This window comes from Saimiri boliviensis, chromosome 1 (genome assembly GCF_048565385.1).
Source record: "Saimiri boliviensis isolate mSaiBol1 chromosome 1, mSaiBol1.pri, whole genome shotgun sequence".
Lineage (NCBI taxonomy): Eukaryota > Metazoa > Chordata > Mammalia > Primates > Cebidae > Saimiri > Saimiri boliviensis.
In genome coordinates, this window is record NC_133449.1 from 291,589,732 (window position 1) to 291,878,089 (window position 288,358).

Genomic DNA, 288,358 nt, shown 5'->3' on the forward strand with positions numbered 1-288,358 from the left:
TCTTTAGAAAGATTTGCTCTTCAGTGTCTATTATACAAGCAGATAAATGAAGGCAAAGGGAAAAAATGGCAACTTTAGCTTTTTTCCCCATGTAAATAATTTTAAATTTTCTCCTAGCCCCATAAAAAAGGAAACACATACATGAAATTAATTTTAATATACACTTTAGCTCAATTTATCACAAATGTTCCATCAGCATGTAATCAATATAAGGAATCATGAGTGAGAAATTTTGTATTTTTTTGGTCCCCTGTTTTTGACATCTGGTGTGTATTTTCTGCATACACATACCTCAATTTGGATGAACTTTTCATGAGAAGTGCTTGATTTGGCTGGGCACGGTGGCTAATGCTTGCAATCCTATCACTTTGAGAGGCTGAGATGGGCTGATCACTTGAGGTCAGGAGTTCAAGACCAGCTGGCCAACAAGGTGAAACCCTGTCTCCACTAAAAATATAAAAATTAGCCAGGCATTGTGGTGGGCACCTGTAATCCCACCTACCTGGGAGGCTGAGGCAGGAGAATTGCTTAAACCTGGGGTGTGGAGGTTGCAGTGAGCCTAAATGGTGCCACTGTACTCCAGCCTGAGTAGCAGAGCAAGACCCTGTCTCCAAAAAAATAAAATAAAAAAAAATACTTGTTTAAATTTCACGAAGGTTACAGTTGAGAAGAGTAGATTCACATATTTAAGTTTTTTTTTTTTTATAACTGAGTCTTGTATCAAAAGTCACCTTTACAGTTCACCTCCCACATTGAAAAACTGGTTCATTTGTTTTAGAGGAATAGATTTGTCTCTGAAGCAGAAGCATATTCATTTCAAAACTACGTCAATCTAAATTAAGTGAATTCACTGGCTTTTGCGTCACCGTCACCTAGGTGCTGACGGCATTGAGGTCAGAGGACCCGCCACACACTGAACAGAGCTCTGAGTGTGGCGGGATCAACAGAGCGTTGCACAATTTTTTTCTTGTGGTTTTTTTAGGAGAAGTTTTTATTTTATTTATTTTATTTATTTTATTTTTATTTTTTTGAGATGGAGTTTCACTCTCGTTATCCAGGCTGGAGTGCAATGGCGCAATCTCGGCTCACCGCAACCTCCGCCTCCTGGGTTCAAGCAATTCTCCTGCCTCAGCCCCCCGAGTAGCTGGGATTACAGGCACGCGTCACCATGCCCAGCTGATTTTTGTATTTTTAGTAGAGACGGGGTTTCACCATGTTGACCAGAATGGTCTCGATCTCTTGACCTCGTGATCCACCCGCCTCGGCCTCCCAAAGTGCTGGGATTACAGGCGTGAGCCACCGCGCCCGACCGAAGTTTTTATTTTTATTTTTATTTATTTTTTTGAGATGGAGTCTCGCTTTGTCCCTTTGGCTGGAGTGCAGTGGTGTAATCTTGACTCACTGCAACCTCTGCCTCCCAGGTTCAAGCAATTCTCCTGCCTCAACCTCCCGAGTAACTGGGATTACAGGTGCCCACTATCACTCCTGGCTAATTTTTGTATTTTTAGTAGAGACAAGGTTTCACCATGTTGGCCAGGCTGGTTTTGAACTCCTGACCCTCAAGTGATCCACCTGCCTCGGCCTCCCAAAGTACTGGGATTAGAAGCGTGAGCCACCGCGCCCGGCCCAGGAGGAGATTTCACAGTGCTTTAGTTTTTTTAATTTAAATGAACTAAAATTAAATGAAAAATTGACCTCCCCAGAGCACTAAACCTGCAGCAGGATAGCCTCAGGCCACGCGTGCAAATCTCCGCTGGCGAGGGAGATTCACGTCCCCAACTGCGTCCTGTTGACGTTCCATTAATCCTGTTTGTCTCCCTTGTGACAGCTCTGCAGCTGGTTGTGAAAGAAAACAGACTCCCAGGACCCGACGTTCAGCCTGGGACTGTGCAGCACTGCCTTCCTCTCCTTCCCAAACAGGCAGCTGCAATGTCACAGCCCCGTGTTACAGCGTCATCTGTAAGCCAGGATCCTACAACCTTGGAAGGCCACACACCTCCCCAGAGGTCCTCTCTCCCAAAGTGCTCACGTAGACATTCCTTGTGAACAAGTACGTCTTCCAGACTCTATCTCCCCCCTATAAACTTGCCCTAAAACAAGTTTTTTGGATCTCACCCTGACGATGTCAATTACCAGCTGATTCTTTTTTTTTTTTTTTTTGAGACGGAGTTTCACTCTTGTTGCCCAGGCTGGAGTGCAATGGCGTGATCTCGGCTCACCGCAACCTCTGCCTCCTGGGTTCAGGCAATTCTCCTGCCTCAGCCTCCTGAGTAGCTGGGATTACAGGCACGCGCCGCCATGCCCAGCTAATTTTTTGTATTTTTAGTAGAGACAGGGTTTCACCATGTTGACCAGGATGGTCTTGATCTCTTGACCTCATGATCCACCCGCCTCAGCCTCCCAGAGTGCTGGGATCACAGGCTTGAGCCACCGCGCCCAGCCCAATTACCAGATGATTCTTGTGGAGAGAGGACAAAGGCAAAACCAGAAATCGTCCCAGAGACAAATGCGTAACTGACATTTCCTCCGCTTCCTTTTCCCAGGTGTTAACTGCAGATGTGCTGACTCAGTGCCTCACAAGAACCTGAGCGTCTGCCTCACTGCCTCCCTCTCGCATCTTTTCCCTCCTGCTTACCCTTGCCTTTTGAAATACTGCCGTTCTCCTAACCCCCTTTGGAAAAAGCACAGCTCACAGATGTTTCTGTTTCTGTGGTTTGTAGTTTTCTCCGTGGATGTGTTCTTAACTTGGCTAAATAAACCTCTATGATTGACACCTGCTTTGGTTGCTTTTTGGTTAACACAGTCTTTCTCAATTACAGCCCAGATAACTTAGTTACTTGGAAAACTCCTCAAGCCTAGATCTGTGCCTTTGCTTAGCCCCTCTCCATGTCCGCAGACACCAAAAAGGCCATTTCTTCTCACTCCCAGGCAGGCCTGGGCCCTGCAGGCGGCTCCCTCCATCAGGTGGGACCTTAGTTCTCTTTGGGTTCCGCATTGAGGATGGGGCTGTTTTTCATCTCAATGCCTGGCCAATGCAGGCGATGCCTTGTCAGTCCTGAGGCGCCAGCATCTGGCAAACTCAGGGCATTCCTGTTCTGGAAGACCAAGCAAGAAGAATGCCTGCAGCCTCAGGCTTACACCCACCCTTTCTTCTGTAAAAGGGCAGCCAGGCCCCGCTGAGTCCCAAGGTGGGGATTTGCTTTTCAGGCCTTCCGGTGAGAGCAGCAGGAGTTACCAATGGTATTTGCATTTTAGAAGGATTAAAGCTGGGACTCTCTGAAGAAAGAAGGAGCACATCAGCCGAAGGCGGAGATGTGAGCCTGACTGATATGGTTTGGCTGTGTCCGCACCCAAATCTCATCTTGAATCGTAATTCCCATAATCCCCGCATGTCCTGGGAAGGACCCGGAGGGAGGTAATTTTATCTTGGGAGCAGTTACCTGCATGCTGGTCTCACGAGTTCTCACGAGATCTGATGGTTTTATAAGGGGCTTTCCCCTCACTTTGTCTGCACTTCCCCTTGCTGCTGCCACGTGGAGAAGGGCGTGTTTGCTTCCCCTTCCGCCATGATTGAAAGTTTCCTGAGGCCTCCCCAGCCATGCTGAACTGTGAGTCAATTAAACCTCTTTTCTTTATGAATTACCCAGTCGGGGGTATACTTTTACTAGCGTGTGAGAGCAGACTAACACGCTGACCCAGGCAGCGGAGTGGAGAGTTGCTCAGAGGTGCATGCAACTGCCTTTACTGCAGAGCCTGAGAGGACACTGGGAAGAGAGGCCCTGATTTTGGCTGGGAGATTACCCAGCATAGAGAATCCTGAAGAGAAGCGGGCTGTGAGGAAAGGGAAGTTAATTTTGGTTCAGCCTTGCGTATCAGTTGAGTTTTCTTGGGCTGCGGATAACAGAAAACCTGACTGACAGTGGCTAAGAGAGTAGCATTTAAGTATCTCCCACACAGCCCTCCAAGGATCCAAGGTGGTTTGGGGGTTTCCTGGTGTCGGGCCCCAGGGTTGGTGACTGCATTCTCTAGGCCCCAGGGCCTTGCAAATCCCAGCCGCAGCAGGAAAGGAAGGAAGGAGCTCTTTCCTGCCCCTCTGTTTTAGTGAGGGAGGGAATCCCTCAGTTCTGTGTCCCTTCGTCATGGGAGAGGCCGAGGGCCCAGAGCCTCAACTGATGGGGAGTTGGTGACTGCATCGCATTAGGCCCTGACTCACTCAGCCGGGGATGGGCACACCCTGTCTGGACAGAGCTGGGCTTTGGTGGGCTGTGAAGAGGAGCGTGGAGGCTTGTTGTGAAGGGCAGTTGCGTGAGACCCATGTGTCTCTGTAGCGTTGGGAGTCATCCCTCAGATGGCCGTGGCAGGTATGGCAGAGAGAGTGAGGACGACGAAGGTGAGAAGAGGAGGCTCAGCAGGGAAGAGCTGGATGTGTCCATGCGCCATGTTTAGCTTGCTGTGGATTCGGGCAACTTACTTCTCCGACCCTTGGTTTTTCTCAATGTAAAAGCTATAAACTGAGTAAAACATCCAAACTCTGCTGGGGTGCATTGTTGGAGAAGGTAGTCAGGCAGACATGAGCAGGGCAGGAGAGGTCGCCCTTCCCCGGAATGTCAGGTGGCCGTCAGGTGATGGGCAGGTGGTTGTTAAACTGTCTCTAAAATAACAATTGGTCACAGCCAGCACTGGGGAAAGGGAGTCTCCCTATAGATAGAAGCACCTGAAGCTAGTGATCAGCAGCTTCCTGGTAAGATCTCAGGATCTGGGTGAACAGGCTCAAGCATGCACTCTAAGAGGCAAGATGGTGGAGCTTAACAGGTTTCCTGTGTGACCTTCCTCTAGGAATGCTCAACCGGCAAGGGAGAAACACCTCAGGTGAGCATGTGTACGACTTCAGTAAATACACTGCACATGTGGCTTCTTCCAAGTGCTGGCAGGCCACTGTGCATGCATGCAGCCTGCTCCAAGGGAAAAGAAATGTAAATTTCGGAACCATGCCAATGTATAAAATCCCAAGTCATGGGCCAAGCAGGGCACTTGGAACTCTTCCAAGTGTACTTTGCTTCTTTTTGTTCCTGCTCTAAAACTTTTTGATAAATTTGCTCCTGCTTTAAAACTTGCCTCAATCTCTCCTTCTGCCTTATGTCCCTCGGCTGAATTCTGTCCTTGAAAGAGGCAAGGATTGAATGTGATACAGACCCTTCAGATTCACGCTGGTAACAGTATGTGAAGCGTCATCAGCACACCTTGCCCTTGAGTGGTGGACCCAGGGTGGCTCTCCCTGAATGCATATTAAGTGGCAACTGCAGAGGGGGATGGTCAGAGGTGGGGAGCAGCCAGGGATGTAGGGGCAGCTAGAGGGCAGAGCTCCAGGAAAGCCACCAGAGGGGCTTCAAAAAGGAAAAGAAGCCGGGCTTGGTGGCTAATGCCTGTAATCCCAGCACTTTTGGAGGCTAAGGTAGGCGGATCATGAGGTCAGGAGATCAAGACCATCCTGGCCAACGTGGTGAAACCCTGTCTCTACTAAAATACAAAAAATTAACTGGGCATGGTGGCACACGCCTGTAGTCCCAGCTACTTGGGAGGCTGAGGCAGGAGAATTCTTCAAGCAGGAGAATTGCTTGAACCCAGGAGGCAGTGGTTGTGGTGAGCTGAGATCAGGCCAGTGTACTCCAGCCTGGGCAACAGAGCAAGACTTCATCTCAAAAAAAACAAAACAAAACAAAACAAAAAAAACCACACACACACAGGAAAAGGTCATGTGTGTGTGTGAGAAAGAGGACTCCAATTCAGAGAGCACCCCTGGGGTTTGCAGCAGGAGGACACAATGATCACAGCTAAGGCAGTTTCTAGGAAAGGCAGAGTCCGGAGACCATCACTGTGGGTGGAGGGGCAGAAGGTAGAAGGCAGGAGAGGAAGAGGGGCTGACAGGGAGGGAGCAGGAAGGGAATGACTCCAGAGGACACAATTGAAGGGTATTTTTTCCCTGTGCTTTGGTTTTTTATTTGTTGAGATAGGATCTGGCCGTGTTGCCCAGGCTGGAGTGCAGTAGCGAGATCACCGCTAGCTGCAACCTATCTCCCAGGCTCAAGCAAACCTCCCACCTCAGCCTGCTGAGTAGCAGAGGACTACAGGTACACACCACACACCTGGCTAATTTTTTTTTTTTTTAAAGAGAGTCTCACTGTGTTGCCCAGGCTGGTTTCAAACTCCTGAACTCGAGTGATCCTCCTGCCTCAGCCTCTCAAAGTGCTAGGATTATAGGTGTGAGCCACTGCACCAGGCTGGCTTTTGCTTTTAAGGTGAGATTCATGCTGGAAAGTGCTAACAGAGCAGGGGAGGCTGTGTGTGCAGGTGAGAGATTTACAGACAGGAGGAGCCTATTCTCTGGGTCTACACCAGCAAAGAGCCGGATTCTCAGTCATGCTCCATGTCCCTCATGTGTTGGCAGAGGACCTGCATCACCGTCACCTCTAGGGCACCCCAGCGGATGGGGCAGCCACCGCCTTGAATAGTGTACTATGCTGTGTGTCCAGAGGAAACAGCCCTGGAGGCTCCTGCCTTGGCATGCCCCTGCTCTAACCTGGAAATCATGCTTTGCCTACAGGCACTGGCCTGCACTAGTGTAAGGGGTTAAGGGAAAACTTCCGTATCACCCTCCGAAAGTCACTGACGAGGCAGATTAATAGGAAAAAAGACATACACATTTATTTGAGCATAGTTTTATGTGACATGGGAGCCATCAGAACGATGACCCAAAGATACAGGAGAAACTGTGTTTTATTGGCCAATTGTTTTAGAGACAGGGTGTTGCTCTGTCGCCCAGGCTGCAGTGCGGTGGTGTGATCATGGCTCACTGCAGCCTCCAACTCCTGGGCTCAAGCAATCCTCCAGCCTCAGCCTTTCAAGTTGCTGGGACTGCAAGTGCATGCCACCACACCCAGTTAAGTTTTTAATATTTTTGTAGAGATGAGGTCTCACTATGTTACCCAGATTGGTCTGGAATTCCTGGGCTCAAGTGATCCTCCAACCTCAGCCTCCCAAAGTGCTGGAATTACAGTCATGAGTCATGAAACTGTCTTTTTTTTTTTTTTTTTTTTTTTGTGAGACAGAGTCTCGTTCTGTTGCCAGGCTAGAGTGCAGTGGTGTGATCTTGGCTCACTGCAACCTCAGTCTCCTGGGTTCAAGTGATTCTCCTGCCTCAGCCTCCTGAGTAGCTGGGACTACAGGCTCACGCCACCACACCCAGCTAATTTTTGTATTTTTAGTAGAGATAGGGTTTCACCATATTGGCCAGGCTGGTCTCGATCTCTTGAACTTGTGATCTGCCTGCCTGGGCCTCCCAAAGTGCTGGTACTACAGGCATGAGCCACCATGCCTGGCTGAAACTGTCCATTTTTATGCTGAGGCTCAACAAAGTGTGGGCAGCCTGTGGAAATACGATTGGACAAAAAGGGTCTGACCTAGTGCCATTGGACTGAGTGGGAGCCCCAGCAAGGCCTGCTGAGATCATTCTTCTTGGCCTCTCTGAGCAGCATTTCTTCCTCCTGGTTATCAGACAGTAGCCACTGTGGAACGGGGGGCTTGTGAATGACAGGCAAACAAGATAGGTCAGATCATTTCTTTATGGCCAGTTTTTACAGAGAAGTGGCAGCAGCGGATGGGTTTAGAGTAATACTCTTAGGCTTTGTGGCTGGCTTTGGGGGAAAGAGGTTCTTGTTTCTATGACCACCTAGAGGAAGAGGGATTGTAGTTTTTAGCTTCAGGGCGGAATGAAGGGCCAGAAACAGGAGGGAAGGAGGTCAGAGAGAGTTGCTTCTGAAGCCTTCATTTTGGGGTGTTGTATTCTGAGATGCTCACTAGTCACAGAACCCCATTCAACCACAAGCAATCTGAGCAGTGCAATCCAACTATGTGTCCAGAATACGTCCTGAGGAGCACTAAAGACAATCTCAGATGCAGAAATGAGGAAACAAGCTCTGAGAGGAGATGGAATCTATGGGACATTGGGATTGTCTTGGGCAGAAGGAGGGCACGCTTCCCCCCTCCCCTCCCCCACTGAGGCAAGACAGGTGTATGAGTTTCCGATCGCTGCTATGACAAATTTTCATAAACACAGCAACTTAAACCACATACACGTATTATCTCACAGTTCTGTAGATCAGAAGGCATGGCTGGTTGCCCTGCTCTGGGATTCTCAAGGCCGAAGTCAAGGTGTTGGCTGGCTGGGTTCCTATCAGGAGCTCTGGGGAAAAGCCACTTCCAAGTGTATTTGATTTTTTGGCAGACTTTTTTTCTTGCAACTCTAGTGTCAGGGTTCCTGTTGCCTCTCTGGCTGCCTTGCACATGGTCCCTATATCTCAGAGCCACCAATGGCATGTGGAATCCTCAGCCTCTTTTTCTCTACCCCCCTCCTCCACACCCCCCTCCCCCGACGATGTCTCCCTCTGTCACCCAGGCTGGAGTGCAGTGGTGCAATCTCAGCTCACTGCAACCTCTGCCTCCTGGGTTCAAGTAATGCTCCTGCCTCAGCCAGCCTCTGAGTAACTGGGATTACAGGCATGTACCCCCTTGTCTGGCTAATTTTTCTTGTATTTTTTAGTAGAGATGGGGTTTTGCCATGTTGGCCAGGCTGGTCTTGATCTCCTGGCCTCAAGTGATCACCCTGCCTTGGCCTCCCAAAGTGCTGGGATTACAGGCATGGGCCCTTGCACCTGCCCAAGGCTGCCATCTCTTGAGCCTCCTGCTGAATCTCTCATCTTTGTGAGCCCTTGTGGGCTTGTGTAACTACACTGGGCCCACCCAGATAACTGCCCTCTTTTCTTTTAAGGTTAGCTGATTGGTAACCTTAATTAAGTCTGCAAAATCCCTTCTCATAGTATCTAGATTAGTGCCTGATGGAATAACCAGATGGACTCTTGGGAGCACAGCTTTAGAATTCTGCCTCTCATAGGAAGTAAGGGTGGATGAGCTGCTGGAAACGAAGTGGGAGCCTAGAAGCTGAGAGTCTGCACTGCTGGCTTCAGTTGTCTTTGCAGTAGGCGTCAAGATCATGTGATAAATAAGATGTCCTGCTAAGTGCACATTTTCAGCTGCTTATATTGAAAACTCATAAAGTTAGAAAGTTTACTTCAGTGAGCGAGTGGTCCATTCAAATTATGCAGTGTCTCTTGGACTTGACAATGACCAGGATTATGATGAGGATCAACTGTTTTGGTTTCAGGATTCTTTTACACTTTTTGTTTTTGAGTCAGGGTCTCACTCCGTCTCCAGGCCGAATGCAGTGGCGCTGGGCTGGTAACAGTAGGCTGGTAACAGCTAGTCAGGCATGAGCAGGGAGGGAGAGCCACCCCCAACCCTTTGCCACTTCAGGTGATGTCAAGCGATCCTCAGCTGATGGTCAGGCTGTTGTTAACTGTCTCCCTAAAATAATTGGTCACAGCCGGTGTTAGGGAAGGGCAGGCTCCCAATAGAGAGAAAACACTTGAAACTGTTGATGAGCAGCTTCCCGACAAGACCTCAAGAGCTGGGCACGTGGGCTCAGGCATGTGCATTAAGAGGCAAAATGGCGGCGTCTAACCGGAATGCTAGACTGGTCAGTGAAGGCCTCCAGTGGGCACGTGCAGAGCTCCAGTAAGCACACTGCCCTGCTCCCCTCCACGTGGTGGCCGGCCACTGCGCATGGGGCAGCCCACACCAGGGCGCACTCAGGGGAGAAGTGACAGACCCTGGAAGTATGCCAACATGTAAAACCTCAAGTTGAAAGGCCCAGCCCTGCATTGGATCTCTTGTCTTCTGGATGTGCTTTTCTTTCCTTCCTGCTCTAAAGCTTTTTATTTTTATTCTTTGAGATGGAGTCTTGCTGTGTTGCCCAGACTGGGATGTAGTGATACTATCTCGGCTCACGGAAACCTCTGCCTCCCCGGTTCAAGTGATTCTATTGCCTCAGTCTCCTGAGTAGCTGGGATTACAGGCTTCCGCCACCATGCCTGGCTATTTTTTTTTTGTTTTGTTTTGTATTTTTAGTAGAGATGGGGTTTTATCATGTTGGCCAGGCTAGTTTCGAACTCCTGACATCAAGTGATCCATCCACCATGGCCTCCCCAAGTGCTAGGATTACAGGCGTGAGCCACGGCGCCCAGCTTAAAGCTTTTTGATAAACTTTCACTCCTGCTCTACAACTTGCCTTGGTCTCTCCTTCTGCCTTAGCCCCTCAGTTGAATTCTTTCTTCTAAGGAGGCAAGAACTGAGGCTGCTGCATGCAGATCCATACAGATTAAATAGCGGGTCATTGCAGCCTTAACCCCCTGGGCTCAAGGGATCCTTCTGTCTCAGCCTCCCCAGTAGGTGAGACTACAGGCACACACCACCAAGCCTTAAATTTTTTTTTTGTAGACAAGAGTTTGTTGTCCAGGCTGGTCTTGAACTCCTAGGCTCAAGCGATACTCCTGCTTCAGCCTACCAAAGTGCTAGGGTTACAGGCATGAACCACTGGACCTGGCAACATGTTCTGGAATATGAACATCTGGCCACACAAATATGTAATTGGAAAGGGGAGAAGTATTTTAATTGCCATTCACAAAATTTGAGGTTCTTCAATATTACACCAAAACCCAACAAGTGACAGTTGAATACGCTTTCTTCTGTTACACTGGTCCGTCTTGCATTTTGCAAAGGTCTTGTACATGTTCATACTACTGTAATATCACATGCATATTTGCAAATATTGGTCTGGTGAGCAGATCTTCCAGTTGTTGATGCATTTCATTATGTACTGTCCAAGATTCATCCTTTATTACCAAGAGAGGGTCTTGGTTTGTCACCCAAGCTGGAGTGCAGTGGTGTAACCTTGGCTCACTGCACCCTCAACTTCCTGGGCTCAAATGGATCCTCCCACTTCAGCCTCCCAAGTAGCTGGGACCACACAGGCATGGCACCAGGCCCAGATGACTTATTTTTGGTACAGACAGGGTCTGTGTTGCCCAGGCTGGTTTCTGACTCCTGGGCTAGAGCGATCCTCTTGCCTTGGCCTCCCAAAGTGCTGGATTACAGGTGTGAGCCACTGTGTCCAGCCAAAAATTCATCCTTTAAAACACTACCAGTCTCACTGAAGATATCTTGCTGACATTAAAAAAAACAAACTTTGAAAACAAAAACAAAACACCAACCTCATCAGAAGAGGGAAGTTCTTGAGGTCATGATGGTGGATATTAGTTTTCAAACACTCTTATTTTAGCTTAAAAACCCAACTTTACCATTGAGGACATACTCTGCCAGTTCTATTGGAGTGACAGGCTCATTCTAGTTGTTTTTGAGAAAAGGTAGGTCACATACCCAGTCATTTTTTTTTTCCTTTTTTTTTTTTGAGACAGGGTCTTGCTCTGCTGCTGGGCTGGAGTACAGTGGTGGCCTCAGTCCATGGCAGCCTTGAACTCCATCCAGGACTTGTGATCCTTCCACCTCAGTTTTCCAAGAACTAGGGCTAAGAGGCATGTGCCATCACATTGGCTAATTTTTACTATCAATTTGTAGAGACTGAGTTTACGTTGGCCAGGCTAGTCTTGAACTCCTGGTCTTAAAGCAATTCTCCTGCCTTGGAGTCTCAATTTGCCGGGATTACAAGCATGAACCACTGTGTCCAGCCGAGCTAGTCATTCTTTAATGCCAAGGGGAATGCAGTGATGAGGGGGCGAGTTCAGCATGACCATCAAGTTTGTTACACAGAAGCACTTTTTTTTTTTTTTTTTTTTTTTTTTTTTTTTTTTTTTTACCAACACTTAACTCTTACTCAGAATGCTAAAATATGGGTACTTAAAGACCAACAGCCAACAACTTAACAATTTGTGTTCCCTCATCAAAGCCATCTTTAAGTGAAAATGTCCTTTTTTTAGATGGAGTCTTGCCCTGTCACCCAGGCTGGAGTGCACTGGCATGATCTTGGCTCACTGCAACCTCTGCCTCCCGGGTTCAAGTAGTTCTCCTGCCTCAGCCACCCGAGTAGTTGGGATGACAGGTACCCACTGCCATGCCCCAGCTAATTTTTATATTTTTTAGTAGAGACAGGGTTTTGCCATGTTGGCTAGGCTGGTCTTGAACTTCTGACCTCAAGTGATCCACCCACCTTGGCCTCCCAAAGTGTTGGGATTACAGGCACGAGCCACTGTGCCTGGCCAAAGAAATGATTTTCTTTTTGAAAGTGTGTGGTGCCACTACCTGACTCATGCTAAGATGCAGTTTTGTCATCGCTTTTGCATCAGTGTAAATGTCAACACAGTGAAAAAGGCAGTTACTTTAGTGTAGGAAAATACATTTGACTTTGTGGGCCCCTTGAAAAGGCCCAGGACGCCAAGGGATCTTGGTGCACACTTTGAAAACCAGCTTTAATACATATAAAGCGGTCAGAGCAGTGACAGGGTACACGCGTTTACATCTTCACTACTGTCGTGGTTTCCCACTTTTCCTGACCTTCGACACTTTCTCAGCCACTTGCCTTCGGTCCCCACTTTTCCGGTGCTTTTAGATGACACCATTCTAAGGCCGCCTGCAGCAAACACCTAGGTTGGAGGAACTTCTCCATGCTTACACATTACTTATTAATTCCTACCATACCCCACCTTCCTCTGCTCCCCCAGCCCCCAATCTGTTGTAGCTGTTTCACCTAGAGAAAAAGGAGATTCAAGAAATTCAAGAGACTGACCTCTCAGCCCTCCCAAGGGCATTTGTGCTTCACAGTGGCTGCTTGCAAAGCTGACCCTCACCTGGATTCAAGCAACCTCAGGTGGAAAATATTCAGGGAAAAAAAAAAATGCATCCGTACTCAACATGTAGATTTTTTTGTCATTACTCCCTAAACAGTACAGTGACATTTACGTATCATTTACATTAGGTATTACCAATAATATAGAGATGATTTAAAGTATACAGGAGGGTGTATGTTATATGCAGATACCACAGATTTTTATCAGGGACTTGAGGATTCATGAACTTTGGCATCTGCAGGACGTCCTGGAACCACTCCCCCATGGAAATTGAGAGTAGACTGAAGTTAAAAAAAGGACATTTAACAAACCTCAAATGAATCCAGCAGGGGTAAATTCGGAAACGGCAGTAAAATGTCGGGTCTTACGTGGGAATCTAGCCTTTGGGTCAAGCACCCTTAAGCTGCTTTTGCTCCACATGGGGAAGGAGAGAGTGTGGCCAAAGTAGCAGGGAAATGAAACTTGAGTGATCTGAAACGTGAAAGATGAAGGACAGCTCCTGGAAGAGGTTTATTTGTAATCAAACAAAAACCAAAGGCTTGTGAAACATGTTTTCCTGTTCACTGGCTGGTTTCTCAACCACAAAGACATCAGGAACGTCTGTGAGGTTCAGCTGGGTGAGGGGGATTGGTTTAGTGGCTCTTCTGATATAACCATGGACCCCTCAGGTAAGACTGTAGTCCAAAGAAGGCTGCTGTATGTTCTCTGCAGGCTACAATCAGTCGTTGTAAATAAACTGAGTTTAAAGCTTTCAATACTCAATTGCACAGTTCCATATAAACATGAAAATAAGGAAGAATGCTATTACACACATTGCTAAATTCACAGGTGTTATTTAGCAAAACATCCAATGCATTAACGTATAGAGAAAACACAATGACCCAATAGTTAAGACTGGTAAATATCCGGGTTCACATGGGAAGGTAACCCAAATTCATCACTTATGCTAATTTAGGTTAGTCACCATTTCCTAATTCTAGGGAATTAGGTGACTAGTTAAGGTGGCATAACTAGTGATAAAGTTCATCACGATGAGCTTTATCATCATGTTCTTCAAGAAACACTATTTTACATAAATCTAGAGAATCATTAACAGGCAAATAGCAGAAGAGTGAAGGGGATGAGCTGGGCAACTCTGGGGTCAGACTGCTGGAGACGGACCTGGCTCTACTACCTGCTGGAGGTGAGACGCTGGCGAATTATTAGTACTCACCTGTAAGATGTGAGCAGCAGGAAGTGTATCTGCCTCGCTGGGTTGAGAACAGACAATCCAGGTGGAGTTCTCAGAAGTCCTGGCCCATCAGTTGGCTAGTACTACTTTAGTAAGTATAATCAATTTCAGTCACTCTACCTGAACATGGTAACTGCAGGATTTCTCCCTTATTTCCTGTAATTTACTTTAACCTCCACTTACTGTAAACCTCTAGTAGGAAAACAAGCAGGTTCTGAACTGCTCTTCCATGCCTGTGCTGGTGGCTGACTGCAACACGCTGGCTGATTCTGCACGAGTTGTGTGCAGGGCAGGGCCAGAGGAAAGCAAAGGCTCACATGGGTCTCTATCAGCTCTGAACAACATCCTAGGTCAGGCTGTGGGCAATCTACTAATAGCATTTAAGACATCCCGTAATTCTGCGGTGGAAATACTCATCTATGATGAGTCTACAATCAAAGGGCCTACCCATTTACACAGGAAGATGATCAAGCCCATATTCCTCTCAATACTAAAGTGCATCTTGAGAACTCATGTTTAAACTGTTAAAAGTCCCTACAGCCTATTTTGGGGGAAAAAAAACAAAAACAAAAACCCCACCCAAACCCCTTCAATTAGGGCAGCATCTAATCACTGTTACAATAAACGTTTCTTAAACCTGAAGATAGGTTGTTTAAAGAGATTCCTTTAATATAATGAATACAAAAACATTTTGAGATAGTACCCCCACGATTACAAGTTTTTGAACAAGTGAAACTATGGTTACCAAACAGCTCTTTTTATTATAGCATCTACAGTGTCTGAAAAAGGATGTAATAATAAATAACTGTAGACGTATCACAAGACATCCATTTATTTAATCACAGTAGATCTTACTACATAGTATCTCCATGTCTTCATTCTTCAGATTCTCCAGGCTTACGAATGTCATCAATCTTCAAAATCATTCTAACCATTTGTGTTGCAAGAGATATTTGTTGCTTTTTGCCAATCAAGGTTTCTATGACATGCTGTTGCTTCATATCTGAAAAATACAAGGAAATTGATTATCCTAAAATAGCATACGTATTTATTATCAAGAACCAGCTCTGATTTTCTGATTAATGGAATCACAGCAAAATTTAAGAAATACAAACTCCTAGAAGCCAAGAAGGAGGCCACTCATTTCGGTTAATTTCATTTTTAGATGAATATAACTTCATTGCTTCCAAAGACACTCTGGAATTTGAACCTGGTAAACACCTATTGGGAGAGGGCTGTCTTCAATGAGAAGCTACAGGGTGAAATTTCTCAGCAACAGCTCACAAAGTATCCATATCCTAACTTGAGAGATCTAAAGTAAGTGAAATCTGACCATAGCTGAAATATAAGGTATTTCTAAGAAAGATCTGGAAATGCTAATTTTTACTTTTTTTTGGAGACAGGGTCTCACTCTGTTGCCCAAACTGGAGCGCAGTGGTGCAATCTCAGCTGACTGCAACCTTGGCTTCCCTGGTTCAAGCGATTCTCTGCCTCGGCCTCCTGAGTAGCTGGGATTACAGATGCCTGCCACCAAGCCAAGCTGATTTTTATATTTTTAGTAGAGATGGGGTTTCACCATATTGGTCAGGCTGGTCTCAAACTCCTGACCTCAGGTCATCCACCTGCCTAAGCTTCCTTAAGTGCTGGGATTACAGGCATGAGTCACTGTGCCTGACCCTAGAAATGCTAAATTTTAGCACAACCAGGCATTCAAATTAGAAATAGTAAATATTTTCCTGACCAACAGTTGCTATTATTAAAACCCTTGGGATATGAGCATGGAAAGCAGACTGTACCTATACTTCTAAGCAAAAACAAACTGTCAGGTTCGGTGGACTGATTACAGCCATGGCCCGATTTACTACGGAAATGCCTGGGACCACTGTTTCAACAAGCTACAGTCACCCTATCTTTTTGGGAACTGAGCTACACAAGTGGCCACAGAGGTTATAGTATTACATCACATGTATAAAACCCTCCACAATGGGCACTAAAGCCCACTTCAGAGCTGTTTTATACGTTGTCCATGGACAGACATTGTGTAAAGAAAGCAATATGGCATTACTTTCCAAAACTAGAGATTAAAATGTTAAGTCATCTTTGGTGATAACACCATATTGTAGTTTACTGTTATTAAAATGAGTCTTACGTTGCCAGGTCTAGTATCTAACCAATTCCTACGGCGATCAAATCAAACATTCTAAAATTCAGGACTTGAACACCTAAAGTGGGTTTATGTATTTAAAAAGCCATCATCATCTCACAGCACACACAGCGGATTATCATTGTTATAATCAGACACCCCATGCACACGTGTGGCAGTTCCTCACCATTTGTCCCCTTGTGCAAACAGTCGATGCCAAGAGCAGGGTTCATCTCCTTCACTTGTCTGGCTCGGACTTCGGTCATTGTCTGGATGGGATTCATGCCACTGTTCTCAGAAAGGGCCATCGGGATGGCCTCCAGCGCGTCAGCAAACGCTCGCATGGCGTACTGTTCTAAGGTGGGGCACTGGAAGGGTACAGGGGTATGTAAGTGCACTTGGCAAAACAAAACCCAGCAGCACCTTGAAAACACAGCTGGATCGCATACTTTGCGAAGTCAGCTCACGAAGCATTTTAGGAATAGGCTGTTTTTATTTTTGTATTATCAGAATATTACAATGTCACTGCAGCACGAAGGCACAGAGCATGCGTACATGATAGATGTCTCAAAATACAGCAGCTCTTACTGCTTTAAGTTATATTTTGAATTTCAAATAACATTAAAAGATTACAGATTTATTATTTCAAGCTGAGAAATGCTAGTTTATGGTAACCAGAATCTGAATACAGGAACATGGGAATTAACTTAGATTAAAACACCCGTCGCCTACAGCTCATGATGCTTTTGTGCGTTTCGCACCCAGCACAGCACGTCACTCTGTTCCGCAGCCTCACACCCGCCACCGTTGGCAGGGCCGGAGTCTAAGTCTGCACATACCCCTCACCTTATCTGCCTCTTGGCTAACTGCCAGGGCACAGGATATCTCAGCAGCCCCTCCTCCGTACACCACACGATTATCACGGATGAGGTTCCGGATGACACACAGAGCATCGTGAAGGGATCGTTTCGCCTCCTCAATGATCTAAGGAAAACAGCTTTGCCTAAATCAGTGTGATCAAGATCTATTCAATTTACAGCCAAGTATTCGGCACCTCTTTAAAAACAGAGAGGCTCTGCTCTAATACTTAGATGGCCTCCATTATCGGATGACCTGTATCTTTCTTTCCTTCCTGTAATGGAGTTAACAAAATTCAAGAGGCAAAGGAGGCCAGTGACTCATTCTAGGATACATGGTCAAGCAAAAGAGCCAAAAACTGACAAGAAACAAAAACAAAAACAAAAAAACACCTCGAGAAGACTTATTACAATGTGGTAAAAAAAACTCAGTCACAAAGAACAGAGAGATCGTCAATGGTTATTCACTTGGGTTCCCTTTTTCTTTTTTCTTTTTTTTTTGAGACGGAGTTTCGCTCTTGTTACCCAGGCTGGAGTGCAATGGCGTGATCTTGGCTCACCGCAACCTCCGCCTCCTGGGTTCAGGCAATTCTCCTGCCTCAGCCTCCTGAGTAGCTCGGATTACAGGCATGTGCCACCATGCCCAGCTAATTTTTTGTATTTTTAGTAGAGACGGGGTTTCACCATGTTGACCAGGATGGTCTCGATCTCTCGACCTCGTGATCCACCCGCCTCGGCCTCCCAAAGTGCTGGGATTACAGGCTTGAGCCACCGGGCCGGGTTCCCTTTTTCTACCTAAGGGACAGATGTAAGTCATCTTTGGTAATGACACCACATTGCTAGGACTAGCAGTTTAACCAACCCCTAAGGTAATTGTAAAAAACATTCTAAAATCCAGGACTTGAACATTTAAACTGTGCTTAAATCTCATAGCATATATTATATACTATAAGGGACAGCAGAAAGGCAAATGTGCCTTGTGAAATTAACAATTTAACATTACACCATGAAACATTGAGAAAAAATGATATTTTTCTTATGGTAACTTTGTCTCTATTAAATATATTACAGGCAGAAAAGCTAGAGCATGAGCCAAAATAAACAGTGTAAGACAAACAGTTGAATTCTCACCATCTTATTTCCTCCTCTAATAAAAATGGTTACGGCTCTGGAGTTCTTACACTGCTCTATGACCAGCATTTTATCCTTAGTCGTTCCAAATGAGATCTCCTGTACAAGACCAGCAAAGCCCAGCTTCTCGGCCGTGAGCTCTGAGAACCTGGGGACGATCCGCCCTCCTGTTGCGATGGCAATCAGCTAATTGCAGTGGTCAGGGAAAAGGGAAAAGACAGTACCGGTGAAGTTAACTTTCAAAAGTGGGCCACAAATGAGCAAACTTGATCTAAGACTATCTTGTTGACTAGACTTGCTGCCCCATTTTGACTAAAACATTTCCAATTCAACCCAAAGCACCTTGTTAAGTACCTGTAATAAGGCTGAGGAGCTGGGTGTCTTGATCTGGGGCTTTGGTGCTGGCTGGATCTATCCCCCTGCGCTCATGCTCTCATCTCCCCTCTGCGCAGCCATCCCTCCCTCAGGAAACCCAGCTTGCATGTTCCTTGCACTGCGCTACAGGGAGAACTACTGAGGCAGCGCTGCCTGGGGCTGCCCTTAGTATTCGGATAAGACCAGGTCTTCCTGCCTTACTCAATGATAGGGCCAAGTGAGACAACACAGGGAGAGAATTGCAAAATGCCAGCAAACATCAGGAACACAGCACTGTATCCAAACGGTAACAAAGATCCCAGCACTTTCCCTTTCTCCGGCTCACGCTCCCCTCATCTCCCAGCCTTGGTATGATGCGGCTGTTTAAGGGAGGGCTATCAAAACACCCCTCAACGCGTAAGCTGAACCCCTACATCTCAAAGCCCCTTCATATGGAGTATCCTACCTCAATTTCAGGTCCTCCTACCCAGCGCACCGCAGGCAAGTTGTTCTGAAGAAGTAAGTGATTTGCTTCATCATCAAAGCCCCACTGACAAATTGCTAGGTTAGCACCGGTCTCCTTAATCTGGGAAAAGAAACACCATAATCATGTTAAGAGACAGTGGGTTATTTATTCTCCGTTATAATGTTTGAAAAAAGGAGAGGCACAGCTGGGTGTGAGGCAGTGCACTCAAACACAAAAGCAAAGCAAAGAAAGAAGAAAACAGACAAGTGTCCACTTTCCGTCAGTTCCAAATTCCAAATCTATTTTATCAACGGTGATCACCTCATTTTTAAAACTGTGCTTTAAAAACCACAAGCAGTAATTCATGCTGAACCCTATTGCTACAGCGACGCAAAACCAACAGACGTGTCAATGAACAAAGCTAATACCCTCTCCCAGCCATGGGGAAAAGGCTATGGCTCTGTCCTGTCACAAACACCTGAGGAGAACTTTCATCTGAGTATGTTTTAAACAATGTTATGAACCACTTACAACTTGACTGAGTGGACAATCTTCAGTTGGATTCATAGATACCAACTAATTCAGGGGCCCAGAGGCAACTCTGCTTACTAAGAAGCACCGTCACCCCAACCTGCAAATGGCCAAGTGACTTTTCCCAGTCAGGAAGGCAACGATCAGGTTGCCCACCCCATGGCTGGTGCTCACCTAAGACCGCCGCACCGTGCCCCACTACCCCCACCTACCTGTCTCCATCAGGCCTCCCACACCATCTGCTATGGCCTAGCTCTCCCTCTCCTCCTTCCCTGACCCTCTGAAGCTCAGTCCAGAAGAGCAGCCTCCTTATACAATGCTTCCGTCACAACCCCTGAAAACCAACCTGCCCTGCAACCGTCCTCAGATGGCAGCTTTCCCTCTCACGTGCTCAAAACAGGAGAGGGGTCCTTCTTGCTTCTCAGGCACCTTCAATGTTCCTGAGTCCCTGCCTCTCATTAACATTTTAGCATCTAGCCCCAACACCATTCCTTTCTCATTCTCAGCAACCTGCACCTCACCAGTGTGATCCAGTAACATTCCCAGCCTCTCAGTGTATCTCTGACCCCACAGTGCAGATGAGCCACAATTTTCATGCCCATGGGCCCACCTGCCCAGATGATGGACTTGTTATGTATAAGCTCCTGCCAGCATGCTCTAGTCCCTGAGGCTGGCTGTTCCTTATACCAGCCAACCACGTTCCTGCCTCAAGAGCATCCCCATCTGTGCTTAGCCTGAAATGTTCTCCCCCGGGGGTGCTGCTTCACTCAATGTCAGCTTCTCCTTACAGGTCATGTCTCTGAGCAGTGTCTGTAACAGGGCTGTACCCACCTTTCCCTTATCTGTGCGCCTCAAGAGCACAAGCTTGGCTTCATTCGCTGCTGAACCTTTAGTGCCTACCACAGAGCCTGATACGTTGTAGGCACAAAGAACCACATCATGAATGAGCAGATAAATACAATGACTCTCCCAAGAACAGACATGAAAATAGCCTCTAGTTGGTTTGCTATAGTAAATAATGCTCTAACCAACCCACGCTCCTGTATTCTTGAGTACCCGTGTTTTCAACTCCCAACGACAGAGTTCCCAAAGAATAGGTGCTGCATCAGAGAGCAAGCACACCTATGCTAAGGTATTCATGAACCCAAACTAGATTTATCTGAGTGAAGAAGTGGGATTCCTGTAAGTGCATTCTGGTTTAATTCCAGAGAGCAAGTGCAATACGTACAATCGAAAGCATGGCTTTAGGTAACAGGATCACTTCTTTCAGGACCCTGAAAACGCTGCCATTTTAAGACAAAATTAGAATTCTTCCCCGTTTGTACCTTTCTATGCCATCTGGTTTTTTCCTGTGCATGTTTTAGAACTGAAGACTACATGTATTTACTAATCACACCTAACTATCCTTTGGGAGTTTAAATTCCACTGAGGACTAAGGTAAGACTTACCTGTTGAATCATCTCTTCAAATTTCTCCTTTTCATATTTCTGAAGGGCTTTATAATCTTCTACAGAGGTCACATCCAGCTTATGCTTTGTTTTTGGTTTGGGTGGTTCAAACGGACATGTGAGAATTGCAATCTTAGCATCTTCCACTTTCTATGGGGAAACACAGACATTTTAATTGCTGAAATTAAGAGTTAACCAACAGTGTGAAACTCTGAAATGCAATGGCTTACCTTCGGCATCTGCGGGTGACTAAAATCCTTGTCCACAATCACGCCCTTAATCAGTTTAGTGTCCTCCAGCCTGCCACCCACTTTGCCTTCTACTTTGATAAGCTCGAAGTCGACGTCTCTCCGCTCCATATCTGCCACAGTGAGGACGGCATTCACAGCAATCTCGGCCATTTGTCGGTGACAACTGTTGACCCTGATGAAAATACCACAAAACAAATTCTACTGGCTTCACAATTACTGCAACCAAAGCAGACCACATGATACAATGTTACTCAAAGATATAAATCCAATGATGTTCTGAATCTTCTAGAAGGGAATGTCATCTCCACCTGCCTTTTCAACAGGCTGGGGCAGAGACTCTTAACCTGTGACTGACCCATGGACCCCAAAAGGGACTGTACACTTAGATGGGAAAATAATCATATCCTTTATTTTTGCTAACTCTGGAATTTACTATTTCCTTCCATTATAAATGTACTCAAGAAACCACTGTAGTCTGGCATGAACTAAGGTTTTCTTAGAATGCACCACTTTTACAGAATACGCTACAATTTTACAAGCTCAGAGCAGAATGGGAAAGATAAGTAATCACTCAGGAAAAGTCAATCTTATCTCAATGAAGTGCAGCACTTAACGGGAAGTGAAAGGACTGGAGAGCACGTGCTGCCTTTCCCAGAATCCACTACAACATCAGTTACAGAGAGGATGCTGCCTTTTTGAAAGCTTTGAAACATTTGAATAGACTGCTCCGTAAATTCATTTTTGAGCCAAGAAAAGCAATCAGGGAAACCTAGCACTTGAAATAATATCTGAAATTTTAGATTATCTATAAAAGAGAACCATGAAAGTAAAAATGTTGTATCTTAAGTAGATTGAGTTAATACTTGCAAACAGAACAGGGCCAACTTATAAAGCAACAATAAAACAGAGATGCACACGTCAAGTGACGATGATGTCCTTCTCTCATGAGAAATTAGTTATACTTGTGACAGAGGCTACCCCTAGGGTAGTCACTCTTGCCTAGGGAGCTAGTCTCTGCTAAGACTTGTGGTTAGAGCACAGTAGGCACTGTTGAAGGCTTCTGCCCTAACACAGGCTTTCCTCAGAGGAAAAGGCAACGGAGGCTGACGCTTTTCCGCATTTTCCCTGACTACTGAGTTGAGAAGACCCCTCCTTCCTTTTTGCTAAAACCACAAGCACACACTTGAAAACATCTCTCACTGATGTAAAGTAATGTAATTAAGTACCTTACATTGGATTTTTGTTATATTGTGGCAACAGACCATAAATCTTTATCACTGTTCATAATCAGTGTACCCCTTGGCTGAGGTTGCTTAGAGTTTCCTGGGGCAAAGAGCTGTGTCTTTATGCCCGTAAGACCTGGCAGCAAGCCTGGCGAACAGGTATTATGCAAATGTTGAAAACACCAGAGACAAGTCAGTTTCAAGACTGTCTCTCCTTACTAAGTTATAATTTTGGATCAGCAATTTGCTGAATAAAAAAGTGGAACCCATCCCCCAGTTAACTCCCTAAGAAAGAAATTACAGAAAGAAGTGTATATAATCACATCTTCTACTGAAACATACACTTTGGAGCCCAGCGTGGTTTTTGCAGTCTGAATCAGGGGTTCGGTGTCCTTTATGTCAACAAGGACGCTATCGCTGATCTTGTCCAGGTGTTCAATAGCAACGCGGGCAGCCTGCTCATAGCCATCAGCTATTCTGATTGGGTGGATGCCTCGGTCTAGCAACTGCTCGGCTTCTTCTAACAAGGCACCAGCCAGGACTGCAAACAAGCCAGCAGACAATCAGTTTAGGAAAACAACAAAACTTCGCTTTAAGTATAATCAGCACAAGTTAGATGCTATCATGGAAAGAAGAAGGTTCCAGAATTAAGCTGGAAGTAATCTTAGAGGCAGAAACCATCTATTTTTAAAAGAAAGCCTCTCGTTTTGGCTCTAGCAAAGGTCTAATAGGTCTCCCCTTATAGATGAACATTCAACTCTCAGTGATGTAAAGAATTTAATGTTACAAGAACATTTTTCTAAGAGGTAAAAACTATTACGTTTCCTGGGCCAGGGTCTATTCAGTGAAATTCATCCTGGTGATAAGACTATTTACCGCCCCCGCCCCCACCACCTCGCTTTCTCCTCATTTTAGGGTCACAAAGATGAATTCTGTTTTAAATCTGCTGCTCTCCAAATGCACTCAGAACAGTGCTTGGCGTACAAAAGTATCCAATAAATATTTGTTGAATAAATGAATTCAAATTTTTATCTGCAGAAAAGGTAACCTTAGTGATATTTTGTCTTCAGTCTCAACTTTTTAAAGATTGCAAATCTTCAGAAAAAAAGGTACAATAGAAAAATGAGTATTGGTTTACTTAACATTTTGCCACATTTTCTCTACATGTACATACTGTTTCTGTTCAACTATTTGAGAATTAGTTGCAGAAACCATGACATGTCACTCCTAAAAATGCCTAAAAATGTTTAGGCATACAGCTGAGAACAAGGGCATTCTCCTACACAACTGCAACATAACTGTCACACTCAGGAAACTCAGCATTGACACAATACTATTACGCAGTACATGATCCATAATCAAATTCCTCCACTTTTCCCAAACATTCTTTATAGCTTAAAAGACAAGCAAAATCAGCATCCCATCAATTATTACACATTTCTTCTTGCCTAACTATTCCAGCCCTCTTTCTGCTCTTTGTAACACTGTCAGTTTTGAATGTCCGGCCACGTGTTTTGTAGAACGTTCTTCAATTTGGATTTGTCTGTCTCCTCATGCCCTGATTCAGAGACGACAATCTTGGCAGCCGTGTTAGCCCTGTGGTCTTAAATGAGAAAGGAAAAGATGTTTGTCTTTTCTTACCAACCACTCCTGTGGTTCCATCTCCAATTTCATCATCCTGAGACTTGGACAGTTCCACCATCAGCTTGGCAATCTGATGATCGACATCCATCATGCTTAAAATGGTGGCACCATCATTAGTTACAGTCACATCACCATCCTTATCCACCATCATCTTATCAAGCCCTAAAAAGACAATGCGTATAGGTTTTGGGCAAAAAACTGGCAACCAATATCACAAAGTATAAAAAAAGACCTTTGACCCAGCTCTTACCTATGCAATTTATTATAAACAAACAATTCAACATAAATAAAAAAACAGCAGCATAAAGGCATTCTTAGATTGGGTAACATCAATGGCAAAAAATTATGAAGCATCATTAAGTAAAGTATTGATCTCAGAGACAACTATGATTTGGAAATTGCTAATGAAATGTTACGTGTTTTTTTTTTTTTTTAAAAAAAAGGTCTGACCTAAAAAATCACACACAACTCTAACCATGTTTAAGAAACCTGAAATACACTAAAAAATTTTGGCTGTGTTAAGGAGGTAAGATGCCTCCCCCCAATACCCCATCCTTCTGTACAGAGGTTTGTATTGACAGTTTTATGGTTTAAATCTTTTGCTAAAAAACACGGAATAGTGGACTCTTACCATTTGGTCCAAGTGACGTTCTCATTGTATTTGCTACAGCCTTTGCTGCCATGATATGAGACTAATGAAACAGAAAAAGCGAAGATTGTTACATATAATTTCAACAGTTAAAGGCACACATCTGATGATTACAAAGATCACTTAAGACTTAGTTCCTATTTTCTAGAAGCTTCTACATTTAAGAGGCTTCTACATTTAACAGACAGTTCTAAGTATAACATTTACAACTTCAGTTTTAATAAGCCATTCTTACATAAAAGAAACAGAACCAAGGGCTTTGTGCTATCTCACTTAATTTTCAAGACATTAATGAGACATTCTTTTACCAGCCCATTTACAGCTGAGAACAGAACAGTATGACCATAACCTTACAAGACCATTTTCAACATAGTTCTCCCTGAGTATCCATGGAGAATTGGTTGCAGGAGCCCCCGAGGATACCAAAATTCACAGACGCTCAGGTCCCTTGAATCTAGGCTTCCATATCTGTGGGTTCCACATCTGCAGATAAGGAGGGGACTGTACCCATGAGGAAGAGTCGAATTGTAAACACACAACATCTTACTGTCACACTATGATTTACTACAGAATTATAATCTTTTAAGCTGGGTGCTGTGGATACAGCCTGTAATCCACCTACTTGGGAGGCTGAGGCAGGAGGATCCCTTGAGGCCAGGAGTTTGAGATAAGCCTGGGCAACATGGCAAGACCCCAGTACAAAATAAAAAGAAAAAATGTCCTTGCTTTAAAAAATCTTCCTCCACCCACCTGAAATTCCAATAATAATGTCTGTAGATCTAAGTTAGCAACTGGCCCTCTTAAGGAAGGTAAGTAACTGTCAAAGTGATAATTAAAAAAAAGTTACTTTTTTTTTTTAAACCACATTTAGCTACCAAATTGAGTGACATAATTATTATTTATTTTATTTTTTTGAGACAGTCTTACTCTGTCACCCAGGCTGGAGTGCAGTGGCACGATCTTGGCTCACTGCAACCTCCACCTCCCGAGTAGCTAGGATTACAAGCAAGCGCCATCATGCCCAGTTAATTTTTGTATTTTTAGTAAAGCTGGTGTTTCACCATGTTGTTCAGGTCGGTCTCGAACTCCTGACCTCGTGATCTGTCCACCTCAGCGTCCAAAGGTGCTGAGATTACAGCCATGAGTCACAGTGCCTGGCGAATTATCATCATCATCATCATCTTTTTTTTTTTTTTTTTTTTTTTTTTTTAAATGAGAAAGCAAGAGGCAGAAAGAAAAGGATGGAAGGAATTTGGCAAATAGGAGAGATCCCCAAATCCCGACATATATTTTGCTCTACGGCTCAGGAAAGTGAAAAAAACGTTTTTTTTTTTTCCCCCCTTCTGTTAGTTCTGTATATTTTCAGAGGGAAGAGCCTAAACCTCAAGGTATAATATATATTATGGACAAAACAGAATTATGCTGGCTGGCCTGGAAACTTAGCTTGCTTTGTTTTAGGTTATACATTTTTAGGATATGATTCCTTCCTAAGCCAACTAATGCCTGCATTTGTTTTTTTTTTTTTGAGATGGAATTTCGCTGTTGTCGCCCAGGCTGGACTCCTGGGTTCAACCACCTCCTGCCTTAGCCTCCTAAGTAGCTGGGATGACAGGTGCATGCCAACACGCCTGGCTAATTTTTGTATTTTTAGTAGAGACAGGGCTTCATCACCATGTTGGTCAGGCTGGTCTTGAACTCCTGACCTCGTGATCCACCTGCCTTGGCCTCCCAAAGTGCTGGGACTACAGGCATGAGCCAATGCACCTGGGCAATGACTGCATTTTTAAGGTGAAATATTGTATGTTAAGTGTTACACAACTGAAGAATCTCAACAAAATACATATTAAGGCTCTAAATGACCAGAGAGAAAAAACTGTGACCATTACTCATCAAAACATTCAAGTCTGGCCTGTACATTTCTTTTACTGTTGCCTTCAATTTCCATGTATTTTGGTTCTTCAAGTTAGCTGGACGTTCTGTGAGCTCAGGGAGCAAGTGTATACCCCTCAACTATTGAGTCTCAACACTCAAGCCTACCCACACCATCCAACTCTTAGATTTAAATACCCAGGTTACTGTCTAAAATGAGCCCCCAGGGCAAGGAATGATCTGACCCTGAACGTCAATAACGTCAAGCTCGAGAATGCTGCTCTAGACTGCTCACTTTGACTCTGACAGAGGTGGCCTTGAACCATGGCACTGCTCTTTAGCAGCAATTGCTCTTCAGAACAATTTTTCAACTGCTCTGGGCCCAAGTCTCCAATTTGGTAAAGTAATACCTATCTCAGTTCTGCGTACAAATGCATGCAATTAGAACAAAATGGCCCATGCAAAACGACATATAGCTTTAGTTATGTTGTTATACTGGGTGTGTTATATCGGATGTTACTTTCTCTGCAGGTCCCTCTAAGTGATAAATAAAATGGAATATATAATACAAGTAGCTTGGAACTTTTTTCTTTCTAGAAAGAAAACAAATACTGAGTACCTACCATGGATCAACCACTGTGCAGCCACTTAAGTCACTCCACTTAATATCAGTGTCAAGTCTTCAGCTTGACGGAGGCTATCACCTCCACTGGAAAACGAGGTTCCGAGAGGTTGTGTAACTTGCAGTAAATCAGTCCATGGGAGAACCGTATTTTTAACTTTGTGTAAGTAAAACCCCAAGTCACTAAGTGAACAGGGACACCTGAAAGCTGGTGGAATGGTCTCTTAAGAATTCACTTTATATCAAACCCTAAAGGCCATCTCGGACTGTCCCTTCCTCTCCATTTTTTTGTCGACGCCTGGTGCTCAGATGACCCTTCCTTTCTTACCTGCACCCCCGGCTTCTTCAACACCTGTGATCTTCCTTATTCCCTTCGGTTCACCTCAAGCGTTGCTGCCTGAAGTGCAGCTCTACTTAAATTCTGCTCAAAACCCCCTCAATGGCTCCCCTTCTTCCCAACGGAAAACGTCGTATTTTCCATGCTGGGCACTCAATAGCTTTCAGCTTTGGGAACTATTATAAGTTAAAGTAGTCAGTGCTCTATTAAAACTGGATGGCTCTTCCACCCCACAACGTGCCATGCGCCTTCCTGCCCAAGCCTTTACTTCTACCGTTTCCTTTCCCTAGAATGCTACTTCTCACCATATCCCCCGATCTAACGCTGTCCTCCAGCAGCACGCTTATCTGCACCCTCTCTACCTGTCCTTCCCACCGTATACCGCCTTCTATTACGGTGATGTGCGTCCATTTTTCACTCTTCGCTATTTTTCCTCAAGGGTGGGCAAAAAAGCACTCAGAAATGAAATACCCTGTAAGTGATCACACCTTTACAAGTGACAAAGGAAACGGAAGGGCCGTGGCGGGTGGACCAGCGGAAGGTTAAGCAGCAGCGCCTTAACCGACAGGCGACGGAGCACCTCCCCGGAGTCTTCTCATGGGAGTGTAGTTCCGTGCTGCCGCCAGGCTGGAGAGGGCAGGCGGGGAGGTGGTCCCGAGTCGCTCCCGCGGACGATCGGATGAGGGGGCCCCACCCAGCTCCGAAGGGCGCTGGCGGCCCAGCATGGCCCCACATTCTGATCCCAGGCTTAGGCGCCGGCCTCTCCCTAGCACAGGGAGCAGGGGTGCTCGGCCGGAGACCACCGGGAGATGCAGATTCTCGACCTTCTCAGGGAGCACATGGCAGAGCCCCTCCTCAGCTCGCGCAGGCGCGGAGCCTCGGCCTTGGCCGCCTCCCCTCAGCCCACCGCGAGCGGGTCCCCGTGCAGTTACCTTGAGGGCCTCAAGGCCCATAAGACGGGACTTGCGGTCTTGATCCTTGATGATAAGGAAAGGCCGCCCATATTCATCGAAGGCGAGGGTCCCCATGGACGCCATAGTGCAGCAGCAGGATTTACTTTCCCCCAACCCGCGGAAACCGCTACAGAACCGAAAACGCACTTTCCTCTCGCGGGAGGGCTCAAAAGCTTGCGCACGCGCAGTACAAGACGCCCGGGACTTATGTCTCACCTAAGACTAATTTCACGCCGAACAGTATCTTCTGGAATCGGCGGCCTTCGGGAACTTCTATTAGCCAGGAAGTCGTAGGGGGAGGTTTGAAGACACTTACTGGAAATCTTAGGACACACAAGTCAAGATAAGATTAAAGTTGTCATTTCTTAAAACTTTACCAATGAGAGTTTCTCGACAGTTGGGTTCCAACGAGGAATTCATTGACTTAAAGCATTATTTCCTCATTTCTTCCCACTTTGGCTGCGAGATGGTAGGACCCACTTCCGTTTTTTTTTTTTTTTTTTTTTTTTTTTTTTTTTTTTCCTTCCCTAAAACCCTGTTGGAAATCTCGCGATGGAGAGAGGAGGAGGTGAGGCCGGAATGGCATGGCGTGCTCCTGCGGCAGTGGGAAGGGATGTTGGTGGGCTGCGGTTTGAGGTCTCTGCAGTCGAGCCGGTGGCCGTGTGCGAGCGGCTGTCCTAGTCTCCAGCCTGGCGTTCGGTGCCCAGAGCTCCGGGCCGCCGCGCCGTGCTCGCGCCGGTTCTGGCTATCGTGGGCGGCGGACGCGTTTCCCGGTGCTAGTTTCTCTCTGCCAGGGACGGTTGTGGGCTCTTTGGGGCAAGTGACGCAGCCGTTTGCACGATCTTAAGGAGTAGGGATAGTGGAGGCACACTAATGCATTGGAATCACAGCTCTGCCGCTCTTCATAGCTGTGACTTTGGGGAATTAAGCTCTTTGTCCCTCGGGTTCTCTGCAAAGTGACGGTGTTAAAGGTAGTGCCTGCCTTCCAGGGCTGCTGTGAGTTTCAGGGAGAACGGTGTCTGGCCGTTAGCACGCTGTGTTTAAGTGTTTATTAAATTCACATTTTGCACGAATGGTCCAGTAAGTTGCCACGGTTATACAGCTAGTAAGAGACAGAGTTGCACAGCTTGATGCACTGGGTCCCACACTTTTTTTTTTTTTTTTGAGACAAGGCTGTAGCCCAGACTGGAGTACAGTGGCGTGATTTCGGCTCACTGCAGCCTCTCCCTCCCGGGTTCAAGTGATTCCCGTACCTCAGTCTCCCAAGCAGCTGGGACTACAAGCACAGGCCACCACGCCCTCTAACTTTAGTATTTTTAATAGAAACGGGGTTTCACCATAATGGCTAGGCTGGTCTCGAACTCCTGACCTCAAGTGATGTGCCCGTCTAGGTCTCCCAAAGTGCTGGGATTCAGGCGTGAGCCACCGCGGTGCCGGGCTGGTCCCACTCTAAAGCCCTGTATTGTGCTGCTTCAGAAAGATCTTGGCAACCGCAAAGATGTCCTCTAAATCTCTTATGCTGCCTCCCCCGCCCCAACAAAGATCATGACCTAATATTTTATAGGTTTAGATTAATTTGTTGAGGGGGTCCAGCCTTGCTTCTCCCCTACTGCCGTAGAACAGGGACTTAACTAATAAAGTTGTTTTTTCCCAGACTTTATTTGGGTACTCAATAAATGTTGAAATGGATACATACACTATAGCATTTGACCCTGGCCTGAAAGTCAAGATCTGACTTGGCGCCTGTGGTCCCACCTTCCCTGGGGCAGTTCAGTTTACAGTGAACTATAAGCGCACCACTGTACTCCATGCTGGGTGGCAGGAGATTCTGTCTCTAAAACAAAACAGGAGGGACTGACTTTGTCATGGGATGGTTGGTGATCAGTTAACCTCTTAATGCTTGGCATACTTAAACTCTGGACGTAGAGTGACACTTGAAGGACATTTTAGATTTTGAAGTCAGGTCTTATTTCACTTTAGCTTTGCCAATTCAGTGTTTCCTCATTAAAAACGGTGACTTCTGCAATTCATTTGGCTCATTCAATTGTGAAAAATAGGAAGTGTCTCATGGCATCCTCTATGTGGTTTATTTATGCTGTAGTTATTAAACTGGTATGCATATACAGGTGCACAATGAACAGTCCTTAAGAGTTGTGATATTCCAGCATAAGCTCCGCTTTAAACATGTGGCTGGTTACTATTCCAGACAGGCTCCTTCCCTCTTCCTGGCCTTTTTCTTTTGGCTTGAATTTGGATAAGAACCCTGGGTGCCTTATTATACATCTGTCACTGCCTCTAGCTTCAGCTGATCCAAAACTGCTACTGAAAATTGAGTTTTCAGCCAATACTGGAAGTCAGTAACCTAGCAGGGTCTGGATACTGTAGAAGTTCACCTCATCCTGTGTTTGACTTTCAAGAGTAGACTCCTCCTAAGTGCTCAATGAAAATAGCCAGTGGCCACTGCAGCTGTTCTTTAGTAGAATGACACCTTGTTCCAAAGAACAGCTGATGGAAAGTTCTTGCCGTTTATTTATATTGAATAGTCTGGCAGTCTGAACATGTTCTGTTAGAAAGATTTATAGAAACACTCTTGATTTTAGTTTTGAATATTCAGGGCCTGGTTTTCACTGATGAAAATCAATATAGGATCTGGCCTGGAGGCACTTTGGGAGCCTGAGGTGAGAGGATTGCTTGAGCCCAGGTGTTTGAGACCAGCCTGAGCAACATAGAAAGACCCTGTCTCTACAAAAAAAAAAAAAAAAAAAAAAAAAAAATTAAAAAATTAGTTGGATGTGGTGGCCTGTGCCTATGGTACCAGCTACTTGGGAGCCTGAGGGGGGAGGATTGCTTGAGCCTCAGAGGTCAAGGCTGTGGTGAGCTGTGATTGTGCTACTGCACTTCAGCCTGGATGAAAGAGTGAGACCCCCTCTCAAAAAAGAGTCAACTGTTTCTGCTGAATGGAACTAGCAATGTAGTAATATATTGGATGTACATTGTAACTTCTTCCAAAGCTCTGACAATGGTTATGGGTCTTGATGTCCCCATGCAAATGTTTGTGACATGATGTCGAAAGACTTGCAGGTGTAAAAACTTGAGACAGAAAATAGAACGATTTAATTAAGGGACTGATTGCTCATGATGTTGCTTTTCTTAAAAACACAAGTATTATAGTGACTTTGCTCAAAAAGTTTCATCACAGGGCACCTAGAATAAAATACACATTCAGCCTGGCATTGAGAGGCCTGCCTTCCTGTTTATCTCCTACTTTGTGCTCAAGAAAGGCTTTCTCTGTATTCCACACCTTGGTTCCAAGGCTTGCTGCTTTTGGCTCCAACTCAAATATTCTCTCTGCCAACACCTTACTGGTCTGGTCCCATTGTTGGAATCAGTCTTTCCTCCAACTCTCCCGTAAGCCTGTGGTGCTTTGTTTGTGTCATAGCATTTTTCACAACCTGCCTTGTGCCTGCCTCTCCTGTACTCCACCCCTTATCGGCCTAGATGGGGGGCTCTGAAGACCAGGAACTCTTTCTTATATCTGTTTCTGGTTGAATTGAAAGGTATATATCCACACAGGTGAAATTAAATTTGGGTCATCTGACTTGTGTTTGTTTAAAAAAGTTGGTGAACAAATTTATAAACTGAATATGGCATATCCATACAATGGAATATTAAGCCATAAAAAGAAATAAAGAACTGATAGAAGTTGCAACATGGATGAATCTTGAAGACATGCTAAGTGAAAAAAGTCAGTTACAGAAGACCACACACTATACAATTCCATTCCTCTAAGTCCAGAATAGGGGATTCTTTTTTTTTTGCGACAGAGTCTTGCTCTGACACCCAGGCTAGAGTGCAGTCGTGTGGTCTTGGCTCCTTGGCTCACTGCAACCTCTGCCTCCCCGGTTCAAGCGATTCTCTTGCCTCAGCCTCCCAAGTAGTTGGGACTACAGGTGTGCACCACCATGCCTGGCTAATTTTTTTTTGGTATTTTTAGTGGAGACAGTTTCAGAATATTGGCCAGGCTGGTCTCAAACTCCTGACCTCAAGTGATTTGCCCACCTTGGCTTCCCAAAGTGCTGGGATTACAGGAATGAGCCACTGTGCCTGGCCCCAGAATAGGGGATTCTTGAGACAAGATATAGATTAGTGGTTGCTTAGGGCTGGGGCCCAGAGGGTGGATGGGGGCAGTGATAGCTAAAGGATAAGGGGTTTCCTATTGAAGTAATGAAAATTTTCAAAAATTGACTGTAGCGATGGTTGCATATCTCTGAATATAAAAAAAATTAAATTGTATACTTTATGTGGGCAAATTATATGTGTATCAATTATATCTCAAAGCTGTTAAAAATTGAGCTCCTCCCTGCAAATGATAGTATTGAGAATAATAATAGCAATGAAGTCATTACTTAGTCTCTCAGGCTTGTGCTAAATGCTTTGTATATGTTATTTACCTGTTCCAAGAATCTTATGTTCCAATAATCTTAGTATTATTGCAAAATCTTTTTTTTTTTTTTTTTTTTTTTTAGAGAAGGTCTCACTCTGTCACCCAGGTTGGAGTGCAGTGGTGTGATCTTGGCTCACTGCAACCTCCACCTCCCAGGCTCAGGCAGTCCTCCCACCTCAGCCTCCCAAGTAGCAGGGACTACAGGTGTGCATCACCAGGCCTGGCTAACTTTTTGTATTTCTGGTAGAGATGAGGTTTTGCTATGTTTCCCAGGTTGGTCTTGAACTCCTGAGTTCAGGTGATCCACCTGCCTCAGCCTCCCAAAGTACTAGCATTAACATGCTTCAGCCACCGTGCCTGGCCAATTTTGAATTGTGTTTAAACAAATTATTTCTAAATCCTACTGAGGGGAAAACCATGCCTTAGTAACAACTTACCTTGTATTAAACAACTCATTAAGTTCTGAGACTCCAGAACTGTGTGATGCAAATCCTCTTAACTGCTGTACTGTACAACTGGAACGTCCACAGGACAGTTTTTTAGAGAGGGCATGACAAATGAGCTTTGACTTGACTTTTTTTTGATACCAGGGTATTGCTCAGTTGTCCAGGCTGGAATGTACTGGTATGGTCATGGCTCGCTGCAGCCTCAGCCTCCTGGGGCCAAGAGATCCTTTTGCTTCAGCCTCCCAAAGAGCTGTAACTGCAAGTGCATGCCACCACACATGGCTAATTTATTTTTTGTAGAGATGGGGTTTTCTATGTTGCCCAGGCAGGTCTTGAACTCCTGGCCTCAAGCAATCCTCCTGCCTCGGCCTTCCAAAGTGCTGAGATTACAGGCATGAGCCACTGTGCCTGGTCAACTTTTCTTAAATAACTAAATGCATGAATACCACCACAGCAAGCAGAGGCATACCTTGTTTTATTGCACTGCCGAAAGTGCACTTTTTTGTTGTTGTTGTTGTTTTCAACAGCATTGTGTTCACTTTTTGTCTATGTATCATGTTTTGGTAATTCTCGAAATATTTCTTTCTTTTTTTTTTTTGAGATGGAGTTTCGCTTTTGTTGCTCAGGCTGCAGTACAATGGCGTGATCTCAGCTCACCACAACCTCTGCCTCCTGAGTTCAAGCGATTCTCTTGCCTCAGCCTCCCGAGTAGCTGGGATTACAGGCATATACCACCATGCCTGGCTAATTTTTGTATTTGTAGTAGAGATGGTGTGTGTCCATGTTGGTCAGGCAGGTCTCGAACTCTCAAACTCAGGTGATCCACCCACCTTGGCCTCCCAAAGTGCTGGGATTACAGGTGTTAGCCACCATGCCCGGCATACTTGCAATATTTCAGACTTTTCCACTATTTTTATATCTGTTATGGTGATCTATGATCAGGGATTTTTGGTGTTTCTATCGTAAGTGTTTTTGGGCTTCACAAACCATGTCCAAATAAGAGTGAACTTAAATGGTAAATGTGGTGTGTGTTCTTACTGCTGCACTGGCCATTCCTCCATTGCTGTCCATCTCCTTGGGCCTTCCTAGTTCCTGAGATACAACAGTATTGAAATTAGGCTGATTAATAACCCTACAATGGCCTCTAAGTGTTCAAGTGAATGAGTCACACTTCTCCCACTTTAAATAAGAAACCTAGAAATTATTAAGCTTACTGAGGAAGGCATGTGGAAAACTGAGATAGGCTGAAAATTAAGCTTTTTGCACCAGTTAACTAAGTTGTGAATGCAAAGAAAATGTTCTTGATGGAGATTAAAAGTGCTACTCCAGTGAACACACAACTGATAAGAAGGTGAAAAAGCCTTATTGCTGATGTGGAGAAAGTTTGAGTGGTCTGGATAGAAAATAAAACCGGCCACATCATTTCCTTAAGCCAAAGCCTAATCCAGAGCAAGGCCCTAACTCTCTTCAGTTCTTTAAAGACTGAGAGAAGTGAGGAAGGTACAGAAGAAAAATTTGAAGCTAGTGGAGGTAGGTTCATTAAGTTTAAGGAAAGAAGCCATCTCCAGAACATAAAAGTGCAAAATGAAGCAGCAGATGCTGATGGAGAAGCTGTAGCAACTTATCCAGGTGATCTAAGATTGTTGATGAAGGTTACTACACTAAACAGATTTCCAATATAGATGAAACAGCCTTCTATTGGAAGCTAGAGAGAAAACAATTCCTAGTTTCAAAGTTTCAAAGAATAAGCTCTCTTGTTAGGGGCCAGTGTAGCTGGTGACTTTAAGTTGAAGCGAATGCTCATTGGCCATTCTGAAAACTATAGAGCCCTTAAGAATGATACTAAATCTACTCTGCCTTGCTCTGTAAATGGAACAACAAAGCCTGGATGACAGCACCTCTCTTTACAGCATGATTTATTCAATATTTTAAGCCTACTATTGAGACCTACTGATCAGAAAAAGGATTCCTTTCAAAATATGACTGCTAATTGATAATGCACCTAGTTACTACTCAAGAGCTCTGGTGGAGGTGTACAAGGACATTAATGTTGTTTTCATGCCTGTCAACATGGCATTCATTTTGTAGCCCAAGGATCAAGGGGTAACTTTGACTTTAATCTTGTTATCTAAGAAGTACATTTCATGAGGCTAGAGGTGCCATAGGTAGTGATTACACTGATGGATCTGGGCAAAATCAATTCAAAACCTTAAGGAAAGGATTCACCATTCTAGATGCCGTCAATAACATTAATGACTTTTGAGAGGAGGTCAAAGTATCAATGTTAATAGGGGTTTGGAAGAAGTTGATTTCAACCCTCATGGATGACTTTGAGACTTAAGTGGAGGAAGTAACTGCAGATGTGGTTAAAATAGCAAAAGAATGAGAAGTGGAGCCTGGAGATGAGACTGAATTGCTGCAACCCATGGTAAAATGTCAATGGATGAGAAATTGCTTTTTTATGGATGAGCAAGGGAAGTTGTTTCCTGAGATGGAATCTACACTGGTGAGGATGCTGTAGACATTGTTGAAATGATGACAAAGAACTTAGGATTTTTTTTTTTTTTTTTTTTTTTCAGATGAAGTCTTACTTTGTTGCCCAGGCTGGAGTGCAGTGGTGTGATCTTGGCTCACTGCAACCTCTGCCTCTCGGGTTCAAGCAATTCTCCTGCCTCAGCCTCCTGAGTAGCCGAGATTACAGGTGTGCACCACTGCACCCAGCTAATTTTTTGTATTTTTAGTAGAGACAGGGTTTCACTATGTTGGTTAGGCTGGTCTCAAACTCCTGACCTCACGATTGCCCACTTCACCTCCCAAAGTGCTGAGATTACAGGTATGAGCCACTGTGCCTGGCCAAGAATTTAGAATATTTTATAAACTCAGTTGATAAAGTAGTGGCAGAGTTTGAGAAGACTGACTCCAAATATGAAAGAAGTTCTACTGTGGGTAAAATGCTGTCAAACAGCATCACATACTGCAGAGCAGTCTTTAATGAAGGGAAGACTCTATCAATGTGGCAAACTTTATCGTTGACCTATTTTTAAAAATTGCCACAACAACCCCACCTTCAGCAACCACCACCCTGATCAGTGAGCAGCCATTAACATCAAGGCCAGATCCTACACCAGTGAAAAGATTATGACTCACCGAAGGCTCACATGATTATTAGCATTTCTTAGCAATAAACTGTTTTATAAAAATTAAAAAAAAATTTTTGAAGATAAATCAGACCAAAATGTCAAGCAAGAAAGCATTTTAAAATCAAGATATGTACATTGTTTTTTAAACAGTGCCATTGCACACTTCATAGACTCCAGCAGTGTAAACATAACTTTTATTAACAGTGGGAAACCAAAAATATTTGTGTGACTTGCTTTACTGCAGTACTCACTTTATTGCAGTGGTCTGGAACTGAGTATCTCCAAGTTATGCCTGTAAGTTCCTCTGTAAAATGTTAAAATTATAACTGAGATTATGAAAGCTTTTGCTTTCAATCAAATGTCATCACCTTCTTAATTTTGTTTACCATCATCACTAGCACAAGCACTAGTAGCATTCTTCCTCCCACCGCACCCCGTCCCGGTTGGTTTTCCACTATGAAATCAGTTTTACAACTCATTTAAGGGGCTTCAGGAATTAAGAACAAAGCCGTGCTGAGTGGGGTATGCTGGTGATTGGCCAGCTGCCCTGAGGGTGACCCACTGCTGTGTGCCAGCTTTCGGAGTTTCTTGGGTTTAAATTTGTACTGCACCAGAATAGATTGCCACAGTTAATGGGTGTGGTGGGAAGAATAACGTCCTCTCCAGGATTGTCCACTTTCTAATTCCTGTACCTGTACATATGGAATCAATGATCTTGAGATGGGAAGTTATCTTGGATTATTTATGTGGGCCCAATGTGGGTCCCTATACATTAAGAGGGAGGCAGGCATGTGAGAGAAGGTGATGTCAGGATGGAAGCAGAGACAGTGATGTGGGATCAAGAGCCTAGGACTGTGGGCAGCCTCTGGAAATGGAAAGAGACAAGGAAACCTGCCCGAGGGCCCCCAGAAGGAAGGCAGCCCTGCCAGCTCATTTCATACTGACCTCCACAACCGTATGATAATAAATGGTGTTATTGTAAGCCAGTAATTTTGTGGCATTTTTTTTTACAGCAGTTATAGGAAATTTATAACTGCATTCGACCCTGTTCTAAGTACTTTACCTCCATCCATTCATTTCATCCTCACAATAACCCTGTGACCCCCCCCAACTTTACAGATGAGGAAACTGAGTTTCAGCAAGGATGAGGGATTCATGGTCACATCATTAGTGAGGTGGCAGAGCTGGGATACTAACTTCGGCTGGCCCTCGAGGAGTCCTGCTTTTACCTCCTGTACTGTGCTCCTCATTAATCAATTTCAAAATCAATTTCAAGTCAGTATTAATTTCAAAACCTTGAGATCCCATTTAAATGCATTTTAAAGGACAAATCTCAAGAGGATGTTTAAGGTACCATTCATTTCTTTGTAATCAGTGATTGGGGTCTGCATTATTTTATACTTATGATAGTACTGAAATAGTTGTCTTATTTTTTGTTCTTTTTGGATCTGCTTTAAAAGTCTCTTTATTACCATACTTATTTAAGATATTTGGTAAGATCTGACTTTTATGCCTTCTATTACTTTAAAATTGTATTATTGCAAGTAGATTATAGATGCCAGACCAAATTCGATGTGGAATCCTTTAATTCTACATGAAATCGGGTAATAATGAGACATCCTTATGCTTGTTTGTTTTTGAGGCTTTGTTAGTTCAGAACATAAAAATATATAGTGCATGATTAAAGTTTGTACGAATGGATATTAAATTAATAAATTACCCGGTAAGTTTGAATGCATTGTTTTCTAAGGATGACTCCTAGACACATAAAAAATCAATATGTTGGAAAGAAAAGATTTTAGTTTTCCTATAGTATTGAATAATGTTCTCCAAAATACCTTAATAGGATTTAGAAATTATTGTGGGATCCTACACTTGGCATTTAGCTTGTATTCAGCTAAATTATCCTTTAAAAAGCATGAGTTTATTTGTCAATGAGAATTGTAGAAAAAAATACTATCTTGGATTTCAGATTTGGTGCTATGTGTGTCTTTTCTGCTTGCTTTCAATCTAGGTATACCCCTAGAAACACTTAAAGAAGAAAGCCAGTCAAGACATATTTTACCTGCAAGTTTTGAAGCCAACCGTTTGCAGAAAAGCAACTGGGGGTTCTTACTTACTGGGCTTGTGGGCGGGACCCTGGTGGCTGTGTATGCTGTAGCCACGCCGTTTATAACGCCAGCCCTTCGAAAAGTCTGTTTGCCGTTTGTACCTGCAACTACAAAGCAGATTGAAAATGTTGTGAAAATGTTGCGATGCAGAAGAGGATCCCTTGTAGACATTGGAAGCGGCGATGGACGCATCGTGAGTTCTGCTAAAACATTTTAAGATTTTGAATCAGAACTTAAAATTTCTCCTTTACATTTAGTAAGGCTTACACAAAGACTTATTAAATCTGACAGCTTGAAAGAGTGCTCATTTCATTTTGTGTTTGTTTGACCAAACTATTAAACTACCGGTGTGTTTGGAATTCATTTTTCCCGGATTTAATTTCTTCTTAAAGGAGGACATACACTGTAGACATGCCAGGTGAAAAAGAACAGTTAGCTGAAAATTATCAAATTGTCTGTTAAAATACTTGGGCCAACAGAGGTGGCATAATGAGAAGAAACATGTTAAATCGTGGCGTTTCACTCTTTTACATTTTTCCCCATGGCTGTTTGCTTCCACATTTGTTTATATTCATCCATGTATAAGTAATAATTCCCGTGGGGTAATGTAGAGTTAAAATAAGGAAGAGCCAGTGAGTAACCTTTGCTAAGCCAAAGATCAGACTGTTTTAGCGACCTTCTCTCACTTGACCCCAGTTGGGCACCTATAAATAAAGAAGAAAGGCCACTGATGGGCAAGTGGGTGTCTCAGAACAGGTTCCTCTGTGGGCAGGGTGGCACCAGCCTTAGCCTCATCCCAGTGATGAGCCAGAAAGTCTCAGCAGCAGTGGAAAAGGCTGGTCCTATGGAAGCATTGAGTGTGAAGGCCCGCGGGGCTCTGTCACCTCTCACCAGCTCCTACACACAGACACTGTGATTTTGTGATTCTGAGCTGGAATAATCGGGATGAGGTTAAAAAGTAAGATTTTTTAATTTTGATTTTTTTCTTTTAAAATCGTGTTAAGATACACATACCATAGTGTTTACCATTGTAACCATGTGCAGGTCTACGCTGCTGGGCCACCATCACCACCACCCATCTCTAGAATACTTTTCATCTTGCAAAACTGAAATTCTGTCCCAATTAAATAATAACTTTCTATTTCCCTCCATCCCTCACCCTCTGGGAACCACTATTTGTTTTTAAGAAATGTATCAGTGGCCGGGCACGGTGGCTCAAGCCTGTAATCCCAGCACTTTGGGAGGCCGAGGTGGGTGGATCATGCAGTCAGGAGTTCGAGACCAGCTTAACCAACATGGTGAAAAATACATGTTGGTCAAGCTGTACTAAAAATACAAATACCTGCCTGTACTAAAAATACAAAAATTAGCTGGGCATTGTGGTGGGTATGTAATCCCAGCTACTTAGGGTGCTGAGGCAGGAGAATTGCTTGAACCTAGGAGGTAGAGGTTGCAGTGAGCTGAGATTGCACCACTGCACTCCAGCCTGGGTGACAGAGTGAGACTCTTGTCTCAAAAAAAAAAAAAAAAAAAGAGGAAATATATTAGTCTGTTTTCAAGCTAATATATTTATGTTGAGACAGACTGAGCAGTTTACAAAAGAAAGAGGTTGATTGGAGTTACAGTTCCACATAGCTGGGATGACCTCACAATCATGGTGGAAGGTGAAAGGCAAGGAGGAACAAGCCACATCTTACATGGATGGCGGCAGACAAGGAGAGAGTGTGTGCAGGGAAACCTCCCCCTTATAAAACCATCATATCTCATGAGACTTATTGACTATCATGAGAATAGCATGGGAAGGACCTGCCCCCATTATTCAGTTACCTCCCACCAGGTCCCTCCCACAACATGTGGGAATTCAAGATGAGATTTGGGTGGGGACACAGAGCCAAACCATATCAAGAAACCAAGGAGAAACTTTTACAATCCGTATTAGAATGCTTTACGTGTTTGAACAATGTCTTTGTGGTTTTGGGAAAATGTTTTCTTGCAGCACTGTAGTTACTTGGGAACTACCTTAGGGGGGATAGCTGAGTCAAGGGGTGCTCCCTTAAAGAATGAGGCAGGACAGAATGGACAGAGCGAACCCAGGACGGCTGCACATCCCTCCCACTCTCTGGAGACGGATTCATTTCATTTTACCTTTACTTGTTTCCAGTTTTGAGTGAACAGTCATTAGCTACAAAGGAAATATGTACTCTTTGCAGATTTTTCATTGAAGGTTATTTTTATTGCATATAGTTACTCGTTCACAAAACTGTCCTCCCAAATACATTCATGTCCCTCCTGCTGTGCTAGCCCACTGATGGAGAGATACAGTGGATTTTCAACAATGTTTTGTTCGACCTCCCCCGGGGTTAGCTCACCTAGATCAATTGTGGAGGTGTTCAAAGTGAAGCTGAATGTCTATTTTGATACTTGAGGTGAAATCTTTAGCTAATCAAGAAAACTGAGTTACATGGGTTGACTATTACCTTGTTCACAAAGCTTTATCACTTTAGAGATATATTTTTCAATGATGTCTTAGTCACAGGAGGCAGTTTTTGATGGGATGTTTAAACTGTTGATAGGAAATACATTGTTTGACCTTGTGTGTTCATTTTTTCTTCTTATTTTGAATAAATCTTGCCTCTCTCCACAGGTCATAGCGGCTGCAAAGGAAGGGTTCACAGCAGTTGGTTATGAATTAAATCCATGGCTAGTTTGGTACTCCAGATACCGTGCTTGGCGAGAAGGTGTGCATGGTTGTGCCAAATTTTATATTTCGGATTTGTGGAAGGTATGTAAGGTAGAGAACAGCCCTAGAGAAATCCAGTGGAAAATTGTGTTTTTCAAAATTAGTATGACTGAAAACTGAAAAATGTTAAAAGAAAAAGAATTAAAATCCAAGTGAATATCCTGGCATAAAGAAATGTGTAAAATTGATAAATTTTACCAATAGTTTACTTTAGAGAGACGCTTAAAGTTATTATATGATAGGCCTTGTGAATTCCAAGAATTTATTTACAAAATTAAAATGTTCTCATTTCTGTTTCTTACAAAATAATGAGATTTTTCATGTTATTTGGAAATCCTCTAAATTATTATCGATAAATGTTAGACGTTCTGTTTGCGTGTGTGTGTGTGTGTGTGTGTGTGTGTGTGTGTGTGTTTGTATGTTTGTATATTAGAGAGATACGGAGATGGGTGTTAAAGAATTCTGTTGTCATGGTTATTTCTTATCCTCATAAAGTATAAGATCCAAATTGATCTGTACTCTAAAAATGCCCTGTAATTTTGCTTCAGGATTGTTCCATGAAATGCTTTTTCTTAAATAAGAATTTTCCATTGTAATATTGTCAGTAGAAATCAGTAGCTTACAAAGATTCACTTGAGTTTTGCTTGCGTTGTTTTCTTATGCCATATGTGCATAAACGATCTCTCTATAGAGTAAATAAGACTTTTATTGGGCAATAAGAATTTTAACTGGCAAAGCACATTTCCCCCCAGTTTTTCAACTAAAGAGCATTTTATTGCACTTTTTTTTACATAGTTTTTTAGAGACAAGGGGGACTCAAATTTTCAGGATGTTTCAACAAAAAAAACCAGATGGCTGTGAAGTCTCTTGCGCTCTGGTGAAGGTGGTTTGGTGTAGAGTGGACTGGTGCATGTGGCTCTGGTGCCGCTGGCTTGGCCAGCAGCTGGTCACAGTAGGGTCACAGTGGGGTCACCTAGCCATCTGACACACGACCACTGGGACGTGCCCTGCATGGAGTCGCCATGAGGATGAGATGAGATGACTTAAAGGGAAGCATTTGGAAACCAGTGGATTGAATTAAAATGAATGAAAGCATGAACATGTTATTTTCCTTGTGAAATCTTAAGGAGGACCACCCTTTTTAGGAGTTTGTCAAAACCCACCGTTTCATACAATGGAAAACTGCTGCCCATTTCTGTGAAACAAGTTAAGCTTAACTTTTTTTTTTTTACGCTTAATTTACCCATTGCTTTCCCCCCTTGTTTAGGTTACTTTTTCGCAGTACTCGAACGTCGTTATTTTCGGTGTGCCTCAGATGGTGAGTACGCACTTCCCTGCTCTCTGTTTGCGGTTAGGGGATGTGGAAGGCCCTTCCAGCCGCACTACCATCACTCAACCCGTGTGCGGCGGTGGCCTCCCGGAGGTCTTAGGGAACACTGGATTTCAGTTCATTGAGTTAATAAAATCTCAGAGTCTTAGAAGTTTAATATACAAAATTCAGTCACATTTGAAAGCTTTGGCTTCAGATGAAATTCTCAGTGCCTTAAAAATTCCAATTTGGAAACTACTTTATGAGGTCCCAGCGTCTAATGCAGTTTGGTTTTCACAGCCGCTCACTTCCGCTTGGCTGAAACCGCTCGGGAAAGTTAATGGGATGTTCCCTCTGAATTGATCATTCCTCCCATTTGGCAGGAAGATAATTTTCTGGGTGGACGAGCATTGAGTAGTTTCAGTTTACCTCAGTTTACTGATTTGCCAAAGAACGGCGTATTGAACTTTGGTTATGAACTTTCAAAAGTGAAAATACTGCGGTATTGTACTGGAAATGGCCCTCCTTAGCCTTTGGAAGGATGGTCATGGTGGGAAGCTTTTACAGTAATTGCTGCTGCACAGACCATGGAAAGAAATCACTTTTCTCTTTTCAAAGTCTATCATTTTAGCTATAATAAAATAGGCAGAATTGGATATTTGCTAAAATGCTGCAATACAGCTGATATGGTTTTAATTTTTTAAAAGGCAATATATTTAAAAGTCAATATACTTTTTTGTTATTTTGTTTTTTTATTAATACCCGAATTTTTGTATAAGATATTTCAGTGCTTGAGAAATTTATTTCTACCACTAAGACCTTCACTGCCATGCCATATTCTTTAATTTTAAAAGATAATTTAGAAACGCTTTTGTAAAAAAAAATTTTTTTTTTTTGAGACAGGGTCTCTTGCTCTGTTGCCGAGGCTAGAGTACAGTAGCATGATCTCGGCTCGCTGCAGCCTCTACCTCCTGGGTTCAAGCAGTTCTCCTGCCTCAGCCTCCTGAGTAGCTGGGAGTACAGGTATGTGCTACCATGCCCAGCTAATTTTTATATTTTTAGTAGAAACGGGGTTTCATCATGTTGGCTAGGCTGATCTTGAACTCCTGACCTCAAGCGATTTGCTGGCTTTGGCCTCCCAAAGTGCGAGGATTACAGGTGTGAGCCACTGTGCCCGGCCTTGTAAAATATTCTTGAAAGTGACAGTATCCTGTACATTTATAATTCTCATTAGGCCTAAAATTAAGACCAAACTTTGGTATCCACCATTTTTTTTTTTTTTTTTTTTTTTTTTTTTTTGAGACGGAGTTTCGCTCTTGTTACCCAGGCTGGAGTGCAATGGCGCGATCTCGGCTCACCGCAACCTCCGCCTCCTGGGTTCAGGCAATTCTCCTGCCTCAGCCTCCTGAGTAGCTGGGATTACAGGCACGCGCCACTATGCCCAGCTAATTTTTTGTATTTTTAGTAGAGACGGGGTTTCACCGTGTTGACCAGGATGGTCTTGATCTCCTGACCTCATGATCCACCCGCCTCGGCCTCCCAAAGTGCTGGGATTACAGGCGTGAGCCACCGCGCCCGGCTCTTTATTTATTTATTTTTAAAATACAATTCAATGTTTATTTTTTTATTATTTATTTATTTTTTATTGCATTTTAGGTTTTGGGGTACATGTGAAGAATATGCAAGATTGTGGCATAGGTACACACATGGCATGTGATTTGCTGCCTTCCTCCCCTTCACCTATATCTGGCATGTCTCCCCGTGCTATCTCTCCCCACCGTCGCACCCCCTGTCCCTCCCCCAAGTATCCACCCTTTTCTTATAGAAGTGAAATGAGGTAGACAGGCACACTCCCTGGTTTTTTGTTTTTTTATTTTTTAATGTTTATTTTATTTTAATTTTTATTTAAAAAATTTATTTATTTAACTTTAGGTGCATACTATATCTGGCATTTCTCCCCATGTTATCTCTCCCTACCCTCCCCTTCTTCCCCACCCCACTCTGTCTCTCTCCTATCCCCCCCAACTGCCCCCCAGTATGTGATGCTCCCTCCCTGGTTATTTTTTAAAAGCTAATTGGGATCATAGATTGATACGTAATTTTGATGGTGGTTTACTACCTGTGATGTTTGGGCTTTCCTTCTAAAATGGAATAGTTGGCTTTTTGGAGATAAGTAACTTTAATTTAAATCCGTGCTTTATAAAAATAGAAAGTTAACATGTAGTGGAAATTCCATGCTGGGTGAGAGGCAGGTTGATGAAACCAGGGTTACTTGTCCCAGCAGGGGGCAGCAGTGGCCTTCGGTAGTCATCGTCACTCCGGGATCTGTGGAGCCAGCCCTGGGTGCTTCTTACCTTGTTTGGAGTAGGCTGACTCACTTTTTGGAGCTGCTCCGTCAGGGGAAATCAGAGTCTTCTTATTTATGAATGCTTTTGCGATTAATGTCCATTCTTCTGTATGAGAGAAATCTGAAATAAGGAACATGTAGCATTTCACCATTCCTAAGGAAAAAGGGAGCGGCTGAAAGACACAAAGTGTCCACGTTCCCTGTAATGACAGAGATGTGGCCAGCTTGCAGTTTCCACGCTGGTGGGTTGGTCAGGGGTTCAGAGCCCGGAGTGGCTTCTGTTTGTTTGGAAGGCTGAGTTTTGTGCGTGGAGGGCTCCGCTTCAGCCTTCATCAAGCTGTGTCTCACTAGAGGCCATGAGGGGAGGGAGAGTGTGCTGTGCCAGTCGACCATGCCAGCTGTGGCTGGGTGACTCCACAAAGCCAGCGTGCTGTTAGACATTCCTGTGGCAGCTGATGCCCAGGGAGATACTCAGCGAGCCGGGGAGCCTTGGGGAGGTCCAGAGCAGGAATCCTTGGGGCTGTAAACCCTTACCCCTGCTTCTCATGCCAGACTGATGATCCTAAACAGCTCTGTGCAGTTGTAGCTCAACATCAGAGGTGCCCTAGCAATTCCACACAAGTCTGTATCTAACGGAAAAGGAGCAGGAATCCCATTTGGAACTGGTCAAGCCAGCCCTGGGGTGGTGAACATCCATGTTTGACATGAGCTTATGCACTGAGAGCATCTTTAGAAACTGCAGAGCAGATCAGCCTTGTTCTTGTGTAAAACCCTTCTGTGACTTCTTGCTGTTTTTAGGGATAAGGCCCAAACGCTCAGTGCGGCTCTCAGGCTGGTGTGCAGTGACCCCTGTGCCTCGCCAGCCTCCCCTGAGCCATGCTGCCTTCAGCTGTCTGCACCAGCCCTCCGTCCTCTCGTCCCCCTGGACCTCGCCATTGCTGCTCTTCTCAGAGCCTGAGGCTGTGTCCTTCCCTCTGACTGTGGTCCCCTTGGCTCTGGACTCCACTGGTGAACAGCACTGACCACTCATGGGTCAACCGTCGTTCCTCTGTGCGGCAGTCCTTGATGCCTGATGAGGACAGCTCCAGCGGCCCGCTTTGCACTCATGTAGTACCTTGTTGCCCTGTCCTTAGATGGGCTATTGTGCATTTCTCGGCCTGAAGTCTTCGACAGTGCTTGCTGTGTGCACTACACCGTCAGCTCGGGGGCAGGTACAAGGCCTCCAGCACTGCAGGACTAGCACAGGCATCACTCGGTGAATGGTGGTAGAATGAATGAATGTAGTCTAAGTAAACCCGTTACTTATACTTTTCCCAGAATGCTATCTACTTTCATAACTTCGAAGAATGGCTAATTTAACTTTAGTTACACATTCTGTGATGATTTATTTTCTTTTTTTTGAGAGAGTCTCGCGCTGTTGCCCAGGCTACGGTGCAGTGGCGCGTGATCTTGGCTCACTGCCGCCTCAGCCTCCTGGGCTCAAGTGATCGCCTGTCTCAGCCTCCCCGGTAGCTGGGAATACAGGCATGTGTGTGCCACCGTATCTGGCTGATCATTTAATATTTTGTAGAGGCAGAATCTCACTCTGTTGCCCAGGCTGGTCTCGAATTCCTGGGCTCAAGCAATCCTCCTACTGCAGACTCCCAAAGTGTTGGGATTACAGGTGGGAAGCACCGTGCTTGGCTGTTATGAATTGATGAACAAAAATATTGTCATTATGTTGTAGTAAGGAAAAATAATTCGTGGCTGAATCACTTTTTCTTCCTTTCTTCCTTCATTCATTTGACAAGTGTGGGTGCTATAGCAAGCCCTGTTCTAATCACTTGGAATACTTCGGTGAGTACCAGAGAAAACACCCCTGCCCCAGGTGCTGATATGCTAGTGGGGAGAGAAGATACTGTGTGAGACACCTGTAGACAACACATCATACAGCAGAATCAAAAGTGCTGTGGAGCAAAGCAAAGCAAGGCGGGGTGGGGCAGGGACAGGATCCCTGCAAAGGTGACCTTTGAGGGTAGGGAGTGGGTGTGCAGAGAAGAGCGCCCTGGGCAGGGTGGGGGCAGTGCGGCAAGCAGGCAGGTGTGGCGTGAGTGTGTGTGGGGAGGTCAGAGAGGAAGCAGGATGGGAAGGACCCCAGCCCTTGGAAGGGCAGGAGCCTTGAGTGAGCAGAGAGGAATGCAGGGCTGACTGGGCTTGAAAAGGGTCACAGCCTGCCATGTGGAGGTGGGCGTGGGTGCGAGCTGAGAGGCAGGTTATAAGCTCTTGCAGGTGTCCAGGCCATTGAGTAGCTGGTGAGAAGCGTCAAATTCTGTGTGCATTTGAAGACAGAATCCACAGGATTAGCTGGCAGCTCTAATGTTGGGGAGAGAGACGAAGGCGGGGTCACGGGCAGCTCCAGGGTGCAGGTCTGAGCTACCGGAAGTTTGGAGTTGCCTTGGGAACTAGAAGCTTGTGTCTAGCACCTTCAGCCACTGGGCCGCCCTGCCACTCACTCAGGGTTGGCCTTGAACTACGCTGGGGCAGGTAGAGCTGGCTGGTAAAGTCAGCATGGGCATGTGAAGTGTGGATGTACATGAAGTCGGGCTGGCAGTGGTGGGTGAGAAGGAGTCTGCGTACAGGCCAGAGGGTGGGCTGGAGATGTAGGTCTGTTGGACATCAGCGCATAGAGTGTGTTGGAGCCTGGCAGTAGCTGAGATTCCCTGGGGAGCATGAGGGTGAGCCGTCGAAGGCCTGAGCTCTGGACCCTGGCATCAGATGTCTGGGAAATGAGGGGCAACCAGTGGGGCTCAGAGAAGGGAACCTGGGGAGGAGGAAGTGCCAGGAGTGAGCTGCCCTGGCAGCCCAGTGTAGCCGGTTCCTGGGTGGCGGGGTGTGTGCGTGTGGCAGGGCTGGGTTATCTTATGCCTTTGAGCTGTTTTCTACCTGTGTTTAAAGTTTCAAAGACGTAATTAGAATAGGATGAATTCATGTCACTTTGAACCTATAATTGTATGAATAGTTTTGAATTCCATTAGGCAGACATGACACATCACGGCTTCTCTTTGTGTATGATATCAAGCACCAGAGTTGTTGCATATTTATGTGTAATTTAGTCAGTTAATTTCTTATGATGGAAATAGTGCCTTTCATTTTTAGGTTTATCTTGACTTAGCATATGACAATCATTTGGAAATAAAAGAAACTGTGAAAAAAGAAAAGAATAATAGCATCATGAATAAGTTTACAATTATCCTTTTTATGAACAAAATTACCATAAGAAATCTCTGATATTTTGGAAAAACGCATATTGTTTCATTCTTTGCTTATTTAATTTTTTCCCTCAGGAACAAAACTTTTTTTTTTTTTTAAATTCTATTCTGGCTGTTAAAAGACTAGAAATCCCTCCATCCTTAATGGAATTTATTCTGTGTTATCTTGGCATTGATTCTAATGAAGAATTAGAATTTTGGTTAATTCCAGCCATAGGTCATGTAGCAGAGATTTTCTAAGCACTTAAGATATAGGTCAGGAACAAAACCATCTTAGAAGCTCTATCAATTTCATCTTGCTTTAACCTGTTGCTTTTTAGAGGAGTAATTTTTGCTTAGATTTTGGTTTCTAAATATCACCTCTCACTAAGACGAACTGGGAATCTTTGAGGAAATGGCTGAATCAGGGCTGGGGAAGGGAAGATAAAAAGCCAGGAATATTTTATTGAGCCAGAATGTAAGGAAGTGCTCACAGTATTTGATGGCAGCATGTCCAAAGGACAGAGAAGCCAGAGGCAGGAGTGTCCCAGTGGCCAAATTAGGACAATTTGAGCATTTGAATACACAAGGACAGTAATGGATTATAACCCATTAAATGAAATAAGAATATAGGTGTTTGTCCTTACAACAGATCGGTAGATAAGGAGAGAGAGAGAGGGAGAGCGGGTGAAGGGAAAGCCCTTCCTTATGGTAGAGTGCTGACTGTACCTGTAGAAGAAAGGACAGAATTGTCCATGAGTGCTACTTCAAGTGTGGGGACTGTCTGTTGAGTAACACGATGCTTACATCATCTCAAAGCATCTCTCCATGAATGTGTATAAACTGCTTATTATAAAAGGAAAAGCAGCACTGCACAGTGGAGACACAGGATCCCACCTTCACTGCATGGTTAATCCCATCATCAAGAGCAGAAGGGCTTCCTACATGTCTCTGGAGCCCTGGGAAGTTACAGCCTCACAGGTAGAGTGTTGCCAAAGACTGCACGCTGCACCATGCATGAGCATGCATCAGGGGACCCACGCCAGGGCCACTCCGTACGGTAACTGAAGAATGTTATTGTCACGAAAACCAAAGAAGGATTAAGGAACTGTTTCCCATCTAAGGAGACCAAAGAAATGTTATGGCTAAATGCAAAAGTGATTCTGGACTGGACCCTGCCCTTGGGAAATGTTATACAGACCATTACTGGAACAATTACAGAATTGCAGTGTGATTGGAATCATTATATTGGAATACAATGTTAAATTTTCTGAATATAACTGTGCTGGGATTATGTATTAAAATATTTTTCTTTTTTCTTTTTTTTTTTTTCTTAGAAAACACACATTGAAGTATTAAGGGGGTAAAGGAGAGTATCATATGCAGCCTTTTTTCCAATGGTTTAGGGAAAAAATGTTCAAAGAGATAGAAAGACAACAAATGTGACAAAATGTTGAAAATTGGTAAACCAATAGGCCAGGTGCAGTGGCTCACGCCTGTAACCCCAACACTTTGAGAGGCTGAGGAGGGCAGATGGCTTGAACTCATGAGTTCGGGACCAGCCCGGGCAACATGGCAGAACCCCATCTCTACAAAATTAGGAGGTTGAGGTGGGAGGATGGTTTGAATCCAGGAGGCGGAGGTTGCATTGAGCCAGGATTGCACCAGTGCACTCCAGCCTGGGCTATTGACCTTGTCTCAAAGGAGGACTGTGTTCTATTATTGCAACTTTTCTGGAAGTTTAAAATTATCCCAAAATAACAAGTTAAAAGAAGAAAGTAGAAAAAAAAGTGTTTTTAGGAAGTGAAGGTGGTGAAGGGAGTAATATATTTTTAGGATCTGCAGATCAATTTTTAAGTAGTTGTTAATTTGTTGATGTAATTAAAATATCAATACTTTTAGCAAATAATAAAAACTCTATTGGTACATTGATAATAAAATGATACAACAGTGATATAAGTTATACTATCAAGAAATTCATTATCAGTGTGTTATGGATACATTTTTTAAAATTATGAAATATTTCATCATATTTCCAGTTGGTAGAATTGTGTATATTTTTTCATGGTCAAACTGTACCACACTTCACTGACTATAAATGTTGATTTTAGAACGCACTGTTGCTATTGAGAAACAGAAAAAAATTGCCAATTATAATTCTAAGACAATGTCACTTGTGTAATGTGTCCTGATTTCAGAGATGCTAAAAATGTGGAAAAATGTAGCTGAGTGCCATGGCTAGATGCCTGTAACCTCAGCAGTCTGGGAGACTGATGTGGGCAGATTGCTTGAGCCCAGGAGTTTGAGACCAGCCTGGCCAACATAGCAAGACCCCTATCTCTTTTTTAAAAAGTGGAAAAAAATAATGTCTTAAATATGTAAGACTAGGTATATTGAAGCGTTGAAGTAAGTTATTTAAAACTGCTTCTTATTATAATTACTGCCACATTCTGATTTTATTCAGAAAACTATAAATCTATGATAGACATCTGCCAAAAATGGCACTTTTGTTTTTTTTTTTTTTTTTTGAGACGGAGTTTCGCTCTTGTTACCCGGGCTGGAGTGCAATGGCGCGATCTCGGCTCACCGCAGCCTTCGCCTCCTGGATTCAGGCAATTCTCCTGCCTCAGCCTCCTGAGTAGCTGGGATTACAGGCACGCACCACCATGCCCAGCTAATTCTTTGTATTTTTAGTAGCGATGGGGTTTCACCATGTTGACCAGGATGGTCTCGATCTCTTGACCTTGTGATCCACCCGCCTCAGCCTCCCAAAGTGCTGGGCTTACAGGCTTGAGCCACCGCGCCCGGCTAAAAATGGCACATTTTATAATTAATACTAGAAGATGTTCTTACAACTGCTGCCAGTGTATCTTCTGTATTTTAGTGGCTTGTTTGTTCATGTGTGTGTGTCCCAGAGTGCTCTTTTTTCACAAGTAGTAATTTTTGCTCAGGTATTTTCAGGGATTCTTAAATTCAGAAGAACCTTTTGGGATCATTTCCTCAGACTCACTGCTCCCTACGATAATAGCTGTTACTCTCCACAGATGCTGCAGTTGGAGAAGAAACTTGAACTGGAACTTCAGGATGATGCAAGAGTCATTGCTTGCCGGTTCCCTTTCCCACACTGGACCCCGGACCACGTCACTGGGGACGGGATAGACACGGTGTGGGCGTATGACGCGAGCACTTTTAGAGGCCATGAAAAGAGGCCCTGAGCATCGATGCCCTTCTAGCCGGCCATTCAGGCATAAACTTTACTGAGAGTGCTTTTCTGAAATGTTGGTCGTCTTCCCTGATCTGATAGAGACTTACAGCTGTGTCTTTTACAAAGGAGCGCAATTGTCTTTGGTTTGGAATGAGAAATTATTATTAATTTCCATAACTTTTGGAGAAAACAAACAGAAGGAAAACAGGTAGATTTAAAATCCACTTTTGATGCCTTCTTTTTTCTTAAAAAATGTAGTTACTGCCTTTTCTTGCACCTGGATGCATGAAAATTTGAGTAAGTGATAGTCATGCTTATGGGTAGAAAAGATGTCAACAGCTCTTCACATTATAAACGATATGACTTAGGTGCCACCATAAGGAGAAATGATTTTTAAAGACAGTATATTATTACCAAATGTTTGCAGTGTCCTGTAACTTTGTTCATACTTAAGTTTTATCTCTTTCCTTTTTGTACTTCAAAATTAATTGTCTAAAGGTGTTAATTAATTAATTTATAAACGTCATAAAATTTGAACACCTCTCTGGCAATTAATTGTCAGAGACAATTAATTGCCAGAGAGGTGTTCAAATTTTATGACATTTATTAGAAATAATTTGTTCCACCACCAGATTACTGTATTTTAGTGCATCTAAGATGTATATGTGTACATTTGTATACATGTATGCATAAATGTAAGCCCAACCTGAATTCAGATTCTTGTTTTGTCATCAGCAAGAGGCCCTCGACCCGTGACTTACTGCCTCTGAGCCTTTCTTTGTGTCCCTGCCACTGGGATAATGGTACACGTAACAGTGGATGGGGGACCAGTATGTGAAACTCATGGCACCTAGTCTTTGGTCCATAAATGGTGTTTGTTATTTTAGACCCTGAGAAAAAGCTTATTCACAGAAGCTTTTTCTGATAGTCACTTTTTATTTCTTGGGAGCTGCCACTTATTTAATATTTCTCATTTAGGAGAAGAGACTTGAATGATTTAGATAAAAGAGGAATTAACAAAAACCTTTGAACATGAGTAGACAAGCTTCATATATCTGTAAAGTGAATATTGAGTGGTAGTTTGAATAATTCGTGCTTATCACAGAAAATAGAAAAGAATTGAACTCCCAGTCATACACCTGTAACCAAAATATCAAACTGTCTTAATGGAGATGTAATGAAGTAAGATGATTGCCTCTTTAAACTTATAAAAATATGGTCGGTTTGATAATTTTCATTTAAAAAGAACCATCTGGGGACACATTCATTCTCATTCAACAAATAGGTGTTGAATATCTAGTGTGGAAGAAGCTCTGCGATTCTGCAGTGAATAGACACAGAAAGCCCCTGACCTCATTGAATTCCTGTTCTGGAAAGAAGAGACAAACAGATAAGCAAGTGAATCTTAGTGTGTGCAGAGTTCTCTTTAAGAAATAAACAGTGTGATGGTGTAGAGAGTACCTGTGTGAGTCTGAGATGAGGGGCTGGGATGTTGTGGACTTTAGCCTGGTTTTTGGCAGCTACCATCTATCCCTTTAACACTAGCTCCAGTCTCCTTATAAAGAATGAGTTCTTTCTGTTGTGGTGGCTTTGGTGGGAGGGCAGCTCTTGCTCTGTGCCTGTCAGTTGCCTTCCATTGTTGCTAGTCCTGTAATTGGTCTGGGCACACTCAGAGGGATCCATGGTAGTTCCTTGCCATGAAGATATGAGTAGAGGAGGGTTCTGTGGAGCCTTGGAGGTGTTCCACAATTTCTAGACGTGTTCCTGGTGGATTTGTAGAGGCATTGATATGGTTTGGCTGTGTTCCCACCCAAATCTCATCTTGAATTCTCATGTGTTGTGGGAAGGACCTTGTGGGAAGTAATTGAATCTTGGGGGCAGGTCTTTCTTGTGCTGTTCTTGTGTTAGTGAGTCTCATGAGATCTGATGGTTATTATAAGGGAGAGTTTTCCTGCAGAAACTCTTTTTGCCTGCCACCATCCACGTAAGATGTTTCAGCCACCTGGAACTGTAAGTCCAGTTAAACCTTTTTCTTTTGTAAATTGCCCAGTCTCTTTCCCAGCAGTGTGAAAATGGACTAATACAGTAAATGGTACCAGGAGTGGTATGTTGCTGAAAAGATACTCAAAAATGTGGAAGCAACTTTCGAACTGGATAACAGGCAGAGGTTGGAACAGTTTGAGGGCTCAGAAGAAGACAGGAAAGTATGGGAAAGTTTGGAACTTCCTTGAGGCTTGTTGAATGGTTTTGACCAAAAGCCTGATAGTTATATGGACAATAAGGTCCAGGCTGAGGTGGTCTCAGATGGAGATGAGAAACTTCTTGTGAACTGGAGCAAAGGTGACTCTTGTTATGTTTCAGCAAAGAGACTGGTGACATTTTGCCCCTGCCCTAGAGATTTGTGGAACTTTGAACTGAGAAAGATGATTTAGGGTATCTGGCAGAAGAAATTAAGCAGGAAAGCATTCACAAGGTGACTCGGGTGCTGTTAAAGGTACTCAGTTTTATAAGGGAAGCAGAGCATAAAAGTTTAGAAAGTTTGCAGCCTGACAATGTGATAGAAAAGAAAAACACGTTTTCTGAGGGGAAGTTGAAGCTGGCTGCATAAATTAGCATAAGTAAGGAGGAGCTGAATGTTCAACCCCAAGACAATGGGGAAAATATCTCCAGGGCATGTCAGAGGTCTTCATGGCAGTCCCTCCCATCACAGGCCTGGAGGCCTAGGAGAAAATGGTTTCGTGGTCAAGGCCCAGGGCCCTGGTGCTGTGTGTAGTCTAGGGACTTGGTACCCTGCATCCCAGCCACTCCAGCCATGACGAACAGGGGACAAGTTACAGCTCGGGCTGTTGCTTCAGAGGGTAGAAACCCCAAGCCTTGGCAACTTCCACATGGTGTTGACCCTGTGGGTGCACAGAAGTCAGGAATTGAGGTTCAGGAACCTTTGCCTAGATTTCAGAAGACGTATGGAGATGCCTGGAGGCCCGGGCCAAGTTTTGTTTCAGGGGTGGGTCCTCATGGAGAACCTCTGCTAGGGCAGAGTGGAAGGGAAATGTGGGATCGGAGCCCCCACACAGAGTCCCTAACTGGTGCAGCACCTACAGGAGCTGTGAGAAGAGGGCCAACCCCACAATGGTAGATCCACTGACAGGTTGCACTGTGCACCTGGAAAAGCCACAGACACTCAACACCAGTCCGTGAAAGCAGCCAGGAGGCAGGCTGTACCCTGCAAAACCACAGGGGTGGAGCTGCCCAAGACCGTGGGAACCCACCTTTGCATCAGCATGGCCCGGATGTGAGACATGGAGTCAAAGGAGATCATTTTGGAGTTTTAGGGGTTGATTGCCCTGCTGGATTTTGGACTTGCATGGGGCCTCTGGCCCCTTTATTTTGGCCAGTGTCTCCCATTTGGAATGGCTGTATTTATCCAATTCCTGTACCCCCATTGTGTCTAGGAAGTAACTAACTTGCTTTGGATTTTACAGGCTCATAGGTGGAAGGGACTTGCATTGTCTTGGATGAGACTTCGGACTGTGGACTTTTGAGTTAGTGCTGAAATGAGTTAAGACTTTGGGGGACTGTTGGGAAGGCATGATTGGTTTTTAAATGTGAGGACATGAGATTTGGGAGGGGCTGTGGTGGTTTGGTTCTGTCCCCACCCAGATCTCATCTTGAATTCTCACATGTGGAGGGAGGGACCCAGTTGGAAGTAATTGAATCATGGGGACAGGTCTTTCCTATGCTGTTCCTATGATAGTGAATAAGTCTCATGAGATCTGATGGTTATGATAAGGGGGGGTTTTCTGCACAAGCTCTCTCTTTTCCTGCCACCATCCACGTAAGATGTGACTTGCTTCTCCTTGCCTTCCGCCATGATTGTGAGGCTTCCCCAGCCATGTGGAACTGTAAGTCCAATTAAACCTCTTTCTTTTGTAAATTGCCCAGTCTCAGGTATATCGTTATCAGCAGCATGAAAACGGACTAACACAGGCATCAAGGTATGTGCAGAGTTACTGATAACTTAGCATTTTTGGAGTGTCTCCCTTACTTTCACAAGAATTAGATGGTGCTTGTCTCGCAGCCTCAAGTGGACTGTTTCGTAGAAGTGTTGTGATTCCTGGAGTCTGCAGGATCTTTAATTGCTCTTTTAAATTGTGGCTTGTTAAGTAAACTGTACAATAGGGATTTTCCTGCAGAGGTTAGTGTGGCTAACCTAACTGGCAGATTTGAATTTTTATCAGTTATTAGGTTAAGGACATTGATCACATTTGTACGTGACACAAATCAGGAAATGAGAGCTACTATGTTGACTGTCAACAATAGGATTTATAAATGCAGGCACAGATGGGAATCAGGGGCCAATGCTAACTCAATACAATTAAAGATAAAAGAAGTATAGTTTAGGGTGATGTAGCCTAACAGGACCTGTGATAAGCAGAAATGGGGATTTCCATCAACACTTGGGCTGATGACTTAAGCAGACTCCCATCTGAATGCATCTTCCTCCAAGCATGGCCCCCAGGATTGTAACCCTGTGTTCCCCATGTGTCTTAGGTGGACTCCTCAGACCCTCAGTCATTTCTGGTGTTCAGACTCCCTCAGATGCTTAGCTCCATTAAGTGCACATGAGATCAAATTTAAAAGAGTTAAGAAATGAGACTTTCTGCCAGATAAACTACATTCACCATTGCTGGGAGATAGTATACCCCGTGACAGGTTACAGCTCAACAGAATAGAAGAAATGCAAAATGTTTGGCATTTAAACCATGCAGCTGGATTCCATTCCTCTGCCAAAGTACTTTCCCCAGTGGCCAAAGGTATGAAAGACCTGGCAGTGAAGAATATTCTGAAGTCCAGGAGTCTTCCAAGCTTGTGCTGCTGCATTTATTTCTTAGCTTATCCCTGGCTGAGCACATTCTGGGAAAAACATTGTAGTTATTGCAGAGCATACTTCAGGAGTCTACTTAAGTTAACAAACGGAAGAACAAGAAGTACCCTTGGGGCCCTGTGTGCTTAGTGTGACCAGCCCTTCATTAACATGCTGAGGTCATCTGGACCATGATGGAGCTGTTCTCACCTGGCAGTGGCATCTGCAGGCCTCTGGCCCAGCTCACCTGTCCTGGAGCAGGGATGCTAGGGGGCTGGAAGAAGGCGTGCAGATACTGCCTGCCTCCTACCCCCACCCCTGTCTTGCTAGCAGAGCCCTCCATTTTGCAGGTGTCAGGATCATTGTGCTCAGGGAATAGGGGCCCTATCAATTACTCAATTCCTTTCCCATTTGCCATGGGTGTTAGAGTGGGCTGTGTGCATGTGACTTGGTTCCCACGAATGGATTTTGAGGGGAAGACTGCTAGGAGCTTTGGGAAAGGCTTTTGTTGCTAATAGAGTTACGTGAGGAACAAGCATCTTTATTTTTGAACATGCTATTTAAGACAGTAATGCCTGGAGCTTTAGCAGCCACTCTGTAACCATGAGGGGAAAAGTGAAGATGGAAGCCAAGATGCTGAGGCTGGTGGAGCAGACGGATGGAACGATCCTGGGTCTTGGGGATGCCGCTGAGCTGTTGCACTGACCCTGCGCCTCTTACTGCAAGGCATCTTGTTAAGTGAAGTAATCAGCGCATGTTGTTTTAAACTGCTTGTACATGGATGTTGTGTTATGTGCACCCTACATCATCCTGAAGGAGGAAGGGGGATTGTAAGGCTGACCTGAGGCAAGGGGACCCGACTTGCAGTGCAGGTCTGATGAGGGCACTCTCCCCATCTAGGGAGGACAGAAGGTGCATCTGGAGCATGTGAGGGCTGGAGACTTCCCAGGGGCAGGGAGCCCCGCTCACAGAGTAGCTCCTAGGAGTGGTGTTTGGGGGAACTATACCAAGTCAAGAGGGCTGTGCATTTGGACCAGACTTCCCAGGTGATCAGATGGCCCCTGAGGAACACCAGTCACCCCAGCGGGGCGTCCTGTTCTTAGGAGTATGGGCAAGTCACAGCATAGCCTCAGCCATATCCTCACACCACAGGGAGTTTTATATGGGAAGAGACTATTTCTCGGGATTAGAAAGGAATTAGGGAAACCAAGGTCACCTTCACGCTGCCCTTCCTGGCAGATAGGGTTACCAAGTATAGGAGCTGGTAACTTAGAAGAGTCACCCCCAGTCCCGAGCCCTGACACCATCCACTCTTATCCCAGCTCTAGCGAACATCTCCTTAGCCCTCATTAGGAAGGAAGTGGAGGGAGCCATACTTCCAGAGGATTCTCCAGTGGGATGGCTGGGAAGAGGCTGCCCATACCCTTAGCGCGACAGTCTGGCTGGCTGGCAAAACAGGCTCCAGATGTTTCACTGTCCCTGTGGGTGGCACCTGCGGGTACAGTTGGCACCATCCCTCCATGGGGAGGTCTTCTTGGGCGGGGTCTCCTCTGAGCCTCCCCTTCCTGGTGCACATGGGGATGCCTTTGGTATGGTCTGTCCATAAACTAACAGTGGTTCAGAATGGATGATATAAAAAACTAGAAATAGAAAAAGGAACAGAAGCTGCACTGACCGACAGAAATACATTCTATATGGTCAGTGCCTTGAAAACATATCCTAGGTGGTGGGATTAAAGAGGCTCTGAATGTTTACTGTGGACGAGCAGCTGTTTGGAGGCAGCGTGACAGATATTTTCACGTATTTGCAGGTTGCCATGCAGAAGGAAGGAGGGTGGTGGGCGTGACTGTGCCAGGGCTTTCCACGCACTGTATACCCTCTCTGCCTTAGGTACACAGCCCTGTATTCCTTTTTTTTTTTTTTTTTTTTAAAACTCAGGGGTAGTTGTAAACTTGCTCAGAATCCCAGCCAGACACAGGAACACCAGGTCTCTGTTACACTCAGTTGCTCCCCTGGGATTAAACCTGTTTGGCTTTGGGGAGCAAACTAGAGTGGTTGGGTGGATGCTGAAGGGATGTGAAGTTTAAGCTCAATGCAAAGTACAGTGTTAACAAAGTCATTAAAGGTTAGGATGCGCTGCCTTTGGGCGTAGTTCCTTTTTCCTGGACACGTGGAGCAGAGGCTGGACAGCCACTTGGTGGGGATGTTGTAAAGGGATCCATCTGCAGGCAGCATGGAGTCGTAAAATGACCCTGAGCCATGAGGCATTTTCTAGGCTGAGCAGGGCCACCTGAATCCTTCCGGCAGAGCTCCACGGCCGGTCTCTGCAGCACTAAAGCGACCTTTGGCAATAAAAGTGTGTCACATAACTCCAGCTAAACCTAGCATCCCTCCAAACGTGAGGGAGCTGTGGCAATTTTTCACTCTAACAAAGTAGCCAAAATATTGGCAAAGGCGAGGGATGAAGAACATAAACTGTATCAGAATCCAGCCAGAAAGTGTGGATGCTCAGGGGAGAAAGCTGGCGTCTGTCAGATCCCAGAGGGTTTAACTGGAGCTAACACAGTAATGCTTACTCTGGGCCGGTTAGAACTGCGGGACTGTTCGTGCAGCCCCTGGTGGGAATATGTCACTAGTGGTGTCTCATCCTCTTTTAAGCAACACTGCTTCATTGCCAAGGGAGCAGCCTTATGAGGACCAGACGTTGCCCCTTCCCTAGCTGATGGGATCAGTGTTGGGTCTCTGAGCCAAGGCAGCCCAGGCCGTAGGCTGGCCATCAAAGTGACCATCAAGAAGAGATGAGATGTCAGCATCCATGTTGAGAATTTAGGGAACAGAAAGATTGGGCACTTAGAAGTTAAAGTCACGAGATAGAGGCCAGAGGAACAGCAAAGGCTGTGAGAGAGATGGGAGAATAACCATCTGGCTTTTCTCTTGAGTCCAGGGAGCAGGCCACCGTCCTGAGGGGTAAGACTGTGCCAGGGGCTCACCCCATCCACTGGCCAGTGGGGCCTTGGGCCCTGAGTTCAGCAGGAGCAGAGTTGCCCCTGAACCTCAGAACGTCTCAGTCTGTGAACCTCAGGACATTTCAGCCTGTCTCCTCATCTGATGACATTGAATGTCCTGTTCCTGGAAGAACTCCACTTACGAAATAAGTGGTTTTATGATGACTGGAAATACCACTTGTCATGGCAATTATGAAACACAAAGAACGTATTTTCCCCCAAAGACAATGCAGGCTGTATATTTAGATAGAAAAATGTACATTTATATGAATGTAAGGATATCTGCATCTAAATAACACAATAAAGTTCCTGTGCTCATGTGCTCAAATAGCAAACTTGAGTTATCTGGGACTTCTCTTAGGCAGAACACCGTGTTCCTTCAGAATGAGGAGCTCCTATAATAATGACACATTACGAGTACATTGAAGTTGGAACACTTGTGACTCAATGGACTGATGCAAATTGAACATGAGTAGAAAGATCATATAACTTTTATAGGTGAGGGAAATTAGATGTCTTCTTTTTCTAATTTAATATTATGGTGTGAACATTACTCAGGAAGGATTGATAAAACAATAGTTCATTGATCACTAGGTTTAATTCGAAGCTGGAGGGGAGGAATCAAGTTCGTTTCTTCTCTGTAATATTGTGGGATGAAAAACTGGGCTGCACAATTATTTTTTAAAAGAATCCAAATGTCAGAATAATTTCACAGAATGCATGTGTATCCCACACCGGGTGGTGCACGAAAGTGGCATGGTCCGATAGGGTTTGCTGTCAGATGGCTGTGTAGTGCTTCTCGTGTGGACTGTGAGAGTTAAGGGAGAGACAGGGTGACATGATGCATTAGACTAAATCCAGGTAGAGCACAGCTAGGAGTTAGCAGGATTGTGAGGCTGGTAAAGCTTCCACCTTGCAAGCAATCTTCCCTTTCTACTTCCCTACGCCTCATCCCAGGCACTTACCCTTTGTGATTTTACCACATGACTTTTTTTTTTTTTTTTTTTTTTAACATGCCCCACTGATCTTTGATTTAAGTGTTATATTACATATTGCTATTTTCTTTATTTTTTAATTTTTATTTTTTGTGGGACAGAGTCTCACTCTGTTGCCCAGGCTGGAGTGCAGCAGCATGATCTTGGCTCACTGTAACCTCCACTTCCCAGGTTCAAGCAATTCTTATGCCTCAGCCTCCTGAGTAGCTGGGATTACAGGCACCTGCCACCATGCCTGGCCAATTTTTTTTTTTTTTTTTTGTATTTTTAGAAGAGATGGGGTTTTACCATGTTGGGCAGGCTGGTCTTGAACTCCTGACTTCAGTTGATCCACCTACTTTGACCTCCAAAGTTCTGGGATTACAGGCATGAGCTACTCTGCCCGGCCCTGTAGTTACCTCTGTAAAGGCCTTGTCTTCAAATATAGTCACATTCTGAGGTACTGGGAGTTGAGACTTGAGCATATGAATTCTGGAGGGGGAACCATGCCTTCCCAGGTTAATTACAGCGTCATTTAATTACTAAGTCAGTGCATGCAGCCTAGACGGGTACTGGTGGAGACTAGATAAGCGCATAGCTAGCTGTATGGAGCAGCTGTGAGGACGACTGTCCAGTGACCTGCACCAGTTCACGTGGGATTCCCAAGATGCAGCCTTCTCTGCTATCACATGCACTCTGCGCGGCACAGGTTAAACATAACCAGCTTCACAGAAAAGGCTGTGTTATTGGGACCCCTCTCTAGACATGTGCAACTTCCAAAACTGAGCATTGACAGGAGCAGTCCTGGTATATTAGGGAGGTAACCTGGGCAGTCCAGGCAGGCAGCTCAGTGGAGCTGAAACCGTTTGAGGGGAGATACTACTACTACTAATAAATGGCGTGGGGATGCCGCTTTGCGCATGACAGGCACAGGCACGCTGAAGGATTTACACCTTGTCGCAAGCCCAGGACTGACAAGGTGGGGGCTGGCCAGGTGGGGTGCCCCTCTCTGGGGCTGTGCAGGCACTCCTTTTCCATTTTCTTAAGACACCACTGAAAGATCTAAATGTGGAGAGCCATTTCCTTTCCTGCTGAAGGTTCTAATTCTACTCTCATGGTTCAAAGTGAAGCTCTCCTTGTCTAGGAAACATGCCTGTGAACCAACACAACTTTCAGGTTACTCTGACATAATTCCTCTGTGTGCCGGTGGTGCGAGAGTTATTTGGTGTTAGAGTGACAGGTGTAGCCTAGCAGACCTTGTTGAGTCAAAAACAAGGGCAGAACAGTGCAAGAGTTGCTTCCATTTACGTGAAAAAGAGTGTTCACATGTTGATGCATACGTGTACGTGCGCGAGCATACGCATGCACTTGCATATCGTGTTAGAAATAATCTATGCAGGCTGGACGTGGTGGCTTATCCCTTTAATTCTAGCACGTTGGGAGGCCAAGGCAGGTGGATCACCTGAGGTCAGGAGTTCGAGACCAGCCTGGCCAACATGGTGAAACCCCGTCTCTACTAAAAATACAAAAAATTAGCCAGGTGTGGTGGCGGGCGCCTATAATCCCAGCTATTCAGGAGGCTGAGGCAGGAGAATTGCTTGAATCTGGGTTGCGGGGGAGCTGGTGGTGGAGGTTGCAGTGCAGTGAGCTGAGCTGAGATCACTCCACTTCACTCCAGCCTGGGTGAAAGAGGAAAAACTCCATCTCAAAAAACCAAAAAAACAAAAATAAATAAAATAAAGAAATCTATGCATAGATAAATAGAAGAAATTGGTCATCACTTGTGCCTGTGGGGAAAGTGGGTGGGGATTGGGACCTGAGAGGAAGACTTCTTCATTATATATTTTAAAATAATTTTTGCATTTTTTAAAACTGTTTATGACTTTTCAATAAAAAGTTAATTTTCAAAGGTTTGCACATGTAAGTGGAAGATTAGCTTTGATTCACATATGAGATACAACATTTTAAAGTGTGTATGGAAGAGAGAAATACTCAGCGACGATGTGGGACTGAAGTGGACTGAACTGTATATAATGCTCTGGAAATCAGAGCCGGGGTACTTCAGGGCAAATCCATTAGTATTCAGAACAATTCTCTCCTGAAGACAGGGAGGTGAATTTCAGGTGACTTGCATTGGGTAAATATTGTTAGTTCATGATTTGATTTTTTTTTTAACTTTGAAGTCTTCCCTGTTTTTTTTTCTGTTATGTTTTTATAATAATTAAGAAAAAGACAGAAACGAGATTTAGGCCAGCAGCTTAAAGAACCAAAAAAGTTAGCCAGGAAAGGCCATTGGCCTCAGCGTGGAGCAGCAAGGGAGCAGTCTCGCACGGAACCCCCTTCTCGGTTGGCCCTTCTCATCCCTGGCGTGGTGGGTGATGTCTAGTCTCCAGTGGACCTCCCTCTGCCCTTGGCCCCCTTCTCTGAAAGGCTGATGCTACCTTTTAGAACTGATTATGCCCCACACCAGATTTTGACCGCAGGATAAAAGCCAAGACATGTTCTGTTTTGCTTTTTGTATTGACTAAAAGAGGACATTTTGGGTGAAGAGCAAATGACATACGCAAACAGCACCAAGTTAAAACACAAACAGCTAACCCTCAATGACCATCAGCCATCATGTAAAATATTTCTTTTGTGGTTTTGGAACCCCTGCAGAAATGTGTCCAGAAACTGGCAATTCGCTCCCAGTTCTTAAGGCAGCCTGTTTTACCTTGAGGTACCCCCGTCAGAAATGTCTTCCTCTTTTCTCTTTTCTTATTTTTTATTTTTATTTTTTTGGAGACAGGGTCTTGCTCTGCCACCCAGGCTGGAGTGCAGTGATGCAATCACTGCAGCCTCGACCTCCTGAGCTCAAGAGATCCACCTGCCTCAGCCTCCTCAGTAGCTGGGACTATAGGAATACACCACCACACCTGGCTAATTAAAAAAAAAAATTGTTTTTGTAGAGACAGGGTCTCACTATGTTGCCTAAGCTGGCCTTGAACTCCTGGGCTCATGTGATCCTTCCACCTCTGCCTCCCAAAGTGCTGGGATTACAGGGACCACACCTAGCTTGGAAATGTCTTCCTCTACCTGGCTAAAACCTGGCTCTCCAGTTTGTGCCACCCACTGGCCCTACTTTCACCTTCTGGGGACCGTGCTGATCAATTCTAACGTTTTCACTATGGGCTAGAACTTGGAAAACTGGAAGGTCTCTTGTGTCCCCAGTGAATCTTCGTTCTTATAGTTCTTATATAACCCAATGGTTCCCAAGGCTGGTAACTTTTCTTAACAGAAGCTAGGTTGTAAATCATCTTTCTGGAGTGTGACTCCTGGAGCCAGACACAGTCCCTGGTGTGGCCCATCAAGGGCAGAGGAGAACAGACCACCACTTTCCTTGCTCTTGAATGAGACTGAGACATCACACTCTTAGCTTCTGTGGAATTTTTGCCTATGCTTCTGATAAGCCACATATGCCACATAATGTATCTTATATAAACCACATAAGCGGAGTTATTTTTGACCCAAGTGGGTTTTACGTTTTTGAATCAAGTGAGGAACCTGAAATATATTCCTTTTTAAATTTCATCATGTTCGATTTGCCCCATTGCTATGGGTTGTTTAGGGCTTTTTGGATGCAAATTTAATCAATCATTTGGTTATCCCTGTGTATTTTATGCCACATGTGACTTTAATAATTGCGTGATCAGTGTTCTTGTCTTTGTTGTTTGAGAGGAACAGACACAAACTTTGAGACAGGTGTGTGATCAGACCCCTGAGACTTCCCTAGCAGACAAATGGCATCTGATTTGTGCTGTTGGTAAGCACTCTTAGGAGACTGTTCATTTATATATATATGTGTATTTTTTTTTGAGTCAGCTCTCCCTCTGTTGCCCAGGCTGGAGTGTGGTGGCGTGATCATGGCTCACTGCAGCCTCTACCTCCTGGGCTCAATTGATCCTCTTATCTCAGCCTCCTGAGCAGGTGGGACTATAGGTACATGCCACCACACCCGGCTAAGTTTTGTGTATATATATGTTGTATATATTTCTTTAGAGACAGGGTTTTTCCATGTTGCCCAATGGTGGTCTCAAGCTCCTGGGCTCAAGTCATCTACCTGCCTTGGGCACCTAAAATTCTGGGATTACAGGTGTGAGCCACCACACTTGGCTGATTATTTATTTAGTTAATAATCTACTCAATAATGCTCTCGTCCAGCTTCTGTTTCTCTGTCTTGACTATAAGGATCTTCTTAAGGGCCAATTAGTCCAAATTGAAATTTTTAATAAAAAATCTTCTCGGCCAGGCACTGTGGCTCACGCTTGTAATCCCAGCACTTTAGGAGGCTGAGATGGGTGGATCACAAGGTCAAGAGATCGACACCATCCTGGTCAACATGGTGAAACCCCATCTCTACTGAAAAATACAAAAATTAGCTGGGTGTGGTGGCACGTGCTTGTAGTTCTAGCTTCCTGGGAGGCTGAGGCAGGAGAATTGCCTGAACCTGAGAGGCAGAGGTTGCAGTGAACTGAAATGTGCCATTGCACTCCAGCCTGGCGCCTGGCGACAGAGCCAGACTCTGTCTCAAAAAAAATAAATAAAAAAAATAAAAAAATTAAAAATGTTCTCTTAGCATAATGACTGAGAGAATATTTCACTCTGCTAACATTTTTCATTTATGCTATGTTAAAACATGTCTTTTGGGGAGGGTGTGTTCCAAAAATAGAATTATTTATTTCACATTGATCATGTTTCTGATTTTATTGACAATTTATGAATTCTTTTCTACTGATTGTTTTTTCCTGTTCACTGGTTGGCTGGACTGACTTCTTTCGTCCTCCCTCCACCGCTAAGTTGGTGTGGTTTTGGCCGTCCTGTCTGTCTTGCATCTTGGACCCTGTGGGTCCTGGCATAGGATCGTAGGCCTTTTCCTTCCACATTTACATTTTCTGCACTACATTTTTTTTTTTTTGAGACAAGGTCTTGCTGTGTCCCCCAAGCTGGAATGCAGTGGTGTGATCTTGGCTCACTGCAACCTCTGCTTCCTGGGTTCAAGTGATCCTCCTGCCTCAGCCCCTCTAGTAGCTGGGACTACAGGTACACACCACTATACCTGAATTTTTGTATTTTTAGTAGAGATAGGGTTTCACCATGCTGAGTTTGTCTCGAACTCATGATTTCAGTTGATCTGCTGCCTCGGCCTCCGAAAGTGCTGGGATTACAGGTGTGAGCCATGGAGCCTGGCCCCCAGTACAATTTTTTATTGCAAAATGCGTGCTCTAATGGAAGCTCCTGTCATGTGTCTTGTTCACATTTAACTAGGAGTCGTTTTTTTTTTTTAATGTTTCATTTTGTAGTCTATCTGCTGATGTAGCATCACTTTTGTTTCTAGTAAATGAAAGGAAAACATTTCCACCCACTTAGGCAAAAAGAAGAAGAAAAGCTTGAGTGCTCAGCAGTTCTCTGAGATGAGATAAGTATGTGATAGATTTACATTTTATTCTGCTTCACAGTTTGGCTCACATGTAGCTGTTTTGTGTCTTCAGTCGTTTGGTGATTATTTTTTCAGGTTGGTTTTACTCAATGCCACTTAAGACAGGAATTTTATCCTGTATAAGGAGCGTTTCCATTAAAACAGATGGTTCCAATTTTTTTTTTTAGGCATAAAGAATTACTTTGCTACAGAACACAATGGATTATGTTTAGACTGATATGAACAAACAAATATTTCAAATTATCCATGCAACTATTGGTCAGATTGTGCAAACTGCTAGCAAACATGAAAATAATTCAGATTGATTATGATGAATTCTTTCCCAGAAGCAAATGAACTATTGCTGGAATTAAAACAAGAAAGAAGATTTTACTGCTCAATTTGTGTGTGAAGGGAAATGATGAAGGACAGTGATTTGCAATTTATAGGCAATTTTTCCCCACAGCAGGAGAAAGTTTCAAAGTAGGCTTGATAGTATTTTCTTTCACTTTTCAATCCTGTGTTCAGAAAAACCAATATTCTGTCCTGAGAAAATAGAAATATCTTCTGAGTGTAGGTTGATAATGATAACTTACGTAAGTACTATGCAGAAATGTTTTAGTCCAGTGTTTTCAGGTGTTAATGGAAGAATATGAAAGTCATACACTTGAGGTGTAATTTACATAGAGACAAATTCACCCTTTTTGGTTTACAGTGCTGCTAGTTCCAGCAATTCATACAGTCACATAACTATCACCACAATCAAGAGGTAGAAAAATTCCATTATCCACAAAATTTCATTGTGTCCCTGAAATCACCTCCTCCCTAACTCCTACACCCTGGTAACCACTGATCTGTTTTCCGTCCCTATAGCTTAGGCTTTTCTGTTTCTTTTTCGAGATGGAGTCTCACTCCGTTGCCCAGGCTAGAGGGCAATGTGTTTAGCTTTTTCTATAATACCGTATAAGTGGAATTGCACAGAATGTAATTGCTTTTGGATCCAGCTTCTTTCCCTTAGTATAATGCATTTGAGTTTCATCCATGTTGTCGCATGTTTATTACTTTTCATCAATGAGTAGCAGTCCCTTGTATGATGTACCTGTGTGTTGATCCATTCACCAGTAGGGAAACGTTTGGATTTTCCCCAGTTTGGATGATTATGGATAAGGTCACTGTAAACATTTGCATACAGGTTTTCGTTGTGAACGTGAGTTTTTGTTGAGTTGGGTAAGTGGGGGTAGGATTGCTGGGGTGTATATTAATGTATGAGAAGCTGCTTGAGTGTGCTGTAGCCTTTGGCATTCTCTCCCGCGGTGTGTGACAGTCCAGTTGCTCTGCATTCTTGTCAGCACTTGGTTTTCTTAGTTTTCTGCCTTCTATCCTAATGTACTGGTTTCTTATTAGGTTTCATTTTGTGTCTTCCTGATGACATACTATGTGGAACATCTTTTCATATGCTCGCTTGCTACCTGAATTAGTCTGTGCTCTCACTGCTATGAGGAAATACCCAAGACAGGGTAATTTATAAAGTAAAGAGGTTTAATTGACTCACAGTTTTGCATTGCTGGGGCAGCCTCAGGAAACTTACAGTGATGCAAGAAGGCAAAGAAGAAGCAGGTACCTTCTTCACAGGGCTGGAGAGAGAGAGAGTACAAGCAGGGGACATACCAGATGCTGATAAGACTATCAGATCTGGTAAGACTCACTTATGGTCACAAGAACAACACAGAGGAAACTGCCTCCATGGTCCACTTACCTCTCCTGGTCCCACCCTTGACATGTGGGGATCATGGGGATTACAGTTGAAGATAAGATTTTGGTTGAAGACACAGCCAAACCATGTCATTCCACCCCATGCTGCACAGAGCAGGGGGCCCCTGGGCCTGGCACACCACGCTGCTTGAGTGTGCCACTCCATTCGGCATTCTCAGCCGCAGTGTACGACAGAGCTCCAGTTGCTCTGCTTCCTTGTCAACACTTGCTTTTCTTAGTTTTCTCCCTTCTGTCCTGATGTACTCGTTTCTTATTAGAATCTCATTTTGCATTTCCTAATGACATACTCCATGGAGCCTCTTTTCATTTGCTTGCTTGCTATCTGTGTATCTTCCTTGGTTAAGTGTCTGTTCAAATCTTTTGCCTATTTTAAAAATTGGTTGTTGGTTTACTTACTATTGAGTTTTGATACTTTCTTATATATTTAGGATACAAATCCTTTATCAGACTTTTTTTTTTTTCTTTTTTTTTGGAGGTGGCATCTTGCTATGTCACCCAGGCTGGAGTGCAGTAGCTTGATCTTGGCTTATTGAAACCTCTGCCACCCCCCACCCCCCCAGGTTCAAGTGATTCTCTTGCCTCAGCCTCCTGAGTAACTGGGACAGCATGTGTGTGCCACCATGCTCAGATAATTTTTGTATTTTTTTTAGTAGAGACGGGGTTTCACCATGTTGGCTAGGCTGGTCTCAAACGCCTGACTTCAGGTGATCTGCTCACCTCAGCTTCCCAAAGTGCTGGGATTACAGGTGTGAGTCACCACGCCTGGCCTAGACATGGGTTTTTCCAATATTTTTCCTAGTTTTTGATCCCTTCTTCCCTTCCTTCCTTCCTTCCTTCCTTCCTTCCTTCCTTCCTTCCTTTCCTCCCTCCCTCCCTTTCTTCCTTCCTTCTTTCCTTCTCCCTTCCCTTCTCCTTCCTTTTCCCCTTCTCTTTCTCTTCTTTCTCTTTTTAAGATAGAGACTGGAGTCATGCCTTGTTGCCCAGGTTGGTCTTCTTGAACTCCTAGCTTCAAGTAACCTTCCTGCTTTGGCCTCCCGAAGTGTTGGGATTATAGGCCTGAGCCACCGTGCCTAGACTTTTTTTTTTTCTTTTTTTCTTTTTCCCGTTTCACCTAATAGTGTCTTTTGCAAAGCAGAAGTCTTTAATTTTGATGAAGTCTAATTTAATCAATCTTTTCTTTTATGAAATGTGTTTTGGTGTTATATCTAAGAAATCTTTGCTACAGTCACAAAGATTTTCTTTTTGTGTAATTTTAGAAGTTTCATAGTTTTAGGTTTTACAGATTAGGTCTGTGATCCATTTTGGGTTAATTTTTGTTTATGGGGTAAGGTATGGATTAAGGTTTATTTCTTTGCATGTGGCTACCCAATTGGTGCAGTACTTCTTGTTCAAAAGACTGTTCTTTCTCCGTTGAATTGCCATTGCATCTGTGTTGAAAATTAATTGACAAAAGTAAATGTGAGTCTATTTCTGAACTGTATATTTTTTACCATTGATTTACATGTCCATCCTTTATTCAATACTAGATAGTCTTAAATATTGCAGCTTTATAGTACATCTTGAAATTGGATGGTGAGTCTCCAACTTTCTTCCTTTTAAAAATTGTTTTGGATGTTGAAATTGCTTTGTCTTTTCATTGGCATTTCTTGTCAATTTCTACAAAAAAGTCTCTGGGACTTTGAAAGGGTTTACATGAAATCTATTAAATTGGGAGAATTAATATCAGACCAATACTGAGTGCTTCTAATCTATGAACATGGCCTATCTCACATTTATTTAGGTCTTTAAAATTTTCTGATTAGTGTTTTGTAGTTTTCAGTATATAAATCTTGCATATTTGTTTTGGTATTAAGTATTTTATGTTTTGGATACTATTCTAAATGGTATTTAAAAAACTTCAATTTATAATTACAATTGTTTTATTCCTTGTACATAGAATTACAACTGATTTTTATATCTTTGTATAGTTTTATATATTGACCATAACTTTGGTAAGCTTACTAGTAGTTCCTTTGTGGATTCTTTATGATTTTTGTTTTTTTAAGACAGGGTCTCACTCTGTCGCCCAGGCTGGAGTACAGCGGTGTGATCTCAGCTCACTGGAACCTCTGTCCCTGGGTTCAAGTGATTTTCCACCCTCAGCCTCCTGAGTAGCTAGGACTACAGGAATGTGCCACCACAACCAGTTAATTTTTGTATTTTTTGGTAGACACAGGGTTTTTCCATGTTGGACAAGCTGTGTTTGTGATTTTTAATATACACAATTTTGTTTACAAATTGGGATAGTTTTATTTCTTCCTCTATAATCTGTATTCCTTCTTTTTTTTTTTTTTTTTTTGCCTTACTTTAGTGGTGAAGATATTTACTTTGATGTTGTGTAACAGTGGGGATAGAAGACATCCTTGCTTTTTATCCTGTATTAGGAAGAAAGTATTCAATCTTTCACCATGAAGCTTTATGTTAGCTTTAGCTGTAGCTTTTTGGAGGATAATGTTTATCATTTTGAGGAAGTTCTATTATATGCCTAGTTTGCTGAGATTTTACAAATAATGAATTTGTAATAATTAATCAGTTGATTAATAGCATTCATCAAAATGCTTTTGTTTTTGTCAAGATGATTGCATGTTTTATTTTTTAGTCTGCTGACATGATGAATTACATTAATTGATTTTTGAATGTTTAGCTTTGTATTGCAAAGATAAACTGCACTTGGTTATAATGAATAATCTTTCTTATGATTGCTTGATTTCATTTGCTAAGATTTTGGTGAAAATTTTGTATCCTATATTCACAAAGAATAGTGATCTTTAGATTTCTTTTCTTGCAAAGGTCGTTCTCTGGTTTTGGTATCAGGGCAATGCTGGCCATTTGAGTTCAGGAATGTTTGCTCATTTTCTCTTTTCTGATAGAGTTTATGTAGAATTAGACACACAAATGCTATTATTCCTTTTTTAAGCAGTGGTAAAAATTTATTAGTAAAGTCATTTGTACCTGGAAATTTTAATAAGACTATTAAATAAAGGCAGGGAAACAACCAAGAATGTAACAATGAGATAAAAACAGGAGTAAAAGGGTCAGATATAAAGTGAATTGGAAGAGAGGCAAAGCAGATCTAACATATGTAAAATTGAAGAAGAGAAAGACGGAGTGAAGAAGAAGGCAAAGAAAATGGAGGTGATAACGAGAAAAGAAGAGGAGGTGGAAGCAAAGGAGGAGAAAGAGAAGAAGATTTACTACCATCCATGGATGAGAACTAATGTTAAAACTGCATTTCAAGAAAGAGAAGAAAATGAAAGTATATTTGAAGAAGAAGAAAAATAAAACAATGAAACAGATCAATACTTAAAATATATTTCAAGAAAACTTTCTAGAAATAAGAGAAAGCCTTAATCTAAATATTGAAATGGCCCTTGACATGCCTGGAACAATGGAATGTGATAATCAACCCTAGGCTCTAATAGTACAGTAAAATTTTTAGGCTTTAAACATAAAGAAAAAGTTCCCCAGGGCCTCCTTGTAAAAAGACAATATTACGTAGAAGGGTAGGAAATTAGGCTGGCATTAGCTTTTTCAAGGGCAGTGTACAAAGCAAAGTAACAGTGAAGCAGGATTTTTAAGAAAAGGAAAGAAAGTGCAAGCCAAGAATTTTACATTTAGTTGAGCTGTTTATTAAGAATCAAAGCTGTATATAAACAGTTCTAAATGTACAGGAATTCAGGGAATACTGTACTCAGGAACCTTTTCTGAGGTATCTACCAGGAGAGGAGCTTCATTAAACTAACAAACAACTAGGGAAATTTCGGCAAAAGGACTAATGATGGCAATTTAATATATTTTATTGTAGAACTAAGACTAAAACTAGTGGAAATGTGAGTAGAAAAAATATGCAAAAGTCATATGTTCTGACAAAGTTGAAAAAGTGTTACTAAGATATAGGAAAAAAGAGAAAGTTGTAAAAGACCATTGCTTGTCATATAGCTAATATGTGGCGGTTAAATGATTCCAGTGAAGACTGAAAAGCAAGATAGTAAAATGTTAAGAGCAAAAGTGAGTAAAGGCACTATAAATATATAAAGGCAACCACTAGAACAAATATGTATCTTTTATCAATACCATAAGAAATTTAAAAAGTGCAAAAATAGTGTCATCTTTGAATTAGGTTTCTAATTTGCCTATATTCATGTGAAATTTTCCATTTGCAGAAAAAAGCTCTCTGACTTTATGCTAGACAGTGAGTTGGGGAGAAGACAGGTCGGTATGTACTAGCTCTAAGTATATTTTTTTCTGTCTCCTTTGTTTTTAAAAATATCCTCCTGTTGACAACTTAAAATCTTTATGAACAACTTTCTTAAATTTTGTAGGAACTGCGATATTTTTCATTGCTATAGTTTCAAAGCAGACATTTTCAGTGTTTTTATCCCGTTTGTGTTAGTAACATCTAAATGTCATTCCAGTTCAGAGCTACTTGTATGATTTTTAATACTGTTATATTCACATTCAACCTGTAAAATCTTTGACCTAGAGTAGAAACTTTTAGTTCCTAAATGACAGGGGCCAAATGCTTAGTTTGTTATGCTTGTTTTCTTTCTCATTTGGCCTACCTTTAAAAATGTTTGTAATATCAGATGACATTGTGCTAAGCGTTTCATTTCTCATTGTCTATTTTAAATATGAAATGGAGATACTATTAATAATATCTGTTGCCTCCCTCCTTTTACATGGATTAGTGAAGGAATTCTGAAAAGCAGGCTTCTTATAAGAAAGGTGTAATAACCATTATAGTTATAATCTATTTTAATTAAGTAATCTATTATGATAATGATAGATTTGATATTATAATTCAAATCCTGTATGTTCAGTGCCCTCTAAAATTAGTCAAATATCCAGAGTATCACTGCCAGAATGATGTTAAACATAATGGAAATTTTATCCTCCACTGTTTTAAACCTTCAGGAGCCTCTTAGTCTTTTTCACTGCCATTTGGGGAAGAGTAACAGGTTGGTCTTTAGATTTGTAGATCAATTTGTACATCTGAGGTTACAAGGCAATTAAGCTGTATTTTTATAATTATCTTTTGAGATTAATCTTCATTTTAATGAACATTAGATTACAGTTATTTCTTTGACCTGATTGTAATTGTTTTTCCTAAGCACATACATACACACACACAGTATGTGTAAATGGTAAAATTTGTAAAATTTGTAAAATTTTCAATGAGTCAATGAATAGATGCAAGGTACAGGAACTGAATAAAATACCTCCATCTCTGAAAGTACTGTCATAACTGTGGCTGATGCATTATTTAAACATCACTGATAAAATATGAGAAAAGGGAGTCAGTGGGGCAAAAATTAATAAATAAATGCCTACTCTGGAGGCTGAGGCACAAGGATCACTTGAGGCCAGGAGTTCAACATCTTTCTGGGCAGCATAATGGGATCCTATTTCTTAAAAAATCTAACTGGGTGTGGTGGTGTGTGCCTGTGAAGTCCCAGCTACTTGAGAGGCTCAGGTGGGGGGATTGCTTGAGCTCAGAAGTTTGAGGTTGCAGTGACCCGTGAGAAGACCACTGTACTCCAGCCTGGGTGACAGAGTGAGACCTTGTCTCTAAATATACTACTACTACTACTACTACTACTACTAAAAGAATACTTGTGATTTACCTATTAATGAAAAAATAATTGCAGAGGATTGTATTATAATTATCCTAACAAAAGAGGAAGATGGAGTGATATTTGAGGTCATTTCATTAGCCATTACCCTATAGAAATGTAGCTTTGATGTGATACATTTTTATGTTAACACTGTATGATATAGAAAAATGATGATAAAAATTATCTCCCTAAGGAAAATAGATGTGCCTTTAGTCAAAGTATGATTTTTAGAATTTTCATTTTTATCTTTGCTTAACTGCTATAACCTTCTGTACCCTTTTTTGGACATAACCAGATTTTCACAATATTAAGTCTTATGCATCATAAAAATGGAATGTTGTTCCATTTATTTAGGTCTTTAATTTCTTTCAGCAATGTTTTGTAGTCTTCCACATACAAATCTTCTACTTCTTTCATTAGGTTTATTTCTACATCTATACTATTGTAAATTATTTTCTTGATTACTTTCTAGACTGTTCATTGCTGGTGTATAGAAACACAATTTACATATTGATCTTGCATTCTGTAAACTTTCTTTTTTTTTTCTTTTCAAGACAGGGTCTTGCTCTGTCACCCTAGCTTGAGTGTAGTGGCATGGTCATAGCTCACTAAAGCCTTGACATCCTGGCTGAAGCAATTCTGCATCAGCCTTCCGAGTAGCTGGGATCATAGGTATGTGCCACTACGTGTGACTAATTATTTTATTTTTTGTAGAGACAGGATTTCACTATGTTGCTGAGGCTGATCTCAAACTTCTGGGCTCAGGTGATCCTCCCACCTCGGCCTCTCAGAGATCTGGGATTATAGGCATAGGCCACCATGCCCTGCTCTGTAAGCTTTCTAAACTCATCTATTACATCTAATAGTTTATTTGCGGATCTTTTAGGATTTCCTATACATAAGATAATATCATCTAATCCGGAGTCTTTTTTTTTTTTTTTTCTTTTTCTTGTCTAATTGCCTTGGCTAGAACTTTCTATACAATGTTGCATAGAAGTGGTGAGTGGATGAGGAAGTTATCCCCTATTCCTGGCTTATGGGATATTGTTATTGCAAAAGGGTGTTAGATTTTGTCAAATGTTTTTTCTATTTCTGTTAGAAGAACATATGCTGTTTTTTTCTTCTATTAAGTAGTACGATATATTATTAATACATTAATTGTTTTTTATTTATCAAATCAACTCACATTCCTAAGATAAAACCCACTTGATTATGGTAAATAATTTTTTTACGTGTTGCTGGACTCAGTTTTCTCATATTTTGTTGAAGATTTTTATGCCTAGACTCATAAAGGGTATTGGTCTATAGTTTTCTTGTGACTTTTTTTTTCTTTCTGTTTTTGGAATCAGAGTAATACTGGGCTTATAAGTTCAGAAGTGTTCCCTCTTCTCCAGTTTTTTGAAGTTTATTTTAGAGTTTGTGAAAGATTGATGTTAATTCTTCTTTAAACATTTAGGTCTTTTACCAGTGAAGTTATTTGGGTACCTGGTGCTTTTGAAGAAATAAAAGTATGTGTTTAGTTTTATATGCATCAAGAACCAACATATTAATAGTTTGTGTCTTAGTTTGGTTATCACCTTAATAGTTTGCTTATTTAAATATCTTTAGAAATTATTCAGCTTCCCAAATAAACTGTTAAAACATCAAATCCATCAATAATTGACTAGTTGCAAAATTTGCAGCTTTGTCCAACCAAGGAGTTATGTTTGAAGAGCTCAGTGCTCTTTTAACTGATTAAACCCATTAACTGAAAAAAAACCATTCATTCACTAGACATTTCCTGCACATCCATTATGTGTCAGATTTAGAAGAGAAATTGTGACACCAGGGTAATATTCTAATTTGCTGTTGCTGGAGAGACTGTAGCAGCAATGGATGTATTCAGTTATATATACCTGTAAAAGTAGAAGTTTTTTATCACTTGAAATAATCCTTCATTTGATAATGAATCTTTTATAACTATGATTTTTTAAATTATACTTTAAGTTCTGGGATACATATGCAGAATGTACAGGTTTGTTACATAGGTATACATGTGTCATGATGGTTTGCCACATCCATCAACCTGTCATAGACATTAGGTATTTTTTCTAATGCTATCCCTCCCCTACCCCCCACCCCACAACTAACCCCAGTGTGTGATGTTTCCCTTCCTGTGTCCATGTGTTCTCACTCTTTCGCTCCTACTTATGAGTGAGAACATGTGGTGTTTGGTTTTCTGTTCCTGTGTTAGTTTGCTGAGAATGATGGTTTCCAGCTTCATCCATGTCCCTGCAACTGACATGAACTCATCCTTTTTTATGACTGCATAGTATTCCATGGTGTATTTGTGCCACATTTTCTTTATCCAGTCTATCATTGGTGGGCATTTGGGTTGGTTTCAAGTCTTTGCTATTGTGAACAGTGCCACAGTAAACATACATGTGCATATGTCTTTACAGTAGAATGATCTGCAATCCTTTGGGTATATACCCAGTAATGGGATTGCTGGGTCTGGTTCTCAATCCTTGAGGAATCACCACACTGTCTTCCATAATGGTTGAACTAATTTGCTCTCCCATCAACAGGGTAAAAGCATTCCTATTTCTCCACATCATCTCTAGCATCTGTTGTTTCCTGAATTTTTAATGATCACCATTTTAACAGGCATGAGATGGTGTCTCATTGTGGTTTTGATGTGCATTTCCCTAATGACCAGTGATGATGAGCTTTTTTTCATGTGCTTGTTGGCCACATAAATGTCTTCTTTTGAGAAGTGTTTGTTCATATCCTTCACCCACTTTTTGGTGGTATTGTTTTTTTTTTTTTCTTATAAATGTAAGTTCCTTGTAGATTCTGGATATTAGCCCTTTGCTGGATGGACAGATTGCAAAAATTTTCTCCCATCCTGTAGGTTGCCTGTTTACTCTGATGACAGTTTCCTTTGCTGTGAAGAAGCTCTTTAGTTTAATTAGATCCCATTTGTCAACTTTGGCTTTTGTTGCCATTGCTTTTGGTGTTTTAGTCATGAAGTCTTTGCCCATGCCTATGTTCTGAATGATACTGCCTAGGTTTTCTTATAGGGTTTTTATGGTTTTAGATCTTATGTTTAAGTCTTTAGTCCATCTTGAGTTAATTTTCATATAAGGTATAAGGAAAGGGTCCAGTTTCAGTTTTCTGCTCATGGCTAGCCAGTTTTCCCAGCACCGTTTATTAACTAGGGAATCCTTTCCCCATTGCTTGCTTTTGTCAGGTTTGTTGAAGATTGGATGGTTGTAGATGTGTGGCATTATTTCTAAGGCCTCTGTTGTGTTCCATTTGTCTATCTATCTGTTTTGGTTATGGTAGGTTTGCAGTATAGTTTGTAGTCAGGTAGTGTGATACCTCCAGCTTTGTTCTTTCTGCTTAGGATTGTCCTGGCTATATAGGCTCTTTTTTTGTTTCATATGAAATTTAGAGTAGTTTTTTTTTCTAATTCTATGAAGAAAGTCAATGGTAGCTTGATGGGTATAGCATTGAATCTATAAATTACTTTGGGCAGTATGGCCATTTTTATGATATTAAATCTTCCTATCCATGAGCATTGTGAATGGGAGTTCACTTTTGATTTGACTCTCTTTAAGTCTGTTATTGGTGTATAGGAGTGCTTGTGATTTTTGCACATTGATTTTGTATCTTGAGACTTTGCTGAAGTTGCTTGTCAGCCTAAGGAGATTTGGGGCTGAGATGATGGGGCTTTCTGAATATACAATTATGTCATCTGGAAACAGAGACAACTTGACTTCTTCTTTTCCTTTTTGAATACTCTTTATTTCTTTCTCTTGCCTGATTTCCCTGGCCAGAACTTCCAATACTATGTTGAATAGGAGTGATGAGAGAGGGCATCCTTGTCTTGTGCCAGTTTTCAAAGGGAATGCTTCCAGCTTTTGTCTATTCAGTATGAGATTGGTTGTGGGTTTGTCATAAATGGCTTTCATTATTTTGAGATATGTTCCATCAATACCTAGTTTGCTGAGAGTTTTTAGCATGAAGTGGTGTTGAATTTTATCAAAGGTCTTTTCTGTATCTATATATTGTGATAATCATGTGTTTTTTGTCATTGGTTCTGTTTTTGTGGTAGATTACATTGATTGATTTCCATATGTTGAACTAGCCTTGCATCCCAGGGATGAAACCAACTTGATCATGGTGGATAAGCTTTTTGATATGCTGCTGTGTTTGGCTTGCCAATATTTTATTGAGGATTTTTGCATTAATGTTCATGAGGAATATTGGCCTGAAATTTTCTTTTTGTTGTTGTGTTTTTGCCAGGTTTTGGTATCAGGATGATGCTGGCCTCATAAAATGAGTTAGGGAGAAGTCTGTCTTTTTCTGTTGTTTGGAATAGTTTCAGAAGGAATGGTACCAGCTCCTTTTTGGACCTCTTGCAAAATTTGTCTGTGAATCAGTCTGGTCTTGGGCTTTTTTTTGGTTGGTAGGCTATTAATTACTGCCTCAATTTCAGAACTTGTTATTGGTCTATTCAGGTATTTGACTTCTTCCTGGTTCAGTCTTGGGAGGTTGTATATGTCCAGGAATTGATCCATTTCTTCTAGGTTTTCTTGTTTACTTTTTAAGAGGTGTTTATAGTATTCTCTGATGGTAGTTTGTATTTCTGTGGGATTAGTGGGATATCCTCTTTATCATTTTTTATTGCATCTGTTTGATTCTCTCTCTTCTTTTTTATTAGTCTGGCTAGTGGTCTATCTATTTTGTTAATCTTTTCAAAAAGCTCCTGGAGTCATTGATTTTTTTGAAGGGTGGTTTATTTATTTATTTATTTTTGCATTTCTATCTCTTTCAGTTCTGCTCTGATTTTAGTTATTTCTTGTCTTCTGCTAGCTTTTGAATTAGTTTGTTCTTGCTTCTCTAGTTCTTTTAATTGTGATATTAGGGTGCCAATTTTAGATCTTTCCTGCTTTCTCCTATGGGCATTTAGTGCTATAAATTTCCCTCTAAACACCAGAGATTCTGATACATTGTGTCTTTGTTCTCATTGGTTTCAAAGAGCTTATTTGTTTCTGCCTTAATTTCCTTATTTACCCAGTAGTCATTCAAGAGCAGGTTGTTCAGTTTCCATGTATTTGTGCAGTTTTAAGTGAGTTTTTCTTTCTTTCTTTATTCTTTTTTGAGATGGAATTTTGCTCTTGTCCAGGCTCGAGTGCAATGGCACAGTCTTGGCTCACTGCAACCTCTGCCTCCTGGGTTCAAGCAATTCTCCTGTCTCAGCCTCCTGAGTAGCTGGGATTATAGGCATGCGTCACCATACCAGGCTAATTTTGTATTTTTAGTAGAGACAGGGTTTCTCCATGTTGGTTAGACTGGTCTCGAACTCCCAACCTCAGGTGATCCTCCTGCCTTGGCCTCCTAAAATCCTGGGATTCCAGGCGTGAGCCACTGTGCCTGGTCTTGAGTGAGTTTCTTAATTCTGAGTTCTACCTCGCTGGCATTCCAGGTGCCACTGGGGTATGAAAAAAAACTCCTGCAGCTAGCTCAGTGTCTGCCCAGTTTTGTGCTTGAAACCCAGGCCCTGGTGGTGTAGGCACCTGAGGGAATCTCCTGGTCTGTGGGTTGTGAAGACCATGGGAAAAGTGTACTATATGGGCAGGAATGCAGTGTTCCTCTCAGCACAGTCCCTCATGGCTTCCCTTGGTTAGGGGAGGGATTTCCCTGACCCCTTGTGCCTCTCGGGGGAGGTAACACCCCACTATGCTTTGGCTCACCGTCTATGGGCTGCATACCTTGGCTGGAAATGCAGAAATCCTTCTGCATTGATCTTGCTGGGAGGTGCAGACTGGAGCTGTTCCTATTTGGCCATCTTCCCAGCCACCCCCATAATTATGATTTTAATTCCCCCAATTCTTAATGTTGTTTTCAGGCACTAAATTATTTATTCCTCTTTGAAATTTGACTACTGATTTCCACTTGATAGTCTCATTGTTTGACAATGTCTAAGATAAAAGGTGATTTGAAATTTTTGTTTTTTCAGACTATGTTATAGGTGACATTTTGTTCTTTTAATATTAATTCACATCAATGAAATTATATTTAATAAAGGAGATTTGACCTCAGGACTTTAATTAGTAGATATTTATTTTTGAGAAAATTGCTACCACTGTGGATCAAGGAAGATAAACATGAAAATAAGATCCTAAGAAAATTGTTTGATTGATAATTTGATGATTTGAAAAATGTACCTTTCTGTTGTCTGTTCTTTAAACAAAACCAGCTACAAAAGAGTTGTATTCTTAGTTGAGTAAGAATATGTACTTTCCTATATTTAAAAAAGTCAGCTTATATAAAAAAGTTTAATTTTAATAATCCCTACTTCAAAATTTCCAAAGTATTCCTCAGTCTAAAGTATATTCTTAGAGGTGGAAAGAAAGAAATTGTGCTACTGCAAAGCAAATGAAAGTTTCAAAGTGAAAAATCTGTAGCAAGATGAATCGTCAATCACTCTTCAAGGTCTAATTCTTCTTACCGAATTTTATTCTTTTGGCCCAATGACATATTCAGTGAAGGATCGTGATTTTATACAATTAATTCCATGACTATAAGTACAGAAAAAAGAGAGGTTATTAAAACTCCAGAGACTTCTGAGTTCTAGTAAAACCATTAAGAAGGAACTAATGTGATAATAAAATGAAAGCAATTCAAAACGTATCAGCCTAATAAAGAATATTACCAACTATCTTACAGTAATAAAAATCCCTGAAAATGCAACATAGAGAAAAAAACTCGACCAGCTCAGATTAACAATCTGTTATAGTGGGGTTGGCCCTCATTAAATTAGCCATGATATCTTAAAGGGGATATTTAATTACAGAGTGATTTGTAACCACGTTCAAGGGAGAGTTCTAGGGGGAATCGTTAGCATTCAGGCATCAACACCAAACACACAAAGTCCGGCCAAACATTGCCTATCATTTGGTCCACACCTGTCTTCTGTGATCTAGTTAGAAACAGCCTTTCCTTGGCAAGGGAGTAAGTTACACATACATTACATTGAAATAACACCATTCTGCCAAGAAGCACAAAGTATTTCATCTAGATGAAGGGAGTTGAATTAAGAAATGCTTCATGGCAGATGGCAAGATGTGCAGGTCTTTCACCCTCCATTTTTACAGCCCTGAAGGGAAGACAGGATTAGATGTTCAGCACTGGGACTCTAATTCCTTACTACAGAAGAAAGGCTGGCTGTCACTTTAGTGCCATTCTATCTTGTTGCTGCACAGGATTTCAGAGCACACAAAGCTTATATTTCACAACCACCAGAAATCATAAGATGAACTATGAAGCAAAATGCAGGTAATCCAAATCCCAGAAATGCCAGGTGTGCTCCCCTGCTCAGCATACCTGCTCTCTTCCTAACACCCCTATGGGTTTCTCTTCAGCACCTTTCTAATCCTGCTTTTGTTTCCTTGTCCCACATCTTCCTAAGGCTCTCTTCCTCCCAGTCCCTACCCTGTAGCTATGTCTGGATGCCCAACGAAGTCTTAGAAATCTCAGTGTTTTGGCCTCCCCTTTCCACAAAAGCCATGCTTATAAAAGGTGAGCGTTCCCATAATAATCTCGAACAATTATGAAGCTGGAACAGACTTGAAGAGAGTTTGATCCGACTCTCACGTTCGATAAGAGGTAACTGAGAAAGTGGTGTGTCCCAGGTCACAAAAAGGTGGCTGAACTGGAATGGGAATGCTGGTGTCCTTGGCCCTTGCAAAGCGCCTTCTAAGCTAATTCATGCTAGGCTGGTAACAGCCGAAGCCAGTGCATTGTCAGGTCTGTAAAACATTTGGCAGAGGCATATGAAGGCATAGGCTGAATAAATATGGTGCATCAACTCAACTACAACTATTACTGGAAAACAATTAAGTACTAGGCTGATGATTAAGTTATTGCCTCTCAGCTCCAACCTTGCTTTATTGTGTTTCAGCTTTGTGAGGCTGGGGCAGACACTCTGGAAAATAACACTTCTGCTTAACCAGCTGCTCCCTTTTCGGTTCTGCCGAGAGGGGGCGCTAGATAGTGCTAGCAAGACGGAGGAAGAAGGAGGAAGGGACGTCTTTCTTTTGACCCCAGAGCCCAATGACAGTTCTTTACTTAGCTGGAAAGAACAGATATTTCAGTAGCAGTGGTTCCTTTCACATTACAGTTTTTCCCATATGCTCGGGACCAGCCTCGTTGATCCTCACAGAAACGTCTACATGAGTCATTCATGCCCCTTCCTCAGAGACATGTCCCAGTCCTCAGGGGCCCTTCCTTTCTGCTTCCCGGGTTTAATAATCCTCAGATCTTCCCTTTGTTCCCCTTTGTTTTCTGCATTACTGCATCTGAGAACCTCAGTGCCCTCTTTCTACATTTTTTTTTTTTTGTCACAAATACTTGGTTAACATTTCCTATTAAGTTTTTGGTTAAAATAATGGGCATGGTTTCTGTTTCTTGACGTGACTCTGATTGATATATGTACTAAAGTCCGTATTTACTATCATGTTAAAGTAGTCATAAATATCTACAGAGCAGAACACCAAATTTATACTTATAAGATAAAACAGGAACTTCTTCAAAGGAATTCTGCCCTATTCAGAAACACCTCCTGCGTTCCCTTTTTGATATGGTTTGGCTCTATGTCTTCACCTTTTGATATGGTTTGGCTCTATATCTTCACCCAAATCTCATCTCGAATTATAATCCGCATATGTTGGAGGAGGGGCCTAGTGGGAGATAATTGGATTATGGGGTGGATTTCTCCCTTGCTATTCTTGTGATAGTGAGTGAGCTCTCATGAGAGCTGAAGCAGATGGTTTTAAAGTGTGGCACTTCCCCCCACCACCTCCTGCCACCATGTAAGATGTGCCTTGCTTCCTCTTCACCTTCTGCCTTGACTATAAGTTTTCTGAGGCCTCCCCAGCCATGCAGAACTGTGAGTCACGTAAATCTCTTTCCTTTATAAATTACCCAGTTTCAGGAATGGATGAATACACCCTTACTCTCTTCTTACTAATACACCGTATTCTCTGTCAGTGTTGCCTTAGTGGGAAAGTTTGAGAAGCGTAGGCTTGAGACCTATTCCTGAAGGCATATTAATGTAAGGTAGGGGACTGCCAGAGACTAATGCTTTCATTTAAAAGAGGTAAAGGTGGGCCATTTGGTTGGAAGGGCAATTTCTAGCAACTGTCTGCAAATTTTACCTATAAGCAAATACAATAGTCTTTTCAGAGATTAAAAGCATGTAGCTTTAAATTATGCTATTCATGTAATCAAAAATGAGGATGGATTGGTATGAGAAGCACTATTTTCCTGGACTCGATAACATTTGAATGGAAAGTTCCAGCTCAAGCTGTGTTGCCCACCCCATATGGACTGGATCATGCATGAATCAGAGCGTTAACCAGCCTTTGGAGATGGCAAAAGTCACAACTTCTGATTCGAGCCAGATCTAAACTAGCAGCTGTGGTTCATTCTGTTCACTGATCAGTGAAGCTTCTGTTTCACATTGGAATACCCATATGCATATGCTTGGCAGGCTGACCGAGTCTTGTTTGCAACTCCCAGAGAAGATATAACCGTGGAGCATTATCCTTCTTGAGTAAGCTCTGGATGTTCTTCTTGAAGTAAATAAAGCAAGAGAACAGAAAGAGAGGAAATTCATTCTGGGAAATGTGTCAAACCTTAAGTTGTTCATAATGCAGTTTAGTATCAGAAGATAAATCAGTCTTGCATTTCTAAAGTCATAAACACAACGGTAACTACCTTCAAGTGAATAGATAGCCTCCTTGCGCTCCATGGAGAAATCCAGTGCGTGGTAGTTACACTGTGGCCAAAAGCCAAGAAAACCTCCATTAATAGAGAAGATGTGTGGAGCAGGTTAGAATCAATGAGGTTTGGATCCGACCCATGGAGGTTATGGAATATAGGTATAGCTTTCTTCTATTTTTAAGTGAATAAAATCATGTTAATACAAATGGTAAGATAATCTTTATGGGAAGGAAACTTTGAAAAGGACAACATCAGCATTGTGTAGAAGAGAAGAGGACCAATCTCACACAGTTGCCTGATCTAATGTCAGAAGTAGACAGCATAGAGGATCTGTCATGGGATAATCATATATATGGAAACATCAATTCTTTTTACACAAACCAGCAGATGCCTCCCTAAGTCACAGAAGTGCAGCACAGGTAACTCTGGCATGCTAAAGCTGGCTCCACAACACAGAAAGAGATATTCTGTAGTTATAGGTAATTCTTTGGACATTATGGCTCATATCTTCCAAAAGAACCAGTCTCAGGGTAAATTCACCAGAGAAACAAAACTTAGATATAACACAGAATAAATTCACTTATTGAATTATATATTTAGAAATGAAAGCCATTTTTTTAAAAAAATCTAAAGTGTATTTCAAGGTATTCTAGCTCCATGAGATGCTCCTGAGTAGTTCTACAGTGAAGAAGTCTGTTGAAATTTTTACCATCTTTAAAAAAACTAGGAAACACAATTCTGGTTTTATATAGCATCTTAAAACCAGTGGAGCATGCATTTTTAAGTTCAGTCTGGGAAATGGTCCTAGGTATCCTTACACATGTAGAAACACAGATGAAAATTGGTGTTCCCTTTTTAGGTGTAGTATTGTGGAAAGTTCATTTGGAGCTTATTCTTAAGAACCTCAATCTAAAAAAAAAACCGTAATAAACATAAGGATTGTTTACTGTTTTGATACTGTATTTTCCAGGCACATGGTAAAATTGGACTTTCCCCTTGAAAGCAGGTATGGCAATGTGACTTGATTTGGTTAGTAAAATGTGTGCAGAAGTCTTTGAGGTCTAGTGCACCAACTAAATTCACTTATTTCTGCCATAATAGTTGCAGGTTGTGGAGTCTTTGGTTAACTACACCCATTAGTGAAGAGGACATAGAGCTGAGTCAGCTTCATGATTCCCACCAGCTGATGTATAATGAACATGTAACTTGAGACAGAGAGAACTATTTATTATTTCTAGCCATGGAAATTTTGGGGTTGTTTCTTACTAGTATAATTTAGCTTTTTCTAATGCAGAAATTGCTTCCAGGAGTGGGGTGCCAATATAGCAAAAAATTAGTTTGTCATTGGCTTGCAGGACAAGTTGTAGGCAGTGAAGAAACTTATAAAGTCTGAAAGACAAAAACCTTGGTTGAAATGTTGCCCACAGGGCAAAGGATATGAACAGATACTTTACAAAAGAAGACACACATGAGGCCAACAAACATATGAAAAAATACTCGTCATCACTGGTCATCAGAGAAATGCAAATCAAAACTACATTGAGATACCATCTCACGCCAGTTAGAATGGCGATCATTAAAAAATCTGGATACAACAGATGCTGGAGAGGATGTGGAGAAATAGGAACACTTTTACACTATTGGTGGGAGTGTAAATTAGTTCAACCATTGTGGAAGACAGTGTGGTGATTCCTCAAGGTCCTACAAATAGAAATTCCATTTGACCCAGCAATCCCATTGCTGGGTATATATCCAAAGGATTATAAATCATTCTACTATAAGGACACGTGCACACAAATGTTCATTGCAGCACTGTTTACAATAGCAAAGACCTGGAACCAACCCAAATGCCCATCGATGATAGACTGGACAGGGAAAATGTGGCACATACACACCATGGAATATTATGCAGCCATCGAAAACGATGAGTTCACGCCCTTTGTAGGGACATGGATGAACCTGGAAACCATCATTCTCAGCAAACTGACACAAGAGCAGAAAATCAAACACCGCATGTTCTTACTCATAGGTGGGTGTTGAACAATGAGAACACATGGACACAGGGAGGGGAGCACTACACACTGGGGTCTGTTGGGGGGAAATAGGGAAGGGACAGCAGGGGGTGGGGAGTTGGGGAGAGAGAGCATGGGGAGAAATGCCAGATATAGGTGAAAGGGAGGAAGGCAGCAAATCACACTGCCATGTGTGTACCTATGCAATAATCTTGCATGTTCTTCACATGTACCACAAAACCTAAAATGCAATTAAAAAAAGCCATAATCTTCTCAGAGACAACCTCTTGCAGTTATTTGGCTGCTTGTTTTCATATTTACATCATATTGCTAAATAAAATATTTATGCTGCAAAAAAGAAGTTGCCCACAGTGACTTTGAAGGTAGATTATATGCTAATAAATTTATAGCTCTAGGGAAAGATGCAGGAAAACACAGTATTAGTAATGTGTGTTGGTTTCTATTGGCTGCAATTGACAAGGTATTGCAAAAGACATGTTCAGGAAAGAATCAACTGGATTCTAAGCAGGAACTAGTGGGGAATTTCAGAATTGCAATGTTGGAAAGGTTGACTGACTTTATTTTTATTTTTTTTACTTATAATTTTTTTTTTTTGAGACAGAGTCTTGCTATTGTCAAGGCTTGAGTGCAGTGGTGCATCTCAACTCACTGCAGCCTCTCCCTCTCGGGTTCAAGAGAGTCTCCCGCTTCAGCCTCCTGAGTAGCTGGAACTTCAGGTGCACACCACCACACCCAGCTAATTTTGTATTTTTAATAAAGACTGGGTTTCACCGTGTTGGTCAGACTCGTCTCTACTCCTGACCTCAGATGATCTGCCTGACTCAACCTCCCAAAGTGCTGGGATTACAAGCATGAGCCATTGTGCCCAACCTGATTTTATATTTCAAATAGTATTTTATATTTCAAATATTTAGTATTTTATATTTTAAAATTAGTATTTTATATTTCAAATATTTTATATTTCAAATAATAGAGGATAAAATTGAGAGAACCATTTGGCAATAAAAATTATTAAACCTGAGCTTTGCAGAAAAGGGCATGATCTCTATGTCTACTATTAAAAACCATTCAACTGAATATGTTTCCGTGGCCATCACATCATTATTAAAACCTCTGAAAAGACTAACATATACCAGAGTAAAGATCCATATAAGACATGTGTATTAGAGTTTTCCAGAGAGACAGAAGCAACAGGATATATGTATATATAAGGGAGTTTACTAAGAATTGGCTCACACAATTACAAGGTGAAGTCCTATGATGACTGTCTTCAAGCTGGAGGAGAGAACCCCATTGTGTGTTTCAGTCCAATTCCAAAACCCTTAAAACCAGGGAAGCCGACAGTGCAGCCCTCAGTCTGAGGCCAAAGGCTAAAGACTCCCTGCGTAGCCACTGGTGCAAGTTCCAGAGTCCAAAGGCTGAAGAGCCTGGAGTCTGATGCCCAAGAGTAGCAGGAAGGAAGCAAGCATCTTGCATGGGAAGAAGAAAGAGATTCAGAAGACTAAGCAAGCAAACTGATCCCACCTTCCTTTGCCTACTTTGCTCTAGTCATGCTGCTATCGGATTGGATGGTGCCTTGCATTGAGGGTGGGTCTGTTTCTCTGAGTCCACTGACTCAAATATCAGTTTCCTCTGGCAACACCTTCACAGATGTACCCAGAAACAATGTTTCACCAGCCACGTAGGCATCCGTCAATCCAGTCAAGTTGACACCTAATATTAACCATCACAAGTAAACCCTTCGTCATCTTGGCACCTATACATATCTCCTCATATCATACTTAATGTCCAAATAAAGACAATAACGAAGTCAATTCTATTACATACAACTGTTTTTTTGTACAACTGAAAATGCAGTAGTCCTTGAATACTGTTACATAAAATTAACAACACTTAAATGCTGATATAATGCCAATAAATCTTATGTTACATGATAAAGGAATAAGAAAGCAAATAAAAATATATTTACTTAATGCAGGTGTATATATGCATGAGTGTATTCTTAACAAAATAAGGCAGAAATACTCATGACAATTACAGTCCTTGTTTCTGTAACTGGTCATGTGGTCGTAGCTGGTATTGATAATTGCCGTCTTCTACTATGCATTCTATATTCCCTTTGCTTTCAGCAAGCACCTTAGCTGGTTGTGGTTTTTTACCTGGTAGAGTGACCCAAACCTGTTTGTGTTCCTCCCTGGATTAGGCTGTAGTTTCCCATTGACGTTAATTACAAGGCAGGATAGTAAGATATGCCCTAAGGAATCTCCTGTATTTTAGACATTCCCTTTCTTATCTCCACTATGGAATAGTATTTTGATTTCATCTTGGTAGTGAAGCTCAACCACCCCAGCCAACACTGTAACTCCCTTCTTTGGCTGTTGATTTAGAGGCAGGAGGAGGCCAAAGTGGCCAGGTGGCAGTCTTTTTTTTTTTTTTTTTTTTTTTTTTTTTGAGATGGAGTTTCGCTCTTGTTACCCAGGCTGGAGTGCAATGGTGCGATCTCGGCTCACCGCAACCTCCGCCTCCTGGGTTCAAGCAATTCTCCTGCCTCAGCCTCCTGAGTAGCTGGGATTACAGGCACACACCACCATGCCCAGCTAATTTTTTGTATTTTCAGTAGAGACGGGGTTTCACCATGTTGACCAGGATGGTCTCGATCTCTCGACCTCGTGATCCACCCGCCTCGGCCTCCCAAAGTGCTGGGATTACAGGCTTGAGCCACCGCGCCCAGCCGGCAGTCTTAATTTAAAGTTTAATGGAATCACTAGGCCAGGAGAACATAATGTTGCAGGAGTGGGAAGCACAAATTTCATTAGTGAGCCACTAGGGGTAATGGTGAATGATGCCACTTCTACTTCCACCCTTTGATTCTTGGACCCATGAATCCTGGCTGTGGGCAAAACAGTACCTTATATGGACAGTGATTCACAACATATATACAGCCTTCTGGAGAACTTTGCCCCAGCTCTGCAAAGTATTGTCATCTAGTTTGCATAGTAATTGTGACTTCAAAAGGCCATCCCACTATTATCTAAAGCCAACAGCTTCAGGATGATGAGGAACATGAGAAGATCAGCGAATGCCATGAGCATGAGCCCATTGCCACAGTTCTTTGGCTGTGAAGTGAGTTCCTTGGTCAGAAGCAATGCTGTATTGAATTCAGTGGCAGTGGATAAGGCATCCCTTGAGTCTACAGATGATAGTGTGGGCAGAAGAACTGCATGCAGGAAAGGCAAATCCATATCCAGAGTAAGCATTTATTCCAGTAAGGACAAACTGCTGCCCCTTTCATGATGGAAGTGGCCCAATATAATTAACCTGCCACCAGGTAGCTGGCTGATCATTCTGAGGAATGGTGCCTTATTGAGGGCTCAGTATTGGTCTCTGCTGCAGCAGATTTAGCACTCAGCAGTGGCCATAGCCAGGTCAGCCTTGGTGAGTGGAAGGAAGTCCATGCTGCTGAGCCCAGGAACCTCCATTCCTGCCACCATGGCCACTTCATTCATGAACCCATTGAGCAGTGGCAGAGGTGGCTAGGGAAAGACGCTGAGTTGTGTCCACAGAACAGGTCGTCCTATCTATTTGATTATTAAAATTCTTCTTTGCTGAGGTCACCCTTTGGTGAGCATTCACATAGGACACAAATATAACATATTTTTGATCACCCAGAGGTCCATCCACATACCTCTTCCCCAGTTTTCTTCATTACCAATTTTGCAGTCATGTTTTTTCCAAGTCCTGACCATCCAGCCAAACCATTGGCTGCAGCCCAGGAATCAGTATGTAATTGAACATCTAGCCATTTTTCCTTCCAACAATGTGCACAGCCAGGTGCACTGCTCGAAGTTCTGCCCACTGGGAAGATTTTTCTTTCCCACTGTCCATCAGGGATGTCCCAGAAAGGGACTGTAGTGCTGCAGCTGTCCACTCTTGAGTGGTGCCTACAAATTGTGCAGAACCGTTGGTAAACCAGGCCCTCGTCTTCCTTTGTCAACTGATCATAAGGAACTCTGCATGAGGCCATAGCTGCAGGCTGGGAGAGAGAAGACAGGGTAGCAGGACTGGGGACCACAAGCATTTGGGCCATTTCCTCTGGTAACTTACTTGTGCCTTCAGCACCTGTTTGAGCCTGTGTATACCACTTCCATTTCATAATGGAGTGCTTCTTTGTATGCCCAACTTTACACTAGATGCATCAGAAAGCACCCAGTTCATGATAGGCAGTTCAGGTCACATGGTAGCTTGGTGGCCTACAGTCAAACACTTCCTTTTTTTTCTCTGGGACAGGGTCTTGCTTTGTCACCCAGGCTGGAGTGTAGTTGCATGACCGTGACTCACTGCAGCCTCAACTCCTCAGCTCAAGCTGTCCTTCTGTCTCAGCCTCCTGAGTTTGCCCAGCTTAATTAATTTTTGTTTTTTAGAGATGGGGTCTTGCTATTTTGCCCAGGCTTGTCTTGAACTCCTAGGCTCAAGTAATCCTCCTGCCTCAGCTTCCCAAAGTGCTGGAGCCACCATGCCTGTCCTCAAAGGTTTGGTTTCCACCAAGGCCCAGTAGCAGGCCAAGAGCTGTCCCTCATAAGGAGAGTAGCTATCTGCAAAAGTTATCTGCTCTCACTCACCTATGGGTGCTGCCAAAGGCTCCCAGTAGCGTATCTATTTGCCCCTGACCCCTCAAGCACCGTTGATCTGCTGGGTCATATGGCCTAAGTGGTGGAACAGCTTGCACTGCAGCCTGGACCTGTCGCAGAACCTTCTCCTGTTCTGGGCCCCATGCAGAAAGAACTGTCTTTGGTTGAGCGCAGTGGCTCATGCCTATAATCCCAGCCCTTTGAGAGTCTGAGATGGGTGGATCACCTGAGGTCAGGAGTTTGAGACCAGCCTGGCTAACATGGTGAAACTTCGTTTCTACTGAAAGGACAAAAATTAGCTGGGCGTGGTGGTGGGCGCCTGTAATCCCAGCTACTCGGGAGGCTGAAGTAGGAAATCACTTGAACCCGGGGGGCGGAGGTTGCAGTGAGCCGAGATTGTGTCACTTCACTCCAGCCTTGGCAAAACAGTGAAACTCCATTTCAAAAAAAGAAGAAAAAAAAGGTACCAAAAGTACCAGCCTTTCAGATCACTCAATAAATGGGCTAGAGTGACACACCCAAATGAGAAATGCGTTGTACTCAAAATCCACATAGGCTGACTAGGTGTCATGCCCCACTGCCTTGGTTGCAGGAGAGACCATGTATTAGTTCATCTGCACTGCTATAAAGGAGGCGTCCCCAAACATTTTACACAGGGGGCCAGTTCACTGTCCCTCAGACCATTGGAGGGCCGCCACATACTGTGCTCCTCTCACTGACCACCAATGAAAGAGGTGCCCCTTCCTGAAGTGTGGCGGGGGGCCGGATAAATGGCCTCAGGGGGCCGCATGCGGCCCGCGGGCCATAGTTTGGGGACGCCTGCTATAAAGGAATACTCAAGACTGGGTAATTTATAAAGAATAGACGTTTATTTGGCTCACAGTTCTGCAGGCTGTACAGGAAGCACGGTGCCAGGATCTGCTTCTGGCAAAGGCTTCAGGAAGCTTCCATTCATGGCAGAAGGTGAAAGGGAGCCAGCATTTCATAGTGAGAGAGGGAGCAAGAGAGAGAGAAGGAGGTGCCTTTTAAACAATTGGCTCTCATGTGAGCTAACAGAGTGAGAATTCACTTATCACCATGGGGAGGGCACCAAGCCATTCATGAGGGGTCCACTGCCATGATCCAAACACCTCCCACCAGGCCCCACCATTGAAGGTCACATTTTAGCATGATATTTGAAGGGGACAAACATCCGAAGCATATAAGGCCAGATACAACAACTTATCTTTCACCCTAGAAGAAATATCTCAGGAGGCCCCACACCACTGAGCCCCTCAAAATATTACTGAGCTAGAAAGCCCTTGAATTTTAGTTGCATTTATCTCCTACCCTCTAACATGCAAATATCTCACCAATAAGTCCAGAGTCGTTGCTACTCCTTGCTTATTTGGTCTAATCCACATAATGCCATCAATGTAATGGGCCAATGTGCTGTCTTGTGGAAGGGAAAAGTGATCAAGATGTCTGCAAATGAGATTCTAATATAGAGCTGGAAAGTGGATATACTCCTGATACAGGAGAGTGAAGGGTACTGCTGGCCTTGCCAGCTGAAGACAGGCTGCTTCTGGTGGGCCTTATGGACAAGGATGGAGCAAAAGGCATTTTCCAGAGCAATAGCTGCATACCAGGTACCAGGAGACATGTTAATTTGCTCAAAACAACGATACCACATCTGGTACAGCAGCTGCAATTGCAGTCACCAGTTGGTTAAGCTTAAGATAATCCACTATTGTTCTCTAAGATCCATCTGTCTTCTTCTTCACAGGCCACATAGGAGAGCTGAGTGGGGATGTGGTGGGAATCACCACCCCTGAATCCTCCAAGTCCTTGATGGTAGCACTAGTTTCTGCAGTCTCTCCAGGAATACAGCATCTTCAATTTACTATTTTCTTAGGTAGGGGCAGCTGTAATGTCTTCCGTTTGGCCTTTCCCACCATAATAGATTTCACTCCACAGATCAGGGAGCCAGTGTGGGGATTCTGCCAGCTGCCAAGTATGTCTATTCCAATTATGCATTTGGAACTGCAGAAATGACCACAGGATGGGCCCGGGGACCCACTGGACCTATCATTCAATCATACCTGAGCTAAAACTCTATTAATTACCTGACTTCCATAAGCCCCTACTCTGACTGGAGGATCACAATGATATTTTGGGTTCCCTCGAATCAATGTCAGCTCAGAGTCACTGTCTAGTAGTCCCCAAAAGTTGTTATTTCTCTTTTCCCAGTGCACAGTTACCTTGGTAAAAGGCTGGAGGTCCCTTGGGGTAGGATGGGAGGAAGCTTAACAGTATAAATGTTTGATAGTGTAGGGGGGTTCTTCAAGGGGACCCAGACTTCCCTTCATTCAAAGGGTTCTGGGTCTGTAAACTGGCTCGAGTCTGGAAATTGATTGAAGGGCCATGGCTCTGTTTTTATAATTCGAATTAGTCTTTTGTTCACTTAATCTGGAAGTTTTCTGCTTATACAGATCAAGTAAGAACGTAGTAGGCTTCCTATTGATTTCACTTATAGGAACACCATGATTAATTAGCCAGGGCCAGAGCTCTGCATGAGTCAGACTATTCTGACTGTTGCTTTGTCTCTGCTCCATGACGGTAACTATGCCAGCCTTGCCTTTGACGGTTGAGTGCCGCCACTTGGCCCCTGCCACCTCAGGATCCCATTATCCCAATTGCATTTAGGTTTTCAGCCTAAGTGACTGCAGTTCCCACTGTAAGATCTGGCATTCAGAGAAGAGCAATCACAGAGCTCTTCAAGGATGCAGGTGCTTCCCTCACAAATCTATTTTGCAAGATACCGGTGAAGGATATGTCGTCCAGACCTCCCAGTTGGGGTGGGTAGGTCTAAAGTGACAAATCTACTCGAGCGTTTCAATCTCCCTGAACCTCTGGATCCCTTCCTCTTCATTAAACCAAGGGAGATCAGGCCTTCCCAGCTCAATCACAGTGGGCCGTCGTTTGGTCCGTGTTTCAACTAGCCAAGGAAATAAATGATTAGAGCCTTTTTAAACTCCCCGAGCTGCAACATTAAATGCACAATCTCTGCTTAGTGGGCCCATATCAATGAATTCAGCCTGATCCAACTTTATGTTCCTTCTGCCATTATCCCACACCCTTAATATCCGTTCCTCTACTTGTTCCCTAGATTTCTGCTTATATAAATTAGAAAGCTCAAGCATTTCTTTTGGAGTGAAGTGCGCCTCGTCGTGGGTTACACTCTGAACCTCACCTCTAGGGGTCTGCTGGGACTTGAGTCTGGTTACAGGTCTAGAAGCAAAGAAGGGTGGTAGGTGTGGGTCCTGAGGAGAATCGGTATTGTGTTGCCTGGCAGCTGCCTCAGGGAGGCCATCGCTGTTTCCTTGGGCAATGCAGGGTTAACCTCCTCAGAAAAGTTGGAAAGGCCGATACCACTGTGGGCGGGGAGAGGAGGCTGCATCGCTGGGAATGGGGAGGCCACTTCTGGAAAAACAGGCTCATCAGAATTTAGGAGCTCAGTGTCCCCAGCTTCATCAGAGTCCTCCCACACATTCCCATCCCAACTTACAGGACCCCATTCTTTCCCAAACAATGCCCTCACTTTGACAGTAGAGGGCTGTGAGGCTGAGAGATGACCTTTTTGCAGGTCAGCCACTGACATGATAAAAGCTTGTGTTTGATTCTCAGCAACTTTAACCCTTTGTCTATAGCAGAGAAGATTCTCACCCGGGACACCCCTCGGAACTTTAGGCTATGTATATGCTTCTGGAGCTGGGAGTTAGAATCCCTGAGCTCGTCTTTTTCTTTCATCACTTGATCCAGTGAACTTAGGAGCAACCAGCCAACTTCATTATATCTGTTGATTATCTGCCAATGTTCAAAGGTATCATGTATGGAGTCAGTAAACGTCTTGCCTTTCAGGAGCTGGGAATCAGGAGAATCAAATGCATTTATCTTCCATTACTCCCCAAAGACTTCTTGCCAAGGACGATCAATGCTCTCCATACTAGTAGAAGTAGAGTCCTTAACATTTTATTTCTAATCAAATTAGGAAGCCAACTCCAGAAATCCCAAAACCAACTAAGGAAACCCATCTTTAAAATTCGGTCGCTCTAGAACCACTCCTAGTACCCAAATCTCTCTTAGTCAGGGTTTTTCAGAGGGACAGAGCCATTGGGATATATGTACGTATAAAAGGGAGTTTATGAGGGAGAATTGGCCCACATGATTACAAGGCGAGGTCCCATGATCGGCCTTCTATGAGCTGGGGAAGGAGAGCAGTTAGTAATGGCTCAGTCCAAGTCTGAAAACAAACAAAACAAAACAAAAAAACCAGGCAAGCTGCCAGTGTAGCCTTCAGTCTGAGGCCAAAGGCTCAAGACCCCCGCCCTACCCTTGGTGGGGGTGCTGGTGTAAGTCCTGGAATCCAAAGGTTGAAGAACCTGGAGTCTGATGTCCAAGGGCAGGAGGAGAGGAAGTAAAGCCTCAAGCAGCGGAGGAGAGAGTGAGGAGACTCAGCGAGCTGCCCATCCCCCTTCTTCAGCCAGCTTTGTTCCAGATGCACTGGCAGCTGATTGGATGGTGCCCACTCACACTGAGGGAGGGTCTTCCTCTCCCAGTCCACTGACTCAGCATCAGTCTTCTCTGGCAACACTCTCACAACACACCCAGAAACAATACCCTTACAGCCATCTAGGCAGCCTTCAATTCAATCATTAACCATCACAGTATGTCTTGAAGGGAACTGTGAATGTGGCTGTTGGCACCTGAAATTTTCTAAAATCCAATGATAAGAAGTAGATTAAGTTGTTGTAAGAGGAGTACTTCCAAAGGAATCACTGGATTGAATTAAGAGAGAGTACTTCCTTAGCTGGGCATGGTGGTGCGTGCCTGTAATCCCCCTACTCAGGAGGCTGAGGCAGGAGAATCACCTGAACCGAGGAGGCGGAGGTTGCGGTGAGCCGAGATCGCGCCATTGCACTCCAGCCTGGGTAAAAGAGCGAAACTCCGTCTCAAAAAAAAAAAAAAAAAAAAAAAAGAGTACTTCCAAGTATTAAAGATTTAAAAGAACCCTTGGACCACCAAATGTTTAGGGTATGAAGTGGCCCGGGAAAGCTCTATGGACCTCAAGCAAAATATAGTCCCTGATGTCTACTTCAGGTGTGTCAAAAGAGTGTAATGGGAAAGAAAGCTGGGGCCATGGAGGATTATGGAGAATGAGGCTTCTTGCTCAGAGTGTATTTATGGGCTGATATCAGACCTAGGGCAGACCTTCCAATATTTGTTCAGGGGATTTTAGAGGTGCTAAAGGCCAGTGTCTACTGGCTGTGTCCCGTTTTTCCTCTTTCCAAACAGGAATGTTTGTTGGAGTCATCTGTTCCCTGCTTCATCTTTGTAAGTTCTGTGTGTGGGGTGTAGGTAACTTGTCTTTTTACCACATAACTCTCCAGAACAAGAGGAGCCACATCCAGGCCTAGTTTAGTGACAGTATCATCTGAAGAGGCTGAATTGCATCCCCCCAAATTCATATGTTGGAGCCCTAACCTCCAGTGCATTTGGAGACAGGGCCTTTAGGAGGTTATTAAGAGGAGGTGAAGTCATAAGGGTGGAGCCCTGATCCAATAGGACTGGTGTCTTTATGAGAAGAGGAAGTAGCACCAGTAATGCACACAGAAAAACAGGCCATGTGAGGACCAGTGAGAAGACGGCCATCTGTAAGCTAAGAAGAGCAGCCCAGGAGAAACCAAACCTGAAGACACCTTGATCTTGGACTTCCACCCTCCAAAATTTTGAGAAACAAAGTTTTATTAAGCTTCTCGGTCTGTGGTATTTTGTTATGAGGGCCCCTGCAAGCTAAGATGTTCCTCATGAAGATAGTACCATGCATTACCCAGAGGTACTTGATCCATGACTGAATGAGACTTTTGAGCTGTCTCTTCTTGGGGAGAGAATAAATTAATTTTATCCAGGAGAGAAACACTGAACTGATCATTTAATGACCAGAGAGGTGGATTATAGTGTCATGAGGACTCCAGACATTCACCGGTATTCCAGCATGGTAGATTACATTTCCATGCCCCCTTGGATATACGGATGGTCATGTGTCTCACTTGGCCGATGAAATGTGAGCAGAAGTGAAAGGTGTTTCTTCTAGGCAGAATCAATCCCTTAAGAGCTAAAGCACAGTTTGCCCTGTTCCCCCTCCTGTCACTGCAGCCTGTTACACTCCAGATGGTACAGGGTGAGCCAGCCTGTGTTGCTGAATGCAGATGACATGGAGCAGAGTTCCAGCCAATCTGCAATAGTTGTGGGCATGGATGAGAAGTAATGTTTAAAGCTAATGAATTTTTTGGATTGTTTCTTACTGTGGCATAACCCAGTCTATTTTGACTGATTTAATCAATAACAAGGGTAGGGAAAATTTCCAAAATCCTCATAGAATTCAATCGTATGGTATGATCAATTAATTCAATGTATTGGGTTTTGTCCTTCAGTAAATAAAGAAGAGCTGACATTCAAGGATGCTCATCGATCACTGAGCTGTGCTTTGTATTCAAAGATGATGCTATTGAATCTCTGTCAGAAGAACATGTTTTAAGTTAATTTGTCAGTAGTGGTGATGGATTCTTTTAAAACCATTCCTGGTTCTCCATTCAGCTGCTTCTAATAAAGTAAGGGTTATATATTCAGCAGAACCAAGCCTGAGCCTCAGATCCACAATCTCAGTTCCATTTGCTTTGGGCTGCAACAGACAAGCAGGAAGAGTTGATACTAAGAAGGCAGAGTCTTCCAGTGGATCTTCAGAGTCTTGAACCTGAACCACAAACCGGAAACAAGAGTAGCCCCCAACAGTTGTAAAATCAAGGTACAGTGAATGGAGAAATACCTGTTGCATACAATTTTAAATAATAAGATTTATAAAAACCTTTTACCACATGCAATTCCACTAGCTTATTGATAAAATTCTAAGAATATAGTCTGGTATACTGCTATAATAAAGAATTAAGAATAGCTTAAAAGATTCTAGAGGATAGAATAATTGTTGTTCATTGTATGGTTGAATGTTTGTTCTCTCTAACAAAACTTCAGAAAGCAGAGAATCTCAAGGGTGTGTTTGTGTGTGTGTGTGTGTGTTTGCATGCGTGCGTAGAGGGAGAGGTTGAAAAAGGAACTCTGGGAAGGATTGTGTGAGGGAGAAGGTAGTACTGAAGTTCTGAATCAAAGCATTTTTTTGCTTCTTTGCTCTAGAAGCCTCTGCTTCCCTGGATCAAGTGATTCTCCTGCCTCAGCCTCCTAAGTAGCAGGGACCACAGGCATGCACCATCACACCTGGCTAATTTTTATATTTTTAGTGGAGGCAGGGTTTCACCAGGCTAGTCTTGAACTCCTGACCTGAAGTGATCTGCCCACCTTGGCCTCCCAAAGTGCTGGGAGGTGTGAGCCATCGTGCTCAGCAGGACCCTATATCTAAATAAAGTCACATTCACAGTTATGGGGGTTAGGTCATGGGCATATCTTATTGGGTGACACAATTCAACCCTAATCTCTTGCAATATATCCTTTTCCTTCAGTTACTGAAAGTGGTTTTGGTCTCTTGCAATTTCACTTGGATAAGCCAGGAAGGCACCTGAGGCAGAATTTGAGGGAAAAACAACTAAGATGAGGTGTAGAAGTTATCATCAGTGTTGGGGGACTATTTTATTAGGGTATGAGTGAGGAGAATGCTTCCAAGGAGAGCTGTGTGTGGCTGCACACATCACTGATTCAACAGAAGGAAGTTGGGATTGGGAGCTGTCCAGGGTCCTGCCTCTTCAAGAGAAACCCAGCTCAAAACTACTTAAGTAAAAAAAGGCAGGTGGAGTTATTGACCCATGTAACTGGTAAGACAGGAGATATTATATACAGAGCAGAAGAAAATATGTCTGTTGTCTTTATGTGGAAATATCAGAAGTAGCCAGAAAATTTCTCTTTAATTTCACAGCCTAGAAACTATTAATAGTAATAATACTAAAAATGGGCATCTAAATATATTTGAGTATATTGGTGAATGGCAATTTTTTAAGTGAAACAAACCAAAATATTATTACTGACATTATATATAGTATTACAGGGGCTTAAAGGAGGAAGAAGAGGCTTTTTGCTGGAATAGTTAGAAAAGGTTTCATAATAATGATATTATGAGGAGGAGTCAAAATAATGATATTTGTATGATGAATCATGTGAGATCTTTTATTGCAGATCTGGAATTGTAAATAGGGAGTCTGGAATTTGTACTCATAATACTCAACTCGAGCATTAGTGGTGTTACTGGAATGTAAATGTTCATCATTCAGTGGAGCGTATCCACTTCAGACTTCGGATTTCTAGGCAAGGATGAGAGCAGCGGCAAATTAGAAAAAAAAATTGGATTTTGTTCCCAAGTAATCAAGGTTATCCCCGCTTTAGTTTATTCTTTTATAATTACAGAGAAGATATGAAAAGAGCCAAATCAATCTCTAGAATTTATTACCCAGAAGACAGTAGGCACTTCCGCTCAGTAAGTTTAAGGGCATGGATTTGAAATGAAAGTAATCCTATATTGGAACAAGATGAGGAAGCATTTAAATCTCAATCCAGCTTCTCCCTCACCCGTTGGGGCTTATGCTTTAGGCAGTGTAAATGGATGTAGGAAACTAATCTTCCAAAAGGCCAACAGGCATTATTCCCAAATACTCTAACAAGAAGGTCAAGTTCTCTGTTTCTAAATTGTTTTGCATTTCAGGAAGAAATTTAAAATTTGAGAAACAGAGAGAAAATGAAAGTATATTGTCCTGTCTCTAGATGCCTTGCTGGCATTTCATAAAGATTATGTCATCTTATAACTAATCCATTGCTGTTTTTGGCAAATATATCCATATTCAGGAGTGAGAAAGGGTGTGTGGAGTGACACAGCTCCACCTCCCACTCCTGGGCATCACTTCCATGACTCTCCCTGCCAGGCACTCAGGGTCACTGGTTTCTTATGTATATTCCAGGAGATATTCTGTGCATTTCTTTATTGTACATATTATACATACAGTGGCATACAATATAAGCTGATTTGAATTTTGTGGGTTTCCCCCTACCTTGAAGATCAGTCCACATGGCTGCATGAAGTGCTGTACCTTTCTAATGGCAAATAGCATTCTATCCTGCTTTTGCATCATGATATCTTTAATTTCCCACTATTGATATACTTTCAGACTGTTTCCAATCTTTTGCTATTATAAACAATGAGGGTTTTTTTTTTTTTTTTTTTTTTTTTTTTTTTTTTTTTTTTTAGTCAGAGTCTCACTGTCACCCAGGCTGGAGTGCAGTGGTGCAATCTTGGCTCACTGCAACCTCTGCTTCTTGGGGTTCACGCGATTTTTGTGTCTCAGCCTCTGAGTAGTTGGGATTATAGGCATGCACCACCACGTCAGGCCAACACTGTGAAACCCGTCTCAAATTAGCTTATGTTGTATGCTACTGTTTGTATCATATGTACAATATTATGCGAACCTGTCTCTACCAGAAATACAAAAACTAACCAGCCTCCCAAAGTGCTGAAATTACAGGCAAGAGCTACCGTGCCTGGCCATGTTTTTAAAAAATACATGATTTCATACATGTGTGAGTGTACCATAGGATAAATTCACAAATGATAAATGTATCAGGCAGGGATTGGTCAGGGAAATAGAAGCCGTTCTATGTAGTTCTGGTGTTAAAGGTTTTAATAAAAGGAGTGAGGACTTACACATCCTTGGAAGGCCTGGGTAGGCAAAGGTCAGGGAAGGTGGCACCAGAAATCTCGACCAGGGGTGCATTACTCATGCCTGTAATCCCAGCACTTTGGGAGACTGAGACAGGCAGATCATGAGGTCAGGAGATCGAGACTGACCTGGCTAACACAGTGAAACCCTGTCTCTACTAAAAATACAAAAAATTAGCTGGGTGTGGTGGCATGCGCCTGTAATCCCAGATACTTGGGAGGCTGAGGCAGGAAAATTGCTTGAACCTGGGAGGTGGAGGTTGCAGTGAGCCAAGATTGTGCCACTACACTCTAGCCTGGGCAACAGAGCGAGATTTCATCTAAAAAAAAAAAAAACCCAAAAATCTCAGCCAGAAGCCCTGCAGTGGAAGGTTCTGACATGCTCTTTCCTGGAATTTCTAGGAAGCTTTCACCATGTATCTGCATGTCGTGCAATGCAGGTGCTTCTCAGGACTGTGAGCCCCAGTCTCACGTCTCCCAGTGTGTCTGGTTCCAGCCCTCTCTGGAAAATCACGTTGTCTCCTCTCTTCTGTCTCTCATCCCCCACAGGGCCTTTCCCTGGAGGACAATAACTCAGAACCACACTGGGTGCTGTGGGGAGAGGGTTCTGGGCAATGCGCTCCTTGCTTCCCTATTGGATGAAGAGTCTTTATAAGGGAGGGGTGGTGAAAAAGAATTGACAACAGACAAGGAATGTAGAGCGATGAATTTTGTGTCATGCTTAGAGAAGATTTATTTACTCTGAGAGCATAGGATAATTTGCTCATGTTTCTTTTCAATTATGTTTGTGCATTCAAAAAGTTCAATTTTTGGGCTGGGCATGGTGGCTCACGTCTATAATCCCAACGCTTTGGGAAGATAAGGTGGGTGGATCACCTGAGATTGGGGGTTTGAGACCAGCCTGACCAACTTGGAGAAACCCTGTCTCTACTAAATATAAAAAATTAGCAGGGCATGGTGGCGCATGCCTGTAATCCCAGCTACTTGGGAGGCTTAGGCAGGAGACTCGCTTGAACCTGGGAGGTGGAGGTTCTGGTGAGCAGAGATCGTGCCACTGAACTCCAGCCTGGGCAACAAGAGCAAAACTCCGTGTCAAAAAATAATAAATGTTGATCCCTTTGTAATTTGCTTTGACATGATGAGTGTGGTGGGTATACACCCTAATATTTTGCAAATGAATTAAAGAAAAGCAGAGGGTTCTACATAAGATTTTATTCTTTTTAATGCTTTTGGGAAGTTACAGATTCCAGACATTCTGCCTATAGGTCCTCCCAGTACCTATGCTACTAGGTCAGGTTGAGGAGACAGAGGATTGGGAAAGACTTCAGGTTGGGGACATGCTGAGTGGCAGAAATGAGGGTGGCATATTCACAGAATAGGGAGAAGAGTGGTTGGCCTAGGATAAGTCTGATGATGTGGAGTAGGGAATAAAGAAGACTGGTTCAGTAAGATGGAGTCACACCATAGAAGCTCCTCAATATCAAGCACAAGACAAGATGGAACAGGTGGTTTTTTTCTTTCTTTTTTTGATGGGTCTCACTTAGTTTGGAGTGTTGTGGTACAATCATAGCTCACTGTAACCTCTAACTCCTGGGCTTAAGCGATCCTCCCACCTAGGCCTCCAGGGTAGCTAGGAATACAGGCATGTGTTACTGTGCCTGGCTAATTTTAAGAACATTTTTTTGTAGAGATGGGGTTTTGCTGTGTTTTCCAGATTGGTCTTGAACTCCTGGCTTCATGTGATCCTCTTACCTCAGCCTTTCAAAGCATTAGGATTACAGCCTACGGTGCCCAGCCTGGAACAGGTTTTTGAGTAGAGAATTGCAGTCATTGATAAAAGCTGTGGTTTGGGAAGTCTGAACTGGGAGTAGACTAGGTGATGGGGATAGGTGACAAAGTTGGGGGCCCAGGAGGAGATGGCCGCCACACTCCAGGCCTGAGCTGCAAGCATCCATCGGATGTTTCTCAGGGCTGGTGGGCAGCTGAAGTGCAGGAGCTGCTGTAGGAATCAGGGGCAAGTTTCAAATCAGGACTCTTGGTAGCATTCCCAGAGTGAGAAAGGAGCATCCCCTGGGGGCCTGGAGACCTTGTGCTCAGCTTCTGCTCCTCAACCCACCCCAGACACCATCTGAAACCAAGTGTCTTTATTGGCTCCCACAGCTTGATGAAGAAAGCTAACATTTGTTGAGGAGTTTATGATGCGCTGGGCTGTGGGTGAATTTTGTGAGTATTTCACCTGCTGTTCTCGCCATATTATAGATTAAGAAACTGAGACTTAAAGAAATTGGCCAACTCATTCAAGGTCACGTGAATTAAAAGCGGCAGAACTGGGTTTGAAAAGAGTCTGTCTGGTTCCAGAACCAGTTTTTTTTTTTTTTTTACAGATTCCCTAGATCACACCACTGCATTCCAGTCTCCAGCCTGGGTGACCCTCACTCTGTCACCCAGGCTGGAGGCTGGAGTGCAGTGGTACGATCTAGGCTTACTGTAGCATCCCCCTTTCAGCTTCAAGTGATTCTTGTGCCTCAGCCTCCTAAGTAGCTGGGATTACAGGTGTGTGCCGACATGTCTGGCTAATTTTTGTAGAGATGGGGTTTCACCATGTTGGCCAGGCTGGTCTTGAACTCCTGACCTCAAGTGATAGGCCAGCCTTGACCTCCCAAAGTGCTGGGATTACAAGCATGAGCCACCGTGCCTGGCCCAGAACCAGAGTTCTTAATGAGTGTTGGGGCTTAAAACATGGTACCCCAAACTATGGAACTTTGGCATGCTGAGAACTTTGAAGGAGATTGGAAGGGCCTCAGAAGCAAGGTCCTTCTGACTCCTCACTCTTCTTTCTTCCTCTCCCTTCTCTTCCCCCAGGTGAATCTTAGAAATCAGAATTTTTCTTTTCTTAGGCAAGTCATAGAGACTACAGCTTCTCTTCCCCAAAGCAAACCATAAAACCTAGAGAGGTCACTCCCCTGAAGGTAGATTAGAAGACCCTCATTACAGAGGAGTCCTGGCCCATATGCAGGGGAAGGAATGCAACACAGAGAGGCCGAGAAGAATCCGGACAAGCCTTGCTGGGTTCTCCTCTCCTCCGTGTGGGTATTAGGTCATACCCTTTTATCCAATTGTGTCTCTCCACAACTCTCCACTCCTTTCCTCAGAATTGGCATAGAAACACACAGTTTTCCCTGGGTCTTAGGGTCTGTATTTCCAAAGGCTGCCATGTCGCGTAGACTTTTCATTAATTGCATTTGGTGTGCTTTCCTCTTGTTGACCTTTTGCTATAGGTGTGAGCCACCACGCCTGGCCTCATCTTTCTTTTTTTTAAAAATAATTTCAACTTTTTTTAAGATTCAGGGGGCACGTGAGCAGGTTTTGTACATGGGTACATTGCTTGATGCTGGGACTTGGGCATGATTGATCCCATCACCTTGGTAGCGAGCACCGTACCCAAGAGTTTTCAACCCTTGCCTCCTCCCTCTCACCCTCTTCAAGCAATCCTCCGTGTCTAGTGCCATCTTTATATTCGTGAATGGCCAGTGTTTAGCTCCCACTTATACGTGAGAGCTTGTGGTATTCGGTTTTCTGTTCCTGTGTTAGTTCACTTAGGATAATGGTTTCCAGCTGTATTCATGTTGCTGTGAAGGACATGATTTCATTCTTTTTTTATGTCTGTGTGGTATTCCATGGTACGTCTGTACCATCTTTTCTTTATGCAGCCTACTGCTGATGGTCACCTGGATTGATTCTGTGTCTTTGCCATTGTGAAAACTGCTGCTGTGAACATATGAATATATGTGTCTTCTTGGCAGAACAGTTTATTTTCTTTTGGGTAAAGAATCAGCCGTGAGATTGCTGGGTCAAATGGTAATTTAACTCACAGTTCTTTGAGAAGTCTCCAAATTGCTCTCCGCAGTGACTGAACTAATTTATATTCCCACCAATAGTGTTTAAGCATTCCTTTTCTTCTGTAGCCTCGAGAACACCTGCCATTTTTTGACTTAACAAAAGCTAATTCTGACTGGTGTGACATGGTATCTCATTGTGGTTTTGATTTGCATTTCTCTGGCTGGTCTTGAACTCCTCGGCTCAAGTGATCCACCTACCTCGGCCTCCCAAAGTGTTGGGATTACAAGCATGAGCCACTGCACCCAGCCTTTAATCTGTCTTGAGTTAATTTTTAATTTTTTATTTTTTGAGACAGAGTCTCACTGTATTGCCCAGGCTGGAGTTCAATAGCACAATCTCAGCTCACTGCAACTTCCACCTCCCAGGTTTGAGTGATTCTCCTGCCTCAGCCTCCCAAGTAGCTGGGATCACAGGCATGTGCCACCACACCTGGCTAATTTTATATTTTTGATAGAGACAGGGTTTCACCATGTTGCCAGGCTGGTCTCCAACTCCTGACCTGAGGTGATCCACCTTCCTCAGCCTCCTAAAGCACTGGGATTACAGGTGTGGGCTAATTTTTGTATATGGCAATAGGTAGGGGTCCAGTTTCATTCTTCTGCACATAGATAGTCAGTTATCCCAGTTCCATTCACCATTTATTGAATAGGGAGTCTTTTTTCCCATTGCTTATTTTTGTTGACTTACGTCTATTTTAAATTTTTGTATCTCTAAAAATAATACTTCTGCTTCAGATAATATATGTTTTCAAGTTTGTTTTCTTTTCAAAAATAAGTGATGGCTCACGGCTGTAATCCCAGCACTTTGGGAAGCCGAGGCAGGCAGATCACTAGAGGTCAGGAGTTTGAGACCAGCCTGGCCATTGTGGTGAAACCTGTCTCTACTAAAAATACAAAAATTAGCGGGATGTGGTTGCGAGCACCTGCAATCCCAGCTACTTGGGAGGCTGAGGCACGAGAATCTCTTGAACCGGGGAGGTGGATATTGCTGAGAGCCAAGATCGCGCCATTGTACTCCAGCCTGGGCAACAGAGTGAGACTCAGTCTAAGCTCTGGTTTCCTGGGGTATCAGCATCTCTGCTCTTATTATGTATTGAGGAAGGGCCGCAGACCACTTATTGGTCTTTGCCATTCAAAGTAATTTAAGAAGAAAGGGTATAGCCTCAGGCATCACAAAAACCACTGCTAAACACGCATTTTCTGTCAATCCTACCTTTAGGTAAAGTTAAACTATTTAAAATCTAAACTATTAGTCTCTTTCTGGATAAGTGACTGTACATTATTTACATTATTACTGATGTGTCTGGACTTACTACTACCATATTGTCTTCTGTTCTCTGTTTATTATCCCATTGTCTTTTTCTTTCCTCTTTTTATTGAATCAATAAAGTTTTCTATAGTCTTCCTTTAACCTTTCTGTTATTTTGAATTCCATAGATTATATTTCCATTGTTTTAGTGGTTATTTTAAAAACCATAATTGACTATACATTTTTCTAACAGAGGTTAGAAGTATTCTGTATTTCCTTCCTCCTCCCTAGTAAGACCAAAAAATGCTTACTCATTGATACCCTCTCAGCTTGTTACCATTGTCTGGGGTTTTAATTTTGCTTTTTTAAAATTTAAGTTTTACTTTAGGCAACTAGCACATGACATAATTTATATAGTGATAAGGGGCGTTCCTTTCCCCCATCTCCTACGCTCCCATCAGCAAACACTTTCTCTTCTCTTTGCTGTTTTCCTCGGTCTTTTCCTCTGTAGTTCTAACTGTGATGCTGATGATGCCATTTCTTGACTTCTCAGTTTTTGGTTACAGTTTTCTTACTGTTGACTTTCCACTACGACAGCTCAGGATGTAGCTTTGTCATATGATTATGAAGCCCTCCCATGCCTACATTTCCCCTTGGCATGTCTTCCCTCCATAAAAGGTTGATTATATATATAAGAGGTTATAGATATTGCATATATATGTTTATGTATAATTTCCCTTCCAGCTTCTGCATGTAGGGAGAGAGGGTTTCACATATTCAGTGTTTTTTTTTAGCTATGTAAATCTTGTTCACAGATGAGCCAAATAATTTTTTAGTGATTCTGTTTTCTTTCTGCGCATTTCTTAGTTCCTTCTATTGTGAATTGGTTTTTCTTCTTCCTTTGCATCTATTTTCATTCCTCACTTTCCACATCTCAACCAGCTCTTCTATAACAAGGCCTTTTATTCTAAGTTTCCATTAGGTCAGACTTTAAAATCAGGTGCTATCTTCCTGTTCCAATAGGTCTGTTTGCTTTCTATTCCTGTTATTTATTTACATTTTTAGTTTTTGTGGGTACGTAGCAGGTACATATAATTATGGGGTACGTGAGATGTTTTAAAAAGGCATTTAAGACGTAATAATCACATAAGGATAAATGGGGTATCGATCTCAAGCATTAACCCATTGAGGTGCAAACAATCCAATGACAGTCTCTGAGTTATTTTAAAATGTACAGTTAAGTTATTATTGACTGTAGTCACCCTCTATTCCTATTGTATTACAGCTATTGGCCCTGTAATTCCCACTGTTAGCATCCTAGGAATTTCCTTGTTCTCTGCTAGATTTTACGTTTTGCCCTTTCTTGATTTATACCGTATCAACTGCTGCCCTTGAGAAAGAGCATGTGGCAGAGATTTCTAGTGCCTCGTAACCACCTGAGCCCAGGTGAGAGCCTGGTTCAACTACAGCTGACCTGTGAATCTGTGGAAAAGAAAAGCAAATCCTTGTTCTGGTAAGGTTCTGAGGTTATTTGCCATGCAGGATTATTGTAGCAATAAATATCAACCACCAGGCAAGGATCTCTCAATATAAAAGGAAAGCCTCCTTAGTTTTCTTAGGAAAGACTGGTGGCTCATTTTTCAGGATGGGGTGATTGGGACTCTGTGTATTGGCAGGTTTTGTTGACTGTATGGTGAATGTGCAGTGACATGGTCATTTCATTGGGAGCCTTCAAATGTCAGTGTCCGCAGATCTTGCTACTGTGCTGTTGCTTTTCCTCAAGTGCCCTTGTCACTTACTGGAGTTTAGAAACCTTACTTCCAGCAACTTGATGGATAAATGAAGAAGGAGGCTGGTCTCAACTCAGGCCTTAGACTTTCACTGAATCCCCTAATTCAGTAGGGGGTCTCACCTCTATTTTCAGCAGTGCCACTGAGGTCAGAGCTGCAAAGCTCTAGTGTACTGCCAGTGTAAGGGAGGTAGAGTTGCCTGGTTATCTGGGATGAAAGAGAATCTTCATGTCTACTTGCCTTTTTAGAGACTTCCAACCAAGTTTTCTCTTTTCAGTCTTGTCTCCAAGCCCTGTCAGCAAAGGTGCTCCCAATTCCTGTCTTTGGAAGTGTGTGTTGAATAGGCTTGCTTCTGTTTCATGTTCTCACTCATAAGCACTTCAATTTCAGCTGTTGCTCTTTTAAATTAGTTATACACATACACCTGCTTTCTAGCTTCAGATATTTAATTAATATCTCTGTTAGCTGTCATTGCCTTCCCCAATGTCCTTGTGTATTTATGACCTTAAAAATGTCTTTATTGTCCCCATAGTGGAGTTTTAACAGGAAATCAAGATAAAGAAATCTGTTGAATTCACATATTTAACTGGGAACTCCCATCCTTTTTAAAAATTGCAGTATTGGTAACTTTGGGTAATTAATGAATTTATTGACATTATCAATTTCTGTTCCTTGTATACATTGCTTTCTCTGTGGGTTCATTTGTTTTTCCTGCTGGAATACACAGCTCGTCAGGAAGAGTTACCTGATTTGTAACAAGGTGGTAAAATGGAACATTTCCCAGCCACGAAGATGACAGAAGCTATATTCCAAAGGATTGTAAAACAAAATGGCCGAAAACCAGCTTTTCCACTCATTGAGATTTGACTCTATTCAGATGTGACTACTAATTAATGTCTTATACAGAAGTTGGAGAGACCAAGAAATGGAAGATTAGAAATTCAATGAAGAGTTTTGAAGATCATAATTTACTTTTAGAAAGTGCTGTACATTATTAAATCACTTCCTAACTGCAAATTAAGATGAAACATTTTGAGAGGACTGCCAAAAGTAATCAAAGGAATGCCTTGCATTTTGGAAGACAGATTAGGTGGTGACTGAGTCAGGTTGGTGATATTGCAATGCTTAGATAGGCTGATGCGGCTTTTGGCAACGAGAGAGGGCATCGTTGAAGGTCATTACTTTCCCAGAGTTTGTGGAGGCAAAGGGTGTTTGAGTGCATGCTTGTCAGTGGAAGCTTTCCTGCTGCCATTGCCTCTTCTTTTTTCTTGCTTGACCTGGAGGGATCAGAGGCCATATTTAGGGAGGAGGCATGACATACAGCTGGGGAGAAGGAGAGGTGCCCATGCTGCCCTCTTCCTTAACTACAAGTTTTTCACCTGTATACCCTCACCTGGGAGAGGGAGAGAAACCTCAACTGAGAATCGAAGTTTGAATTTTGATGAATTTTAAAATGTCAAATTGATCTTCTCTTTTGTGACTTAAGTGTTCAAAAGTTTTTTATTCTCACAGTGACCAGAAGAAAATTCACAGGGCTGAGTTTTTATCCAGGAGTAGAAGAACTTGTCGACTAGTAGTTTTAAAGGGAAAACGAGAGACAGAAATTAGTAATTTCAGTTGCTTTATAATTATATCCCCACTTTTTTTTTTGAGATGGAGTCTCACTCTGTCACCCAGGCTTGAGTACAGTGGCATGATCTCAGCTCACTTCAACCTCTGCCTCCTGGGTTCAAGTGATTCTCCTGCCTCAGCCCCCTGAGTAGCTGGGATTACCAGTGCACATGTTTGGATTTTTAGTAGAGACAGGTTTCTATATGTTGGCCAGGCTGGTCTCTAACTCCTGACCTCAGGTAATCCTCTCACCTTGGCCTCCCAAAGTGCTGGGATTACAGGCGTGAGCCACGGTGCCTGGCCATCCATCCCCAAATTTTGGTAGCTCATTATGATGGTTACATTTATCTGACAGTACTTTCATGTTGCCCCCACTCTTGAGGGGATACAGTTCTAAGCTTTTTCTTATTACTTCAGTGATACTGTTCCATTGTCTTCTGACATCTATTGCTGTTGAAGAGAACTCTGTGTCAGTGCAGTTATCCTTTGGGTTTCTGAATGTCTTGCAAAAGCAGCACTGACAGCCTTTATTTTGGACTATCTTTTCAAGGCTGGTTGTATGGCAAGATAGAGATGCTGTCTTCTTCTGGAGCAAATGGTAGATTTGCTCAGCGCATTGGAAGTTAGAGACAGTGTCTCTCTCAGGGCCTTCAGCTCTCCTCAATGAACTGAGATTTTAAAATTTCTTTCTTGTGTAAGATAGATGTTTTTGAGCCCAACTTCGTCTGTCTTGGCTTGGAGCATAGGGAATATCTTCTGGATAGGATTTTTACCAGATTTAGAGAAATAATCACTTTAATCAACTTGTCTTGAATATGCAGTTGGTTTCAGGCAGTAATATCCTTAAATTGCAGCTGGCATAGCATTTTTCTATTGATGATTCCAATTTACCAATATTGACTTTAATTTTAGCAGAGGCGGTATATTTTTCTCCTTAATTACTTTCAGAGCATTGACTCTATTTTTTGTTTTTGTTTTTAAATTGAACTCATCCAAGCTTCCTTTATTACCCAATCTCTTGGGATGTTCAGATCAGAAGCGATTCTCTTCCAAACACCATGGTGATGCCAACCCCATTAAATGCTCCACACACTTCCTTTTTCCCCTTGCTCCTGCTGGATATGTCCCATTTCCTCTTTTTGACTTTTCCCTTCTTCAAACTGCCCTTTATTGCTGAAAGTTCCACATTGTAATTTGAAAAGTAGAACAGTAAAATATCCATTTCTGAATGATCTAGTAACTACTGGGCTGTAATTGTATTCAAAATTGATAGTTCAGCTAAAACTCTAACTATATTATTCAACTTGAGGGATATTTTTATAGCTGATAGTTCCTGCTTATACTTTACCTAGAGCTTTTATTTCACAGTTATATTTTTGTACTACATTAGATATTTCCCCATCTAGACCTAGATAAAAATGTTAACAAAGAATAAAAGTCATATGTTAAACCAGAAATAGTATTGGAATCAGAAATGATAGAGTGCATCATCTTTTTTTTTTTTCCTGAGATTTATTGCTATGGAGAAGATTCAACCCAAGAATATGATGGCTGGTACGTTTTACCGAAGTCTCCAAGAACTAAAATTATGAAGCTAAAACTTCTTTCATATACTGACTGGAAATGAAAAGCAAAATATGTTCAGATAAATTACCTAAGTTAGAAAAATAAATGGCAACCAAGCAGATACAACATGTTTTACTTATGCATGTTAGATGGGGTATTCTCCTAGTGAGAGCTATTTCTTCATTTTAGTTCTTTATCTTTCAGATTTTTTTCTTTATGTGCACTTCAACCCGGGGCTAGTTGGGTAACTGTGTAGGATGGCAGAGAATTGCTGACTCTTTTTTCCTCTAATTAAAGGCAGGGGTTCTTAGCCTGGGATCTGTGGAGGTCCTAGGGGTCCATAGGCAGGTTTTGTATACAAGGGAGGGGGTATTGTAGTTTATTTGGGCGCTATAATAAAATGCCATGGATTGCATGATTCATAAACAACAAGCCTTTAGTTCTCACAGTTCTGGAGGCTGAGAAGCCCAAGATTGAGGCATTTAACACAAGCATTCCTGACTCCCTACTTCCGTTGCCAGTCACTCCTGGTGATCATTTGCATTGCTTGAATAGCCAGTAGAATAACCAGGAAGGGTTCAACCTTATGAGAACACTCTGGAAGGGGCACTCTGGAGAAGGCTTTATCCTTGCTGGACCACAGGGCATCATTTTGCCACCATCAGTGGCAGTCATCTGAGGCTTCAGATAGCTAGCTGGACCTGTGACTCTTCTGGCCATGTCTAATGGGTGGGCTTGGTGGAGACTTTGCCAGGGAAGTCAGATTGTGGAGGAAACCGAAAAAGCCCACTATTCCTCCTCTCTGACAGGGGAGGGACGTCAAAGCAACATCCAGGGAGGGGCCAAATTTGTCAACTGACTTCAGCAGCCCTCTCTTCATGAGAGACTGTTGGATGTAACTTCCAAAGTTTAGGGGCATTTCGAGAAGATTGGGAAAGGGCACGTCTTTGGATCAGGAGATTTCTGAAAGCAGGATGCATACGCTGGAGGACTCCCTTGTCCCTATTCTCCGTGCCTGAGGAGGGCTGGAATAGGCAAGTTACGTAATTTTTCTGTGCCTCAGTTTCCTCATATGGAAAATAGGAACAATAACAATTGCTGTGAGGATTAAGCGCATTCATACTTGTGTGTACCTAGCATTTAACAAGCATTCACTGTTACTTTTATGATGTATGGTGGGAGGCCACACAGGCCTGCTCTAGGACAACTAGTCCAGGAAAGAGGAAGCATGAGTGCAGCGATGGCCCCCTCAGAGTGGCCGGAAAACCCTTGGTGCTGACGTGGTCCCTCTCTTGGTCCCATGGAGCCCAAGGCTCTGAGCGCCTGTGACCTGGGCAGTGCTCACCCCATGCCATTCCATGCAGATACTGAGTATGACAGGCCCACCTTCGGGAGAGACTGGGGGGCCGTGGGGAGCATCTCGACTTCCTCTGTATCCTTATCTCATGCGTACTCACCACTGCTGTTGGCTGGTCTGGTGATAAACCGAAGTGAAAGCAACCTTCAGTAAGACCCTGGCCTTATTCCTGCCAACATTTAAGCCTGGATAGACAGCACGGTCAGGCCTAGTTTTTGGCATGGTTAATAATATTGGTAAGAATAATCTCAAGTTTAAGTGGAAAATGGGGAAAGAGGGAAATACAGGCAAGAGCCCTGTCTCCTGGGAGGCCTGGCTGGAGCCCAGGGCATTTGGGGGTCCTGAGCTGTGGGCCCTGTGGGGTCCTCTATGGAGGCATGAGGGCACGTGGAGAGGGGTCTGCTGAGATGGAAGAGCCACCTGGCACTCAGCACACTGTCCCTTGGGCCAGAATTAAAGGGGGGAACAACTATCTTGGAATAGGTTCTGGAGGTGAAACATGGAAGATGCTGGACCTCTAGTCCTGGGGACAAGGCCAGGCTCTTTTGTGTCAGCCAACATGCAGGGGCAGCCAGCCATGCTGAGAGCATGACAGGGGGCAGGTCTCAGGAGCAGGCTGGCCCTGCTCCCAGGCATGTCCATGTCCCACCAATCTACGTGGAATTTGCTGCTTAGCTCCTGCCCAGCTGCTGGCGATACCTGGTGAGGACCAGGAGCATCCCACTGCCTCTCACTCCTCCAATTGCGTAGTCCAGGGTACTGCGTGGAGCCCAGACCCACAGGTGCTGCCCCTGACTAATTGTGGGTTTGTTGCTGTCACCTCTGAGTCCTGCTCACATCCAGTTGTACATCCGATCAATCAAAAACAGCCTGGGAGTTGGAAAGGGCCGTCTTCTGGTGTAGTGGGTATATCATCTAAGGACAATAGGCTAGAAATCTAAGTCAGGATGAAGTAGGGAAAGGGGAAATTGCTGTGCCAGTGGCAGGAGGGAGGTGGCCAGCCCGGCTCCTGTACTAGGATTACCGCTGGGGCTATCAGAAATAAGGCTGTACCAGTGCCCACGACCTGAACATCCCTGGAGGGAGGGTGTTTCCTGGAGGGCACCCAGGGATGGCAGGAGGTAGCACCTCACCCCAGGTGCACCAAAGCCATGGGCTGTGGGCTGGCAGGGTGTGACTTGGTGCAGCTGTGAGTTCACTGCACAGATGTTCTCATGTCTGCACTGTCAGGTGTTCCTGAGGACGCTGGGTTGCTGGGTAGTGTATACAGCCGAGGTTCATGCTGCAGGCTTCAGAATGAAGTGTCCCAAGGTGCTGGGTGAAACCTACAGGCTTGCCTGCTGTTAACCCAGGAGACGAGTGGTGGCCACACTCCTCCCTGGAGGGCTACAAACCTCAAGACTCAACCTAAGGGGAAAGCAGACTGCTATGGCAGAGGCAGGGGTGACCTTCACTGCCCAGAATAAAAAGGACCATTCACAAAGCGGCCTTCCCTATCATAGGCAAACTGGCTATAGCCAGTTTGGGCAGAGAAAGGTCAAAGCGTGCTGAACAGTTGATGAGCAGTGTGGGTGACTGTGTTTCTCCAAATGACGACTGTAGGCTGTTCCACCCCTTCACTGTAAGGTTGCAGGTGGGACCCTTCTGCCTGGTCCTCAGAGAAGAGAGGACTCTGGACAGGCCCCATAGCACTCACCTTCCTAGGGATGGCCTGGCACCTCTCCTTGAGTTACGTGGCACCTTTGAGGTGGTGGGGTTGATTCCCACTGTCAGGAGGAAGTGGCATGGTTACAGGATGTCGGACTTGTTCTTTGAGTGGCAGAGGAGATGAAGCCACCTGGCTGGTCCTGCCACTTTTCTTTGGGGGAAAAACAAAAAGGGTGGAAGCCCAAGGGCCTGAGCTAGTGAGGCAGCGTTTGGGGCTGTGTGGTACCTGCTATGCCACTGCTTGCTGGGGAGGGCAGGCATAGTTTGAGAAGCTCCTCTAGGAAGTATGGACTACATTACGGTCTGAATGCTGTGATCCCCTCTACCCCGATTCATAAGTTGAAATTCTAATACACAAAGTGATGGTATCAGGAGATAGGGCCTTTGGGAAGGAAGTGATTAGTTCACAAGGGGAGAGCCCTCATGACTGGGGTTACGAAAGACCTCAGAGAGCTAGCTAGTCCCTTCTACCACGTGAGGACACAACTAGAAGGCATCATCTAGGAAACGACAGAAAGCAGGTCCTCGCCAGACACCGAATCTGCCAGTGCCCTGATCGTGGACTTCCCAGCTTCCACAACTGTGGGGAAAAAAATGTCTGTTGTTTATAAGCTACCCAGTCTAAGGTATTTTGTTATAGCAGCCTGAATGGACTAAGATTTCATATTAGGTTCCTAGGTTTGCCAGAATAACCTACCACAAATTAGGTGGCTTAAAAGAACAGCAATTTATTATCTCTCACTTCTGGAAGCTAGGAGTTCAGACTCAAGGTATCATCGGGGCTCTGCTTCCTCTGAAGGCCTGAGAGGAGGATCCTCCCAGTATCTGGTGGCTGCAGGCATTCCTTGGCTTGTGGCTGCATCACTGCAGTCTCTGCTGCCATCAACACATGGCCTTCTTCCCTGTGTGTCTCCTCCTCTTATAAGGACACCAGCCATTGGATTTAAGGATCAAATAAGATCACATTGTGAATTTTGGGATAGATATGTATTTTTGGGAGGACACCACTCAACCCACTACAGAGTGAGTGGCAGAGGGAGGTCAAGGATCATGAAGTCGTGTTCTCCTGGTAGGGGTTATTGTAATGGGTGTAGCTAGTGATTCCCACCAGCTGTTTCCTCAGATGACAGAGGATGCTGGGATGGAGGGGCTGGGCTCGCCAAGGTGACCTGGAGCCCAGGGTTCCCAGCAAGGACTGCTGATCCCATGACATCATCATCTTAGAAGGGCAGCAACCTCTGTGAGCAGCTGAAGTTTCCAAGAACATACTTTTTTTCGAAAGTACATTCTACTGAGAGAAACCTCACTAGGAAAACACTCAAGGCACTACTGTCTTTCAGGTAAGGACAAATAACTGCAACCTCATCAATGATGCTCACATACTCCAGTGGGCTCAAGATGGAAATACTCACTGGGAGATTTGTATAACTGACCTTTTCTGAGCAGGGGCTTGCACTATAATTAGTATCATATATGATTCTTTTGGGTTGTCATTATCATTTTTGTGTGGTGCTGCATCCTAGTAACAGTTGTTTGTGACACTGGGAGTAATTAGATAAGTTGGGCATGAGAGCTGTCCATCTGTATCCCCACAAGGGGGTGGACTGTGGTAGACTGTGTGTGGCCAAGCCTGTTGCAGGCTCAGTGCCTCATAGAACATGGTGCAGGGAGCAGAGAACTATAGCTATGGTTTCCTTCTGTGGTAGTAGTCAGACTCTTGTCTGCTGATATAGCCCTCCTGACCTCATAGTATAAAGTGATGAATTCTGGGTGAGGAATTCCAGTAATGTGTTCCTTAACTAATTACACCTCCAAAGACTGTATTTCCAAATAAGATCACATTGTGAATTTTGGGATAGACATGTATTTTTGGGAGGACACCACTCAACCTACTACAGAGTGAGTGGCAGAGGGAGGTCAAGGATCACGAAGTCGTGTTCTACTGGTAGGGGTTACTGTAATGCGTGTAGCTAGTGATTCCCACCAGCTGTTTCCTCAGATGACAGAGGATGCTGGATGGAGGGGCTGGGCTCGCCAAGGTGACCTGGAGCCCAGGGTTCCCAGCAGGGACTGCCTCAAGCCTCTCTAACCTGAGGCATTGCTCACACTCCACGCAGGCTGCACTGACTTCCAATTGTGGGTCTGCCTCTTTGAGTATCTAGGAAACCCTTGGGTTGTACGTGGAACTTTATCTTAGGAATATCTTCTTGCACTGTTTGCTATTTCGGTAGTATACAGAAGTGAGAGCAATCTTGAACTGAGTTCATACTTTTGATTCTATTCAATTTTAATTCCTTGGCCACACTTTGTAGTCTAGCCAAACTCCTAAAACCATCCCCAAGTCAATCTCTGTGGCTAGGGAGTTGCAACACAAACCTTAAATGAGGCAGTGTGGGTGGGGTCGTTCTCACTCAGCCACACAATGGGTAGTGGAGGGATTCCTAAAATTCTTTTGGAATTTTGCACCTTAAAGGAAGGGAGACAACGTGGGGGGAAGAAATGAAGATCTGTATTTCAGGCATTGATATTTTCTAGATTGTATATACCCTCCAGATGGCTGGAACACATACTTGCAGACATCAGCATTCTTATTTTTTTATATTTTCTTTTTCTTCATAATGGGAGGCATAAGTTTTGTTTTATCTTTTTTTCCCCCATAATTGGGAGCAATTCTGGATAGAGCTGCCTCCCAGGTATTGGGTTATTCAATGAGACAACTATTCATTAAGCACCTTAAGAACAGAGCCATGCCCTGTTGCAGGCACTGGGGACACAAAGGTGGGTGAGTCTGCTTTAGCTGGGGCAGCACCAGTTGCTGTAGCAAAGAGAGCTCAAAACGGGGAAGCTGAGTAATGCATCAGAGGTTGGTAGTGATTCTCAGGAGAGCCCTTCAGGTTTGTGGGTGGCTCTGCTCCAGGTGGTCACTCAGGGACTTTGGATGACAATGGCTCTGTAGTTGTTGCTTTCAAAGTCACCCTCGATATTGGCACTCTAGTCAGCAGGAAGGGGAGAAGGAATGTTGGGGGTGAGCCACTCGCAAGGTTTCAGGAGCCTAACCTGGAGGTGGCACTCATTCTTTCTGCTCTCATTCTTTCCTTCCAGAAAGTTCCTGTCTGTCTTCTGAGGATATGCTTGGTTTAATGGAAAAGACCAGCATGTGAACGGGCAAAGGAGAAACTGGTTTTAAGCTACAGTTTTTCTACCTCACATCCTGCACTTCACAATTTCCACTGGACCCAACCCTAAGCACTTTTAAAAAAGAAAAAAAACTCAGAGATGGAATGCCCCCTGTTATACAGAACAAAGCTACGTTTAAAAGTGTTATTTCCCTCGTAACTGTTTCTAGTAAGCTACTTCTTGTTATTAGTGACGTTAAATTTTATTTACCTTCTTGCAGTTCCTGGTCATTCTTAGCCTTTATTCTTCGGAAAAAGGCAAAAACAAATCCAAAAGAAGAATTATAATGTTCCAGGTTCATGTTCCCAACCCCCCTTCCCAATTAATGATCACAGCAAACTTGTAAAGTGTTATTATTATCTTCATGTTATGAATGAGGACGTTGAGCTTCAGAGAATTCAGAGACTGTCATTCAGACTGCTTCAGCTATTCACAATAGCAAAGACATGGATCACCCTAAATGCCCATCAGTGGTAGGCAGGATAAAGAAAATGTGGTACATAGACACCATGGAATACTATGCAGCCATAAAAAGAATGAGATTATGTCTTTTGTGGGCACATGGATAGGGCTGGAGGCCATTATCCTTAGCAAAGTAATGGAGGAACAGAAAACCAAATACCGCATGTTCTCACTTATAAGTGGGAACTAAATGGTGGGAACACCTGACCGCACAAAGGAGAACAGCGCACACTGCGACCTATTGGAGGGTGGAGAGTGGGCGGGGGAGACGGTCAGGACAAGTAACAAATGGGCATCAGGATTAATACCGGGGTGGTAAAATCATCTGTACAACAAACCCCCATGGCAGGTATCAAACTTGCATGTGTACACCTGAATTTAAAATAAAAGTTAAATTAAAAAAAAAAAAAAAAGATTGCGTATCACCTTGGGCAAGGCGGCTCAGACCTTTAATCCCAGTCCTTTGAGAGGCCAAGTTGGGCAGATTGCTTCAGCTCAGGAGTTTGAGACCAGCCTGGGCAATATGATAAGACCTCGTCTCTACAAAAAAAGAAAAAGAATTAGCCAAGTGCGGCTACCATGGTACCCACGGCTACATGGGAGGCTGAGATGGGAGGATGGCATGAGCTCAGGAGGTCGAGGTGCAGTGAGCTGTTATCATGCCACTGCGTTCCACCCTGGGGGACAGACTGAGACCCTGTCTCAAAAAAAAAAAAGATTATGCGTCAATCAAGGCAGTGTAGCAAGGCAATATGAAAAGATGTAAATCACATGCAGCACATCGATGTCATAATATATTTGTAGAGAAAGATGGGATTCAGGAACAATGGAAAGGCGTGAATTTGGGCTGGAGAGTGACTAGATGTGGATGGCTTCACAGGATGGAGCAGCTCCCACATAGCTGGGCCCACCCGCCACCATGCTTGGCTATTTTTTAAAAAATTACTTTGTAGAGATGGGGTCTTGCTGTGTTGCACAAGCTGGTCTGAAACTCTTGGGCTCAAGTGATCCTCCTACCTCGGCCTTCCAAAGTGCTGGGATTACAGGCATGAGCCATTGTGCCTGGCCTGATGCACAATCTTTTTTTTTTTTTTTTTTTTTTGAGATGGAGTCTTGCTCTGTCACCAGGCTGGAGTGCAGTGGTGTAATCTCAGCTCACTACAACCTCCAACTTTCTGGTTCAAGCAATTCTCCTGCCTGAGCCCAGTGAGTAGCCGGGACTACAGATGTGTGCTACCACACCCAGCTAATTTTTGTATTTTTAGTAGAGATGGGGTTTCACCTTGTTGGCTGGGATGGTCTACATCTCCTGACCTTGTGATCCGCCCACCTCGGCCTCCCAAAGTGCTGGGATTGCAGGTGTGAGCCATGTGCCTGGCCGATGCACAATCTTAATTTGGGCCATAGTAGTTGCTGTAATAAGTAAACCTCTGAATTTCAGCACTTAACACAAAGATGTTTGTTGTCACACGATAGCCCCATCGAGGTACGCCTCCTTGGTGGCTGGCTTTATTCCCAGGCTCCTTTTGCATTCTATTTTCCTGTCGCCTTTTTCCCCCCCAGTAAAACTGCACTTCCTGAAACTGTCTGCTTTTTGCATTTCTCCCTTCTCCCTGCTCACTTTGACAGTTGCTTCTGTAGATGTGGTGACAGATGTCTGGCTCGAACAGGATCCCGTGGAGAATGGACGCTTCTTGGCGGTTTCGAGTTACTGCTCTGCTATTAACAGTTCCTTAAATGGATTCACCAAGACTCAGCTCTCAGGTCACCCCTGGCCCTTCCAGGATTGTCTGCCAGAGCTAGTGATGTTTCTGGTGTTTCCTAAAGCTCTCTGAACCATGTTCCGTGTTTCACATTTGGCCGCCGATCATGAAGATCCTAGAGTGGTTGGGAAAAGAAAAACATTCTACCTAGTTCTAGGATCAAGACTTGGAAAGGAAATGTCTACGGTTTATCATCATTGATTCATTTTTGTTTGTTTATTTATGTTTTTTTATACTTTAAGTTCTGGGGTACATGTGCAGATCATGCAGGTTTGTTACACAGGTGTGTATACATGTGATATGGTGATTTGCTGCATCCATCACCCCGTCAACTATATTAGGTGTTTCTCCTAATGCTATTCCGCCCCCCCCATTCCCCACCCCCTGCTATTCCTTTCCCGGTCCCTACCCACCAGGCCCTGACGTGTGACATCATCAATTCTTTCTTAGTGAGCCCCGTTGGGGCCCAAGATGGGAGACCTCAAATTTAAAAGCCACAAAGGAGCAGTGAACAAGTAGATGAGAGGTGAAGGGTAACTCTATCATGCAGTGAGCGATTCCTGGTGAGTTAGTGACATCCCGGAACTGAATCATTGTCAAAATATATCATTTTTCCTGGGTATTCATAACGTTTGCCGAATGAGGACGCTGCTGCTGGGCTGCCTGTAGCACTGGGGGCATGCTGGGGCAAACACTGGCCCTTGCTCATCTAATTCGCTGTCCCCACTGGCTTTGTGAGAGGTGAGAATTCTACCACTGAACCACCAGTGCTTCTCCCACTGGCTTTGTAAAGGCAGAAGTCAGGGCACCAGGGCCACACTTTTCTTAAAAGCGAGGACTGGAGTATGGGGCTGAGCGCAGGGGTTTTGACTCCACCGGGCTTAGCCTTCAAGTGCACCCTAAGACTAACGAGAGCCTGGCTGCCTCTGACCCAGGGAGAGTGTGGCTGCCTCCTATTGTGGCTGCCGCCGTGCCTCACTGGGGCTTTGGTGTGGATTAGGCCTAATGGGAAGACTTTTCTCCCTGGGGCTTCCAAAAGTTGAACCACTGGGTGGCTGATGAGATGTGAACAAAAGACATTTGATGACGTGGATGGGTGTGGGAAGCAAGGCCTAGCCTCTCAGCTCTGTTTCTACTTGCTCTATGGAAAGGCATTTTAAACCACGGTGATTACTGAATTTCCTTGATTCTAAACTAGTACACTGATTATAAAACACATTAGCAATTTAATAAGAGTATTTATGTTTGGCGGGGAAACAAATACTACCATTCGATACGTGCAACTTGACTGAGAAGCATATTACAAATGTTAGAAATGATAAAATGTGGTGAAATGGTAACATGTTTTAGCTCAAGGAAATATATTAGAAAGGAAGATTTTCTGCTTTAGACTAGAGCGAGGCCACCTCCTCGGGTAGCTGGAGAGGTTTTTTTGTTTGTTTGTTTTTTTGCAGGTTAGTTATCCCTTTTCTGGTGGGGTTTTGGGTCTGGAATTACAGGAGCGTGCAGAAGCCAGCAGCTCCAGCAGCAGCAAGGTTCCTGTGGGCGATCTGTGGCTATAATTTCTCACTGTTGTCTGGTCTGCTGCCCACCTCACAAGCACTGAAACCCACTGGTGAGCTACAGGACCCTAGGGAGCGAATTTGCAGGAAGATAAATTCCCCTGTCCCTGACTACATTTGAATGCTATTGTGGAAACTGAAGAGAATACAGATCACTCCCAAATTAAATTCTGCATACCTGACTGCTAGATAGAAAATTGCATATCAAATAATGGTTCCTGGACTTGACTGGGCTCTGTCTATACACAAAACTTGCTCACAGCTTTTCAGGTTCTGTGTCATGCAGGCACATAAAACCCTTTGCCCTCATTATCTCAGGCTCTTGGGCATTTTATTTTTGGGGACGTTTTCACTGTCAACAGCTAACTCTTATCTCTATCCTTCCCTCAGTGCTCCTGAAGATGATGTTACAGCAATCAGATGCTCTGTTATTGCCATCGGCACCCCAAGTTGGAACTGTGTGGACATAGATGGGCAATGGGTTTATTGTTGTAATAAGTATATTGTTTCAGTATCAGCACAAAGTACGTGCTCAGTAAAAGTATGTTAAGTACCTGAATACAGGGAGAACTGGCTGGCGTAAGGACCTCTAAAGCATCCTTCTTACGTGGTCTTATTCCTGTAAGGGACCCCATTGCCCTTCTCCTTATGGGTAGGACATGTAGTTAATATGTTAATGAGTGTCTGATTGGTGTCTTCAGTATATTTTCTTTGTGACATTGTGACTGGAAAAGGGTCCTAATCCAGACCCCAAGAGAGGGTTCTTGGATGTCTCTCAAGAAAGAATTCGGCCGGGCGCGGTGGCTCAAGCTTGTAATCCCAGCACTTTGGGAGGCCGAGGCGGATGGATCATGAGGTCGAGAGATCGAGACCATCCTGGTCTACTAAAAATACAAAAAATTAGCTGGGCATGGTGGCACGTGCCTGTAATCCCAGCTACTCAGGAGGCTGAGGCAGGAGAATTGCCTGAACCCAGGAGGCGGAGGTTGCGGTGAGCCGAGATCGCTCCATTGCACTCCAGCCTGGGTAACAAGAGTGAAACTCAGTCTCAAAAAAAAAAAAAAAAAAAAAAAAAAAAGAAAATTCATGGCGAGTCCGTAAAGTGGCAACAAGTTCTTTAAGAATGTAGAGGAATAAAAGAATGGCGACTCTGCACTCCACAGGCTGCTCCCTCAGGGCTGCTGGCTGCCCATTTTATGTGGTTATTTCTTGATAATATGCTCAAGAAATTCAGACCATATGGGGTAACTTCCTGATGTTGCCATGGCATCTGTAAACTGTCCTGGTGCCGGTGGGAGTGTCTTTCAGCATGCGAATGCATTACAATCAGCATGTAATGAGCAGTGACGACCGCCAGGGGTCGCTTTTGTCACCGTCTTGGTTTTGGTGGGGTTTGGCCGACTTCTTCACCGCAAGCTGCTTTATCAGCAAAAGTCTTTACGACCTGCACCTTGTGCTGACTTCATTCTTTGATTTTCTTTTTGGATCTCACAGTTTATTGAGGTAATTCTTATTGCTTCCTCTATGGGTGATTCTCCCTGGGGGTGCTACGTTATGGAATTTGGAGGGGGCAGTTTTGATTGTGACAAAACTTGGGGGCTTTGCTTGCATGGAGTAGGCGTGGCCTGGGAACACGCTGTATCCTGCATTCATAGGGCAGTACTGCCCAGTGAGTAATTTTTTAAGTGTACCATAGGACTTCCATGTGGGTAAAAAACCTGTATTCTACCAGTTGTGATGTGCCCTAAATTTTCCAGGAAAGAAACCGTTGTGTAAATCCTTCTGCTTGGAACTTCACTGGAGTTGGAAAGTCACCTGTGGTGGTTAACTTACCAGTGGAGCCCAGCTCGGTCCATCTGCCTCTGTGGCAGTCATGTTCTCAAAGATTCTAAGGACAGCAGCCTCTGACTACTGCACTGCAAACTCCAGTGCTGGGTTTTCTGAGCATCTCTGTGTTAAATGTATGTAATGTACACTAGGCACATTATACTATAAATTACTTTTTACACTTTCATTTCAGTTAGGGTGTTGTGTTATTTCTAAAATTGTATTTGTGTTAGGATTTATCTATTTATATTGCTATTGTTTGAAAATATTCTCCAAAGTTTACGTGTTGTCAAGCCCCAGTGCAACAGTTTTGGGAGGTAGGGGTCATAAGAACTGATGAAGTCACAAGGACTCTGCTTTCATGACCGGATTAATGTTGTTATTCCAGGAGTGGGTTAGTTATAAGAGTGACTTTGTTGCAAAACGTTTGGCCTTCTCTCAATCTTTTGTTCTGAGTATTTCTTGCCCTTTCCCCTCTGCCACGGGATGATGCTGCAGGAAGCTCCTCCTCAGATGCCAGTGCAATGCTCTTGGACTCCTGGGCTCCAGAACCACGAGCCAATACATTTCTATTCATTATCAATTACCCAGTCTGTCTTTTTCTGTTGTAGCCACAGAAAATGAGCCAAGAAAGAAAACTGGCACTGAGAACTGGGTCTGTTGCTATAATAAATACCTGAAGATGTGGAAGCACCTTTAGAACTGGGTAATGGGTAGAGGCTGGGAAGATGTGGAGGAGCAGGCAGGCAAAAGCCTATGTTGCTGTAAACAGAGCATTACACACGATTCTGGAGAGAACTGTAGAGCAAGTCTGAAGCTTCTTAGAGATGATTTAGGTGGTCACAATCAAAATGCTGTAGAAATGAACATTTCTGATATGGCAAAGGCCATTCTGATGAGATCTCAGATGGAAATGAGAAACAAAATAGTGGAAACTGGAATAAAGGCCATTTTTGTTATAAATTCACAAAGCACTGTTACAAATTCATGGCTGAATTATGTCCATGACTGGGGGCTTTATGGAAGGTAGGACTTAAGAGCAATGAACTTGGATATCTGGAGGAAGAAATTTCTAAGCAAAATACTGGAGGAGCTGCATAGCTACTTTTAACCACATATAGTAAGAAGTGAATGAAGAGAAATTATTTAAAGATGGCATTTATAATTAAAAGGGAAGCAGAAGGAAAAGATATGGAAAATGTTCAGCCTTGGTCATCTAAAGAGTGAAAAGGCATGTTTAGGAGAGTAAATTCATTTTGGATTATGAAAAGGATGTGAATTTTGGAAGCCAGGGACAGAATGCTATGGTTTTAATGTGTCCTGCAAAATTGATGTGTTGGAAATCCGCAATGCAAAGAGTGTGGCCAAGAAACTCTGCTACAGAGATTAGTATAGATAGAAGGGAGCCAGATGCCATTCATCAAAACAATGGACATCGAAGGCATTTTAAAGATCTTCCAGGTTGCCCTTCCCATCCCAGGCCCAGAGCAGGGCTTCAGGAGAAGGTTTCCAGGGAGGTGCCCGCGGCACTTCAGCGTTCACCGCTCAGGGATGCCTGGGAGTCTGTTCCCTGCATTCAGGCACAGCACTCCTCAGCTATCCCAGCCATGGCTCAGGTGGCCTGGGTATGGCTTGTGCCACCACTCCAGAGGGCTCAAGCAGTAAGCTTTGATGGCATCTATGTGGCGTTAACTCTGCGAAAGCACAGAATGCAAAAACTGTGGGGTCTGTACATTTTAAAGGGTGTGTTTGACAGCTTGAGGGCCCAGGCTGAAACTTTTCACAGGGGTGGAGCCAACACGGACAGCCCCTGCTAGGGCAACGCTGAGCTGAAACGTGGGGTCCAAGCTGCCACATTGCCTAGTTGACCTATGGGAGCAAGGCCGTCTCAGCGATCCCAGAACTGAAAGCTGCCGGCTGGGCTGAGCTGAGCAAAATCATAGGGGCAGGGCTGCCTGTGACCTTACAGATCCAGCCGCTGTCCCAGTGTGCCCAGAATGTGGGATACGGAATCAGGGAGGATTACTATATAGCTTTAAGACTTAATGTTTTCCCTGTTGAGTAAAGGATTTACTTGGGACCAATCATGTCTTTCTTCTTGCCTATTTCTCCCTTTTGGAGTGGGAATGTCTGTCCCATGTCTGTCTCACCACTGTATTTTGGAAGTACAGAATTTGTTAAAATTTTACAGGCTCACAGGTTGCAGAGGAATTTTCCTGGGGATGAATTGTGCCTTTAGTCTTACCCATATCTTACCCATTCAGATAAGACTCTGAACTTTGAACTTTTGAGTTGGTGCTAGAATGAGTTAAGACTTTTGGGGCTATTGAGATGAAATACATATATTTTGGATTATGAAAAGGACATAATTTTGGAAGCCAGGGACAGGATGCTGTGGTTTAATGTGTCCCCCAGAATTGATGTGTTGGAAATCCCCAATGCAAACGTGTTTAGAGGTTGGGCATAATGAGGTGATTAGGTCACAAGGGCTCTGCCCTTACGAATGGATTCATGTCGTTATCCTGGGAGTGGGTGGCTACTGAGAGAGTAGCTTGTTAAAAAAGAAAGTGTGACCCCCTCTCCCTCTCCTGCTCTCACATGCTGCCTTGCATTTCCACCTTCTGCCGTGGGATGATGCCCTCACCAGATGTTGGCACCTTGATATTGGACTTCCCAGCCACCAGAACTGTGAGAAATAAATTTCTTTTCTTTACTAATTACTTGTGATATTTTGTTATAGTAACACAAAACAGGTTATTATCTAATTCTGTCTGTATCTATCTATATTTAAAACTTCTTACCATTTTGAAGCATACAGTTCAGTGGTGTGAATTCTATTAACATGATTATGAAAGAGACTTCCAGGACTTTTCATCTTGCATATCTGAATCTTTGTACTCATTGAACAACTCCCTGTGACCCCTCCCATCCAACCTTTGGCAACCGTCACTTTGCTTTCTGTTTCTATGAATTTGACTATTTGAGACACTGCCTGTAAGAGGAATGACATAGTATTAGTTTTTTTGTGTGTGACTGGCTTATTTCATTTAGCACACTATCCTTAAGGTTTATTCATATTGTAGCATGTAACAGAATTTTTTAAGGATGAAATAATATTGTATTCTGTGTATATAATACATTTTATTTATCCATTCATTCATCAGTGGACATTTGGGTTGCTTCTGCCTCTTGGCTGTTGTGAATAGTGCTGCTGTTGATGTGGATGTGCAAATATAACTTCAAGACCATGCTTTGAATTCTCTTGGATAGATACCCAGAAGTGGAATGCTGTGTCACATGGCAGTTCTGTCTTTAATTTTTTAAGGGACTACCTTACTGTTTTCCAGGAAAGTTTGTGTCATTTTACATTCCCACCAACAATGGACAAGGGTTCCAATTTCTCAGCATCCTCACCAACGCTTGGTATTTCCTGTATTTTCAATAGTGGCCATTCTAAAGAGTGTTGTCTTAGATTATATTTTATGTGAATTGTATTTCAAGACAGCAAAGGGGTAGGTACAAAATCATGTTATAAAAAGAGGGCATTGAATTTAAAGAGTTAAGAATTAGAAAGACTGTTCTAATGTCTTCCTTCATAGTCTTAACAACAGTCAGATCAACCTTTAAAAACTTTTTAGAGAGCAACCTTCCCCGTCTTCCTCTCTATCAATGGTTTATGTCCGTCTGCAGCTGTCACTTGGGGCCAGCCTTGCCCAGCGTGGCCTCCATGGGTATCCTTTGTTCTGTGTAGAGTTAGGTGTTTTTCCTTCTGCGCTAATTAGTGATAGAGTAATTAGTGATCTCTTTATATTAAGTTGGAGAACAGAATACCTGTTTTGACATTAAGTATATGAACTTTATATACAGTGAGCATTCAAGAATAATATTTCATTACTGAGCAAGAGTGCGTTTCCTGGTGGACACATGTTTCAGAGACATGACATAATAAACCTGGACCCCTTGAAACCATGGCTGGGATCCCAAGGCTTTCACCTGTTGTGTACTTACTGGCCACACACACGATGACAACACAACACCAACGTGGTGCTTTCTGAAAGTGTCTAAAGTTAATGTTGTCACTTGATGTGCGAAAAGGTCTAGCATTCAGTTTGGAATGTTGTTGTGGGGCGGTGAAGGGACTAGATTTTCTGTTCAGTAAGCAGATGCAGAAGGATGGTCCTGGTTGGCCTATGTACCCCAGGACCTCAATCTCGGGGTGCATTCAGGAAAAGCTCTCCTGCATCAACCCTGGGCTCACCTAGAATTTTTCCCCTCCACACCTCTGGATGTCTTCTCTGTGCTCCAAAGTGGAACCCCATTACAAGAAGCTGACCTGGGATGCATCTTACGGCTGATGTTTCCTTAATGACCTTCACTGTAGTTTCCCCAAATAAATTTTTCTTTAATGTGTCAATAATCAAAAACATATATAAAAGAAAATTATTATGCTATTTCACTTGAGATTGTACAGATAATGACAAGTTTTTTTTTTAAAGTAGTATTTATGACTCTTCAATTAAACAGCCACCAAACAATAGTAAACCCACCACTATTTCCAAACGCGGTATCTTGGTGTTTGTAGCTCACCATATGTTTGAAGTATGACATAATCCTTATGGAACACATTCAATTTGTTGCTTCCCAACTTCAATGGAAGCAGTTAAGCCTGTCTCCTTGCAGACAAATTGTTAATGAAAAGGTAGCTGAACAATCATTTTCTTGTAATATGCAATTCCATCTCCTTAAATACAGGAGCCTGACAGAGCCATTCAGCAGTTAGTACTTTCTCTATACAACTGAACTCTCTCTGACCCTATGAAACTAACAACTGGAGCAAAAAGAGAGAAAGGGGAGAAAGTCTGCTAAAAATAAACACTCACCTGTAATATATAGAATCCTGAAAATGGAATGGAAGGTATATCTTACTTTATTGTTTTCAGATAATGTATGAATAATTGCCTTCTACTGCCAAATGCATTTTTATTGATTTGAAAGTATTTCATGATGTTGGTGCAATGTTTGGAAAATGGCGGGACCGTCTGAAGGATTCAGAATTTAGAGTCCTGAGCTTTTCCCTCTTTCAGCAATGAGTCAAAGTTGCTGATGGCAGCCCATGGTACAGTGGTTCCCTTCTTCCTGCAGAGACATAAAGAAGAAGAAAACAAAAAGATTGGCCATCTGACCAAAGCAAGCTCATGATTTTAATTTAATTTAATACTTCTATATTTTACAATTTCCCCAAGAGTTTTAAAAATGGACTTGAGCAAAAACAGCCTGATTTCCCATTTTAAAATTCAGGCAAAATAGTTTAACAATGCCTTTATGACATAGTGTAGAGTAATAATAGCTGGTATTTATTGAGTGCTTGTGCCAGTGGCACCCAGGTTATCTGGGTACACTTCACTGGTGAAGAGTGGATGGGCCATGATTATCACTCCCATTTGATAGATGAAGAACATGAGTCAGAGAGGTTAACCTGCTTGCCCAAGGTCACCCAGCAATTCTGTGGTAGAGCCAGCATTTATGCTGAAGAAGACAAACTCAACTAGGTTTTGAAGTTAGTCAAGTGTTTTGATCTCATTTACTGCTTGTTCAAAAATGTTTGTTCTTTAAAATAATAAAGTAAAATAATGAAGTATTTTATTTTAAAGTCTTGCTTCTTTATTCTGCTCCATGTTTTTTCCCAGTACAAATATAAACTCTTCATGGATTGATACATAAACCCTGCGAAGTGCAGACCATGTGTGAGTGTCTTGGGAAGGCAGTTGTGTGTGGGGGAATCTTTGAGCATGCAGACTCCAGGCTTGCACTTCTCCTCAATTGCTATATTGCAAGTGTCTTTATCCCCCAAGCCTCTGTTTTCTCATCTGTCAAATGGGTATGATGATGGTACGGACTTCCCAGGGTTAAGGACTGGATACATAAATAGTATTCATACCCTAGCATGGTAACTGCACAGAGAAGGCACGTAGTTGATGTGAACCATCAGCATGAGTTCACAGAAATGAGAACGTGAAACTTACAGAGTGGGAGAAGCACCAACCACTGTAGTGAATGGAGCATGTGCACTGATGTATGGGGGTGGTGAGTCTGGGAAGGTGCGACGTGGACCCTCTCAGCCTCGTGTAAGCATCTGAGCTTTATCCTGCTGGCTTTACGGAGCACTGAAGACTCTTGAAGATGAATACGCTTGTAAGGGATTTAGGAAGTGGTTGGGTGGAAAGAAAACAGGGACCTAGTCATGAGTGGAACAAAGAGAAAGGAGATAGCAAGGCAAACATGCCCGGGGAGAGGGTGGATTGTGGGTGACCTGGAGGTTTTGGGTGCATTAGACCCTCAGCCTGCCAGGTGCAGTGGTTCATGCCTGTAATCCCAGCATGAGGCTGAACTGGGAGGATGGCTTGAAGCCAGGAGTTCAAGACCAGCCTGGGCAACATGGCGAAACCTCATCTCTGAAAAAAACAAAAATTAACCAAGTGTAGCACATGTCTATAGTCAGTTAACTCAGGAGGCTGAGGCAGGAGGATCACTTAAGTTCAGGAGGTTAAGGTTGCAGTGAGCTATGATCACACTTTTGCATTACAGACTGGTGACAGAGTGAGACGCTGACCAAAAAACAAACAAAAACAAACAAAAGCCTCCAAAAAATCCTATTTCTACCAGCATCTTTCCACCACATGCAGAGACCGCGTCGCTCGTGGGAGCTGGCTCCTTGCTCCCCACGTAACCTTTTCATCATTTTCCGCCCCAATTTCCCCATGGAGGAAGAACGCAGTGGCCACACTAAACAGGGTGTTTAGGCCATTTGATGATAATATTTCTGTTGTGAATTGGGAAGTCCAGGTCTAGTTTTAGACACTATTGCTTTGTTAGCATGAGTCACAATCTGTGGGCCAAGCGTCTGGGGTGCTCAGTCAAAGGCCAGCATCAGACCATGGAGAATTCACCAAGGTAAATGCCACCTATGGTAGCTTTCCTGGTGTCCATGGCCTTCTGTGGTGATTTTCCTATCCGTCCAGCACATCTTTTCTTTTTCCCATGGCATAGATTTTAATTTTATTGCAGATAGTAAAAATTCCACATTCAGAATTTCTTAAAAAGGTTATTTCAGCAAGATAGCCCATTCACTGTAAACCATATTTATATAAAATTAATTGGAACATTTTTTGAAAAGCAATTATAATCATGTAAATCCTTTATTAAATATTATTTACAATTAAAACTAAAATAATATAGATTCATAAAGAGATTTCATTGGTATCTTTATTATGTATTAAGAAAGAATTAAATACTTCATGTCAGTATTTTGCTGAAAAATACAACTTTCTTCAAGATTATGCATCCAGCACACTTTTTCTTTTTTTATTTTTATTTATTTTATTGCATTTTAGGTTTTGGGGTACATGTGAAGAACATGCAAGATTGTTGCATAGGTACACACGTGGCAGTGTGATTTGCTGCCTTCCTCCTCATCACCTATATCTGGCATTTCTCCCCATGCTGTCTATCTCCAACTCCCCACTCCCGCTGTCCCTCCCCTATTTTCCCCCAACAGACCCCAGTGTGTAGTGCTCCCCTCCCTGTGTCCATGTGTTCTCATTGTTCAACACCCACCTATGTGTGAGAACATGCGGTGCTTGATTTTCTGCTCTTGTGTCAGTTTGCTGAGAATGATGGTTTCCAGGTTCATCTATGTCCCTACAAAGGACACAAACTCATCATTTTTGATGGCTGCTTGGTATTCCATGGTGTATCTGTGCCACATTTTCTCTGTCCAGTCTTATCATCAATGGGCATTTGGGTTGGTTCCAGGTCTTTGCTATTATAAACAGTGCTGCAATGAACATTCGCCAGCACACTTTTTCTTTCAGCTGCTCTGGGAACTGGTGTAGCTGTCCCTGTTCCTCTGACTTTTTTCCTGATTTCCAGACTCATACTTCCATTTGCCCTGTAGGCACTCATGTTCTTAAACATTTTATTTTAATTATTTTTTGTTTTGAATCAGGGTCTCTTGCACTCTTTCCCAGGCTAGAGTGCAAGGTGCAAGCACAGCTCACTCCACCCTCCACCTCCTGGGTTCAACTAATTTTCCCATCTCAGCCTCTAGAGTAGCTGGGACTACAAGTGCACACCACCACCCCAGGATATTTAAATAAAAAATGTTTAGTAGAGACAAAGTTTTGCCATGTTGCCCAGGCTGGCCTCAAACTCCTGGGCTCAAGCGATCCTCCCACCTTGGCCTCCTAAAGTGTTGGGATTAGGTGTGAGCCGCCGTGCCCAGCCTCGGTGCCCATCTCGTTGGTGCATCTTCAGTTGAGCTCATCTTATCCCACCGCATCTGATAAAGCAAATCACAGGTCCTTTGCCTCCACTCTGGCAGGTGCCAGCACCTCCTGTCTTCACCTGTGACCTTGTTCTTCTCCTTTCCTGGGAAGGTCCAGTTCCGCTGAGGCCCATGACCTGTGATGCTTTTTTCTGGGTCAGCCCTTTTCCAATAGCACATGATGTTTTTGGCTTAGTGTGTAGGCGCTCCTTGCAGACCTGAACTCAGGCTTCCCCTTCCAGGGTCTCAGCTTCGCCTTCCTTTGACAGGACCACAGCCTGCGTGTTTGTATCCATCTGGACACCAAGCCCGGGGTCAAGCCCCTGCTTCCAGATCAGTTGAAGCCAGCTGCTTACCTCTTCTCCTGCAGTTGCTTCATTCAGAACCGGGGTTTGTGCCTAAGCGAGGGGAGAGCCTTTTGGCTGCTCTCCCTACCTCTGCTCCTCCCTTTTCTACCCCGTCACAATCATCCTCCACACTGCCGTCATCCCTTCCACTTACTCAAAGCAACAACAACAACAAGAACAGCAACAACGACCAACCAGACCAGTAAAACCTCTTGGTGGCCCCAGCTGCCTGTGGTATGAACTCCTGAGCTTAGTAGTAAAGGACGCTCAGCATCTAGCCTTAACTTTCCAGCCTCGCCTTGGTTTTACCATCTGGCCCCACCACCTGTTTATCACGCCGCTATTCCCGGAGGACATTGTGCATTGGTGCATTTGCTTTGTGTTTGAATGTACCTGTGTTCATTTCCGTCTGCTGGAAATGCCATTGCTTGTCCCCCATCCCATTGTTTGCTTGTTGAACTCGTGATCACCGAGGCTCAGTTCAGGTGGGCAGCAGCAGGCGTGTTTTCATGGTGGCTGGTACGCATCAATATCACATTTGTGAGAAGTAGAAAGGTTCCTTTTTAAAATTTCCTTTCTTGTTAAAGAATAAGTGTGCTAATTAAGGGCTAATTGTTAAGCCCTATGCTATGTAGCTGGTAGACATGCCATGCTTACAGGCACTTAGTACATTCTATGTCCTTGTACCGGAACCCAAGATATCTGTGCTGGATGTGCTCACAGGCATGTCCCAGCTCTCCATTGCTTTTACCTGTTTAGAAAAGTTTTAAGTTCTTAGCCAAATGGGTTTTAGTTTGGATTGTGAGGTCTGGCGTCAGCCAACGGAGATCAGACAGAGCAGTAAGGACAACCCAAATGTGTAAGGGATAAATTTGTGTGTTTTCCTTTGTTCATTATACTCTCATGGCAAGATGGCTAGTGAGAGTACCCTCCCTGCAGTCCAGGAAGTAAAAAAGATCCTTTGTCTCAGTGCTGATTTCTCTTTGCAGCACCGAGCGTCTATTTCCAACAACATTGTACTTAGTTGTTTTCTAGTCGGCCTAAGCACATTCTGAGCTTCTGGAGGGTAGGTAGGACCTGTGCACGCCTCCACCTGTGCATGGACCAGAACAGTCGTTTGTAAATGTGTAAGCAAGGAGGAGGGGAAGGAAGGAAGGAATAGTGTCAAAGCTTGAGAAATAGAATGGGTGCCAGTATACTATTGGCGGGGTGGCGGGGAGCATTAAGAAACTTAGAGAATAACCACAATCAATGAGCTGCAGGAGCTCAGAACTTGGTGATCGACTTTTATAAGCCATAGAACGTGGCCCCGTTGCCAACAGTTTTTAGAAAAACCACAGCCCTAATGCTTAAGCACATTGCTATAATTCGACTCTCCATAAAGTGATCTTTAAATTGTGTTTTGAGGCTGGGAAGTGCACATCAGTGACGTGCTTAACAGTAGAGCTGCAGCAAAACAGGAATCTAGACCTATCTGTATGCAAATACGATGCTTCAAGTTCATTACTGTTATTAGGAAATGGAAATACAGCCAGAGCAGAAATAACAGTATATTTCCCTCTGCCTATGCTGTGTTTTCGTCAATGGGGCTTCTGAAGGACTATGCATTTACTAACCCATTAGAATCAGCGATTTTATATCCTAATGTAAAATTAAAGGAATTGAAGGATCTGCCTAGGAGATACACTTGTTTAAACCTATATTAATGTCTCTGTTGATTATGTCGACTCTACTAGTGGCACATTATTGGAAAGGGAAGTGTCCCAGCTGTGTGCATATTTTCTGAATCTCAATGCTATATTTTTCTGATAAGGTATAGAGCTGAATTTCTTCTCTTCTATCCACAATATGAGACATCGGGTCAATTAGAACTATTCTTAAGTGTGAAACATATGATCGATTCTTATTTGTTCTGTCAACTCATTCCCTTTCCCCTCTCTTTCCTCCTGATGTATATACTTGAATTTTTTCAACTTTCGTGTTTGAGCCCATTAATTTCTTTCCTAATCTCCTTCAACAATATTTATTGTGGAACTCACCTGAGCCTTCCCTAGCTTGTGTGGGATCCCGGGAAAATATTCTTTTGTGAGGTCCCTGTGTATATTAATTATTTGATTAACAAATGTGTGACGAAATGTATGGGCCTGTGTGAGGCATAGTGATTGACCAATGAGGGTTTAGAATAACAAGTGGAGAAGAGGCGCTTATGTCTTTACATATTTCCAGTCGAGGCATGTGAAAGTTCTTTCTCATCCCCAGGTGCCATCACTTTCTGTTCAGATCTAGAAACCATAACTTCCTCATCTTTATTGCCAAGACAACATTCCAGAACAACTCCACATCTCGCCTGGTTGTTAGGTTAAGGTTGCCACTCATAATGCCATGGCTCTTTGCCAGCTGTTTGCCCTGAAACCACACAGCTCGTCTTGCCTCTGAATGTCCCTGGTGCATTCACTTAAGGCTGGTGACACCGTGACGCATGACACTGCCTTACCCTTGTGCTGGCTTCCAGACATTCTTTGAGATGATGACCACGAATTGTTGATGATGACTCCAAATGCAAGCCTTCCCCAGAGAACTCAGTGAAATGTGAGTGAGAATTCATGTCTGACTATGTTAAATGTGCAGATTTTATAGCATAAAGGTAGAATGGCACTTCTCCCAGCCACATTTTCTTTTAGACCCTGATTGCTGCATTCCTAGATGTGCTCAGTGTTAATTCCTAGGTGGGCTCAGTGTTAATCATGAGTGTCTCCGGGGTGGGGTGGGAGTGGGCTGTGGGTGCAAGAAGTATCCCCCCTCTTCCTGTGGAGCTTAAGACTGACCCTAGCAAATACAACTCAAGGATTCCCACTATATTTCCCATTACTTCTATAAAGATGTTCATTTTTATAGGGGGCTTTTAGAGGGTGGAGAGTGGGAGGAGGGAGAGGATCAGGAAAAATAACTAATGGGTATAAGGCTTAATCCCTGGGTGATGAAATAATTGGTACACCAAACCCCTGTGACACAAGTTTACCTGTGTAACAAGCCTGCAATAATACCCATGAACTTACAATAAAAGTTTAAAAGAAAAGTCCATCTGAAGGTTTGCAGACAGCCTCCCTGAGTTATCCCAGAGATAACCCACTAGGTATCTGAGAAATCCTGGCTTGTCCAGAACCTGACAATTTGTAAAATAGCACTCTGACTGTTCCAGCCATTGTCCATGTGTGTATGGGATGCAATATGAGTGTTTAGTAGTCATAATTTTCTGCACCCATTTATGACAGTCTTGATGTCACTTTTGTTTTATAAAAATATAATAAAAAATTTTAAAACTTAGGCTGGGCATGGTGGCTCACACCTGCAATCTCAGCATTTTGGGAGGCTGAGGCAGGAGGATCACTTGAGCCCAGGAGTTCAAGACCAGCCTGAGGCAACATACAGAGACACATCTCTTTTTTTATTTATTTTTTTTGAGACAGAGTTTCACTTTTCTTGCCCAGGCTGGAGTGCAATGGCATGATCTCGGCTCACTGCAACCTCTGCCTCCCAGGTTCAAGTGTCCTGCCTCAGCCTCCCAAGTAGCTGGGATTACAGGCATGTGCCACCATGCCTGGCTAATTTTGTATTTTCAGTAGAGATGGGGTTTCTCCATGTTGATCAGGCTGGTCTTAAACTTCCAATTTCAGGGGATCCCCCTGCCTCGGCCTCCCAAAATGCTGGGATTACAGGTATGAGCCACCACGGCCGGCCCCACAATCTCTTAAAAAAACAACAACATTACCAGGTGTGGTGGTGCTATTGGTCCTGTAGTCACAGCTATTCAAGGGGCCAAGGTGACAGGATTGCTTGAGCCCAGGAAGTTGAAGCTGCAGTGAGCTATGATCATGCCACTGCCCTCTAGCCTAGGCAGCAGAGTGAGACACTGTCTCCAAGAACAAAACAAAACAAAAACTCCCAAAATAAAAAACGTGTGAGTGGTTGGTAGTGGGAGAGGCTGTGCCGTGTGGGTTAGGGGCCTATGGGAACTCTCTATACTAGCTGCTCAATTTTGCTGTAAACCTAAAACTGATATAAAAATAAAGCTTATTTAAAAGGGAAAAAAAGTAAAAAAATTGTTCTAGATGTGATGAATGTGATGCCACCACATGGATTGGAAACGGGAGAGGACATCAATTCCAACGCCCCATGGCGTGGGGGCTGCGGGTCTGGAAAGTCTTGGAAGAGGGGTGCAGCACAGAGCCTGCCCAGGAGTTGGGGTAACCTCGTTGCTTGCCAGGGTCAAGGATGCTTTCCGCCAGCTGAGATCCCTGGGCACTGTGGCCAGAGGTGGCCCTGTGGTTAGAATAGGCAGATAAGTCCCATGCAGGGGCTCAGAGCCCTGAACTTGTTCTGTGTCTGCAGTGAATGATCCTCCCCAAGTCAGCGCATCGGCACCATTCTGGGGCCCAGTATGGAACAATCCCTTGAAACTAATGTGCCCCACCTGGTGGGAGTAACCCACTGGCCAGGCTGCCCTCCTAGCTTAGGACGAGGCCCATTCCAGGGGTGTGAGTCTGGGAGCTTCTCGGGGCATCTGACTGACCCTATGTTGTGGGTGTGGCCCCTGCTCTCAGGCAGTTCACGTTCTTGGTTTATCAAGACTGAGAACCATACAGTTTCTGCCTTCCTGATGAACTCTATTGAATTTGCCTCTGAGACCCAGGCTCATTGTCCTTATGATGACGGAGGGGCCTGTGCTCCTGCCTTGACCCCCAGATCTTTCCTCCACCAGCAGGCAAAACACACGGAGCCAATATCAGCACCACTGGGTCCATCCTGAGGTCTCCCCACATGCAGAGGACTCCTCTCCACACAGTGAGGGCCTCACTTTCCTGATTGATACAGCCTCTGCTGCTCCTCTGGTCTCACCATCGGCACTCAGAACTGCTCTGTACAGTTGTGCAGGTTGTGCAATGGTGCCCATTGCTGGTGGCTGCCACTCACAGCACAGACATTGCAGATTTGTATATGATACATTTCCAGCAGATGGCAGTAAATTGCCTTGTTCTAACAAAGATCAGTAGAGTATGATGATTTTATGATAGATGGAAGTCTTAAAGAAGAGGTGCCTTTTAGCAATTTGTAGGGAAGGGCCACAGGGCCAGTAGTGCTTTGGACGACACCTGACCACTGTGGACTTACCGCTCCACTCGCTGTGCTGTCCCACTTGGGGAGCCAGCTTTATTATCCCCCAGTTAACTTCAGTCATTCATTTAAAAAATTACTGAATTACTATGATGTGCCAAAACCCTGAGAATTTTGAAGGTTTTATAAAATAGCTTGTTAATATTGGGAGGTGACTAGTTGTCTACTTAAAATTTTGGGGCCTCTGGGGCCAGGCGTGGTGGCTCATGCCTGTAATCCCAGCACTTTGGGAGGCCAAGGTGGGCAGATCACGAGGTCAGGAGATCGAGACCATCTGGCCAACATGGTGAAACCCCATCTCTACTAAAATTACACAAAAAAGTAGCTGGACGTGGTGGTATGTGCCTGTAGTCCCAGCTACTCAGGAGGTTGAGGCAGTAGAGTCGCTTGAACCCGGGAGGCGGAGGCTGCAGTGAGCTGAGATTGTGCCACTGTGCTCCAACCTGAGTAACAGAGCAAGACTCTGTCTCAAAAAAAAAATGGGGGCCCTCCTTCCACAGTGTAGAGTGCCCCAGCCTCCCTTGCATGTGTCTAGTTTTGGCCAATGGAATGTGTCACCTCCAAAGCAAGTTAAGAAGTGAGTGTGTCACTTTCTTCCCCTCTTCCCTATCTGCTGGCTGGATTCACAACACTCAAAGGTCTGGTGAAGACTAAGCCACAGGATCAAGGGAGCATGGGGCCCTGAGGTCCATCAGGACTCACTCAACAGGGATAGGAGGTGACAATTTCAGTGGCTCATGATAACTTCATGGGCTTACTCTCTGTGGCTGATGGAGTTTGAGTTTGGGAGTTTCCCTGCCATTATACCAAGTTTTGCTTAGCGTAGTTGATATGAGTCTGGCTTTGTTTTCCAACAGACCTGGATTCAAGCCCTAACATTGCCACTAATTTGCTGGGTGACCTCAGTCTTTAAGACTAAATCTATATTTTCTTTTCTATAAAGTACAAATAATAACAATGACAACTTCTCATATTTATCATGGGAATTAAGGGGCATGATGTGTGCAGAGTGCTGAGATCACTGCTTGACACATGCAAAGCACCCAGTGAGTGCTCCCGAGACCCTCAGGGCGAGTGCTCCCGAGAACCTCAGGGCTGCGGGTCGCACAGTGGTTATGCGGGTGGGCCTGAATCCTACCTCTGCCTCACTGTGCAATTCTTCAAAAATTATATGTGAATTCTTCTTGGGGGCCTGATTTACTCATTAATAAAATGAGGACAACAATCTCTTCCACATAAAGGTGCTGTGAGGGTGGGATTAGAGAATGAGAACAACACCTGGCACAGAGTAAACACTAACATAGTGGGTTCAATGGTGCCCCCCAAAAAGATATGTCCACTGTCTTCGTCCACTGGTTTTCTGTTGCTGTAACTGAATAATGGAGATTGGGTAGTTTACAAAGAAAATAAGTTTTTTTCTTATACTTATGGAGGCTGGGAAGTCCAAGATCAGGCGGCTGCATCTGGTTGGCTTCTGGTGAGGGCCTTGGGCTGTGTCATAATATGGTCAAGGCATCACAGGGCAGGAGCAGCTCACTGAAAGCCAAACTGGCTTTTTAACGTAACAAATCCACTCCAGTGATAACCCATTAATTCACTAACCTGTTAATGAATTACAGCAGAGCTCTCCTGACTCAATTGCTTCTTAAAAGCCTCCCATTTTAACAGTATTACATGGGGGATTAAGTTTCAACACAAGTTTTGAAGGGGACAAACATTCAAACCATAATATCAATGTTGCAATTTCTGGAACCTGAGAATGTGACTTAATTTGGAAAAAGGGTCTATAGATGTAATCAACTTGAGATGAGATCATCCTGGATTATCCAGATAGGCCCTACGTCCAATAGCAGGTGCACTTAGAATAGAAGACACAGACACACAAGAGGACCTCTTGGAGATGGAGACAGAGACTAGGGTGATGCAGGGAGAAGCTAAGAGATGCCAGGACCTACCAGAAACCAGAAGAGGGAAAGAAGGAGTTACCCTTGGAGCTTTCAGAGAAAGCACAGCCATCTCTACACCTTGATTTTGAACTTTTGGCCTTGAGAACTGTGGGAAATTAAATTTCTGTTTTTAAGCCACTCTTTGCTGTGATTTGTTACAGCAGCCCTGGGAAACGGATCCACTTGGTAAATACTATCTTCTTGTCATTGTCGAAGAAATTCGAGTCCTCCTTCACTGTTACTGGAGAAGAAGGTAGCGGTTGTGGCTTTGGGAAGAGTGGGGGTACTGAGATGAATGGGCAGTGTCCTTTGAAGTAGACTAAGGCAGGAGTTAGCAAACATTTTTCTATAAAAGCCCATGTAGTAAGTGGCTGTCTCAAGTCTGCTTTTGTAGCACGAAAGCACAAAGGCGGCCTCAGACAATACTTAAATGACAAGATGATGGATTTGGCTTGCCCTTGGGCAGCAGTTTGCTGACCCTCAGTCTGGGGCAGCACGACTCCAGGTAGTTCATGGGCTATGCCAGTCCAAGAACTCTTTGTTACTTTCTGTGGTGAGATAAGTGCTGAAATGGAGAGTGTTAAAGAAACCTTTATAGCAACTTGATAAGGTAATTTTATTCTGGTGAAGCTAAGGACAAAATATTTAGGTGTGTATGTATATTTCATGATATTTGTATATATTTATGGGGCACATGTGATATTTTGATACATGCATACAATGTGTAATGATCAAATTGGGGTACTTAGGGTATTCATCACCTTGAACAGGTAGCATTTCTTTGTGTTGGGAACATTTCAAATCTAGCTATTTTGAAATAGACAATAGATTATTGTTAACGATAGTCAACCCACAGTGCTATTGAACACTATAACTTCTTTCTTTTCTTTTCTTTTTTTTTTGAGATGGAGTTTCTTGTTGCCCAGGCTAGAGTGCAATGGTGCCATCTGAGTTTATTGCAACCTCTGCCTACCGGATTCAAGCAATTCTTCTGCCTCAGCCACCCGAGTAGCTGGGATTACATGCATGCACCACCATTCCTGGCTAATTTTGTATTTTTAGTAGAGACGGGGTTTCACCACGTTGGCCAGGCTGGTCTTGAACTCCTGGCCTCAGGTGATCCACCTGCCTTGGCCTCCCAAAGTGTTGAGATTACAGGCGTGAGCCACAGCACCCAACCAATTTATTTCTTTTAGCTGTGTGTATATTAGGGATTAGGGTTCTCTAGTGGGCCAGATCTAACTGGACACACACACAAACACACACACACACTCATACACACACTCATACACACACACATATATAAATATATATTTGGAGTTTATTAAGTATTAACTTACATGATCACAAAGTCCCACAGTAGGCTGTCTGCAAGCTTGAGGAGCAAGGAGAGCCAGTCCAGCTCTTAAAACTGAAGAGCTTGGAGTCTGATGTTTGAGGACAGGAAGTGTCCAGCACAGGAACAAAATGTAAGCTGGGAGGCTAGGCCCGTCTCTCCTTTTCATGTTTTTCTGCCTGCTTTATATTCGCTGGCTGCTGATGAGATTGTGCGCAGTAGATGAAGGGCGGACCTGCCTTCCCCAGTCCACTGACTCAAATGTTAATCTCTTTTGGCTACACCCTCAACAGACACACCCAGGATCAATACTTTGTATCCTTCAATCCAATCAAGTTGACACTCAGTATCACCCATCACAATATGTTTGTATCCATTAACCGACCTCTCTTCTTCCCTGTCTTTCCCCACTCTCTGGTAACTACCCTACTCTCTGCCTCCCTGAAATCTACTTTTTTTTTTTTTTTTTTAACTTCCACACTGTATTAGTCCATCTTCATGCTGCTATAAAGAACTTCCTCAGACAGGGTAATTTATAAAAGAAAGAGGTTTCATTGATTCACAGTTCCACATGGCTGGGGATGCCTCAGGAAACTTACAGTCATGGCAGAAGGTGAAGGGGAAGCAGGGAGCTTCTTCACATGGTGACAGGAGAGAGAGAAGTGTGTGAGTGTGCAGGAAAAACTACAGTTTGTAAAAACCATTGGATCTCATGAGAATTTACTCACTATCACAAGAACAGCAGGGGGGAAACTGTCCCCTAATCCAGTCACTTCCCATCAGTTTCCTCCCTTCACACCTGCGGGGATTACAATTCAGGATGATATTTGGGTGGGGACACACAGCCAAACCATATCACATATATAAATGAGAACATGTGATATTTGTCTTTCTGTGCTTGACTTATTTCACTTAACATAAGGATCCCCAGTTCCATCCATGTTGCTACAAATGACAGGATTTCATTCTTTTTAATGACTGAATAGCATTCCATTGTGTATACATCACATTTTCTTTATCCATCCATTTGCTGATGGTAAGGTCGATTCCATATCTTGGCTATTGTGAATAGCCAATAAACTGCCGCAATGAACATGGGAGTGCAGGTATCCTATCTTTTAGATCTACTGATTTCCTTTCCTTTGGATAAATACCCAGTGGTGGGATAACTGAATGGTATAATGTTCTATTTTCAGCTCTTAAAAATATTTTCTTTTAAAAAATGTGTATCTTTTCATGGGGTACAAGTGCAGTTTTGCTACATTAATATATTGCATTGTGGCAAGTCAGGGAACTTGACTGCATCCATCATGGATATTTTAGTTTCTTGAGAAACCTCCATACTGTTTTCTACAATGGCAGTACTAATTTACACTCTCACCAACCGTGTTTCAGAGTTCCCTTTTCTCTGCATCTTCATCAGCGTTTTTAATATTTCATCTTTTGATAACAGCCATTCTAACTGGCATAAGATGACATCTCATTGTGGTTTTCATTTGTATTTCCCTGAAAATTAGCAATATTCAGCATCTTTTCATATACCAGTTGCCACTGTTATCTTTTTTTCTGAGAAACATCTATTCAGATCGTTTGCCCACCTTTTAATGGAATTATTGGGTTTTGTTGTTGAGTTATGTGAATTGCTTGTGTATTCTGGATATTAATCTCTTGTTGGATAAATAGTTTGCAAGTATTTTCTTCCATTCAATAAGTTGTCTCTTTACTCTGTTTAGGCGTATATTTTGTATGTCTTTTTTCCTTTTAGTATTCTAAAAATCCTTATTTTAAATTTTATACAAGTGTCGGTCTATGGCAGATTAGAAAGCAAAACCTGGTCTTTGCCCACAAGCAGTTGGAGAAACTTTGGTCTGCACAGGACACTCTCTGTCTTTGCAAGAAGGTGTTGCTTACCCACAGGGAGCCATGAAAAACCAGGGAGCCTGGCAAAACCCAACCCTTGGGCAGCCCAGGAGGTGAGAAGGTTGCTCTCGACAGTGCTTCTGGCCTGGGGGCTTGAGGTGGCCTGGTTTGGACTGGACATTGAAGTGCTGTACAGGAGCCTGGCTAAGGCTGGTCATGTCACATCAAGGAGGTGTCACATCAAGGGGGTGTGTTGTTGACCTGAATCCGCCATGCAAAGCAGGGCAGATGGTTGGTTGTTGACCAGCCCAGGGCTGCTTGAACCTGAAGGGCAGGGCCTGGCCGTGTACGTGGGAGGCCTGGGTCTCCTTCCCCAGCTGCTGTTGGGCCCCTTCCAGGCCTTCCCGGCACACATGGAGGAGGTTGAGGGAGGCTCTGTAGAATCCATGCTGCTCTGTGCTTCAGCTGTTTGTTCCAGTCTCCTTCACAGACAGTGGCTCCCCATGCGACACCGCATGCCTGATCATCCTGGGGGTTGGGCCTGTGCTCTGCCTGGCTCACAGCAGGTGCTCAATGAATGTTTACTGGGGAACAACTGGGCACATGGATCTTTTTCTTTCAGATCATGTGCCCTCTGCTTGTGGGTAGGGCACGGAGTCCTGCGGGCAGGAAGGTAGGACCTCTGAGCTGCCCTGAACACCGGGCCCCAGGACAGTGGCACTCAGGGCAGACCTGCTGCTGTGTACAGGGAAGGCTGCCAGGCCCGGGGGCCCTGCACACCCATCATCTCTGTCCTGGCTGGAAGTGCCCCTCAGAGAGAAGACAGGGACTCAGGGCTTGCTGGACAGAGAGTGAAGGAATGCATGAGTGACTGGCCTGTGGGGCCAGGGGTCGGGGAGGCTGTGCTGCCTGGTCACTACATGGTCACTGCCTTGGTCTGCTTGAGCTGCTGTCTCTGACTCAGTGGCCTAAACAATAAGCTCTCTCACAGCTCTGTAGGCTGGAAGTTGGAGATCAGGGTGCCAGCAGGGCTGGGCTTTGGCTGGGGCCTCTTCCTGCCTTCTCATGGTGTCCTCACATGGCAGAAGGAGACTGAGAGGGCTCTCTGGGATCCCTTCTATAAGGGCACTAATCTCAGTCAAGAGGGGTCCACCTGCATGGCCTAATCACCTCCTCACAGCCCACCCCCAAATGCCATCACCTTGGGGGTAAAGAGTTCAACACATGTTTTGAGGGGACAAAAGCATTCCATTCATAGCAGCTGTCTACAAAAGTTAGCTTAGCCAACCAACTTTCCTAATTGACTGGGGACTGTTCACACTTCAACAAAGTGAATGTTCTGTGAGAGAAGGACCGAAACAAAGTTAGACTATTATCTATCTATCTATCATCTATCTATCTATCTATCTATCTATCTATCTATCTATCATCTATCTATCTATCTATCTGTCTATCATCTATCTATCTATCATCTATTTATTGTAGAGAAGAGGGTCTTGCTGTGTTGCCCAGGCTGGTCTCCAACTCCTGACCTTAAGCCCTCCTCTCAGCTTGGCCTCCCAAAGTGTTGGGATTATAGGTAGGAGCTGACCACTTCTGCCCCAAGGCTAGCATTTTGAAGAGTTATACATTCTAGAGGGAAGAAGATGAGCCGTGCTGGCTCTTAGGACAGTTGAATGACTGCTCTCTCCCCTGGGGACTCCCTGTACAGAATCAGCTGATCTGGCTGTCCAGTAACCCACCCTTCCTCCCTTTGCTTTCCACCAAAGGTCCTTCTACATCTCACCAAGGGGCTCCTCCTTGTTTCAAGATCTGCATATCCATTTGAGAAAAGGTCAGGACCAGGTGTCATGAAGCCTGAAGCCTGGGAGAGAGTTGTCTTTGAGGGCCAGGAAGCAATGTGCCCACCTCACTAGCAGCCCAGGGACTTGGGCTGAATTGTAAAGGGCACAGCCTCGGACCTGGGTGGAGTAGGGGCAGTCATGAGTTTGCATTTTCAAATAAAACCAGGAGGAGGGTTCAGGTCAGGGGCTGGGGGGCTGGGGAGAGGTCCCATCGGACCTGGAAGATGGATTGCTGTGGCACATTCAGAGCAAAACAGAGTATGAGGTTGGATGAGTCCTGGGCGGGAAACGCTGTGTTTGTACCAAACACTCCTGTGGCCAGTGTGTCTAATTACTTTACAAGTTTTTCCTGCCAGCAGCTCTGAATTTGTGGATGCTGGATCACCTGCCCACAGACGTGGAAACTGGGACACAGAGTGATTTAAACTCCAACTGAGGATGTGATCCAGGAGAGTGTGGAGCGAGGTCTTTCTGTCTGGTGTATGGCTTCCCTCGCTGAGCGGTGCTGCCTCTGCCCTTGGCCTTGCTGAGATTTTATAGCCCTCACTCATTTGGGTCAGGCAGAACGCCCTCCGAGCCAGCGGAGAGAGGAAGCCAGCCCTGGTTCTGTGCGGGCTGGAGGGCTTTCTGCTTGCCTGGTCGTAAGCAAGAATCCGGTAAATAAATAGTTCAGTTCCCACCGAAATTGCCTATGCTGGAATTTGTGCCTTGAAAAGACACATGCATAATGACTAGGACAGAGCATTTCTTTATTTGAACCCGGATAATTTTAACAGCAATAGCATCAATGTGAGAAAGCCCCAGCGAAGTGGATTCTCCGTGTTATAAATTCCTTTTCTCCCCAGCGTCTCAGCCGTATCTGGAGCCTCTCTTGGCTGCACTCTCTTCTTTCATTTCTGTCTTCTTTATTCACTGTGTTCCTTCTTTTCTCAGATTTTACTAGGTCAGCAGCTGCAGCTGAAATGAGCCAAGAATGCTTGCTCTGGGTGGCAGAGAAACACTGCAGGCCTGGAGTGCCGTCTCTTTACCGTCGTGGGCCACCTTCTCAGAACGCGCTGAGTTCACACAGAACGTACTCTGCCCCAGCTTGTTTTATTTTGTAAAAGTCAGTGGATGACAAAACAATTTCAGATGGCTTTCCTTTGCTCTTCCTAAAACTGAGCAGCTTCCACAGCTTTTACCCGGGACATGTGTCCTTTGGTGCATCTACAGAATCCCTCAAAATTTAATTATTTTTAACTAAAAATACCCAATGTAACCAGATGCATTTTAAAACCAGTGAGTTCCATTTGAAATACCTTCTCGAGCAAGAGGTTTTATTCCAAGGGCTGTGGAAATAATGGGAGCTGTGGCAAAATGGAAATGTAACTGGTCACTCATACAGCCCTAAGATCTCGTGCTTAGACGTGTGATCATGTATGCTTGGGGAGAGTGACTGTGTTTTTCATACAATGTAGTCCTACCCTGGATATTGTGACTGAACTGGAAAACACCCCAGGTTGTGGATTCAGCTGTGCAGAGGAGTAATTAGAAGTCAGATTTAGGGAAGACATGAAGAAAAGAAACCTAGAGAAAGCAGGGTAGAGAAAAAACATGTTGTAATGGCTAAATAAGCCCAAACTTATCAGTTGTGACAACATAAAAAATGAAATAAAAATCAGGCTGAAACAAAATGACTCAGAAAGTTTTACAATTAATAAAAGAGAAGAATGTAGCAATATTCACACAGATAAATTCAATCTCAAGATGAAAAGTATTAAGAAGGGCAGAGACAGCCATTTCATATTAATACAAGTGAAAATGCACCAAGGAGATATAATAGTTTTGACACTGTATACACCTAATACCATACCTTTGAAATACAGCTGTTCCTTTGAATTACAAGGAGAAATTGATGATTCTGGAGAGATTTTGACACATCTTTCCTGTAGTGGGCTGAATGGTGGCTCTAAAGACATGTCCCATCCTCATCCCTGGAACCTGTAAAATTTTACCTTATTTGTAAAAAGGGTCTTTGCAGACATAATTAATTTAAGAATCTTGAGAGGAGATCATCTTAGATTATCCAGGTGGCTCCTAAATGTTTTTGCAAGTATCTTTTTAAGAGAGAGGCAGAGGGTTGATGCAGAGGGTTGACACAGAGCGGGAGGCCATGAGAAGGGGAAGGCAGACATTGGAATAAGTTGGCACAAGTCAACTGCCCAGGTTGGCACAAGTCAACTGCCCAGGAAGGTGGGCAGCCACCAGAAGCCACAGTGGCCTGGGACAGACTCCCTCAGAGCTCCTAGAAGGACCACTGCCCTGATGACACCTTGATTTTGGTTTTCTGGCCTCCAGAACTGGAACAGAATAAATTTCTGCTGTTTTAAACCACCAAGTTTGTGATAATTTATTACAGCAGCCACAAGACATGAGTTCTCAAAAACTACCATAGCAAGTAGAAGAATAATTAATAAGAAAATAAAGGATTTGAAGAATTTAATTAACTCTACAACCAAATGAGTATGCTCATTATTTTCAAGTACATGGGGAAATTTCTAAAAAATTAACCATGTACCAAGCAACAAAGGAAAACCCATAATTTTCAGAGGCTGAAGTCATCAAGTTCTTATTCTAATGGGGGCAAGGAAATAAAAATAGTAACCAGCAACAAAAAGTTAGACAGAATATCCCCACATAACATCTGGAGGTTAAAAAAAATCTTCTAAATAATTCATGTTTTAAAGAGGAAATCAAAATGGAGTACAGCACTTAAAACCAAAAGACTGTAAAAGTTCTACACCTAAACAGTTATGGGATACAGCCAAAGTAGTGCTCAGAGGGGAATTTAGATCCAGAAGTGCATTTATTAGAAAACAAGAAAGACTGAAAATAAATGAGCTAAGCTTTCAACTTAAGAAACTATAAGAAAAGGAATAAGAAAAATCTAAAGAAAGTAGAATGGAGAAGAAAACTAATATACAAGCAGGAATGAATGAAACAGAAAGCCAGAAATTCTGGTAATCAACAAAACCAAAAGCAAGTTCTTTGACATGATTAATAACATAGACAAATTTTTGACAGGCATAATCAATAAAAAGGAGAGAAGACGTAAATATCACGAGGAAACACAAAAGGATTTACGACTATGGACACTATCAACCTTCAAAAATTATAAAAGAATTGAATATTTTTATACCAATATACCAAGAAAAAGATTGAGTTTGAAAACTTCCTAAGATAATATATATAACCAAATTGACCCATGAACAAGTAGAACCCTGAATAGGGACACAATCATTAGATAAATGGAAATGGTTGACAAAGATCAATAACTAAAGAGGCAACAAATCCATACAGTTTAAAGATGATTTTTTTTCCTAGATGGGGTTTCACCATATTGGCCAGACTGGTCTCAAACTCCTGACCTGAGGTGATCCGCCCACCTTGGCCTCCCAAAGTGCTGGGATTACAGGCATGAGCCACCATGCCCAGCCTAAAGATGATTTTTTAAAAATATTCAAGGAACAGATAACCTAAATCTCCTGGAACTATTCTAGAGTTTAGAAAATGATGGAAAGCTGACCAGCTCCTTTTATGAGGTTAGTAAAAACACTATTGTCAAAACCAGATAAAGGAAAACATAAGAAAAAACAAAACCGCAAAGGATCATTAGACTTGTACATGTAAAAACCACAAAGAAAGTATTAGTACATTGAGTCCTATAGTTTATTAATAATATAATATATCTTGAGCCGCTAAGGTTAATTCAACAAAAACAAAAAATGGACAAATTGTCAATTTGTCAATGCTTTAATAAATTAATGGGGAAAAAAAATCCTTACAATTTTCACAGTAGATGCTGCCCTCTGTCCTGCCCTGTAGACATTCATTTATGACATAAATCTCTAGAAAACAGAATAAAGGGGAACTCCCTGAAATATTAAAGGTTATAAACCAGACAACTGTAGGAACCACCCTACTTAGTGGTGCCACAAAATTAAAGCCAAGTCATTTCTCCTGTATCACAGCTTAGCCAAAATTCAAGAAAAGAAATAAAAATTGGAAAGGAAGAAACAAACTATTATTATTTTCAGAGAACGTAATTGTTCAATTTGGAAAATCCAAAGAATCACCTGACAAATGATTAAAACCAATTAATTAGTTTAGTGGGAGTGCAGAATGTGGGTTGAACAGATAAAGATCAGTAGTTTTTCTTCCTTCAGCAAAAACCATGAGAAATTGCAATAGGAAAAATGATCCCATTCATACTACTAACAAAATACTTTAGGTATTGGAGGGTAGACCTTCGGCAGCCATGCCAAAGGCCTGGACATTCTCCCTTTTTAAACTTTTTTTACTTAAAAAAAAAAAAAACCCTTAAGCTTTGCTTGGGTTGGCAATATAGTCACCTAAAATAGATGATCCCTCAGCATCCTTTGCAGGTGTGTTAGCTGTGTGATTAAGGTCTGCTCCATGATATGTAAGCAGAATTCCTGTGGTAGGGGGCTCCTTATCAGATAAGAAGACAGCGTTTGGTAAGAAGCTGCTGTTGGTCCTTCCACCTTCTTCCTGCCTGGAATACAGACAAGATACCAGGAGGTACAGCAGCCTTCTTGGGATCACAGTGTGACCACTTTCTGCTGCAGATGGTGGAGGAAAAGACAGAAGATGCTCAGTTCCTTGATGGATGATCTTCTGGAGCAAATCACTGGCCTGGGCTGCCTTACCTAGGGCTTCTTGGTGAAGGGTGAGTTTGGAGGGAGAGACAAAGAGGTAGGGGACCTTACTTGTTACTGCCACTGGTGTTTAGATTTCCTCTAACTCACAAGTGAACACAGCCCAGATGCAAAATCTAACAAAAAAGTGTTAAATCCAACTGACAATGAGCGATCACTACATTGCTCTTAGAACGGCCCACATCCTGGATGCAGACGACACTGAATGCTAGTGAGGATGAAGAGCAGCAGGAACTCTCATTCATTGCTGGTGGAAATGCACAAGGGCGTGGCCACTTTGGAGGACAGTTTGGCAATTTCCTACCAAACAAAAGCTACTCTTATCATAGGATTCAGCAATCGCTTTCCTTGGTATTTACTCAAATGAATTGAAAGCTTCTGTCCACACAAAACCTGCACACGGCTGTTTATACCAGCTTTATTCATAATTACCACAACCTGAGCACAACCAAGATGTCCTGCAGTAGGTGAATGGATAGATAAACCATGGAACATCCAGACAATGCAATACGATTCAGTGTTAAAAAATGAGCTATCAAGTCATGAAAAGATATGGAGGAACCTTAAATGCATATTGCTAAGTGAAATAAACCAACCTGAAAATGCTACATGCATCTGCTTCCAAATATATGACATTCTGGAAAAGGCAAAACTGTGGGGACAGTAGAAAGGGTTGCCTTTCTACTGTCAGTTGCCTAGGGTTGAGGGGACGGATGGTAGGTGGAGCACAAAAAATTTTTAGGGCAATGAACATTCCCTATGTGATATTGTAATGGTGGATACATGTCATTACACATGTGTTCAAACCCATAGAATGAAGAGCACCAAGGATGAACCTTAACGTAAACCATGGATTTGGGGTGATACTGACATATCAGTGTGGGTAGATGGAGTGTAAGAAACATACACTCCAGTTCGGGATGCCAGTGGTGTTACGGGGCAGGGCTGTGCATGTGTGGGGCCGGGGGGATATGGAGAGTCTATGTACCTTCCTCCCAATTTTGATTTGAACCTAAAACTGCTCTTTTTTCTTTTAAACGTGAAATCTAAATGAAGAAATCTCTAAAATGTCATAAAACATAAAAAAAAGCCTAAATAAAAGAAGAGATGAACTATGTTCAAAAATGGGAAGATTCCATGTGGCAAGGCGGTCACGTTTTCTCAACCAGCTTATAAAGTCAATGATTTTCCCAGGAAATTGACAAATTAATTGTAGAATTCATATGAAAGAGTAAACACAGAAGAAAAGCCAAGGTACCAGGTCCCAGGAGAAGAAGGGCAGGGTGCTTTTCGCCCCCAGGACCTGGGCAGACTCTAAAGCCCAGCGGTGAAAGCAATGGGACGCTGGTGAGGGGGAGGAAGTGACTGCCTGTGCATGAGCGGATTTGGTGACAGGGTGGCTCTCAAATCAGTGGGAAAAAGTGCACTGGTGACCACGAGAATGCATCTTGAAGACCTTCAACTACAGAGGGTAATGAGCAATTTCAGCTACAGAGTGTGATGAGCAAGGTGCCACTCTGGGAAGTCCATGGCACCAGCTCCTGCCTGTGAGCAGGGGAGCTGGGACTGGCTCTTCCTGGGTGACATGGGAATGGGTGCCTTTGACTATGGGGCATCTAGAATGGCTCTTCCCCACCCTCCTTCCAGCCATCCTCCACAAGCCTCCTCTGTTTTTACCCTTGATCTCTCAAAACTGTTTCTCCTAATAAACCCTTGCTCATTTCTTTTTAATTTTTATTCTTAAATTTTATTATTCCATAAGTTATTGGGGTACAGGTGGTATTTGGTTACCTGAGTAAGTTCTTTAGTGGTGATTTGTGAGATTTTGGTGCACCTATCACCCGAGCAATATACACTGCACCCTCTTTGTAGTCTTCTATCCCTGTCCCCCTCCCACCCTTCCCCCAAATCTCCAAAGTCCATTTTATTATTTTTATGGCTTTGTGTCCTCATAGCCTAGCTCCCCCATATCAATGAGAACATAAGATGTTTGGTTTTCCATTCCTGAGTTCTTCACTTAGAATAATAGTCTGCAGTGTCATCCAGGTCACCACAAATGTTAATTCATTCCTTTTTTTTTTTGAGATGGAGTCTCACTCTGTCACCCAGGCTGGAGTGCAGTGGTGCAATCTTGGCTCACTGCATCTTCCGCCTCCTGGGTTCAAGCAATTCTCCTGCCTCAACCTCCCAAATAGCTGGGACTACAGGCGTTATTTATTCCTTTTTATGTCTGCATAGTATTCCGTGAAATATACATACCACAGTTACTTTATCCACTTGTTGATCGACGGGCATTTGGGTTGGTTCTACGATTTTGCAGTTGTGAATTGGGCTGCTGTCATCACATGTGTGCACGTCTCTTTTCCAATGATGACTTCTTTTCCTCTGGGTGGATCTCTGCTCTGGCACCTGCTTCTCAGAGGACCTAGAGCAAAGCAGATATTCAGTAAGTGCTATGGGAACCATCAGTTTTCTGTAGGAAAGAAACCTGGAATTTAATTTCCAAAGACATTAATTTTGTAGCAATTAAAGATTTAAATGCAGAAGTAAAACTTTAAAACAATTTGAAGAAAATATAGGCTTTTTTTTTTTTTCAAACCTTGGGTAGTACTTTAGTGTCCTGTATCACGACTGCAACAAATTGTACAATAAACTAGAGCTACTTGGTGGCTTAAAGCCAGCAACATCAATGGATTCTCTCAGTCTGAAGGCAGGACGTCTGTAATCCTGGTGTCCGCAGGGTACGCTCCCTCTGGAGGCTCCAGGGAAAGTCATTCCTGGCCTCTTTCAGCTTCTGGAATGCCCAGGGCTGCAGGGGTCTCTTGGCTTGAGGTCACAGCATTCCAGTCTCTGCTTCTAGCTTCACCTGATCTCTTCTGGGTGAGTCCAACTTCCCTCTGCCTCCCTCTTATAAAGACACTTGTGATGGTATTTAGGGCCACCTGGACAATCCAGGGTCATCTCCTTATCTCAAGATCACTCGGTCCCATCTGCAAAGATGCTTTATCTGGATAAGGTAATATTCATAGGCTCCAGACTAGGACAGAGACACATCTTCAGCAGTTTTTCCCAAGTAGAAGAGGCCTTAAAGCACACGTTATAAAGGAAAAGATCAATAAACTTGGTTATGTAAAAATTCAAACTATGGTATCATAAAGAATATACTGTAAACAGAGTTAAAAGGCAATTGACAGCCAGAGGAAAAATATATGCAACAGATAAAACTGTAATATGCTGAATATTCAATGAACTTCCATAAATTAGTGAGAAAAAGAAAACTATCCAATAGAAGAATGGTCAAAAGACACGAAAAGAAATTTATAGGAGAGTGAATACAAATGGCTATTAAACGTATGGGAAAATGCTCAGTCTCATTTTTAATCTGGTAAAAGCAAATTAAAGCTACAATGAAGTCTTTTTACTCATCAGATCAGCAAATGATGAAAAGCTTTCTAATGTCAGTTACAGTGAGAGGGCGAAGCGATGGGAAATATCCCCCATTCAGCTGCTTAAATGTACAGTCTGGGGGCCAGGCATGGCGGCTCATGCCTATAATCCCAGCACTTTGGGAGGCTGAGGTGGACGGATCACCTGAGTTAAGGAATTCGAGACCAGCCTGGCCAACATGGTAAAACCCCATCTCTACTAAAAATACGAAAATTAGCCGGGCCTGGTGGCAGGTGCCTGCAATTCTAGCTACTTGGGAGGCTGAGGCAGGAAACACTTAAACCCAGGAGGCAGAGATTGCAGTGAGCTCTCATGCTAGTGCACTCCAGCCTGGGCAACAAGAGGGAGACTCCGTCTCAAAAAAAAAAAAAAAGCACAGTCTAGGAAGATGTGTTCAAATGGAAAACCTGCATCTCCTCTGTCTTAGCAGGCCTTCTGCTAGGTATCTTCCATAGAAAGCATTTATAATATGGCTGAGCATGGTGGCTCACACCTGTAATCCCAGCACATTGGGAGGCTGAGGTGGGTGGATCACGAGGTCAGGAGTTCGAGACCAACCTGGTCAATGTGGTGAAACCTGTCTCTACTAAAAATATAAAAAATTAGATATGGCGGCACACGCCTGTAGTCCCAGCTACTCGGGAGGCTGAGGCAGGAGAATTGCTTGAACCTGGGAGGTGGAGGTTGCAGTGAGTGTGTCATTCCTGGGTGACAGATTGAGACTGTCTCAAAAAAAAAAAAAGCAAGCACTTACGATGTGAAAGATGAAACAAGTAGGACAATGGTCATTGAGCCTTTGACTGTAACAGAGAACAGCTGGAACGGGTAACTGCCCAGCACTCGTCAAATATATAATGCACTTTATTTTCACATTGAACTGTTATATGGCAGTTAAAGGTGTCAACAGAATTTAATACACTGACATTGATAGGGTTTCAGGAAGTACAGAAAAAAAGCAAGTTAGAGAAAAATACATAAAGTAGAATATATTTTATATCAAAACATAGACTAAATAATATTGTGTATTTCGTATAGGAACTTGTATGTAAGGTATGTGGCAGGTGTGAAAGGTTATGCACAGATTTCTTTCTTTTTCTTTCTTTTCTTTCTTTTGTTTTGAGCCAGGGCCTTCCTCTGTCGCCAGGCTGGAGTGCAGTGGCTTAGTCATGGCTCACTCCAGCCTCCGCCTCCCAGGCTCAGGTGATCCTCCCACCTCAGTCTCCAGGTGTGCACCACCACACCTGGCTAATGTTTGTAACTTTTATAGAGACAGGTTTTGCTGTATTGCCTAGGCTGGTCTCGAACTCCTGGGCTCAAGCAATCCACTTGCCTCCGCCTCCCATCTAGGCGTGAGCCACCATGCCTGGCCCCAATTCCTAAAAGCCATTTCCTTTGGAAAAAGGAAAAGATATTAATGTTATCAGAATGTTGATTTTTCAGCCAAACTAATATAGTCATATATTACTTTGTCATTAAATTTTTTTTTAGTTTTAAAATTGACACATAATATTTGCACATATTTATGGGGCAGATATGCTATTTTGGTACATGAATACAATGTGTAAAGATCAAATCAGAGTACCTGTCACCTCAAATATTTATCATTTCTTTGTGTAAAATTAATTTCATGAAGGAGAACACGGGTGAGAGCTCTTGAGGTTTGTCTGAACACGGATGATTCTTTCTCTGGAAGTCCAGCTCTTTCTATCCCTGACCCTGTTGTTAGTAACCTCACACTCACACCTCACCAACCACATTTTGGGGTTCCTTTTTCTCACCCCAGCCATTGGCTGAAGTGTGTTGGGGAGACCCCTGCATCGGAGTCATGGTGGCAGAGAGTGAGGCCTGGCTAACAACCGACAGGCCCAGTTCCCGTCCAGACCCCAGAATCAGGATCTCTTGGCCTCAAGGGGAATCAGCATTTGAGCCTCCCTCCCCATAACTGCCTGAGATTCTGCGTGCAGTTGGCTGAGGACACCATTTTGTCTTCTCAACCATGCTAATGCTGCCACCCCGGAGCCCCTCCAGGGACGGGCCTGGGGGAGTTTTTGCATGGACAGATGTATTAGCTCTCTCAGGCTGCTGTAACAAAATACCACAGACTAGGTGGCTTGAGACATAGACACATATCTTCTCACACTTCCGGAGGCTGAAGTCTGAAGATCAGGGTTCGGGCCCCTTCGATTCCTGGGGAGGGCTCTCTTGCTGGCTGTGGACAGCCCCTGTGTGTCCTCACATTTCCTGGGTGCAGGTAGAGAGAGTGAGTGCGCTGTGCGGTGCCTCTTCTCATAAGAACCAATCCTATCAGATCAGAGCCCCACCCCGATGACTTAATGACTTCCTTAGTCACACGCTGGGTGCCAGAGCTTCAGCATGTGACTTCCAGGGGACACAAACTTCGGTGCGTAACAACAGACCTCCTTGTTGCACCCATCAGGGCAGTAGGACGGCAAGGTGGCTGGGCTCTGTTCAGTTTGCCATGCTGTTGATTGAACCGTAGAAGATGGAGGCGGCATTTGGGAAACTGACTACTTCGCCATGCTGGGCCTGAAATGGATGAACTCAAATTGGCCAGCTAAGCAGTGGGAATGGGAACTAATTCTTGGCTCCCCCAGCTGTGCCGCAGGAGCTCCTAACAGAGCTGCCTGTACAGTGATCACACCTGTTTCCTGCTATGCCGAGGCTTTGAAGGCTCCTCTGTGGCTGGGTGTCTCAGGGCTTGTCCTTGGCCCTCATGAACCAGCCGCACCCTCTTCCTGGTAGTCTATTCCCTTCTTCCGCCGCAGCCCCTGGAGCTGGCGGCCCCCTGCACTGACTGCGTGGACCGTCCCCAGGTAAGCCCTTCTTTCCCAGCACCACCACCTCTCAGGCACCGCCATCCCTGGGCAGGGAGCCTCCACGGAAATGCTGGGGCCTGAGGTGCCCAGGGTTTTGTGCTCCCTGAGGCCCAAGCTCGGAGAAGCCCCGGTGCCTGCATTCCCTTCCTGCCGTGGTGCTCACGCCCCAGTGTCACTGTGGGTTTGAATAACAGGGCCCTGTCCTTCCCCTGCCCCCTGAATCTCCTTTGTTATGCCCAGGGGATCTAGGAACAGGACCAACTGGGGTGGCAGAGGGCACGCAAGGTAGTGCCACTAAGCTTGTGTCACTCTGGTCCCAGGAGATGAGCCCACACGGGGCCCACCCTTTGGTGGATGCACCTGACTCCCAGCAGGGCTGTGACTGCGGCAGATTCCCCAGGAGGGCAGAACCCCACTGTCCACCAGCGGTGCAGGGCCGGGGCCATTGCGATTGGCCTGTAGCTCTGTTGTCTGTCTGGGCCTCCGCTCTGCCAGGTGTCAGACGTTTGAGTTCAGTTGTTTTGTGGTCTCCTTCACTTTGTCTGGGGCTGCGTGTGTGCAGTGCTGAGGCACCCCGGCTGTCGGTGTCTGGGTGGCTGGGGGAAGAACTGTCAGCCCAGGCCGTCTTCTTCCCTGGCACAGTGTAGGCCCCGCCTTCAGTGGCCAGCTGTGGCAGGTGGGGCTCCATCCCTCATGGGCTGTCTGGGCCATGGCAGTGCTGTGTGTGGCTGCATCTGGGCCTCCCTTGGCCGTCTGGGAGGCCACCCAGCCTTCCCCATCCCCTCCTGGCCCCAGTGAGGCCCTGAGGAGAACACAGGCCTTGGGGAGTGCTGTGCATTAGACCGCGGCCCGGGAGAGGCCTGTTGGAATCCTGAGCCTGCTCCCTGTGGATGTGGAAACACCGGGCCTGTGCAGGTGCAGCCAAGTTCAGATGCAGCCATGCTGGGTTAGAGTGGGCCTTAGCCCAGTGACAGGGGCCCTTACGGGAAGGAGATTTGGACGCAGACCAAGAGAGACATGGGGAGGAGAGGGTCACGTAGAGGTGGAGTGGGAATGAGCGTCTGTGAGCCAAGGAGTGCCACGGACGGCCACGGCCTTGGGGCAGAAGACATGCGTGGAACAGGCCCTCCCTCAGAGTACCTGGGAGGAATCGACGCTGTGGACACCTGGCTTTTAGACCTCTGGCCTCCTCATCTGTGAGAGATTAGATTTCTAGTGTTTTAAGGCACCCAGTTTGGAGTCATTGCTCACGGCAGCTCCAGGAAACGGACATGGGCAGTGTCTGGAAATAACCTGCCCGTGGGGATTTTGGGATCTGAATGCCCTGGTGCACATCCTTTGAGTCCTACCCACCCCTGACTTCATCTCCTCCCCTCTGTTCCGGATGGAGAGCCTTGCTTCCTGTTCCTCAAGTATGCCACCTGTTTCCCACCTCAGGGCTCTTCTGGGTTTTGTTTTTTATAAATTTTGGTTGGGACAAGGTCTTGCTTTGTGCCCAGGCTGTTCTTGAATTCTTGGCCTCCAGAGATCCTCCTGCCTTGGCCTCCCAGAGTCCTGGGCTGACAGATGTGAGCCTCCACGCCCAACAGTAACCTCAGGGCTTTTGTCTTATCCATGCCCTCTGCCAGGAATAGCCCCTTCTCTTCCTTCATCTCTCAGCCTATGTGTCCCTCCTCAGAGACACTGTCCCCGACCGTCCGGTCCACAGGGTCCACTTGTCCTCTCAGTGACAATTCTCTGAGTGGCACTCGTCCTTGACATCGTCGTAGGTGTTTCTTTGTCCGTTATCCTTCTCCCACACACTCCCTAAAGTTTAGAAAAGTGTCCTGACTGTCTAGAGGGTGCCTGGCAATTCCTCACTGGATAACTGGATGGCCGCCACCCTCTACCTTGTGGTAGGTGCATTAGTTTGCTAGGGCTGCCAACAAAGTACCAAAACTGCATGGTTTAAAAACAACGAAAGTGTCTTGTCTGCGGTTCCGGAGGTTAAAGTCTGCAGTCAAGGTGCTGGCCGGGCCTCACTCCTCGGAGGCTTCTGGGGAGAATCCCCCCTTCGCCTCTCTCCCAGCTTCAGGTGGGGGCCGACAATCCCCTGAGTTCCTCGGCTTGCAGCTGCACCAGTCCCTACCTCTGTCATCAGAGGGCCTTCTTCACTCATCTTCCCCGTGTCTAAATTATCCCCGTCCCTATTTTTTTTTTTTTTTCTGAGACGGAGTCTCGCTCTGTTGCCCAGAGTGGAGTGCGATGACATGATCTTGGCTCACTGCAACCTCCGCCTCCCTGGTTCAAGTGATTCTCCTACCTCAGCCTTCTGAGCAGCTGGGATTACAGGCACCTGCCCTCATGCCCGGCTGCTTTTTGTATTTGTGTAGAGACAGGGTTTCACCATGTTGGCCAGACTGGTTTTGAACTCCTGACCTCAGGTGATCCTCCCACCTCGGCCTCCCAAAGTGGTAGGATTACAAACATGAGCTGCCGTGCCCGGCCTGAATTTCTCCTTTTGATAAAGACACAGTCACATTGGATTAGAGTCCGTATTCATGACCTCATCTTAACTCGATCATTTGCAAAGACTCCATTTCCAAATAAGGTCACATTTAGAGGTACTGGATATCAGGACTTGAAGATATCTTTTTTTTTTTTGTTGGGGACACAATTCAGCTCAACACAGTGTGGGTTGTTCATATCACAAGTGACTTCTTTGATTTTTGATGCATCTGTGTCTTTGCAGCCAGCATCACGAGGCTCCGCAGTCACAGCTGCAGCCTGTTTGCTGCCGGGTGCTGGCCGCGGGGCACTGTGTGCTCACTCTCTTCAGCCCAGCTGCTGGCACCAGGCTCGGTACTTTGGGCACTCTCCGTGGAATTGTTGTCGACTGAACAATGGTGCTGTGTGGTACTGCAGTGCCAGGAGGCTTACTGCAATCTGCCCACGGGACAAGCTCCAAGTTAAGGCTGAAATAAAGGAACACCAACTGTCAGCCTCCTCTCTCTGCTGCAAGGTCCTATCACTGATCATGGCATACAAAAGCGAGGGAAGGTTTGGCCATTATTTGGTAATGGTGAAAAATGCCCATTGTTTATGAACTGCCTAGGCCGTGCTCATGATATATAATGGATTTGGTTCCAAAGCAAATTGTCAGTTCCTCCTATAGGGATTTGAAAGCTTTGTTTAAAAACACTGAAACCGAATGGATGTGGTGGGAGGTTTAGGGGTGGGGAAGGTAACCCTGGTTGCAGGACAGGAAGACAGGAGAGTTGGTGGAGAGAGGCAAGCAGGCCTCGGGACGGGACATTCGGGCGGGGCCTTGGCCTCCCTCACGCCGCGGAAAGCCAGGAGGCAGCAGTTCCCAGGCGGCCTGTCACCCTCTGGACACAACCAAAGGCTGTATACTTAAAATACGCTTTACATGACAGAAAATCAGGTGCCGAGACTTGGTGCCAGGCCTGTGTGCTTGCCAGTGGAGCTCACTGCATGGCAGAATCCAATTGAGCCAGGTCTGAGTGTCTGCAGACCAGAGTGGGCTAGCTGCATTGCCCCTCCTTGCATGTAGGGGAGGAGCAGACCCCAGGGTTATGCCCCTCTGGGGCTATACTTCTCCAGGCCTCCACAGAACACACAGAACGTACAGTCTTGTCAGAACACCTTGGACTATTCAGCGAGATAGGGATTGGCAACTTGGTGGTGGATAAAACACAGCCCTTAGCGTCTAAGGCCTTCAGCCTTAGCAAGAAGCCATTTGAGTTTACAAATCATTAAAATACAGTGTGACAAGCAGAGCAGAGGGAGAGATGAGGAGACTCTGCCCAGAGTAGACAGTCAGTCCCGGAAGGCTTCCTGAGAGAGAGGACATCTCCATCTAGTTTGCAGGAGTTAGGCAGAGATTGCAGAAGTGGTGGGTTTCCAGCATTAGAATGGTGCTTTTTTTGGTGTTAAAATGGTAGCCATGACGCCAGGATTGCGCCTCTTCTCACTGTGATCATTCTGGCTAGGGTTCACTCCTTTACCACTATGTAGTTGTGGCTGAGACACCCCTCTGTGAGTTTTCCTGGTGGTCTTTGTCTAAAAGGCATCAATAGTACACGTATGTAAAGCATATAAAAATAGAAACTGCAAACAAATTAAAGATAAAGTATACAATATTTACAAAGCAACGTATTTCCATTTATTATTTATTTATTTTTGAGACAGAGTCTTGGTCTGTCTCCCAGGCTGGAGTGCAGTTGCACGATCTTGGCTCACTGCAACCTCTGTCTCCTGGCTTCAAACAATTCTTCTGCCTCAGCCTCCCTATTAGCTGGGATTACGGGGGCCTGCCACCATGCCTGGCAAAACTTTGTATTTTTTTAGTAGTGACAGGGTTTCACTGTGTTGGCCAGGCTAGTCTTGAACTCCTGACCTCAGGTGATCTGCCTGCCTCAGCCTCCCAAAGTGCTAGGATGACAGGTATGAGCCACTGGCCAGGCCTGTATTTCCATTTATTTATTAAAGGTACAGAAATTTTTGGTACCATTTTTTTCTTATTAAAATACATTAAAAATGTGAATACCAATATGCTTTATTAAAAATATCTCATTTGCTATTTTGTGATATAGTGATCTGAAGTTTGGTTCTAAGATCAGCTCATTTTGACATGGTTTATATGCTGTCTTAGCTGGGAGTGACACCTCAGAAATATATGTAGATCCACATGGGTGTGCTTATTAAACCATGAAATTCGTTTTTAAAATCCCATCCACCAGTTATGCAATTTTAAACATATGGAATCAAAATCCATTCAAAAATGCATTTGGAAGTCTTTTAAATGGATTAGAAAATTCAGTTTTAAGCGTGCAGATATAAGAGTCTTTTAATAGGTTACATATTATCTTATTTTGGGCAGCAAAGTCAGGTAATAATGAAAACATTCCCAGGTATCCGTTTTCAGAAACTCTGCATAGCATTACTCTCTTTCATGCACTAATTAAAATATTACTTTTATTGAAGGGACAGATGGAGTGTATTTATTTTTTAAAAAATATTTATATGATAGCCAAATACTTGTTTCCTGTCTTAAAAATCAAGCCAATTTGGAAAACTTGTATTTTGGTTGCAAATAAAGTGTAACTAAACTCTTTATGCTTGACAACTGCTATAAATACCTTGCCTTTACCGGCAAATCTCTATGCAGTAACAGAAGGTATCTGTGGTCCTCTATTTCATTACACACTGTGTTATTTCAAGGCATTGTATTAGTCTGTTCTCACACTGCTGATAAAGACATACCTGAAAAGGGGTAATTTATAAAGAAAAAGAGGTTTAATAAACACACAGTTTGACATGCTGGGGAGGCCTCAGAGTCATGGTGGAAGGTGAAAGGCACATCTTACATGGTGGCAGGCAAGAGAGTATGAGAACCAAGTAAAAGGGGTTTCTCCTTATAACCCATCAGACCTTGTGAGACTTATTCCCTACCACAAGGACAGTATGAAGGAAATCGTCCCCATGATTCAATGATTTCCCACGAGTTCCCTCCCACAACACATGGGAATTACAGGAGCTACAATTCAAGATGAGATTTGGGTGGCTACACAGCCAAATGGTATCAGTCATATAATCTGTACTTCTCCCAAATGGGCCAGATGTAACTGACAATTCACCACCAGATGCTGAAAGTGAACCCCAGCCAGGGGGGATGGTAGTGGGGGAACCATATCCTCCTTAGTGTGGCTATGCTCTGCCCTTCGGAGTATGCTGCACTCAGCTGACTATGTGACAGGTGGTCCACTGGACCGAGAGAGCGTGTCAGCATTCATCTGTATTTCCAACATTGCTTGTGGGACCTGGGCAAGTCACTTACCCTTTGGCCTTGGCTCCCTCTGTAGAGTGAGGACACTCTCCATGCCTTGAGGGTGGCTGGGTGAAGGAGGTGTGAGCTGGCCATGAGACCTTATGGTAAACACATCCTGAATGTTGAGCCTTTGTGATTCTTTAGAGACAAGAGAAACATGATAAGTACAGTCACAGAGACAGTGCTGAGAACAGGAGAACACAGAGGAGGTGAAATGAAGACTGGGCTGGGTGCAGGGGGCCCTCAGTTCTTGGAGGATGTGGCATTTGATGAGGTCTTAACGGGTGGGTTTGTTTTAGTGGATGGGACTTGAGGAGAGATGCCTTCCTGGGGGTGCAGGAAAGCGGATGAAGGAAGCAAGGCTGCTCTGTCGCCCGGGGAGGCTGCCTTGCCTGGTGTGGGCTCCTGGGTGGGAGAAGTGGTGGATGGGGGCTGTGGCCTTCAGCAGAGAGGTTGAGATCATCCAGACGGTCACACTGTCTACATGATCTCTGGTTCTTTCCCTTCTCCTACAATGTCTTAGGCGGCTTACGTTCTGGTAGATTGGGCTTAAATTCTTCTGTGTGCATGAGTAAAGGAGAAATTGGCCCCACCCCGTCCGCCTTCCCCTTAAATTGCCCTTTGACTGTGCCCTTGACTTGCCTGATGTATCTGTGAGGGTTTAACACAGACTAGGTTATTTAGAAAGGGATGCTGAATGATGATCTTTAAATTATTAATGATTTCAGCATTTTGTAATTAAAATGCTCATTTTCTCCATGAATTTTAAGCACACATAGATCACAAATGCAGACAGAATCTACTTTAATGAATAACATCAAAACATTCAGTTTCAAGTAATGAGGTTATTTCCATGTCTTGGCTGATGGTCCATATTTGATTCATTTATTTATCCATTCACTCTAAATATTTTTGCCCCCACCACTCCCACAATGTGAGTAAAGTATTAATATAGCTTTGCAGACATGGCTTCAATAAATCATGGTGAAACAAATTCTCTATACCTGAGTAACGCATAATCGATCTTACAGAAGATACTGTTTTGGCTAGGTATTTCTCAATAACTCCTAGATGTGAGCACCTGCATGCTGTTAAATAGTGCTGACTATTTGGGAAAATGCTCTGGTATGAAAGGGATAGCTTCCCAGATATATTAGTTAATTCTTGCATTGCTACAAAGAAATACCTGGGCTTGTGTAATTTATAATAACAAGAGGTTTAATTGGTTCATGATTCTGTAGACGGTACAGAAAACACGATTCTGGCATCTGCGAGGCTTCTGGGGAGGCCTCAGGAAACTTCAATCATAGTGGAAGGCAAAGGGGGAGTGAGATGTTGCATATGGCTGGAGTAGGAGGCAGAGCGGGGAGGGGCCATACACGTTGAAACAAACAGACCTTGTTGGAACCCTATCAGGAGAACAGCACTAGGGGAATGGTGCTAAACCATTAGAAACCACCCCCATGACCCAGTCACCTCCAACCAGGCCCCACCTCCAACACTGGGGATTACAATTCCACATGGGGGTTAGTGGGGACATAGATCCAAACCGTATCACCTGGCATGGCCAGGGGAGACAAAAGGAGAATGGACTGCTTTGCAAGATCAAGTAGGCCAGCTTTTGGGGTTTCTGAGCACCTGGTAAGGATGGAGGAGAGGTTGGAAGTGTGAAGTGGTGGTAAGGCATATTGTATTTTCCAAAGATGGGACCCAGTCATATCTCCCATCCCGCTGGCTCTTCTATCAAGAGGTGGAATCTGTGTCCTCTTCCCCTGGACCCTGGATGGACCTTTGTGATTGCCTCAATCAGTGGAGCACATCAGAGGAGTGCCTTTGTATAACTTCCAAGGTGAAGTCATAAAAATGCTGGACACTTCTGTCAAGAAGTTCTCTTTGGGAGTCCTTTCCCCATTGCTTGTTTTTGTCAGGTTTGTCGAAGATAAGATGGTTGTGGGTATGTTGTATTTCCTCTGAGGCCTCTGTTCTGTTCCATTGGTCTATATCTCTGTTTTGGTACCAGTACCATGCTGTTTTGATTACTGTAGCCTTGTAGTATAGTTTGAAGTCCGGTAGTGTGATGCCTCCTGCTTTGTTCTTTTTGCTTAGAATTGACTTGGCTATGCGGGCTCTCTTTTGGTTCCATATGAAGCTTAAGGTGTTTTTTTCCAGTTCTGTGAAGAAGGTCATTGGTAGCTTGATGGGAATAGCGTTGAATCTGTAAATTACTTTGGGCAGTATGGCCATTTTCACGATGTTGATTCTTCCTAACCATGAACATGGAATGTTTCTCCATCTGTTTGTATCCTCTCTTATTTCGTTGAGCAATGGCTTGTAGTTCTCCTTGAAGAGGTCCTTTACGTTCCTTGTTAGTTGTATTCCTAGGTACTTTATTCTCTTTGTAGCAATTGTGAATGGCAGTTCGTTCTTGATTTGGCTCTCTTGAAGTCTATTACTGGTGTATAGGAATGCTTGTGATTTTTGCACATTGATTTTGTATCCTGAGACTTTGCTGAAGTTGTTTATCAGTTTCAGGAGATTTTGGGCTGAGATGATGGGGTCTTCCAGATATACAATCATGTCATCTGCAAATAGAGACAATTTGATTTCCTCCTTTCCAATTCGGATACCCTTTATTTCTTTTTCTTGCCTGATTGCTCTGGCTAGAACTTCCAGTACTATATTGAATAGGAGTGGTGAGAGAGGGCACCCTTGTCTAGTGCCAGATTTCAAAGGGAATGCTTCTAGGTTTTGCCCATTCAGTATGATATTGGCTGTTGGTTTGTCGTAGATAGTTGGTGTTGGGAAAACTGGCTAGCCATGTGCAGAAAGCAGAAACAGGACCCCTTCCTGACACCTTATGCCAAAATTAACTCCAGATGGATTAAAGACTTAAACATCAGACCTAATACCATAAAAACCATAGAAGAAAATCTAGGCAAAACCATTCAGGACATAGGTGTAGGCAAGGACTTCATGACCAAAACGCCAAAAGCAATGGCTACAAAAGCCAAAATAGACAAATGGGACCTAATCAAACTCCACAGCTTCTGCACAGCAAAAGAAACAGTCAGTAGAGTGAATCGGCAACCAACAGAATGGGAAAAAATTTTTGCAGCCTACCCATCTGACAAGGGGCTGATATCCAGAATTTACAAAGAACTAAAGCAGATCTACAAGAAAAAAACAAACAAGCCTATTCAAAAATGGGCAAAGGATATGAACAGATACTTTACAAAAGAAGACATACAGGAGGCCAACAAACATATGAAAAAATGCTCATCATCACTGGTCATCAGAGAAATGCAAATCAAAACCACATTGAGATACCATCTCACACCAATTAGAATGGCGATCATTAAAAAATCGGGAAACAACAGATGCTGGAGAGGATGTGGAGAAATAGGAACACTTTTACACTGTTGGTGGGAATGTAAATTAATTCAACCATTGTGGAAGACAGTGTGGCGATTCCTCAAGGACCAAAAAATAGAAATCCCATTTGACCCAGCAATCCCATTACTGGGTATATATCCAAAGGATTATAAATCATTCTACTACAAGGACACGTGCACACAAATGTTCACTGCAGCACTGTTTACAATAGCAAAGACCTGGAACCAACCCAAATGCCCAACGATGATAGACTGGATAGGGAAAATGTGGTACATATACACCATGGAATATTACGTAGCCATCAAAAACGATGAGTTCACGTCCTTTGTAGGGACATGGATGAACCTGGAAACCATCATTCTCAGCAAACTGACACAAGAGCAGAAAATCAAACACCGTATATTCTCACTCATAGGTGGGTGTTGAACAATGAGAACACATGGACACAGGGAGGGGAGCACTACACACTGGGGTCCGTTGGGGGGAAATGGGGGAGGGGCAGGGGGTGGGGAGGTGGGAAGAGATAGCATGGGGAGAAATGACAGATACGGGTGAGGGGAAGGAAGGCAGCAAACCACACTGCCAAGTGTGTACCTATGCAACAATCTGGCATGTTCATCACATGTACCCCAAAACCTAAAATGCAATAAAAAAAAAAAAGAAGTTCTCTTTGGATACTTGCCCTTAGAACCCAGCAGCCATGTTGTGAGGAAGCCCAAGGAGAAGACCACGTGGGAAGGTGCTATGGCCAACAATCTCAGGCAATAATCAGTCAAGACCAGCAGACATATGAATGAAGACGTCTCATGACAGATCTAGCCTCCAGCTATTAAATCACACCCAGCCTTGAAATCCTCCCAGAGGAGGTCATGGAGAAGAAGGAAGTTGGCCCCAGGCTACCCTGTCAGAATTCTTGATACCCCACATCTGTGAGCATAATACAATGTTGTTTTTTACCACTTAGTTTAGAGTGGTTTGTGACATAGAAACAGTGACTAGAACAGGTCTCGAGCCCTTTGAGAAATGCAATGCAAAGTCTGAGGCATTTGGAAGGAAATTTGGCTTATAATTTGTTTCCTCAAATGAGAATGACTCTTCTTTTAAAACCAGAAGTGCCTAATGTTTAATGTATCTTCTGTGAGGTACCCCCTCACTATGACTCTGAGTGTTTAGTACAGTTTTGCTACTTGGGAGGAGCTGTCTTTTGGAGAAAGGGAAGGGAAGGGTGTGCACATTGTGGGTGTTTATGGCAGGGAAAGCAAGAGGGGCAAGCCCAGGTGTATCTGCCTGAAAGATGAGACTCATGAAGGAGAAAAGAGAATAAAGAGGGACTGGAAGGCCTGTGGGGACTCCAAGAACCCCCAGAAATGAGGGAGTGCCCACGTTTGGGATATGGGGGCTGAAACAGTTCTCTGTGCATGTGAAGGAAAGGGTAAGCCCAGGAGCAGGCTGACCATAGACCCTAGCCCACCCTAGCCCACCCTAGCCCACCAGCAGTTATGTTTCATCCATGGCAGAACTGGCTCTTGTCTCTAAATCATTTGCTGCCGAGCATGTCTGGGGGCCACAGCCAGCAGGGGCACCTTGTCAGATGCGGGCTGCTGTCCCTGGAGCCTGTTCATTCATGTCTATGGATGAAGCCTGTCACGGAGCTGGTGTTTAGAAAACAGCTGGCCCCAGGAGGCCAAGGCAGGCCCAGCAAATCTTCCAGCTCCTTCTTTTTTCCCTAAGGGAAATGGCAAAATGATACATATTCTGAGACATGCAGAATGTGGTTGACAGGATAGCAGCCCCCAAAGACATCCACGCTCTGATTCTTGGAAGCTGTGAATATGTACCTTACGTGGCCAAAGAGACTTTGCTGTTGTAGTTAGGATTGTAACACCTGAGGTGGGAGATGATCCTGGATTTTCTGTTTAAGTCCAGTCTGGTTACAGGAGCCCTTAAAAGCAGTGCAATTTCACAGGCTCAAGGGGAGAAGGGGGCTCAGAGAGACTGGAAGCGGAGGGAAAGACTTGATCACTGTGGCTGGCCTTGAAGACAGAGGAAGGGGGTCAGGAGCAGGAATGTGTGAGGCTTCTAAATGCAAAGAACAACCCCCTGGCCAACAGCCAGCAGGGACACAGGGAGCTCAGTCCATGGCTGATCCGGACAGCCGACCTTGGTCTCATCACTTACTCTCTGTGAGCTCGAGTTTTCCCCGCTTGTCAATAGGAGGTTATATTGGCCTTCTGTGTTTGGAGGATGCTTATGAGCATGAGATCAGGTAATGCATGCAAGGTGTTTCAAGGCGTGTTGTGAGCCCTCCAAGTCTGTGCATGACCTTTTTATATGGAGTTAATATGACCCCAAGCTCTAGTTGACACGTCATTCTGGGTTGGACAAGGGTCTCGCCCAGGTGGTGCCAGTTGGCCTTGCTGTAGACAATTCATCCATAGGGCAGCCTTTCCTTCCTTTTCCTCCAACAGAGTGCAAGAATACTTCCTCCAACAAGTATCTTGCACTCTGCTGGAGGGTTTGGGCTTTATTTTACTTCTCTTAGCACATTGGGAAGAGGAGAAGGAGGAGTTGGCTGGTCATTTGCCCAGTTTTCATTTCTTGAGTCATCTGTTCAAGTTGTCCCCCAAATGACGGAGTCACCTTAGCAAACATAGTTGTCCAGACTCAGGTCAAACCCTGGAAGGGACTGGAAGACTTGCTATAGCTGCCTCGACCCCCTGGGGCCGGCTTCAACACCGTCACTTCCTCCTGACCCAGGCTGTTCCCGGTCCTTGAGCCTGTCTCCTGTACCGCCAGCAGAGCCCACCCTCATCTCTGGAGCGATGCGCTCTATGCCTGCAGGAGGGCAGCAGTGCTGGGGGCTCCCTGGGCATGGCCTGAGGAGTTCCAGCCTGTTGCAGCCTCCTGCTGGCTCTGGTTTTGGTGACACATGTTCAGGCAGGAGTCCCTCCCTCTCTTCGTCTTTGCTCTCTTTTTCTTCTTTTGTAAAAACAATATATATAAAAGGATTTCATGCATGGGATTAGAAAACGAAATGGCACAGAGGGGCATGTAGTGAAAAATAACAGGCTTTTGCTCCATTTTTCCCCACTCAGTTCAGTTCTCTAAACAAAACTGCTATTAACTGTCTCCTTTTTAATCTGGTGGTACCTCCATGTCTGTAGACGATGCATTTATGCGGCTCTCTCTTGATTCATCAACTTTAAACACAGTCTACTAGCTTCCCGCTGAAATAGATGAGGATTCACCCTACCTCTGCTTCTCTCCCCCGATAATGACAGCATATTATTAAAGAAAAGTTACACTTTTCTTTAGCTGTGTAACTCTAAATAATCTATGTAAACATCTAATTCTTCTGTTCCGTCAACACAAGAGACACATATCTCCTCTCTCCCTCCCTTTCTTTTTCTCTTCTCACTCTCACCACTGATGTTTCATTATCTGGACCCAAAGGAAAGCTGAAAACAGTTGATGTACAAGCCCTTTCACTAAGGCTTGGGCCAAGTCGCTGTCCTTCTGCTGAGATTGATGATGGAGGCACCACTGGCCGCCTGCTATCACCGGCAGGCAGCAGGGGCTTTCTTCCCACCTTGGTATTTTGTGGTCACTGACTAAGGCGGCTGCTCTTCTGTGGGATCCCCTCTCCAGACTGGCCTGGCCCTGCTGGAGACAGGGCCGATCACTCCCTGCACCTGCGGTGGGCTCAGTTCCTTCCCCAGTCTGCCTTGGATTGCTCCCACCCGTGTGGGATCTGCATTTGGTCTCCACTGTCCTCAGTGGACAACGCTATTTTCTAGCCCTCGCATCGCCCCTTCTCTTTGTTTATGCACTGCCTAGAGTGCATCCTCAGGCAGTTTTCTAAGACATGGTATATGGAAATAAGTTTTTGTCATTCTGTGTGTTTTCTTTTTACTGTATGTAACAGTTTACCCCAAATGTAGCAGCTTAAAACAATATCTATTTATTTTAAAGATGCATCACAATCTGTTTTCCTGTTTCTAAAAAAAAATAGATTTAGGGGTTACAAATGCAGTCTTGTTACATGGAAGCACTGTGCAGTGGTGAAGTCTGGGCTTTTAGTGTAGCCATCACCTGAATTGTGTACATTATACCCAACGCATCATTTTCCATCCCTCAGCCCCTCCCACCTCTTGGAGTCTCTGCTGTCTATTATTCTACTCTGTATGTCCATGTGTACCTATTGTTTAGCTCTGACTTAGGAGTGAGAACAACAACATCCATTTCCTGCCTTAAAGTTCTGAATTCCTTTGCATGCAGCCTGGGCGCTATGTCAGTTTGGGCGCCTTCAGTTGCTGAAACAAAGGTTTGGGTATGAGTCGTGTGTGGGGAGGTGCTCCCAGAAGACAACGAGAGGGGAGGAGAAGAGGTGAGGAATGGGGGTGACCAGCGGAGGGCCTGCCAGTGAGCTGGTCACCCTTGTGAGCGGCTGGAGCTGGATCCTGCTAGGCTCTCTGAAGGACTGTGCATTGTCCCCTGAGGGGGTAGACACTGGGCATCTATCAAGTGTCCCCTACCTATGGGTGGAGGGTTGTGTGGGGCCTTCTGTGTGTAGCCCTTCTGCCTGACCCGGGCACAGGATATGGGTGGTGGGAGCTGGCAGCTGTGAGCTGGGTTGGATTGTCCTTCAAGGTGCAGAATCCTCCTGGGAGGGCCGTGGAGCTGGAGTGGGAATGAGCATCACGACTGGGAGGCTGCTCTCAAGTCCTTGCTGTCCCTACCGCTTCACACTTGCAGGATTCTGGGCACACTATTGAATCTCTGTGTATTGGTTAGGGGGCCAAGGTGTAACGGAGGGTATGCTCTCTTAGGATACATCAAGGGGGTTTTATTTATAAAGAACATAATAACAAAGGTGTGGCAGGTATAAGGAAACCATAGCCCAGTGTGGGAACTAGGGTTGTGACAGTGAAGCCATTCCTATCTAGGCTGAAGGACAGGAGAGGCCACTGAAATGCGGAAGAAAGAGTGGTTGGGGCAAGCCACTTAGGGAGGAGCAGTGACCTCTGTGGAAGGACATACCAGCCTGAGGTGACCTCAGGGAGGAACCAGAGAAGAAATACCCTGACTTCACTCTCTTCTTTCTGCTGCTGGGGCTCCCACTGACCACAGACTTTCTGGGAAGGCAGATGACTTTCTGGGAAGGTGGACTTTCAGGAAGGCGGACTTTCTGGGGGCTTGTCACAGAGTCTGAGCAATCCAGCCTCCTGCGGCTGAGGCCAGGGCGCAGAAGGCGGAGACAAACCTGGAAGGGCAGACAGAAGGCCTTTGGCCCAGCCCACCTCTTTGCCCCCTGCATCTGTTCTGCTCTTTTGGATAAAAAGCTCACGTCCGCAGCACAGATGAAGTGCCATCAACTACTCTTATTGCAAAGTGATGTTAATTTACTTGTATTTCCATTTGAAATCTGAAAGGTCAGCCAAGCCTGTGTCCTTCACATAAGGAGCGAGGACTGAGGCGGTGATAATCAAGTGGGTACGTACATCCCGCTGCTATGACCCTGCCTGACCTTGACCACCGGTCAGGAGGCCTGGAGAGGCCCAGCACTCCTTTCCACCAGCCGTTCCTTTCCTGAGTTCCCTTGCCTTTTGGCAGCCCTATGCTGGATGGATTCCTTACCTGGTGAGGTGACCCATGGCTGCATTCCTGCAGGCATGAGACTGTGGTGACCTTTCTGCTGTTTTCTGCTGGCCGGGAATATGAGGCAAAGGAGAACAAAGCAGCAACTCCATGGATTCTCTGTGTTTCAACCATAGTCCTTCTCAGTATCTTCCCCAAAATTTCCACTGGACTCTCCACTCTGGTTCTTGGTTCACTGACACAAGGAAGCCAAAACAGCCTTGTAGGGGGATTTCGACTTCCAGTTGCTCAGAAGCATGACTTCTTCTTCTTTTTTTTTTTAAATTGCATTTTAGGTTTTGGGGTACATGTGAAGAACATGCAAGATTGTTGCATAGGTACACACATGGCAGTGTGGTTTGCTGCCTTCCTTCCCCTCAACTGTATCTGTCATTTCTCCCCATGCTATCTCTCCCCACCTCCCCACCCCCCCATCCCTCCTCCATTTCCCCCCAATGGACCCCAGTGTGTAGTGTTCCCCTCCCTGTGTTCTATGTGTTCTCATTGTTCAACACTCGCCTATGAGTGAGAACATGCGGTGTTTGATTTTCTGCTCTTGTGTCAGTTTGCTGAGAATGATGGTTTCCAGGTTCATCCATGTCCCTACAAAGGACGTGAACTCATCGTTTTTGATGGCTGCATAATATTCCATGGTGTATATGTACCACATTTTCCCTATCCAGTCTATCGTCGATGGGCATTTGGGTTGGTTCCAGGTCTTTGCTATTGTAAACAGTGCTGCAGTGAACATTCGTGTGCACGTGTCCTTATAGTAGAATGATTTATAATCCTTTGGATATATACCCAGTAATGGTATTGCTAGGTCAAATGGGATTTCTATTTTTAGGTCATTGAGGAATTGCCACACTGTCTTCCACAATGGTTGACCGGCCTCTGCTACTGTCTGATTGTCTGCGTTCTCTCTTCTCCATTCATATGTTGAAATCCTAACTCCCCAGTTGATGGTATTAGGAGGTGAGGCCGTTGGGAGGTGATTAGGTCATGAGGGCAGAGCTCTTGTGCATGGGATTGGTGTCCTTATAAAAGAGGCACTAGGGGCCTCCCCACTCCTTCCACCAGGCGCGGACACAGTGAGAAGGCGCCATCTGTGAACCAGAACATGGGGCCTCACTGGATATGGAATCTGCTGTGATCTTGGACTTCCCGGCTGCCAGAACTGTGAGAAATGAATTTCTGTTGTTTGTAAGCTATCGGTTTATGGTATTTTGTTACAGCAGCGTCAATGGACCAAGACAACCTCCACACCCACTGAAGCCAAGGGTCTAGGCATGGGAAGCAAACTTCTCCAGTGCATTACGACACAAAATAGTGAGGGGGCGCTTCCATCTCCACCCCTTGGGCTCCTGGCTATGAGGGGTGATGACACCATAGGCTGACCATTGGTTTAATCCCTGAACTTTAAGGCAGGCATTTTGCCTGGTTACTTCATAGAATGAATGAATGTTTTCTTCCAGCTGGTGCTATAATCAGGCTTTCAGCAGACCATTCATCATTCTGTCCAGTCAGTGGCTTCTGTTATTAGGCATGTAGCAAACTCAGGGAATTCTATAGGCCTGAGCTCACGGAATCATTTCCTTTATTGTAAAATGTTCGCTGGATACCAGGGTTCTGGTTCAGGCATTGAGGGATTCTGTAATTCCACTAGTGGTGAGTCTGATAGAAGCACTGGGGGCAGGGAAAAGACATTCTGGGGTGACAGGGTTACTTTCTGGGTTATATAGGTAAAGCAGCGTTTTCAAATGTGGTTCATTTTGCCTCTAAAATTCAAAGCGGCCTGCAAAGACTGTGTGATTTTCTTCATGGTAAGTAATGCAGGAGCAGGAACTTGTCTCTCACTGTAGAGGAGATATCATGACTGAGAAAGCTCTGAAAACTTCCTCACCAGGCCAGGCTCAGGAAGCCATGAAGGATGAATCTCTGTCCTCTGGCACACGTGTGAGTACTGAGGTTTGTAGTAGGATGCTGAGTGCGGCAATCATTATAGAAGGCATGCTGGAGCCGGAAAATTATCCTTTTATAGGCATTAGAGTCAAGATTGTCTCAGGCAAAAGTCAGCTATGTGTGCTAAACCTAGGGGAAAGTTTGAAGACAAGCAAGATATTTGCAGTGTCTGACAATGTCTCCCTATAGACTGCTTGTAATTTACAAGGGGAAAAATACGAATTACACAATGGAGCAATCGGACAATACTCTGAGTGATAAAAATTAACATCACCAGTGAGAAGTAGGTGGCTATCCTGGGCCTCCAGATGGGACACCCTGGGAAGGACAGAGCATCGCTTGTGGGGTTTTCCCTCTTGAAATGGCATAACCTGAACTCAGCCACGAGCAGACATGGAACAAAGCTCAAATGAAGACTCGTCTATTAAAAATAAATTGTATTCTTCAATAGTGTTAATGTCATAAAAGACAAGGAAAGGCTGTGGAAATGTTATAGACTAAGACTAAAGAATCATCACATCTAAATGAAATACCTGAGCCTGGACTGGATTTTGTAGTGGAGGAAAAAAAAAAAAAAAGGACATTTTTGGGTCAGTGGATACAATTGGATTAAGGAAGGCAGATTGAATAAAAGCACCGTTTTGATGAGGGGATGACCTGATTTACCAAAAAATTTACTGGAGTTGGTGACTGTATTGTGGTGATGTAGGATGATATCCTTATTCTTGGGAAATGCGCACAGAAATAGTTAGAATTAAAGGGCTGAAAGGTAAGCAATCTTTGTTCAAATGGCTGAGAGAGGGTGGGAGTGAGGGGAATAAATGAAGGTGATAAATAAAGCAAAATGTGGACAATGAGAAACTCTGGGTCAATGGCATACAAGCATTTCCTATTTTTATTCTTGCAACTTTGTGTAAATTTGAATTATTTTCAAACAAAAAGTGAAAAAATCAATGAGGAACAGAAAAATGCTGCCGCAGACATCCTTACACGCCTCTCTGAGGACTTGTCTGTATTTCTGGTGGAAATTCTCGATATCCTTGGATACGGAATTGCCGAATCAAAAGATAGCCATATTAAAATAATTTGGTTGATACTGTCAAATTGTTAGGAGGCTTTGTGGTGTATCCTATCTGTTAAACGCGAATGCCATGGAAATTAGTGTCACTGATCAAAGCTGAGGGCACCGCGGCCTGACCGAAGGGGCCTGGTTGAAGCTGGTTTGGGCATGGATGCCATTTTCAGTGCCCCCATGTACCTGCAAAGCAGGGCAGGAATACAGGAACGGGCACTGCAGGCATCTTCGTTTGTTGCAGTTGCTGTAACAAGGTGACGGCTTAACTGTCAGTGCGGATTAAACAGAAATGCATCGTCTCACCGTTCTGGAAACTGGAATTCTGAGATGAGGTGCTAGCAGGATCGGTTCCTTCTGAGGCTGCGAGGGAAGGCTCTGTTCCAGGACTCTGCCCTCAGCGTGTTGATGACCATTTTCTCTCCTGGTCTTCACATGATTCTCTCTAGATTTGTGTCTGCCTCTGTCCAAATTTCCCCTTTTATAAAGATACAGGTTATCTTGGACGAGGGCCACCCTGACGGGCTCACCTTCACTTGATTACAGCTGCGAAGAGCCTAACCCCAAATAAGGTCACTTTTGAGGTAGTAGGGTTAGGACTTTGGCATGAGCAGGGGAAGTGGGGCGTGGGGGAGGGCACTTCCGCTTTGGGCGCTCTGGGCTCTCATGTCAAGTGGCTTCGAATCTTAGCTCCCATCCAGCTCAGCTCACGGTGGCAATCTGGCCTGGGGCTTTTTCTTCTGGCTCGTAGCAGGCACCCACCTCTAGTAGACGCCCCTCAGAACCTCTGGTAGAGATATCCTGGAGGCTGAAGAGGAGCTGAAGGCCGTGCAGCGCAGCTGGTTTGCCAGTGTCAGGAGATGGAGCCCGGGTCTCGGAGGACATGCCTCCTTTTCCCCGGCATCCCCTCCTGCTGCCCAGTAGGCATCACTTGTTATGCGTGTGAATACAGTGTGTGCTGAATATTGTCTTATGCAAACAAATTCAATCCCATGAGCACAATGTTGCTTCTGCTCATTGCACTCAACTTACTGAACCCCTGGGGGAGCGAGGCACGGTGGGAGAACTCTGCCAATGGCTCTAGGAGACAGAAAGGAAGTCAGACCCAGGGATCCTTGGATGCAAGGCTGACTACAGTCTCGGGAAGAGAGGGGCGTATAGATGCATCACATTGGCAAGGGCGAGGCCGAGCTCCAGAACAGTTCATAGACTGAAGGATGCAAGTAGCCCTTCCTGTTAAGACACATAAATAAAAAGAAAGAGCTGGGTTTTCTGAAGCAGCGTGGGCCAGCCCAGTCAAAGCTCATGCCGGGAACCAGGTTGGCGAGGCCATGATTTGCACTCAGTGTCCCTGGGCTGCCTGTTCCTTCTGGACTTAGTAAACTGCATTAAAAAGAGCCGGGCTGAATCTGTGGGAGGCTGTGCAGAGACTGAAAGACCCGCTTTCCTTTGGACCTTTTCATTTTATGCCTAAATTCTGATTACAGCTCTTTCACAGAACAGTATCTCCCTTTGGGCCGTCTAGCGGGTCGACCGGTGGGTTTTAAGTGGCGTGTCTCTGCCTTGCACTCTGCTGCTTCCCAGGACGCGCTAGATGTCCTTTAACACAGCTCGTCCTAGAGCTCCTGTGGGCATTGCCGTATCAAAATGTTTTCTTTCTGATTGAAAATCCCAGTAGTTCAAAATCATCAGAATGTAATGAACCAGGTGAAAATCTGATTTAATATCTGTCTGTGCAAACTTTATGCTCAGGCAAGGCAGGCGGAGGCTGAGGAATTCCTTCAGGATGGAAAAGCAGCTGATGCCTGTATGGAGCCAGCCCATCTGGGACTGGGGACGGCGGAGGTGGGGAGCGGCAAGATAGCAAAGGCTGAGCCGGCACTTGAGTCCTTCAGGGGAGCTGAGGAGATGGAGTAACAGAAGCTGTACTTACCCTCCTGTCAACCGTATTTCCAAATCTTTCCCACTCCCCCGCTTCCCTCTGGTATTGGGTTGGATTGTGTTTCCCTAGAATCCAGGTCAATTTGGAGCCTCTGAAGGTGACCTTATTTGGAAATAGAGCCATGCAGATACAAGTATTAGTCAGTGCAAAAGTAATGACAGCTTTTGCCATTGAAAATAATGGCAAACAGTTAGAATGATGATCATTTAAAAAAATCAGGAGACAACAGATGCTGGAGAGGATGTGGAGAAATAGGAATGCTTTTACACTGTTGGTGAGAGTATAAATTAATTCAACCATTATGGAAGACAGTGTGGCAATTCCTCAAGGATCTAGAAATAGAAATACTATTTGACCCAGCAATCCCATTACTGGGTATATACCCAAAGGATTATGAATCATTCTAATATAAAGACACATGCACACGTGTGTTTATTGTGGCACTGTTCACAATAGCAAAGACTTGGAACCAACCTAAATACCCATCAAGGATAGACTGGATAAAGAAAATGTGGCACATATACACCATGGAATACTATGTAGCCATAAAAAGGGATAAGTTCATGTCCTTTGCCGGGACATGGATGAAGCTGGAAACCATCATTCTCAGCAAACTGACACAAGAACAGAAAACCAAACACGGAATGTTCTCACTCATAAGTGGGTGTTGAACAATGAGAACACATGGACACAGGGAGGGGAGCATCACACACTGGGGTCTGTTGGGGGGTGGGGGACTAGGGGAGGGATAGCAGGGGGTGGGAGGCTAGGAGAAGGATAGCAGGGGCTGGGGGATTGGGGAGGGATAGCATTAGGAGAAATACCTAATGTAGATGATGGGGTGATGGACGCAGCAAACCACCACCATGCACGTGTATACCTGTGTAACAACCCTGCACGATCTGCACATGTAACCCAGAACTTAAAGTATAATAAATAAATTTATTAGAAAAAATAATAATAATGGCAAAACCCACCATTACTTTTGCACCAAGCTAATAGTCAAGGTGAGGGCATACTGGATGAGGGTGCGCCCTGACCTCCTGGCTGATCTTCTAAGAAGAGAGCACAGAGACACAGCAATGGGGGAAAGAAGGCCGCGTGACGGTGGGCGCGGAGATTGAAGGGCAGCTGCTGTGAGCCACAGAATACCTGGGCTACGGTCACCCACCGGAAGCCAGTGGGGAGGCAGGCAAGAGGTCTCCCTGGGACCTTTAGAGCGAGCGCGGCCCTGCCGACACCTTCAGTTTGGACTTCTAGCCTCCAGAACTGTGAGAGGAAACACTTGCGTTGTTTGAAGCCACTCAGTTTGCGGTCATTTCTTACAGCAGCCCTGGAAACTAATCCACCCTCTTAAAAGAGGGGTTGCTATGTGGGGGCAGCTTACAAGAGGAGAAACTTCTTATTCTTCTCAGGTGGCCTGGGAGGTCTCCTGAACTATTTTGCACTCCCCAGGTGGTGAGCAGTGTGGCAGAAAATAGGTTGGTTTTGGATTTGAAGTTCTGAGCTCTCAGGCTTATTTCAGAGGAGGTGTGAGCTCCCAGAAGCCGGGACGCCAAAGGTTTCTCAATCCGAAGAGGCAAGCAGCTCACTCAGTGTTTGCTGGAGTTTGTAGCCCTGCGTTTGGTGCCGTGGGGAGGAGGAGGGTTTGGATGTGCAGAGATGTGGGAAGGGCGCAGAGCCAAGGTCTGGAGTGAGGTGTGAGTGACCATTCCCCATGGACTGGGCAAACAGAGCGCAGATGACAGGGGTAGGCAAAGTGACATTGGCTATGAGGAGCCGGGACAGACGATGTGGTGAGGGAGCAGGGTAGGACCTGGAAGTCCTGGTAGGTACCTGACACACTGGAAGAGGCATTTAAAAACTGCTATCTTAGCACTAGTTCACAGAATGGGTCAGATGAAGGGTAAGCCTGCAGGTAGGGAAAAGAAAAACCCAGTTGGGCAACTTCTCCCAGTTTCTGTGCTGAGACCAAGCTCCACCAACTCTAGAAAACACCTTCAACCAGACAGCCCCTGCTAGAGGCAAGCAGGGCCCAGAACTCCTCACTCAGGGCACTAGGTTCTCATTCCTCGTCTCTTGTTTCATCAAGTCATGAGAACCTCTGTTTGCCTTTGTTTTCCGTCTCAAAATAGCAAATTACCCACTAGCATGTTGAGTTGCAAATGACATGTACATGATTTGAAATGATTGCAAGTTGGAAATGTCAAGTCTCCAGAAATGACAATGTTCCCACGGTCACACCAGTCTGCAATTATCTTCATGCTGCAAAACTTCTCTTCATGCTCCTTGCTTTCCACTGGCTTTTCTCTGAATGTTTGACAGCAAATAGGTTTTGCTGTCTGTTTTTTTTTTTTGTTTGTTTATTAAACACAAGCACTATGTCCTCTGTGCAGGCATAAGGATTAAGGTTGATTTTTCTCTCTGTCTCTCCTTTCCAGCTTGCTCTTTGAGGGCAGATTTCCTCTTCTGTCAGTGACTCAGAAGCAGTGAGGAGTACACCATTGTGGCGTGCACGTAAGGTATGGTATTTTGCAGAAATCAAACTTTGCAAAGCTTCTGCAAAAAAGAGAAGGTACAAAGGTGTGAATGAGCGGATTGCAGGTTCTTACCATTTAATTGATGTTATGCTCAGGGCCTGGTGCCATAGGTGTTTTACATTATGATTTTTGCTTAGAGTTCTTTTCTTGTCTGTTTAAAAAATTATTTAATGTTTAATCATGTAAGAAAACATCCATTTTAAAGAGAGCCGTTTCAGTTGCAATGAGTGCATTTACAACATTGCGTGATCACCATTTCTACCTAGTTCCAAAACATTCTCATCACCCAAAAAGGGAGGCCTGTACCCCTGAACCAGTTGCTCCCCTGCTTCTTCCTGGCTCTGACAACCACCAATCTGCATTTTTTTTTCTGTATGCATTTACCTATTCTGGACATTTCATATAAATGGAATCCTACAATAAGCGACATTTTGTATTAGGTTTCTTTCACTTAGCATAACATTTATGAGGTTCATCCACATTGTAGCATATATCCAAACTTTATTCATTTTTAATGACTGAATAGTATTCCACTGTATGAATATACCAGTTTTTTTTCTGTTATTAACAGATGATTCTTTTTATTTTCTTTCTTTCTTTTTAAATTATACTTTAAGTTCTGGGGTACATGTGCAGATAGATCTTGCAGGATTGTTACATAGGTATATACATGCCATGGTGGGTTGCTGCCTCCATCTCCCTGTCACCTACATTAAGTATTTCCTCTTAATGTCGTCCCTTCCCAACCTCCCAACCCCCTGATATCCCTCCCCTAGCCCCTAACCCCCAACAGACCCCAGTATGTGATGCTCCCCTTCCTGTGTCCATATGTTCTCATTGTTCAACAACAGCTTATGAGTGAGAACATGCAGTGTTTGGTTTTCTGTTCTTGTATCAGTTTGCTGAGAATGATGGTTTCCAGATTCATCCAGGTCCAAAGGCCATGAACTCATCCTTTTTTATGGCTGCATAGTATTCCATGGTATGTATGTGCCACATTTTCTTTATCCAGTCTATCCTCGATGGGCATTTGGGTTGGTTCCCAGTCTTTGCTATTGTAAACAGTGCTGCAATGAACATACCTGTGCATGTGTCTTTATAATAGAATGATTTATAATCCTTTGGATGTATATCCAGTAATGGGTCAACTGGTATTTCTATTTCTAGATCCTTGAGGAATCACCACACTCTCTTCCATAATGTTTACACTAATTTACACTCCCACCAACAGTGTAAAAGTGTTCTCATTTCCCCACATCCTCTCCAGCATCTGTTGTCTCCAGATTTTTTAATGATCCTCATTCTAACTGGCATAAGATGGTATCTCAATGTGGTTTTGATTTGTATTTCTCTAATGACCAGTGTTGATGAACATTTTTTCATGTTTGTTGGCTTCATATATGTCTTCTTTTGAAAAGTGCCTGTTCATATCCTTTGCCCACTTTTTGATAGGGTTTTTTTTTTCTTGTAAATTTGTTTTGGTTCTTTGTAGATTCTGGACATTAGCCCTTTGTCAGACGGGTAGATTGCAAAATTTTTTTCCCATTCTTTTGGTTGGTGGCTCACTCTAATGATCGTTTCTTTTGCTGTACAGAAGCTCTGGAGTTTAATTAGATCTCATTTGTCTATTTTGGCTTTTGTTGCCAATGCTTTTGGTGTTTTAGTCATGAAGTCCTTGCCTATGCCTATGTCCTGAATGGTTTTGCCTAGGTTTTCTTTTAGCGTTTTTATGGTGTTAGGTCTTATGTTTAACACTTGGGCTGTTTTCACCTTTTGGCTATTGTGAATTGCATTGCTTTGAATATGCACATACATTTGTATATTTATCTGAATGCTAGTTTTCACTTTTTGGGGTATATACCTGGGAGTGGAATTGATGGGTCATAGGTAATTATATATTTCACTTTTTGAGGAACTCCCAAACTTTTCTGTAGCAGCTGTACTATTTTACAGTCCCACAAATGGTGTACCAGTTGCTCACTTTTAAGCAGGCATTTCATTTCTGGAGAGTTTTCTTCTCCACATAGCTACTACAAGGAAAATAGGAAAATCAGTTGCATATTGGGAATGTCCACAACTTTGACAATTTGCTTTCATGGTTTTTCTTTTCTTTTCTTTTTCTGCATCATGGCATCATCAGGAAATGACAGCATTTGTACTGTGAGAAGGGTGTGTGTCTGTGGTGATAGGTGAGAGGTCTTGACTCTGATGTTATGAAGATGGAGGGGGTTAATTCGTTTGATAAACTCCACTGTGCCATGGCATCACACTTGGGAAACTGTCTTCTTGAGGGCTGTTTCAGGTTCAAAATCACTATTTTTATGTAGAGTATGTACACCTTAGTATCAAATATTATTCATATGACAGTAACGTATGTAGTCAAAGCAGTAAAGATTATCAGCTGCTGCTCCTGGAAGTCTCATGATTATATACAACTTTCAAGTTTTAAGATTTGTCATGGATCCAAATACAAAATACAATCTCTCTTTAATTTCCACTGAGTTTAGTTGACCTGAGCGAGTTAAGCTCCATTACAGAGTTCTCCTCACTTCAGTCACTCAGTGCCTCTAGATGCTTTATTAAATAAAGGACATTGCAATGGTTACCACAGATGAGTAGATGATTCCTGTGGTTTAGATATAACATCTATTCATTGGCTTATAGCATCAAAATGCTGCAGAGAGTTCCATGAAACCTGGTGATATTGGAGGCTTGGAGTTTCTATAATAAATCAAAACTAACTGGAAAAGCTCTCACAATGCTTCCTGGGTGGTTCTCTATGCTACAAAGAGCATTTCTCCTCTGGAAAGTGCACAGCAGCTCTTGTGATCTAGTCTGTTTGTTTTTTAGCAGAGGTAAAGGTGGAAAAGGGTTCATAGTCAGATGCCAGCATCTTGAACCCCCACTCTACAGAGTGAAATGCATTCCCATCACAGGAGCAGAGTAGATTTGGTCTTTATAAGTCCTGGGAAAATTAGCTTGCTAGGGATGTGGGGTGAACAGGGAAAGTCAATAGTTGTCAAAGCTACGGATGATACCAAAGAGCAGGAGTCACTCACTACCAGCCCATGGTACAGGACAGATGAACTGAACAGTTAAACTGAGAGAACTTGGGGAAAAAGCTATATAGCTTGAAATAAAATAAAAGGCAAAAGAAAAATGTAACTCCTTGCCCTCATGTCCTGATATCCCCAGTGCTGGGAAGAGTACATGGAACATGGGTGGCACTAAAGCCACGCTTGCTGAATGAGTGAATGAACAAACACAAGTGTCCTCTCCACCCCTTACTCAAACCCTAGAAAAATCAACCAGAAGCAGGCCGTAAAAATCCAACTAGAGTCAGATCCAAGAACAAAACAGAGTGTTAGAAATCGGAAATGTTTTAAAAATTAAGAAAAAGACAATATGTAAAAGAAAAATAATTAAAAAAAACTACTCAGTGATGGAGTGAAATGATCGCCAGGTTGGGAGTTAGGACACCTGCGTTCTATATTACATATTTTTAAAATTGATACTTGCCTCAAGGAGACACTTTAAATCAGTAGGAAAGGGAAGGAATAGTCAATAAATGGTGTAGGAACAAATGGTAAGTAAATAGGAAAGGAAATAGTGAATAGGGAAAAAGGAAATAGGAAAAAATATTCTTGTAGGACACTAAACCATACCATATAACTAAATAAATTCCAGTTGTATTTAAAAGTTAAATATAAAGGTGGTAAGCTGTAAGAACATGGAATTGTGTACTTATTGAGCATCTGGTGGGTGGAGGTTTCACTGATAAGATAAATTGAAAAATATATAGATAATCGATCCATAGGTTTGTTGCCTACTTTGGCAGTGCCCCTTCCTTTCCTCCCAGTGAAGCACTGGTGAGTCCCCTTCCAGATTCCTTTGGTATAAAAGGTATCACTCCCTGTAAGTTACTTAAAGACGTGTAGTTTTCATTCAACATTGTGCCTTGGAGAGCTATCCATTTTAGTGTATATTGATTGCTGCTTTTTTTTTTTTTTAACCGCTCAGTGCGGGATATGAAGACAAATGGAGTCATACCTTGAAAATCCTGAAGGAAAATGATTTCACATTAGAATTACACTCGAATTCTTTGCCTAAAACAGTGTCAAGTTTGCAGGACACTTAAAGATATTTTCAGACATGCAGGAACACGGTTACTTTCCTGTGATAGGGAGCGACTGTAGGACACACTCCAAGTGTAATGGGCAGGTAAGCCACAGAGTGGACACCAAGGGCAGGAGGGAGTGAATCCAGCCCAGATGCTTCATCTTCCCCAACCTCCCTTTATGTTGCTCTCTCTCTCTTTCTCCACATCTTATATTTCCTGCTTTCTTTCCTCTTTAGAACCCTTACCCCTCAGTCTCAGGCTCCCCACAGAGCCCTGTTACTTTATTATACAAAGCAATCAGTCCCCTCCTCGTTCTCCTGGCCTGAAACATCCCCTACCCACCCCCGACCCCTGCTTTTCTGCCCCAGGAACTTCACCTAAAACAGTCAATTCCCTCTATTGAGAATTCTCCTTCTCCTCCCTACCGCAGGAGCGCGACATTGGGCAGGTATTTAAATCCAGACACTACTATAAAAAGTTCCTTGACCAAAAGAAACCAACTTTCAGATTTATTTTTCACTGTTTTCCTGACTTGGAACTTACTCATTTCTGCTCTTAAAATAATTCATTTTGCTTTTCTTCTGTTTGCTCTGCTATGCTCTTCCTAACATTTTTGAGTTGGATGCTTAATTCATTGGTTTCAATTCACTCTTTGTTTTTCTTCTTAATCAATAGAATTTAAGTGTTTTATGCTGAGCATTGCTTAGCTTTTTCCTATAGATTCTTACATGTGACCACTTCGTTTAGTTTTCTGGGCGTTCTGCAGTTCTGTTTGTGTAGTCTCTTTGAGTCAGAATTGTTTAAAAGTGTTTTTCCCCCCTCCCAGGTGGAAGGGCCTTTTGGTGTTTCAATTTGATTTTCAGTTTCCAGTTTTGTAGCATTGTGACCTTAGAAAATGTTCTGTCCTGATTTTACTTACTGAAGGTTTTCGTTTAGGCCTAAGCAAATCCAATTTTTACCCACTTTCATCGGCACTTGAGCTGAAGGTGTTTTCTTTATTTTCCGGGTATGTGTGTGTGAACGTATGCATGTATGTATTTCTGTATCTACAAACCAGACTTTCTTTATTAATTACGCCGTTTAGGTATTCTGCAGTTTACTTTTTGACCATTTACTATCAAGGACAGACGGAGGTCCAGAAATATTAAGAACTTTGTGTATTTGTTGTGAAATTGCACCGTTTAGCCTAATAGAGGGCCATTTTGGCTTTGTTTTTCAATGCTTTGTTATCTGCAGTTCTTGAGTGATATTCACATCACGAACTCTGCTCTTCTTTTTTTGTACTTGAGTTTTGAAACGTTTTATGAATCCTTGTGAACTCTTTTGTTTTTGGAATGGCGGCCGTGCACAGCCTGCAGTTGGGTTTTTCTTCATCACTCAGCCTCCTCTCTCTTCCCTCCCACTGGCCCTTCGTTCCTCCCTTTCTTCCTTCCTTTCATCCATCGAAGATGAGTTGAAAGGAGGTGAAGAAGCTCATTGTCTTTCATTAGTGGTAGATGCTTTTGAGCATTTCCACATTAGTTTACTTTATATATATATATTTTTTTCTTAAAAATGGAGATTTTATTTTATTTTTTTAAATAATGATTTTTTTAATGGAAAAGGTTATCTAGAATGTTCATGTGGACAGGTTTCCATCATGGGTTTCTAAAGTTATAATTTGTGAAGCTTTATTATATGTATACAGTGGTAGTGTTAGTCAGTTGATATAGTCAGCCCTCAAATCTGTATGCATCTTTTTTTATTTTATTTTATTTTATTTTATTTATTTTTTATTTTATTTTATTTTATTTTATTTTATTGCATTTTAGGTTTCGGGGTACATGTGAAGAACATGCAAGATTGTTGCATAGGTACACACATGGCAGTGTGCTTTGCTGCCTTCCGTCCCCTCACCTGTATCTGTCATTTCTCCCCATGCTATCTCTTCCCACTTCCCCACCCCCCGCCCCTCCCCCATTTCCCCCCAACGGACCCCAGTGTGTAGTGCTCCCCTCCCTGTGTCCTTGTGTTCTCATTGTTCAGCACCCGCCTATGAGTGAGAATATACGGTGTTTGATTTTCTGCTCTTGTGTCAGTTTGCTGAGAATGATGGTTTCCAGGTTCATCCATGTCCCTACAAAGGACGTGAACTCATCCTTTTTGATGGCTGCGTAATATTCTATGGTGTATATGTACCACATTTTCCCTATCCAGTCTATCATCGTTGGGCATTTGGGTTGGTTCCAGGTCTTTGCTATTGTAAACAGTGCTGCAATGAACATTCGTGTGCACGTGTCCTTGTAGTAGAATGATTTATAATCCTTTGGATATATACCCAGTAATGGGATTGCTGGGTCAAATGGGATTTCTATTTTTTGGTCCTTGAGGAATCGCCACACTGTCTTCCACAATGGTTGAACTAATTTACATTCCCACCAACAGTGTAGAAGTGTTCCTATTTCTCCACATCCTCTCCAGCATCTGTTGTTTCCCGATTTTTTAATGATCGCCATTCTAATTGGTGTGAGATGGTATCTCAATGTGGTTTTGATTTGCATTTCTCTGATGACCAGTGATGATGAGCATTTTTTCATATGTTTGTTGGCCTCCTGTATGTCTTCTTTTGTAAAGTACCTGTTCATGTCCTTTGCCCATTTTTGAATGGGCTTGTTTGTTTTTTTCTTGTAGATCTGCTTTAGTTCTTTGTAAATTCTGGATATCAGCCCCTTGTCAGATGGGTAGACTGCAAAAATTTTTTCCCATTCTGTTGGTTGCCGATTCACTCTACTGACTGTTTCTTTTGCCGTGCAGAAGCTGTGGAGTTTGATTAGGTCCCATTTGTCTATTTTGGCTTTTGTTGCCATTGCTTTTGGCGTTTTGGTCATGAAGTCCTTGCCTACACCTATGTCCTGAATGGTTTTGCCTAGATTTTCCTCTAAGGTTTTTATGGTGTTAGGTCTGATGTTTAAGTCTTTAATCCATCTGGAGTTAATTTTGGTGTAAGGTGTCAGGAAGGGGTCCTGTTTCTGCTTTCTGCACATGGGTAGCCAGTTTCCCCAACACCATTTATTAAACAGGGAGTCCTTTCCCCATTGCTTGTTTTTGTCAGGTTTGTCGAAGATAAGATGGTTGTGGGTATGTTGTTTTTCCTGTGAGGCCTCTGTTCTGTTCCATTGGTCTATATCTCTGTTTCGGTACCAGTACCATGCTGTTTTGATTACTGTAGCCTTGTAGTATAGTTTGAAGTCCGGTAGTGTGATGCCTCCTGCTTTGTTCTTTTTGCTTAGAGTTGACTTGGCTATGCGGGCTCTCTTTTGGTTCCAAATGAAGTTTAAGGTGTTTTTTTCCAGTTCTGTGAAGAAGGTCATTGGTAGCTTGATGGGAATAGCGTTGAATCTGTAAATTACTTTGGGCAGTATGGCCATTTTCACAATGTTGATTCTTCCTAACCATGAACATGGAATGTTTCTCCATCTGTTTGTATCCTCTCTTATTTCATTGAGCAATGGCTTGTAGTTCTCCTTGAAGAGGTCCTTTACGTTCCTTGTTAGTTGTATTCCTAGGTACTTTATTCTCTTTGTAGCAATTGTGAATGGCAGTTTGTTCTTGATTTGGCTCTCTTGAAGTCTATTACTGGTGTACAGGAATGCTTGTGATTTTTGCACGTTGATTTTGTATCCTGAGACTTTGCTGAAGTTGTTTATCAGTTTCAGGAGATTTTGGGCTGAGATGATGGGGTCTTCCAGATATACAATCATGTCATCTGCAAATAGAGACAATTTGATTTCCTCCTTTCCAATTCGAATACCCTTTATTTCTTTTTCTTGCCTGATTGCTCTGGCTAGAACTTCCAGTACTATATTGAATAGGAGTGGTGAGAGAGGGCATCCTTGTCTAGTGCCAGATTTCAAAGGGAATGCTTCCAGTTTTTGCCCATTCAGTATGATATTGGCTGTTGGTTTGTCGTAAATAGCTTTTATTGTTTTGAGATACGTTCCATGAATACCTAGTTTATTGAGGGTTTTTAGCATAAAGGGTTGTTGAATTTTGTCAAAAGCCTTCTCTGCGTCAATTGAGATAATCATGTGGTTTTTGTCTTTGGTTCTGTTTATGTGGTGAATTACGTTTATGGACTTGCGTATGTTGAACCAGCCTTGCATCCCCGGGATGAATCCTACTTGATCATGGTGGATGAGCTTTTTGATATGCTGTTGCAATCGGTTTGCCAGTATTTTATTGAAGATTTTTGCATCTATGTTCATCATGGATATTGGCCTGAAATTTTCTTTTCTTGTTGAGTCTCTGCCGGGTTTTGGTATCAGGATGATGTTTGTCTCGTAAAATGATTTGGGAAGGATATCCTCTTTTTGGATTGTCTGGAATAGTTTCAGAAGGAATGGTATCAGCTCCTCTTTGTATGTCTGGTAGAATTCCGCTGTGAACCCATCTGGACCTGGGCTTTTTTTGGGTGGTAGGCTCTTTATTGCTGCCTCGACTTCAGACCATGTTATTGGTCTATTCAGGGTTTCGGCTTCTTCCAGGTTTAGGCTTGGGAGGGTGCAGGTGTCCAGGAATTTATCCATTTCTTCCAGGTTTACTAATTTATGTGCATAGAGTTGTTTGTAATAATCTCTGATGATGGTTTGGATTTCTGTGGAATCTCTGGTGATATCCCCTTTATCGTTTTTTATTGCATCAATTTGGTTATTCTCTCTTTTCTTTTTTATTAATCTGGCTAGTGGTCTATTTTGTTGATCTTTTCAAAAAACCAGCTCCTGGATTTATTGATTTTTTGAAGAGTTTTTTTGTGTCTCTATTTCCTTCAGTTCTGCTCTGATCTTAGATATTTCCTGTCTTCTGCTAGGTTTTGAGTTTTTTTGATCTTGCTCCTCTAGCTCTTTCAATTTTGATGATAGGGTGTCAATTTTCGACCTCTCCTTTCTTCTCATGTGGGCACTCATTGCTATATATTTTCCTCTAGAGACTGCTTTAAATGTGTCCCAGAGATTCTGGTATGTTGTGTCTTCGTTCTCATTGGTTTCTAGGAACATCTTTATTTCTGCCTTCATTTCATTGTTTATCCAGTCAACATTCAAGAGCAAGTTGTTCAGTTTCCATGAAGCTGTGTGATTCTGAGTTAGTTTCTGCATTCTGAGTTCTAACTCGATTGCACTGTGGTCTGAGAGACTGTTTGTTATGATTTCTGTTCTTTTGCATTTGCTGAGGAGTGATTTACTGCCAATTATGTGGTCAATTTTAGAGTAGGTGTGATGTGGTGCTGAGAAGAATGTATATTCTGTGGATTTGGGGTGGAGAGTTCTGTAAATGTCTATTAGGTTTGCTTGTTCCAGGTCTGAGTTCAGGTCCTGGATATCCTTGTTGATTTTCTGTCTGGATGATCTGTCTAATATTGACAGTGGGGTGTTAAAGTCTCCCACTATTATTGTGTGGGAGTCTAAGTCTCTTTGTAGGTCATTGAGAACTTGCCTTATGTATCTGGGTGCTCCTGTATTGGGTGCGTATATATTTAGGATCGTTAGCTCTTCTTGTTGCAGTGATCCTTTTACCATTATGTAATGTCCTTCTTTGTCTCTTTTGATCTTTGTTGCTTTAAAGTCTATTTTATCAGAGATGAGAGTTGCAACTCCTGCCTTTTTTTGCTCTCCATTTGCTTGGTAGATCTTCCTCCATCCCTTTATTTTGAGCCTTTGTGTATCCTTGCATGTAAGATGGGTTTCCTGGATACAGCACACTGATGGGTTTTGGCTTTTTATCCAGTTTGCCAGTCTGTGTCTTTTGATTGGGGCATTTAGTCCATTGACATTTAGGGATAGTATTGTTATGTGTGAATTTGATACTGTCATTTTGATGCTACCTGGCTGTTTTGTTGGTTAGTTGATGCAGATTCTTGATTGTGTCGATGCTCTTTTACCATTTGGTGTGTTTTTGGAGTGCCTGGTACTGGTTGTTCCTTTATAAGTGTAGAGCCTCTTTCAGGAGTTCTTGTAGAGCAGGTTTGGTGGTGATGAAATCTCTGAGTGCTTGCTTGTTCACAAAGGATTTTATTTTTCCTTCGCTTATGAAGCTTAGTTTGGCTGGATAGGAGATTCTGGGTTGAAAGTTCTTTTCTTTAAGGATGTTGAATATTGGCCCCCAATCTCTTCTGGCTTGTAGGGTTTCTGCTGAGAGATCTGCTGTGAGTCTAATGGGCTTCCCTTTGTGGGTAACCCAACCTTTCTCTCTGGCTGCCCTTAGCATTTTCTCTTTCATTTCAACCTTGATGAATCTGACGATTATGTGCCTTGGGGTTGCTCTTCTTGCGGAATATCTTTGTGGTGTTCTCTGTATTTCCTGGATTTGAATATTGGTCTGCCTTGCTAGGTTGGGGAAGTTTTCCCGGATAATATCCTGAAGAGTATTTTCCAGCTTGGATTCATTCTCTTCATCACATTCAGGTACACCTATCAGACGTAGATTAGGTCTTTTCACGTAGTCCCACATTTCTTGAAGATTTTGTTCATTCCTTTTTGTGCTTTTTTCTCTGTTCTTGCCTTCTCTTTTTATTTCATTGAGTTGATCTTTGACCTCTGATATCCTTTCTTCTGCTTGGTCAATTCGGCTGTTGAAGCTTGTGCATGCTTCACGAAGTTCTCGCGTTGCGTTTTTCAGCTCCATCAATTCACTTATACTCCTGTCTATGCTGTCCATTCTCGTCAGCAGTTCGTCCAATCTTTTTTCAAGGTTCCTATTTTCTTTGCGTGCGGTTAGAACATGTTCTTTTAGCTCATTGTAGTTTCTTACTACCCACCTTCTGAAGTCTGATTCTGTCATTTCATCACTCTCCTTCTCCATCCAGTCTGGTTCCCTTGCTGGTGAGGAGTTGTGATCCCTTTTAGGAGGAGAGGTGTTCTGGTTTCGGGAGTTTTCATCCTTTTTACGCTGGTTTCTTCCCATTTTTGTGGGTTTATCCACCTGTTGTCTGTCTCTGTCCCAGGGAGTTGGAGCTTTATGAGTTTCCGTTGCACTACTGCCTTTTTTTGATTTTTCTTTCAGGTCTGACCCGCCCAGCTAGCAGCATGCCTAGCCACCGCCTGCTCGCAGGGGCTTTGCTGAGCTGCTGTGGGCTCCGCCCAGCTGCCCTGAGCTCTTCCCTGTAGTCCTTTTTATATGGGAGTAGTTAGAACTGTCTTGGCAACGGTGGCCCCGCCTCTGTTATGGTGGACTCTCTCTGTTGTGGGAGGTTGCCTTGGCAACGGCAGCCTGCCTCCCTAGCGGTGGAGAGTCTCAGTAATGGCGGAAGCCCCTCCCCCACCGAGCCGGGCCGTCCAGGTTCAGCTGTGCTTGATTTGAAGGGCTCAACCCAGAGGGTTTCCAATTACTGTTTTTGTTTGGTTGTTGTTGGGGGTGGAGGGGTGGGACCAACCGAGCCTGATCACCTGGCTCCCTGACTCCGAGTCTTTTCTTTTAAGTTGAACGACCCCGCGTTCCGGTCGCTTGTTGAAAAGGCGCCGGGATCTCCCGTGCTGCGACTCACGGAGTCGGCTCGGACTGCGGCGCCGGCTCCTGGCGGATTTTCTGCCTAGGAATCTCCTGGGCTGACTCGCTATTTCAGATGAATGGGCTATTCTGCCGTCTCAGGGCTCTGCTCGCCAGCTAAGAGGGCTCCCAGACCAGTGGTTTTTGTACGGAGAACCGCAGCAACAGGGAGTGGTCACAGCAGCCGCGCGGGCGGAATCAGCCCCACAGGGGCCAAAACAGCCGCACCGGCTGGGACTGCGACACTGGCGACCCCTCTGCCTGGGTATCTCCTGGTCTGTGGGCAATAACAGTTCGTCTGTAAATGCGGCGTTCACTCACCCTCTGCACTTTTACTGGGAGCTGAAGTCCTGAGCTGTTCTTAGGCAGCCATCTTCCCAGCATTCCTCTACTTTATATTTTTAATTTGTATGCCTTTATATAAAGTCACACACTAGGTGACCGGTTTTCTTTGAAACTTTTTCTGAAGTTTAGAAAGGTTTGTATTTTTATGGGAAATGGTTACTTTCATAATTTCATTTAAAATAAATATGCTGGCTGGGTGTGGTGGCTCACACCTGTAATCCCAGCACTTTGGGAGGCCAAGGCAGGTGGATCACCTGTGGTCAGGAGTTTGAGAACAGGCTTGCTAACATGGCAAAACCCTCTCTACTAAAAATACAAAAATTAGCTGCGTGCGGTGAGGCATGCCTGTAGTCCCAACTACTAGGAAGGCTGAGGCAGAAGAATTGCTTAAACACAGAAGGCAGAGGTTGCAGTGAGCCAAGATTGCACCATTGTACTCCAGCCTGGGCAACAGAACAAGACTCTGACTCAAAAAAAAAAAAATAAATAAATAAATAAATTAAATAAATATACAATAAATATCCACTTTAAGAGGCTAAGACGGGTAAATCACCTGAGCTCAGAAGTTTGAGACCAGCCTGGCCAACATGGCAAAACCCTGTCTCCATGAAAAACACAAAAAATTAGCCGGACTAATCTTTTGATGTTTAACAGTGGATAAATCTGAAGCCAGATTAATTTCTATGTTCAGAATTTTTTTTGTTGTTGTTCTTTCAAGTCTGGAAACTTTACTAAGATTGAGTCTTCAAGTTAACTGTTCTAGGTCATTTCTTTTTCTCCTGTTACACAGTGCATGCTTTCACTTGTGCAGATTATATTTTTCTTTTTTATTGCATTGAACTTCCATGAATGATGTCATTAAATACTTGCTCATTGAATTGTTTGGGTTTCTTCAGGGGCTCCAATTATGTATACATTGCACCTCCTTTACCTGTGTTCTAGATTTACATTTTTTCTTTAATAAAAATGCTTTCTTGAATTTGTTTTCTGATGTTCATGGTTCTCCTTAATATTCTCTAGGTTTCTTAATGTATCTCCAGAGTATCTAAATTTTTTTTTTTTGCTTCTTCCACTATTTATTCATTTATTCTTTCTTGGAGTATATATCATTAGCTCATGTTTTATCTCTTTTGTTGAATAACCACGTCTTTTCTAGGTTCCTGTATTTCTGTTCTTCCTTTACAAAGATAATGGCCTCACTGAATCCGTTAAAATTCATGATAAAATATTTAGTTAAAATTTTTATCTGCTCTGTGACAACATTTTTTTCTGGCAAGTATTCTTACCTATTGATAAATTTTGTTGCTCTTTTACCCATGATTGCCTAGATCCTCCTTTTATCAATGCTGTGCTAATTCATTTCACTGGTCGTTGTTGAATGATCATAATTTCTTCCACCAGCTTGGAAGTCCCTTTTTGGGGATGGGGCCAAGACAGCTTTTCAGAGACAGACTGCTTCCATTGAATAGGGCTTAAAACAATTTCTTCCTGTAGACTTTCTCTGCTTCTTTCAACCAAACCTAATCAAAGAGATTTTTTTGCCACTGGCTCTGCCCATCTGCTATCTGCCACAACCACTATTGTAGACAAGGACATACCTATTATACTAAAGTGTGGCCCTTGCTTAAGGAGGTGCATTTGTGTGGCATTTTTTGAGTCCTGATAGCATTATGGCTTCTCTCTACTCTTTGCACTTTTCTTTTTATTACCTTCTAGTTGGCTTCTATTCAATTTCAGCTACGATTGTCAGTCTTTACATGAGATTTAACATCTTTCAATTATCCTTTTTTCCAAGTTTCACTGAGAATGAAGCTTTTGCATTTTTTTTTTTTTTTTCTGAGACAGAGCTTCATGCTTGTTGCCCAGGCTGGAGTGCAATGGCACGATCTCAGCTCACTGCAATGTCCACCTCCTGGGTTCAAGCGATTCTCCTGCCTCAGCCTCCTGAGTAGCTGGGATTACAGACATGTGCCACCATGCCCAACTAATTTTGTAGTTTTAGTAGAAATCGGGTTTCACCATGTTGACCAGGTTGGTCTCAAACTCCTGATCTCAGGAGATCTGCCTGCCTCAGCCTCCCAAAGTGCTGTAATTACATCTGTGAGCCACAGCGCCCGGCCACTTCTGCTTTTTTGGGTAATGCTTTTTGTTGCTTGCATGATTTCTAGGAGAAGGAGAGAGATGTATATAGACTTTCATAACCAGGTTCATACCTGAAGTCCATCTATGTTTTCCTAAACAATCTTTATAATTTCATTTTTTGATATAGAACTCTTTGGGTCATGAGGACTTTACCTTTTTTGTAAAATATGAACTTGAGGTCTGAGATATATATATATATATATATATATATATATATATATATATATTTCTAGCTGTCTTATTTTTTACTGATTAATCTGCACTCTGTTCCTTGTTTTGAAACAGACTACTTATCGTATTTTAAAATCTTATATTTACTTTTATTGGAATGTTTTGTTATGTCTATTCCTTCAGTTACTACAACCACAGTATCACAACACTGTGGATTTATAATATGCTGTTCTTATCTTGCTTTTCATAATTTACTTGCTATTTTTGCTATTCTTCTAGACTTTATTCAGTAAGGTATATTTTGAATTTCTAAGATGGGGATACAATATGTAGTATTTTTTGTATTTATGGAAATACAGTCCTTCAATAGATAGAACAAGAATTTCTGTCTTTTGCAGCTTATAGTCAACAAAACATGGTTTGGAAAATACTGTTCCAGTATTTTAATGGTAAATATTATGCTGAGTGTTTATTAAAAAGAAGATATCTAACTTGTTAAAGAATTAATGATCTATTCCTATTTTTCTTAAGTTTTTTAAAAATCAGAAAGGGGATCAAGTTTAGCATTTGTTGAGAAGAATAATTTTCCTCCCTTGATCTGTTAATATAATGGATTATATGCAGAATTTAATTCTCACTATAAACCATCTGTACATTCCTATGATAAACTGTACATGTTCAGGGCATGTTATTATTTTAATATATTTCTAGATTTGATATAATAAAGATTTTTGCCTCTATATTTGTGAGATGAGTTTGCAGTTAGTTATCTTTGTCAAGTTTTAATTTTAGATGGCTTAAGCTTCTTAAAATAAAATGGAACACTTTCTTCTTTTTCTCTCCCCCCCACCCCCCGAAATAATTTAAATTCCATAGGAACTATCAGTTGCTCAAGAGTTTGAGGGAGCTCCCTGAGGATATCATGGTGTTCCACTATCTCTTTGGGGGCTGCTCTTTGATACCCTGCTTAATTTCTTCTGCAATGCTAAGCCATAAAGGCTCAAGAGTCATTAGACTACCTGGGTCAAAGTGTGCCAACTTCAGTTACAGGAAGCTTCTTAATCTTTATAGACATCTGTATTCTTCTCTGAACAATAGGCATAATAATAGGCTTAAAGCTTAAGGTTGTTGGGCAGATTAATTGTGACAATACAAGAAAGCACATAGCCAAAGAATACCTGATATTTGCAAGTGCTGAATAAATGTTAGCCATTTTCTTTTCTATTTTTTAAAAATTATACTCTAAGTTCTGGAATACATGTGCAAAATGTGCAGGTTTGTTACATAGGCATACAAGTGCCGTGGTGGTCTACTGCACCCAACAACCTGTCATCTACATTAGGTATTTCTTCTAATGCTCTCCCTCCCCTTACCCCATGCCCCTGCCACCGACAGACCCTGGTGTGTGATATTCCCCTCCCTGTGTCCATGTGTTCTCATTGTTCAACTTCCACGATAAGTGAGAGCGTGCAGTGTTTGGTTTTCTGTTCCTGTGTTAGTTTGCTGACAATGACTGTTTCCAGCTTTATCCATGTCCCTGCAAAGGACATGAACTCATTCTTTTTTATGGCTGCATAGTATTCCATGGTGTATATGTGCCACATTTTCTTTATCCAGTCTATCATTAAGGGGCATTTGGGTTGATTCCAAGTCTTTGATATTGTAAATAGTACCGCAATAAACATATGTGTGCATGTGTCTTTATAGTAGAATGTATTATAATCCTTTGGGTATATACCCAGTAATGGGGTTTGTGGGTCAAATGGCATTTCTGGTTCTAGATCCTTGAGGAATCGTCACACTGACTTCCACAATGGTTGAACTAATTTACACTGCCCCCAACAGTGTAAAAGCATTCCTAATTCTCCACATTCTCTCCAGCATCTGTTTTTTCCTGACCTTAATGATCGCCACTCTAACTGGCATGAGATGGTATCTCATTGGGTTTTGATTTGTATTTCTCGAATGACCAGTGTTGATGAGTGTTTTTCATATGTTCGTTGGCCACATAAATGTCTTCTTTTGAGAAGTGTCTGTTCATATCCTTCCCCCACTTTTTGATGGAGTTGTTTTTTTCTTGTAAATTTGTTTAAGTTCCTTGTAGATTCTGGATATTAGGCGTTTGTCAGATGAAAAGATGACAAAAATTTTCTCCCATTCTGTAGTTTGCCTGTTCACTCTGATGATAGTTTATTTTGCTGTGCAGAAGCTCTTTAGTTTAATTAGATCCCGTTTGTCAATTTTGAGTTTTGATGCCATTGCTTTTGATGTTTTAGTCATGAAGTCTGCCTGTGCCTATGTCCTGAGTGGTATTGCCTAGGTTTTCTTCTAAGGTTTTTTATGGTTTTAGGTCTTACATTTAACCCTTTAATCCATCTTGAGTTAATTTTTGTATAAGGTGTAAGAAAGGGGTCCAGTTTCAGCTTTCTGCCTACGGCAAGCCAGTTTTTCCAATGCCATTTATTAAATAGGGAATCATTTCCCTATTGCTTGTTTTTGTCAGATTTGTCAAAGATCAGATGGTTGTAGAGGTGTGGTGTTACTTTGGAGCCCTCTGTCTGTTCCATTGGTTTATATATCTGTTTTGGTACCAGTACCATGTTGTTTTGTCTACTGTAGCCTTGTAGTATAGTTTGAAGTCAGGTAATGTGATGCCTCCAGCTTTGTTCTTCTTGCTTAGGGTTTCTTGGCTCTATGGGGTGTTTTTTGGTTCCCTATGAAATTTAAAGTAGTTTTTTTTTCTAATTCTGTGAAGAAAGTCAATTGTAGCTTGATGGGGATAGCACTGAATCTATAAATTACTTTGGGCAGTATGGCCATTTTCACAATATTGATTCTTCCTATCCATGAGCATGGACTGTTTTTCCATTTGTTCGTGTCCTCTCTTATTTCCCTGAGTAGTGATTTGTAGTTCTCCTTGAAGAGGTCTTTCACATCCCTTGTATATGTATTCCTAGGTATTTTATCCTCCGCAACTATTGTGAATGGTAGTTGACTCATGATTTGGCTCTCTGTTTGCCTATTATTGATGTATAGGAATGCTTGTGATTTTGGCACATTGATTTTTTTTTTTTACATATATTTTATTGCACTTTAGGTTCTGGGGTACATGTGCAGAACATGAAGGATTGTTGCATAGGTACATACATGGCAGTGTGATTTGCTGCCTCCATCCCCACATCCCTATATCTTGCATTTTTCCCAATGTTATCCCTTCCCAACTCCCTACCCGCCACTGTCCCTCCCCTAGTCCCCTCCAACAGAGCCCAGTGTGTGATGCTCCCCTCCCTGTGTCCATGTGTTCTCATTGTTCAGCACCTGCCTATGAGTGAGAACATGCGATATTTTTCTGTTCTTGTGTCATATTGCTGAGAATGATGGTTTCCAGATTCATCCATGTCCCTACAAAGGACACGGACTCATCATTTTTTATGACTGCATAGTATTCCATGTTGTATATGTGCCACATTTTCCTTGTCCAGTCTATCATTGATAGGCATTTGGGTTGGCTCCAGTTCTTTGCTATTGTAAACAGTGCCACAATGAATATACATGTGGATGTGTCTTTATAATAGAATGATTTATAATCCTTTGGATATATACCCAGTAATGGGATTGCTGGATCAAATGGAATTTCTGTTTCCAGGTCCTTGAGGAATCACCACACTATCTTCCACAATGGTTGAATTAATTCATGTCTTCCACAATGGTTGAATTAATTCACACTCCCACCAACAGTGTAAAAGTGTTCCTATTTCTCCACATCCTCTCCAGCATCTGTTGTCTCCAGATTTTTTAATGATTGCCATTCTAACTGGCATGAGATGGTATCTCAATGTGGTTTTCATTTGCATTTCTCTAATGACCAGTGATGATGAGCATTTTTTCATATGTTTTAGTCTTGGGAGGGTGTATGTGTCAAGGAATTTATCCATTTCTTCTAGATTTTCTAGTTTATTTGTGTAGAGGTGTTTATAGTATTCTCTGATGTAGTTTGTATTTCTGTGGGGTCAGTGGTAATATCCCCTTTGTCATTTTTTATTGTCTATTTGATTATTCTCTCTTTTATTCTTTATTAATCTGCCTCATGATATATTTTGTCAATCTTTTCAAGAAACAAGCTCCTGGATTCATTGATTTTTTTTAAAGTTTTTTTTTTTTTTTTATTTGTGTGTGTGTGTGTGTGTGTGTGTGTGTGTGTGTTTCTATCTCTTTCAATTCTGCTCTGATGTTAGTTTTTCTTGTCTTCTGCTAGCTTTCAAATTTGTTTGCTGTTGCTTCTCTAGTTCTTTTAATTGTGATGTTAGGGTGTTGATTTTAGATCTTTTCCGCTTTCTCCTGTGGGCATTTAATGCTATAAGTTTCCCTCTTACCATTGCTTTAGCTGTGTGCCAGAGATTCTGGTATATTGTGTCTTTCTTCTTATTGGTTTCAAATAATTTCTTGATTTCTACCTTTATTTTATTATTTACCCAGTAGTCATTCAGGAGCAGGTTGTCCAGTTTCTGTGTAGTTGTTTTGAGTGAGTTTTTAAATCCTGAGTTCTAATTTGATGCACTGTGATCTGAGAGAGTGTTATGATTTCTGTTCTTTTACATTTGCTGAAGAGTGTTTTACTTCCAGTTATGTGGTAAATTTTAGAAGAAGTTTAATGTGGTGCCGAGAAGAATGTATATTCTGTTGATCTGGGTTGGAGAGTTGTGTAGATGTCTATCAGTATGAGGATGATGCTGGCCCCATAAAATGAGTTAGGAAGGAGTCCTTCTTTTTCTGTTGTTTGGAATAGTTTCAGAAGTAATGGTACCAGCTCTTCTTTGTATTTCTGGTGGAATTCAACTGTGAATCCATCTGGTCCTGGGCTTTTTTGGGTTGCTAGGCTATTAATTGCTGCCTCAACTTCAGACTTTTGTTATTGATCTATTTAGGAATACAACTTCTTCCTGGTTTAGTCTTGGGAGAGTGCAAGTGTCCAGGAATTTATCCATTTCTTCTAAATTTACTGGTTTATGTGCATAGAGGTGTTTGTAGTAATCTCTGATGGCAGTTTGTATTTGTGTGGAATCGGTGGTGATATCCCCTTTATCATTTTTTATTGCATCTATTTGATTCTTCTCTCTCTCTCTCTTTTTTTTCATTAGTTTGGCTAGTGGTCTATTTTGTTGATCTTTTCAAAAAAAAACAGCTCCTGGATTCATTGATTTTTTGAAGCATTTTTGTGTGTCTCTATCTCCTTCAGTTCTGCTCTGATCTTAGTTTTTTTCTTGTATTCTGTTGGCCTTTGAATTTGTTTGATCTTGCTCCTCTTGTTCTTTTAATTGTGACAATTTTAGATCTTTCCTCACTTGTCATGTGGGCATTTTGTGCTGTAAATTTCCCTCTAGACACTGCTTTATATGTGTTCCAGAGATTCTGGTATGTTGTGTCTTTATTCTTACTGGTTTTGAAGAACATCTTTATTTCTGCCTTCATTTCATCGTTTATTCAGTAGTCATTCAGGAGCAGGTTGTTCAGTTTCCATGTAATTGTGTGGTTTTGAGTGAGTTTTAAAATCCTGAGTTCTCATTTGATTGCACTGTGGTCTGAGAGACTGGTTGTTATGATTTCTGTTCTTTTGCATTTACTGAGGAGTGATTTACTTCTAATTATGTGGTCAATTTTAGACTAAGTGCAGTATGGTACTAAAAAGAATGTTTTTGATGTATAATTTTGTGATTTTTTTTATTTTCTAAATCATCCATAATTAGGATCCCAAAGATATCTAGGAAGGCATTTTCATTTCCTAATGGTTTGAATTTTCTTGCTTATAATTTTGTTAATTTCTAGTTTTATTGCTTTTGGACAGAATATGGCCTATGTAACTTCTATTTTTTTTTTAGATTTATTAAGATCTTCTTTTTTTTCCCCTTTTTTCTAGACCCCTTAACATTCTTTAAAAAATTTAAGGCCTAAAGGTGTGATCAATTTTGTAAATGTTCCAAGGACATTGAAAAAAGATGCATATTCTTTCTAGAAAAAAATGGATATTTGTTGATCTAATTATTTATTTGAACCTTAATTCTTTACTTGCTTATTGTCTAAAGATTGAGAACTCAAGGTGAAGCAATCATTGTGATTTTTATCAGTTTCTTCTTATGCTTTCGTTAGCTTTAGTAGTTTATTTTGATGCTAAGTTACTTAACTCATAAACATTCATGGGTGCAGACATGATAGAAGCATAGGCTTGAAAAGCACCTGCTCACAGGGCTTGCTCTTTCATTGCTCTTGGGACTCCCACTAGAGTGGCCAGGTAGACAAGCATGGGGCAGCAGGCTGGTTGATGAAATCCAAGTGGCCTCATTTTCACTGCTGCCCCTGTTGGCCCAGTCATTCGACCCTAGTTACAGAGTCATGGCAGCTGACCACATGTGAAGAATAAGCTCAGCTGATATGAGGACTGCCCAGTTGAGCTCAACCCAAATTGCCAACTCATAGAGTAGTGAGCTAAATAAATGGCTGTTGTTTAAGCTGTCAAGTTTTGGAGTGGTGGCAAAACCCAACAATTATATTGTGAGTTTTGCCTTTCACTGATTTAAATTGACTCTCCTTGTCCACTTAAAAATTTTTCCATGTATTCTATTTCAACCATATTGTCTCTTTTGCTACTTTTTTGATTATAGCTTTCTGTTATGTCTTTGCTCATTGCTTTATTTTTTTGCCTTAATATGTCGTTTGTTTCAGTATGCTGTGGTGAATTGTATTTTCCCCAGATGGCCAAAAAGTAGCTCCTGTTTGTCATGCTGTTTTTTACAGTAGGTCCTCGACACTTCTATGGAAAACTGGGGTGTATGTTCCCTCCCCCTTAAATGTGAGTGGACTTGTGACAACAGCAGAAATGAGACTATGTAATTTCAAGTTTAGGCTATAAAAGTCAGTATAGTGTCCACTTGGTTCTCTTGGGATGCTTGTTCATAGAACTTAGCTTCCATACAGTGAGGAAGTCCAAGCAGCAATATGGAACATTTTGGTGTCCATTAAACATACTAAAATTGTTTCAGCCTCAAAGATTTTGTTGCTTCATTGGCACTTTTTCAATTCTACATTTTATATAGGTTATTTCCTCAATGACTTAAGTTCCCTGCTTAAGAATCACATCATTGAAAGACACTCTAAGAAACTCCTATCAAAAATAATTCTCCTCCAGGCTCGTCACTCTTACCTTATTCTACTTTTTTTTTTTTTTTAGCAGTTATCACAAACTGATATATTGTTTATTCATTTTCTTGTTAATAGATTGTCTCTCCCACTTTGCATATAAACTCCATGACAACTGACATTTTACCTGTGTAATCTTTACTAAGGCAGTTAACATCTCTGCTGCTGTATCCTTTAATACTGTTTTTTGAGAAGGAGGTTCTCAATAAATATTTGTTGAATAAGTGAATGCATTTTTATTTAATTATTGGATGACTGGATTATTTCCTCTGTGCATTTGCTTAAATTTGAGAAGATATAGGTAATCATTATACTTTTCCTGCATGCCTGAGAGTGTCTTTTTGCTGCTTCTAACTTCTAATTGTTTGGGCTTAATATTTTTGGATCATAATTCACTCCTCCTTCCCCATAAGTGGATAACATTTTATTTTCCTCTGCCATGACTGCTATGGGAGATAAATCTGATGCTAACCTGATTTCACTTTTAATTTGTAGGTATTTTTTCCCCCCAAGTAAATGGGTGTAAGAGTTTGTCTTTGCCTTTGAATATAAAACTGTTAGTCACCTGAATGTGTTTAACGCTTATATTTTCTGTTGCTGCTGTGAATCAATTATCATAAGCTTAGTGACTTAAAACAATGCAAACTTATTAGTTTACAATTCTGGCCATTAGAGTTCAACACAGCTCTTCCTGGATTAAGGTCAAGATCTTAGCAGGGCTGCGTTCCTTTCCAGAGGCTCTCCAGGAGAATCTGTATCATTGCTTTTTCACCTTCTAGATGCTGCTCACATTCCCTTCTTTATGGCCCCTTCCTCTATCTTCAAAGCCAGAAAAATCAGGCTGAGTTCCTTTTGTTCTCTGCATTTCTTCCATGCTTCTCTCTGGATTTGCCTCTCCTGCCTCCTTCTTCAGTCCTTAAAATCCTTTAAGGACTTTTGCAGTGATATTTGGCCCAACAGGATAGTCCAGGTTAATTTCTCTATTTTGAAGTCCGCTGAGTAGCAACCTTAATTCCATCTGCAACCCTAATTCACCTTTGCCATGTAGTATAACATATTCAAAGGTTCTAGAGATGAGATGTGAACTCTTTGAAAGGCCATTATTCTGCCTACTGCAATCTGAATATACTTTTATTAATTTTCTCAAATATGGTGGGTTTTTTTCCAACTGTAATGAAGTTATTATTTTCCTGATTAGAAAAATGTAATTTTGTAATTTAAAAATGTTATTATATTTCTCACTCTGTTTTGTTCTTTCCTTCAATAGATTCCTTTCTATGTAGATTTAAGGTAAGTCTTATTTCCTTATCTAATTTACTGAGTTTTTAATTCCCCGCACCAATCTTCTAAATTACTGATTTGGTTAATCACAGTGTCTAATCTGTTCTTAACTTCCTTTGCATTTTAAATGTATTGCCAGTAATTTAAAATCTGAAACCAGTATTTCTGATGTAGAATTATTTCATTTGATTAAAGAATGTATCTTTTCTTGGTTTTTGACAATATGATTCGGAAATTTAAAAAAGGTTTTTGCTTGCTTCATGGAGCTAGTCTGTTTTGTGGTGGAAAATTTGTTTTGCTTGCTTTCTAATGTTGAGTGCATTTTTTTTCTTTGCTCATGCTATTTTTTGTGGTCTATATTAAATAGTTTGTTAAAATTAAGATAAATTTCTATCAAGATGATATTTGTAGGTGGTTTTAAAAACCAAATCGTACAGATTATGCTGTTCTTGTAACTCTCCCCTTTCCCAATTTCACTCCTCAGAGGAAAGCACTTTAAAAATTTTTTTCTGTGACTACCCCCATGGTAGGCAGAATTCTAAGATGGCCCCAGGATTTCCTCTGCATGGTGGACATGCCTGTCTAATCCCCTCTCTTTGAGTGTGGGTGGGACTTGCCAATGTGATTGGGATATCACTTTTGTGACAAAGTTATATTATATAGAAAGGGTAAAGGGATTTTGCAGAGATAATTTAGGTTTCTAATCAGTGGACTTTAAGTTAATGGAAAGAGGTTATCCTGAGTAGGCCTGACCTAATCAGATGAGTCCTTTCAAAGAGGGTCTCAAGGCTCTAGATTTGATGTGATAGGTCATGCCTGTATCTCACACCTGTAATCCCAACACTTTGGGGGGCCAATGTGGGTGGATTGCCTCAGGCCAGAAGTTCAAGACCAGCCTGGCCAACATGACAAAACCTGGTCTCTACTAAAACTATAAAAATTAGCTGGGTGTGGTGGCATATGCCTGTAATCCCAGCTACTTGGGGGACTGAGGCATGAAAATCACTTGAACCTGGGGGGCAGAGGTTGCAGTGAGCCAAGATCATGCCACTGCGCTCCAGCCTGGGCAACAGGGTAAGATTCTGTCTCAAAACCAAACAAAACAAAAAAAGAGGGTGTAGAGATAAGAGACGAGGGAAGCCAGAGATATGCAAAGCAACAGAGATCCTCTCTACCAGTCTTTAGAAAACAAACTGTCATTTTGTGGAGGGGGCCACATGGTGGGGAGTGGTGGGTGGTTTCTGGGAGCTGAGGGCCTCAGTTCTACAACTGTAAAAGAACCAAATTCCGCCAACAACGAGTGAATCTGGAAGAAGACCCCAAGTGTCAGATGGGATCACAGCACTGGCTGACACCTCGATTTAGCCTGATGTGATCTTGAGTGTAAGACCCAGTTAACCAATGCCAAGTTCACTGACCATGGAAACTGTGAGGTAATAAGCACATGTTGCTTTAAGCAGCTAGGTTTGTGGTATTTGTTACACAGCACTGGGAAACAATTACACCCCCATATTTCTGAATACTCTGCTTATGTTGCTGTTGACAGAATTACTAATTTTAAGACATCACATATTGCCACTTTCTCTGAAGAGTTAGTCCACTTACAATACTTCATCTGCACTTTCTCCCCCTTTCTGCCCAATTAGAGGTCTAACAATGGGCTGACAAGGCTGCTTGACTTTCTCTTTGCCCCAAGGATGAATCTTAATTGGACTTTAGAGCTCAAGGCCTTCTCAGTTTTATCTTTTGCCAATTGGAGATGAGAAACAGTTCCATTTTCTAACCCTGCAAGTCTTGAAATTTATGGCCTCTCTGAACTCTCTTTGAATTCCTCTTGCAAAATGGCCATTTCTTTTATGAGCTTATTTCTTTCTTACTGCACCTTGTCAAATGCAGCCATTAGCAAATATCCAATGTTATCCACATTCTATTTTCCCATTTCTTTGCTAGAACCACAAGTTTATTAGTTACACTTTTCTGCCTTCTCGTTATCATAGGCAGTAGTTTTTTCAAATGCTTCACCATTACATAAAAAGCCTGTGAGATCGATTTTCTTGCTATCTGCCGCTCAGCCCTAAAGCCCATGCCTGTGTTTTGTGTTTTATTATTGTTGGCACCTCATTTTCAGTATGTCTTTGAATTGTCCGGCTTCTCTGTGGTAACAAGAAATACCAAAATTTCCAGGGTTTATAGTAATAAAGAGCGACTTCTGCTGAGGTGGCTGTGGGCGGGCCATGGGTCTGCTCCCTGGGTCTCCATTCCAGGATTCAGGCTGAAAGAGCAGCCTCTCTTTGAGTTAAATTCCATGGTGGTTTTATAAAATGTCTCTTAACACTTTTCCTTAAAAAAAAATCACGTCACTTCCGCTCTCATTTTAATGACCAAAGCAAGTCATGTGGTCAACCTTCTCATCAATGGGTCAGGTGTGTAAGTAATCCTCCTTCAGGGAGGGGCAGTGAGTACCTACCCTGGACACCACAGCCAGCACTGATACCCTGGGAGAAGGTATTTGTAAGTCACACAACCAAGAAAGGATTAGTTTCTATGGTATAAAAAAAGCAGGAAACCGATAGAAACACAGGCAAAGGACATGGTAGACAATTTGCAGGGGGGAAAGCCAAATGCTTGTCAGTGTATGGAGAGATGTTCAATCTCATCAGCAACCAGAGACATGCCAATTAAGTCAACATAACCATCAAACTGTCAGACTTTTGAAGTAGGAAAACATCAGCATTGAGTTGGACACGGGACACTCTTTGTGTCCTGCTGGTGACAGGTGCAGGTGAAGGCAGCTCTTCTGGAAATAATTTGGGAGGAAAAAGGAAGATGGCATAGACAGTGAAATAATGGAGGTGTCCTGGCTTTGAAAGATCTGGCTTTCTGGCAAGATTTTCAGAGCATCTTTCCAGTGGCACTCCTTCCTCCTCATTCAGTACTTGGGGGGGTCCCATTCACTAGGCTGTTGGACCACAAGGGCAAGACCTTGTCTGGTTTGCTCTCCACTGTGGCCCCTGCAGCTGATACTGTGCTAAGCACATGGGGACACTCAGCATTTTTTTGGTGCATATATATATATATATATATATATATATACACATATGATTTTTTTTTTTTGAGATGGAGTTTTGCGCTTGTTGTTCAGGCTGGACTGCAGTAGTGCAATCTTGGCTCACTGCAACCTCTGCCTCCTGGGTTCAAGTGATTCTCCTGCCTCAGCCTCCTGAGTAGCTAGGATTACAGGCATGTGCCACCACACCTAGCTAGTTTTATACTTTTAGTATAGATGGGGTTTCTCCATGTTGGTCAGGCTGGTCTTGAACCCCCAACCTCAGGTGGTCCACCTGCCTCAGCCTCCCAGAGTGCTGGGATTACAGGTGTGAGCCACCGTACCTGGCCGGTGTATGCATACTTAAAAAATTCAGAGTGCATGCCTCTTTTAGGACAGTAAAGTATGGATTTTCCATTGTATAGTTGTGTTGTCTGAGTACTTATTTGAGATCCTATTTATCATCTGATAAAAACCTTCATCATTTAGTTTAATCTACTTCCACACAGTGACTCACACAAGGGCAGAAAGATACCAAACTGCTCAGGTCCCATCTATTGATCATAACTTATAGGAATAGAAATGTATTTTGGGGAGCTTTCTATTCGAGGTGGAAGGAATCTTTGACATCACAAAGTCTGCCAGGTAGCCTTAAGCAATAGTTTGAAACAGTTGAATGCTTTTTAGGAATGTCATTCTTTCTGAGCTGATGGGGAGCTTTCAGATCACACCCTTCTTGTTAGTTTGAGTGATGGGGAAATTGAGTGAACAATATTTTCCGAAAGTTTCAAGGCCAGCCTCGGAAAACAGTAATTTTAGCATTATCTTAAAAAGTAACACTAAGTGTGCCAGGCCCATGATTCAGCATTTGCTTGCTGGATTTGGGAGTCAGGCTTCTCCCTGTGAAAGCAGTGCTGATGTCTAGAGTAGCTGCTGTTTCTAAGTAGTCCAGGATCTTCCACTGATTCCATCTCCTCTGAATTCTCCGAGCCCTGTGTGCGTCCCATGGTCCCCTAACCAGGTGTGCGTCGCAGTCACTGGTCATCTCCTGCAGATGCTGATGCATGAGGTTTGGTGCACTTGGGCTTCAGTTTTTTTTTTTTTTTTTTTTAACAAGTCTCGTAAGTGATCCTTACTTGCACAGGAAATTGAGAACAACTGATGCATAATTATATTGCGTTGTGTTATTCTTAGCTGTTGTTTCTTGTGTTTTAGTAATACATTTTACACCAGCTTTGTAATCTTCTGAGACAGATAGCATGTCTTGATTTTCTTTGTATTCTTCCTAGCCTTTGCGATGGTCCTGTAACAGGCACTCAGCAGATGTCTGTGAACTGAGAATTGAAGTCTTAAAAGCACTTAAAGTATTTTCGTTTGCTTGAAAAAATTCTACCTTTCTTGTGGGCCCTGGGTCTTTGGTGGTAAATTTCTCAACTGCTCCTTTTGATTCCTTTTTTGATCCTTTGGGGTTCATGATCCTAGCCTCTATGTTATCTAATGACGCCCACAGGTACCAATGGACTTTCACAGGTATTGCTTGGCTGATTTTAGGCAGGCTTGAGTATTATCTCTTGGGATAATAAGTAGTTGTCCCCTGTAGGCAAGGATCTAGGATGGAGAGCACCTCTTTTTCAAGCTTTCCATTGACCACAACGCCATCTCTGTATCCTGGAGACAGGTCAAGTTAGGTGAGGTAGTAAGCTGTGCCCAGTTCTGCTTGGGTATTACCTTTCTCCCATGGTTCAGTTGGGAGCAGGCCAGGCTGTGTCAGTAACTGTGGCAGGGTATGCTGCTCCTTCCCACAACAACCTTGGTGGTTTCTATGCTGGTGGCTATGCTTTGGGTGCCAGTTTTCCTTCTGGTGACTCTCACTAGACATGGCATGGACCTGCACAATTTACCAATGAAGGACACAGAGCTTACCTTAGGACAGTCATTGGCCATTCCTTGCCTGTCTCCAAATTGGGTGCCAGGGAAGGTGGCATTCCAAGCATGTACTTAGCCCACCCTGAAGGAAAGCAACTCTGCATTGCTAACTATAGTTACATTTATCCCAGCACAAAGCAAGAAGAAGCATAGTTTAAGTAGCCTTGGGAAAGCGTTTGTTTACTAAGCTACCCAATATTCAATAAGCCTTCTAAGTGACAATTAGTAGAATAAACAGTTCCTCTGGCATAAAGTTAATTTTGCTGTGACCTTTTGTAATAATGATATACCATATGTTTGAGTCCCCTCCCAGATTAAGTTGTGACTAAAGAGTATCTGATGAGGGTAAAGAAAACAGCGTGGATCAAAGAGGAGGAGGACTGTGTGGCCCTAGATTCTGCAGAACGTGGAGCCAAGGGAGCTTTAACATTTTCTTTTCTTTTTTTTTGTTGGGAAAGAGATGGGTTGAGTTAGAAGAATGAGTTAAGCATGATGTCTCCCGGTATCTAAAGGGACTGAGTAGAAGGGCAGACTATATTTATGAGGTGTGATTTAGAAATTGAGTCTCCAAGGAAATTAGCTTCAGAATGGAGGGTCTACCTGGAGAGACAGCCCAAGATACAGGAATAGGGCATATGGGTTATAGAGCATGTGGTCTTCCTCATGGCTGGGAGGCAGATTTGCAGTCTTTCAAGTGCTTTTATATACATATTTGCAGTTGATCTTTCCAACACACTAGTAAGATAGTTGGAATGGGTGATATTGTCCTGTGCAACTTAGGTTTTGTTGTGTAACGATCCATCCTGAGTTATTTATTTTCATGAATGGCTTAGTCAGGTGGCTTTGCTGATCTCAGCTGCATTTGCTGATGTGGAATGAGAGTAGACTGGATTTGGCTGGAGAGTCTCAGCACGGAGACTCATCTCTGCACACAGACTCATCTCTTTCTCTTCCTTCTCAGGGTTCGGGGGCTGGCCCAGGGCTGTCTTTCCTATGGCAATGGCAGAGGCTCAAGAAAGCCAGTGGAAACATGCAAGGACTTAGTCTAGGATGGGAACTGGGGTATTGTTTCTGTTGTATTCTATTGAGCAAAGTCACGCGGCTGAGCCGGGGGTCAGAGTGGAGGGCATTACTGTTACCTGTTAAAGGGTGAGCATACAAGAGGGGTAAAGAATCGTGTCATCATTGCATCAACTTTAGCACCCTATTTCACAAGCACAGAAACAAAGCTTAGAGATGAAGTGACTCTCTCAGGACGTACAGCTCCTTGGTGGCCAGGCTGGGAGAATAACCCCTTTCATCTATCTAATGTGTTATTTCCTATTACCAATATGACCCATGTGAGAACAGTGGGTTAGTTGTACTTCTGTTACAGTGCCTGGTGCTATCTGATAAGCATTTTAATAAATTCTCTGGAAAATAGGTTCGATTAAAAAAAAAAAAAGCCCTAGCTGTCAAAATCCGATTTCTTAGTTGAATAAAATGGATTTGTTACTCAGATCCTTTCCGTCTAAATTTATTTTACATGAATTTAGTTAAAAAATTGATTACAATTCCCTTCCGTTTGGTGCTGTGGGTGGTATAATTGGAAGTTTAGAAAAGACAGAAATAGCTTTAAATGATTCACGTACCCACCTAAAATTTGCAGAAGGGTAAAAAATATAGGAGACGTTAGGTAAAAGAGGTTGCGGTAGACTCTTTTTTTAGTTTTAACTATCTTGAGTCTTTCTAACATCAATGCCCAGTGGGCCTTTTATCGGTTCATTTTGGAAAACAATCTCAAAGGACTTCCTCTGCTTGTCATCCTCCTTTCTTTCACAATTGGCAGCACGCATGGCTCTGGGAGAACTCTGAGGCTATGCGCTATTGTTGCCATATGCCAATCAAGATGAATGCTGCTTGTCTGTCTCTGGCTCTGGCTGTCAGTGATGGAGATATCAATATGTTCAAGTTTCTGTTTGTTGTCAAATGTTTTTCACTCACTCAGAACCTATTAGCATCTCCACTGTGGAGGAACGCCTTTGGGAACTTGGGCCAAATTGTTGGCGGCAAAACGTTCTGAGCACCAAGGATGTAACTTGGGCCAAGCATTCAATTTGCGGCTCAAGGATACAAGAAATGCATTTGGAAATTTTGGCTTAAAAGTGAAGCTTAACCTCACTGGGAATGGACCAGGCTGGGGGAAATGACTGGAGATGAGGACATCTGTGACCCTCGGGTGTTGTGGGCCGAGGAGGGGAGGAAAAGACGGCTCCTTGGCAAAGTGCCTTGACTGGGCACCATGACCAGGCTGTTGGCTTCTGGACGTTGTGCCTTCACAGTGCCCTGGAAAAATGGATTCTCTCAGTGGTCAAATTTCTAGTACCAACAGTGGCCAACCATTTGCTGGCACCAGGGGCCTGTGATTCTACTCGTCCGTTTCCACATGGTTCTTTATAGTCCACTGCTGCTCTAGTGCCACGTGGCTATAAATGCCAAGGAGTGGGGGCAGGGCAGTGTTTTGCACAAGCTTGCATTTGTAGCTGTGTTCTAAGCTTTCCCTTCTCCTGACCTCACTCCTTATTTTTCACACTGACTCTCCCATCTCCTGACTGGGAGCTTGTGGTCTTGTTTCTATTATTTCCCTTGGGCTTAATGCCCTGCTTGTTTTCCAACCATGACCTCACTGCTTCCTGACCATGACTCTGACTGTCCATCCCCACCTCTGCTGCCTGTGGTTACCTTGAATACCCATCCCCACCTAGACCATTGGGGGATCCTCTTGATTTAAGGAAGGCATTTTCACTGGACCCTAATGTGCTCAGGCCTGGTGAGGGGAAACTGGACATCTCTGGTCTTTCTGGTGTCCTCTTGTTACTCTTGAGACATCTGCATTTGCAGGGGCTGTCCCAGAGCCTGTGACATAAACCTTTCCTACCTCTCAGAACCCTCCCTCGCATTTTTGCTTTCTACACATACCCTGTTGCTTATACCCATGGTCTCTCAAACATCTGTTTCATAGAACTGATCACAAGGCATTGTCATTATCTATCTTTACTGCTAGATGCAAGCTCCTTCAAGTCCTTGATTATAGCTTAATCACAACAGCATCGTTTTCTGAATGCTCCTAATGGATTCTGATAGTTAACTTTATGTGTCAACTTGACTGGGCCATGGTACCCAGATATTTGATCAGATAAGTCTGGATGTTGCTGTAAAGCTGTTTTTTTAGGTGTGATTAACATTTAAATCAGTAGACCTAGATTAAAGCAGATTACCCTCCATTAGGTGGGTGGGCTTCATCCAATCAACTGAAGATCTTAGGAGAAAAGACAGACCTCCCAGAGGAAGAGGGGATCTGTCTCCAGAGTGCCTTCAGATTCAAGCTGCAAGATCAGCTCTTTCCTGGGTCTCCAGCCTACTACCCTACCCTGCAGATTTTGGACTAGTCAGCTCCCACAATTGCATGATCTAGTTCCTTAAAATAAATCTCTCTCCCTATATATATTTACATGCATAGTCTTCTGTTTGTTTGCAGAACCCTGAGTAATATATGGTCAAATCACTGTACTAAAAGCAATACATATTATCTCAGTTAACCCTTATGTGACAGCTTTCTAAAGAGTGTATCATTATTCTCATTTGACAAGTGGATAAACTGAGTCATAGAACAGGTAAAGAACTTGCCCAAGGTCACATAGCTGGTAAGTGGCAGAAATGGGACTTACACTGGACATGATTCCTGCTAAAGCCAATGATCTTAACTCATCACCCCTCCTCCTTGACATCTCCATGGCTGGTCCAGAACCTGGAATCTAATATTAATAGCAGGCTGGTAAATATAGAAGTGACCGAGTAAAGTCACAGACTTCCCTCTATTTTATTACTTCTTCATCTTATGAAAAATAACATAAAAATTGTACAGGGAGCATATAAGAGCTAAGACTTTTATAGCATATGCAGATCTATAAAATATTGATCCCAAAATGTCATGTCTTCGTTGAAATAAACGTGACCAAAATTGATCTGGAGAATTTTATAAGACTTCTCGGTTGAGATTTGTTGGACAGTAGCTTTGTTACTGTTTTTAGGGTATTATGAAGGACTTTACTTATGTCTTCCATGGTAGACTGGAACTCAATGTGTATTCCAGCTTCTTTCCGTTATAGAATGAGCTTTCCTGTACTGCAGAGTCTAGAGGCTAACTATCCTTGCAACTCTGGTTATGAATATGAATTGGGTTCCAGCCTTCAGAGGTGGCTTGCTGAGATTTGGAAGTGCGGATTCAGAGGGACCCTCATTCTCTTGCTTTGGCTGTTCTGCTATCAAGTAGGGTCATGGAGATGACAGGGTTTAGCTGCTGGATGATGCAGACACCACAGCAGTTTGGGCAGCCTGTGCAGTTTGAGCATCGCTTTTTGAAGGTAGAGGAGTTCAGCATTGTGGTTTCTGTCCCTAGCTTAGAGCAGGAGGAGCCAGTGTTCCCTGTGGTGAGTCATACTAGGGCCGGGCTTTCAACTCCTATATTTCTAACTGACCTCTGAGGGTCAGTTTGGCCCCTGGTTCTGGGAGTTATTTTTGGAGGCTCAGCTCGCTTTTCCAATCCTTCTGACAATTTTATAAGTACTTTGTTCCCTGCATTGTCTTGTTCTGCTTAAAATAGCTAGAGTGGTTTCTGCTTCCTGTAAATGAGCCTTGACTGATGTGGCTGCCTTAATAACTGTAGAAATGTGGAGTGATCCACTGGTCGGCTCATTAATGCATTTTCTACTTCTTACTTCTATAACACATACACTCAGGTTTGTCTGTGGTCATTTTCCATGCTCATTGGAGAGAGCTGGGAAAGGGAGGAAACCCTCCAAGAGAAAGTTTACCAAAGTGAATCCCTGAATGTGGAAGAACCACCTCAAAGAGAATGACAAAGATGGTGCCAGGCCCTTTCTTGGGGACGTATTCTCTGAGTTTCATGGTTATCACTTACTTCCATCTTGAAGCCTTATTCTTTCATCCCCTATTTCTGAGTGTCTGCATATTTTCTCTAAGTCTGCGGATCTGGACCTTTCTGCTATGTGAATATTTCCATGTAAGCCCCTCATTGCTAACTTCTGAGTCCAGGAAAATTGTCCCTGTGCCAACATAATGGATTTCTCTTTCATGCCATTTAATTCCAGGACAGTGTAGCTATGATTTTTACCAATTTTATGTTTGTCACTTGCCAATTAACAAAGGGCAGAAAAGCCATTTTAGGGTTAAAGAAGAGTGTCATGGTATATGCTCAAAACTATGAAATTTTAGTTCCAAAAGGGACCTTGGCTTTCATGTGGACTTTTCCTCACCTCATTTTTAAATTTAATTTAATTAATTTATTTTCAGAGACAGAGTCTTGCTCTGTCACCTGGCTGGAGTGTAGTGACACCATCATGGATCACAGTAGCTTCAACTCTTTGGCTCAGGTGATCCTCCTGCCTCTACCTCCTGAGTGGCTGGGACCACAGGCATGCGCCACCGTGTCTGGCTAATTTTTTTTTTAATAATAATTTTTCTGTAGAGACAGAGCCTCCCTACATTGCCCAGGCTGGTCTTGAACTCTTGGCTCAAGCGATCCTCCTGCCTTGGCCTCCCAAAGTGCTGGGATTACAGGCATGAGCCATTGCGCCTGACCCTTTCTCCCCATTTTAAACATGAGTAAACTCATGAGGACCAGGGAGATATATAGGAAAACGTTCTCCAGCTCACAGGGTGACTGTGGCAGAACCAGGCCCAGAGCACAGAGTCACAACGATGGGAGGTGTTCTTTCCACATGGCTGAACTCACAGTAAAGGCTTTATTGAACTTGCTGACTTATTGTAGATTTGAGAATGGGCACATGATAAGGTTAAACTGTGTTTTTTCCCTATCTGTGTGCACATTTGTTTATCAAGATGATTTTCTAAATACAAATATATTTTTCTAATGATAGGAAATGGCATGTTTGGATTCTTTTTAAGGACCACCACAGTGCTAAATCACCTTTAGTACATGAACACTTGCTAAATATTTAATATGAATAATTAATTTTTAACTACTGACTTTTTTTGGCTGATATTAATTATCATCATCATTTATTCAAAGAGCACAAGAGACATCTAAGAGGGTTTAAGGGAAGTCAAATGTGATGCTTCAGGGTCAAGGGCAGATTGACTCCAGCTCTTTGGTTATGTCCTGAATGTGCCAGGCGGTACGTGAAACTGAGTTACGGGAAGAAGCTGCATTCCACGCGAGTGGCCACCGAAGCACGGGCAGCTTGCTATGCTGACTTTGTTGAATTTTTAGAAAATGAGAGTTGAATGAATTCCAGATGAGGCGATTCTTCACTCTGCATTGTTTTAAATCCTCTTTATGAAGCACACAGAACAGCACTGTGTGCGATCAAGAATTCAGTAGCAGTGTGCAGATAAGGCTGAGTTTTCCAGTGTTGAGATGTTAAGGCTATTAGGGCAGAAAGGATAGAGTTAGGATGGAGCATCAGAATTTCACCTAAAATGTGGCCATCTTGGTGTTCCCTCCTTTCATGGAGGGCCGCTCATGCCAATCCTGTTTGCTACAATTGTCTTGCATGAGGGTTTACAGGGGATGCCAAGAGGACAGAACCTTGTTTTCAAGGAGGATTTCCTCCTTGGGGTGACAAGACTACTGCACCTGGCCGTGGTAAGGAAAAATCGTGTGATAACAGACAGTAATGACTGCAAGGGGCAGTGAAGAGGCCAAGAGAAGGGAGGGGGGCCGGTAAGGGCCAGTGGTTCTCACATCCTATGGCTCACCATCTGGAGATACTTCTGATTGTCACAACTTGCAGGGAGGTTTGTGCTACCGGTGTTTAAGGACGCTGTTAAGCATTGTGCGCTTCAAAACAAACAACTGTTCCGCTCAAAATCCTGATAGTGCTGGGCTGGAGAGAGCCTCGTGTAGGCTGACGTCACGGATCAGGCTTTATGGAGGAGGTGAGATTTAATTTCCCTTTTCATTCATTCCTTCTTATATTGGTTCATTTATTTAGTGCCTGCTCTTACCCAGTGTCGGTTTTGTCCTGGAGATACAGCAGGGAATGGATCAAAGCAGTTCTGTGGCCAAAGTAGTTCTTAAGGTTTAGCTGGGGGAAAATAAAATTCAGGAAAACATTAAGATATGATGATTATGTTGATGGGAGAGCAAAGGTGCCAAGAGAACACAGCACAGCAAGACCCATCTCAGCCACTAGGTCAGGACAGTTCTCCCAGAGGGAAATGTTTCTTCACCCGCAACTAGAGCGGTGTTGGGAGCAGGTCACATGCGTGCACGTGAATGAATGTGTGTCAGGAGAGGGGTTGCAGAGAGAGGGGCACTGTTTGAGGCAGCTGGTGTAGCGTGTGTTAAATTTGCAGGAGAAGGCCGGGCGTGGTGGCTCAAGCCTGTAGTCCCAGCACTTTGGGAGGCCGAGGCGGGTGGATCACGAGGTCGAGAGATCGAGACCATCCTGGTCAACATGGTGAAACCCCGTCTCTACTAAAAATACAAAAAACTAGCTGGGCATGGTGGCGCGTGCCTGTAATCCCAGCTACTCAGGAGGCTGAGGCAGGAGAATTACCTGAGCCCAGGAGGCGGAGGTTGCGGTGAGCCGAGATCGCGCCATTGCACTCCAGCCTGGGTAACGAGCGAAACTCCGTCTCAAAAAAAAAAAAAAAAAAAAATTTGCAGGAGAGTGAGAGGGGAGATGCCAGGAGAAGAGCAGAGAGACGAGGCTACAGAAGCAGGCAGCGCTCTCGACTGCGAGCACCTGAGTGTTAGTTGACAGTTCAGATTTCATCCTAAAGATCCTAAAAAATATTGAAGAGTTCAGAAGTCTTAAAGCAGTGGAGTGACAGATCAGATTCAAGTTCTGGGAAGTTCAGTCTGGCTGCAGTGTGGAGGTGAGATTGGAGCAGAACCAACCAGGGCATGGAGGTCATCGAGGCTGATGGGCTGGGAGGGGCAAGACCGGCCTTCTGAGCAGCATGGTGAGGAGGGAGTGGCCAGAGCAAACACATATGCCAAAGAGGCAGAATGCAGGGCACTTACCTGATGGGATATAGGAGGGAGGTGGCAAGGAGGATGTTCATGTTTTTGCCTGGGCAAGCCAAACGTTTTGGGTACCATTTCCAGGGTGCACTAGACAGGTGCTCTCTTCTTCAGTAGCATCTGGAAAAATGTGAATAATATTGCAGAATCATGTTGAGTTCCATTTTGGGCATGTAGAGTTTGAGCTTCCTGAGGGACATTCACTCAGATTTGCTGACTGGCCCTGAGACATGTGGGTTGGAGGTGATCGTCTGAGAGTCACAGTTGATAAGGCTGTGTAGGGGAGGCAGAAGGGAAGAGCTCTGAGAAACAAAACGTTCAAGGACAGGTTTGCAGGAAGAGCTCCCAGAGGAGGGGCTGGAGTGGCAGAAGCCAAACCAGAGGGAGGTGGCATCTGAGAATAAGAGTCACTTGGAGACAGAGAGAGTGAGCTGCACTGTTCTGCCCTGGCTGTTGTTCAGGATAATGACTCAAAACCTTCCATGCCTATGAGGACATGAAGGTCCCTGGTGATCTTGAATGAACAGTTCAAATGGAACATTGGATGTGGAAGCCAGGCGATCAAGGAGAAGAGGGGAACAGAGGGTGTGTATGGAAATGGGTGCTAAAGCGGCTGTAGCTGGAGGTCTGTTCAAGCAACTTAACAGCTGGTATAGCAAGAGGCACATGCCCATTGGAATGGCTGTGGGCAGGGAGAGCTGATGCCAGACCTGGCTATAGCTCTGATGGACATATTTTCTAAAATAAAAGAGGACAGCTTTAAAAAAGAATTAAAAAAAAAACGTGGTGTAGGGGAAAAAAAAGATAGAAACTCTGGAACATGTGGTTATCAAGGAATGGCCCATCCCTGGGGCTTCATTTGGTGCAGTGTATGCAGGTGGGAGAGACCAAGATAACATCAAGGTCATTTAAGGGTGACCTCAAGTTGGGTTTCTTAATAGAAGCCACACCATGGACATGCTGGTGTTTACACTTGCAATGTTGTAGCACTTCTGCCGGAATTTATTAGGCAGCAGAAGTAAATGCACTGGAAAGATGAATCTTTCTATACATTTTAGATAGTGTATACATTTTACCTAGCAAGGCACTTCCTTTAGCACAAAAAATAATGGCCTTTTTCAACAAGATGACTGTCACAAAGAAAAAAGTGCAGATAGTCCAATGATTTATTTCCCCATTCATGTTTCAGTTTATTCATGGGGAGATTCACCTTGTGAACTAATAATTTTCTGGGCTAAGAAAAATCAGCAGGTATTTTTCTTTTTAGGAAATGCTTCTTTTTTGTTTTTAATTTTTTTAGAGTGGGATTTCTTGGGCTTGAAAAATCATCTAAGTCTATGGCTTTGATATCAAGGGAAAGGCTTCTTTCAATTGCTTTAACCTTTTTGAAAAAGTGACCTGTAGAGATAAATGTTCTCATGCTGAGAATCAGGACTGCCTTTAATATATATAGCAATGTAGGCAGAACAGGAAGCAGACCACTTTCTTGAAGTGGTTTAAGAAAAATTCAAGATCCTGAACTGAGGAAAGGAACGTTTTTGGAAAGGTCAGGCTTAAGACTCATACCCTGGGCAGTCAAATATAAATAAATAAACACATAAATAAAATAAACCTCACTCTCATGGTAGGTTGTGGATGATACCAGAACAGAGGGAGGACCAAGCCAGAACCAGGAACCCAGGAACTAGCTAAGAAGGAGGATTCTGCTAGCCTATTATTGCTTTTCTTTCGGGCCAAAATAGGGTCAAATTCATGGAGGCCAGCGAAGGCAGTGGGGTGTGGACGGGCTCAGGAATTGGTCTCGAGGGGTAGGGCTTAGCGTGCAGGAGGTCAGAGGAGCTCGAGTAGAGCCCACATATTTGGGGGTCTTTCAATTTCTGGTTGGAGGCACAAGTAGCCCTGTCTGTTCCTTGCCTCATCCCCCATTCACCGATGGCCCTCCCTAGTCCTCCATTGAGTCCTCAGTAATGATGCTCAAGGAACTCTGCTCAGATCAGCAGGATTATATTTGCTGTGGGGAGAGAGAAAGAGCTTCTTCTTTCAAGTTGGCTGTTTAATGTTCAGGGCAACCAGGGAGAAACAGTTACTTAACTTGAATCTTTTCTTGTCCTGTCCACCTGCTTATGGTATGATCTTGACTACGATATCCTGACCTTGGTGGCTTTTGCCTGCTACTCCATGGGGGTAGCTACAGCTGTCTTTAGCCTGAGGGGCTGCTACAGAGCAGAGGAAACTTGCCTTGCATCTTGCCCTTTAAAGCTTATGGCACAGGCACACTGAAAAAGTCTTGTAAACAGACCCAAGCCATTTGGGTCATGTACACCTCTTGGCTTCTTTTTGGAAGGTTCAAGAAGCAGCTAAAGAATGAATGCCTTTGAAGCAGAGGAAGGCTGGCTCATCCCTTGACATTTTACTCCTCAATTTTTGTGACAGCAACTCTCAAAGCAGCTTCAGCCACACACGAAACCTTTATTAAAGGAGCATTAATTTGCTGGCAGGCCCCAGAGTGCTCATCGGCCTGTGCTATAAGCTTAATGAAGTTCAGCTCCCGGTCTCTTAGGTGGTCATACTACTGCTGAGCAGTGGGAGCCAGAAGTAGTGCCAGGCTGTGGAAGCAGATCCTGTCACCCTGAGAGCTGGCATCAGGCATGCAAAATCCTCCAAGTTTAAGGACCTGCAGTTGGTTTAAGGCTATTGTAACACATCTCCACCAAGGAAAAGGCGGTCAGGGCATTATTAGATTCTTCCTGCAAAGGGTGGAGAAGACTTCTTGGATATTTTAACTAATCCCTGTGCTATGGCTTGAATGTTGATGTCCCCTCCCCAGAATTTACATGTTGAAACCTGATCTCCTATGCGATAGTATTAAGAGGTGGGGCCGTTGGGAGGTGACGAGGTCATGAGGGCGGAGCTCTCATGTATGGGCTGGGCATCCTTATAAAAGAGGCTTGAGGGAGCCATTGTACCTTTTATGCCATGTGAGGTACAGCAAGACGGTGCTGACTATGCCAGCCAGGCCCTCGCCAGACACCAAATCTACCAGCGTCTTGATCTCGAACTTCTCAGCCTCTAGAACTGTGAGCAATAAATTTCTGTTGTTTATAAATTACCCAGTCTAAGATATGTTGTTATAGTAGCCAAAATGGACTAAGATGCCATATATTTTGAATGTCTTTAATGTTACCGATTATAGCTCATTTCTGATATTTCTGATATCAAACCATTCTTGATATTCAATAGAGCCTTTTAAATAACAAGAGTGCTCATAGAAGCTGCCCCATGTCTGGGCTCCTGACTAGAACTTCAGGGCCCACCATGGACTCTGCATTCTCAAGGAGGACACCTGCAGCACACTTCATATAGCACTGTGTATCTGGAGTATTTAAAAGTAAAATCTATCTCAGCACTTTGGGAGGCCGAGGCAGGTAGATCACGACGTCAGGAGTTCAAGACCAGCCTGGCCATCACAGTGAAACCCTGTTTCTATTAAAAATACAAAAATTAACTGGGTGTGGTGTGGGTGTCTGTCATCCCAGCTACTCAGGAGCCTGAGGCAGGAGAATTGCTCAAACCCGGGAGGCAGAGTTTGCAGTGAGCTGAGATTGGGCCACTGCACTCCAGCCTGGGTGACAGAGCTAGACTTTGTCTCACACACAAAAAAGTGAAGTCTAGATATGGCAGTTAACAAAAGATGGCACAGAGTGAGTAGGGCCTATGCTTGCAGCCCCCTTTGCTGCTGTGGGTGACCTCAGTGCTAATGGCAGCAGCTGTTACCTGGGGCACATCACTGCTCCAAGTGCTTTATTCTAATTAGACACCTCTTCTGGGTTGTCTCATTTACACCTCATAATAATCCAGTGGATCTATTTTCTTAGTCCCATCTTTGAGATAAAAAAAACTGAGGCCCCAAGAAGTTCTAAATTTTCTCAAGGTCAGTAACTAGTGAGTGCAGTGATATTTACTTCAGAGCCAGAACTTGGAACTTCTCTGCTGCCCACTGTGTTGGATCCAAAGCAAGTGGCAGGCCTGTAAGCAAGAGTCATGTCCAGCATGGCAGACCTCAGAGCTGGCCAAGGGTGCTCTCACTCTGGCAGCAGCTGGACCTCATGAGACACTCCTGGTCTGATGATAAGAGGCCAGTGTGCAAGGTCTTGGCGTAGGAGCCTCAGTCACTCAGTAACCAGAGACAGTCTGTCCAGGTGGCTATATATGTGTTGGATTTAGACTGTCTACAGGTGTCCAAAACCATTGTCAAGGCTTGTCCTCTGTAGCTGTACCTCAAGATGAGACCTGGTCCCCGACTGGCCGTCTCAGAGCTGTGACAGGGTGTGGCCTGAGCAGTGGTGCTTTCTTCAGGTTTGTCTGCAGAGGCCTCCCTTGCCTGCTTAGACAATAGGATTTGGTCTTCCATGTTTTCTTGGGGGCTGTCACCCCCCCGGATCACTTTCATAGATCCTGAGCAAGTCTTCCTTTCTTATGGGCTTCACCCTTCTTCTCTAGGCCATAGACATTTGTACTGATGCAGTTTACCAGCAAATTTGATAACCTTTAGTTCACCCAAATTTTCATTTCACTCATCATGTGCGAGGCCAATATCAGTGCATGTGAAGTGACCATACTGGTGGGGACGGTGTAGCATGGGGCCTGGACACCCAGGCCCTGGGGCCAGCTGAGCCCCACTCTGGCTTGGCCACTGCCTGGCTGTGTGACTGCTGAGCAAATTATTCCAACTCTCTGTGCTTCTGTTTATTTATCTTGGAATGGGGATAAAATAGTACTTGCCTTACAGAGGTGTCAGAGGATTACATGTATTAATCTATGTGAGTATTTGCTCCCCAGCCAACTCAATTCAATGGATTTATGGTGATATTTAAAGAATAACCTTCTATTCTTGAGTTCTTTTTGCTGACCTAGTGTGATTTGCTGGTTTAACACCATAGGCCAGCGTAAGAGATATTCCTTAAATTGCAGAGGATTTTGGGAAGGTGGATGGGTGGGAAGAACCCATTGAAAGTGTCATGAAGAGATGCCACCACAGGAAGCAGTAAACACTGCCATGAATTTTCAGGCCACTGGTGGCTGGTTTAGTTCTCATCATCTTTGAGTTTTACCTTGCTAAGTACCGTTCATCAATTTTTGAATATCTAAGTTATTTGAGTTCATTCATTCAAGGCAAAATGCTGAAAGTAAAAGCGAAATCAAGAACCCAGGGGCTTTGAAGGCTTTTCTTAACTTGCGGCCACATTCTGCCTTTAAAAGCACTGACTTGACTTTTACAAGAGCCTGTAGAATAATCTAACAGAAAATGGAAGCCAAGAGCACAGCCATCCCCTTAAATATTTCATATTGCATTCAGATGTGCATTTTTCAAAGATCATTTCCTTGACATTTTCTGGGGGTATATTTCTTGGGAAATAAAATAAATATGTTTGGTTGATGCTCATACCAATTTATTTAGAGCTATAAATAAGATAGAGATGACTCCTGTCATTTGTACTAGAAAATATAAGGATCAGAGGAATATTTTAGGAGGACGGGGCAAAGGATTAATAATACCGTTCAAAATGTGCTGACGTTGCTGACGCTTTAAGCTGTTTTAGCTGATCCTTATGTGGTTTACTACTAAGAATTGAGAGAATCTGTGGCTAAAGGACAGGCCAGAGAAGAGCCACAATGCCCCAGACCTCACAACTCATTAGGGGCAGGTGAGTCCCAGAATTGGATTTTCTAGCTTTCTAGTCTGTGCATGTCACACAACCTCTCCAAATAATCATGTAGATTATCTGGTAGCCTGATTACTCTGAGTGCTTCCTGGAGGCCAGCAATGACCCTTAAAAGGCAAGAAATTCGTTTCTTTCTGTTGGAGACTGATATATGTATGCAAAGCTCCCAAAAGGAATATGAGAGGAACTTACTTGCTGCAATCCCCTGAGAATGAATCTGTTCACGCAGTGAATCTGTTGAATCATTGCATTGCCGCTGTGGGGCATATGATGGAAATGCCTTTCTTGAGAGCATGGTTGGGAAAACATGGATGTGCAGGTGCAGATAACTAAGCCATAGGACAAAGTATGCGACTTCAGGGCAAGTGACATCAGACCCCAGAAAGTTACAGCAAGTTCAGAGAAGAGCCCTGCCCCCCTGCCCAGGTCTGGATTGAACAGGAAAGGATTTGGGAAGGTGAAGGGACAGAGCAGGGCAGAGAGGATGAAAAGATGTCACCTGGGTGAGGAGGAGGAGGGCAAAATATCTGTGACAACAGGAGAAGCAGGGGCAGGGACAAAAGAAAGCACTTTCAAATGTAAAAACAACTTAAATGTCCACTGGTGGATGAATGGATACAGAAAATGTAGTATGGCCGAGTGGGGTGGCTCAGACCTGTAATCCCAGCACTTTGGGAGGCCGAGGTGGGCAGATTGCTTGAGGCCAGGAGTTCGAGACCCAGCCTGGCCAACATGGAGAAACTCTGTCTCTACTAAAAATACAAAAATTAGCTGGGCATGGTGGTGCATGCATGTAATACCAGCTACCCTGGAGGCTGAGGCAGGAATTTCACTTGAACCTGGGAGGCGGAGGTTGCAGTGAGCTGAGATCGCACCACTACACTCCAGCCTGGGTGACAGGGTGAGACTTTGTCTCAAAAAAAAAAAGTAGCATATATACACAACAGAATATTATTCAGTCTTTTTAAAAAAGGGAAATACTGCTATGACAACATGGATGAATCTGAAGGGGATTAGGTTAAGTGCAATAAACCAGGCACAGAAAGACAAATACTGCATGATCTCGCTTATATGTGGGAGCTGAAATAGTGAAACTCATAGAAGCTGAGAGTGGAAGGGTGGTTGCAGGGCTGGGAGGAGAGGGAAAAGGGGAGGTGATGCTCAAAAGGTGCAACGTTTCAGTTCTGCAGGATGAGTACGTTCTGGAAGCTAAGGTACCGCAGCATGACTGTAGCTAACAATGCTGTGTATACTGGAGATTTGCTAAGAAGGCGCACACGTAGCATGGAGCAGCTTCTTAAGTGTTAAACGCACACACACACACACACACACACACACACACACCACAAAATGGTAACCCTGTGAGGTGATTGATATGTTAGTTTGACTGTGGCAATTATTTCACAATATGTATGTGCATCGAAACACCAAGTTGTGGTCCTTCAACGCGTACAGTCTTTATTTGAAATACTTCTATTAAGACGGAAAAAAAGTCACAAAAAAAAGAGATATGCTGATAGGTTCCACATCACCCGGCAGGGACAGATGGTGGAGGCTGAGAGGAAGAGGAGGCTGGAGGGTGGGCAGACCCAGCTGCAGCCCTTGGCTTCCAGGCTTCAGGTGGAAGGCCGTAGTGAAATCAATCAAGTCAGGTACTAAATATCTCAGGGGAACATAGTCTTTTAAAGAACTCTTAAAATCCTTTTAAAATCGAGGAGAAACCTTCATCATTTAAGTGTAATGTAAACAGTAACTTGAAAATTCAATTATCTTCTAAGTTTAAGTTTTATGTGTTGCTTGTTTTTTTGAATTAGGCAAAGCCAGCTCAATTTCCTGTATCTCATCATGACAATAGCACCTTCTTGAAAGAGGGCCAGGTACAGGGAGGAGAGGAAGCAATTTCTGTTTAGTGGAAGAAAGAGCAGCGCTACCATGTCCTTATTTTATTTCAAGTTTCGTCTTAGAACTGAAAGCAAACTTATTTATTTCTTCTTTACACTTTTATATCAGTATACCTAGGGTCCAAGTCACTTCAGAAATTTGGGATATCTTTATTTGCTAAGATGGCACTTAGCACTTTGGAAGCACTGATATATATGGAACCACGGATGCGAAGAAAACAAAAATATTGGTGTTGGTTTGTGAGCTTGGGATTCCCAGATGACTGATAGGTGGTTGGCCAGCCATGGTTCCCTTCTCTTTCTTGCCCAAGAGATTCTTCATTTTAAAATCAAAGCCCAAATCTGCTTCAGGATGCTTCTGAACACAGTGCCCTGGGGAAGGGACTCTTGGCTGAATTTCCCATCAGGTGGAATCAAGTTGCCTCCTGACTTGGAGAAGAAGAGGGATTCCCTCATTTAGTGGAAGCTCCCAGAAGACTGGTTCTAACACATGTACAGGATCCCACTGTGCTGATTTTGTAGGGCTGGGGAGGAGCCTGAGAATTGGCTATTGATGGAAAAGGCTTTCTTGAGAGCATGGTTGGGGAAAGATGGGTGAGCAGGTGCAGATGACAAAGCCATAGGACGTTGGGGACCACCTTTTGAGAACTACTTCCAGACCACCTAAGTCTGGGAACTGTATTTTGAGAATGACTGTTTTGAATTTTAACAGAACCATCAATAGATAGCGGCTCAATTTTCCCTTTTAATGAGGATTAGTGCGTGAAGAAACCACTTGTTAAAAATTTCCTTACATTTTCTCTCATTTCCTTGTTTACTGTAGTTTTTCCTTTCGATTCTCTACATTAGAATGCTTTACAAACCTATGACCTCAAGTCAAGAAAATGTTATATTTCAGAATTACTCATTTTTCCTTTTTTTTTTTTTTTTGCGGGAGGGGCGGGCATTCAAGCACTGTGGTACCTTAGCTGAAATATAAATTAATGTTGCAGAAAATGAAATGAGAAGATTCAGAATATAAAAAGAGCAGGTAGGTTGACAGAGTAGATTAAAGAATGTGCTGGAAGTTTAAGAAAAGTCTCATTCACACAAGGCCAAAGGTTAGTACTGATGGCGACCTGGCTGGTTATTGGGAATTTACATAATGTTTGCAAAGTGACACACACTGGGGGCTTAAACAACAGAAATTGATTGTTTCACGGTTCTGGAGGCTGGAAGTCCAAGGTCAGGGTGTCAGAGGACTGGAGAGAGACTGGCCCAGGCCTCCCGTAGCTTCTGCTGCTTTCCTGGCTCTCTCTAGCATTGTGTGGCTTGCAGAAGCGACAGCCTGACCTGTGCCACCTTCACATGGCATTCTCCCTGGTGTGTGTGTCTCTGTGTCCAAATCATCCCTTTTTGGAAGGATACCAGATGTACTGGACTCCAGACCACCCTAATGACCTCATCTCAACGAATTACATCTATAATCAGCCTATTTCTAAATGAGGTCACATTCTGAGGTGCCAGGGGATAAAATTCAACCTATGAGTTTTTTAGGGACTAAATTCAGTTCTTACCAGCGCCCCTGAGCTTAGTTACTGCTCAAGCTGTCTGCAGGGGCCTTGACCACCAGGAGGACCGTGAAGGGGTCCGGGGACAGCCACCTGGGAGCACTGGTACCAGAACCGGCTCTGGGGACCAGCCACAGATGCCACAGTCAGTGTCTGGGGACAGGTTCCTGTCCATTTCCCTTCATGGTCTAACTGTGTCCTTTGACCTGGATATTATGCCATCTCAGACAGAAAGACCAGTTACTAAGCTTGTAGAAGGCCTGTCTTTTTAAAAAGGTGGGGTCTTGGTGTAACTAAGATGGCAATTAAGGGTCCTATTAACCCTCAACTCCGAGACAAAGGCACGAGTCTTCTGAGAGGAGATGTCTCCCAAACATCTTCCAGGGACAGTGAAAGAAGTAAGCATGTCAGCGGCTGTGAGGGGTCTGAAGGGGCTGCCACGATCCGAAGCGCAGCTTTGATGCACCGGGGCCTGCCAGGGCCAGTTACATGGCTCACATTTTGATCTGAGGAGCTTTTGCTTTGCCTCCTGTGGCGTGTCTTGCTCTGTATCTGTCAAGAGGATTACCTTGTTCATTAATGTGTCACTAAAATTTAAAATGCCACCTTTCTGCTTCTCAGGTAATTATTGCCGACAGGTTGGAGGTATATTGTGAGAAGCAAATTTCTCAGCAAAACTAGATCCCTGCAGAATATTGACAGGATGCGTGCCTGGCTTGTAACTACTTGGGTTCCTTACATAACTAACTGATCATGGCCCGAGGATCTGCGGGGTGCTTGTTTCTCTGTAATTTCCCTTTTGTGGGAACTTTGCTTGTTTTGCTAATTTCTGAGTCTGAGAGTCTGTGTACCAGAGGGCTAGTGTTCCATGGGTAATGGTTGCAGGGAGGAAAGTCATTTCACTTCTGTTACTTTAGAACTTCCTTCCCTGGTCTCCCATTCTTCGGGGTCCTGTCAGTTCAGGGCATCCACTGGGCTGAGTACTTCCAACCCCCACAGTGGGGGCCGTAGGACCTGCGGCTTGAGGCTCAGCGAGCAAGGCTGAGTTGTGGACACCTGAAGTTTACGTCTTTCACCAGATTATTGGTTTCGTTTTTCTCAATAGGCTCTTTAAAGGACATTGATAAGATCAGTAGAGCAACAAAGACTTCCCTCCTCTTCCATTTCTAATTTTTGGGATGGCTTGGGGAACTCTGTGTTGGCCTAGCTTTCTTTTATTTTTTATTATTTTGAATTTTAGTAGAGACGGGGTTTCACCAGGTTGCCCAGACTGATCTCGAACTCCTGAGCTCAGGCAATCCTCCCACCTCGGTCTCCCAAAGTGCTGGGATTACAGGCATGAGCCACTGCACCCGGCTGACCCAGTTTTCTTTTACTATCTTCTTTCCATTGTTTTGTTTGGAAGTGTCATTGCATTAGGTAGGAAAAGTATTCTTGTTTCAATTATGAAATCTATACGTTATGGAAACTGCTTTACAGAAATGGGCTCACAGATTTTTCCATGGGGTGTATGAATAAGGACTCAAAACATTCGTTCAGGCAAGATGGCATAAAAGACCAGGCTTGAAATTCTCACATCCGGGTGCCCCAGTGACACATCCTTTTGCTGTCCTTGCTTTACTGCCTTGCTTGTGTTGATAAGGATTCTTTTTAGAAATGCCCATAAACGTGTGGAAAGAGATGAAGACCAAACAAATGAGAACAAGCCAAGGCTATTTATTCTGAGCTTGCTACAGTAAGGAAGTTGGCCGCTACCATTGTGTGTCTCAGAGACTCAGAATTAGACAGAGGAGGGGGAAAGCATCGTGATGGAAGAAAGGGAGGCCCTGGGAGTGCCCTGACTGGAGGCTGCTGACGTAGGGGAAGCTGGAGCTGCTCACCAGGAGTGGGTCATCCAGTGTAACTGGTTGGGGAAGCATACTTGCCGTTCTCTGGTTGCTCCCAAATGGGAAGTAGGGTAAAAATTAGGAATACTGTGAGTTATGAATCAAGTTCCAGCCATTTGGGGCCAATTATTACAGACATTATTTGTTGGCTTCCTGAATTGTTAAAGGGAGGGAGAGTGTTCTGACTTTCTACAAGTCTGACTTACAGAGAGCAGCTGGCTCCCTGGGCTGGCTGCTGTGGATAAGAAGTTGGTTATCTGGGCTGGTTGCTGTGGATAATAAGATGGTTACCTGGGCTGGTTGCTACAGGCTGTGGGGCACAGTTTTATTTTTATGTATGCCTGGCCATGGTCTGCTATGTAGTCAGTCTCCCAAAAGAAATCATTAGCATTGGTGGTTCCAAGTAACTTTATTAACGACATGTTGAACTCTATTATCATTTTTTTTTTACCAGACCATTTTTGAGTGAGATACAATCCACAGAAATTTGCATATGGTACGTAAGCTGGTTACTTTTTAATAGTGGTATTAGTTCTTTCCCTAGGATTGCATATTGTTAAAGAGGGATTGTTTTAGTCTGTTCTCATGCTGCTATGAAGAAATACCTGAGACTGGATAATTTATAAAGGGAAGAGGTTTAATTGACTCACAGTTCCCCTGGGCTGGGGAGGCCTCTGGAAACTTACAACCATGGCAGAAAAGGAAGCAAATATGTCCTTCTTCACATAGCATCAGGAAAGACAGGAATGAGAACCTAGCCAAGGGGGAAGCCCCTTATGAAACCATCAGATCTCTTGAGAACTTACTATCATAAGAACAGCATAGGGGAAACTGGCCCTGTGATTCAATTACCTCCCACGAGGTCCCTCCCATGACATGTGGTGATCTTGGGAGCTATGATTCAAGATGAGATTTGGGTGGGGATGCAGCCAAACCATGTCAGATATATATATATATATATATATATATATATATATATATATATACACACACACACACACACACACACACACACACACACGTATATTTATGAATACATATAAAATCATTGCTATTCTTAGAAATGCAATAGTTTTAGGAAAAATAGTTTTAAGATATATACAAATGATTTTATGGTGACAATTCAGTGGTAAATTAATTTTAATACCACTTTCTCTCCCTTTTATCCTTAATTATTAAATGCCATTTAAAATGGTTTTAAGGAGGCGTGACTCCCTTGTTTAACTTTAGGTATTTAGGGTTTTCCTTAGGATGTGCATACACAGACGCCTGGGGAAAGCCACTCCCTGCCACGATTATGTTGTTCTCACCCTCTTTTTCGGTGGTGTTCCACCTTTGAAATCTCACGTCACTATCTCCTGTGCCTCTCCACAGGCCCAGAAAGATATCAAACATGCCTTTCTCTAGTGTATATTGTGAAAACAGAAGGTGTGATTTTCTCCAGCCATACATTTCCAGCTCTAAATTGAATCTTACTCTCCGTTTTCTGAGGTGTACATATTCCCCAGGTTACCTGCTGCTGAGATTCTGCCTCAAGTCACTTGGCAGCCCACTGTTTGATGGCCCTTGGGTCGGGTGTTCACACTTGGTCTAACCAGCTGTGGCTGAATGTGGGCTCAGGGGTTTCTAAACATGGTTTCTTCACTGTAGAATCTGGAGTCCCATTGGGTCAATGCGGCTGGAGTCTGATCCAAGGTGGAGGAGTTGGGGAAAGTGCTTTCACGGTAGTTTCTTCCCTTACTTTTTTCTCCAAAGGAATAGACTCAGTGACTTTTGCTAGAACTTGTAATTCAGAAGAGGATAACATAGCCACCTCCTGAAGACCACATGCTCCAGGAGGGAGAAGAGAAATAAAGATGTGCTTCAGATCTGGAAATGAGCAGCAATGATTTAGACTCTGCTTGACAAGAGTGTGAAGCTGGCAACAGAAGAGAATCTGAATTCTGCAGCACCGTCCTAGTCTCTGCAAGGTGATCGAAAGAGAGAACCCTGGGAAAGAATCCTGGACTCTTACAAGCTGGATAGAAGGGCACATGGGTATCTGCATATAACAGTAAAGGACTTTTAAAAGGGAGATACCTAGACTGTTGGCTCTTAGATTATGGGGCATTAGAATTTTAAGGAATGGAAATTAGCATTACTGGGCATTTCCCCACGTACACAGATGATTCCAGACCTTAGGACTGGGTTTCCTAGGTTCTCCATAGAACCCTTGTTTATGGAGAATGATTTGTATATTCACATCAGGTTTGTTCCTTAAGCTGTTCCTTCAGAGTAGAGCTTGGCTGAGTTTAAACAGATCTGATACCTTGTCAGACCTTAATTTCACGTCATTAGTGGAACCTTGTCATGGTTGAGATACTGCAGTAGAACAGCGACATCTAGGTTTTTCTGACAATTCATTTCTATTTAAATCACTTCCTGAAATTTCCCTTGGTATAAGCTTTTTGTTGGTTGTTGTAACACACAACTTAAATTTGAATCCTAACACTTTTAGCTGTTTGTCTTTCTGAGAGGTGTGTAGGGTAATTGGCGAAGGGCTGTCTTCTCATTACTTTTGGCAAATTAAGAGAATCCCTTAGAACCAGCCATAGGTGAGCACAGAAATTCCCAGACAGAGTTAATAAGCTGTTCTCGTCACGTGTGCTCTTTCCCCATTTGAATTGTGCTGCTGCTGGCGCCGGCGTTGGCAGCAGAAAGAAATATGATGTTTAGCTAATGGCTTGAGAAGGGGAGGGAAGGACGTGGGGTCACCTGTGGCATATCCTATTTTGAGCTGAGCCAAAGGAGATTAATGCTGTCACTAGCTTGATTAGCATTGCCACTGGCCTGGCTCTCGACTTTGAAATGTATTAATTCCGAGAGAACAGCTCGCCATCAGAGTTGTCCTGTCCACGATTGCAACTAACCTTGTAAAATCCCATGGCAGTGGGCTGACGGCAGGGGGAAGCTGAGACACTGCAAAGCCCGCTTGTCTTTTGTTTGCTTTTATGACAAAGGCTTTCAAAATAATGCTAAACTGCTTAAGCTTGAGACTGCAAGGTAATTGGTGTTTTGCGTCTCAAGTTAAAGCTCTCTTTAGCAGAGTTCTAGCAAGCATGCACCTTAAATCTATTCAGATGTGTACATGCATTTATTCATGTGAATGTCAGAAAATTTCTTGTTAAGATAACCTTTCTAAGTACATCATTGTGATGTGAATTGGTAATGTGTTCCTATAGTCGGAAGTCCTCTGTGCTTGGGTTTTTAAATGCTCCATGCATATACTGTCTTATTTGGCTCAGAATTATCTAGGTTCAGGCATTCTGCGGGTCAGATCATGGCTTTTACTAGATACAGTGAAAGCGTTTTATAGCCCATTTGCCAATAGACTGAAAGTACTTCTGAATCTAAAGTCTTTCTTAAGTTCTGCAGGCCCACTCTTCCTCTTCCACTCTTTTCTGAGAGCTTGGTAAGTCCGTGATTTTTGGAGTTGCCACATTTTGGTTCCAATTCCAGCTTGTAAAATCCATGGCAATGGGCTGACTGGAGGGTGCCATTATCTTTTACACACAAAAGACTTTATGGGCAAATCAGAGTAAATTATAAGCGCTGTTAAATAATGGAATATCAATTTTAAAAGGCTTCTGATATATAATGCCAACTTTTCCTTTAGAAAGATTATGCCAATTTGATATTGCTATACTTGTTCTGGAATTCGCTGGATATTATTATTTAATCTTTCCCAGTGTATAGGAAAATGTTTTGTTATTGTTCTAATGTGTGCTTCGTGGATTACTCGTGAGGTTAAACACATTTTTTTCATATGTTTATTGGCTTTTGCTGGTTTCTTTTTCGAATTGCCTCTTAAAGTGTTTTGCAAGTTTCCTTGCTTCCTCAATATAATGAAATAATAATATAAATGATAAATTGTAGTTACTTTTGGAAGTTTTAATAATGTTGCCATAGCTCTTTTTTTTTTAAAATTGCATTTTAGGTTTTGGGGTACATATGAAGAACATGCAAGATTGTTGCATAGGTACACACATGGCAGTGTGCTTTGCTGCCTTCCTTCCCCTCAGCTATATCTGTCATTTCTCCCCATGCTATCTCTTCTCACCTCCCCACCCCCCCATCCCTCCCCTATTTCCCCCCAACAGACCCCAGTGTGTAGTGCTCCCCTCCCTGTGTCCATGTGTTCTCATTGTTCAACACCCGCCTATGAGTGAGAACATGCGGTGTTTGATTTTCTGCTCTTGTGTCAGTTTGCTGAGAATGGTGGTTTCCAGGTTCATCCATGTCCCTACAAAGGACACGAACTCATCGTTTTTGATGGCTGCATAATATTCCATGGTGTATATGTACCACATTTTCCCTATCCAGTCTATCGTCGATGGGCATTTGGGTTGGTTCCAGGTCTTTGCTATTGTAAACAGTGCTGCAGCGAACATTCGTGTGCATGTGTCCTTATAGTAGAATGATTTATAATCCTTTGGATATATATCCAGTAATGGGATTGCTGGGTCAAATGGAATTTCTATTTCCAGGTCCTTGAGGACTCGCCACACTGTCTTCCACAATGGTTGAATTAATTTACACTCCCACCAATAGTGTAAAAGTGTTCCTATTTCTCCACGTCCTCTCCAGCATCTGTTGTCTCCAGATTTTTTAATGATCATCATTCTAACTGGTGTGAGATGGTATCTCAATGTGGTTTTGATTTGCGTTTCTCTAATGACCAGTGATGATGAGCATTTTTTCATATGTTTGTTGGCCTCCTGTATGTCTTCTTTTGTAAAGTGTCTGTTCAAATCCTTCACCCACTTTTGAATGGGCTTGTTTGTTTTTTCTTGTAGATCTGTTTTAGTTCTTTGTAAATTCTGCGTATCAGCCCCTTGTCAGATGGGTAGACTGCAAAAATTTTTTCCCATTCTGTTGGTTGCCGATTCACTCTACTGACTGTTTTTTTTGCCATGCAGAAGCTGTGGAGTTTGATTAGGTCCCATTTGTCTATTTTGGCTTTTGTTGCCATTGCTTTTGGTGTTTTGGTCATGGAGTCCTTGCCTACGCCTATGTCCTGAATGGTTTTGCCTAGATTTTCTTCTAGGGTTTTTATGGTGCTAGGTCTGATGTTTAAGTCTTTAATCCAACTGGAGTTAATTTTGGTGTAAGGTGTCAGGAAGGGGTCCAGTTTCTGCTTTCTGCACATGGCTAGCCAGTTTTCCCAACACCATTTATTAAACAGGGAATCCTTTCCCCATTGCTTGTTTTTGTCATGTTTGTCTAAGATCGGATGGTTGTAGATACGTTATATTTCCTCTGAGGCCTCTGTTCTGTTCCATTGGTCTATATCTCTGTTTTGGTACCAGTACCATGCTGTTTTGATTGCTGTAGCCTTGTAGTATAATTTGAAGTCCGGTAGTGTGATGCCTCCTGCTTTGTTCTTTTTGCTTAGAATTGACTTGGCTATGCGGGCTCTCTTTTGGTTCCATATGAAGTTTAAGTTGTTTGTTTCCAGTTCTGTGAAGAAGGTTATTGGTAGCTTGATGGGAATAGCATTGAATTTGTAAATTACTTTGGGAAGTATGGCCATTTTCATGATGTTGATTCTTCCTAACCATGAACATGGAGTGTTTCCATCTGTTTGTGTCCTCTCTTATTTCGTCGAGCCGTGGCTTGTAGTTCTCCTTGAAGAGGTCCTTTACATTCCTTGTTAGTTGTATTCCTAGGTATTTTATTCTCTTTGTAGCCATTGTGAATGGCAGTTCGTTCTTGATTTGGCTCTCTTTAAGTCTGTTACTGGTGTATAGGAATGCTTGTGATTTTTGCACGTTGATTTTGTATCCTGAGACTTTGCTGAAGTTGTTTATCAGTTTCAGGAGATTTTGAGCTGAGATGATGGGGTCTTCTAGATATACAATCATGTCGTCTGCAAATAGAGACAATTTGATTTCCTCCTTTCCTATTTGAATACCCTTTATTTCTTTTTCTTGCCTGATTGCTCTGGCTAGAACTTCCAGTACTATATTGAATAGGAGTGGTAAAAGAGGACATCCTTGTCTAGTTTCAGATTTCAAAGGGAATGCTTCTAGGTTTTGCTCATTCAGTATGATATTGGCTGTTGGTTTGTCATAAATAGCTTTTATTATTTTGAGATACATTCGGTCAATACCTAGTTTATTGAGGGTTTTTAGCATAAAGGGCTGTTGAATTTTGTCAAAGGCCTTCTCTGCATCAATTGAGATAATCATGTGGTTTTTGTCTTTGGTTCTGTTTATGTGGTGAATTACGTTTATGGACTTGCATATGTTGAACCAGCCTTGCATCCCCGGGATGAATCCTACTTGATCATGGTGGATGAGCTTTTTGATATGCTGTTGCAATCGGCTTGCCAGTATTTTATTGAAGATTTTTGCATCTATGTTCTTCATGGATATTGGCCTGAAGTTTTCTTTTCTTGTTGAGTCTCTGCCAGGTTTTGGTATCAGGATGATGTTTGTCCCATAAAATGATTTGGGAAGGATTCCCTCTTTTTGGATTGTCTGGAATAGTTTCAGAAGGAATGGTACCAGCTCCTCTTTGTATGTCTGGTAGAATTTGGCTGTGAACCCATCTGGACCTGGACTTTTTTTGGATGGTAGGCTCTTAATTGCTTTCTCAACTTCAGACCTTGTTATTGGTCTATTCAGGGTTTTGACTTCTTCCTGGTTTAGGCTTGGGGGGATGCAGGTGTCCAGGAATTTATCCATTTCTTCCAGGTTTACTAGTTTATGTGCATAGAGTTGTTTGTAATAATCTCTGATGATGGTTTGGATTTCTGTGGAATCTGTGGTGATATCCCCTTTATCGTTTTTTATTGCATCAATTTGGTTATTCTCTCTTTTCTTTTTTATTAACCTGGCTAGTGGTCTGTCTATTTTGTTGATCTTTTCGAAAAACCAGCTCCTGGATTTATTGATTTTTTGAAGAGTTTTTTTGTGTCTCTATTTTCTTCAATTCTGCTCTGATCTTAGTTATTTCCTATCTTCTGCTAGGTTTTGAGTTTTTTTGATCTTGCTCCTCTAGCTCTTTCAATTTTGATGATAGGGTGTCAGTTTTAGATCTCTCCTTTCTTCTCATGTGGGCAATCATTGCTACATATTTTCCTCTAGAGACTGCTTTAAATGTGTCCCAGAGATTCTGGTATGTTGTGTCTTCGTTCTCATTGGTTTCGAAGAATATCTTTATTTCTGCCTTCATTTCATTGTTTATCCAGTCCACATTCAAGAGCAAGTTGTTCAGTTTCCATGAAGCTGAGTGGTTCTGAGTTAGTTTCTGCATTCTGAGTTCTAACTCGATTGCACTGTGGTCTGAGAGACTGTTTGTTATGATTTCTGTTCTTTTGCATTTGCTGAGGAGTGATTTATTGCCAATTATGTGGTCAATTTTAGAGTAGGTGTGATGTGGTGCTGAGAAGAATGTATATTCTGTGGATTTGGGGTGGAGAGTTCCATAAATGTCTATTAGGTTTGCTTGTTCCAGGTCTGAGTTCAGGTCCTGGATATCCTTGTTGATTTTCTGTCTGGTTGATCTAATGTTGACAATGTGGTGTTAAAGTCTCCCACTATTATTGTGTGGGAGTCTAAGTCTCTTTGTAAGTCATTAAGAACTTGCCTTATGTATCTGGGTGCTCCAGTATTGGGTGCGTATATATTTAGGATCGTTAGCTCTTCTTGTTGCAGTGATCCTTTTACCATTATGTAATATTCTTCTTTGTCTCTTTTGATCTTTGTTGCTTTAAAGTCTATTTTATCAGAGATGAGAATTGCAACTCCTGCTTTTTTTTGCTCTCCATTTGCTTGGTAGATCTTCCTCCATCCCTTTATTTTGAGCCTTTGTGTATCCTTGCATGTAAGATGGGTTTCCTGGATACAGCACACTGATGGGTTTTGGCTTTTTATCCAGTTTGCCAGTCTGTGTCTTTTGATTGGGGCATTTAGTCCATTTACATTTAGGGATAGTAGTGTTATGTGTGAATTTGATACTGTCATTTTGATGCTACCTGGCTGTTTTATTGGTTAGTTGATGCAGATTCTTGATTGTGTTGATGCTCTTTTACCATTTGGTATGTTTTCAGAGTGGCTGGTACTGGTTGTTACTTTATATGTGTAGAGCCTCTTTCAGGAGTTCTTGTAGAGCAGGTTTGGTGGTAATGAAATCTCTGAGTGCTTGCTTGTTCACAAAGGATTTTATTTTTCCTTCATTTATGAAGCTTAGTTTGGCTGGATAGGAGATTCTGGGTTGAAAGTTTTTTTCTTTAAGTATGTTGAATATTGGCCTCCACTCTCTTCTGGCTTGTAGGTTTTCTGCTGAGAGATCTGCTGTGAGTCTAATGGGCTTCCCTTTGTGGGTAACCCGACCTTTCTCTCTGGCTGCCCTTAGCATTTTCTCTTTCATTTCAACCCTGGTGAATCTGACGATTATGTGCCTTGGGGTTGCTCTTCTTGAGGAATATCTTTGTGGTGTTCTCTGTATTTCCTGGATTTGAATATTGGTCTGCCTTGCTAGGTTGGGGAAGTTTTCCTGGATAATATCCTGAAGAGTATTTTCCAGCTTGGATTCATTCTCTTCATCACATTCAGGTACACCTATCAAACGTAGATTAGGTCTTTTCACATAGTTCTACATTTCTTGAAGATTTTGTTCATTCCTTTTTGTGCTTTTTTCTCTGTTCTTGCCTTCTCTTTTTATTTCATTGAGTTGATCTTCGACCTCTGATATCCTTTCTTCTGCTTGGTCAATTCGGCTGTTGAAACTTGTGCATGCTTCGCGAAGTTCTCGTGTTGTGTTTTTCAGCTCCATCAATTCACTTATATTCCTCTCTATGTTGTCCCTTCTCGTTAGCATTTCGTCCAGTCTTTTTTCAAGGTTCCTAGTTTCTTTGCATTGGTTTAGAACATGTTCTTTTAGCTCACTGTAGTTTCTTACTACCCACCTTCTGAAGTCTGATTCTGTCATTTCATCACCCTCCTTCTCTATCCGGTCTTGTTTCCTTGCTGGTGAGGAGTTGTGATCCCTTTTAGGAGGAGAGGTGTTTTGTTTTTGGGAGTTTTCATTTTTTGCACTGGTTTCTTCCCATTTTTGTGGGTTTATCCACCTGTTGTCTTTGTAGTTACTGTCTTTCAGATTGGGTCTCTGAGTGAGCTTCCAGTTCGTGGATGCTGAAGTTTCTTTCTTTCTTTTTTTTTTTTAAGCTTTCCTTCTAACAGTCTGGCCCCTCTGCTGTAGGACTGCTGAGGTCCTCTCCAGGCCCTGCTTGCCTGGCGATCACCTGCAGCAGCTGCAGAACAATAAGGGTTGCTACCAGTTTCCTCTTCTGCTATCTTTTTCCCAGAAGGATACTCGCCGAATGTCAGTCCGTTCTCTCCTTTATGAGGTGAGTCTTTGGATCTATGGGGGTCAGGGAGCTACTTGAGGAGACAGTCTGTCTTTTATTGGGGCTTAAGTCCTGAGCTGTGAGCTCTGGTGTTCGTTTAGAGCTGCTGGGCAGGTACATTTAGGTCTGCTGCAGCTGAACTCATAAACCGCTTTTTGTTCCCAGGTGCTCTCTCCCAGGGAGTTAGGGCTTTATGAGTTTCTGTTGTGCTGCTGCCCTTTTTGTTTTTTCTTTCAGGGCTGCCCCACCCAGCTAACAGCCCAGCTAGTCACTGTCTGCCTGCAGAGGCTTTGCTGAGCTGCTGTGGGCTCCACCCAGCTGCCCTGTGCTCTTCCCTGCAGTCCTGTTTATATGGGCATAGTTAGAACTTCCTCGGCAATTGTGGCCCTGCCTCTGTTATGGCGGACTCTCTCTGTAGTGGCAGGTTGCCTCGGCAATGGCGGGTTGCCTCAGCAATGGTGGCCTGCCTCCGTAGTGGTGAAGAGTCTCAGTAATGGTGGACGCCCCTCCCCGACAGAGCCGGACCGTCCCGGGTTCAGCTGTGCTTGCTGTGAAATGCTCAACCCAGAGCTTTTTCAATTACTGTTTTTGTTGTCATTGTTCTTGTTGTTGGGGGTGGGGTGTGGGACCAACCGAGCCTGATCACCTAGCTCCCTGACTCAGAGTCTTTTTTAAATTTTTTAAGTTGAATGACCCAGCGTTCCAGTTGCTTGTTGAAAAGGCGCCGGGATCTCCCATGCTGCGACTCACTGAGTCAGCTCAAACAGCGGCGCCGGCTCCTGGTGGTTTTTTTGCCTAGGAATCTCGTGGCCTGGCTCACTATTTCAGGTGAATGGCCAACTCTGCTGTCTCAGGTCTCCAATCGTCAGCTAAGAGGGCTCCCAGACCAGTGGCTTTTGTATGGAGAACCGCAGCAACAGGGCATGGTCAAAGCAGCCATGCAGGCCAAATCAGCCCCGCAGGGGCCAAAACAGCCACACCAGCCGGGACTGCGGCACTGGCGACCCCTCTGCCTGGGAATCTCCTGGTCTGTGGGCAATAAAAATTCGTCTGGAAATGCGGCGTCCACTCACCCTCTGCACTTTCACTGGGAGCTGAAGTCCTGAGCTGTTCTTATTCAGCCATCTTCCCAGCAGTCCGCCATAGCTCTTTTCTCTGTGGGTTCTGTGAACCTGGTGTATGTCTGCCAACCCATGCTATGCACACCTACCATTTGGCATGTGGGGTCTCTTCTGTGATCTTAGTTTTCTCTTTCTTTGTTGCAGGTAATTTCTTGAGCCATTCTCTTTTTCCTTTTCCTTCTTAATTGGCCATCTTAAAGAACCCTTCAGTGTTTCCTATGAAAACCACACTTGCGTGGCCTTTTAGCAGATTAGGATGGCACAGGCAGCCCTTCTCTTCTGCTGCCAAGATCTGCATCCCACACCTCTCAGGCAGCCCCCACCCACCAGCACCAGGCTTTATAGAAGCATCATGGCACAGGCAGAGAGTTGTTCCCTTGCATCTGAGTAGGAGGTCCTGGATGTTGAGAAGCAGTCATTCCTTCAGTCATTCCATAAATATGAATTAAGGGACTGTCTATGTGCTAGGACTACAGTAGTGAACAGAGCAGATAAGATTCCCTAGCTTCATAAATGCTACCACTTGATGTGGTGAGCACATAGCAAACAGGACTCAAATGCATAGTATGTGAAAAGCGGGTAGAGGGTCGGTGCTGAGGGTTGGGGAGAGGCACTATGGCTTTGTGTGGAGTCATCCAGGAAGGCCCCCTTGGGAAGATGAGAGCTGATGGAGGGAGATGAGGGAACTGGGCCCGTGGATCGGGACAGGGCCAAAAGAATGTTCCAGGTGGAGGAACAGCAGGCACCATGCCAAAGCTCTGAGTGGAGAGCATGAGAGGGATGACCAAGGAGGTGGGGGAGTGAGGCAGTGAGGTGGGAGTGGTACTTAGGGGCTATATCAGTGAAGCCTTGGCTGGAGTAGGATGGAATGACCAGGTTCTGCTTGGCAGTGCTTGGAGGATTTTCTGTTGGACTCAATGAGGAGTGCGTGTTACTTTGCTAGTACAGCCGGGACACAGTACCTCACATTGGGCGGCTTAAACAATAGAAATTGATTGTCACACAGTTCTAGAGGCCGGAAGTCCAAAATAAATGTGTTGGTAGGGTCAGTTCTTTCCGTGGGCTGTGAGGTCTGTTCCAGGCTCTGTCCTTGCTTCTGGTGGGCTGTGGGCAGTCTTTGCTGGCCCATTTCCAAGCATTGCTGCCTCGTCTTCACATGGCATTCCCCTGTGTGCCTGCCTGTGTCCAGATTTCCACCATTTATAAGGACACCAGTCCTACTGGATGAGAAATCCACCTTTCTCTGTATGACCTTATCTAATGACCTGTGTAATGACCCTGTGTAATAACCTGTGTAATGACCCTGATCTAAACAAGACCATATCTGGAGGTACTAGGAGCTAGGACTTCAACATATCTTTCTGAGAAACCAAATTCAGCCCATGACAGGGTGTAAGGAGAGGAGCTGAGTGAGGATTCAGCCTCAGAGCTCTGGTCTGGCCAACTGGAAGAATGGAGTTGCCAGCTGCTTGCTGCAGTGCGAGCTCTGTGGGTGAAGTAGATGTTGTGGGGGGGCCCATGCTTTGGGCTTTCAACGTCAAGTTTGAGATGCCTGTTAGACAGCTCTTCATTTGGGTTTTCTAACAGCTTCTCACTATTGGACTCAATATTTATCTCCTCTGGCCTGTGGTGTGTGCGGGGCAGGGCCTGGGCTAGAGGGTAGGCCTAGGCTGGTCCAGGTGGCTAGCAGCCTGCCGCAGCGCACTGAAAAGGAATCATCCTTCTCTGAGTCCATGGCGTGAAGACACTCGGGAAGCACTGCACTGAGGCCGGCTCCACTGATGCTCCTGCTCACACGAACTGAGTAGCTCAGATAGGGCAAGCAATAAAAAGATTATTTCAGTCTTCGTTATCCACTGAGTAACTCGTAGTCTGGTTCTAGCCGAGAGCCAAATACACACAGTTAAACTCAAACTCACTTTGAAACTATCCTCTTCCATTCCTATTCTGTCATCTTGTCACCTCTTGTTTGATGCACATGACCCTTTTTCTCAGTATCCTACAATAATATCTCTTAACAATTGCCTGGGGTTCTGTTTGCACCTGGAGATGAAACAGTTCAAGGTAAATGATATTATCTCTGAGTTTGTGATTTCTCCTAGAGTGTTGTATAAATCAATAGAAACAGACCTAAAAACCCTCAATGTGTCCAGGATGGTGAGTCATGGTTCTAGTTACAACACGAAGAGTCTGCTGACCACAGGGCTCCCAGGGGAGCTTCTAACCTCACATAGCTAGATTCACGCTCATCTTTTTTAAGGCCCAGAATGTTTTCCAAATAAAAGTAAAGAGAACCATATATCATATCGAACATGAAATTACCACATAGCAGTTCTCTATCCATTGTCAATAAGTTCCATGATAGTTTGGCTACAAATTCTCTTTTTAGCTTGATTTAAACATGTAATGTTCACACAGCCAGGTTTTTCTGCATCCAATTTTTATTTTCTGGTACTAGTACTTACAGCTCGATCCTAAGCATATAAAATATAAAAGAAGACCTAAATACAGTGATTTTCTCTGCTTGTCCTAATAAAGACCCAATTCACAAGGGTGTTCTTTAAATCCAGCTGTCCTGAGTACTTTGTCTTGCTGGGCTGTGGGAAAGAACATTTTGACTTGGGAAAGCATGGGTTGAACTGGATAGCCCTGTGAATTGCTTAAGAACAAATTGTTTCCCACATTTCAAAGAAGAAATAATCCTGTGAAGTCCCCAAATCAAGCCCGTATGCACAGACATAAACATTAATTTTGTCCTGGATGATTGCTGGCCATTCACTGACACTCATCTCTTAGAACCCTGAAGAGGACTCTCTACGGCCAGCTTGTCTTACCAGACTATAACTAAATTTATTGCAGTCTGAACTCTATGGTTATACAAATAAAATATTTTTTTCTTATCTCTTTATTTGATTTCTAACAATTGCACTGTAGTCTGTACAACCAAAATCTTTAAAATATGTTCAAGTTTGCTTTATAGCCCAGTATGTTGTTGATTTTTATAAATATTTCATGTACACTTGAGAATAGTTTGTATTTCCCAATTTTCTGGCTGTAATGTTCTCTGCAGGTCCCTTAAATAAATCTTATTGATTATAGTGTTCAAATCTGTTCCAGCCTTCATAAGACTAAGACATACACACACACACACACACACACACACACACACACACACACACACACACACACATTTTTCCATTTGATCTATCAATTGCTAAAAGAGGTATGAGAAAATTTCCCATATGATTGTTGATATAAATTTTTCTCCCATAGTTCTGTCATTTTTGCTTTGTCTTTTGAGTTGTTTCATGAGTTGCCTACAAATATCAAATTATTGTATGTTCCTGGTAAATTAAAAACTGTTATTTTGTTTTAATTCTATGTTTAGAAATGCTTTTTGCTCTCTTTCATATATCTTTTATTTATTTATTTGTTTTTTTGAGACAAAGTCTCATTCCATCATTCAGGCTGGAGTGCAGTGGCATGATCTCGGCTCACTGAAACCTCCACCTTTCAGCTTCAAGTGATTCTCCTTCCTCAGCCTCCCAAATATGTGGGATTACAGACATGCACCACCATGCCTGGCTAATTTTCCTATTTTTAGTAGAGATGGGGTTTTGGCATGTTGGCCAGGCTGGTCTCGAACTCCTGACCTCAAGTAATTCACCTGCCTTGGCCTCCCAAATTGCTAGGATTATAGGCGTGAGCCACCGAGCCCAGCCTCTTTCATATATCTAATATGTAAATTCATATATGTGTATCTTTATTATATATTTATATATTACCTATCTACCTATCAATTCCATAAAATATCTAATAGAGGGATGACAGCTTTCTTTTGGTTACTATTTTTCTAACTTTTCTCCTTTCCTTTTTCTTTGAAACTTCCTATATATTTTATTTTATGTGTGCCTTTTGTAAACTATGTTGTTAAATGTTTTAATCCCATTTGATCATCTTTATTTTTATACTGAATCCCTTAGTTCACTTATATTATTATCATAGCATATATTTGGGTTAATATTTACCATATACTTTTGTCTTTGTTATTTGTTTCTTCTTTTTTCTGATCCCCCCATTCCATTTTTCATTTCTACTAGTTTAGTTCTGCACTCTTTTTCTATTCTTTTAGTGTTAACTGGAAATGTTAACATGCTCACAACTGAAGTAAATTCACTGGCTTTCTTTTTTACTTTTTTTCACTTTAGAGAAGTCTTTTTTTTTCTCTTTTATTAATATATTTGATATGGTTTGATTCAGTGTCCCCACCAAATGTCATCTGAAATTGTAGGGAGGGAGGGACCTGGTGGGAAGTGATTGGATCATGGGGTGGTTTCCCACTGTCTCTCTCTCCTGCCACCATGTAAGACGTGCTTTACTCCTCCTCATCTTCTGCCATGATTATACATTTTCTGAGGCCTCCCCAGTCATGCAGAACTGTGATTTATAAAGAAACCACTTTTCTTTATAAATTGCCCAGTCTCAGGCAGTTCTTTACAGTAGCATGAAAATGGGCTAATACAATGTTTAAAAAGGGTTTTTATGTCTTATCTAGCACCTTTAGTTATCTCACTGGAAGTGTTGGCTAGAGTATCTATTCTTTTTTACTGCTCAAAATGAAAGTACGAAATGGATTTTATTTCCTATTTAAAATATAACTTTCATTACTGCAAATGCAGCAAGTGAACATCCTGGAAAGTTACAATATACATAGAAATAAGAATAAGAAAAAAAAACCACCTTATTTGTACCCTAAGGTCACTTTTGAAATGTTAGTGTGTATTGTTCCATATTGTGTATATGTGTGTATATGAGATCTCTCTCTCTCTCTCTCTCTCTCTCTACACACACACACACACACACACACACACACATACACACACAGGCTTGTGATATTGTTCAGATCTGTGTCCCCACCCAAATCTCATGTTTGTTGAATTATAATTCCCAGTATTGCAGGTGGGGCCTGATTGGATAATGGGGATGCATCCTTCATGAATGATTTAGCTCCATCTTTTTGGTGCTGTTCTCATGATGGTAAGTAAGTTCTCACGAGCTCTAGTTATTTAAAAGTGTATAGCACCTCCCCCTCTCTTTCTTCTTCCTGCTCTGGCCATGTAAGATGTGCTTGCTTTCCCTTTACCTTCTGCCATGACTGTAAGTTTCCTGAGGCCTCCCCAGAAACAGAAACTGCTATGCTTCTTGCACAGTCTGCAGAACTGTGAGCCAATTAAGCCTATTTTCTTTATAAACTACCTGATCTCAGGTCTTTCTTTATAGTAGTGTGAGAATGAACTAATACAGAAAATTGATACTGAGGAGTGGGACATTGCTACTTCTGAAATGGTATAGCTGTTTCAGATACTTGAAAATATGAAAGTGACTTTGGAACTGGGTAATGGGCAGAGGTTGGAAGAGTGTAGAGGGATCAGAAGAAGAGAGGAAGATGAGAGAAAGTTTGGAACTTCCTAGAATGTTGTTAAATTATTGTGATCAAAATGCTGATGGTGATATGGACAGTGAAGTTCAGGCTGAGGAGTTCTCAGATAGAAATGAGGAACTTATTGGGAACTAGCGTAAAGGTCACTCTTGCTATGCTTTATCAAAGAGCTTGGTTGGATTGTGCCCCTGCTCTAGGGATTTGTGGAACTTTTAACTTGAAAAAGATGATTTAGGGAATCTGGGGGAAGAAATTTCTTTTTCTTTTTTTTTTTTTTATTTGAGACGGAGTTTCGCTCTTGTTACCCAGGCTGGAGTGCAATGGTGCGATCTCGGCTCACCGCAACCTCCGCCTCCTGGCTTCAGGCAATTCTCCTGCCTCAGCCTCCTGAGTAGCTGGGATTACAGGCACGCGCCACCATGCCCAGCTAATTTTTTGTATTTTTAGTAGAGACGGGGTTTCACCATGTTGACCAGGATGGTCTCGATCTTTTGACCTTGTGATCCACCCGCCTCGGCCTCCCAAAGTGCTGGGATTACAGGCTTGAGCCACCGCGCCCGGCTCGGGGGAAGAAATTTCTAAGCAACGAAGTGTTCAAAACATGGCCCGGCTGCTCCTAATAACCTAGGCTCATGTGCATGAGTAAAGAAGTGACCTGGGAGGCTGAGTCAGGCAAATAATGTGAAGTTTGGAGTTTGAGACCCGCCTGACCAACATGGTGAAACTCCATATCTACTAAAAAAGAAAAAAAAAATAGCTGGGTGTGGTGGTGCACACCTGTAGTTCCAGCTACTTGGGAGGCTAAAGCAGGAGAATTGTGGGGAACGTTCCCATGTGAGACCCCCAAAAGGCATGAGTCTCACTATACGGTGAGTTTGATCCCAAACACAGTTTCCTGTTGGAGGCAGTTGAGCTATCAGGGAAAAAGGAACTTAAAGATGGATGATCAGTTTCTAATATAAACCACAATATCGTTTGGGCCTAAAACTATGCGGTGCTGCTAGACCGAGTGACTCCCTACCAGCAGCCAGTTTCTGCTTTTAACTTTTTATGACTCTTTCTTTAAGAATAAGCTTTAAACTCTTCTTTACTTGCCTGACTGCCTTGTACCCTAGATAATGGTTTAACTGTTGGGAAATTTGCAAAACAAATGCCACCATACGGGATGGCTTTGATCCCTGACTCAGAGACTCCTGAATGGGGGAGTTGAGATAAGTTGAGTCAGGAGCAGACAAAGGAGAATCCGGTTAAAAGATATTCTGATGAGGAAAACCAGAAAACCTTTTCACATCTCAGTTCTAAAACAAGATCAAACCAGAAATACCTGCAGCCAGGAGGAATAATGTCTGGATGTAAACAAGCTTTGTGATCACAGGAAATTCTGTTACTTTTTACAACCACTGATTGCATATCTGACTTCTCTATTGTATAGGCCATGTAAGGTATAGATTTGCATTTCCTCTTGCAATGACATAAACCAGAGCAAAGAAAGTGTATTTATTACTGGCCTTTGAAAAATAAAATTTGCTGTTTAGGTACGGCCTATCCAGCCCTCCAGATCCCCATTCTCTGTCTTTCATATTTCTTCAAGTGCACGCTCTCTTTCAGGTATTGGGACCCTCTTGCAGGTCGAGAGACCTCTGGCAGACGTGCCTACCTGTCCCGGATGGTCCCCGACAAAGAATTGCTTGAACTCGGGAGGTGGAACTTATATTTAAAGGGGAAGTAGAGCACAAAACTTTGGAAAAGTGCAGCCTGGCCATGTGGTAGAGAAGAAAAGCCCATTTTCTGGGGAAGTTTGAAGCAGGTTGCAAAATTTTTGCATAAGTAAAAAGGAGCCAAGTGCTGATAGCCCAGGCAATGGGAAAAAGGCCTCCAAGGCATTTCAGAGACATTTACAGCATCCCCTTTCATCACAACTTCTAAGGCCTAGGAGGACAATGGTTTCATGAGCCAGACCTAGGCCCCCCAACCTATGCAGCCTTGGGACACTACTCCCTGCTTCCCAGTCACTCCAGTTCCAGTTCTGGCTAAAAGGGGTCCTGGTACAGTTCAGGCTACTACTTCAGAGGATGAAAGCCATAAGCCTTTGTGGCTCCCACATGATGGTAAGCCTGATGTTGCACAGAGTGCAATAGTATTTCAGAAGATGTATGGAAAAGCCTGGATGTCCAGGCAGAAGCCTACTTCAGGGGTGGAGGCCTCAGAGAAAACCTCTTTTAGGGCAGTGCAGAGGAGAAATGTGGGGTTGGAGCCCTCATACAGAGTCCTCACTGGGTGGAGCTGTGAGAAGAGGGCCGCTATTCTCCAGACCCTAGAATGGTAGATCCACTGACTCTCCTCAGACTCAGTGGGGGCTCCTTCCATCCCCCAGGCTCACTGTGCTCATCAGGATGTCTTGCTTGCTCTCTAGGCTTGAGACTAGTGCTATTTTCTTTAATGCTGATGCACAGCCTGATATCTCTTCTTTCCTTCTTGTCTAGGACTCTCTGTTTCCTTTTAAGTCTTTCTTTCCATTCACAAGGATGTACTTCCCCTATACTCTCTTCCAGCTTCTACTATACCTAGCCTCATGTGACTTTTGCAAACAGCTGGGTGTGAGATGAAATGGATTAGGGAACGTGAGCCTACCTGCTAGGGTTTTGAGTGGTTTGTCATCCAAGTCCTCTAGAGCTGAGGTCAAGGAGGGCCTGATTTTTTCCTAGAAGGAGATAAAATCCTGCTTCCTTCCTTCCTGTTTTTCTTTTTTCTTTCTCCTCCTCCTTATTCTTCTTCCTTTTTCCTTTTTCTCCTATCTCTTCCCTTCCCTTTCCCTAACCCCGCCCTTTCCCTTCCCTTTCTTTTTGTCTAAAGAGACAGGGTCTCAGTCTGTCACCCAGGCTGGAGTGAAGTGGCATTATCATGGCTTACTGCAGTGTTGAACTCCTGGGCTGTAGCAATCTCCTGCCTCAGCCTCCAGGTAGCTGGAACTATGGGTGTGCACCACCATGCTTGGCTAATTTTTTAAAAACAATTTTCATAGAGATGGAGTCTCCCTGTGTTTCTCAGGCTGATCTCAAACTCCTGGCCTCATGTGATCCTTCTGCCTCAGTTTTCCAAAGTGCTGGGATTAATGGCTTGAACAACCATGCCCAGCCAAGACCTGTCTTATTTTAGCAACCTTAGAACAAAGTACCTTTGCTCTGTAAATATATTCCTATCTGTCCTTTTGTATATTCTACTGCTTATTTGCTTTTATTTTTCTACTAAATATTCCATGGAGATGTATCAAACATGAATCTGTTGAATTAAAGGAGAAAAAGATCCTTCATGCTAGAGAGATCAGTGTGTTCCTGAAAATAAGTGGTCCCCAGAGTGCTACCTTCTAGCCGGGAAACTCTAACATTTTGTACAACTGGAACAAAAACGGTCAGCAGAAATTCTGAGAGTGGGAGAGCTGTAGGCAGTTGTGACTTTTTGTGCCTTCATGATCCAGGATATTTCCTTAGACTATACTACTTTGATCATGTGATACTGAATCTGTTTTCTTAAAGCACAGGCAACTGAGATATGTCCATGTGTCTCTGCATTTGTTGACTTTGCATCTTGGTTCAGCAAACCTAAGTGTTCCTGGGAGATTTAATAGAATTCAAATCTGCCTTTCCCAGCTTATCTTGATTGTGATTTGGAAAAGGGAATAAGACTATTAAAAGGACAGGGTAATTTATGTTATGGGAACTCTGCTTATTACTAAGACATGCTTGAAATTACACTGTTACTGCTTTTAAATATTAATTCTATTTCCTGAAAGAATGAGCTAAAGAATTCAAGCAATTCTAAAGCACATGGAGGAGAAACTAAGTTCTTAAGAAACGAAAATTGCTAGAAGGTAAAATATGCAATTTTACAGCATACATGTGTTATATTGTTACAAATTCTTCAGATTGTTTAACATCAAACTATAAGATGTGTTTTGACAGATATAGTAGTTTTGAAGACATGACAAATGATTAATATAGTCCTTAGTGGGATAGTTTCTAAGAAATGAGTTGAGTTTCTTAGATATGGAGGTGATTTAAGCTGTGTATTAACTATTTCAGCTCATTAGGGTAGGGTTTATTACATTGAAGCAGTAATGGAAATGATTCATTGTGGCGAGTTTAAGAAAGTACATTTCTATGATAAGTTTATTTGATTGGAATGGTTTCAGGAATCACTTGCCAAATTATTAGGTAGGTATGATAAAACAAATTGGAGCAGCTGCCTGACTGAGAGTAATCACATTTTAGTGGTCATGTCTAACCCACGCCTTTATGGCAGAAGTCATTCTTTGCCCTCATCCCACTGTGAGGTCTGAATGGGCCCTGTAAATTCCAACTTCCTGGCCATAGGTAGCCACAGTAATTAGTTAGGAGGTGGCTTTTAACTAGGGTTAAACTTATTCTGGTTTGCTTGGACTTTTCCAATTCCAAAATTGAAAGTCCCATGTCTCGGGAACCTTCTCAGTCCCAGGGAAAGTGGGATGCTTGGTCGCCCTCCATTGAACCTAAACTGGGCAATCAGAGTTCTTCCTGAGAGATTTAGACTGGAAATTGTCTTTCTTCTTCTGGTCAAAAAACTTTGAAAATTAAGTTTAGGGAAGCTGTCAGCTCTGCATCTGACCTCAGGACTCAGCTACTCTGAAATAATAGAATCCACCTGCTGAGAACAAGATGGAAGCAGAGTTCTCAAAACATCTTGAGCCTGAAGTTTCTCTCCACCTTTAGCAGGGACAATGTGTTTAATGTGAACCAATGGGCTTTCTTCTTTTGGTTAAACTATTCTAATTGGGTTTTTGTCAATTGCAACCAAAGAATCCTAATACAGTATTTTTGCCCCTAGTCAGCCCAGGAATTACTGTATTTTAATCTTTTTTTATTATATTTTCCCTGAGTTTTATAAAACTTATAAAATAGGAAGTAGTAACATTGAAAATAGTAATTAAAATTTAGGTTGGAGGGCTTGAATGCTAATTTTGCAGATGGGACAGAATTCCTTTCCACAAAATGCCCGGAACAATTGGTTATCAAGTCTAGTTTTGTTATCAGGTCTAATTTCATTATAGTTTATAAGACATCTGTGTCTGGTCCATGAATCTAATGCTTGGTATGGGGTTTGGTACTTAAAAGCACACTGTCCCTATTGGCTGAATTACTGTTTAATAGATGCATGTTTAACTGAACTTCATTGTAATGACCGCTTAATCCTAATTTTACATTTCGGTTTTAGAAGGGAAACTTAGAAAGTTATAGAATCAGATTAATGAAGATCAGAGGAACCTCTTGTATCTGCCATTTATCATATATATTGTATATACAGATCAAATACATTTTGGCCATTTATATTTTATGGTTTCTTTTTTATATGCTAAAGAAAGTGGCTTTATTTAAACATATGATCATGTAAACAATGATAATTGTGTCTAAAATTGTTCTTTGGAAAGATAATTTCTTTCCATTGTAACTTGTATGTTTCTGCTTTGGAAAACAATTGCTTGTTCACTTAATCAGTAAAAATTTACCAAGGTCCTACCCTGCTCGCAGAAGTTAGAGGAGTTAGGAGTTTCCAATTAGCTCACAGTGTGTCTGGGGCATGGAAAATGTGTCATTAGTACCCTTGCACTTGCAAATAATAGAAAATGCTACTCCAACTGTCCTAAAGAAAAATGGAAAAATGTTTGTTTCCATAATAGAAAAGGTGGACCAGACTTCAGGGCTCCAGCATTGTAACTATGCCCTCTGAGGGTGGCTTCCTCTCCAGTTATTAACTCTACTTCTTATATGAATTATTTCTCAGAAAGGCCCCTTCCCCACTCCACAATGGCAAGATGACTGCCACAGGCTGAGTCTGCCATTACCCAGCTCATCACTCAGTGGGAACGGAAAGGGGAAGAGCGTCTGCCTCTCCATTAGCAGTCCAGCCAAAGCCTCCTTGTCTCTCCTCGGTTTGGATTTCCTGTGTGGATTTCTATCTCCAAATTAATCACTTAGGAGCTACAGTGATTACTTTTGGAGCCAAGGTGAGAACCCCAGAAAGTATGAGAAGAGGTTTACCAAAAGAAGGGATGAAGAGGCATGGCTGGTAAATAGAGAAATGATTAACAACATTTTCTACAAAGAATGTATAGGCAAAGAGCATTTGGGGGTATTAAGCCTTTTGCCACTTTAGCGTAAGTAGTGTGTTACTAGGTTTAGATGAAGTCATGAGCATTTGCCCTCTGCCATGTGAGGTCACAGTAGAAGGTGGCTGCCTGTAAGCCAGGAAGAGAGCCCTCATCAGGATCTAAACCTTGATCCTGAACTTCCCAGCTTCTGGAGCTGTGAGAAATAAACGTCTATTGTTTAGGCCACCAAGTTGTGGTATTTTTTATAGTATCCTGAGCTGACTAATATATGGTTCAAGGCTGAACTATATCAATCTAAGAAAAAATTGCTTTGATGACTGACCTGCTTGCTTCTCTGTTTATGCTACTGCCACAGACTGAGAAGCTTTGATTTTTAAATCAAGTTTTAGCTCCTGTTGCAGCCCCACTGGAAGCCTCTCCATGCCTTCTTGCCATCTTGCTGCAGGAGTGAGGAAGGAAGGGGATGGGAGTGTTATGCAAGTATTGGGCCCTCCCTGAGTCAGTTCTGAGAAGAGGAGTTCAGAGTATTTCTAAAAAGTGCCCACATGATTCTGAAGGGCAGGAAATGTTGAACACCACTTTCTCCCTTTCTCTGGAGAGCCCACATCCTCTGTGGCCTGGCACATACCATCCAACCTCAAGATCCAGCTCACTTATCACCATCTTGATGAAGTCCTCCTCACATCTCTCGAGAAGGCTGACGCCTCTTCTGTAATGCCACAGCATTTTGTTCACATTTGTGTTCCGGCACTTTCTGTCTTCTCTTATACTCACGTACTTGTATATCAGTTTCCTCACCAGATTTTTTGTTTTTTTGAGACAGGGTCTCACGCTGTCACCCAGGCTGGAGTGCAGTGGTGTGATCTCAGTCTCAGTTTAGACCTCCTAGATTCAAGTGATCCTCACACCTCAGCCTCCCAAGTAGCTGGGACCACAGGTGCATGCCACCATGCCCAGTTAATGTTTGTGTTTTTTGTAGAGATGGGGTTTCATCGTATCGCCAAGGCTGGCCTTGAATTCCTGGGCTCAAGCAATCTGGCTCGTAAATCTCAGCCTTTTAAAGTGCTAGGATTACAGGTGTGAGCCACTGCACCTGATCCTTCACCAGATTTAGAGAAACTTGTGGGCAGGGATCATATATTCTAAATGCTGAATTTTGTGATGGCAGAGAAAAGGAGGAATTCAGAGAAGTGAGGGAGCAGCGAGGGTTGCAGTCATCATCTCCAAGGGGCAGGTTCTGGTGTGGACACAGCAGGAAACATTGGAAATTATGTTTCTATTTAATTTTCTATGTAAAAATATTAATTTTTAATTTCTTCTGGACATATTTATAAGGTACATCTTATATAGTAGAGTAGTAGCTATGTATGTAGTTAATAAATAATATAATTGGTATACTATAATTGATACATATGAGAATTTATTTCCAAATTTTTTTTTTTTTTTTTTTTGAGACAGAGTTTTGCTCTTGTTACCCAGGCTGGAATGCAATGGCGCGATCTCGGCTCACGGCAACCTCCGCCTCCTGGGTTCAGGCAATTCTCCTGCCTCAGCCTCCTGAGTAGCTGGGATTACAGGCATGCGCCACCACGCCCAGCTGATTTTTTGTATTTTAGTAGAGACAGGGTTTCACCATGTTGACCAGGATGGTCTCGATCTCTTGACCTCGTGATCCACCCACCTCGGCATCCCAAAGTGCTGGGACTATAGGCGTGAGCTACCGCACCCGGCTATTTTCAAACATTTTAAACATGGAGGGTGAGCCTATGGGTTTAGATCATCATTTTTCAATTTCTTATCGCAACAACCTGCCTTAGGGCTTACCTGTCATACTGTTACCTTGTGCATAGGCGACTGTGCATCAACACAGAGATCATTCCGAGGAAAAGGTATTTCTGAAGGATTCTGCTCTAATTCCTGACACTTCCAATTCTATTGCAATCCATTAGAAATGCTCGCCTCCCTCTCAAGTCCTCCATTTGATGTCGACCGCTGCACTAGGGGGCCACGTCCTGCAGCTTGGGAAACCCCAGGTGGATAATGAGGGAGCTACGTGGAGGGAGGGTTCTGGATTTGGACCTTGACCTATGTCTCCCGATGAAGACCTTGTAACAGTGCAGCTTTCCAGGCCTCAGGCTGGCAGTCCTGGGATACCCTGGGGTCTGACAACCCAGAACCTTGGGCTCAGAGAATACGTGATGGTTTTATCTACGGGCAATGAGTGATGGGCCCCTGGAAAAAGGGGAGCAGGAGGAAGACAGGAAATCTGCAGGACAGTGGGAAGATCAGTGCTTATTAGAAATGAAGCTGGTCCGGTAGGCCGAGGCCCGATCACGCAGAGCCTTGAAAGTCAGGTGGAGGGGATTTTGACACAGTGGAAGGCCGTGACGCATCAGCATTAAGTGGTATCAGCCTTACCTTAGTCAGCCAGCTGAAAGATGTCAGTGCGGATTCCTGCGGGCTGAGTCTGCAGGTCTACATCTCGTTGAGTTCCGAGCTCACTCTTTGGGGAGACGTATCTACCTTGCTTGTCTATCTGCATCTTTGGGGTGAAGTTGAGGATGAACACAACGCCACCCAGCTGCTACAGGACAGTGGCTCCACAGGACACATCCTCCACCAATCAGCTCCACGCCTTTAGGACTTGTTTGGGAAGGCCTCTGGCTTCCATTAATTTGGGATCTTGAGGTTTTCTCCTCCAACACAGAGGTGAGTGGCAGCTGAACCAAGACTACGACCTGTGCTTGATTCACTGAAATTAATGCCAAGCCACGACTTCCTTCTGCTTCTCTTATAGAACGTTTGTTTCCTTTTCTCAGGATTGCACAAAAATGGCAAAAGTAGTTTCTTCCCAAGCTCCCTGACAGCCGCTGTCTCTGCTCTTAAGTCACTCTGTGCTTGGCTGTAGTTTTATCTGATGATAAATACCTGGAGACTGTGACTCTCCTCCAGAAAGAGGAATATAAAAACAGTGTTCCAATTTGGATTTAAGCAGGGCTGTGCCTTTTAAGCAGACTTAAAATCATTTTGTAGTAATAATTCTTGCGTGGCAAACCATACGTGAACTCTAGGCTTTCTGAAATGAGGCTTGGCGTTTAAAATTGGGTGCTATCGATAACCAGCTCCATAAGGCTGGCAAGGAGGTGTTTGAGCGAGGTCTTAATGCTCTCGTTTTCATGAACTAGTCACTGTGGCCGCAGTTTATTAAATTGTAAATCGGAAACTCTTAGTTAAAAGGGCTGGCTGTGATTCAGTTAACATATTCATTTTTAATAGTGGGGCCCCAGGCTATGAAAAGGCACCAACGTAGAAACGTGTGTTTCAGCTTCATCTGGGTCCTAGCACCTGCTTTTTGAGGTTCACCTGGAGCTTTCATCATTGCCATCCTTGGCAGTGCCCTTTGGTTCACCTCTGACAGCTTCTCAGGGGAAAGCAGAAGAAGGAGGTGTGAGTTTTGCTTTCTTTGTGATCCTAGGGATTTCTACCATCCCCAGGGTGGAGAGTTTTTTTCCAGTTGACCTTCTGATTGACCAGGGGAGAAATAAAGTGTAGGGTGTATTGATTGGCTTTGACTTTTGAGATATGAAAGAAAGGGGCTTTCTGCTGATGACTAAAACTAATTACAACACAGGACCGCTGAGCCTTTGGCAGCTTAAACAAAACAATGCTTAAGGTCTCTTAGGAAATAAACAGAATCTAAGCCCAAAAGGAGAATAAAAAGGGGAGAGAGTTCTCTTTTCCTGCCCTAAGCTTATCTGACTTCCTTGTGTATTTGGTCCTCTGTATCTGCAGATTCTGCATCCACAAATTCAACCAATCATGGATTGAAGATATTAAAATAAACAATACAACAATACACTACAAATTAAAAGCTGTAAGGAACATGGCTGTGCTGTGGCCAAGTGGGCATGGGCTGAGGTCAATGTCCTGTGTGACCCACTGAGTTTAGAGCGCAGGTGTGTAACTCCACTTGTTATCACAGCTGTGTAGCCATAATATGGGAAGATCATCACTTGGCTCTAACCCACTATTGTCTGTAAAAGGTATAATTGCCCTGCTGACACTGTATAGGTGCACTTGTGACCAGAGAATGAGTTAAGCTGCTGGCCCTGAAGGCAAGGGAGAGCCGGCCGCACAGCTCTGTGTGGGAGCAGCCAGCTCAAGCAGCTGAGACAGAGCAGACGGTGTAAGAGAGCTGCTGCTGAATAAAGCTGTATTTCACCTATCTGCAGCCCCTCCAGCCCAGTGTTCTTTCAACTCTTTGCCACTAATCCACCCACTCCCTTAAGACCTAAACATGAGCTGGAAACTGAACTTGAACCCAACAAAATCAATAACAAAAAATTGTTATTTACATAGCATTTACATCATGTTGGTGTTGTGCTGAACCTATCGACTCCAATGGGGATAGCACCAGGTTCGAGAGGCTGAAGAAGAGACTCAGAGGTAGCCAATGAGTCATGGGGTTTTACTGGGGGGGGGGGGGGGCTTACATACAGGGAGAGAGTCCAGTGGTGGTGAGCTGGGTGGGAAAATCACAGCCGCTTACAGAACACATGCAGTTTATATATAATACTATGGGTCAGGCTGGGGGCTCAGATGTAACTCACAGATAAGGAATGGATCTCTGGGTTGTCCACTCCCAGATTTCTTGGCTCAGAACTCTGAGCACCTGCTCAGGTGCATCTGCCATACACAGTCATTCTCAGGATATGTTCAACCAAGTTATTGCTGTCAGGTGCATCTGCCATACGACTGGGTATTGTAAGTAATCTAGAGATGGTTTAAAGTACACGGGTGGATGCAGGCTATATGCAAATACTACACCATTTTATGTCAGAGACAGGAACATCTGCACATTTTGGTATCTCTTGGGGGCCTGGAACCACTCCCCTGCAGATACTGAGGAACAACTCTGTCTGTAAGTTGTCTCCCTTGGTGACATAAGAGCCCGTGGGGCAATTATGTTCTTGCTCAAACCCGTTTTGAAGCCGGACTGGGTGTTTCCAAGCATTCCCCAAGCAGATCTGATGTGACCTTGCATTAATGGGAAAGGGATACTTGGCTTTAGAGTTTCTGAAGGGATGGCAAAGATAACTCCCATCACTGGCTGCACTGGCTGCATGGAAGTGGAATTAAATTCACATTGGATAACTCCTGTCCACGTTGGCCTTCACCTTTCTCTCCCAGTACCCCTCTACAGTCCTCCTCTACTTTCTGGGTGGGTTTTGACTGGACACTTGCATGCTTCTGCGGCAGAGCTGGAGCTGGGTAGCCAAGGGGCTGCCATTGGCTCATCGCCCCAGCGTGCCCTGTGTGTACTGGTTCATCTCTTCGTTTCGCTGCTTGTGTCCTGCATCATACTTCTCCTCCCCTTGCCCTGTTGGTTGGGTTTCATACCTCAACAGCCTTCTGCCCTTGAACATGGGCTCAAAACCAGTATGTGCTGACTGTTTCCCACAAACTCTTGCCTTCTAACTTTAAGATGTGATCGGCCTTACTTTAAAGTCAAGGGAATTTGAGGCTGCTCTGAGTGAGAATTGCTTACATTCTCAGACAACCACACATTCCATCAGCCTTGCTGGAAATGCTGCTCTTATCCTGCCCCTGATCCTGTAAATGTCCTTCTACTGTGTTCTTGAGAGAAAGTTCCCACTTGTACCCCAGTTTCACAAGCTGGGTCCCTGTTCTGCTTCACAGGCCCCCATTTTTGCTATGATAATGCCCCATTAACTCAGACCTGCCAAGCCTCACACTTTGCTTTGCTCTTGGAAGACCATACTACATTCTTATACTTCTCCCTGGTACTTGGAGTCCTGCTGCCTGATTTACGCTCTCTCCCTGGGATCTCCCAGTATTGCCTTTGCCAGATCACTTGTGAAGGCAAAATAAGACCCCCACCCCAGATGTACACATCTTAATACCTGGAACCTGTAACTATTAATATGTTAGGTTACATGAAAAAGGGAAATCGAGGTTGCAGATGGAATGAAGGTTTCATATCAGTAGATGGGGAGATTAGCCTGGATTATCTGGGTGGGCACAATGTTATCCCAGAGATCTTGTCACTATTGATGAGAATGTGAAGGATGCAGGTTATATGCGAATACTATACCATTTTATGCCAGGTACTTGAGGAAGTTATGTTCTTGCCCAAATCCGTCTTGAGGCAGGACTGAGTGATAGCAAGTGGAAGAGAAAAGTAGAAGTGGAAATCAGAGTGATGTGATGTGAGGATGACCTGGCTGGTTGCTGGCTTTGAAGATGGAGGAGGGGCCGTGAGCCAGGGAATACAGGCAGCCCCTGGAAAAGGGGAAGAACCAATTCTCCCCTCAGAGCCTCCAGGAGGGAACGCAGCCCAGCGGACACCTTGATTTTAGCCAAGTGACACCCATTACAGAATCATGATCTTCAGAACTGTAAGATAATTCATTTGTTTTAAGCCATTAAGTTCATGGTCATTTGTTACAGCAGCCATAGGAAACATGTACACTTGTCTTCTCTGTCCTCCTGCCCCTGATTGGCATCTTCTGACTCCCATCCCCAACTGTAACATTGACCCCTGCCTGGATCACACCTTTGCCTTGCCACTCTGCTGGCACATCATAGCTTGATTTGGTGAGCCCTTAACTAAGTTCCTAGAATGTTCTAGGTGTTGTGTGTGTACTCACTTCATTCACCATCTCATTTTAACCCATGGTGTGCTGATGTGGTGCTCTCCCTGTGTCATGGGCTGGCCTGAGCCAATTTAGGTGAATACGAGTAGGCCCCTGTGGTTTGCAATTGGTAACCAAGAAGGGAGACGGGTGTCCCCCTCTTCCTGTCCTCAGGCTGCAGGCCTTGATTTGCAAGTAAGCCTCCGGCTGGGGCCATGTGCTGTCCTGTGGCCAGCTCAGCTCAGGGACCTGGATCTATGCACGTCCAGGCCACGGCCCTGCTCTTCTGGCCCAGGCTGCTAGCCCTGCCTGGTTTCTATGATCATTTCTGCACAGGCAGGGAGCCCTATGCATGTGACCCACCAACCATCAATCTTAAATGTCATTAACTTTACCATCCAATGGAAACAACCGTCAACAAGCAACAATCAGCCAACCAACAGAAACAAAATACCGAAGACTCAAAATCAGGAACTTGAACAGATATTTGCACACCCATGTTCACAGCGGCATTATTCACAATGGCCAAAAGGCAGAAGTGACACAAATGCCCATTGACAGATGAATGGATAAACAAAATGGGGTCTGTCCATACAGTGGAATATTATTCAGCCTTTAAAAGGGAAGGGGATCTTGACACATGCTACCACATGGATGAACCTTAAGTGAAATAAGCCAGTCGCAAAGGTCAAATACTGTATGATTGCACTTCTGTGAGGTACTTAGAGTAGTCAAATTCATAGAAGTAGAAAATAGAGTGGTGGTTGCCATGGCTGAGGAGAGGGGGTGATGGGAAGCTATGGTTTAATGGATACAAAGTTTCAGTTTTGCAAGAAGAAAAATGTTCTGGATAATGGATGGTGGTGATGGTTGCCCAACAATGTGAGTGTATTTAATGCCACTGAATTGTTCACTTAAGAGTTAAAATGGCCTGGCACGGTGGCTCAGGTCTGTAATCCCAGCACTTTAGGAGGCCAAGGAGGGTGGATCCCGAGGTCAACAGATCGAGACCATCCTGGCCAACATGGTGAAACCCAGTCTCTACTAAAAATACAAAAATTACCTGGGCATGGTGGCATGTGCCTGTAGTCCCAGCTACTTGGGAGGCTGAGGTAGGAGAATTGCTTGAACCCGGGAGGCGGAGGTTGCAGTGAGCCGAGATTGTGCCATTGTACTCCAGCCTGGTGCCTGGTGACAGAGCGAGACTCTGTCTCAAAAAAAAAAAAAAAAAGAAAAAAGTTAAGATGGTAAATTTTGTGTTATGTATATCATACAATAAAAACATTCTTAACAGCTTCTCATGCTGATCACTGACCTCTCTGGTGTTGTTTTTGATAAGAGCATTTAAATGCTAATTAAGCGCCGATGGAGTACAGATTAGAATATAAATTTGTGCAACCGCGTCGAGATTATACGTTTGTACAGCCACATCACATAGTTTATAGCAAGGTGTTTTAAAGTAGGTTTTCACGCAGGCCATGCCACCCTCTGACATGCTAGGTGGTCAGCTGGCCCCAGTGCCTCCTCTTCAGTCTCACAGATAACCTCATCTCCAGGTTGCCCCTTGGTCGGGTGTGCCACATTCTATTGTTTACTGAACTCCAAGCTTCCCTTCTGAGGCATTTAGCTTATCTCTTTCACTAGGTAATTGCAAGTCTTATGATGCAAATTTGTGCAGATGAAATTTGCTAAATCCTGTAACTGTGGCTAAACTTTCATGGACAATTTAGGCCTCATGACAGTCTCAGGGGATCTTCTAGTGCACAGTTTCAATGGGACCTCAGCATTTTCTCACTCCTTAAAATTTCCCAGGAGTTTCTTCTTATGACATATAGGGCAGGAGGCCAAGTTATAAGTGTCCAAGCATGGATCATAGTTGATGTGCTACCCAGGAAGGTGAAAAGCGAGCCTCCACTGCCGAGCAGCCAAGCTTGGCAAAACCCCTATTGTGTTAACCCTCCTTCTCCTGCCCTGGTGCCTGGATCACTGCGCAACCCAAAAAGCAAGGCTGTGAGCGCCTTACTTCTGCTCCTGCTAATAGATCACCTGATGCTTCTTCCTTGGGGAACGCACTGCCTCTGTGCTCCTCAGAACCAGCAGGGCGGAGGTCAGCAACCCAGTTAGGACCTCAGGAATGAACCCTCCATTTGTGAGTGCTCAGCCTGCGTGAGTTTCAGGGCATGTCCTGTGTTGCCGGAACATTTCCTCCAGTCAACTCAAAATCTTTCTGCTACAACTCATGCTCCTCTATTCAAATTTAGTGGGAGCTTAATAGTTTCTTGTTATATTCAGTGCATTCATGTGTTCATTCACTCATCACTCAGATTTGTGCACCTAGCTAAACCTTACAGAACACATACTTTTAGCAGATATTGTACTTACTGGCTGTGAGGGATACAAAGATGAACTAAGACCTCCACACTTGCCCTAGAGGAGTTTCTAGCCTGGTGGGTGATGGACACAGGAGTAATTATAATGCCACTTGGTAGGTATAACATTATAAATGGAGACAGAGCTGATATTTGGAGAATATGCTTTGGTATGCCTGCTCCAGTTGCTCCATCACCAGACTCAGAAATGATAGGGTTCAACCTGGTGGGGCTGCAGGGGGTGAGGACCCTGGCCCGGTGCTGTGGCCAGCATTAGCACTGCTTGATTGGTGCCTAAATGTTAAGGATTATGGGCAACACTCTTGGACATGTTTGGGTCCCCGCCAGGGGAGGATGGTTGTTAGGGGAGGTGATACCTGCTGGAACATTAAACATGAGTACTGAGGAGCTATTCAGGTAAAAAGGATGTAGAGGGTGTGGGGTAAAGACAGGTGGTCCTGATCCAAGGGAAAGCCTGAGCAAATACAAGGAGGTAAGAACCTCAGGAATTCAAATACTGCAGCAGTTCAGGGTGCTGTCCAGGGGATCATGGGAAGCCAGCAGTGGAATGAGATGAGGCTGGAGGAGTGCATGGGGCCAGGCAAGGAAAGGCTGTAAACCACTACTTTAGGGCTGTCTTCTTTGTGTTTAAGAAGGTATTTCTGACATCTGTGTAAAGGGTGAACTTGAGAGAGAGAGTTGGAGGCCAGGAGACCAGTGTGGGGGCCTCACCAGGCAAGAATGGTGAGGATTTCAACAGTATGCTGGACACGGGTCAGGTAGGAGGGCGGGTGTTCACTGATGAGCCAGCAGGGTCTGGCGATTGCTTGGGAATGGGAAGAGAGTGAGAAAAAGGTATCTGCCAGGTTTTAGATGATGGAGGCAGGCGTCTGCGTTAGCATCCCAGTGCTGTGATAACTGATTGCCATGACTGGGGGTGTAACACAATGGAAATGTATTGTCTCACAGTTCCAGAGACTAACAGCCCAAAAAATCAAAGTATTCACAGGATCGGTTCCTTGTGGTGGCTCTGAGGGAGAATCCACTCCATATCTCTGTCCTGTGACCCTTCTTTACAAAAAATTTTTTTCTATATTTTTAATTTTTATGAATATATAAGTTATACATATTTATGGGGAACATTGAAACTTTGATAGAAGCCTACCATATGTAATGATAAAAGCAGGCTAATTGGAATATTTGTCATCTCAAGCACTTATTTATTTGTATTAGGAACATTCCAATCCTATTCTTCTAGTTATTTTGAAATATATGATAAATTATTGTTAACTCTAGTCACCCCATTGTGCTACAGAACACTAGTTCTTAATAATATTCCTTCCATCTAACTATATTTTTGTGGCATGAGCAAATGCCTCTTTCTTTTTTTTAAAAAAAATTATTTATTATACTTTAAGTTCTGGGGTACATGTGCAGATTGTGCGGGTTTGTTACATAGATATACAAGTGCCATGGTGGTGGTTTGCTATACCCATCACCTCATCATCTACATCAGGTATTTCTCCTAATGCTATCCCTCTCCAATCTCCCCCAACTGCTGTGCCTCCCCTAGCTTCCCATCCCGCCAGGCCCTGGTGTGTGATGCTCCCCTCCCTGTGTCCATGTATTCTCATTGTTCGACACCACTTATGAGTGAGAATATGCAGTGTTTGGCTTTCTGATCTTGTGTCAGTTTGCTGGGAATGATGGTTTCCAGTTTCATCTATGGCTCTGCAAAGGACTCGAACTCATCCTTTTTTATGGCTGCATAGTATTCCATGGTGTATATGTGCCACATTTTCTTTATCTAGTCTATCATGGGTGGGCATAGGGATTGGTTCCAAGTCTTTGCTATGGTGAAAAGTGCTGCAATGAACATACCTGTGCATGTGTCTTTATAATAGAATGATTTATAATCCTTTGGGTATATACCCAGTAATGGATTTGCTGGGTCAAATGGTATTTCTGCTTCTAGATCCTTGAGGAATTGCCACACTGTTTTCCACAATGGTTGAATTAATATACATTCCTACCAACAGTATAAAAGCATTCCTATTTCTCCATATCCTCTCCAGCATCTGTTGTCTCCTATTTTTTAATTATCATCATTCTATCTGGTGTGATGTGGTATCTCAAAATGGTTTTGATTTGCATTTCTCTAGTGACCAGTGATTATAAGCTTTTTTCATATGTTTCTTGTCTGCAGAAATGTCTTCTTTTGAAAAGTGTCTGTTCATATCCTTTACCCACTTTTTGATGGGGTTGTTTGCTTTTTTCTTGTAAATTTGTTTAGGTTCTCTGTAGATTCTGGTTATCAGCCCTTTGTCAGATGGGTAGATTGCAAAAATTTTTTCCCATTCTGTTGTTTGCCAGTTCACTCTAATAATTGTTTCTTTGGCTGTGCAGAACCTCTGGAGTTTAATCAGATCCCATTTGTCAGTTTTGGCTTTTGTTGCCATTGTTTTTGGTGTTTTAGTTATGAAGTCCTTGCCCATGCCTATGTCCTGAATGGTATTGCCTAGGATTTCTTCTAGAGTTTTTATGGTGTTAGGCCTCATGTTTAAAATTTTAATCCATCTAGAGTTAATTTTTGTATAAGGTATTAGGAAGGGATCCAGTTTCAGCTTTCTGCACATGGCTAGCCAGTTTTTCCAACACCATTTATTAAATAGGGAATCCTTTCCCCATTGCTTGTTTTTGTCAGGTTTGTCAAAGATCAGATGATTGTAGTTGTGTGGTGTTCTTTCTGAGGGCTCTGTTCTATACCATTGGTCTATATCTCTGTTTTGGTACCAGTACCATGCTGTTTTGATTACAGTAGCCTTGTAATATAGTTTGAGGTCAGGTAGTGTGATGCCTCTAGCTTTGTTGTTTTTGCTTAGGATTGGCTTGGCTATGCAGGCTCTTTTTTGGTTCCATATGAAGTTTAAGATTTTTTTTTTTTTTCCAATTCTGTGAAGAAAGTCAATCAATGTCTCTTTCTTGCTCCAGTTCTGGTGGCTCTAGAAATCCTTGGTATGCTTGGCTTGTAGATGCACCCCTCCAATTTCTGCCTCTGTTTTCATGTGACTGTCTTCTTTGTATGTTTCAATTTTTCCTCTGTCTTCCTCTTATAAGAGCATCAGTCATTAGATTAGGGCCCATCCCAACTTTAGGATAATCTTATCTTGAAATCCTGAACTTAATTACATCTGTAAAAACTCTTATTTCAGATAAGTTTACTTTCTAAATTTCCACATGGACATATCTTTTGGAAGTGCACATTCCACCAGTACATCATCTGAACAGAATAGAGACTACCATTGAGGACAGAGTTTGGGAGAGAGTGATGACTTTACTTCAACCATGTAGCTCTGAAATGTCTATGGAATATCCAGGTGGAGATGTGTAGAAGGTATGTGAGTTGAGAGCTCAGGAGTTTGTGTATCATTGTATTCAATAGATGAGAGTAGGTAATATTATTCAGGGAGAGCACAGGAAAAGCAGTGGACTGACAAAGGGCCCTTGAGGAGTGTCCGTAACTAAGGGGAGGTAGAAGAATCAGGTCCCATGAAAGAGACCAAGAAGGAGTGGTCACAGTGGTAGGAGGAGGACCATGAGTCAGTCCTATTGCTGGCAAAAGGTAGTAGAGTGTTGCATGCCTTCCCTAGGGTCAAGTGAGACTGATCGAGATGGTTGCTGGATCCTAATGTATCTGGGCTGCCATGTTTGTGTGGACCTTAATTAAAGAGAACTCTGTGATTTCCCCTGCCTTGGCAGATGGCATACTTGTTTTCGCAATGACAATGATTAATAACAGCACAGTGAATATGATGAGGAGTGACACGGGTGTAAATAGGATGCTCTGAATTCTGATTGTGGCATTTGAATTTCAAGATAATTGCCTTCATTTGGTGAGGCAATACCCTGAACTGATCTAATTTCCCCTTAAGACTTCTGTCTGCTCTAATGTGCCTCATAATTGCAATTATAAGGTTGTTTGAGAGTAAAAAAGTGACTGGAAACAAAATTGTAGGAAATTAGGTCAGAGTGAGGTTCAGTTTAAGACAGAAAAGTGGAGAGGCAACTTTGTGTCATTTTCTGAAAGAAATTACTGAGTTGCATGGCCCACCGAGCTGAATGTGAAGATAGTTCTGATGAGCATTCATGGCGGTGGTTGGCATGCTCTGGGTTGATTAGCCGTGGTTGGTTTCTCCTGTCCCAAATTAATTAGCAGAGTCTCAAGTGCTGTTGTATATTCTGCTCCTTTAGAATTATGTTTCATAATCTTATAGTTCATGGTACTCTCTCTTTCCCAATTCTGGAAGAACCAGAAGTCCTATTAATTCTGAAAGGTGGCTCAAAGGTCGAAGGCCTTCTGCAAACCTTTTTTATTGGCTTAAGGACTGGGCCTGATTCACCTGGAACTTCATTGAAACAATTGAGTCTCAATTAATGGGAAGAGGCTGGATTTTGTGCACTGAAAAATAACCCCAACATCTCAATGATTTAACATAAGGATTTATTCTCAGTATACTGCATATTCAATGGGACTGGTGGATGATAGTGCCTAAACAGTCATCTGTGGCCCAGGTTGATGGCATTCTTTTGATTGCATCATCTGGAACACATGAAGTTCTAGGTAGCCACAACAGGGGAAGAGAGACGGGAGCTGTTTGTTACCTCAGAATCAATCCATTGGCCCGAAACTAATCTGATGGTCCTCCAGCCCCCAGATGCAAAGAGCTGAGTTGTGTAGTCTTCCATTAGCCAGAATAAGAGGTGAATGAGATATTGGTAATGGTTAGTTACTTTACCAGCAACTAGTGTAGAGAACATCAGTGAACTGAACATTTCAGTACAGTTCATGTTTAGTGAACTCTCCCTGGCTGCCTGTGTTTAGGGAAACTTTTCCTAAGTACTACCTCTCACAATATCGGTGGTCTGCCAGAGGATCTTCTTGCCCAGGGAACTATCTACTTTTGGATATGTAAGTACATGTTTGACAGACATGTTCGGAGTGTCAAAAAGCCCATGCTACCTTCTCTGGAAGCTTCTCTCCACAGAAGCTCTACCTAGGCATTCTTTTTGTTTTCTCATAAATGTAATTGAACGACACAGAGGCTTTCACTAGACTGTGGGTTTCAAAACCTGCTAGAAGGAGTCTCCAGGTGTTGTAGAGTGGCCATCACAATAGCTCTTCACAGTGGTGAGTAGTCATGGTCCCCAAGCCTGAGGACCTCTCAGACATGGCAGCCTCAAAATGCAAGAAATGAGATTCACCATCCTCCCAAGTTTGACTTATTCCTGGGCCACGGCAGTCATTTGCAGAGGGTAGCTATGGGTGGTTCTGAGATTCTGGTTCTTAACACCACAAATCAGAAACCTTGAAGAAGAAGACTGACTCCCCTATTAGTACTACTTCCTGGACACGTGTCCCAGCATCAGAGTCTAGTGGCTTGACCATCAAAGTCTAGTGGCCTGCCCACCGAAATATTGCTCATGCTTGATGGCTTCTTTTTGCTCTATCAGGCAACATCCAAATGATGCCGTGGTATTTCAGCCTCCTGTTCTGTGAAGTTGTGGAGAAGATACATGGAACAGAGGCACAGATATGGTGGCTGTGGCTCTTTGCAGGTGGGATCAAGGCTGAGGTGAGAGCGGGAACCACGTCTGGGTGTCTGTCATCTTGGTCTAGAAGGCCACTGGAGCAAATGTGAGGCAAAGGGTTTTGGCTGGTTCCCCTTGATGGGAGGTCACAAAGGAATATTTCACTGTGGTAGGCTTGTACCTACCTTCTGCAGTGAGTATGTTGGATTTTAAGCTTGATGGACTTGGGACATCTTTATGTTCTGCGTCATGCTTTTAAGCAACAGAGCTGAAGGTCATGTGGAATTGAGCTTGAGGCAGCCAGGTGCACTGCGATGGCAAGAATAAGAACACTGCTCTGTGGTGAGGAGCAGAATGGAGCGCGCGGAGGGAGAAAGGAGGGTAAAGAAGAGTGGAAGACAAAGCTCTCACAGTTTTCGGTCATTCTCTAGTTGCATGCTGTGATTTCTGAAGAATCCGGCAGAACCTTCTCCTTATAGACACTCTTAACAAGCTAGCTAAAGTGAATGTCTACTCCCTTCATAGAAAAAAAGAGGGGAATGCATCCTTATTATTTTTTTTATTGCATTTTAGGTTTTGGGCTACATGTGATGAACATGCAAGATTGTTGCATAGGTACACACATGGCAGTGTGCTTTGCTGCCTTCCGTCCCCTCACCTGTATCTGTCATTTCTCCTCATGCTATCTCTTCCCTCCTCCCCACCCCCCGCCCCTCCCCCATTACCCCCCAACGGACCCCAGTGTGTAGTGCTCCCCTCCCTGTGTCCATGTGTTCTCATTGTTCAACACCCGCCTATGAGCGAGAATATACGGTGTTTGATTTTCTGCTCTTGTGTCAGTTTGCTGAGAATGATGGTTTCCAGGTTCATCCATGTCCCTACAAAGGACGTGAACTCATCGTTTTTGATGGCTGCATAATATTCCATGGTGTATATGTACCACATTTTCCCTATCCAGTCTATCATCGTTGGGCATTTGGGTTGGTTCCAGGTCTTTGCTATTGTCAACAGTTCTGCAATGAACATTCGTGTGCACGTGTCCTTGTAGTAGAATGATTTATAATCCTTTGGATATATACCCAGTAATGGGATTGCTGGGTCAAATGGGATTTCTATTTTTAGGTCCTTGAGGAATTGCCACACTGTCTTCCACAATGGTTGAATTAATTTACATTCCCACCAACAGTGTAAAAGTGTTCCTATTTCTCCACATCCTCTCCAGCATCTGTTGTTTCCTGATTTTTTAATGATCGCCATTCTAACTGGTGTGAGATGGTATCTCAATGTGGTTTTGATTTGCATTTCTCTGATGACCAGTGATGATGAGCATTTTTTCATATGTTTGTTGGCCTCCTGTATGTCTTCTTTTGTAAAGTATCTGTTCATATCCTTCGCCCATTTTGAATGGGCTTGTTTGTTTTTTTCTTGTAGATCTGCTTTAGTTCTTTGTAAATTCTGGATATCAGCCCCTTGTCAGATGGGTAGACTGCAAAAATTTTTTCCCATTCTATTGGTTGCCGATTCACTCTACTGACTGTTTCTTTTGCTGTGCAGAAGCTGTGGAGTTTGATTAGGTCCCATTTGTCTATTTTGGCTTTTGTTGCCATTGCTTTTGGCGTTTTGGTCATGAAGTCCTTGCCTACACCTATGTCCTGAATGGTTTTGCCTAGATTTTCTTCTAAGGTTTTTATGGTGCTCAGGTGAGCACTCACAATACCTTGTTTTAACTTCATATTGCTGAAAGAGGCACTGAAGAGAGAGAAAAAAAGCAGTGTTGGATAGCTGACATCCGCACCCCCCACCCTCTGGCAGTGCGGTGCAGTATGAAGAGCATTTCTGTGCACTGGGGAAGGGAGGGTGCTCTGGGGCCCCAAATAAGCTTGAAATGCAGTCTAGGCCACAGGGACTGAAATTCCTAGGTGAGTCCTGGGCCCAGAGCCAGTGTCCTATGGTGCAGGGAAGCTACTGAGACAAAAGTTGGGGTGGCTAAGGAAGTGCTGGCATCATGCCTCCCCTAAGCCCAGGCTGCACAGCTCACTAACCATTTGGTGTGTTTTTGGAGTGGCTGGTACTGGTTGTTCCTTTATATGTGTAGAGCCTCTTTCAGGAGTTCTTGTAGGGCAGGTTTGGTGGTGATGAAATCTCTGAGTGCTTGCTTGTTCACAAAGGATTTTATTTTTCCTTCACGTATGAAGCTTAGTTTGGCTGGATAGGAGATTCTGGGTTGAAAGTTCTTTTCTTTAAGGATGTTGAATATTGGCCCCCAATCTCTTCTGGCTTGTAGGGTTTCTGCTGAGAGATCTGCTGTGAGTCTAATGGGCTTCCCTTTGTGGGTAACCTGACCTTTCTCTTTGGCTGCCCTTAGCATTTTCTCTTTCATTTCAACCCTGTTGAATCTGACAATTATGTGCCTTGGGGTTGCGCTTCTTGAGGAATATCTTTGTGGTGTTCTCTGTATTTCCTGGATTTGAATATTGGTCTGCCTTGCTAGGTTAGGGAAGTTTTCCTGGATAATATCCTGAAGAGTATTTTCCAGCTTGGATTCATTCTCTTCATCACATTCAGGTACACCTATCAGACGTAGATTAGGTCTTTTCACGTAGTCCCACATTTCTTGAAGATTTTGTTCATTCCTTTTTGCGTTTTTTTCTCTGTTCTTGCCTTCTCTTTTTATTTCATTGAGTTGATCTTTGACCTCTGATATCCTTTCTTCTGCTTGGTCAATTTGGCTGTTGAAGCTTGTGCATGCTTCACGAAGTTCTCGTGTTGCGTTTTTCAGCTCCATCAATTCATTTATACTCCTCTCTATGCTGTCCATTCTCGTCAGCAGTTCGTCCTGTCTTTTTTCAAGGTTCCTATTTTCTTTGCGTTGGGTTAGAACATGTTCTTTTAGCTCATTGTAGTTTCTTACTACCCACCTTCTGAAGTCTGATTCTGTCATTTCATCACCCTCTTTCTCCATCCGGTCTGGTTCCCTTGCTGGTGAGGAGTTGTGATCCCTTTTAGGAGGAGAGGTGTTCTGGTTTCGGGAGTTTTCATCCTTTTTGCGCTGGTTTCTTCCCATTTTTGTGGGTTTATCCACCTGTTGTCTGTCTATGTCCCAGGGAGTTGGAGCTTTATGAGTTTCCGTTGCACTACTGCCTTTTTTGATTTTTCTTTCAGGTCGGACCGCCCAGCTAGCAGCACCCCTAGCCACTGCCTGCCCGCAGGGGCTTTGCTGAGCTGCTGTGGGCTCCGCCCAGCTGCCCTGAGCTCTTCCCTGTAGTCCTTTTTATATGGGTGTAGTTAGAACTGTCTGGGCAATGGCGGCCTCGCCTCTGTTATGGCGGACTCTCTCTGTTGTGGCAGGTTGCCTCGGCAATGGCAGCCTGCCTCCGTAGCGGTGGAGAGTTTCAGTAATGGCAGAAAGCCCCTCCCCCACGGAGCCGGACCGTCCCGGTTCAGCTGTGCTTGGTTTGAAGGGCTCAACCCAGAGGGTTTCCAATTACTGTTTTTGTTTTCGTTGTTGTTGGGGGTGGAGGGGTGGGACCAACCGAGCCTGATCACCTGGCTCCCTGACTCAGAGTCTTTTCTTTTAAGTTGAACGACCCCGCGTTCCGGTCGCTTGTTGAAAAGGCGCCGGGATCTCCCGTGCTGCGACTCACGGAGTCGGCTCGAACTGCGGCGCCGGCTCCTGGCGGATTTTTTGCCTAGGAATCTCCTGGCCTGACTCACTATTTCAGATGAGTGGGCTATTCTGCCGTCTCAGGGCTCTGCTCGCCAGCTAAGAGGCTCCCAGACCAGTGGCTTTTGTACGGAGAACCGCAGCAACAGGGCGTGGTCACAGCAGCCGCGCGGGCGGAATCAGCCCCGCGGGGGCCAAAACAGCCGCACCGGCTGGGACTGCGATGCTGGCGACCCCTCTGCCTGGGTATCTCCTTGTCTGTGGGCAAGAACAGTTTGTCTGGAAATGCGGCGTCCACTCACCCTCTGCACTTTCACTGGGAGCTGAAGTCCTGAGCTGTTCTTAGGCGGCCATCTTCCCAGCATTCCTCACATCCTTATTCTTACAACCAGGATTGTCACCGTCTCATGTACTCATCCAAAGAAATGTTTCTTGACCTTTTGCTATAGAGAGTTCTCTGCCGCACCCTGGGGATAAAATGGTAAACTAAATATAGCCCTTGCCATGGGAGGACCTGCCTCAGTCTAATGGGAAATGCACACAAGCAAACTGACCACTAGAGGCCAGTGTGAGAAGGAATCAATAGAAGGATGCAATCTTGGCAGGCTGCCCAGTGAGGGCAGGCTTTCAGTGGGCCCAGGGGGATGAGTAGGAGTGTGTCAGCCAGAGCCAGGCTAAAGGCAGGATAGGATGGTGAGTGCTTCAGCCAGAAAGACAGGACTTGAGACAGGCCAGTTAACCACGACCATTTTGGGCTCTGTGGCTAACAGTCCTGATTATAGACATTTCTTGCTCTATTACCTACACTTCATGCTAACATAACAAAGATGAGTTTTCCCTCCGATGCCTGGTGTTACAGACAGCTCAGTCATGGCCTTAATATTATTAACCATTCTTAATTAAATATATTCTCCAGATAGTACCTGATGGTCATACCTCTCCTTACAAACACTCTTGAAATTTTAACACTCAGAAATCTAAAACCTATTAACAATGTATTGCTAAAGATTTCTTTGGGAAAGTTTGGCTTTTTAGAAGGACTTAGCAAAGAGTGTTTTAAGCTGTTTTGCTATGTTAAAATGTCAGCACACCAGTTATGGGTATCCTCCTTCGGTGTGTGTCCTGGAGACGTATACTAAGATAGCATCACATGTTTATGGTCCTTCTGTGTATGATTGATCAGATTATTTTTCATCAAAATATACCCCCCCCATTCTATTCTGTTCCTTCTAACAAAAATGCTAGGATTCTTTCCAAGGGGAGACTTCTGTTGTCTTGGTCTCAGCCACTCAAGGACTTTTGTTGTTATTGGTCCCATTCAAGTGCAATGACAAATTACTGAGGTCAGTCGACAATACCTGTGCAAAGTCCATGGTGGAATGTTCTAGAACTCAATTCTTCAGGCTTCCTCCTTGGTTTATCTCTTAGTTCTTTCTATTATTCTCTTGATTTCCTAATTAATGAAAAAATGTGTTATTTATTTATTTATTACAAAACAATTTTTTAAAAAATAGTCTATCTAGTGAGAACTATGCGTGTGCTAATTGAGATGTTACTGAAATGATTTGGTATTAAAAAGCAATGACTTTTAGATCGAAAAGAGCCCCACTGGTGACTGCATCTAAACCATTTTTAGTGGAAACTTACCACCTTTCCCCAGTGACCTATGTGACATTAGACTGCTATGTAATAGCTTCAAGCCTCAGTTTTCTCAAGCATAAAACTGGCTTATTAGACTGGATTATCTGAAAGGTGTCTTCCCACTCCAAAATGCTATGACTCTTTACAATGTAGGAAAGAGAGATTGAGGAGCTTGCCTGAGGCACACTCAGCTGCTAAAAGGATACTACCCAGCCTCAGAATTGTAAGCCCAAGCTTCTTTCAGCTTTCTAAGGTGTTAAATAGTTTGTTTATGACTGAAGTTCTATCTAAGGCACTGTTTTGTTATTCAAAACACAACTGAAATCAATATTTGTCAGATACAAAGGGCAGCAACACGAGAAAAATGATTTTCTAAACGGTCCCCAGATTCTTAGTACAAGTCCTGACTAAGGCTGTATTTAGAATACTCACAAGCTCCATTTGCTATGATGACATGCCTTTCTCTCTTTTTTGTAGTGACCTTCATAGTTATTATAGATAGGTTTCTAATATTTTCATTTTAGGTAGTGGTACAGCAATATAACTTAACCCATTTGTTCCTGGAGAATCTGCCATGATCTCATCACTGAGAATAAATGAACAGCTTATCTGAAATGCTTGCTGAGGAGTTTGAGGCAGACGGTGCTGTCAAGCATGTTAGGAGTGGCTGGGAAGATTGCTGGCTGGGAACAGTTGGAAAGAATTGGAGGATGGCTGGGTAGACGTTGGAGGCGGCAATTGGAAGCACAGCTGGGGATATAAATTTGAGTCTAAAAAATTTAGATGCCTGTATACACCAAGCCAACTATAATTTTGAATTTATAACTATATAGCAATATGTAGATGAAGCTCAATTTAATTTAAGTTGACCCTTCAGAATACAGACTCAAAGGGTAACCAAGATTTCAGGGATGTTGATCAACCTGTACTTAGAGGGCCCCTGTTGTAACCCCTTTCCCACCATGCTCCTCCTCACCAGGTGAGCAGTCTGTGAACAAAATGGTAGTGCTCATCTGTACCCCCTCCCTCACTTTCTTGACCTCATTCTAGGTATCCACGGCCCTGGTGTTCCCTGTCCACACAGCCTTGATCTTGCTTCCAAGCCCTGTGAAGATGTTTTTCTTGGATTTGTCCTGTGAAGTGTACCTATATCTCCGGTGCATGTGTCCCCAGACCCTAAGGGTGGCTGCAGTTTGGCTGTTTATAGATACAAGCAGTGATTGAAGCTTGGCTGAGAGGGCAGGAGTATTCACTCATAGGCGGGCACATGAGCAACTTTGAGAGCTTAAATAATCTTTAAACTTGAAGCTGGCCTTTTAAGTCATTTGAAGGTATATTTGCCAAAGTAGTATAAGGAAAGATTATTTAGGAGTTTGCCTGATTCATGAATAACTTGTGTCTATTTAGACATAAAAGCACGTGGACCTCCATGTTCTCTTGTCCTATAAATGATAGGATACGCCTGATATTCAAAATACTTAATGGGGAGATGGGTGGAAACAGGTAGCAGAATAGAAGACTCCACAGATCATTCCCTCCCACAAGGACAACAGTTTAACAACTATCTGCACATAAAAAAAAAAAACCCTCAGAAGAACCAGAAATCAGGTGAGCACTCACAATACCTTGTTTTAACTTCATATTGCTGAAAGAGGCACTGAAGAGAGAGAAAAAAAGCAGTGCTGGATAGCTGACATCCACACCCCCCACCCTCTAGCAGTGTGGTGCAGTATGGAGAGCATTTCTGTGCACTGGGGAAGGGAGGGTGCTCTGGGGCCCCAAATAAGCTTGAAAGGCAGTCTAGGCCACAGGGACTGAAATTCCTAGGTGAGTCCTGGGCACAGAGCCAGTGCCCTATGGTGCAGGGAAGCTACTGAGACAAAAGCTGGGGTGGCTAAGGAAGTGCTGGCATCATGCCTCCCCTAAGCCCAGGCTGCACAGCTCACTAACTCCAGAAAAGACCCCTTCCTTTTGTTTGATGGGAGGAGAGGGAAGAGTGGGGAGGACTTTGTCCTGCCTCTTGGATACCAGGTTAGCTAGAGCAGAATAGAGCACCCGTCAGAGTCATGAAGCCCCTTTTCGAGGCCCTAACTACTAGACAACATTTCTAGACACACTCTGGGCCAGGAGGGAACCCACTGCCTTGAAGAGAAGAACTCAGTTCTTGCAGTGTCCATCACTTGCCAACTGAAGAGCCTTTGGGCCCTGGATAGCCAGCAGTCATACTCATGTAGCAAGTTGAGGCCCTTGGGGCTGAACACGTTAGACTTGCTGGCTTCAGATGAGACCCAGAACATTGCCAGCTGTGGTGGCTATAGGTCCTCCTGCTTGAGAAAAACAGAGGGAAAAGTAAAGGGGACTTTGTTTTGCACCTTAGGTACAGGCTCAGCCACAGGTGCGTAGAGCAGCAAGCAGGCTCTTAGACTCCCTGATTCCAGGACTGGACTATTGGATGGCATTTCTGGACCTGCCCTGGGTCAGAGGGAAGCCCAGTGCCCTGAAAGGCGAGTCTCAGGCCTGGCAGCATTCACCATGAGCTGACTCAAGAGCCTTGGGGCCTTGAGGGAATATTGGCAGCACGTCTGGCAGTACTCCTTGTGGCCAGAGGTGGCAATGGCCACCACAGTTGGGGAAGGCTCCTCTGCTTTCGGAAGGAGGAGTAAAGCGTAGGAAGGACTGCGTCTTATGGTTTGAGTGCCAGAACACCTGCAATATAATAGAACACCTGGTAGATTTCTAAGGGTTTAGACTCTGGTTCCTGTTCCCGGATAGCCCCTCTGGACCTGCCTGGAGCTTGGGGGGAACTTGCCATCCTGAAGGGACTGACACAGGCCTGGCTGACATTGCCACCTACTGATTGGAGAGCCCCAGGGCCTTGACTGAATCTAGGCAGTGGCCAGGGAGTGGTTATAGGTCTTGGGCAAAACTCAGTGCAGTCCTAATGATGGTGGCCACAGAAGTGCTAGTGTCACTCTATCCCCAGCTTCAGGCGACTCAGAACAGAGAGAGAACCTCTGTTTGTTTGGGAGAAACTAAGGGAAAAGAACAAGACTCTGCCTGGTAATGCAGAGAATTCTCCCAGATCTTCTTCAAGACCATCAAGGTGATACCTCAATGGGGCTGTGAGAACCACAGTGCTACTGGGCTTGAGGTGCCCCCTAAAGCAGATATAGCTTAGATTATAATACCCAGGTCCTTTAGAATATCTGAAAAGTCTTCCCAAGAAGGACAGGTAAAAACAAGCCCAGACTGTGAATATTACAATTAATACCTAACTCCTGAATGCCCAGATACAGATGTACAACTACAAGTATCATGGCAACCGAGAAAAACACGACCTTACCAAATGAACTAAATAAATCACCAGGGAACAATCCTGGAGAAACAAAGATATGTGACCTTTCAGACAGAGAATTAAAATAGCCGTTTTGAGGAAACTCAAATTCAGGACAACAGAAGAAATTTAGAAGTTATCAGATGCATTTACCAAAGAGATTGAAATAATTAAAAAGAAGCAGAAGTTCTGGAGCTGAAGAATGCAATTGGCATATTGAAGAATACATCAGAGCCCTTTAATAGCAGAATTCATCAAGCAGAAGAAAAAATCAGTGAGCTTAAAGACTAATTCTATTATTTGCAAAAGTGAGCTATTTGAAAATACACAGAGGAGACAAAAGGAACAAAAAGAAATAAAGCACACCTACAGGATCTAGAAAATAGCCTCCAAAGGGCAAATCTAAGAGTTATTGGTCTTAAAGAGGGGGTAGAGAAAGAGATAGGTGTAGAAAGTTTATTCAAAAAAAACCAAAAAAACAAAAAAACAAAGAACTTCCCAAACCTAGATATCCAAGGTTTAGTGTTACAGAACACTAAGCAGATTTAACCCAAAGAAGACTACCTCAAGTCATTTAATAATCAGATTCTCAAAGGTCAAGGATAAATAAAGGATTCTAAAAGCAGCAAGAGAAAAGAAATAAATAACACAATGGAGGTAATACTTCCAACATCTGACTTTTTAGTGGAAACCTTACAGGCCAGGAGAGAGTGTACATGAAATATTTAAAGTGCTGAAGAAGGGAAAAACCTTTTACCCTAGAACAGTATATCGAGTAAAAATATCCTTCAAACATGAAGAAATACTTTTCCATGCAAAAGTTGAGGGATTTCACTAACATCAAACCTGTCCTACAAGAAATGCTAAAGGGAGTACTTCAGTCAGCAAGAAAATGATGTTAATGAGCAGTAAATGATTACCTGAATGAAGGCACACAACTCACTGATAATAGTAAATACATAGAAAGACACAGAATGTTATAACACTGTAACTGTGATGTGTAAACTACTCTTACCTCAAGTAGAAAGACTGAATGATGAACCAACCAAAAATATCTACAACAACTTTTCAAGACATAGAAAGTACAATAAGTTATAAATAGAAACAACAGAAAATTAAAAGCAGAGGAGAAAGTTAAGGTGTAGAGCTTTTATTGGTTTTGTTTTTGCTTGTTTGTTTATGCCAACAGTGTTGTCATCAAAGCTTGAAACAATAAGTTTTTAGATAGAATTTGCAAGGTAATTGCAGCAACAACAAATAATTGGATACACAAAGAATAAAAAGAAAGATATTAAATCATATCATTGGAGAAAATCACCTTCACCAAAAGGAAGATGGAATGAAAAAAAAGGAAGAGAAGATCACAAAACAACCAGAAAACAAATAACAAAATAACAAGAGTAACTCCTTACTTATCAATAATAACATTGAATGTAAATGAACTAATCTCTCCAACCAAAACATATACAGAGGCCAAATGGATAAAAAGAAACAAGCCCCTTTGATTTGTTGCCTACAAGAAATGCACTACAACTATAAAGACAGAAGAGATTAAAAATAAAGGGATGGAAAAAGATATTCAATGCCAATGGAAATAAAAAGCAGGAGTACCTATACTTATATCAGAAAAAATAATCCATAAGAAGAGACAAAGAGGCTCACTATAGAATGACAGAGGAGTCAACTCGGCAAGAGGATATAACAATTTTAAACATATATACACCTAACATAGGAGAACATAGTTATATAAAGAAAATATTAGAGCTAAAGAAAGAGGCCCCAATGCAATAATACCTGGAGACTATAACACCCCACTTTCAGCATTTGACAAATCTTCTACTTAGAAAATCAATAAAGAAACATCAGACTTAATCAGCACTATAGATAAAATGGATCTAATTAATATTTACAGAACATTCCATCCAATGGTTAACAAAACATGTGGGTTATGGCAAAAGTGCTAACAGGGAGGATAAGTGCCTACATCAAAAAAGAAGAAAAACTTCAAATAAACACCCTAAGGATGCATCTGAAAGAATTAGAAAAGCAAGAGCAAACCAAATCCAAAATTAGTAGAAGAAATAATAAAGATTAGAGCAGAAATAAGTTAATTTAAAATGAAGAAAACAATACAAAACATCAATAAAACAAAAGTTAGATTTTCAAAAAATTAAATTTGACAAACTTTTAGCTGGACTAAGAAAAAAGAAGATTGAAGTAAATAAAATTAGATGAAAAAGGAGATGTTATGATTGATACCACAGAAATTCAAAGGATCATTAGTGACTACTATGAGCAGCTATATGCCAATAAATTGGAAAATCTAGAAGAAATGGACAAATTCCAAGATATATACAATCTACCAAGATTGAACTGGGAAGAAATTCAAAACCTGAACAAAAACAATGAGTAACAAGTCATGAGACTCAGTCAGAATAAAAAGTCTCCCAGCAAAGAAAAGCCCAGGACCCCATGGCTTCACTGCCTAATTCTACCAATCATTTAAAGGACTAATACCAATCCTACTCAAAGTATTCCATAAAAATTGAGGAGGAGGGAATACTTTCAAACTCATTCTACAAGGCCAGTATTATCCTGATACTCAAACACGACAAACAAATCAAGAAAAGAAAAGTACATGCCAATATCTCTAATAAATTTTGATGCAAAAATCCTCAACAAAATGCTAGCAAACCAAATTCAACAACACATTAAAAATATCATTCATCATGACCAAGTAGGATTTGTTCCTGGGATGCAAGGATGGTTCAACATATGCAAATCAATCGACATGCTTCATCATATCAATGGAATGTAGGACAAAAAAACAAATGATCATTTTAATTGATGCCAAAAAAGTATTTGGTAAAACTCAAGATCTCTTCATGTTAAAAACCCTCAGAAACCTGGGTATAGGAGGAACATGCCTCCCTCCACATAACCAAAGTCTTATGCAACAGATCCACAGCTAGTATCAGACTGAATAGGGAAAAACTAAAAGCCTTTTCTCTAAGATCTAGTACACAGAAGGAAGCCCATTTTCACCAATGTTATTCAACATACTGCTAGAAGTCCTAGTTAGAGCAATCAGACAAGAGAAGGAAATAGGGGGCATCTAAATTGTAAAGGAAGAAATTAAATTATCCTTGTTTTCAGGTGATATAATCTTATATTTGGAAAAAACTAAAGATTCCACTAAAAACCATTAGAACTGATAATCAAATTCAGCAAAGTTGTAGGATACAAAATTGACATATAAAAAAATCAGTAGCATTTCTATATGCCAACTGAACAATCTGAAAAAGAAAACAAAAAAGTAATCTCATTTACAATAGTCACAAACATAATGAAATACCTAGGAATGAACCAAAGAAGTAAAAATATCTCTGTAATAAAAACTATAAAATACTGTTGAAAGAAATTGAAGAGGACATCAAAAAAATGGAAAAATATTCCATGTTCATGGGTTGGAAACATCAGTATTGTTAAAATGTTCATACTACCCCAAGCAATTTACAGATTTAATGCAATCCCTATCAAAATAACAATGGTATTATTCATACAAATAAAAAAATTCTAAAATTTATATGGAACCATAAAAGATCCAGAATCACCAAAGCTATCCTAAGCAAAAAGAACAAAACTAGAAGAATCATATTATCTGACCTTGCATTATACTACAAAGCTGTAGTAACCAAAACAGCATGGTATTGGCATAAACAGACACATAGACCAATGGAACAGAGTAAAGAACCCAGAAATAAATTCATACATGTACAGTGAACTCATTGTTGACAACTGTTCCAAGAACATAAACTGGAGAAAAGACAGTCTGTACAATAAATGGTGCTGGGAAAACTAAATATCCACATACAGATGAATGAAACTAGACTTTATCTCTTGTCACATAAAAAAATCAAAACTGATTAAAAACTTAAATCTAAGACATCAAGCTGTGAAACTACTACTACAAAAAAAATGGAGAAAATCTCTGGGACACCACTAGGAGTAAAAATTTCTTGAGTAATACCCTACATGCACAGACAACCAAAGCAAACATGGAGAAATGGGATCGCATCGAGTTAAAAAGCTTCCGCATAGCAAAAGAAACAATCAACAAAGTGAAGAGAAAAAGTGAAGAGAAAATCCAGAGAATGGCATAAAATATTTGCAAACTATGTCCCCCTTCTGACAAGGTATTAACCAGAATATACATGGAACTCAAATAACTGTAAGAAAAAAAATCTAATAATTCCATCAAAAAATGGGCAAAAGATTTGAATAGACATTTTTCAAAATAAGACACACAAATGGAAAATGGGCATATGAAAAGTGCTCAATATCATTAATGATCAGAGAAAAGCAAATCAAAGCTACGAGATATCATCTCACCTCAGTTAAAATGGCTTATATCCAAAAGACAATAAATATTGATGAGGATGTAGAGAAAAGGGAATCCTTGTATACTGTTGGTGGGAATATTAATTAGTGCAACTATTATGGAGAACAGTTTGGAGGTTCCTCAACAAGCTAAAATAAAGCTATTATATGGTCCAGCAATCCCACTGCTTGGTTTATATCCAAAGGATAGGAAATCAGTATATCAAAGATATATCTGCACTCCTATGTTTGTTGCATCACTGTTCATAATAGCTAAGATTTGGAAGCAACATAAGTGTCCATCAACAGATGAATGAAGAAGGAAAATTTATTATACATGCAAAATAGAATACTATTCAGCCATAAAAAAGAATGAGTTTCAGTCATTTGCAACAACATAGATGGAACCAGAGATTGTTATGGTAAGTGAAATAAGCCAGGCCCAGAAAGACAAACATCACATGTTCTCAATTATTTGTGGGACTTAAAAATACAAGCAATTAAACTCATAGACATAGAGAGCAGAAGGATGTTTGCCAGAGGCTGGGAAGGTTCATTGGGGAGTTGGGGTGAGGTGAGGCGGGATCACTTAATGAGTACAAAAAAAGTTTTCCTTTTGCATGTTAGTGTTTTTTTTCCTCTCTCCAATTGCAGAAGTCCCTTTAGTATTTCTTGTAAGATGGGTCTGGTGATGGTAAATTCTCTCAGCTTTTGCTAGGGAAAGACTTTCCATCTCCTTCAAATGTGAAAGATAGCTTTGCTGGATACGGTATTCTCAGATGATAGTGTTTTTTAATATCACTTTGAAAATGTTATCTGAATCCCTCATGGCCTGTTTGGTTTCTGTTGTGAAGTCTGTTGCTAGATGAGTTGGAGTTTGTTTGTATGTTATTTGCTTCTTATTCTCTTGCTGCTTTTGAGATTTTCTATTTGTTCTTGACCTTTGAGAGTTTGTTTATTATATGCCTTAGGGTAGTCTTATTTGGGTCAAATCCGTTTGATGTTCTCTGACCTTTCTGTACCTCTTATTTATCTCTTTTCCAAGTTTTGGAAAGTTTCTTATTATTTCTTTGAGTAAACTTTCTACCTTTTGCTCCTGCTCAACTCTCTCTTGAACACCAAAAATTTTTAGGTTTGGTTTTTGAGGTAATGTTTTATATTTTGTAGGTGATCTTTTTTCCTTTTCATTTCTTTTTCTGTATTTTCTTCTCTATGTGTTTTCAAATAGCCTGTCTTTAAGCTCACTGATTCTTCTGCTTGACTAATTCTGCTGTTGAGAAACTTTAATGAATTGTTCAGTTCAGACAGTGTATCTCTCAGTTCCAAGATTTATATTTGATTTTTAAAAAATTTATTTAATCTTATTGTTAAATTTCTCTGATAAACTTCTGAATTGCTCTTCTGTGTTATCCTGGAGATCACTGAATTTCTTTAAAAGTGCTATTTTGAATTCTTTGTCAGAAAGCTCATTCTTCATTGTCTTGTTAGGGTCAGTCACTTGTTTTTTGCTTTGTCCTTTTGGGAAAGTCATGGTTCTCTGCTTGCTGTTGTTCTTTTTGGGTGTACATCTGTGTCTTTGTGTTGAATAATTATTCATTCTAATCTTCTTTGTCTGCCTTTTATTGTTTTTTGTTGTTGTTGTTGGATGTGTTTGCTTAAAGTTTCTTTTTAATTTACCTGCAGATTTTCTCTCTCCCACCACCCCACCTATGTTACTGCCTTGTTTTCAGCACTAGATGGTGGTTAAGCCCAGGTTTGCCTCAGTTCTAGTAAAGAACCAGAGTTCCACCCATCTTGAATGGGGGAGGTCTCAGATATTTTGGCAGTATGGGAAGGCTGGGTAGGGTTTCATGCCCAAGGGACTCATGGAACAAATCCCCTATAGTGTGGTGCTGCTCAACAGCCATTCTGATTTGGCCAATCTACAGAGCAGAGTTTTCAGGGCTTCCCCATTTGTCTCTGGCTGTCCTCAGGGACATTTCTCCCTTCAGGTACTCCCAGAGCTTCTGTGGGTTGGGGCAGGGACAAGTCTCCTGTCAGGAAACCCAAGATTGTGGGGAGGCTGGTTTTCTACCTTGATTTCACTTTTTTCAGTGTAGAAACTGTGAGTTGTGAACAATTATTCTATATATTTGGTGCTGGATAAACTGCAGCAAGAGGCGTCTTGGACATGAAAGTCTGGTTCTTCTTACTGGCTTCTTTATTCACTTCTCTATGGCTCCAGGAACTGTCTCCTTAGATTTGAGTTCTGGAATACTATTGTTGATAATCTTGGTGCTGTATATTTGTTTATTGGTTTTCTGTCAGGAGGTGTGGAGAAGTGAAGCTACTTTGTTCCTATGCTGCCATTTTGGAACCAGAAGTTGTCTTGTACTTTTAAAGTACCTGTTTGCATGTAAATAATTGATTTAAATAAATAGTAGTTGACATACTATTAGCAAGTCACTAAATTTTATTCAGAAAGACTTCTCTATCAATGCATGTTTTACCAGCCTATATAATTTCTATGCAAACTTGCAAGTAAAGTAACCCAGATTTTCTGGATCCCCTTGGATAGCCCTGTTTTTATCTTGGCTTATTGGTGGGATACTGCAGAAGTGAGTACTTTGTGCAGCAGACTGGCTCCCCTATCAACCTCCTGCTCTTCTTTTGCCCCCCAAATTTTAGCATTGCGGTTAGGTCTGAGTACTGGGAAGTAGACAAAAATTGTGGTGGGAGAAGGGAAATAAAGACAGCAGCTGGCCCTGATGATGGGCCAGGCTTTGTTCTAAATATTTTATGTATTTAGGGACATGCTACAGAATTTGTGGGGCCCAGGTCAAAATTTGCTCTCTTGTTCTGAACTGATTAAGAATTTCAAGATTTTCAAGAATTTCAACAGCAGAGCATGAAACCAAGCAGGAGACCATGCCAAGGATGGTGGGACTGCAGAGATCATAAGTCCAGGAAACTGGCTCTGTTGTGGATTAACCCTTTAATCTGCATGACAACATTTTGAGGTATTACCATGCTCACTCCTATTTCACAAAGGGAAATGTTGAGGTACGGAAAGATATGTGTGATTAGTCCAAGATCATAGGTTTACGGCAGCACAGCTGAGATTTGAACCCAGGTAGGATTGGTTCCTTAAACAGCAAACTCAGCTGACACACTAGGGAGGAGAGTGTGGGGCCATAGCTACAGCAAACTCTAGTAAACCCCCTCAGTTAAATCTCTGGACTGTTTCTCTAAAGTTTCTTTTCTGATGTGTCTAGCTGTTCCTACACTCTATCCCCTAAACCTAAAGCTTCTCTCATGAAAACAAATCTTAAGTCAAGAATAAACTGACCTCCTTCCGCCCCCAGTAACTTATTGGTTCCCTGTTCTATTTTAATTTAAACATATTATCTGGGGAATATCCTCGCACCATAAACACACAAACCAAGAAACTTAATAAGGTTTTAAGCCAAAAAAAATCAATCTTGTCCTAGGAGCTATTTTATTGCTGAGAGAATCAAATTTTCTCCATATTGTTATGGTAACAAAATTATATTTCCTTTACAATATTCCACTTATTTTGTCCATTTATTCATGTTGATAGTTCTTTTCTTCTATTAGCCTAAATTTGCAAGACTCCAATTCTAGATTGTTCCAGATTCCAAGAAATTGTGATAATCAAGAGTGTATTTTAATCCATTTTGATTCACTTGATGTTTCAATACACTCAACATGCAATGAGAGGGTCACTGCAGAAATGTCTTAGCGTGTTTTGTGAAAATGTACTTCCTTGCCAATGAGTTTTGCCAAGAAGTTAATCTTAATGCCAAGAAATATTATTGGGGGAAGGAAAAAATGTGACATTCTATCCTTTGGGAGGAAACCTCAGTGACACTTTTTCAAGATATTTGAAGCAATACCTGGTATTATTAGAGCAAGTAATTGATTAATTTTGCAGCATTCATATCAGAAAACTGCCATTTTTGTTTGTTTTTTTGAGGCAGAATCTCACTCTGTCACCCAGGCTGGAGTGCCATTGTACAAACATGGGTCACTGCAGCTTCGATCTCCTGCACTAAAGCAATCCTCCAACCTAGCCTCTCAAGTAGCTAGGACCACTAGAGCCTCCCACCATGCCCAGCTAATTAAAAAAATATATGTTTGTGACAGGGTTTCCCTATGTTACCCAGGCTGGTTTCGAACTCCTGGGCTCAAATAATCCTCCCATTGGCCTCCCAAAGTGCTGAGATTACAAGCATAAGACATCATGACTGGCCAGAAAATTACTATGTTAAATAAGTCTTCCTTATAATAAAGTTGGAATTTCATGTAAGTGACTCATTAGAATGACTCAACTACTTGAGACTCCTTTCCCATGACTAAATTATAGGATAAGAAGAGTATATCTTATATTTCCAAATCTTCCTTACAATATCTCCCAGTTCCCATGTTAATAGGTATCTGCAAATTGGTTTGAAAGTTGAGGGAATGGAAGGGTCAAGGATTGAAGGAGAAAGAAAATCTCCTTGGAAAAGTTTAAAATAAATTAAGTAGATCTGATTAGTAAAAGAAGACAGCTACATTTCAAGAAGATGTTAAATGTTCTGTACAAATCATTTTATGTTGATTAAATGGTATGCTGCAATTTCTTTTCTAAATTGAATGGGCTACAGTGAAAAATGGTATTTGGCTCACCCTGCACAATAACTTTTCTCTGAAGACCTTTACTGTGAATTGAAATTTTTAAATTGGATGAGGAAATAACAATGCATGGTGTTGCTTAGCAACGACTATATGTCTGTTCATAACAGAGACTCCAAAAGGATAAGTTTTGGGTCACTTTGATAGAACAAATAAACTAATTACCTGAGGCAACATTAAATGAATTTCTACAAGCTGAACCTGTGCCAATATCATTTTATTCATATATTTATGCCAAGAAGAGAGGTTTTCATGATTGCAAAGGTTCACGACTTGAGTTACAGCTCTTGAATCATTTGTACCCTGGGTGGCTAATAGAAGTGGCTTTGGTGACAATGGTGACTGGAGGTCAGGAACTGGGCAGGCTTCCGGCTGCAGATGGGTCAGTTTGGCTTTCACAATTGTCCAGTGATTTTGGAGATATAGATTGCCTCCCAAGAGGAGAAGCCTATGAGGGCTTTCCTTTCCATCCTCTATCACCTCATTACCAAGACCTGACGATGAAAGCAAGTCTCAGAATGAATTCTGCCCACCTCATTGCCAAAAAGCTTTGTTTAAAAAGGAATTTAAAAAACCTGTCTTGGGAGCTCAGGGAAGTCTCAAATCTCTGTCCTTAGCATCTTTGAAAATTAGAATACACAGCAGAATTCTTAGCAATTTTGTGGAATACAAAGACTTAATGTCATAATAGGCTGGGTGTTAGACTGCTGGCTAGACTTTTGTACCCTGGCCATGCCTGGGCACAGGTGCCTGAAAATATTTCTAGCCAATTCACATACTTTGAACACCACTCATCTTACCAACAAAAAATTATTTCTAGCAAAACAAACCCTCCGATTCAATGTGTAATAGTTGAATAGCCCTTGGTTGAACTGGATTGTTGGCTTCTGAAAGGATCTTTTAAATACCAAGGACTTGCTCCAAGAGGATAGATTCCTGATTAGGGCATGTACAATATTGACTCCCTACTCCCAGGTTGTAGATTAAAATGTATTTATACATGCTTATGTATTTTATTGAGTCTAAGATGCCATCACCTGTTTGCATGGTTTGCAAACATTTTCTCCCATTCTGTAGGTTGTTTCTTTACTCTGTTCATAGTTTCTTTTGCTGTGCATAAGCTCTTTAGGTTAATTAGAACCCATTTGTCAATTTTGTTTTTGTTATAATTGCTTTCAGTGTCTTTGTCATGAAATCTTTGCCAAGTGCTGTGTTGAGAAAGATATTTCCTAGGTTATCTTCCTGGGTTTTTAGAGTTTTAGGTTTACATTTGTTTTTAATCCATCTTGAGTTGACTTTGTATGTGGTGTAAGAAAAAGGTCCAATTTCAGTCTTCTGCATATACCTAGCCGTTTATCCCAGTACCATTTATTAAATGGGAAATGCTTTCTCCATTGCTTGTTTTTGTCAGGTTTGTCAAAGACCAGATGGTCATAGGTGTACGGCATTATTTCTGGGTTCTCTGTTCTCTTTCTTTGGTCCATGTGTCTATTTTTGTATCAGTACCATGCTGTTTGATTACTGTCACCCTGTAGTATACTTTGAAGTTGGGTAATGTGATGCCTCCAGCTTTCTTCTTTTTGCTTAGGACTGCCTTTGCTAGTTGGGTTTTTTTTTTTGTTCCATATGAACTTTAAAATATTAATAGCTTTTTCTGTTTCTGTGAAGAATGTCATTGGTCATTTGATAGAAATAGCGTTGAATCTGTCCCTTTGGGCAGAATGGCCATTTTAGTGATATTGATTCTTCCTGTCCATACATATGGAATGTTTTTTCATTTGTTTGCGTTATTGCTGATTTCTTTGAGCAGTGTTTTGTAATTCTTACTGTAGATATCATTTACCTGCCTGGTTAGGTGTATTCTTAGGTATTTTATTTTTTTGGCAATTGAATCATGGTGTATAGAAATACTAGTGACTTTTGTACATTAAGTTTGTATCCTGAAACTTTGTTGAAGTTGTTTATTAGATCAAGGAGATTCTGGGCTGAAACTATGGGGTTTTCTAGAGACAGAAACATTTTGTCTGCAAACAAGGATACTTCAACTTACTCTATTCCTACTTGGATGTCTTTTATTTCTTTCTGTTGCCTGATTGCCCTGGCCACCACTTCCAATCCTATGTTGAATAGGAGTTGTAAGAGAGGGTATCCTTGTCTTGTTCTGATTCTTAAGGGGAATGCTTCCAACTTTGCCCATTTAGTATGTTGTCTGTGGTTTTCTCCTGAATAACTTTTATTATATTGAAGTGTGTTCCTTTGATGCCTAGTTTATTAAGGGCTTATAACATGAATGGATGTTAAATTTTACTGAAAGTGTTTTCTGAATCTATTGAGATAAGCACAGTTTTTATTTTTAGTTCTGTTTATGTGAGGAATCACATTTACTGATTTGCATATGTTGAATCAACCTTGTATCCCAAGGACAAAGGTTACATGGTCATGGCTGATTACCTTTTTGCTGTGCCACTGGATTTGGTTTGCTAGTATTTTGTTGAGGATTTTTGCATCTATGTTCATCAAGAAAATTGGCCTGAAGCTTTCTTTTTTGTTGTGTCTCTGCCATTGTGGCCTCATAGAATGAGTTAGGGAGGAGATCCCCCTCCTCAGTTTTTTGGAATAGTTCCAGTAGGAATGGTACTAGCTCTTCCTTACACATCTAGTAGAAGTCGACTGTGAATCCAACTGGTCCTGGGCTTTTCTTGGATAGTAGGCTTTTATTACTGATTCAATTTCAGAATTCATTATTGGTCTGTTCAGGGATTCAATTTCTTTCTGCTTCGGTCTTGGGAAGTTGTATTTGTCCAGAAATTTATCCACTTCTTCTAGATTTTCTAGTTTGTGTGCATAGAGGTATTCACAGTAGTCTCTGATTTTTTTTTTTTTTTTTTTTTTAAATTTCTGTGAGGTCAGTGGTAATGTCCCCTTTGTCATTTGTGTTTATTTGGATTTTCTCTCTTTTCTCTTTTTTTAGTCTAGCTTATGGTGTCTCTGTCTTATTAAGTGTTTCAGAAAACCAACTCATAAATTCATTGATCTCTCTCTCTCTTTTTTTTTTTAACTGTTTTTCATGCCTCAGTCTCCTTCAGTTCAGCTCTGATTTTGGTTATTTCCTGTTTTCTCTTTGATTGGGGGTGAGTTTGCTCTTGTTTCTCTAGTTCTAGTTCTGATATCAGATTGTTAATTTGAGATTTCCTCTTGATAGAGGCATTTAGTGCTATAAACTTTTCTCTTGACACTGCCTTAGTTGTGTTTCAGAGATTTCTGGTATGTTTTATCTTTGTCATCATTGGTTTCAAATAATTTCTTGATTTCTTCCTTAATTTTATTATCTACCTAAAGGTCATTCAGGAGCAGGTTGCTTAATTTCCATGTAATTGTATGCTTTTGAGTAATTTTCTTTCTATTGATTTCCATTCTTATTGTGCTGTGGCCTGAGAGTGTTGTTGGTATGATATCATTTTTTAAAAATTTACTGAATATTGTTTTATGTGTGATGTTGTGGTTGAGCTTGGAGTGTGTACCATGTGGCATTGAGAAGAATATATATTCTGTTGTTTTTTGGTGGAGCGTTCCATAGATGTCTGTTAGGTCCATTTGGTCAAGTGTTGAGTTCAGGTCCCAAATAAGTTGTTGTTAACTTTCTGCCTCAATGACCTGTCTTATACTGTCAATTGGGTATTGACGTCTCCTACTATTATTGTGTGGGAATAGAAGACTCTTTATAGATTTCTAAAACTTGCTTTATTAATCTGGGTGCTCCTGTGTTGGGTGTGTATATATTTAAAATAGTTACATCTTCCTGTTCAATTGAATCCATTACCATTATATGATGCCCTTTTTATCTTTTTTCATCTTTGTTGGGTTAAAGTCTGTTTTGTCTGGAATTAGAATTGCAACCCCTCCTTTCTTCTGTTTTCCCTTTCTAAAATATGCTTTCTATATCCTTTTATTTTGAGGCTATGGATGTCATTGCATGTGAGATGGGTCTCTTGAAGACAGTATACCATTAGGCCCTACTTTTTTATCCAGCTTGCCACTCTGTGCCTTTTAATTGGGTCATTTAGCCCATTTACATTCAAGATTAGTATCGATTTGTGTGAATTTGATCACATCATTGTGTAGTTGGCTGGTTACTATGCAGAATTGTTTGTGTGGTTGCTTTTTAGTGTCACTGGTCTGTCTATGTACTTAAGTGTGTTTTTGTAGGGGCTGGTAATGGTCTTTTCTTTTTCTTTTTTTTTTACTGTTTACTTTTATTTTTTTATTTTTATTGCATTTTAGGTTTTGAGGTACATGTGAAGAACATTCAAGATTGTTGCATAGGTACACACATGGCAGTGTGATTTACTGCCTTCCTCCCCTTCACCTATATCTGGCATTTCTCCCCATGTTATCTCTCCCCAACTCCCCACCCCTCACTGTCCCTTCCCCATTTCACCCCAACTGACCCCAGTGTGTAGTGCTCCCCTCCCTGTGTCCATGTATTCTCATTGTTCAACACCCGCCTATGAGTGAGAACATGCAAAATTTTTGCAGTCTACCCAGCTGACAAAGGGCTGATATCCAGAATTTACAAAGAACTAAAACGGGTTTACAAGAAAAAAACAAGCAAGCCCATTCAAAAGTGGGTAATGGTCTTTTCTTTAAATATTTATTGCTCCTTTCAGAATTTCTTGTAAGACAGGTCTGGTGGTAACAAATTCCCTCAGCATTTTCTTGTCTGAAAAGAATCTTATTTCTCCTTCATTTATGAAGGTTAGTTTGACTGCAAATGAAATTCTTGATTAAACATTGTTTATTTAAGAATGCTGAATATAGGCCCCCAATCTCTTCTGGCTTGCAGGGTTTCTGCTGAAAGATCCATGGCAGGCTTGATGGGGTTCCCTTTGTAGGTGACCTGCCCCTTCTCTCTAGTTACCTTTAACGATTCTTCTTTCATTTCAGCCTTGCAGAATCCAATTATGTGTCTTGAGGATGCTCTTCTTGTGTAACCTCACAGGGATTCTCTGTATTTCCTGCATTTGAATTTTGGCATTTCTAGTCAAGTTTTAATGAATGGTGTACTGAAATATGTTTTCCAAATTACCTACCTTCTCCCCATATTTTTCGAGGATGCCAATGAATCATCGATTTCATTTCTTTACACAATTCTGTGTTTCTCAGAGATGATGTTCATTCTTTTTTCATTTTTTCTGTATTTTTGTTTCATTAAGTTATTTCAGGCAGCCAGCCTTTGAACTCTGGGATTCTTTTCTCAGCATAGACTGTTCTGTTTTTAATACTTGTGATTGTATTTTGCAATTCTTATAGTATATCTTTCAGCTCTTTTGGATTAGTTTGCTTCTTTTTTTAGAATGGTTATTTTGTCTTTCAGCCCCTGCATTGTTTTTATTGTGATTTTTAGCTTTCTTGGATTGGATCTTGACATTTTTCTGAATCTCAAAGATCTTCATTCTTATCCATATTCTGAATTCTGTTTCTGTCATTTCAGCCACTTCCTCTGGGTGAAGAACCCTTGCTGGGTGATATAGTTTGGATTTGTGTCCCCACCCAAATCTCATGTCGAATTGGAGGAGGGGCCTGGTGGGAGGTGTTCTAGTGACGGTGAGTGAGTTCTCATGAGATATGATGGTTTCAAAGTGTTTGGCACCTCCCCGCCTCTCTCTCGCTCTTGCTCTGTCTCCTGCTTTGCCACAGTAAAGATGTGCTTGCTTCCCCTATGCCTTCCGCCGTGACTGTAAGTTTCCTGAGTTCTCCCAGCCATGCTTCCTGTTAAGCCTGCAGAACTGTGATTCAATTAAACCTCCTTTCTTCATAAATTACCCAGCCTCAGGTAGCTCTTTATAGCAGTGAAAATGGACATAAACACTGGGGATCCAGTGTGTTCATTTGGAGGAAAGAAGCCACTCTGACTGTTTGAGTTGCCAGAGTTCTTGCCTTGGTTGTTTCTGATTTGTGTGACCTGATGTTCCTTCACTCTAAAGTTGCTATCCTTCAAAGATAGATTGGATAGATTTTTTCCCCTTTTTTCTTCTTTGATTCCCTTGGGGTTTGATGATGCTATAAGGTGGACTGACTGGCTTCAATTCTAGTCTGCTATACGCTCTTGGAGGAGCCACCTCCAATTACTGTCTCCATCCCAATGTTTCTTTTGTTGAGTGTTTTGGTCTATGAGACTTCCTCAAGCAGGGGCTGCAGCTGGCAGATAAACCTTATCCTTGCTGGATTGGCCCTAATATTCTGTCTGTTTGCTTCCTGGGGAAACACAGGTCTGTACCTGCCTGCAGAGTTCAGGTAGAAGTAGGACCACTTTGGAAGCTTTAGTGGGTATGGCCCTTCTGGCTATAGGAGGCAGGCGTGGGTGGAGTTGCCCACCCTGTCATCGTGATATTCCCAGGGCAACAGGAGGCTGTGCCCCTTGGCAAATTCAGGCAGAAGTAGGACTGTTGGACTGGAAGCTCTAGTAGGCATGGCTTACCTGGCTACCTGTGGTAGAGGTGAATTGAAGCACCTGCCCTACTGTCTGGGTGCTTCCTGGGACAATAGGAAGCTGTACCCACTGGCTGAGTTCACATGGAAGTGGGACCACTGGGCCAGAAGCTCTAGCAGGTGTTGTCCACCTGGCTACTGGTGGAGGGAGTGGGTGAGGTAGCATGCTCTGGCATTTGAGCTTTTCCTGGGTCATCAGGAAGCTGTGGCCTCTAGCTGAGTTCATGCAGAAGCAAGGTCACTAGGCCAGATGCTCTGGCATTTCCCACCTGGCTATCAGTGGTAGGGGTTGGTGGGGCTGCATGCCCTGCCCTCTGGGTGTTTGAGGGAGCTTCTTTGCCATGTGAGAAAACCTAGAATATGCCATCTTTGAAGCAAAAAGCCAGTCCTCACTAGAACTGGATCTGGCAGCACCTTTATCTTAGACTTCTCAGCCTTCAGATGTGTGAAAAATAAATTTGTTTTTATAAATTACCTCATGTGAGATACTTTCTTATGGCAGCCATAATGGACTATGACAAGGGTAATCTGTCAGTCATCCATACTTTATGGCTCGTTAGCATTCTGGTCTCCTCACTACCATTTCCAAGGATGAGGTATTCAAATCATGAAGATATTAAGCTTTGCTAATGTTTAACAAAGTAATTGAGAGGTTTGTGTATATAGTTTGTGTTATGGGTTGAGTTTCCTGGGAAGCAGACTCTGAGAAGGAGTAGAGCATGCGGGATGTTTGCTAGGACAGGTCCTGGGCATTGACCATCTGTAGGAGGGACACAGAAAGAATCAGGATGAGTAGAAGGAGAGGTCCGTCTGTGACACAGGCTCTGTGACAGCCTGGGTCAATCCCATGCAGAGCAGGGGAGCCAGAATGGCCCTTCAGAGTTCTCTAGAGCTGGGACCAGGTGACCAGGCCTTTTGCATACCTGGATGGATAACTCACTGCATTATGGGCTGTCTTGAGAGGGACAATGTATTCATCCAGGTGGCCTTCTGCAGTTGCAGCATCCTTGAAGGACGGATCACTGGGGCTGTCTGCCCACAGCATTGGGCAGCATGTCCTTCACTGGGGACTCTGGGCATGCCTACCACAGGGTGTCAATAAATATACATATATTAAAGATACATTTTCAAAATTTTACCATTGGGGTGCATAATCAAAAGAGTTGGACAGCAACTATTGTAGAAGGTTGTGATTCTTTCTGTGGAAGAATAATGCCAACATCTCAGTTAATAATGATTAATAGTTCTGATGGTTGCTGTAAGGTTTTTTTTTTTTTTGTCTTTAAGGTAATTTCCCCCCCCCCCCCCAAAAGGAATGACTTACATTTATTTTGGAGTTTTATTATAAATTAGTATATAATTTATTAGAACAATAAATTAAAAAGTCTTGTTTTCCTTAAGCCTGTATAAGTCTCACTTATAAATCTTACTGTTCTTTTTATAAATTTAATGAATTTCAGCAATCCTGTTCAGGGATGCTTTTATTAGTGTTCCAGCTGAACAGACAAAACTACCTTAAATAATCAGCCCCGTTTACAACTTGGTTAATTAAATTCCTTTAAACATTTTTACTGCATTTATAAATATAATATATTTGATTTCCCCTCTGTAGGTAATGCAATAAATTAATCTTATGAATATAGTAAATCCCAAGTTCTTTTAAGCATCCAATGCTGTTTACAAACCTAGACAAGACTCTTAAATCTTTCAGCTTAAAATCTCAAGTCAAAAATAAAGGTACATTTTAATGGAATCATAAAGCTAATCTGTTGGTTTTTATAGATAAAATTATCCCTAAACACCATAAATACCAAGCATACACAGATTATTATTTAATGTAACATACATGCATTGATATTCTAACCTTCTGTTGTGAACTTGCCTGTTTGATTGTCAGAAACTCTCAGGTTTTTGTAGGTGGAAGACAATGGCATAACCAGGTTATAGGCAAAGCAGGTGGCTGATCAAACTCTCTCCTCCAAATAAGTGTTTAATAAACACTTACTATCAAGCCTGTGAGCTCAGTAAAGTCCCTATCCTGTTTTCCTTAGAAAAGGTAACTAAAGGCCGGGCGCGGTGGCTCAAGCCTGTAATCCCAGCACTTTGGGAGGCCGAGGCGGGTGGATCACGAGGTCAAGATATCGAGACCATCCTGGTCAACATGGTGAAACCCCGTCTCTACTAAAAATACAAAAAATTAGCTGGGCATGGTGGCGCGTGCCTGTAATCCCAGCTACTCAGGAGGCTGAGGCAGGAGAATTGCTTGAACCCAGGAGGCGGAGGTTGTGGTGAGCCGAGATCGCCCCATTGCACTCCAGCCTGGGTAACAAGAGCGAAACTCTGTCTCAAAAAAAAAAAAAAAAAGGAATTAAAAAATTGACAGTTATATATATTTATCGTGTACAACATGATGTTTTAAAATATGTATAAATTGTGTCATGGCAGAATTGAGCTAATTAACATATGCATTATCTCCAGTACTGGTCATTTTTTGTATATTCTCTTTCTTCTGTATGCTGTCTTTCTTGTGGGTAGTCTGACCGATTGCACAGCAGGTTCACCCAAGGTAGATATGAAGGTATCTTGAGTCCAGACTGCTCCCAGCTCAATGGGAAACCTGGGATTCTTCAGACATTAAATGTTGAGTGGCATCTTTTCTTGGGATGTTTTTCCTGTTCATGAAGTGTGGGGATTGTTACTGAAGTACTTTACTTTTTCACACAACTTGAATACCATTTAATTTCACCAACAGAAACCACCCCTGACCTTCACTAGGTCAATTAGAAAAGCCTTTGGTGTTGATGAAGATTTGCCTGTCTGATGCCCTTGCTGTAGCCCTCTCTGGTGTGTGGACTTGCTGGTGATCTGCTGACTGGCTGGGGAGTCTCCATCAGGCCACTGGCTGTGCCTAGGGAACAGCTTAAACTAACATACTGTGGCATTGTACTGTGTGTGCTCAAGTATTTTAGGGTAGGTGTTAAGATGTGTGCAATCCACCTTAAAATACTTACAATACTTGTGTATTAAAATACCTGCTACCTGAAACTCACTGAAACCTCGGAAGTTTCCAAGGGTAAAATGATACTGAAAAAGAAGCTTTATCATTCTAGGTACATTGGGTTCTTATCCTAAGCAGAAAGATATTACTTCTCTTGAAGAGAATTTTTTGTGGGATTCATGCCTTGGATGCTCGGGTCTTCCTGTGCATGAAATAGACATGCTGGCCTTTTCAATGGTTGTCTATAAAGAAATTATTGGGGCTCCTAGACTATATCCTTAGTGAGATGGTCTTGCAGCCCATACCCATAGTGTTCAGTGCCAGTCATTGTATTTGTTTATGTGTAATATATAGAAAAGAACTTTCCAATTAACTAGTCAGGGCAACTGTGGGAATTTAAGGCAGGCCATTTTTTTGCTCTCTGGAATTATATTGACTTGACCGTAATTAGGAGTCAGATGAAATGCTCTCCAGGAGCCCTCATTCATTCCTGTTAACCACTGAGAGGCCCTCGGAGAACAAGGCCATTTCCCCTGTGAGTAGGGTGTTGGAAAAAAGTCACAAAGGGTGACTATCAAGATAAACCCACCTGACTCATGAACATGAAGATTGGAACAGTAGATGCTGGGAACTACTAGATGAGGGAGGGTGGGAGGAGGGCAAGGTTTAAAAAAGTATTGGGTACTGTGCTCAGCATCAGTTGTATCACAAACCTCAGCATCAAGCCATATACTCATGTAACAAACCTGCACATATATCCCCTGAATTAAAAATGAAAGTTGAAATCATAAAAAAAGAAATTTAAAGAAAGAAAACACACACACACACACACACACACACACACACACACACACAATTACACTGCTTTCAGGTCAACTTATAAACCTGGAAGCTGTTTAACCACTATAATCTTTCTATAATAAACAAGATTTGCAAAAGTTAAAAAAAAATCAAGTCACCTGGACAGATGTTCTGCTCAGAATATCTCATTTGTGGAGGCCAAACAGGAATAGTCCCCTAAAACACAGACACACAGGAGCTATCCAGGGTTCCTAAAACTGGTGTATTGACAATAATGCAGGGTGTTGGAGAATGTGGCAGTGATGACTCAGGCAAGAAAGCTAACCTTCTTTGTACCATGGACCTCTGGCTATCAGATGAGGGCCATGGACTCTTTTCTCCAAATAATGTTAAGGAAATCAATTATAATGGTTAAAATATAATAATAATACACACACACACACACACACACACACCTCAAATTGGGGATTTAGTGTTACTGATATATAGGTTTATTACCACATTAAACAGCAAGCTTTCATAGCAGCTCTAACAGCTACTGAAACTTTGAAATAGTGATGACAGTAAATATTTTGAGATACCTGCACAACCTTAATGTGATATGAAAATATCTGTGATTTCTCCTGGCCATAAAGTCTCTGAGACTAGGTTTGCTGCCTGCATTCATATTTGAAGGAAATACTAAATTTAAGTTAGAGGTTAGTGAAAATAAAGATGTCATTTTTTCCCCTATCCAAGTTTATGGGTCCACATGAATTCATGCCACCCAAATAATGTCTATGATTCTCTGACCCAAAGCCAGATGCACGAAAATATACAGGCGGTGAGGTGTGCCAGAGGCAGGGAAAGAAGAATGACCGAACAATAGTGCCCAGTATTCTTGATCTGTCAGTAGGAAGTTTTTTTCAAAGGGTGTGGAAATTAGAAAATGCCTCTTAAAAGTGCAAAACGTTTATTGTGGAAGCACCTTTCATGATATAAGGGACTGGAGAAGCAGCATGACATTGCATTCTCATGCCCACAAGATAGGTGAGAATTGGCATGGTTCAGTTTCAGCCTGATTTCTTTCCAAGATCCTTGCAGACAAGGGTGTGAATTTCCTGGGATAGTGCAGTGGGGTTAAAGACGTAAAAGTGCTGCTTTATCACTCACAATGCAATGGACCAGCAGGATGATTTAATGCAGCTTTCAATGGTGCAGTTAAGATTTATGCAGATAATCATCCCAATGGTGAGAATGATAAGTTATCACATTTATTATTTGCATATAGAAAGGTCCTTCATGAATTCTATGGGT

General features: G+C 43.0%; 2 protein-coding genes across 8 annotated transcripts; one reads left to right on the top strand and one right to left on the bottom strand.

Moving 5' to 3' along the window:
* Positions 1–14,719: 14,719 nt before the first annotated feature.
* Positions 14,720–28,638, bottom strand: CCT5 (chaperonin containing TCP1 subunit 5). The gene is made up of 11 exons (XM_003932497.3): positions 28,441–28,638; positions 24,663–24,723; positions 24,029–24,193; positions 22,730–22,928; positions 21,144–21,336; positions 20,914–21,063; positions 18,935–19,054; positions 18,115–18,300; positions 16,973–17,110; positions 16,314–16,494; positions 14,720–14,986 (listed from the first exon to the last, which is right to left on the bottom strand). Exons 1-11 carry the CDS (start codon positions 28,543–28,545, stop codon positions 14,859–14,861), a joined length of 1,626 nt encoding a protein of 541 aa, XP_003932546.1. The 5' UTR covers positions 28,546–28,638; the 3' UTR covers positions 14,720–14,858.
* A 330-nt stretch (positions 28,639–28,968) lies between these two features.
* On the top strand, positions 28,969–198,345 carry ATPSCKMT (ATP synthase c subunit lysine N-methyltransferase). 7 transcript variants are annotated; one of them, XR_012514219.1, is made up of 6 exons: positions 28,969–29,029; positions 38,506–38,795; positions 41,247–41,384; positions 42,610–42,660; positions 175,416–175,496; positions 198,269–198,345. XR_012514219.1 is itself a non-coding variant. In XM_074387298.1 (6 exons), exons 1-5 carry the CDS (start codon positions 29,014–29,016, stop codon positions 43,656–43,658), a joined length of 603 nt encoding a protein of 200 aa, XP_074243399.1. In that variant the 5' UTR covers positions 28,969–29,013; the 3' UTR covers positions 43,659–43,674; positions 51,270–51,353. The 7 variants fall into 7 exon arrangements, 6 of the variants coding, with proteins under 6 accessions (XP_074243399.1, XP_074243412.1, XP_010341357.1 ...); XM_074387298.1 differs by lacking the exons at positions 175,416–175,496; positions 198,269–198,345 and adding exons at positions 43,551–43,674; positions 51,270–51,353; XM_074387311.1 differs by lacking the exon at positions 198,269–198,345 and having other exon boundaries at positions 175,416–175,536.
* Positions 198,346–288,358: the final 90,013 nt, after the last annotated feature.

Coding starts and splice junctions, on each gene's coding strand:
- CCT5 (XM_003932497.3), bottom strand. CDS start 28,545: ATGGCGTCCATGGGGACCCTCGCCTTCGATGAATATGGGCGGCCTTTC. Junction 21,064..21,143: donor GTCACCCGCAGATGCCGAAG/GTAAGCCATTGC, acceptor GTTTCCCCATAG/AAAGTGGAAGATGCTAAGAT. Junction 18,301..18,934: donor TAGGAGGACCTGAAATTGAG/GTAGGATACTCC, acceptor CACTGCAATTAG/CTGATTGCCATCGCAACAGG.
- ATPSCKMT (XM_074387298.1), top strand. Junction 41,385..42,609: donor ATATTTCGGATTTGTGGAAG/GTATGTAAGGTA, acceptor CCCCTTGTTTAG/GTTACTTTTTCGCAGTACTC. Junction 42,661..43,550: donor TTTTCGGTGTGCCTCAGATG/GTGAGTACGCAC, acceptor TTTTTTTTTGAG/ACAGGGTCTCTTGCTCTGTT.